The following is a 288,358-nucleotide window of genomic DNA, read 5'->3' as shown; positions in this document are numbered from 1 at the left end:
ATACTGTAGTAAAAAAAAAATATCTTTGCGATGTTCATGAGTGAAATTCTAATTTCCATCAAGGGTTTAGTTTTATCACCATCAATATAAATAACAACACTAAAGTTAGAAATTATTTAAATGCCTTTTTATACAAATGTGATAACAGCAGACTTTAAGCATACTGTTATAAGATCATATGCAGTATTAATGATGATTGTTGATAGTTGATGATTTTAACTAGCTATGATTACAACTACTTGAGGAGGGTATTAACACCCAGAGAAAGAGCTGAGAACATCAATTTACGTAGAAATAAAGGAACAAACATCTCAAAATGAGTCATTTTAGCTACCAAGTAAGTCATTAACAACAGCTAAATGAGAGTTCAAACCCGTTAAAGGAGTGGGTGAAATTCTCATGGCTGCCAGAGGTTTCAACAGATGTTTATTAACACAATTTGATTGTGAAGGAATCGTACGAATGTGCTACACTGTTCAGTAGGTTCAGTAAAAGTAGACTTATTAGCATAAGGAAAATAATTTGGCAGCCTCACTAAAGGAAGCTGTTGTGATTCATAAGCCTGTAAATGAACAGCCAACCTGCACTGTCTTCCTGCACAACCTGTTCAAGATATCATCCTGCTTTCTTCAAAGATTGTAGTTCACATGGGTATCAGGGACGGGTATGAACAAAAGAAATGAGACAGGAGTTAAAAGATCAATGACTTGTATTAGAGCTTTGTACTGCTGAGCAAACTTTTACCATAAGAATGACCTACAGTATAGTTTTTGTACAGTAATCTTTCTCACATAGTAATTCAATGCAGACCAGCATGTGTGTGCCAACTAAATCACCACCCTGTCAAGAGTTCTGAGATTTTCAATTGGTTTCCTTCAATGGGAATAATGGGATTAGCCTCATTCTGCTCCAAACAGTTATTTTGAAACAGCCGTGTTTCTGAAGAATCACACATTTTGGTCAACAAAATCATGGGAATCCTTAAGCATCATGAATAGAACTGTCACGATCGTAAACCCCTCCTCTTAAGGACGCTCCAGCCCTTCCTTGTTCTGTACTCATTCCCTGCACCTGCCTCCGGTTCCTGCCCCCCGTCCTATAAAAGCCAGATGCTCACTCTGTTCCGGGCTCTGCATTGGTTCCTGTACCACACAAGTCCAGGACCTGGAGCGCCTGGTCCCGTCAAGTTTTTAGTTCCTGTTTTTGTTCCTGTGCCGGTTCTGATTCGGTTCCCGTTTTTAATCCCCTTTGTCTGCGTCTCGGATGGACCGCCCGGCTCTGACACCTGACACCTGCATGCTTTTTTCCCCGTGTTTTCCTCACTCTACCCCGGATTGTGTCGTCTGCATAGGGTCCTGAAAGAACGCTTTCGTTACATGAACAATCTTAAAATTTGTCATTTTCAAAAATTAAGATCCAGTTAAAAGGCCTCGGGGTATGTAAGATTGTGGGAGTGGGAGGAGCCATGGCGAGCACCGGTAAAAAGCCAGCGCCCCTAACTGAGGGACGGAAGCATAGATGTGAGGTTAGCGAGAACCGAAAATAACTCCAAAAAAAGGTGAAAAAACAAAAACTGAAATAAAAACAAATGTGCTGCTGTGCCTCATGACATCCGTTAAATAGGCTTACCCTGTTTAACGGGATCCAGCCTGGGAAAAAGAACTTCTAGCACAGCGGTGACCAGACTGGAAGAGCAGGGAGCAAAAGGCCAAAACAAAATAAAAACTCAACATGGGAGCTTCAACAGGGTCAGCCTGTCCAGATAGAGATGTGTGATGGGACAGGCAAAAAGAAAAAGAAAAATAACGACGGCCTTACGCGGGTAGATTCCCTCCGGGGCTGCCGGTGAAAATAAATCCTCCCCTTCCGGGGGTGGCCTTGCTCGTCCCTTTGGGGTGTGTGGCTCATCTTCTAGTAGCCCGAAAAGCTGTGGCTACAAAGGCAACACCCCTGCGTAATGCCACAGGTAAGAAATGCTTAGTTAAAACACTAGTTAAAACACTTACGGGTTTAAAACACTCAAAAGAATTTTGGAATCTATGGCCATACTTATGTGTTGGAATGCTGAGTAAAACAGAAAAAAAAATAAAGTCACTAAAAAGCAGTAGCTAAGCATTTAAGAGAATCCACATAAAATTTAAATCACCAAGAAGTGAAATACTCGCATACAATGGACAAACCAGAGTTTATAGTTTTGAAACCTAAGAGTAGTAAATCAGAACTACTAACAGAGGCTGTGATCCTTCATATTAAAATGTAATTATCCACAATTATACAGAATTCTGCATACAAACCGCATCAGATAACACTAATAATTTCACTACAAGAATCCTTGCACTAATACCAATATCTGAACAGAATTCCTAATTATGGCATCGATCATTCAACATATTTTTACATATGGCGTGGTTACAAATGCTTTATATACTGCAATTGTAACTATTTTTAACATGTGTCTCTAAAGCAGAGTGCTGAGTTATATCTTTTTAAAAGGCAAATTAAATATTTCAAGGATGTGTTTGGGAGACTGTGACAGTGCTTGACCATTAGTAGCTCAAGTGTTGTTTAAAAAATTGAAAACCACTAAAAATCTGGATTGAGTTATTACGGTGGAGAAAAGGACGCCTTTTACTGCAAGACAGTTACTATTTTGTTTTGCTTTTTACACAGTCCATTAAGGAAAATATCGAAAAAGGTTGCAACATAAGGACTGGTGTCATCAGACCAGCTGTCTGGGTCTTTTTCTTTTTATAGCTCATTAAATACTAGTAGCATCATTTTGTTCTCTCCTTGGCCTTGAAATACAAGTCGCTTCTTGTTCAGGCAATCACTGGCTGCTATGGCTACAAATCTAAATGTGTCACTTTCAGAGGGCAGATCTATGAACTAATAAACCATATATTAAAAAAACGTTTTGCTAATTTTATGAAGTCTGTAGTTTTCATTTTTCTCATATATGCATAGTTTCTATTTACCAGATTTTTATTATTTTAAAATGCCTCTTTCAGCTGTCAATATTGTATGTATAGCCACACTCCCTCATTCTTTCACAAATAGATACAATTACATAAATGTGTTCATGCTCACAAGTAAAAAAAAACTGTTTTCAGAAAATGAAATGCTTAAGAATTGGGGAATATGTGCAGTACAAATGATTTTATAATTCAAATGAAGAAACCTAAAGGTATTTTGGTAAGTAGACACTGAATTATCTTTTTGTTCATCCCATATAAATATTCAATCTATTCAATCCAAGCTCATACAGTAGATGTATTTTCCAAGAGCAGTCTATCCATTACTTTCTTTAATAACGTTAATTACTTGAATCTTCTGCTGAGCTTCAAGTACTGAATTTGTGGCTTTTTACAGACTACCACAGGTTTCAGCATCCTTAGAAAAAAGGGCATGAATTATTATCTCATCTTAGAGACCACAAACCTTCCTGGTATAGAAAACCAAGTCATTGCTTAAGCTTTGACCTGCTGAGGAGAGTTCTAGTTCTTCTGACACAGCTTCAAGTGATTTGATTTGTATTACCTCATACTTTCCAGGGCAGACTGATTCAAACATTAGATAAGATGTAATTAAAATCAGTTGTTCTAATTAATTGAACATATATATAACATAAGCTTTACAAGATGACAGTAATCACTACCCCACAATAAAAGGTATTCATGTAAAAAGGCCATTTATCCCACCAGGACTGTGTTTATTCCTAAGCAACATTATTCCTTACTGGCAAAGAGTAAAAAAACTTATAGCTCATTATAACTCTCAGATTGGATTGCAGAAAATATTTCTACATAAAACACTTGCTTTTCATTATAGTGGATCAGTGTTCACGTGGTTTGTTTCTTTTTATATCATACAGTATTGCATTCAATACAGTCGACGGGAAAGAGAAAATAGAAGCAGTTAGGGTTAGAAAAGATTCAAGGGCAATCAAATAACAGCCGTATATATCTTTGTGGGTTTACTCATGAATATCATAGTCAACATTTATACATTTCTGCAAACTAAGAAGGTATATTATATAGAAAAAAATATATTCAGTATGATTTTTTACTGCAACTAAACAAAAATGAGAATGACTCTTTCTCAGGCTTTGCTGTAAGATTATTCTTATGAATAAAAGGATATCTCTGTATCTTTGATACTTTATTAGTTTTGCTGTTAATGCACAAACATCAGCTTATGACTGCAACTCCCTCCGTAAGAGTTGGTAAGATCAACAGTTCTTCATAAAGACACTGAAGAGCCATCTCTTTCTCTTTTGTTTCATTTCTTTTTCTCCCAACACTTCAGATTAATTTGGTGTGAAGATCCTTGTTTGTTTGCTACCCCGGCCTTTGTTCCTTCTGAAACATTTGATGTATGACTGCTATAATGAATCACTATGAGGTAAGAGGAGGATAGCTGTGGCCTCTCCTCTTTTCGTCCTCCTGTGCCTCAAAGTACATGTAATGAAGAGGCTCTCAAGGGACGAAAGCTGGGAAATTCTCTCTGGACCCAAAGGAGGCCATTCATCACATCAAAGGCTCTATCATTCACCACAGACGTTATTTAAAAGGTGGACAAGTTGATGCCATCGGCCCTACAGTTGTGTTCCTTGTAACTCTTTCCAATGTGCAACACATCTGTCATCAGTTGAATTATTTTCCGTACTAATCAAAGCACGGAAACCCCACAGTAAATTTCAAAAATTGCACAGATTACAAATTTGATGCATTTTGACAAATGTGTAATTTGTTTAAGCTTGTAAGAAGGTATTACACAGATTGCAGAAGAAACTCCAATAGGAATTTATTAAGGGAAAATGCACAGCACCAAGCAATCATAGTAAAACCACGATAAAGCTTGGAGAGGTATGGTTAAGTGTGACACAGTGAATGGGAATCCCTCACTGAGAAAAAACAAACGTATATAAGCATGGTCAGACAATGAGAACAGGAATACTTAATGTAGTAAATTTCATATTAAGTAGGATGTGATGCTTTATGTGAACATAAGCAAGATATAATTACAAGACTTTCCTTGTGCTACCAAAAAATTGGTATTTTCTCAGGAGTAAGTAATGTGTCACCCGAAGAAGGCTCCACAGCCGAAATGTTGTGTTTTCTTTCTTCTCTTTTCAGCATGAAATAAACCTATTACTTGTTCCTTTGCAGCCTACGCATACAGATGCAGCTACCCACCTGAACATTCTCCATTTCCCATAAATTGCACAGTGTCACAAAGATACGTCTTTATGAATTAATAAAATAAAATAAAAACAATCTTTGAAACCTGCTATTGTTTATAAAAATATTTTTTGTTAGTATAAAAGGTGTAAATGCAAATTATTTAAAAAAATCATTGTGCTTCTCACTGCATTGAATAGCATTACAAATGAGAAATCACTAGTGCACTTAGCATGACTCACAAACTCACAGGCAACAGCAAAGGTGACAGTGAGAGTACTGTTGTTGTCTCAATGACACTGCTTATAGTACTTGGCACAGATTAACCTCCATATTCATAATTCATTCTAAAATAACACACTTCTGCATGTTCACAGGAAATGGTGCAATGATCAAATGTTTATTCTAAAAAATAATGTGTTCTATGAATGATCACACTATAGTGAAAAACTTCTTGTATTATTGTATTTATAGTCCAAATCTATCACACTCTACAACTTCAGGTAATGTAAGATAAGCAGTAAATCCATTTGAAACTTGCACAGTTCAAGGTGTTGACTTTCTAAGAAGAAACGTCCTTAATAATTCATGAAAAGATGTTTATTACAGAAAGTGCAGAGAACTTCTTCAGGGACTGGATTGTCTTCCTAATCTGCTTTCACAGATTCTCCCTACCCAGCAATCTGAAAAACTCTGCTATTGAATGAAATACTTTTTCTTCGTTATCACCCAGAAAACAGCAATATATATTTTTTTTATTTTTCACTTGATAAATTGATACAGATTTACTTATACCCAACACATTTTAAGTCTTTCCAGACAGACAGTTCAGTTTCCAAAGTAATAACAGAATGCATTAATATGGAACTTTTTTTTTCTGTTTGACCCTGTTGAATAATTATAGGATGTAGTAGATACGGTACCGGCAACAGATTAAATATGAATTAGACATTAATACCCTAGACTAGGGGAATTACAAGAGATTAATGATTTTGTTTTCCATGTAATAATTACAACATAACAGAGTATTACTTTTGGCCTTGTACACTGAAATTACTTATAAGTAATCAGTGTAAAATATAAATGACTTACTTATGTTACTTATGTGCAACTTTAAAGCAAGAATTATTCACACTACTCTGCAAGGAAAGAAAAATAAAAGTAAGTAGGACATTCAGAATGCCCTAATAAGGGAGAGATGCAATGGCTCGGATATCTTGTCTTATTTCACATCTTGAAGTACATACAGTATAATAAATTTAATCCATCCATACATTTATGGTCCACTCTTCTCGGTGAGTTTCAAGACATTGATAATTTCAACACTCTGTAATTCAGAAACTAAAAGCATGAATGAAGACTGTAGATCATGAAATATGCATGGCAAAAAAATAGCAGATGTGGCAGTTTTTGAGTTTGGATGGCAAATTGATATCAGATTAAACATGTCAAGCCCTCTAAATCAGTTATAAACAGTTGTTGTTTTGTTAGCAGGGTTTAATTGAAGAGTGAAGGTGTGTCAAAGCCAGGACTGATAATAGTGTTGCAAGCCTGATGACTACATTACATGTTTTAACAGTGATGCCCATTAAGTTAGAGAGCAGTAGCTAGGTCCCCTGAGAAGTTCATGTCAAATGCAATAAAAGAAATCTTCACAAGTATGCTTTAGAAAACAAGGCTTTGAGTTCAATGCAGTGATTTTATTTTTTTTTCCTTTTTTAAAATGAAACAAATGTGTTTTTGTTTTTTTTTGCAGGAATCTAATACAGATTTGCATAGATGCAGAATTCATCAAGTGATGTTCCTTGGATCTGATGAATTCAAGGTGTCACCTTCTGGTACAGAAAGGTTAGTACCCTAGATTAAATCAGGCTTTTTAAGTGTACATGCTATCATGCATACTATTTGTATGTGTAAGTCCCTGTTGTGGGTAGATTATTTGTTGTGCCCCTGTTCATTAAATATTTTTATGCAGAATTATTAACTTGTGAATGTGGAATTGTTGGTAGATGGAATTTTTATATTTTCTATAAAATATAGAAGCTAGGCTTTAAAGTTAGATTTGCAGCATTCTTTGCATCTTCTACTCCAATCAAATCTATTTTAGTTTGATACTTAAAATTTAAAAATGTGTTTTTCTCAATAGTTAATCATCTGTAACATAAATTCATTTCAGTAAGATTAACTGGTGGTGACTCACAGTCAATTTAAATAGAATGAGAGCTTACCTCTTACAAAACATACGTATTTTTGTATGGCTGTGTTAGTAGGGATGTAAGATGCTTTAGAAAATTAGATATTATACTTGGCTAACTCAGTGTTTTGGAGGTTGAGGCTCTTAAAAGTTGAAGTCCTTTCGAAATAATACTCTTTCTTATTTATTGAAGATATACTGTACGTGCAGTAGTATGTCACTGAGAAAAAAGTGTGCCTTACATGTTGAGCACAGGTGGATTACTTACAGTATGCATTTCCGAAAAACATTTGTGACAATCAAGGTTCACAGTCATATTTTTGCATTAGCCTGCTAAGGAATGTCATTTGTGTCATCCAGTTATCAGTGAACTTTAAACCTTCAGGCCCATTCAACCTCTTATGAACAGAGATTTCCATGTGTTTATTTTTGAGACACATATACATATGCATATATGTACAATATCTTTATACACCTGGACTAGAAAAATATGCAAAATTCACTATTAAACTGGACATCACCATTTTTCATTGAAGGATATTTTTTTGTTTTATTCATTTACAGATATTTGCCTTTCACAGTACACTCTCTGTCCCTTACAATTTCCATGTAATTACCCTCTGTTTAACTCTCATCTGTTCTCAGTTCTTCATTCCTTTACTTGCACCACCAACCCCTCGTATCTCTGCTCTCTGCCTATCTACTGTACACCCTTGATGAAGGATCCAAAACTGAAATGTTACTGTATGTTTTACTCTGGCTTTCTTCTTTTCAGTGTGGAATTTACCTCAGCATGTTCCTTTGTAGATCGTACAGTGATGCAGTTCCTTACTCCATCATGTATCTACGAATCCTTGCTAAATTAAATTATGTTCCAAAGGGACAGCTACCATGCCATGGGGCATTAATTCTAGGTCTAAAGATTAAAAAGGCTTTATTTTTAAATGATATGGGTTTTGAGGTCTAGGCTGAGATCTGAATTATAATTACTTATCAAAGTATCTGTCTGCTGCTGTTTGGATTTTGTAAGGATTGTTCTCCTATAGTCCAGCCAATGTTTACATTTTTTGTAGAGATATACTGTATCTGTGAGACGAAGCTTTAACTGCAGATAACTAAGGTTTAGAGATCTGTGCCAAACAAATTAGCATAAAACAACAACAGAACAAGGGCACTTAAGTGCTGGGTTTCTTTTCAGAATTTCCACAATAGAAACTTGTTTATATTTTTAGATTTTACACAAATATATGGAGGACATACAATGCAAAGACGATTTGTCTCATCACCCAATGCCTAGAGTTTGGTCTTGGAGACTTGTATCAATGGGTCAAAGATTGTGGTTGGATATAAAACTGGAAAGAGATGAGTGCTGTAAGGAGGGGGAGCACACTCCATTCAACCCACTGAAGGTTATATGTTTCATATGGAAGTCATATGATTAAACTGGAAGCCGGTTCTAAAACAGGACTAAGATGTGCATTGGACTGGGACGTGCAGTAGATAAAATTCTTGTCATTGAGTTTTGAAAATACTTCAATGTGTTCACTAAACTCCTAGACTCCCTGGGAATAAGCACATTGCAATTATCAGTTCTAGAGAGAACAAAGCCTAATTATTTAACTTTAGTCCTGACCCTATGAACAAATTTATACAATAATCCTACAGGACATGAAATAAATTTTGAATCACCTGTGTGTCATTCCTTTACAACTCTCACTTTTTAACCATCTCTGATGATGTGATAAATATTTGTAAATGCTGAAGTTTAAAGTTCAATCTATTGTTCTTCTTTGAGTCTCATTTACAGTAAAGCTGAAGTTAGGTTGTATTAGTTATACACCTGGAACCCTCTTAAAAACACAACTGAGTGTCCAGTGTATTATATACTGGATATCAATAATTTGATTTTCGGTTTCCAAAAAAATTGTGAATGTTTCCTTTGATATTTTTAAGAAATTAGAATTCGAATTTCACACGATTTTCCTGTCTGAGGAGCAAAACAATTCTTTGCTCTTTCCATTGTAACATATACAAAGTTAATCTCAATAGACTGAAATGCTAAGAAATTCAGTCCAAATGCATATAAAATTTTTTTTAAAGGTGAAGAAGCCACTTCAGGAATCCTGAAATGTTTTCTGCAATATATTAAACTAAATCATCTCAATTTAATTAAACTGGAAGAGGTGAGCCTTGAAGCGCTGTCTTGTTTAACATGAACTTGATTAAAGTTAGTGAGAGAAGACCATTTTTTAAATCAAAGTATAAATGTTGAAAAAGCACATAGTGTATGTGCCAGGAATTTGAGATTTATAAATTAAAATTCTCCGTGTCAGAAAGGGAGCTGCTGAAATGAGATGGAAAAATACGTCCTGTAAATGACAGGAAAATTATTATTGTTTGTACGTGTTATGTATTTGCATTGACATTGAGAGAGTTTTCTATTCTTTTTTATTTTTTGATGGCAAAACCTGTCTCACAAAAAGATGTTTTTGGGAAAGATTAAGGAGACGGAAGCCTGTGTCATTTACTTAGTCTAAAACAAAAGTAAAAAGATGACATCCCTGCCTGCAGTTATCTCAGCTTCCAGAATTAGGTCAGTTTCATAATATTCTAGTGGGATGTCAGTAGTCTGCATCTGATATATTAAAAGCATTATCTGAAATAGCAAGGCATAAAGAAGATGAAGCCACAACTTATGTCTTGCTTATTGAAAACAACAAACAATAAAGATGATTTTTTCTCTTCAATATATTTAATCAGTCACCCTGTATCTGAAACTGTGTCACTCATTAGCATTGTTAATCATTATTGCAAGTGATTCTGATGACTCTTCAGGGTTTATTGAACAACAATTTAACTTATTTAGAATACAAGGTGCAATACGTAAAAGCAACATGCCATTAAGAATTTGTGAATATACAGTACTGTATATTTAAAAAGACAGATTTTTGCCATCTCACTGGTTCCCAAACAAGACAATTCTGATTGACTAGGTTGTATAAAGTGTAAAACAGGTAGACTAGCACAGACAGAGGACAGACATTTCCAAACACACCAACACAGGCCTTTTTTAATGAGCTTTTATAAGATTAGACACGGTCTCCCAAGTGCAGATATGCTATTCAAATTCTTATATAGTTGCTGAATCCACCCACAACTGCGGAAGCATGAATGTAAAAAATCGAAATCTCCCATATACAGAGCATATTTAAATACAATATCTTTCCTTTAGAGGAAGTTTTTAAATTCTTTTTCTCATTCATTTTAACCACGCAAAGGAGTTGTTTTGTCCCTCGAGCTCTATTAACATGTCAGCACTTGCACACTAACACAATCCGCAGTATCCACCCATGTAGGACAATCGAACAGTATTGTGCTCTTGTTATTACAACCCGTGGAAACCAAGGCAATTGAAACTTTATCAGGAAAACACAATTTCCATTCAGATTTTGTTCCAAAAAATGAGAATTGTTTTTCGTCTTCCTTTGAATGCTTGTACTTACTGAATACCTACAGTCATGACCATAAAGTAGCAGCTCGCCAAACTTCAGCTTAAATTAAATAAGGTGTGAAAAGGTAAACTGTTGCTTGTGCTCATTTTACGTGATTTTACATCCTTCATTAAGTTAATACTTTGTTTGTTCTTACTGTATTTTAAAATAAGTTGCATTATTTTTATTTTGCGTCAATAAATTATAATTATTTTTATGGTTCTGTTTTTGATACCTTTGGAAACAATTACAGTATATCTACATGAAATCTAATAGACAATATGTGAGGGCCTTCAAACAGAGCACCTGTTTTATAGGGAAAGTAAACACCATTCTTGTTACTAACATTCAAAAATGTGAAGGTTATATCGTAATAAAGAGTGTTTTACACTTGTCTTTTAAGTGAAAAAATAGTAAGATAAAATTTAAAATTTTACTTTTAGAAAAACCTTTCATACCTAAGGTTTTCTCCCTTTTGTTTTTTAAAAACCTACCAGAGAAAGTTGCTTTAAATTGTCAGTATTGCTCATTCTAACAGGTAAGCTTTAGTGCAGCATTGACTGGCCAAAATGAATGCTGATGTGACTTCATTTATTTAATTAATGTTTTTTTCTTTTTAAAACAATTGAACAATTGTGATTCCAAAGCAATTTTGGCAAACCTCTAACTCTTATCTGAATACAAATAAATTAGGCAACTTATGAGAGTCCTTGAGCACAACATAGTTACTACTGTCCAGTAGTGCAGAGTCAATAGCAGCATTCATTATATAGGTCCACATTTTTACATCAAACTTTTCATTTTCTGTCAGCTTTCTGCCAGAAATTTTGAGATTTCACATACGGTGAACATGTGGTATGTATCGTACAATTTATAGAAACAGACTCAAGCCTTCTGATTTTTGCATGACATTTCATGGTTCATTTAAAAATAGTTCTGATTAGCAGGAAGTCTAGAAAGCTTTAAAAATTGTTTTAACTTTTTATCCACATGTTCTAGGTCAGACATCACATGGCAGACAGCGAACGTCATCAGAGGCCTTTCTGCCTGGTATTTTATCATGTTAAAAGAATATTCTTCTGGCAGAACTCTTGCATTCTTCAGATCTTTTCATCATAAGGGCCACTAAATATTTTTCAAATTGATCTGAAAATATATTATTAGGTGTGATTATTCTTCATGTAAATTTGTGCACCTTGTTCTGTATGTATCTTGAAAGTATTCATCAGTAGTTTATTTTTTTAATTAATGCAGCTCTGCAAGATGTTCAGGGGTTTTGCTGCTGACATTACATAAGCTTGCAAACAGGACTGTCGAATGAGTCTGTTCGCCTCCAGAGATACTCATGAACACTTTCTTGTGTAACGGTAGCAATGCTTTTCTGTAGCATCAAATTAAGTGATGGCTCCTCTATGGCTGACTCAACAGTCTTTAAGTGTATTTTACATGACCATTACAGTACTGTACATGCAACGCTTATCCACATACAGTATTACAGTCTGAGTGTTGCAGGCTGTGGGATGCAGAGTTTCCCTTCCCTCTTGTTGTTCTTATAGTGGATTGAAATCAGGATTCAGGAATCCCAGTGTTGCTATCTTGGTCACATGGTCATTTTATTCTGCAAATACTGACTTGTCTTTGTTACTGAAGCTCTTCTCTTATTGTGCTGATTGCTATCATTTTCTATCTAATCCACCAACTCTAGTCATGTTATAGATGATCTACAGAGAAAAAAGTAACAGAAGCACTTATTTTTTAATTTACTTGGTTCTTGCAATTACCTGTAGAGTGGGGAAGTGAACTGATTCTTTGTTAGTTGAATAAACAATGTGAATTACCATGGATAGGAATTCTGGCAGAGGAAACATATTTAGCCTCCAAGAGTATGCTTCATTTATTGGCTTCTTACATTATGCTATGCCTGAATGAAAATGTGATGGGAAACAGTGGAATGCACTGGATTGATGCATTTTATTCTTTGTTCTAACACAATCAATGAGGCCACAGTGCAGTCAGCTGATACTTGTGTATCTGGCTTCAGGGTCGAATTTACATTGGGATAACATTTATCACAACACACGTGTCCCCCTGACAAAATGATATACAGTATAACTATCCAGACAGACACCCCTGCCCTGCTTTAAATATGCACACCTTATTACAAAAACTGTTAAAAGCTAATATCAATTGGATTGTAACAGCACTGTGCATGGGATTGTCGTGGCATCTTTAATTGAAGGCACATGAGTACAGTCCATTTGTTCTGAAATTATTAGGTGGTGTTTGAGAAAATCAATTATCTTAGTTTATGTTTAGAAATGACTCTACTCAAAAGAAACAATAAAGTAGGATGTCCATTACCATAATTGACAAATTCATTTATTTGAACATTATAGACATTATAGTCTATATATTGCATCGTTAAGGGTCTGAGTCCAGACAGCTGTCTCGGTATCCAGTTCAGCCTGTGTGTCATATGTTTTTTTAGGCATCTTTTGCCAACACTCCCTGTCTGTCTGTCATGTGGCAAAATAACCTCAAAGTTCTTGCTTTACACCTCTAGGAATAATGTCGTAGGAAAGTAAAATCAGTTTAAGAAAATATTATTTTAAATACATTTGAATAATTACTTTTATTAAATTAACATTATTTAATAATGTCTATTGTCACACTATGAGTTATAAAAACTAATAGGTTTACTCATACAGTATAAGCAAAGTATACAGTACATATTTAAATTGTTTGGTCAAATTTTTAATTCTGGATAACAAATATAAATATAAAACATAGCATGCTTAGTATGTTGGCTTTAATTCACCTCGTAGAGAAAATGATGGTGCGGGTCAGATATCGGTGCTGTCACATTCCCCCAAAAGAATCTCAAAAAACACAGAGGCAGATTTCAAATACTGAGCTAAAAGTAAATCAGTCTGACTGCAGTTTCACTTTAACCAAGCAGAACTGTGTGTAATGAATGAATGTTTTTGATTGGCTTGTTTGGACTTGTGGATCTGGATATGCAGAGTATAAGAAGCATGTATGCTGTAGGTCAGTGGTTCTCAAACTGTGGTACGCGTACCACTTGTTGTATGTGGAATGGCCCCAGGAGGTACACCAGATGACCCTGGAAATTTGTTGTGTGCACTGAAAAATTAGAAATTAAAAATTGAATAATTAAAAATTATGAAAAAATTTCATCTGTAATTTAATTGGTTTCAGAAACTTAAGACGGGTTTTCATATTTTCTATTTTAATAAAATTAGTTTATGTGTCAAATACGCAGCCTAAGTCCTCAGCTACGTTGATACAGTGCGTGCTTATACTTGAGTCTTTATACTCCTCTCGAGCTTTCAAAGAGACAGCTTAGCGCCACATCCGCCAACAGAACAAGTGATCAACAATCAATACCTCGCAAAAATCAAGTATCATGTCATGGCTGAAAGGAATAGACGCCTAGAGTACTGACACCAGCTCCGACAGATCACGCACACCCATTGAAAATGAGGAGGATTATACATCGTCACTAGGGTTACCATATTTGTACATCAAAAAAAGAGGACACCCTGAGAAACTTTCCTATTGCCTTATCTGGGAAGGGGGTTGGGATGGAAAGGGTTTTCAAAATATCCCATGTTTTTTGTTCATTGGTAAAGTATCTGTGATGATGTTTAACTGTGTGAAAAAAGTCCCCTCTGCTGCAATAACAGTATCCTCTGTTTTGCTGCCAGATTTTACAAAAGAATCTGTTAATTTGGTTCTGTCCTCAAATTGCCTTTTTGTGTTTGTCTGAGTCAACATGAGCTTGCAAGTCAAGTACAACTTTATTTTCCACAGGGACAAAAGTACCAGGCTTACACACCAAACATTCAGCTTCCCAGTCTTCTCTGCCACTTCTAAAACATGGAAATTTATTTTTTGGTTCTGCTGTGAATTTACACTTTCGCTTTGGTATTGTGTTTGAAGGTAGGAAATCGAGAAACAAAATAGGGAGCCTTTCAAGGGAATGCTTCTGCACTGCACAGACTGAGTAAAGACACAGATATTGACACCCAATTTCGATCTCTCATGACATAATCTTGAATGTACAGGACGAAAACTGAATGACAACGTAGGTCGCAACGCGAGTTAGAGAAGTTAAGAAATTCTCTCTCTTTCTAACTATCTTTATAATTTTTGTTAATTATTCTTCATGGTGAAAATAATGGGATCGAAATCCCAGACATTTCTGGATATTTGAAAATTCCCCCTGGACAGAGATATAAGGATCAAAAGAGAGGACATGGCCAGGAAAATCCGGATGTATGGTAACCCTATCGCCCACTGACACTAGCTCTTCTGCTGAACCTGACGCAGACAGCACTGCTAGTATTAGCAAGCGTCAGAATACGGCTACAAGGCGGTATGATCCAAATTAACTAAGTGCTCAGTGCTATTTTTATTATATGTGTGTGTGAGTGTGTGCACACGTGCTCATGTTGGTCATTGAGATTTTCTGTGGTTCCTATGAGAAGATAACTTGTAGGTGGTATTTGGATGCTTTGGTTTGATCAGGGGTGGTACTTGGTCCAATATTTTGAGAACCACTGCTGTAGGTGACAAAACGCAAGTCAGGTGGCAAAACTTACAGCTACAGTAGCAGCAGTAGCAGGACTGGCTAGCTTGGAGTAGGACTCTGTGGTGGACAGCAGAAATCACTGGGTGACCAGAAGAGACGTTTGATGGAAGCGGAAGCAGGAAGAGAGCTAGTTACCAAGTAGCTGTATTAACTAGCTTGAGATAAGAACTCTGCAGGGCAGTGGAAGACACTACTGTGGCCCAAAAGAGTAGCCTGATGCACAAAACAGAAGAGAGCTACCACATGCAGAATTTAGCTAGACAATAAGTAATTCAAGCTGAACCCCTGAAACTGAAAGAATAACAGCTACTGTATGTATGCATCTGTAAGCACTGGGAGAGGGAAGAGTCAAAGGGCCAACACTAACCAGTTGGATGCCAACCTAAAGTAGGAGGATAGATGGGGAAGGAAACATATCACTTTACCTGCCTAGGCCTAGAGTGCTAGGGACAGCAAGGGGATGAATGAAGAAGCCTCGATCCAGGGCAGATTGATTCCATGTGCTTGCACCTGCGTGGTGGAGTGGAAGTCAGCACCCAGTAACTCCTGTGGTTTAGGGATTAGGGAGAGGGGAGAGACAAAACAGCATATATTGGCTGGAGCCTTGGGTGCAGTGGATTGGACATTCTAACAGAAAAGGAGAAAGAAAGGGGAGGGAAGGAGAACAGAGCAAGGAAGAGAGAGATCAAATGGGAAAAGGGATAAAACTGTTCTAGGTCAGCTGCCACAGGTGCTCATCAGTAGACCTGATGCACCTGGTGGGCGCACAGACAATAGTTTTCAGTGAAGCATTAAGGCTGAAGAGGCAAGAGCGACTGCAGTTTTGGATTAATGCAATAAAGGTATGGTCCCTGCAATGCCAAATGCAAGACGTGTCCATCTGTGACAAAGCGAAATGCAGAGTGCTAGAAAGATGCACACAGTACTGTGTTCAAGTGAGATTTTATGCACAGAGAAGTGGAAGTGCAAGATTAGAATTTGACCTCCATCCAAATGTCTGTTCAATAATAAGATTAATATTTTGGGTAAATTTATATTCCTACAGTACATTCAATTATGTTTATTATTCCTTAAATATCAATGTTAATGCCACTTAATATTTGGAACTGTTTCTTTTGAGAATAAACGTCTTATGATTTTATTAAATGTCTGTTTTGCTTAATTACATATAGAAATATGCACAGCTAATATAAAGCTATACTGTAAAAATGCCTGATCACATACTTGTGAATTTGTTTTCGTTTACTTCATATTCAAGCTTATCATTATTTCACTCACAAAAAAGTTCAAACTTTATTGTACTTTTTCGAATGCATCTCAGTTACGAAGAAATTATCACTTTAATCCACTTCTTGTAACAAAACTGCCCTCACTTTACCTCTGTAAAACAATACAAATCATGTTTAGCTCAGCACACTTAAATAAGAGACTGTGAACATTTGTATTTTATTCCCATGAGTCAAGACCATCCTATTTACAAACTGATCATTATGTGGCAGATGGTCTTAGGTGTTATTCTTCCTTCATCTCTGAAAGAATTTACATAGTTGCTTGAGCAAGATCCAGTTACAGGGAAATTGTAAATTATTGTCAGGTTGTTTAGGTTGTTTCAGCTATTTACAAGTCTCTTAAATTGTAACCCAGACTGACTATGTCTACAGAAAATCCCTCCAGAAACTTTAGATCTCATTAGGGAAATTCTGTTGTTGGATAGATGTTGGGAGATGTTTTATGGAGTGTGTCAGCTAATGCCACCACTCTTTCTGAAAATACTTCATTGACGTGGGGATCCTGTTACTTCTTCACACGCCTCAAAGTTAACTGTATTATTAACTAGTGGTCGGAATACTGGTGCTACTTTTTGGGCAGCTAAACCATTCCTTTCTAAAACTATAGCAATGCTACCACTGTTGGAATAGATTGATTTAAGTGTTGCCTTTCTCCAAATGAAACACGGTTTTAATTATTTGTCAAACGGATGGGAATTTTCACTAATTTAGCCCTGAATAATGAAACACTTAACCAACTACAGTATGTAAATGTAAAGTTGACAGGAAAAAGCTAAACTACTTTTTAAAAAATTGTACAGTTTATCATGTTATGGTCTGTAGGAATATATGATAATTAATGTTATTTATGGACAATGGCCAGGATTGACTAGTAAAACCTGGAGGGACATTTTCCTGCTTCTAGTGTTAATTTCAGTCATTGCCATGCTAGATAAATTTAAGGGTTTTGCACAAATGATTTCTGTGTTATACCTCACAAAGTACCCTTAACATTCCTGTCATGTTTCATGAGCCCTTTATTATATAACTGCACATGCTTGATGGCTATTCTACTGGGACATTGCTAGGAAAACATATCCCAGCATGGTGCACAACTTAATCTTTTCAGAGAAAATTTTATGTAATATACACATACTTCAGGAATGTCACATCCTCTTAATAGCAACATCTTTAATAAGGCTCCTTTTAGAAATATGAGAACATAATAAAATACATATTTAAGGGCAAGGTTATGAAAATAAACTTTGCACAAGTAATTTTCTATAAGTGTATGCTAGTGTTTAAGCCATACAAGTCCATAAAGAGCTCTGTGGAAAACTGTTGCCAAGAGTGCTGCAGCAAATTGTTTGATTGATTGGAAGGCTAGTTGGTTTACAGGACTCACAGTATTCATTCCTTCAGTGCCACTATCATAAAATGACAAAAATACTCAACATTAATGGGGAATATACAAAAAACATTGCTTCTGTTGATCTCATAACACTAGTTAACTTGTACTGAACCTGATACAGACTGAGATAATATCACTCCATTGGGACGATAATAGTGCTAAATTCTACTAAATCAAGAGACAGTCTTTTAGCATATCAAGCTCTTCACCATCTGAACAGTGGCATCATGTGGCTCTCAAGCCAGAGTTCCCCAGAGTGGCCAATACCTAATCTCCAACAAGACTGATCAAGTGTGATGATCTAATCTTGTTTCATTTGTGCCGTGGCTCATATTACAGAGACTGATGTCTATCAGTCGCTGAGGTTGATATGGAGGAGAAGGATTTTTTTAAAGTGTGTAGTCTAACAGGAATCACCACCTTGGAGTCTAGATACCATTAAATTCTCCCCTGATGGGAGACCTGATCTTCTGACATAGTGGAATCCTCTGTTGACTGGGGAGTGGTGCTGTGTGGCTCTGAAGCTGGAGGTGCTGGCCACTGTGCCCATGTGTTCAAAACCAGTCTGGAGAAGAGAGGCACTTAACCTACTCTGGAATCCAGAAGTCTCACATTTCACAGTGTACTGAATCTTTTAAACCACCTGAGTCCTCAATTTCTTACTAAGTCTACAGTCATTTTCCTACATACTGGGTACATTTTATATTACGTTTTAGACTAGATACATAAATAGTGGATACTCACATTTCAATATATTGCAAGCTTTGAATGTTTAAGTAAGAATCAAAGAGGCTCTTAGAAATACAGTATGTTTTTTTTTCTTAAAATAGTAAACACATATCACATTTTATTGTATTCCAATATGGAGTCATAATGTATTTCATTGGAATTTTTGCCATTGATGAACAACCAAGTGAAACCAAAGTTCTACATATATTCTTAAATTCATTATTAATATAAAACAGAGAAAATAGAGAAAAACAGGGTATTTTATGTCGACCAATGGAAAAATTAAATACATTAAGTGTTTTTATGTTTAATATCACTGCACACTGGTTTGCTTCATTCACAATCATCAAAATAATTAATAATTATTCTGATACACTTTTATAGGAAGGAGGCAAAGAAGCTAACAAAAATCTCGTTTTATTTGTTTTTCTATTTTTTTGTGTGTGTCTATCCAGATATTCTGCTCATTTGTAGGTGATCACATGAGTCCCCGTTCAATAGGACACTCTGGGATGGACTGAGATAACTGAAAGACACTAACATGTAAATTCAGCATTATGCTTTGATCAGAGGAAAATTTATACTTCATATCTGTGTGCAGTAAAATTGTAATTCTGATCAGATGTTCTGTATGAAGACTATTCACAAAGCATGACCAATTTTCATCTCAATAAAGCTGTAATGGTAAACACATACAGTAGTCATTTTGTTGCCTTACACATTTGGCTGAAATTAAAAAAAAGAAGAATTCTGCTGCCTTTGCATATTCTGGTGTTTTGTGGGACCTTGTACATACTGTAGTCCTTCAATGGCTGCGGTCTTGAATTTTGAGAAGACAGAAATCAGGCGTTGATGTGCCTCATATCATCATGGGTGACATGGCTACTGTATGCTGACAATAAGGGAAACTAGTGACTCAAATTACTGTGGGCTGGCAATTAAAGCTCATTAGTTTGAAAATGTAAAGTGAACACTGGTTTGATATTTGAATCAGAAGATTCTTTCTAAATATGTCTTTCAAATCATTCTGTGGAGTGTTTAATTAGATGGGTGTTACAAAATCCATCAACCATCTCTACTTACAAAGTTAATCTACTTACAAACCCCTGGAATTGTGCCTATGGAGTTTTTTTTGGAGTAGTAAATGAAGCTTGTTTGATTTATGAAGAGATATTTTCTTCTGCAAATATGATGTAATTTAAAGAATCAGGTATTTAACAATGTTGTACTAATATATTAATATGGTCAGTATGATCTAATAATAAATCATAAGTAACCTTTTTATTTTCTAAAATTTGCAAGTTACTAATAACAACTTAAAAAAATAAAGTTCTTAATGCTTACTGAATTATATGGTACTTTTATCTTGCCAGGCATTTACAAAGCAGCACACTGCAAATTGTTTTTTAAAGTCTGGATTAAAATATTATTGATATTCTCAGTATTCTGAGAGATCCAGATGGCACACAACTGCATTAAAGCAAGCAGTCTTTGATGATAGCTTTCATTTCCATAACTTGAACGTCTTGCATGCTTTCTTTCTGCAGGTTGCCCATAGATTCATGCATTGTTCACACAATTTTTTTAATACTGTATATTCTTCAAGAAACATAATTTTCCCAGCATAGAAGTTACAGCATATTGATGTAATGCAACAGATGTTTTTTTGAAATTATATCAAAGTAAATTTAATTAATTTGTGATGATTTGGGGGGATTTTCCAGCTGATGAAAAAGTAAAGAATAAAATCATTCAACTTTTTCAAGTGTTAACCCATTTCCTGCTGATCGTGTTTGCTCTGGCACAGAACTGGGAATTCCTTGCAGTTTGAGAAAGCATTGTGTGCATTAGAATTTCAAGCCAGATATAAAGAGAGGTGGGAATAAGTAAGCTCTGGCTGTTGCAATGACCGTTATTGTTGTATTTTTGGGTTTTAACATGACCAGTGTAAGATGACCAGGGAAAGCGTCATTCATAACCAGTATTTCCGGAACGAAACACTTAATATAGACTTAATATTAATATACTTAATATAGACCTGAGCAAGATGGCCGCCAAGGATAATCATCTGACCCGTTGTTGGAGAAAGCCTATATTCAGCGATACAATGAGACACAGGTGAGCCGCATCAGGAAACAAAATATAAAAGCCCCAGAAGTGGTGAGCCAGAGCGGAAGTCAATAAGGTGAATGCGTTTTGGAGGAAGAGGAAGAGGAAGAGGAAGAGGAAGATTAGGATTGTGGTTAAAAGGATTAAGGAATAACAGACTACAGTTTGCGGGTTGCAATTTGAGACTTGGATACGGCGCGGATTTATGTGGACATACGGACTTTGGAATTTGGATTGCTTAAGGATACAGGAAACGGATTACGGATTGGAATCGGAAAACAAATGGACAAAGTAACGGAGAAGATCAGTTGGTGTGAGTAACATCCCTTTTACACCTGCTTTTTCCCCGGCGACACCACACCAGCCAATGACCATAAGCATACCACTTTTTCAGCCAAGCATGGTGGAGGGAGTATCATGGCTTGGATATGTATGTATGTCTGCTCCCAGAAGAGGCTCTATGGTCTTTGTTGATGACTTAACTGAAGATGCCAGCATGCCAGCATACTCCAAGCATACCAGGCAGCCACCTACCCTGACTCAAATCCCGACTCAAAACCTTCTTCTTCAGAATGGGTTTTATTTTCTTGGTGTCTTTTTCTACCTCTTGCATCTTCTACTAGACTTCTAATCCCTAGGTTTTGCCTGTGCTAATTTTGTTATCTCCTATCTTCGATACTGTTTGCTGTTTAGAATGTGTATTTTTTTCCTGTAAAGCATTTTGAGAAGGCACTTACTTTTAAAGGCACTGCATAAAATAAAGTGTAGTAGTAGTAGTAGTAGTGGTATTAGTAAAAGCAAGATCAAACAGATAAGGATGTGCAAAGTCTATGCAAAGTCTTTAAAGAGACAAAGAAGATTTTACACACTATGATACAAGCTAGAGGAAGCCAGTGCTGGACCAGAAAATAGCTCATAAGGTGTCAGATTCAGAATAATGCCGAGGCTGTAGCAGCAGGGTTTTGGTTTGCTGAATATTGAATAACGTGTGTGTTGGAATTCAAGCAAGAAAGAGCTTTAAAATAATCCAACAGTCATGTAATGAAAGAATTAATTAGATCTTCTACTGCAGATAAAGAGGGGTAAAAGCACTTATAGACCAGGTTGAATAGGTGTATCAAAGTACAAATTTGAATCAAAAATAACTGTACAGTTCCTAACTGGAGGACTAAGGTCAAATCAATGCCCACAATTATGTGGTACAACTGTAAATTTTCAATGAAGGAAATGAGTCAAAATAGATCCGTGCACTGCATTCAAAACTCATAACTCATGCTTCAATAAAGAACATTATAGACAATTGACTGACATCTCATTCTAAACAATAGATATAAACTCAGCACAGAGGAAGGACTTTGATTGCAGCTCTGACCATTGTGGATGAAGTGGCTTCTCATCAAGGCATATTTTCACATAAATCATCCTAAGCTTTGTTTTACACAGATACAGGATGTGAAAAAATGTACAAGAACACAGAATCTTATGGTAGTGAAGACATGGAAAGCTACTTGGAAACACAGCCACAACTCTTTTACACTAAACTTTAAAATCAGATTTCTAACTCTGAGCTACCCAGTGGTGTTTTTAACATCACCACAGAAACGTTTTTGTTATTGCTGGCTGATGCAAATCTCCAGCAGCAATGGAATTCCTTTTTTAAAGCCTGTATTGTTTTATTTGGATTTATATAGGTCTTAGTACTCAAATATTGACATTAGCACTGAAATATAATTGGCACATTTAAATCAAATGAACTCATATAATACCAGTATGAGTGAATTAAATAAAGCAGCAGGCATTGTTTCCACTGAGTTTTAAAGAATTTTTCATTCCTTTCTGCATTTGTTTGACATGTTTATATACTGTTATTAAGGCAGTACAGGGAATGTGCCCTAAAGCTGTCAGAATTAACATTTCTAGATAAGTGAAAATATGGATTGAAAATGATGGCATTTTTGGCAGCCTGTGTCCTACACCCTCCAGGATTACCAAAACAAATGTCATTAATGTAGCACAAAGAAAATGGACTTTCAGTGATATTATCCATCTATCCATTTTCTAATTGCTTCTTCCCATTGAAGAGGAGGAGAAGCCTATCCCAGCAAGCAACAGGCTCAAGACAAGACGCACGCTGGACAGGACACCAGTTCACTGCAGGGCAGACACACAGACATTCACACACACAGCAGGGTCAATATTCCTAGAAGCCACTTTATCTACCAGTATATCTTTGGGAGGACTGGGAGGAAAGTGGAGGAACCAGAGGAATTCCACATGAACACAGGAAGAACATACCGTACAATATCCACTCAGATACTGTAGCACCCCGGGTCTAGAATTGAGCCACCAGCTGTAACAGATGTCGGAAGGGCATGCTGTGGAATGATAAGGAGAGCAGTAGAGACCCTATGCATAGCGGCAAAAGGGGCAACACGGAGGTTAGCCCAGGCTCAGGGGGTCAGACAATGTCGGTATAGAAACCTATGCCCTCAGGCCACGGACATAGGGCGACTTGCTAGGCGGCTCTCACAACATCCATATCCTCAATACTGAGCCAGGAGCAGAGCAGACGCAGGAAGTAAATAGGCTACACAACAAGAACCACCAGAAAGACACGAATAAGCACAGGGAACTAGGAACAGGAAAGTAGAGCGCCCTCTAGGTCTACAGGGCGTGACACCAGCACTGTGAGGCAGCAAAGCTGACCACTGCACCACCATGCCACCTCAACCATGCCACCATTTAAACCCTGTTGTAGATTTCAGATTTTTCTCCATAGATACAGTAAAGGTCTAGCTTGCTGGAGCTGTTCCTGCATTACACACATTTTTCTTAAAGGCTCCAATGCTAAGATCTTCAGGAAAAGAAGGCTGAAGCAGCTGAAGTTATCAAAGGTGTTCCTTACAGATCATGCAGCATAACCATGAATCATTCATGTGCAATACACATTTGCAGATACTGTATAGACTATGCTTCCACTGTACTTAGTGTAGAAAAACAAGGAAATTGGAGGATGTGAAGTAAGACAATTGTGCACTGAGTATCCTTATAATATTAGAGACATTTAAAAACAAGCATTACTGACCCCAGTACTCATTTAATGCAGTGGACAATATTAAGGTAAGATTGAACTGTTGATGCTTTGTTATTTTATGTTTAATTAAAATATTCTGTCATAACACTGCATAAATAGAAACCTATTCATACCCGATTCAGTTAATGAAGGTTGCCATATCCTTGAAAAAAACAATTTTTAAAAATAGGCTCCCACAAGCATTAAGCGGTGACTCTACAATATGTTTATTATGTCAATAGAGGTGCTGTCTACATTTTGGTCAAACTGTCCATTTTTTGTTTTAGGCAATGGCCTATTATTTTTCATGGCCAATCGCCAGGATGCAAGCACTGATTTGGCAGGCATTTAATATTTATAGGTTTCTCTTTGAAATCCTGTTTAATCAAAATAATTTGACTGCAAAACAGAAAAGGCTATATTTGGAAAGCTTGTACAACTAGGGAGTAAAAGTTTAACAATTCCAAATTATCGGAAGACAGCCATTTAATGGAAAATGCTCTCTGACAGGGGAAAGCTGTAAATTAATGTTAAGACTTGCAGATCTGTATTACGTATCTTGGTCCAACCTTCGCTGTTTTTGTTTCTGAACTTAAAATCCACCCGAGAGTTCCTCCATTACATTTTCTACCTTTATTGTAATTAGCTGGTCACAGTATTCAGCATCACCGTTCTGGTACATGGGTTTCATGCCGTTTAAATAAACAAAAACATAAAGGATTTAATCCGGTTGTGAGAGCTAGCCATTAAAATTATTTTTTATTGCTGTGGCAAGGAAGAGCTGGAACATCACTTTAGTTGTAATACATTTTCTGAAACTAAAGAAGGGATCAACTGACAGAACACATGCTCTGCATGTCTCTGCTACCAACAAGGAGCTCTTAGTTTCACATAAACAAATAAACAAAGGGCTGTACTCTCAATAATGTGACCGTGGCGTTTTTTATGCTGTCAAAAGATTGAGCTGTTTGATTTTGACCCCTTAATTGTTTGAATGTAGTATGAAATCACAAAGAGGCAATGAGCACTATTCTTTGGCAGTAGAACTGACTTCGAATTTCTAGTTTAAAATACACAATTGTTTACCCCCCTGTACCCACCAGTGTTAACACTAAGTTGCTAATGTTTCACAAGAAATAAGAGAGGTTCCACTCTTCTTAGAAGACATAAACGATGAGTGATAAGTATGCTAATGTAAACTATGATGAATGGGCCAAAACATACATGATTAATATCATCATGGTTTAATATGCGCAGTTTGTTATCTTAAAGGTTAAAAAGCAAGAGATTTCAGCCTTTTACAGATACTTGTTCTCCGGGATATTATGCTTTCTGTAATGGATCCTGAGGTGTATAAAAAAGAACAATACCTTTCAAACCAGTGAGTCCACCAAGGGTGGAAACAGGAAGCCAAGACAGTGATAGGACACTTTGAGCAGAGTTCATAAAAATACAGTGTGTGATGTGATGAGTTAAATGGAGCTTTGTTAAAGGGGTCCTTAGTTGTAACTGGAAGACCACTTCCATCCAATGATCTTCATCAGGTCTTTTATGTGGATGTGTATAAAAACAGTTGTGCTGTATTTTTTTTTCTTTCCGCTATACTGGGAAAGAAAACAATATTTAACTTGGCAGTATCCCAAGTACTTCAAGAAGTGAGCTCTCTGAATAGGTATAAGTTTATGAAAACAGTAATTATGTTGTAAGCATGTTTTTAAACACCTCAAATGACACCTAACATTATTTTTATAAGGGTAGCATTAATAGAACTCTTATAAAAACAAGTTTTAATTTGTTATCTCTGGATTTCATCAACAATTATTAATTAACTACCTGAAGCCTACCTGTCAACTGTGAAGATAAAGCTCCACAAAGATCAGATCACAGAACTACACAGAAATCCAGAAGTATCTAAAGCAGAAATAAAGGAGGGAGAAGACAAATACCTTCCAAAAGGAAGTTGCATAGGCATCACAGACATAAGGAGAAACAAAGGAGAATCACAACTATTAATTAAATGCTTATATCTAAATACTAGGAGTATTTCAAACAAATGACAGGATGCTACCATATTAATAGGCAATTATGATATAATTGGGATCACAGAAACATTATTAACTGAAAAGGATGAGGATGAATGCAACATTAGGCACTACAATATGTACCATTCCCGAACAGACAGAAAAGATAGCTGAGGGGGAGGTGCAGTACTGTATATTATAAAAAGTATTCAGGTTCAGGAAAAAACAGACAAATAAAGAGCCTCTTAACCAATATGGGTCAGACTGGTTCAAAACCATTTCAAACCAGCAAACTACTGCACAGTACTTTGAAATTAAGAATTTATGTGGAAAAAGAAGTAGATTCATGTGAGATTTCACCTTTCCCAGCATAAACCGGGAAAAGCCTATAGGAATGTCTGTCTAAGATGAAGCTCATACATCCAGCAGTTTTCAAACAATGCAGGAATTTGCACTTTGGCACACATCATACAAAAATATTAGTCCAATCTGTCAAGTTTTCTGTTTGAGGAGAGAAACCATTGGGTTCTACAGTATGTTTTGCTGATAATTTATATGCTCAAATTTCCACTCCAATCTGTTAACATCCCTTGTGCAAAAGACTAGTGCTAACGCAGTCTTGTGCAACTCAAAAAGTTGGGCGTTAGGGTATTAAGAACAATGTAATATATATATATTACAAACATGTGTAAAGATAAATTTTAAACAAGTTTTTTTGAAAAAGTAAATGTTGTTAAACACGTTTAAAAAATGAATACAGTAAGTGTGTAAATACACAATTTGAATATGAGATGTACAGCAGTACAATGAAGGCCTTGTAAACATCCTTAAAGCCGGATACATATGGCATCCAGCATTACAGTTTCACTTTTAGAGCTAATATTTCTTTTCTCAGATATCCATTTCTGTTGTTCATTACATTTTTCACAAATGAATATTTACACAGTACTAGCATGATGCTTTGTTTTGAATCAATGTCAATGTTGAAGCCACTGTAGCTACTATGAGCAGAGAGATTACATATTACATACTGGATGCTTTTTCTAAAAGATGAGGCAAAGAAGGCACCATGCACTTACAGTGCTGTATGTATTTCATTTGCATACAAAAGGCTCTGGTGCAATGCAAGACAGAATCTTCTACTGTACTGTATATTTAGACAAATCTTATACTATTATAAGTGAATAAATTATAGAAAAGATATGAAAAGTGTCATTGTTACATTGTTTTTCAATTTCAACACATTTGTTGAAAGCATTATCTGCATATCTAAAAACTGCTTGCATAAAAACCTGATTTCTCTTCTTGTTTCTAAAACTTCTGTAGCAATTGGGTGATTTATCAGTATCAGTACTAGTATTATGTAAATCATCAGGAAATGAATTCTTTGAGCTTAATATATTCAAACAAACCAGGCACAAGCACACATTTAGAAATATTATCCATGTTTTAATGACAACAAAAAAGAAAACAAGACAAAACAGGTCATCATTGGTTTATCAGTTTTCTCCAGTTCTCAGATCTGTGCACTGTCCCAGTTCCACTGGACAGTTCATTGGCTGGCAGCCCAAGGTGAGAATGGTTAACTCTATGGGTGTCGGTACATGTTAACACAACCACAAAAACATAGACACTGAAAGTTTAGCAATCACAACACTTAGAGTATCCTATTCTGTATCGCTAGGCCTCTCTAATTAATATCTGGCCACACATTTTCAACTGCATCGCACCTCTGCCATCACTTGATCATCCTTGGGATAGAGAAAATTGACCGATTCAGGCGGATCTTAATCACGGACATCGCCGAGAAGAGAAAAACGATTCACCTGGGTTAAGAAAAGTGGAGTTACAGTGTAAGAAAAAAAACCCCACAAAGACATGAATGTGCCTCAAACTACTCACACGCCAGTATGATAAAAGCTCATTTTACCACAGCCACTGACAAAAGTTGTAGTTTCTGCTCCTCCAGGCCAAACCCGGTGTATACACAGTGTGAACAAAAACAAGTCTCCTTGCTGTATTGTGTGAACTAATAGCAGGGGAATGGAAAGTGAAATGTCATTGAGGAATAGTGAATTTCCCTCTGTGATGACTGGGGACTTCTACGGTAACATGGTGTCCAATGGCCTCACCAATAAAGATGTTTTCACAGTGCGCAATGCTGCCATTCAAACTTCACACCTAAAATTTGAAGAAAACCACTAGAATAATTTGATAAGAATAAGCAATAATTTCATTATCATTATTAGAGATTTTTTAGTAAAAGCTTGATTGTCAGTACTTATATTGCACATTTTACACCCACTCTTTATTTGGTCCACAGAGAATCGCATAGGGATTTCCTTCATCTGCTTGCTATAATTTGTTTAATAATGCATAATTTCTCTGAATAATCCTGATCTTTATTTAAAAAAGGTGGTGTCACTATTGGCAATGATCACATTAACAATCACACCCTCTTGTTCTTTAGTGAAGTGATGACCTCAGGCACCAGAAGGTTTTCTTTCAGTTGTGAAAACTGATGGAATGTCTGCATGTACATTAATGTCTTACTGTATAAAAATGAATGTTATAAATACAATATTTGATTACATATTCTAAAATGTGGAATAACTTTCAATTTCTGGAGGGACACATGCTGAATGCAGCTTGCTTTGGATTTGGATAAACTTCAAATTCAGATTCCCTGACTGATAATCCAAGATTTAGGACATGGTTAACAATTGGTTGATTTTCTTTAAAACTAGTGATATGGTGTCGATAGACTCATCTTGGCTGCCTCTGATGCTGAGGTACTGTACATGTCAATCTCTACCACTGTGTCCATGAGCACCAGGTAGTTTGTCCTCTGCTTTCTGCTCCATTTCTCTACAACATTTCTTAGACCATGTGAGGCTGCCTTTATTTATGATTAGAATCTGATTAATAATCATAATAATTGCTTACACTTATATAGCGCTTTTCTGGATATTCCACTCAAAGTGCTTAACAGGTAATGGGGACTCCCCTCCACCGCCACCAATGTGCAGCTCTCACCTCAATGATTGATGAATGATGCTATTTTTATTTACTAATTAAATGTTATCAGAATTGATTGTTCTGAATCCCTCAAATATATATGTGTTTTGAAAACAAGACACATTTATCTTGTTTTAAAGATATTAAAAGATATGCAAAACAGGCCTTACATTTGGATTTTTTTGTGAAGAGAAAAGTGTTTATAGTTTTGCTTTCTGAGTTACTTCTTTTGGTACAGTATATGTAACAGGAGAGCAAACTTAAAATGTGCATGTAATTAGGCAAAAATTAAATCAAATCCAATTAAAATCACATTGTAATCCCAAATGAAATACCTGATTCCTGGTAATAGTGTTTTGCTTGGTAGGTAAAACTTGCACTTTTCTGAGCTTCACTTGTTTAAAAGACAAGTATATAATACTATAACATACTATAACATAGTATAACATACTATAACAATATACTATAAATACTATATAGTATATATAGTATATATACTATAACAATTTAAAAGTAAGCAGACCTTTGTGATTAAAAACATGTTCTAGCGATATCACAACCCAGGTGCTTTATTTAAATTCTGATTTGTTTTAGTGGATCAAAATTCTCCTGCAAAAAGCACTGTAAAAGTGTAAAGCTTATATTTTATGTCACCACACCATTAACTACAGTAATGTTGTTTAAAATGCTGATTTATTATTTTCAGACTATTTATTTTTTCTGCTTGTCTGCCAGTAGAGCCAGATGTTTTTAAGGAATGCTTTTTTTTTAACAGGCGCCGTCCTTCGGATGAGATGTAAAACCGAGGTCCTGACTCTCTGTGGTCATTAAAAATCAAAATCAAAAAGAGTAGGGGTATAGCTGTGGTGTCCTGGCCAAATTTCCCATTGGCCCTTACCAATCATGGCCTCCTAATAATCCCCATCTATGAATTGGCTTCATTACTCTGCTCTTCTCCCCACTAATAGCTGATGCGTGGTGAGAGTTCTGGTGCACTATGGCTGCCGTCGCATCATCCAGGTGGGGCTGCACATTGGTGGTGGTGGAGGGGAGTCCCCATTACCTGTAAAGCGCTTTGAGTGGAGTGTCCACAAAAGCGCTATATACTGTAAGTGTAAGCAATTATTATTTTAATTATTATTATTAAACCAGTCGTAGGTGTCATTTGTCATGGAAATAACCTGTGCAGAGAGAAGTTAATTCTATGTTTGCAAGAATGGAACGTTAAGAACTCCAATTCCTCATTTCATTTCTGAACAACAGGGGCAGAACTCAGAATTAACTACAGCAAGCTGGACACATAGCTGGGTTTGATTTCTTAGCCCTGGTTGGCTTGCTGTACATTTGGGTTGGATCAGACAATCTTGTTTTGTGTTGAAATAATGCTTTGTTCTATTATTCATGTGAAGAAATTCATACTGGGGATTGAAAAGACCGTTGCTAGGTTTCCATAATGTAAAAAAAGATCTGAAATGTGTGTGTATGTAAGTGCATGCATGTGTTTTGGAAGGTCAAATGAACAGCCAGATATGCAGATATATTTTTCTAAAAAGATAAATAATAGACAAATATAATTTACCGATCGAATGTTATGTGACCAATAATGACCATGGTGAGCCAGCTGTATGATGCTTTGCCTTGATTAATTACACATGAAAGCAAACAGCCAATATGCTCATGCTGCACAGTAATATTGACCTTTTTGACTCACATTCCCAAGGTTGTGCTCATTATTACATTTTTTTCTCATTCCTAAATACTCCGGTGACGTTTTCCATCACTAGACAAGGTGTGACATCAGTCAAGCATGACAGGTCATTTCATTACATTCTTTGAAAATTCTCTGAGGGCTTGCCAAGACTAGGAATACAAGGTTATACATTAAAATCCCTTCTCCCACAAAACAAAGAAATCTGTTAAACATTTTCTTGATTTCAAAAACACTGATAAGGTTGATTACCTTAAGGTTATTATAATTGTTGCTGAGGAGGATTATGATGGTTGTTGTTGTTTTGCTGTTGTAACTTTACACAAATCTTTTAATCCTCATATTAAAAAAGTACAAGTGACTGTTTGCAGTATATCCACTGCATAGCATGTACAAAGACATTGAACTGCAGCTTATTTTTTTAAATAACAGTACTTTTCATGGTCTGTCTTCATTGGTATGGTGATTCCACCATATAACATGATTACTGCATGTTACCTTCAAGGCAATTTTGAAAGCTCATGCTTGGAGAAGTAGTTGATACTGCTTTTTAGTGATGCAGGTCTGGATATAACTAAAGTCTGTTTAAAGAAAATGGTACACTTCTCATTTGTATACACTGCATGTGTATTTTCAGGTATAATGTCTAGTTAAAATGTCTGATGGAGCATGAAGCCACTGATTACATTTTTAAATAATGATTATTTCTGATTGTTATTTCATGGCTGAAGATTTTAATGGAACATAGCAAGACAGTATATGAAACTGTCTCCAGCAGTAATGCCATTTACTGTAACTCTAGACTGCATGTCTCATCGAGAAAGCAGCACCCGTTCCAACTATCATAGCATTATTTTTTTAAATTAAGAAGACACAAATTATATTTTTATATAGAACACACTACAGTGTGTAAGTATAAGTTGAACATACTTCAAGAGTTGTTTATTTCAAACATTTACAACTGCAGCTTATGCCTCCAAAAAAAAATGTAGTTAGGAAATATTTGGCCTGAATTATACATTTTCCAGTTGAAACCTAATAATCCTTCCTATTAATCAAGGTGTTCATATCTTATTCGTAATGAGTCACAGCTGGGTATCATATGTTATGCTGAAATCTGGTTAATCATCTGAAACTGTATAGATGTTCTTTTCAAGTGTTTTAAACTCTAAGGAAGTATTGCCACAAACAGTGGTGAGGCTGTGTTTTAGAAGATAAAAGTGAAATTTGCGTTTAAATCAAGTCTGAAAACATTATTGATCCTAGAATAAACTAGGTTGATAAGCTAACTTTAAGCTTTGCAGCAACAGTTTTTCAGTATTCTAGGATTTTCTTCGATATCTCTTAAAACAGTGAGTAGTTAGACACATCTCTTGCTTGTAGTGTAAATGTCATAATACTCATAAAATCTGCCTTTGATTAATTTTACATCCATATTCTCTTGTCGTTGTTAACAGTGGGATCCACCTGGTTTTCAATTGATTTCCTTCGACAGGTTATAAATTCTCCTTGAAAAAAAATTTGGAGTCTGTATCATTCACATTTATTTGTCACCAAAGGTTTCTCCACAATAAATAGGGTTACTTTCTATAGTGTATATAAAGGTATAGAGGTTCATTTGAAAACAAGCTCACCGCATGAATAGTTTATTTTTTATGGTAAACTTACTATCTAAAAGCTTTCACTTGATAACTCTTGACAAATCACAAAATAAGTTAATCCTGCAGTAATTCTGAACTTCAATATCAACAAAAGAGTAAAAAGATGTTATGCCATGTTATACAGGATGCAGCATAATACAAGTATCATACAAGTGCCATACTGTATATACCATGAGGTATGTAACTACCAATGTTTAAGACAGTTTTACTTGGAATCCAATGTACAGTACAGTACAACTCTGTTATGCTGAATGCCAGAAAAGTCAGAATGGTAAAATGAAGTGTTTATGTATGTGTTACATTATTTTTCTCATTTGTTTTCCATATAAATGGTAAATAGTGGCTCTGTGGCTAAGAATCTGCACCTGTGGCTGGAAGGTTACTGGCTCAAATCCCACATCTGGCAGAGGAATCTTACTCCGTTGGGCCCCTGAACAAGGCCCTTAACCCCAACTGCTCCAGGGGCGCTGTACAATGGCAGACCCTGTGCTCTGACCCCAAGCTTCTTTCTCCCCACCTGTCTCTCTCATGGAGAGCAAGTTGGGGTATGTGAAAAGACCAATTCCTAATGCAAGAAATTGTATATGGCTAATAAAGTGATCTGATCTAATCTTATTTTATACAATTGCTTTTATTTGACAAATAGCAATAATATCGTTTATAGATCGTTGCATTTTATTTTTGTTTTAATATTGGATATTGTGCGGAAGCCTATTAGTGCTCGGGAGAAAAAAAAACGTATTGCTTTTCAATGAAATAATATTGCAGTTTAAACGATTAACTTATTGTGCTTGAACAAGATAAGAACGTGTTTACATGAGAAACATTATTTAAACAAGATAATTTTGCCTTGAAAGGAGTTACTTATTGTGCTTAAATGAGATAATTTTGCTTTTAAAAGACATAGTGTGGTATTTAAACGAGATAAAGCTCTGCTAACGCATTGTCAACAACAGGGGTAAAGACAGAAACATTGTTCCTACTCCTTTCAAATGACACGTTTCCTGCATTTCGCTGTGTAATTCGAAATTCGAATGTATTTTTGTAAGCATAGGCTAAAGGTTTTTGAGAGTTTTTGTGCTGAAAGAAGCGAAGCGCAAAGCGTTAGCTTGCACAGGCACTGCGTAACTCAATGTCGAAGCAGAATTAACTGCCTTATACAGTATAGGCAGCTAATTGGAGGGATTTGACCTTGATTGACTGCCAGATTGGAAAATTGTTGGTCTAATTAGAAAGGCGTTCCGACCCTATTTGCATAAGATCTGTCGTTCTGCAACAGAAGGACATGAGTCCGTCCCAGCCCAGGCATGACATTTATATATTGAAAGACATGAATATACTGTATTAGGCGATATTGTTTACAAAGTAATTATCTTTTTTTTAACACCATAAGTATCTTGTCTAAACAAAAAAATATTTTTAATGCAATAATTATCTCATTTAAACGCATTTGTTTTTTCATTTAAACACAATAAATATTTGTTCTCCATAGCGCTAATAGGCTTCTGTAATACTGCTTCCAGAATTATGACTGATCACAAAAAAGAATATACTCTGCTGTAGTACATTAATTTTGAAGAGATCTTAAATCTTCTAGTATGCTAAGAGAAGACACGTGAATTAAACATGGCTTTAATTCACGACATGACATGGATTTAAAAAAATCACAGACATAGCAGTATGAATAAAATGAAAAAAAAACATAATTTACCTTCCATTTATTAATAAGTATATTTAAGATTAATGTGGTATATTCTTGTACATTTAAAAAAGTTTTGTATGGATAAACATAAATCAAATATTTTTTTTAGAAAATAAAGAATTGTTAGGTCTTCCGAAATATCTGAGCAAAAAATCGTAAGCACTCTTTTCAATAAGTACCACTTACTGAATGCAACATTTCCTCTTTTTTAGTACTTGCAGTTTAGACATGATTTCAACCTGTTAGTGGTTTTCTGCAGCTTTTATCTCAGTTGACAGTTGAATCTCCAGGCCCTTCAATAAAATTAAGTTATCTCTAGCCTGTACTTTTTTCACTTTTCAAAAGTTCATCTTCAATTTACATGTATTGAAAGATAAAGGAATGTGATTATGTCAGCTTGAATTTCATACAAAAAAAAAAGGTTCACGTTCAGTTCTCCCCCACTCTGTACCCAGTCCTACAGAATTTTTCAGGAGAGCTTTTTTTATAGTAAAACAACATTAATAAACTAATATGAGTACTTTCATTCTATTAATTATTTAATTAGTATAATAATTAATATTAAATTATGTAATAAAAACAAACATAAGTGAAGACCTTGTGCAATTTTCAACAGGATAGGATGTCATCCATCCATTTTCTGATCACTTTATCTACAGCTGTTAAGGTTTGCAAGAGAACCTATTTCGGCAAGCAACAGGCACAAGGCGGGACACACCCTAGATGGGACACCAGTCCATCGCAGGGCACACACACAGACGCGCACACGCTCACATCACAGCCAGTTTCCCCATAAGCCAATTAACCTACCGTAGCAAACTCCTGACACCATGGTGAGCATACAAACTCTGTGCAGATTAGCACCCCTAGGTAAAGAGATCAACCCAGGGCACCAGTGCTACGAGGCAGCAATGCTAACAACTGTGCCACCGTTCTGCCTATTTGATCAAATAAAAGTTATTTTAAGCAATCTCACGTTATCTTAATTAAAATAAAATTGGTCAATGATCATTAAAAAATTAGATTCTGCTATTTTGAGTCTAATTTTTTTCATTTTGCCTTTAAAGATCTCTGGCCATATAAAATACTGTTTTAGCATAATTTAATTCTTGATAACAATATTTTATTTTAGAAAATCCGTCTTATGTTAAAATATCTCGACCGTCTACTTCAAATGTAAGCGATATATAAAACAATAGAAAGACAATCAGTTTAAAGGATAAAATTAAATATAAACCTGTCTTAAAATGTTTTAAGATATGTGTTTTTTTCTGAAACATTAATAATAATTGTGTGCCCAAAAGAGAAGAGTTAAGTGATACAAATATTTTGGAGGGTTTACATTTTTGTTTATTTAGCTGAATTAATATAAACTGTGGTTAACTATAACAGTACAATAACTTGCACTGGTTTGTTTAACTAAGATAACCCCCTGAAATAATAGATCAACAGAGCACTGAGCAAATATTAAAGTACTCAAACAACTTTACAGCCACATTACTGAAGCCTGTTAGAATGGTTAACTTGTGAACTGTAGAATATACTACCATGATTGATACTTAATTGCCAAAGGTCAGTAGGCCAACATGCAGTCAAGAATAACATGCGTGTTCACATGTGAGGTATTTAATGGCTTAATATAATTAATATGAACAGGTACAGTAAATTATATTGCACTCTTTTAGTTTAAGACATTAATTCTATGAATTGGCTTCATTACTCTGCTCTCCTCCCCACTGAGAGCTGATGTGTGGTGAGCGTTCTGGCGCACTATGGCTGCTGTCGCATCATCCAGGTGGATGCTGCACATTGGTGGTGGTGGAGGGGAGTCCCCATTACCTGTAAAGCGCTTTGAGTGGAGTGTCCAGAAAAGCACTATATAAGTGTAAGCAATTATTAATTAATTATTATTATTAATTTATTTTTATCACATTCACTGCTGTATGCCTAGAACACTCAGAATAAAAGAAGACAGACACTTTAGCTCTATACACCAACACAGAGTTCAAGAGCAGATGTGTGAACTAAGGGATAGACACAGCATGAAAGAATATTGTACATCCCTGCAGCAAATCCAGAATCCTCTACAGGCTATGAGCAGTATTCTCCAGTTTGTTTGGCTACTCCACACCTTAGAGAAAGTTTCTGTTTCAAACAGAAGTAATCAGGGTCAGATCATACATATACATAAGCGTACAATATTCAGAATATACAATATTATGAATACAATATTCTTCTTAACAGTGTTAAAATAATTGTATTATGTGCTTGAATATTCTTCTACCTTCATCACAAACGTTTCTTTATATCAGCTGAGCATGTTACAGTATGTCCTTGGAAATTTCTATGCTGTTGGTTTGAAAACAGAACAGAAAGTTTATGTGTGAGAGTTTCAATCTAAATTGATCTTTTCGGACTTCAGGAGCACGAGTGAGAGCTACGATATAGTCCAGATTTTTTTTTTTAGTTTAAGGCTTAAACTTAGCAAACAGGCTGAAACCTCTGTTTATGCATAGTTCATTGTAGTTTGCCAAATTAATTGACCAGTAAGCTCAATGAAAATAAGGTGTGTACATTTTCATTAAAAAAAGGGTATCTTAATTTCTTCAGTGAAAAAAAAAACACGTGCAGTAGCTCTTATGTAGCACAGCTACCTGGCTACCATGCTCAAGAGTACTAAAGCAATATCTTCCTATTAAGCTACAAGAATCACAGCCATAAAGAGCATTAACTGGGGGATCATTAATTATGAAGTGTAGTTACATATCACTTTAATAGCACTATAACTGCAGATTGGTGCATTATGACTGCAGTTATATTGATGCAGTTATAATTCTGCTGAACTAGATTTACTGTGCAGATTAATCGGAGTCTATCTACTCTTTTATCTATTGTTATTTTTCTAATTCTACTGTATGGTTCTCGTGGTTTTTGTGGCACAACTGTTGCTGATATCTAAATAAGTAAATTTTATACTAAATTAAACCTACAGCTAATCTTGTGTTTTTCCTTTTTACACTATTAAGACAGTACAGATGTGCCAGCCTGTTTCCTGTTTCCTTCCATTGTGCAGTTACAGTCCTATATGGACCAATCGGATGGGCTGGACAATAACTGGATGTCCTTTGCTTGCTCTAGAATGCTCTAAGGATTATTTAAGATGTGTGGTTATATTTGCCTTTTATTTTATTTCTGCATCCTTGAGCCAATGGAGTGAATTCAGTCTTTGGGATAAACAACTGGTATCCTACTGCATTGGATGCTTTTCATGAATGACAAACTAAATTCCAAAACTTTATAAATGTCAATTTAAAAGAAAGTTAGTCCAGAGAATACAGAATCATCACATTTACTGTATTAGCTAAACCCCAGCAAGACAGTTACCAAATATAATGAACCACACTGTAATTAATTTACAATTAATAAAATGCATCCATCATAGAAAGTGTTTCTGCTTCAACTGGGAAACTTATTTGCATAACATAATAAAGGAAACCACAGGCATAGCTTAATTCTTTCAATGCAAGTTCACAAGAAGTTTACTCTTTCCCCCCAAACAGAATCTATTCTTAAAATGCACACTAGCATTTTAAAATATCATATGTCACACAAAAACAGAGGAAGGAAATGCATAGACCAAACCTACTGTGTGTTGTGTAGGTATACTGATGTAATGTGTTTTGCACTGATTTAACAGTTCTTAAATCATCAAAATTTTAATGGTACATAGGCTACCCACATAGTAGTTTAGGTGGGTAGTAGTGTAGTGGGGAAGTGGGTACCCACATAGTAGACATATATTTAATTCTGATCCGTCTCAAAATCCAAGTAAAATTTCATCTAAACAAAACTGATCAAGATTAAATACCTTTTTGAGATGCTTGTATTATGGAAATTGTGTTCTCCAGAGGGAGGAGAAAATCTGCTTTGTTTTTATTTTTTTTTCCTGTTGTTGGCCTTCCTTGCCTGAGATGAGGTTTCTGGGAGTAATCAAATTAAGGGTGTGTTAACCTTAGCTGCTGCCCCTCACAGATGTGTGAAAACTTCAAAGCTAATCTTCCTCTGTGAGAGGAAAAGCACAGCCCAGGGGTAGTGAACTGACAAGAAGAGATGATGATGGTGACACAGTGGATAAGTGAAAAGTCAGATCAAGAGAACAGCGTTGAACTGTGAGCAGCTTTCAAACTAATACAACAGTCTAGATAAGGCAGGCTGTACTTCGGTTTGTATTACCATTATGTTTTCTGTAATTTATTTTGCATCAATATAAGGCCTTTCTTTTCCATTTAGTTACACGATATGTGACACTCATACTCACACTAAAGCCCAGCTTTAGATTCTGTGTTAATTTTGTGATTTACTGTAGTTGCTACTCTTTATGTTGCATTACATTATGTTAGGTGGTGTACTGTAGTTCCACTATCTTATTATAAGGGAATTTGCATTTGCAAAATGATGACAGGAATAGCAACACCCATTTTACTTAATACTCCAGATCTATTCAACACCATCATTATCTCTGTCATCTGTACAAGAATCACCACCACCACCCTCCTCATACCCTGGAGTAATGCTCATAGTGATTTCTTGATATATAAAATCCTCAAAGCAATCTGCATTATCATTTATATGGCTACAAAAAAACAGATTTACATATTTACAGATTCCCAAGTTTTCTGTGCTTAATTTTTGTGACTTTTACTTTGTGCTGTTGACTGATTCTGTTATTCAGTTAACTCATAACATTAAAACTGTGATAATTACAAAACAGCTGGTCTTCACTTTTTTAACCTTTTTGGTAATCTTTACTGGCTTTTTGGTGTGACCTACTTGATACCAATTTTTAATAGTACCAATTTTTTGCAAGTATAACATTCTTTTCCTTCCCAGATGAGTTTTACTTTCTGTATAACATGAACACTACATTTTTTCCCAGGCAAAAATACCCTTGTTAACTGTATTCTCTCAAACATAAAGTATAGGCTACAGCATAATTCTTCGAATATGGAGTGCAAAGGTTTAATACAGAGACTTTTGAATTTTGTTCTTGTAGTGTGAAAGAATTTGGAAAATACTGTTTCTATAGATGTTCAGATATGCATGTATCGATCTGAAGCAAGCTGTCTTACTCAGGGTATGCATGTGCTGTAACATTATTTTTGAACTTGCTTTTTCAGACAACGGAGGATTGTGCTGAAATGAGAATGAGAAGCTGAAGGACCTCTTTTGTTAGCAGCCCTGCAGAGGCTGCCTTTATCATGAGATTTTCATGAGCTTTTCCTCAGCCTCTGGAAAAAAAAAAAGGAAAAACTGAAGAAGAAGACAGCCATGGAGGAGTGAATCCAGAACAGCTAAATCAATGGATGGTATCCTCTTCAACCGTTCTATTACTTAAATGCCTTTTTTGCTGCCACACGTTAAGGTTGTAGTTGACGGGCATAAACGCAATGATTTAGAGATCCTGTGCTGCCGTTGATCCTAGGAGCAATGAAGATGACAGCCAGGAGTCAATCCTGCCACATTCCTGTGGATGACCAAATGAGCCGTTATCCGGCTGGCACCTATCCTTTCCTTTTCCCCTCAGTGATAAGTGGGCTCCCTCTTCCTCCTCTCCAAAGGCTTCAGGGTCACCCTCCCACCAGTGGGTGTAGCACCCCATCTCCGGCCAGTAAGTATAGCCTGCAGCTTCCCTGTGATGTGTGCGATTTGTCTGGTGACATGAATGATTCAGTGCAATATCAACACACGTGCTTTGATTTGCATTAGATTGGTGCCATGTAAAAAAAAAAACATTCTATGCATCACAATTAAAAATCCAGATGTGAGTTTTACATCACCAGCTCATTGAGCGTTCTTTTTAATGTATTTACATAATGAGCAGATACTGTAGGTCGGTCAATTGCTTCTTTGGGAAAACAAAGTACTGCCCTGGTTTCATAAAACTACCAGATGTACAGTATTTGGCGTTTGGTATTCTATTGAAATAAAATTTACAACAATGGGTTTATTAAAAATCTGTGTTAACAGCCATCTAAAAAGACAATCAATTTCAGTAGTCTGGTCAAATCCTAATTAATGCTCTAGATGGGCAAAATATGTAGACTATTTGGCATGACTCAACTGAGGAAATGGCAGTCTAACTAAAGGGTAGGCTACCCAAACCTTCCTTCAGTTTTGCGAGGATTGAACTAGGGAGATTACTGCAAGGTTGTAGGGAGGGTTGAAGGGGAGGCATGTTATAAGATATACAGTACAAATGGATGACCTGGGTGCATGACAAATATATGTAGGCAAGCAGAAGTGTGCAAGATTAGGATCTATCCATTCTTCTGAACTTCTGTTGTAAACTCGTAAGTAGTTGATGATCTCCTGGTGACAATCAGCTTGATTGAAGGCAGTCTGTCTGTGAGAGAAGTTTCGTGAACAATGAGATGCTCTGTTTCAAAAATCACCAGTCAAATCCAAAAGAACTGGAAAACCAAGTCTGTGAAAAGCCTCACCTCACCAGCCCATGACTATCATATTGGTCTGATACCTCTACATAATCTTTCCAGAGGTTTAGGCATGGAAATTAACATGAAAACACAACCTGCACACGAGCTGAATGACTGTAGTTTGCCATCTGCATATGAAAGTGATCTGCATGCTGAGAGGCTTTTCAGGGGTAATGTTGACAGCTGATAAGTCATTGTCTTTGTTGGGCCAGAAAACATCTGAGGTGGTGACAGAGACAGGGGTGGAGTATTTTATTCAGTGATGAATGTCATTTTGGCCTTGACAGACCTGTGAAACAATGCATGTATTTATGTCAGGCTGAGTTTGATGTGGCGATGCTCAACCCAACTTGTGTGGCAGTGAAAGAGTGAATAATTTGGGGAAGAATTTATTTTAACACAAGAATGCCTGTGATCCAGACTTAGGTCAACCTTACTGCTCACTGATACTGAAGTCTCATTTTTTTCAGCAGGACAGCGCCAGATCACATAGTCCCAGCATTATAATAGCATGAATTAAGGGAAATTATTTTGAGGTCTTGTTCTTCTGACATGAGCAAAATAAAGCATCTGTGGGAACATCTTACCAATGCCTTCAACAAGAGATAACATCCACTGACCAAACCTGATTTGGTTTATTCCTTGGCAGAAAAATAAACATAATAACATAACTACAAAATAGTTATGCCTCTCGTATTTTTGCAATTGGACATTGCAAGTTAAACGTTTCAAAAACTCCTTCAATTAAGTGTTGTGTTTCCATCAATTATATGTTGTGTATGCTTCAGACCTTGGTACTGGCGTAAAGTTGTTTTTACTGTTAATCAGTCATGTAATCCATTTTAATTCCAGTGCTTAGATCTGAAAGCAAAGTCAATATGAAGCACTAAGTATAAAGCACTTTAACTAATTTATTGGGAAACCTAAAAAAGTCAAAAGATTTTAAAAAAGCCAAATCATTCAGCTTCAAGTGCAGTGTGATCCCTCGCCTAAGGCAAAGTTAAGGCCTGCTTTCTGTCTTCATCTTTTTAATCTTCAGTTTTTGGAATGGAGGGTGTCTAAATGAAACCCTGAGAAGAAGCTGAACTTCTGTGCAGCTGTGGAGTAAACATTAAGCTGCATCTGATCCCAAGATAAAAGATGTTAATCAGAAGTCATCACATTTGACTCCAGCCTCCCTTCTTGTTTTGCCCAGGTTTTGTTTCTTTCTCTGAAGGTTTGTGCCTGTTCCATGTCTTTTTGCATTAACCTGTATAGCACATAAAGAACAAGAAAAAGAAGCATCGCTCCAGTTCTGACAACGTTCAGGTGGGAAATGTTGGTGCACTACAATGGTCAAACCTTTACACACATTTTGAATTGGATTGGATTCAAGTCAGGGTGAATGATTAGCCTACTAAAGACCATTTGGGCCTTTGACCTTGTGCTTCAGGTTATTGTCCAGTGGAAATGTGAAGCTTTGATTCATTCTTTGCACCATTAATATTTCCCCAAACCCCAGCTGATGAAAAACATCTCTATGCTAGATGCTATCACCACCATGCTTGACAGCTGGGATGGTGCCGTCTGGGTGATATGCTGTGTTTGGGCTTGCACAAATGTGACTTATACAGTATGTTTGTCTCCTCTGACATTAATTCCTCTCCCATATATTGGCAGTATAAATCTGTTATGAGGTTTAAGATGAATCCTTTTCAGTAATAGTCTCTTTCTTGCCACTCTTCCATACAGGCTAGCTGTGTGTAGTAACCAAGATATTGTTGGTGTACAAACAGTGACATCCATCAAAGACATAGATCTTTGCGAATCTTTCAAACTCACTGCTTGCTTCCCAGTGGCATCCCTACAAAGTTTCCTGCCTTCCTTGCTACTCAGGAAGGGTGGTCTGAGTAGAGTTTGATTTCATAATAAAGCACTTCACTGTACTGAAAAGGATAAGTAACCTTCTCTTCATCAGTGTCTTTCTACCACTTTATCCCTGATTTGTTCTTAAAGCTCCCAGGTCTTCATGGTCAATTTGTCATATCACCATGTAAATGTAATATCTATCTGAGGGAATGTCCAGAGACTGATACATTTGCTCTGAAGTCAATTGAAACCAGTTTTATTACTCAGAGTTCATAACATTAATATTGAGAGCTTTCAAACTACTCTTTTGCAACTGATTTAGAGTTGCTGTAGTAAAGATGTTAAATACTTATTCAACTGAGTATCTTCTTTAAAAATCTCATTTATTTACATATTCTAAGCATTTTAGGCCTCATAAGTTTGTAGGAGATTGCATAGATTCAAAATATAACGTCTTGTTTGAACATAATCACTGCTTACTCAGGCAAAATTTGAAATTTACAAGCAGGTAAATAGTTAAGAAAGAGTCTGTACAAAACTGCTTTGCAAAACCATGAAAATGAGTGTACAGATTTATTTATATGTTTCGTTAATCATATGTTTAGAAATGTACAGTATATTGTGCCCCCTTTGGTTTTCATTAATGTAAGTACACCATTTTTATGTTTATTCTGTGGCATTTTATTTTTCTATGTTCGAATGCACATGAAATTAAGAATGAAGGCTTTTATATCAAAGAAATGATTTACAGCATGCTGTTAAAGCCTGTTGCTCAAGGGGCAATTGAAACTCTATTCTAATACAAACCTAATAAAATCAACATTTACTTAACTGGACAGCTCACAGGAATATTGGAAATATTTTAAAGGTTTCTTGAGTATGTAACTTTGATAATTTTGGCAAAAGAGAATTATTTCTCATGGGCTGTCTCTGCTTTTGTTATGTATTATAGTAGAGTGGAGTTACTAATAATTTACAGTACATTGCAATATTATTCAGACCCTTACACAGTTTTTAGAGTACATTTTGCTTCTTCAAAGCCTGTACTCATGACACTTTGATGTAGCGATTAATATTTGTTATATACACAAGCTATTTCAAACATTCAAAGCAAAACACTAAAAACTGAGGGATAAAGTTGTATAAAGGCACAGTACCTTAATATCTCTTTAAGTATAGTGAAGTCGATCATTAAGATTGGAAACCACACACTGTCTAGATCAAGCTGTTCCTCCAAACTGACCAGCTGGGCAAGGAAGAAACATTTAAGGAATCCTAGTGTGAAGCCAGCAATGATTTTAAAACAGTTCCAGAGTCCAATGGCTGAGATGGGAGAAAATGCCCATAGGTCAACAATATCCAAGTCACTTGACAAAGTGGGATTATATGGTAGTGAAAACATTTCAAATTCCGATGAGATTTTCAACAAAACACACACGTGATACTGCAAACATGCTGTAAAAGGTTTTGTGGTCAGACGAGACAAAATTGGAACTTTTTCGTTGGAATGTAAGTGTTATATTTGACGCAAACCCAACAATGTGCATTACTCAGTCAACACCACCCCTACTGTCAAACATGGTGGAGGCAGGTGTTATGTTCTAGTTCTGCTTCTCATCCACAGGGACTGTGAAGCTTGTCAAGACTGATAGAACATAGATGAAAAAAAGTATTGGCAAAAAATCTGCTTCAGATTTAAAACTGAGACAAAAATTCAACTTTCATCAGGACAATGATCCAAAGGCCGAAGGCTACAATTGATTTTGTTGAGTGCTCAAAGTCAAGATTTGATTCCTACTGAGAATTTTTTTCGAAAGACATGAAAACTACCATGCCTAAATGATGTACAAGAAACTTGATAGACCTTGTGCAAATCTGATTGAAAAGAATGGGCAGAAATTGCACCAATCTGGTGGACAAAGTTGGTAGAGACTTTCCCAAAAACACTTGAGTAAGCAATTGCTGCCAAAGGTCCTTCCACCAAATATTGAACTCAAGGATCCAAACACTTATGCAACCAATGCATTTCAGTTTTTTTCTCTTTATTTTTGACAGTTCTGAAATTTACCGTAACTTATCTAACATGCTTCTTACATGATTCCCATGAATTCTCCAGTTTGAACACCCAGGTTTTAAATAAAATATTAAGTTTTAAGAAAGTGTGTATGCTTCAATGTTTTGTAAGGTCTTCTATGGCAGACCATAAGAAGGATCTGAATACTTCTGCAAGGCACAGATATTCTTCTTTAGTGATGATCATGCAATAAAAATATAAATGGGAAAAGTATGCTTTTCATATACATATATGCCTTTATATAAGAATGTCTTAGGAAAATATTATTTTGTTTATTGACATTTACTTGATAGATAATCTAGAGTGGAATGTACTGTAATATGTACTGTATATCATGATATAAATGCTGCAACCTGGCTCCTTCACATGAAGCCCAGAAATATTCTGAAATAAAGAGCTAGGCTCTGCAATGCCCTGGAGAATTTATTTGAATTTATCAGCCTCATGGATGTGCTCCCATATAGAGGTTCTACTTGTCAAGGCTGTTCATTCTGCTTTAGATGTATAAATAAACAACCAGATGAAATCAACCCTAAAAAATAAATAATGACAGATTTGATTAAATATCTCTATTTGTTGCCCAACCAAATATATATATAAAAAAACTCTGCAAACTACATTACTTTCACATTTATGGAAAGTCTTTTCCTCATGAAGTATCTTTAAAATCTTAAAACCAATTACTCCAAGGGATAAAGTTCTCAATTACAAGAAATATGCAGACTTAGAAGATTTGTGTACTTTATGAGTTGATGTTTTGCCTTGCTTCATTTTCTCAGTAGTAAGAACTGTTGAAGAAAAGTACCTGCAATATACTGTAATGTGATATTAGATAAAGAATCCTCACTTTCAGAATCTTATACTAGATCATAAAACTGAGGGTGAGAGACATCCATCATTTTCAGGTAGCTAGAGGATATATTCCAAAATAAGAACGAGATTCAGTCTCAGTAATAAGATCGTCAGAATTATCATCTGATGGATATTCATTGGTTGAAAAAAGAAGCGTGCTGGACCTAATGACTAGTGCATGATGATCTGTATGCCATTATATTTCATTAGCCAAGGTAAACTGGGTATGATGGACCAAAAGCGTCCATGACAAAAACTAAGGGAAAAGAAGTATATATTTACCAAAACAAGGCTTTGTACGCCAAAATCTGTAAATCTGTGGCTGTGATAGCTGTCAACTGTAAGATAATAGGTCTGTGCGTAGAGTTATGAAAGTGAAAAACTGAGAACTCTTAGCTTGTTAATTGTCTTGAATGAAGACTGGATGAAAACAACAGAAAAACTAAGAAAGCACAGACTCACTGGAAATGAAAGCTGTATCACAGTCCCCAGAGACTGCTTGACTCGCTGTGGCTATCCTATTGGCATCAATAGATCCTCATCCCCCCCTTAGGGACACCAGTAACACAATCAAAAGCAAGGAAGCACAATTGCAAAAGAGAAGCTGTTCACAGAATGTTATGTGAAGGGTAAGGGTATACGACCAAACCTAGTGGGATTTATTTACATGTATGTGACTGATTTTGTACCCAAGAGCCTTTTCTTAAAGGGTATTGTGCCTTTACTTTTCATGTACAAATGTGTTTTAATGAGTTGAAGGTACCCAGCGCCTAAAAAGTATAAAGTTAAATCAAGTACTGTAGCATGTACAGTAACAGTTATCACATTTCAATATACAGTATTGTTCATGAGTGATTTTCAGCTAATACTACTAATTTAGATTTTTAAAAGGATAAGATATGTGTGTGTTAGTGGGGCTGATTTGTAAGCCCTTTAATAAGTAGACATATTCCGAGTCATATGTTGAAACACATTGAAAAAGATTGAATGTTACTGATTCTCCTTTGAACGTTTGAAATGCAATGGTACCTGCATATTGGTACAAAGCATGTAAAAAAACGGAAAACTGCTGTTTTAAAAAACATTTTCTTCATTTCAGTGTCCATTTTTGAGGGTCTGTTATACTAAATTAAAACAACATAATTAAGACAATGCTTAACTGTGTGATAGTTTGCACAGCAAAACCAGATTGAATTATGTTGTGTACTAAAAGGGTCTTGCAAAAATAAAATACTGGAACAAAAATCCATAAGAACATGTCAGTATCAGTAATTTTGACAACTGTCCATGCAGCAGTTGTTTTTCCAAAATTCATCTATTGTAGGGGTTTAACTGTATTTACATCTTGTTGCTGTAACGGTTGCCGGGTGAGGCTCCAATGGAAAGAGTATTTTAAGATCCTATGTGAGATGGCAAATCCAGAAAGGAATAGGGAACTTATTTAGCGAGTTGAGGGAAGACTCACAAGGTTTATTGGTGCTCACAGTGATGATGGGGAAGTCTGTGCAGAAGTGAAGGGTAGGTATCCATTGCAACAAATCCAGGGAGGACCACAGGAGAATCAGGAGACAGTCCATATGTCCATTATTGGGAAGTCCATCCGGAGACAAAACAGGAACAGACACACGAAAAAACAAGAACCAGGAATACGGGTCTTCATCCCAGGCCCCAGGCTCAGAAGGTTAGGGTGGCTATTACTGGCCTATGCCCTCAGACTTCCCTGTGAAGCCTGGTGGTAGGCGGGCCATGAGACAACCATTTTCCAAAGCTGAGCCGCGAAGGTTAGGGGAAGAAAACTTAAATAAGGGACTTGACTAGACGCACCAGGAAGTAATAATTAAAAGGACTATCTAGAGAGGATTAGAGTGCCCTCTGGAGAGGGGATGTCGACCGTGACAGTTGATTGATGTCTGAGACATTTGACCCATTCCATATCGTGTACATGAGCTTTAAATTCTCAAACATTTAAATTCTCTGTTTTTAAAATAATCTTCAAATGCCTTCGCATACAGTACCTTTAACCAGTCTAAGGCTGGGTCTAACATAAATGCAGTGCTTACAGAAAGTCTACACACTCTTTCTGAAGTAACACATTTTGTGGCCTAAAAGCCTGAAATCAAAACACATTAAGTCATATTTTATGTGTAGATAAAGGTAAATAAATCCTGATTTAATCTGTCTTGATTTCAGGCTGTTGGGCCACAAAATGTGTTACTTTGGAAATGGCGTGTAGACTTTCTTTAGGCACTGTACATCTTTTGAAAATTATCATGTGAAGTACATGGAAGTCACATGAGTGAACCACACATTAATAAGAAATATGTGGGTATTATTGGTTTAAAACTTGCACATTTAAAACATGCACTTATTTTCTGAATAGGAGCTGCATAGCTGATTCTACAATAATAATGTATGGGATCTGAGAGGTCCTAAGATAATTCCGCCTCTCCTAGGATTATGGATGGACTAGAACAAATTATTATGCACGTCCACAAGTCATTGCAATTGCTACTGTATGTTCTTAATGCTCTCCCCAAACCTGAGTGGTTTTCCTTCTAGTAATAAATACATATGCCACAAGAATTATAAGCCCTTATATTTCAGCCCCATGTTATTGTAATTAATGTACTGAAGTCCTCAAACCTGCTCACCTTCAAGCCATTTATTTCTCAACAAGTCCTAGGCAAAACAGACCAATACTGGAGGTTTAGCACCACCTGTATGTCTTTTAAGCACCTGGGAAGCCTCAGGGACTACTGTGATGCTTTGAGCCAGGAGAGACCTACATCCCACCCTACCCTCAGTGGACAACTCTTTCAGACATCATGCGTGTCCACTTGGAGAATCCCAGTCAGTCAGTTAGTCACATGATCCAGTCTTGAACCCGAGATCACAGACCTGTGCAAGGGTAAGCACCTTCACTGGTTTAGCGCTTCAGGAAGCTGTGAGATCAGCTTGTTTTTCAAATGTAAAACGAACGAGATATAAGATGAAACTAAAATGTCTTCATCCTGGATTAGAACAGGGCCATCCTGCATTTAGCCTGCTCAAAACCCTACAGATAAAAAATTAAATTGTGTGGCAGACAAAAACCACTTACCAAGCTTTCACCAAAGAAACAAAGCAAGCCCAGTTAAAGAGATCTCACAGCTGTGAACTTCAGCAGGATGGAAATACTTTTAAAATCTGATTACATTTAACATTGATCAGCAAAGCAGACGGTAATTAGGAACAAGGTGGCAGGGGTGAGGGGGATCTACAATAAACCAGAGAAAACATGCAGGCTTCAAACTCGTGACTAGTCTCAAAAAGTGCAGTGCTCTGAAATACAGTACATTAATATGCAAAGGTTATTCCTCTCAGAATTTTACTCACCATCTACAACATTTCCCTAGGCAAGTAAATGTCTCAATAAGAGACATACATTCTAATGAGCTTGAATTCATCAGCTTTGGTTGCTTCAGATGGCTCTGTACACCAGTGCACAATCATTCAGCAGTACATAATTAATAGCTGCCTGATGAGACACACTCTCTGACAGTATGACTCATTGATTTTGAGACCATGTCAGACACAGAATTCATAATCAATTTACGCAATGAGGAAGCCTGTTCCGAATTTCCTTTTAATTGATCCCATCTGTGTGGTTAAGACTTAGTCTGGAAAATAAGGCAAAGTAAACACTACCATTGTCGTAAACATTCAGCTATCTCACCTCCTTATGAAATGATGCTCTTCAATACGTATAAATTTATAACGGCATTTTAGAAACAGTTTTCTGAATTCGTACAACTCAGATGACAGTGGTTTAGTACAACGCTGACTGCATGCATGTGCATTTCATCACAAATTATTTTGGAAAAAAACGGTTATTTAGAGATGTTTATTTATTCTTAAAATTCTGTTATTAAAAGACTTGTCAGGATTAATCTCACCTATTTTAACAATAACATTCCTCACTTAGGCTGCCCCATAATGTCTATTCTTTTTAGAAGTACCACCTAACAGTAGAAGAGAACAAATCAAATTATTTCTGATTTTAAATTACTTAGGGCAGCAGGACAGTATCATCCTTTGTGCCTGTCACATTTTTCACTTTGCTCTCTGAACTCCTATGAACAATAATGGAGTCACATTCAATAGCACGCTGTACAATACATAATTTATTAAAAGCATGTTAATTATAATATTTGCATATAACACATATAACACAATAACACAGATAAAAGTGAAATATGTGCTTTAAAAAATCAGAATGCTTAAATTCCACACAGAGCTTCAGGTCTATTATGGCAAAATGACACATAGTTCACTTGAGGGCCATCACAAGCAACTTCTGTTCAGTGGCTCCTCATAACCCATTTAGCAAATTAAAGAGATTACATTTATTCTTTCCATTATTTCCTATTCTCCTGTGGTTAAACCACTTAACCTGAGCTTAATTGAAAGAGATAGAGGGGTTACGGTAACAAACACATTTAGCAAGAGAAGGCCAGTATGAACTCTGAGCCAAACAAATGATCAGTCCTAGGCTAACAGTAACAGATTAGAGGTGAGATCTATTAATTAGGTGTGATTGTGTGAACTGTGTCTCTGCCAAGCTTTCCAGTTAAAGGAATCATCAAATCATCTGGTTTCGTTGCAGTTTGTAGTGCTTTGTCTTTATAGTTACCCTGACAACATTAATTGGTTTCTCACTTAATCTTTACCTCTGGTTGATGGAAAAAGCACAGTTAGCATCCTATTAAAAGTATGTTAAAGCACATTTAAGTAATGTTCAAGAGATTCCCTGTCTCATTTTTTTAAATATAGGAAAGTTTTTCTAGAGCATCTCAAAATGCTTGTTCTTCATTTGTGCCATAGTGAAAATGGCTTATTAAGCTAAACACATCTTAAAATAAAGCAACACGTAGTCCTACTTTAGCTCTACTTAAGCTCCACTATTTTTCATAGTGATTATGTTTGAATTGAGCTTTTCTAACATAGCTCAAAATAATTGTATATTTTTATAAGGAAATCCTATTTTGTATACCTGAAGCGTAAAATGTGCTTTTTCAGTAAGCTTTTGTGGAATGATAACTTAATCCTTAACTGAATATCGGCAGTATATTTACTGTACCTGTGTAATGAAATGTTTTCTTCTTGAGTTTTTAGATATAGTTTATAGTACAACTTTTGCTTTTATTTTTTTCTTGCTAAATAAGAATGCAAGTAGTCGTTTTATTTCTCCCTTTATTACTATTTTAACGCAAACATTACCTCTAAATTGATATGTCACTCTCTAGGTCAGGAAGAGTCAGGGGGTTACAGGAGAATGGCATGAGCTGCAGTTCACAGTGCCCACAAGCTGGCTTCAGATGGTAAATTACTTCTCTTCTACCCTTCCCTGTAGGGAGCTCTGAGGGATCCATATTTCTAAACAGATGTTAGTGAAGACTTTTGTGAAATGTGCTATTACTGCACAAATAAGCACTGTTTGCTGCACAGCATCTGTTTTTTAGCATTAATTTGCTCTGTTCTATTGCTTTTTTGTACCATGCTTGAAAAAACATGCATTGTAATTGATGCATTTAATGTCCAATATTTGCTCATTTGATTTTCAAATAAAGCATAGACCTCAGAATCATTTACATAAATACCTATATATACACCCAAAGAGAATGGCAGGAGAGAAAATACTTTTTGTATTGTTTCTGGGGGAGAAGTATACTTTGTAACAAGTGTGAATTACCCTGGTATTTAGGTTAAGTGCATTTGCCATTAGTTTCTTAAAATTTGTCCCCTATAGTGAAACTAAAAATATACAGCTCCCGTTCAGCCATAGCTTCTCCTGCCAGTCTCAGCTGTAGAATCTCTATAGCAACCATACATAAATCAAGAAAATGGTCCCCTTTGTAAGTTGGTTAATAGGCACAACATGCTTCTTTAGAAAATCCAACTATTCTTTCAATAGACTTTGATTGAAAGCCAGCCTTTTCTACAGACACATTCTCATTCACATCTAGTAGCAGCTTGTATGGCTGTCTAGTGCCTAATTTATTACCCTTTAAAGATTAGACAATGAAAAAGCAGTTCTCAGGATAATGTTTACATTGAAAGGCATAAACACAAAGCCACAAAAGAGCGTCACCCTTTGTTCTATAAAGAGAAAATGCATTTCACCTTAAAAATTTAACTTTCCTAAGTTCTTTTCATTGTAGTACTCACATTACCTCCCCTGAAGACAAAAGAAACATATATCCATTCGATCTATCTTGGAAAATAAGAAGGAGCATGTGGACAGACGAAAACAGGACAGCTATAATTTGCTGATTTAAACTGGATGATGGTCTATTGACTAAGCAAATTGTTCAAGAAGTATAACTGAAAAAAAGAATGTGATGAACCCATTTTGGAGGTAACTTTTTAAAAATGTGTGCTTCTTAAAACTAAAAATAAAATTACAATGTGTTCCAATGAAATGTTCTGCTAATGCTTTAAGTGTTATTTTGAAGAAAAATGTTAAGCCTAACAGCAACAAAGGAGCAAATAAAAAGAATAGTAGTGTCATCAGCAAGAACAAGCCAAATTGTGATGACAATTCAAGTTTGATCTATTAACAAGCTTTTCTTATACAGTGCCCTCCATATTTATTCATACTCCTAAAATAGGAACCACAAACATTATGTTAAAGAAAGATTTACAAATTGGATATTATTGGATATTGTATCCTGCTGAAAAAAATACACTGTACTGTCATACTGTAATCTTCATTGGATTGCACTGAGAAGAGTCATATTTTCATATTAATTTAGATGCAGAAAACATGAGGATCACATTTATTCACACCCCTATAGTTAGTATTTTGCAAAACCTCCCCTTGTATGGATCGCCCTGACAAGATATCTTCAGTAGTGTGCTATGTGGTTCTGGCACTTCTGAGGGGGAATTTTTGACCATTTATCCAGACAGATTTACTGTACTTGAAGTCTTTCTGACCAAGTGGTTTCCGTTTTCTAAATGCCTTCTTCGTTCAAACCATGAACGTCTGGATATTGAGTTGGCCAGACCTGAAACATTTATTTTGTGTACATTTAACCCTTAACCATTTCTTTGTCGATGCGGATGTACAGTGTGCCTTGTATATTTCTTGTGCTGCAATATTAATTTTCGACCAAATTGCGCTTCTTGGCAGACAGAACTGAGTCTATTGCCAAGAATGTACTGGCGTGAGTTGGATTTCACTACCACCCCCCTTTCCAGACGAGGGCTATAGAACCCAAAACAGAATGCATCCCCTACCATATTTCACAGTGGCTTGTCACAAGATGAGCTTTGGCTTTTTACACCAAATAACACAGGTGAGATTGTAAAAAAGGTAAAAAAAAGGTTTTCCTTAATCTGACCCTAATACGTGGTTCCAATCGTCATTACGACTTAGTTTGACAAATTTTGAGGGGCTTCCCCCTCAGAAGAAGCTTTCTCTTTGCACCTCAGCCATGGATGCCACATTCTGGCAGTAATGTCAAATGGCATTTTGTCAGACTGTGTCCAGTTTGGCCAGTTTGTGTTGGAGATCCCCAACGTTTGCCTTTGGATTTACAGTTGCTCCCAAAATAACTTATCTCACAGCCTGTAATGGCTAGATACACTTGCATCCACTTCTTGGGGGGTTGTCATTATACCAATAACCTTATTTTTTAATGGACAATAGACTGGAAAGTGGTAGATATGACTTTTAATATATTTTTTAAAGTCATCTCTCAACTTCTGGAGGTCAATGGCAATTTGCCTACGATCTTTAGAATCCCTATGACCTAAATCATGGTGATTACATGCTACTGCTAAACATCTTCCATGATTGATATTTTCCACTGCACTGCCAAAGGGCAAAAAGTTAGATTTGGTTTTGTGAGAGTGTACTCAAAAGGTATACATAGAGGTGTGAATATAATTAAGCCTTGTATTATTTATAACAAATATGACTTTATTCTATGCAATGCTACTATGATTCCAAATTGCTCATTCATTCTGTTACATGATACTTTTGGGTGCTTTTCATTGGGGTATGAATACATTTGGAGGACATTGACATGGTCATAGGAGAGCCAAAATGGGTGAAAATAGAATTTGCCCTCATCCCAAGCTTCTGTCTAAAAACATCATATATAATATGATCCAATATTCATCCCAGAGTCAGAGAAACTGTAGCTATGGTTTTGATGCTAACAAAAGGCTCTGAAAAAATTCCATTCAATGGATCAGAATCTTAACTCTGCAATTTTAAAAAACATGACCCTTATAGTGCACAATAAACAGACATATAAGAGGATTTGAGCAACAAAGAAGATATAAAAACTCTTTAAAAACTGCAATGCAAACTGAACATGATAGTCAGACTCCTGCATCATATCCATAAGACACTGTTGCTCAGTGAAAAGGATTCTTTTTGTTTCACTAATATGCTTAGCGTGAAAGTTAAATGGTAGAATGATCATATGCACATAATTAGCTCTGAAATTTGGAAAGAACAAGTTCCCACAGACGTTTTGATTTATGCAGTTTTTCCAGTAATCAGTCACAGTTTAAAATACAATAAGCATCTGTTCATGAGAACCTAGTTATGGCGAATGTAACTTAAATACATACTGTATTTCTATTGTATAGCCTTCTCTAAAAGGGAAGTAGAATGAATTGGGTGTTTGTTATTTGTGGTTGCCAACTGTTAAGAAGACCAAGAAAAGGTTAATTGATAGTCACTAACATTTCATTTACATTAATAAGTCAATAATATATACATTTTCAGTACAAAAATGTTCAAGGTTTTACACCTGTATTTTTATATTACCTCTATATCCCATTCAGTAAAGAAAGGGCAAATGCTGTTACAGTGTTTCACTGTATATAAAAAAGAACCAAAGGACATAAAAAAGTTGAAACAAAAAAAAAATCTTCCTCCATCAAGGTATCAGTCACCTTGAATTGGATTGCTTGACAGCGTTGCAATATATTATTGAACTGGGTATAGCACTTCAATATCAGTAAAAAAACCTCCATCTTTTTTAGGGATTCTGAAATGGACTTATCTGTTACTGGTACTGGATTATTCCTAGTTACTTTATTTCTGAAAGCACGTTACATTGTTGATACACTTCTTAAATTTGGACTTGGATTTGATAACATTACAAGGTTGCACATAGAGAGAAAGAAATGGTACACAACACTGTTTAGAAGCTTGCAGAAACACTGTTCTGTACAGAAGCTTATTAGTGCCACAGGGAAATGTTTTTTTTTGTGCTTAAAAGAGACAGAATTGCATTTAAACAAGAAACTTTCATGTTTATACCAGATTGTATCATACTTAAATGTGTTTAAACGTGATAGTTAATTTGTGAACAATACTACTACTGCAATTCAATACTGCCTACTATATTAATATCTTTCATTATATATGTAATAAAATTGTTTTTCAGCCAACAATAACCATAACAGTAAGTTAACTGTAGGTATAAGTCTTACTGTCAAGTCATAGTAAATGTATTCCATTCAATGTTTAAAGAGAAGACAAAATTCTATGTACAGTACATGTTTCTGCAGTTTCACGTCAAGAATAACACACGTTTGGAAAACCGTGTCATTATTACTTGTCACAGAAATGGCGAAAAATGACATCCATTTAAACCAGCCATGTTCACTGACTTCTACTTCATTCATACAAAAAGACAGTACACGTGCTCCTTTAGATTAATTTTTTGCAAAAAGAGGAGTTTGACGATATTATTCTGTTATTCTGATAAAGTCAGTGCTACCTTTCATGGGACAATATTATTGCATATATAATGCAAGATATTAATATAGCAGGCAATATCGTTCACAAATTAACTATTGCATTTTAACGTAATGCTATCTCATATAAACACAATGGGGTTTCTTGTTTAAATGCAATACTCATTTATAAATGCAATAAATCGCATTTATAGTAAAAGCAAAAAATGTTTCTTTCTCTGTGGCGCTAATAAGCTTCCGTACTGTAGATCTGTGGTGTGTTGATTTTACTTAAGTGGAGTCTAGTTATATGGTGCACCATCTTCAACTGCTATATCTAAATTACCTTGACTCCAATCATCTTAAAAAAAACCCTAAAGAACAAGAAACCCTTTTACAAACAATTGAATGCCCTTAATGAATCACGTGTGTGTAATGTGTGTTTTAAGTAAAGAATTTACTCTCCCTACAAATAGAAAAGTGTGCAAATTTATTTTCTGAATATTCTGAGCATCACCATACAAAAGTTGTTTCCGTTGGGTACACAGCTTGATGAACCAGATTTTTCGTCATTGCTATAAAATGGTTTTACTATCAGCTACGATAATAATGTGTGGTGAGCCAAGTGGAAAGGTTTCCGAGTCTCACAGAACCCGTAATGTAGCAATAAACATTTCACCCAATAAAGCAATGTTGCAACTTTGACAAAGAGGATGATACACTGTGGATGCACACAGTACATTTTAGAAATAAGGGTCAGCCAAAAGCATGAAACCATCTCATTATACAGTATATCACAGTGGCCGTACCTTTTGTACTTTGTACTGTTTACAGGCAATATATTTATGCTTTTTATTCTTTCCTATAAAGCTGCAACTGAAAACATAATCAAAAGCTGCAACTCATTACGTAACCAAAACGAAACAGGTACAGTAGCTGCAACGTCTTTTTTTTGTGGTGTTCACATGATATTGCTCTCCATTCAGATACTGGCCTAACTTAAACTTCCCAAAATCAAATCCCATCTCTGCCATTTTGCATCATTTTTCTCTCTGTGTGTTTCTTTCTCCCCATACTAAAGTTAAAGTAAAAAAAAAAGTGTTGCATTTGGGTGTAACAATAAAGACTACTGCGAATTCATACACGAAACTCACTGTGTTATAAATGTTATGTGGTATGTTTTTGATAGTGTTCCATTACCCTCCATGAAAGTTGCTTCCTTAGTCGACTTATTTGGTTTTAATTCAGGAAACACAGAATCTGTGTGTTGCATTATCATGGCCATGAGTTTCAGCTTTCAGTCACTTGCTTTAGTGATGGATAGCTGAAGGCTTTTCGAATCTTAAATACTCAAATACTCAAATTTCATGGTTTTGCCAGACTACATATGATAAACAGCCTTCTTTAATTTTCTGTGTCTATTTTGGTAAGGAGCAATATTCAAAGCGCTATTCAGATATTTTGTTGAAAAGATTAACAAAAGGCTTGTTCATCCTACAACCTCTTTCAAAGAACAGAAATGTTATTTGTGCCGATGCAAAGAGACTCTCTTTAACAATGTCATAAACTGAAAGCTTACTACAAATTTCCTCCACAACATGTACTGTATTACATTTTTGGAAGTTTGGATGTTTGCTCTGGGATGAAAGAGTCAATTAGTACCACATTAATGATAATCTCCCAAGTGAGCTAGGGTTGTAGTTCTAACATGATTTTTTTTTGTGTATGTGTGAGCAAGGAGACATTCATTTTAATTCATTCATAATAAAAAGTCTGTCGTGTAAGTGAAAGAATAAACAAAAAAAGCTCAATAGCTTTAAAATCAAAGATACGTATAGTGCTACACTGACAGAAAATACATTAATTATAAGCATAGACTTTTAATGAATTGGTTAAGAGAATAACTCATTTTACAGCAGCGTGGAATTCTCAGGTTCCATGCTTAAGAAATGGAATTTTCCAGAATTATTTAGTGAGAGAAGAACAGAGAATCACGCACCAACAAGTGTCTTTGACCATCTTTTGAATTTGTGAGCACCATCAGACCTTGAGAATTCTGTGTCTATCTTTCAGATGATTCTGAGATATTCTGTCATTGACTTTAAATGGAATCATTCCTTCTTTGTGTGGTTTGACAGGCCATTTTTATTATTAACTCCAAAAGACTGAAAAGAATTGATTTAAGCTCATCATGGTGAGAAATCAACCAGGAATAAAATGGGAGGCATTATCTTAAATTATTTAATATATTAAACCTATCATTTCAGCTTCACTGTGTTTCATGATATATATATTTTTACATCTTTAACCTATACCTCGAGAGGAACAAAGGAAAGTGGGTCTGTGCTCTTCGAAAAAGGCAGAAGAAATAGAATATTATGGTTTTTTTTAATAAGAGCCAGAGAAGATTTCTGTAAAGTGAGGTTCCCTGAATAAATGTACTCCAGTGTCTGACAAGCACTCATCATTCCTCAATACTTTCTTTGTGGGCTTAAGAAACTAAACGTGCAGTGGGCCAGAGCTGGAGACAGCAGTCTGCCGAGCCCACTGTGAGTTACCACTGTTTTCACAGTACTTTCCCCTGTGAAGACAAAGATTGTTGATTTTTTGCAGCATGGGAAAGGGCTGACAACAGATTTACTAGATAGATGCATTCAACTGCCCCCTTCAAATGTTATGAAAAGAGTTTCAGATGTTTGTATTGGCCCCTGTGATATACAATAAATTGTTGGTTTTTTTTTTATCTGAAATGGTGAAGAATGAAGAGGGAGAGGGCATAATTAAATTTTGGGAAATGCAAAACGAAACGAGGCCCGAGCAAACTAGAACAGGAGGGTTTGAGGGTGAGAAAATGAAGAGAGAGTGAGAAAAGCCAGGGCATTGGGTTTCTAGATCTTGAAACTGGGGAAGGCAGTCTGGCCCACAGGAAGACCCTGCATTCCTGTCCTCTCAATGAACCTGCCCAAGAGGAATACAGGAGTTATTGGGTAATCAAGGTCTGTCAGCACCTTGCTCGTGCAGCATGGGTTCAATCCGATAATGTGAATGGGACCTGTAATAGCCCTGTTGAAAAGTAAGTTTGCTGTGAAAAGAACTCCTTGAATTATTTTTATTCTTTTTTTGTTTACATGTTTAGCGTTGTTGACACCATTTTACTTATAATGAAGATGGTTTATCTTTTAAAATTGTTTTGCTTTCCTTAAGTTTTCCTCTCCCACTCATGAGTGTAACTGTGTCTTTTTTTGTGCTCTGTTCTCTACCCTGCACTGAGTTTTGTGGAATTATCCATTTTCTTAAAAAAAAAAGAGAGACTCCCAAGGCAAACATAGTAGCAGACTACCACAGCTGAAAAGTATTGATTTTCTGGCACCAGGCTGCTTAGATTAAAAATGCCAATACTGGAATCCTTTCTTGACCTCCTGGTTCAAGTTAAGTTCACTTGTCATTTTGTATAATTCTGAAAAAATCAAGATCCTTAACAATGATGTAGTTAGGAGACTTCAGGAGGCCTCAGGCAGTTTTATTGAATTAACTCAATAAGGTCTGCTATTACTGGTGTTCAGACTTTCTAACACTTTCTGGAGGCGAAGTTATCGTTTTTTGGACAAATTTAAAAAGGAATGACTACTAGTGCTCAAAGTTCAGAAAGACACATAAGTATTCATTATTGTTTTTTCAAATGTAATTGTTATACCCTACTGTACCTTTATTCCCTTAGGGCTGGCACGGTGGCACAGTGGTTAGCATTGCTGCCATATAGGTACCTGGGTTTAATTTGGGACCTGGGGTGCTATCTGTGTGAAGTTTGGATGCTCTCTCTGTTTTCACTGGGTGCTCCAATTTCCTCCCACAGTCCAAATGTCACGACTGTAGTCCCTCCCCCTTAAGGGCGCTCCGGCCCTTTCATTTCAGACTTGATTTTGTGCACCTATCCCCTGTTTCAGCCTGTTCCCAGTCCTCCTTAAAAGCCAGGCGCTGGCGTTAATCCGGGCTCTGCATCTGATCTCCGTATCGTGCAAGTCCGGGACTTGGAAGCGCCTGGTTCCGACCCGGTTCCAGTTTTTAATCCTTCGTTTTGGATGGATCACCTGGCCATGGACTTTTGCGCTGTTTTGGATTCTCCTTTGGACTTCTTCTTTGGATTGTTTGCCCTGGACTCACCCCCCTGGACACCTGCGCACTTTGGACACGCCCCCCCATATTCATTCCCGATTCCTGCATGGCTTTTCTCCCCAGTGTTTCCTCACTACCCCGGATTGTGTCGTCCACACAGGGTCTGGTAAGAACTGTTTCGTTACACCAAAGACATATTTGTAGATCAATTGGCTTCTGGGAAAATTGGCCCAGGTGTGAGTGTGTGTCTGTATGTGCCCTGCGATTGACTGGTGTCTAATCCAGGGTATATTCCACCTTGTGCCTGTTGTTTGCCAGGATAGGCTCCAGTTCCACAACAAATCTGTGCTGGATAAAGCAGTTAGAGTATGTATAGTAATCATATATTATAACATATTGCAGAATTTATAACAAAAAATTGAATATACACTGTGTGCAAGAAAATGCACACAACATGGGGCTGTGAGGAGTATAATCTCAGTAAGATTAAATGAATTGATGTATTAAGCTCATTGAGACAACAGGTCCTTTAAGGAACAAGGAGATAATCCAAACCATTCAAATCACACAGTCCTGAGCCGACTATGCGAAGATGATTTACCAACAACAATTATTCCCAAAATTCTTAATGTACTGAATGTACATTTGAACTTGTGAGAAATGTATTTGTGTTCTATACATAAAAGCATGAATTGACTAGGAATGAAAAACAAAGAGGAGGAGAGAATTCGTACACCATTTGTAGTTTTAGTTACTTCTTAGTCTTCAAAACCTTTCACAGGATAAGTATTGAAAGTTTGTGTCATGTGATTTTCTGTCTGAATTACACACACACACACCAACACCAATTAAAAAAATATAAATACCATAATCAAAATACCATAAACAAAAGTGCCTTTGTTTGAGAAAAAAAGAAACTCAATGGTTCAGATATATAAAATATGATAAAAGAAGCACCATTCAGCAGTAAAGATATTCATTCCTGCTTCTGTTTCTGCCCTGGCTCACTTGCTCCCTGGAGGGGATGAGAGTCCTCAAAATCTAAAATTGTTTTAATGTCCCTTCTTCATCAAAGCAATGAATGATTGCACTCTGGGGACAGAATTTCACTGAAGAGGCTAAAATTCTTACCACCACTGACATTTGAGTTTATAGATGGTAAGGATTTCTGGAGATTACGAAATAGGATGTTTTGATCAAAATTGGTTTGGCCCCTACCAATGATGGTTTTGGAAAGTACCTAGAAATGAAAAAGGTTGGAGGGCTTACTTACTACAATCAAGAAGAGAAACAAGCAAAAGCTTCCCTTTCTAAGTTTAAAAATCTTTCTTCAGTGACAGTTTCGGCAGTTATTCTAAACCTTGGTTAGTTTCAGAAAATTCAAAGCTTCTGTAAACTAATATTATGTCTATAGTATATATTATAACTATAATTACCTAAATAGAAATAGACAAAATGGTGTAGAAATAAATCTTAGAGTATGAGGTGTGAAATCTCGTGATAGAGTTTTATTTGTCAGCTGCTGCTGTAACACAGAAAAGGAAGGGACATCAACAATCCAATCAACAGTATCTTTATTGCCTAGGCTTACAGTAAACAAGATGGGGAAATGGATTTTCAGTGCTTTGTGCTGGGTAATCTTTGGGGTGCTGTCTTTTATGATTTAAGAATGGCCCTTAAGGAGAGGAAAACATGCAGAGTGTTGTAATCATCGACATGTGAGAATCCTGTTGGAAATGGGGACTGGATGCAAGAAGAAGAATTAATTTGATTGGAAGTAGGCTTGGCAAATGGAGCTGCAAATGAACTAGTGAGATCAAAAAAGAATACTGCTTTGTGTATGTAGAGTAGGGGACAGGGTTCAGCAATTTAGAAAAAGTCTGAGAGTATTCATTTTATTTGCAATAAGTATTAAGTACCTATCTAATGTAATTACAAAAAAGGTGCTCCTTTGATATTGCCACTTCCTACGACATAGGTAAAATCATATTGTGGATATCGTACATGTTATATTGGATATCATACAGCAGATAGCCCTGGCCTTGTGCTTTGGGAAATTGTTCTGATTAAAGGTGAATTCTTGTCCCAGTTTAGGTGAGATTTGCAAATTCTTTACTCCATCTGTGTTCCCATCAGTTTTGACGAGATTCCCAGTCCCTGCTGATGAGAAGCAGAACCATAACAGAATCCCACCACCGTCATGCTCAAGAGCAGACATGGTGATGAGTGAATGATGCACTATGTTAAGGTTTGCATCAGATGTTATGCTCTGCATTTAGACCAAACAGTTTCAATTTTGTCTCGTCTGACCACAAAACCTTTTGCCAGTAACACTTAAATGCTCTTTTGCAAACACCAAGCAGGATTAGAGAAGAGTTTTCTAGCCATCAAACAGGTGACTTCTGTGGAGTGACTGTAATATTGTTGACTCAAGATTTTCTCTCATGTCAGCCACTGAACTCTGTATCTCTTTCATTAGTCCCAGTTGGTAGCATCCCTAAAATGCTTCCTCCATTTCTGGCTTCTCAGTCTGAAGGGACAGCCTGGTCTAGGCAGTATGTGGTTTCCTTCCAGTTCTTAATGATTGATCTCCCTATGCTCAAAGAGATATTAAGGGTCCTTGAAATGTTTATATACCCCTTTCCTGATCTTTGCCTTTATACAACTGTATCACTGAGTTGTTTTGAAAACTCCTTGGTCTTCATAGTTTAATTTTTAATTGAAATTCACTTCCTGGCAGAGGGACCTTACAGATATAGATGTATTTATTTTGAAAATATGTGAACCACTATTATTGCACGCAGACAAAGTCAATTAAACTAATTGTGTCGCTAATTAAGGCAAATGTTGTGCACCTAAGTCAATTAAACCATAACTTTTCTATTTTTTTCATATTGGTTATTTACTTACTACTTTGTTTTTACTTTGAATGTGTGGAGTATGTTGTGTGCAGTATAACACAACAGTATAACAAATATTCTTTCTCCAAAGTGGTTATGAATGCAATCATTTAAACAAAAAACTGTGAAAAAGGTATAAAGGTCAGAGTACTTTTGCACGACAGTGTAATGTATGTAGATTTTAATAAGTCTTGTGATGATGTCCCTCATAAAAAATTCATTTTATAGAGCAGGCAGTTGACATTCAAGGAAATACATGCATTTGGATAAAGAACTGATAAAGAATTTATATAAACCAGAGAGTACAGATAAGGGATAAATACTCCAGTCGGTGTGGAGTAATTACAAGAGTACCACAGAAAGTTGAACAAGGACCATTGCTCTTCCTGCTCTTCCTGAATTATATAATTGATCTAATTTCAAGTTTTATGAACAAACTTGTAAAGGTGTTTCCGAAATATGAAAATTAGCAAATGCTGAAGAGGCTGCAATTGAAATTCAAAGTGATTTAGAATTCAAGACTGAGAAAACATCTGGCAGACTTTTTATGTAGGCAAGAGCAGACTGTTAAGTGCAGAAAGCAAAAACCAATTATAAATATAAAATGGTAAATAATAGGTGTAAAGAAGTTACCTATGAAAAACCTTACAGTAGATGTTTATGTCAACACATCATTTTCATCTTCAAGACAAGGACAGAAAGCAATAAAAATGCAAATAGAACATTATAATATATAATTATATTTAAAAATATAAACCATACTATATACAATTATGTATAGAAATTTAAATTCACAGAACTGAAATCAAGGAATGATATGTTAGTAATATACAATTCATTAATAAGCCTCATTTAGAATATTTAGTTCAATTTTGGTCACTACAATAGAATAACAATTTTGTCCTGGAAAAACAGATACAAATGGATACTTCTTAGGACTTAAAGAAATGTCCTGTTCTGATAAGCTAGAAGAGCTGAATATTTTTATTTTTGAACAAACACAACTACAGGGGACCTGATACAAGTATTCAAAATCCTCAAGGGCACTGACAAAGTCAACCAAAAGGACCTCAGAATTAACGCTGAAAAATGAACCAGGTGACACAAATGCAATGGAAACTAAGGGGATGTACATTTACCACTGAGAACAGAAGGCACCAGCTACCCCGCCATGTTGTTGAAGCCAATATCCCGGCTTCTTTTGTAAGGAAGGGGTTTTTTCTGGACCCTATGCAGGCGACACAATCCGGGGATGAGTGAGGAAAACACGGGGAAAAAAGCATGCGGGAGTCCGGAATGAAACAGGGTGCGCGTCCATGGTGCGCTGGTGTTCGGGGGAGGTGTGGCCGAGGCAAACAATCCAGAGGTGAGTCCAAAAGGGGAATCCAAGATGGGCAAAAGTCTAAAGCCAGGCGATCCATCCAACACAGACGAGATTAAAACTGGGACCGGGTCGGGAACGGCATGGGAACAGGAACAGGAATAGGCGCTTCCAGGTCCCCGACTTGCCTGGTACGGGATCCAATGCAGAGCCCAGAACAGAGTAGGTGTCTGGCTTTTAAGGGGAACTGAAAAGGGGGCTGGAACAGGGAGCAGGTGCGGGAGATGAGTAAAGAATAAGGAAGGGCTAGAGCGTTCTTAAGAGGAGGGGTTTATGAACGTGACATCTTTCAATAAATGACTGGATGAGATCAATTAGCTACTATAAACAAAACAATTCAGATGGACCAAATGGCCTCTTCTCATTTGGAAACTTTCTTAGGTTTTTATGTTTCTTATTATCTTCTTATTTCTTGTTTGTTATATCACAGAAATCACACCCTTATGCAAAAGTATACATTTGAACCAGAATGACTATTTTTATTGTTTCTCTATCATAGTGGTACAATACTATATGAGTTCAGATGGGTAGCTGCGTCAGCATGCGTAGGCTGCAAAGGAACAAGTAATAGGTTAATAGGTTTATTCCATGCTGAAAAAAAGAAGAAAGAGCCTTCTTCAGAAGGCTCCACGGCCGAAACGTTGTGTTCTCTTTCTTCTTCATGGAATAAACCTATTACTTGTTCCAATACTATATGATATTAAAACAAAGTTAGTGAGAAAAAGCTTTCTTTGCCATTTGCCCTCTGGATTTAAGGATTTTGAGATTGCAGCCTGGTAGTCACAGTTCAGGGAAAACAGCAAATGTTATGTGGAACACAGCTATTCAGTTTTGATCACTTTTCTGAAATAAGCTCTGGGTATCCCTATTGTTGAGACATGCAGAGTACGTATGTAAAGATTAGTCTGAATTCCAAATAGATCTTGAGTGGCATAACAAATACATTTAGGCTAAACATTCTTTCAAGAGAAAATAAAAAACTAAAGAGAAAAGAGAATAAGAATACAATCCAGGGGGCACCAGAAGAGACAGAGAAAATGAAACCATGGCATGTCAGGGTATTGCCATAATTACTAACAAATAAAAATTTCGGCATAGTCCAAGAGTAGGAATGTGGGGATGGATCTTTAGCTGCGTACATATATAACAGGACAGTTATGAAACAAAACAGGCTTATTTCAACTACAATGAGCCAAAACCAAAGAAAAAGTGGTAATCCGTTCAAGTTCAAAGCGAGGAGGTTATGAAAATGAAAGAGAAGATATGGGTTTAGCTATAACTGTGCCAGACATAAAACATAGAGCTTAAATACAGCCAATGGGTTTCAAAGAACTGTAAAGTTAGAGAGGACAGAAATTAAAAATTAAATATGTATAACATAAAAGCAATGAATACACTATTTGGTCTTTTTTTGTATTTAATTATGTTCCATCATCATATTACGTTATGAAAAAGAAATAGGGCAAAAAGGCATTTTCTGGAATCTGAGACAAAGAGCCAGGATGATATCATCATTTGCAGTATCCTGTATTAGGGAAGGTTTTCTGTGTTAGTCAGTCAGATAATCTACACAGTAGTTAAAATTTAATCTTTTATATGAATTATTCAATCTGTTATTAAGCTTATTCGAGCCCAGGTTTGCAGGGGGCTTATATCTACAAATTTGTGGTTTAATAAGTGCATTAAAATGCAGCTGGGTTAGTCATATATTAAGCTTAATTGCAAAGGCTTGTGATTCTCAACTGAAGCTCCTTTGGGTGTGTTTAAAATACTAGTTACAGAAATGGACAGTTATCCTTTTGCTGGGACTTTTGGAATGAGCAGTTTCGGGAAATGATCAATGGAGAGTTTTTTTAGGTTATTAAACTTCACCGTCATCATCATCATCGTCGCCATCATTATTATTATTATTATTATTATTATTATTATTATTACATTCAGCTGCAAAGAATCATGGTGAAGAAAATTAGACCAGCTAAACAGACACTGCTGCACAAGTTGTTTTGGAAATTCCTGTGCATCTCATTGCCCAGTTAGCCAATGGCACCTAGAAAAAATGACACGTTTATTTAATGTACTATTTTCTCAAAAGTCTTGAGTCCACAAGACTATTTGAAAGTAACATAAAATATAAAAACAACACAGCAGATAATTTGGTGTGAAAGAAACTGAAACATAAAGATATATTTTCAAAGGACAGGTTTATGAAAGGATTGCATGGACTGGAATTTGTCCATGCCATCTCTCATTAATGGCATGGGGTTTGAAAGTGTAAGCTATATGTTTTGGCTTAATTCCATATATTTCAGCTTTGTTTTTAAAACTAGTTTTTGTTTTTCAGTAGTACTACAAATTGTATAATTTTACAGTATTTCTTATCTAATGTAGAGAATAAGATTTAGTAAAGAAAAAACTACCCAGTTTAATCAATACAAACAGCATTATGAGTATCCCTTTGATACTAAATTATACATTACTGAATTGTAAGCAAAATAATAAATGCATAGGCACAAAATCACTACTCAGATTCTAGTAAGGTAATGCAACGATAAAAAAAATTAACAAATAAACTTTGTAAATTTTAATTGACATAACAGTGTTCCCATAATAAGTAAGTTAACAGAGGGCACGACCAGTTTGTCATTTTGTCAGACAGGTGACCTATTAGATGAAGATGACAAAACGTCCAAAGACAATCAACTCATTCACATCAAAAAAGGAAATAATGAACATTGTAAATGCTGGCATTTGGTGGCACACAAGTGCATGTTGACACTACCCTGAAAGTACCCCAGATTGTGGGAGCAAAACCAGACCACTGGTGATGTCGACAGGCAACATAGCAGAGATTGTGTAAATTCAGCTACTGCACATGTGGGTTATTTTGGCGCAGTCTTATCATTCTTCCTCTCACACTGCTACTCAGCTGAGAAATGAGCTCCAAAATACCACACATGCCATAGCAATTGAGCGGGTCAATTATGATTTAGAGTGCACAGAAAAACAGATCTATGTTTTAAGGATTTGAACATTGACAGGTGTGAGATACAAGGATGAAATCCTTGACCATAATGTGAAACCTTTTTCAGGTGCTATAGATACTGACTTCATTTTGATGGATGGTAATCTTGACTGTATCATGCTAGAGCTGCTAACCAGTACATGCAATAGTGGGCAATCAACAAGATGAATTGGCCTGGGAGGTCTCCACACCTAATCTTTGTTGAAAGTGTCTGGCGGGCATTAAAATATGCATCATTTGTTTGTCCAGTCATGCAATATAGATGAGCTACAAACCAATCTAAAAGAGCAATAGAAATGTCTTCCACAGTGTCTCTGAAATCTGATCATATGCAAACATACCAAAGTATTATTGAGATGAGAGGTAACCACACAAGATACTGACATTCCTCAAACTTCTAAGTCTGTCTAATATGTTTTCACAGTATAAAGCAGATGTTGTATAGTCATGTACGATGATCATTATACTGTATGCACTGTATATATTACGCCCCGGCTAGCTCTGTTGGTAGAGTATGAGACTCATAATCTCAGGGTAGTGGTTTCGTGTCCCATGTCGGGCACAAGGTTCTCTAATAACCCTTACTGGGCAGCAGCAGTATGGGAGGGGGGGGGTGTTGGCAGCAGAGGAGCACGTTTCCGTGACAACAACACTAGCATTATCTGCGCGGATAAAGGCCTGGCAATCTACTTCCGTGTCTTGCCATGAAACTGACTCGACGGTACTCATCCCGTTCCCCCACCCCACTGTACTGTATATATTATATGGTCACCTTGACACATCACCTCAAACAAGAAAAATAGGGCTATTTATTTTAGGAGAGACACTAACTTTTGATCATACTAAACAAAAAAAAGAAAAGGAAACAAACTTTGCCCAGGAGTCTCACAGATCCCAGGTAAAAAAAAACACTCGAAAACAAACAACTTACAATCACACAAAAAACACTCAATGGAGAAAAACTCCTCCAGCAGGAATTTCCAGTCTTTTCCTTAATAATGTCATTCATGGTCTGGAGTGTTTTTCCTCTCGTATGCTGCAATAGCTGCTGTTCTCACCATTTCCCTTCATTAGGACCACAAAAAAAACATTTTAAACCATTTTCTCATTATCCTCAGATGTCACCTCTTCTCCCTGACAAGCTAATGATTGCTGACTCCTACCACATACCTCCCCTGCCAGAATGTGGCCACAGCCAATTCAGCCTGCCCTGTCCCCCCACACCTTTCACGGGAAAGGAAGTCAGCACACCAGTTCTGTGACCCCAGCCAGAGGAGCACTCAGAACTAGACATTTTGAAGTCTGGGGTCTGAGGTACAACCTTCTTTCTCAAAATGTATCCCCTTTGACAAGCAGGAGATTTTCCGACACCGACACAAAGAGAGGGCCAGGTGATGACAGCGAAATCGGTCTGACGTATTTCTTGGAAGTGTCTAAATGGAGACTTCCATGGCCACAAACTCCATAATTCTCTCCTCACTATTAGATTCAGGCAACATCCATTGTCTGCAGGAATCGAGGAGCTGTCGGGTAAAAGCAAGAGGCCTTCTTATATTTCTGAAGACTAAGGAAGGGGATTTCTTTCTGTCCTTCCTCAGTGAGTCCAACATGATTGCTTGGAGCACCTAATAATTTTCTGACTGGCTGGTACTGTACATTACAGGCAGCTGTCTGTGTTTCACCTGTCAGTACCGTAAAGGCGCCAAACATAAGATCTTTACTGTACATATCCATGCACACTCACTGACATTTGTTTTTCAAATAAAATGAGACAGACCTCTGGATCTTCCAGGCTCATCTTGTGCATCTGGATCCTTGCGAGATTCAAAAGGGGGGAATTTGGTTTGGCCACACTCTATAGAAACTCTCTAAGAATGGCCCTGTCAGCAGCTTAATTGGGCACAAGAGTAGCTGTGGTTTCTTGGTGTTGTGCTAGTATTAGCTGCAGGGTACGTAGGTGTTCCTATTGCATTCAAGATAATTGCTGCACCAACTGGACCACAAGGCTGGTTTCCATGTCTGTCAGCATGTATCCTGATGTTTTGGCACCAAACTGGTTCACAGTGACCCAGATATGTCACATCAAGAAAAATTGCAATATTCCACCATTTATTTTAGGTTTGACAGCAGATCTTGATCATAGAAAAAGAAAATGATATAAGCTTTGCCCGGGATATACTTGTTTCACCCAGCTAATGTATGCCATCCTCGGTTCCCCTCTCTGATTCCTACCACAGAATGTAAATCCACCATTAAAATAAATGTAACCAGAAAAGATACACAGCATAGTAATACACAGATACTACACAGTCTCTCTCTCTTTCTGCATTGGCTTTATAAATATGATAGTAAATGCTGAGTGCTATAGTTCTAAATGAAAAATGCACTCCATTTAGTATGTACTTCCATGATTTGCAGTCTAATAATATGTATAAAAATGATTTGCTTGTACTTTCATAAATAATAAGTCGTTTTATATAGCACCTTCCATAAATGTCTCAACTTTCTATGCATAAGAAGTCCAGAAATGAAAAGAAATACAGAAAAATAACAGTCAAATACAGTAAATCAATGAAGTCAGAAAGGAAGTGAAATGAGTCATAATTTAAAAATACTTACAGAACCAGAGTCTAACAGTTCTGGGGTGAATGTATAATGTGTTACTAACTGATGAGTAATAAGGATGCATGAAAATCCCACTTCATAGTTTTCTACAATAAATTACTTGATTAGGTATGTAGATAACTTACAAAACTGCAGCTTGTGTTTGTAGGAACATTTTTTTCCCTTCAAAACATTGAAAGAACATGTTACTATGCAGCTAAAATCTAGGTTTTCTAGAACTAATGTGTTTTTTAGGACTCATTGGTTTTCTAGGACTGGGAGTTCATGGAAACCTATAGCTTTCTGCTACAAGGAAAACTGAAGACTACATAAAAAGAGACATGTTAAAGTGCATTGGGCTAGGTTATAACATATAGTAATTGCACTGAAACAACTTGTTTTCCATATAATTACACAATTACAGCAACGTTAAATTATGGTATCTATGCTGTAGTGGTAGTTTGGAACGCTGAAACACCAATTTAACTGCTTTTACAGCAAGGGAGCACTTAAAATAACTACAATAGCTGTTCTTCCCAATTCAGTGAATTTTATTGGCAGTTAATTCTTGATGGATTTTCTTTCAAAGTACTATACAGCTTTGCAATAAGAGTACTGGAGGGATGCAAAATGTGCATTTTTTTTCACAAGCATGTACTGGAGAGGAAAGAGTAAAAGAAAACTTCTTTATTTAGCTTTGGCATAAAAGGGTGCTTTTCACTGCAATGAAATCGGGGAAAAACATACCTTAAAGGGGGCCAATAAAGAACAGAGAAAGAGAGAGAAAATGACACATTTCAGAATTGTTGAAAGAACTTTGTGCTGCTGTTTGATCACAAACTCAACATTTTTCATTAATTATGAAATTTATTTTAAGTATCACAGTGCTGGGGTCCTGGGCTCAAATTCTAAATCTGGGGTATTATCTGCATGGAGTTTGTATGTTCTCACATGGATTTCCTGTAGGTGCTCTGATTTCCTTCCATAGTCCAAAAATATACTGGCAGGTTAAGTGGTTTCTGAGAAAACAGGCCCTGGGTGTGTGATTGTGTGCCTGTGTCTGTGTCTCTCTGCCCTGCAATGGAGTGGCGTCCCACCCAGTGTGTACACTGCCTTGTGGCTTGCTGATATTGGTGTAATCTCCCCCGTGACCCTGAATTGTAGGGATAGGTTAGAAAAATGGATGAGTGAACTTTATTTTATGACTAAAAAATTCCAGTCACATTTTGTGTGTGGAGCCGTTCCATTTTAGCTAATGATTAACTGGTATCAAACCAGTATATCAACCTGATGGCTGGCAAAGTTATTAATTTATGTCCTGGATTAGAAGGAGGAGATAGATCCGCTTTCAAGTTTTGAAATGTTATTAGGACATGCAACAAAAAGCCACACTGTAAAGAAAAAAACATAGCTGGCGAGGAGACAAAAGGTTTCAACACAGACATAATTACATTGACACTGCTGTGGTTTGGTGCTTACCGCTATCTCATAGCTCTTGGATACTGAGATTGATTCTGGACTGGTGCACTTTTGGGAGGGGGGGGAGTTTGCATGTTCTTCTTGTATTGGCTAATTGATGTCTCTGTGTTGTCCTTGCACTTGTGTGTGTGCTCTCTGATGCCCTGGCATTCTATTCAGTCCCTAGCATAAGAAATGGCTTTTATTGTATTATAAATGGCTTTTAATAAATGGATTCCAAACGGTATGGATACAATAAAAAAAAAATAGTCAGGATGAATGTAAACCAGGTAAAGGGACAGCAAAGTATTAGTGACACTTTGATGTTTGTTGTACTTACAGCATATAGCACAAATCACACAGGAAATGGTTATTGCTTTGACAGCTTTTCCCCAGAATATTGATGGTTTGGTAAGAAATGAATGCTTTTTGATGTTTTAAGGTGTCAGAGAAAGAAATAGTCCAGGTCCTAGATGTTAGGTGTTGCCACTTTGCGTTGATTTAATTATGTGCATGAACCAGTAAGCTATTGACCAATCTCCATCATAACGTGTTACTGATTTCCAGTAACCCTTGCTCTTTGGGAGAAAGCCTACACACACAACAATGGATATTGATTACAAGTTGTTGCCAAACTGTTCAAGGTCTCACATAGAAAAAAATGTCAGCAGAAATGTATTGCTTTTAGCACCAAAACAACTTTATTTGTGACGCCGTGAGTTAATGTATGAGACACCTTACTCCCAATTCACCTGGGTCATTTTACAACAAAGAACATTGACATTAACTGCAAGTACACATTTATATATAAAAAACTGTAAGTCTGCTGTGCACCTTTCTGAAGCCAGCTTCTTCTTTAGCTTTTTGAACAGATTCTCCTTCTAACACTCCTGGCCCACTACTGTGATGGACACTGTTGGAGGCTTGGCTTGAATTTCCACTGGCTCACCAGCCCGATATGTGTATTATGTGTGTTCTTATGTGCAGTGTTTTGAGTTTCTTCAAAATCACTTATAAATATAATCGTTATTATTATGATGATAGATTTGAATGTGCCTTTAACAGATCAAATTAGAGAGTTTTCAACACTTAGTATGAAAATAGTCTATATGCTATAATGGCCAACATATACAGTATGAAGTTACAGTGTCCTTTAGAACCTGTGATGGCTTCGAATTAGCCTTTCTTATTTTTTTTTCATTCTGCTTTGCATTTTACTCATGCAAATGGAAAAATCAGAGGGATCCAAGGCTACTCCCTGTTTACTAGGCAGATGCTTTTCCAGATGGTCTCTCTATTGATATTCCTCCACAACCCAGTTTCTACTTCAGGATTGCCAAGCATACAAATTACAGCTTTCAAAAGAGCTGGATTTTCCTACACAAACTGTTCTTCGCAAACGCTGCAAATCAAGCAGGATATTTCTGTTTTGTTTGATGGTGGGTACATATGCATCAAACGTATCACTGAAAACTGAAATAATGCCATTATAATTGTGCTATTACAATTTGATGACAAGGCTAACTAATGCATTTAATTTGCTTTAGTTGACACATGTACTGTATCTGCGTCTTTTTGACAATAATTCTCAATACTGTCATTTGTATTGCTAAAGAGACACTGTACGCTACATTATTTCAGTGCAACAATAGTTGTTCTTTCATATGTAAACCAAAAGGATTTTTTGTATCACCACCCATTCCTCTGTCAGTCCCCAGAGAACACAGTTACATTACATGGAGTGGCCCACATACAGTAGTTCTCCATAGAGATGATGAAATGTTCAGATTAGAATTGCTTGAACCACCTAATAAGTCTGTTTTTTATCTCTCTACTGAGCAATGTAACACATTCATCCAATTCTTTCACAACATGATATTAACAACCAGCTACTGACCTCACCTCCTGCAGCCATGATAGCTACAGTATGTCCATTCCTGATTGCACAGACTTGAGTTTTTCTCAGTTTACTTCTGTTGATTCTGCAGAACTGAGTTGATAACTAAAACGTAATAACATTTGTTAATCTCATTAATGAATTCTGGTCTCGGTTTTGCAGGCTTAAAAGTGAACCTATTGCACTGATGTAAAGAAAACCCACAAATTTAATAATTACTGTATTTCCACATTTTTCTTTTCTTACAAAACTCCTGCAAAGATTGGCGGCTACCTTCTCATAAAGTATGGAATAAGATCTTTGAACCTTTGCCATCAGGGTTTAGATAGAAACAACCCTAAAACGTATCTTATTAGGTTAATGAACCCCACTTACTCAAGGCGTTCTACAATGTTCTGTGTTGTGACCATTGCTTTTTATATGTTGCCTGATCGTCAGAATATTTTCTGTATTGTTTTTTTTTTTGCTGTGATGGTGAGAGATTAACACTGTACTGAGAGAAATAGGTTAATACAGGCACACTGACTGGACACTCTGGTGCATTAACACTGCACTGAGAGATGGGGTTAATTTACTGACTACATCAGCAAATAAACACTTTTTGCATTACAAGGTGCCTATTTTACATCAATATTTTTGATGTAACAGAATTTTCTGAAGCTAAACTGATAAGACCAAAATCTCAAAGCCGTTATAAAGTCTGAAACAGTCAACCTTTTCAAAATCTGCTTAAAGCCCTATCATTTTTAAAAAGAGTTTCAAAACGTAATTTAGTTTTTGTCCTGGCTTCATTTCTTTTGCTATTCTACAGTGCTTTTTGAACAATGTTCTTTAAAATGTTTTATTTTTTTCTTAAACAGTATTATTTTTTTAATTTCCTCCATTTATTTACCACTGAGCTTCTGCAATAAAGCTAAAACAATACTACAGATGGTATCAATATCTACAGAGGCAGTGGCAGGTTGTATCAAAGGCTTAACTCATCATGAACAAATCTGGAAGGTGCAGAATGTTAAGCCACCTTTCTCTCTCACCATGCAAACCATTTCATGTACTGACCAAGCTGTTGTTGCTTTAGTATATTGTGTGCCCTGTTGTACAACATACGTTTAGTATCTAGAACAAAATAAATTGTGTAGGCAAAATAAAATTCCTCCTTCCTCCTCGGGTCAAAGATTCAAAGGAAAAACAAAGATGACAAACTGAACAGAAGTTTCATGTGAATAAGTCATTTTTTTTTATTAAGGAATGTAGATCCTATGCAACTATTTTTTTTTATTTGTATAAACAGCATTGAGATTAAATAAAAGAAACTGATTTAAAATTAGCATAAAACATAAAACCAAGGATAATCTACCACTAAGAAAGAAAATTGCTATTGCTATTTGGTTTGCAAGACATAAATCATTTTATGTTCAAGAAGGAACAGGTGCTGACGTCTGTGAGTCTTGATACATCATTTGATCTACCCCTTGTCACTTAAAATTAAATTAAAAGAGGTGAGTTTCTAAGGTAACACCAATATCACTGGTGACATTTGTGGTTTGAGAAAAGTGGTGGATAAATATAGTCTATATCTATATCTACAGTATATTTAACATGCCTCTTCTTGAAGCATCAAAACAAAGTTAAAATGTTCTAAAACCGCATTTGGTTAAACACTGTTCTTGATACATTATTTGGCAAGAAAGATCTATGCTATGAGAGGAAGCTGAGAATCTTGAAATAGGAAGCTGAAGATTTTAAAGCTCATCAGACACCTTTAAGTACTGATGTTTGGTACAATAGTTTGCACTCTGGTGCACTGGTGTGCCTGGCCTTTTGCTTTTGGAGGTCAATAGTTGAAATCTCAGCTTTTCCTGTCAGGGTGGGAACCAAGTTCAGCCTAAACAAATAGCGAACTATGCGATCTCAATCATTCTCAGAAGGGCTGAGGGCTGGAAGAGGTCATTGGTAATGACAAGGGAGGCAGCCCTTAGGCAGGAAGATAAGTTATTCAGCTCTGCAGTTTTCTTTTAAATCAAATAAAAGAATAAAATATGATACATTTACCTCATTGTTATGGCCTTCTGTTTGTAGCACTGGGACAAAACAAAATATTTGCTGATATGATGCTAATTCATACATTGTACTACTTATATTAGATATTTTATTGCAGATAATATTACGTCCAATACATTATATCACTCCAGAAAATTGAGTAGAGTATGCTATGACAGGTTAATAAGCTATTATATATTTATGTATACTATATGAAGCTAAGCTGAAAATGGTTTTAATACAGAGTAAAGATCACAATTGGGCTGTAGGTTGTCTTTGGTATCTTAAAAAAACTACCTTGATTACCTGATTTTATGGAGCCTTAAATGAGTGTACTCTCAGCTGGAGCTTCTTAAGGTAACCCTCTTGTTTGCCTGCTGTTCTGTAATGTATTGCTGTCCCTCTGTGTCTGTGTTAGACTTAAATTGATTAATTCCTTCTTTGTAGATCTCAGTTGTAGAAGTCTCCAATTTAAAAACTTTGCTTCTCAACAACTGTTACAGATGTCTACTGGTTTATATTATAGCAAAACATAAAAGTAGAGCAAAGGACAGTGGGAAGCTATAAAAGGATGGATAGCAATATATTTAAAAGCATTACTTCCATCACTGGAAAAGTAATGTTTACGTTGTTTCAATTTTAAACCATCCATCCGTTTTCAAACCACATCATCCAATTCAGGGTCACAGGGAAGTTGAAGCCCATCCTGGCAAGCAACAGGCATGCAAGGCAGGATACACCCTGGATGGGTCACCAGTCCATAGCAGGATTTTCCCAGAAGCCAATCAGTCTTTCTTTGGTCTGTGGGAGGAAATTGGAGCACCCTATGAAAACCCACACAAACTCCCCATAGATAACAGCCCTGCAATTGAACCAAGGTCCCCAGCACTGCAAGGTAGCAATGCTAGCCACTGTGTCATCGTGCCACCAGTTTGAATTCAGCTTAAGTAAAAAGAAGACAAATATAATTTGTATCCTGAGCAAAAGATTTGTAACATACAGTTTCAGAACATAAGTTAGTAAATGTGTGGAGGCCATTCAGCACATCTATATTGTTTGGGGTTCTCTTTTTCTCCTTTTACCGGCTTTAAATGCAGTTCCATGTAGCTTCCACTTGTGAACCCCTGGTTCATGTGTCATTGTTTATTCTCAACCAGTCTTGTGCAAGTCTATGATGGAAGCAGAGAACATTTAATTAATTAATCGCTTACACTTACTGTATATAGCACTTTTCTGGACAGTCCACTCAAAGTGCTTTACAGGTAATGGGGACTCCTCTCCACCACCACCAATGTGCAGCATCCACCTGGATAATGCAATGGCAGCCATAGTGCGCCAGAACGCTCACCACACATCAGCTATTAGTGGAGAGGAGAACAGAGTGATGAAGCCAATTCATAGATGGGGATTATTAGGAGGCCATCATTGGTAAGGGCCAATGGGAAATTTGGCCAGGACACCGGGGTTACACCCCTACTCTTTTCAAAAAACACCCTGGGATAATGACCACAGAGAGTCAAGACCTCAGTTTTACATCTTATCCAAAGGTCAACACCTTTTTATAGTATAGTGTCCTCGTCACTATACTGGGGCATTAGGACCCACATAGACCGCCCCCTGCTGGCTCCACTAACACCTCTTCCAGCAGCAACCTTAGTTTTTCCCAGGAGGTCTCCCCTCCAGGTACTGGCCAGGCTCCCACCTGCTGAGCTTCCATGGGTTGCCAGTTGTGAGTTGCAGGGTGATATGGCTGCTGGTTACAATTAAAAGACAAATTGTTTTCTAAATATGTCAGTAATAAAAATAATTCTTTTTATACTCATTGTAAATCTACTTTAGATGACATCATCACTTTTGTAGATTTGAAGGTAAACGTGTTACAAGTTAAAGTGCCTGTACTTCCCTAATCTGAAGAGCTGAAATGGGGAGTGGAGTTGGGCCTCACAGCCTTTTCATTTCACAGAACAGAGAAGAAATTGCCAATTATGAAAGAATGGGATGGCCAGGACAGGTTTTAATACAGGACTGTCCCAGAAAAAGCCCAATGAATGTTCACCAACTATAAAAGCACAACCAGATATTATATTTGGCTGGATGTAATTCACTATCAAAGGAAATGTCTGTGCTACACAGATGGCAAGGCACTGCAGAGTATGGTTGAGAATCTCTCTGCAAAAATGGCAACTCCTGTGACTTGGCAAGTGCCATCAGGCTCAGTAACATTAGTGAGAGATGCACCACTGCTCCAATCAGCGTGAACTCTCCTGCAAGACTTTTGAGCTTGTAACATTTTCTACAGGAAAGGATTTTAAAGCAACAAATCTACAGTATGTGTCTCATTCTGTGCCAACCAGGTACAGGAGATATCTCATGTACACTTAGCAGATTGGGAGCGTATGAACACAATGGGCAATTCCAAACACAAACAATGAAGAAGAAAAAGACAAATGGGTACAACAGCACATGTTGTTTTTTACACTTACTGTAGAGCGCTTTGACATGCTACTTTTAAAGTGTGCTGCACTGTGAAAAAGTGAAATTTGTGAACATTTAAAGTGGGATGAGTGAAGAAAATATTCTAATAAATAAGAATACATCACCAACTTCCACTCAGTTTGGTGATCTTGGTGCTCTCTAATGTGTACTTTTATTGCTAATGTGTCCCCCCTGTGGTCTCATTGTTCCATGTGTACCAAGTTTTATTGTTCCATGGTTAATAGTTATATAATATATAATATATACAGTAATAGTTATATATAGTTATATATAATACAAATACTTGAAAAAGCCCATTGCAAAGATCCTTACAGCTGTTATATTGTTACCGCTAGTACAAAACTGAGATAACAATGTAGAATATCATCCTGCCACTCACAATTGGCAACCCACAGAAGCTCAGCAAGTGTGAGCCTGGTCAGTACCTGGATGGACCTCCTGGGAAAGCTAAGGTTGCTGCTGAGGTGTTAGTGGGAGCAGTAGGGGGTGCTCACCCTGTGGTCTGTGAGGGCCCTTATGCCCCAGTATAGTGACGGGGACACTATACTGTAAAAAGTTGCCATCCTCCTGATGAGATGTACAAGTGAGGTCCTGACTTTTTGTGGTCATGGTTTCATGAAAAGAGTAGGGGTGTTACCCTGGTGTCCTGGCCAAATTTCCCCCTGGCCTTTACCAATTATGGCCTCCTTATAATCCCAATCTTTGAAATGACTTTATCACTCGGTCCCCCCAACCACTGATAGTTGATGTGTGATGAGAGGTCTGGCACACTATAGCTGCCACTGCATCATCAAGGTGGGTCTTTTACATTGGTAGTGATGGAGAATAGTCCCCATTACCTGTAAAGCACTTTGAGTGGACTGTCCCAGAAAGCACTATGTAAGTGTAAGAAATTATAATTATTAGAATGCTTTGCACAGTGCCATCCCAGGCTGAGAAAATGACAGTAAATAAGATATGGCAATATATTCGGATACCTTTGAAGTATTTTATGATTGGGTCCAGAGATAAAGTAACTTAGTAGCAATTAAAAAGTAGGAAACAATCCTGTTTTATTCTGACTGCTACTGAATATCAGATTATCTCGGAGATGTGGTCGCAGTAACCTGCATAGAAAATGTCCAACTTTATCCTGTGAGTGAAACTCTATACTATTCTTTGCTGTTTTACAGAAATTGTTCACTTATTGTAAAATGATATATTCGGTGTATAGTGGGTATTTCTTTGTGGACCACTATGCCCAAAACGGTTTAACGTGATAGATGAGGTCATTATCACCTTCTAATTACAAGCAGATTTCCAGGTGTATTCATTACCTTTCCAATGAAACACAGTTAATGTTACACTGCGCAAGCCCCGGGGGTCAGGCTGTAGGGATCTTCTTCTCCTATTCTGTCACTGAACTTCATTATTCAACAGCAGGCTCATGGATTACTCCCTCAGTAATCACCCCCTATATTGAACAGCACTTTCTAAATGTGTTCATTGACCCAGCAGGTGTAAAGCACATTAAACACAAATACTGTAACCAGATCCCTCATTTCAGAATTTGAAAAATGGGACACATGTAATTAGTGAGCAAGCCTGCTAATAAGCCACATATTAGTAGCAACAAGTTGTCAGGCTTATTGGCTGTTAAGTTGGAAATGGCTGAGGGTTTTGTTTTTTATCCCCCTAAAAAATAACATGCAGAATATGGTGCAATTATCTGTTGATTTCCATGGCTATATATATAAAATATAAAGCGCAAAACACAGAGCTAATGAGAGCAATTTAAAGAGCTCTGGTACCCTCAGTCACGATAATTGAATAGGAAAATACGATGAACAGGTTCTGTAACAGGGAAGTCTTGGGGGACTTCCTTGCATTTTTCCTGCACTGTCAAAAATAAGAACTTTATTGGTATTAAGTCCTAAGGGAGCAGGTATCAGGAGTGCAAGGAAGGGAAAGCTTTTGCTGGAGTATTTGTCTGAAAATGAGTTACACCTGGTGGAAAAGAGGAAGATAAAATAGAAGCACTGAAAACGGGTAAAAAGTTAGAACTAGGCAAACCTTAAAGCAACATTTTTACTGCAGATACCTGTATGACAATTTGTTCTAATGTATTATTATTATTATTAAGAAAGAGACTAGTTGTAACAATCTTGATTGTAGATGTCAAATGAGTGTCGATTTCAAGATGTAACTTTCCAGCAAGTGTGACATTCAGACCAACAAACACTCTTTTATGAGCCATAGCAAGTTTTTCTCAGATTCATAGAACTCGAGAGTGTATAAATTGACCCATTCATATTCATATTATGTGAGTTAGTAATAACCACAATTCATCTGATTGACTGTGAATTTTAAAAGGGTTCCTCCATATGGAAATATTGCTACTAATCACTAATGTATTGATCCACTTAAATACTAAAGATACAGTGAAATCTAGGTAGGGTAAAGCACAGAGTACAAATATGATTAAGACTACAGGAAAGAATGGCAAAGCAAAGTTAATATCACTTATGTTAGAAGCATTGGTAAACCACAAATACTATGCAGATGTATCTTGATAAACTTAAGAAAGGATAGTTCATTCATACAACCAAAGCCTTCTTAATATGGGAGCAGACACATTGTTGGAAATTATATAACCTGCCTTAACTTTGGTTTGAAACCAAAAAATATTCATAAAAATGAAAAATGATGTTAGACTGGATATATACTTCTTTTTTGAGGATCTTTATTGAAGTTGTAAGATTATTAATAGCAACATAGTCTCGTACAAGGTTTTACAGAGCGAGGACCACCTCTGAAAATTGCAGCAGGTGTGTGGAAATTTTGGACAGCTTTAAAAACTTGGATGCTTGGTTTGTGTGCGCAAAACAGACAGAAAAGTCTGGAAGTGCTCTCAGGGTGCTTGAAATTTCATCTGTAAAGCTTTCAGCTCTCCTGAATGCGGGTTGAGCTTTAGGATCACAGGTTCGAGCCTGGGCAATGTCCAGAGCCAGATGTGAACAGGATTTCCCAAGTGGGGTCACACAATTGGCTGAGATTCAGATTAGTTAGCCAGAACCCCAGGAACTCCAGGAGCTTGTGGACATGTTGCTAGAAGGATGTGCCTCTCCTTCAACTGGCCCTAATCCTCCAGTATAGGGCTGTGGTGCCTGTGACACACTACAATAAAGTGACTTGAAGGTAGGCAGGTCACAGGGGTCTGTCTAGACTGCCTCATTCTCTCCCACATGCAGTTGAACTGTTCACATTTGCAGGCTGTGACGTGAAAAACTCACAGCACTCTTCTAAATCAGGTATTTACTGTAGAACAAAAAAAGGAAAATTCTGGCATGATCAGTCAAGAGATATGTCAGAGAATGTGAATGTAAAAAATCAACCCACACTGATTAAACACTGACGCATGAAAAACAAGAAAGACCTTATTAAAAACATTAATTTTTATTAACTCTTGCATGTCTTAAATTAAGAGCCCATTATAAAGAATTAGATACATTATATGATATTTTGTGTTTTTTTGCTTTGTAGCGAAACAAAGTATCTATCATCATCTTTTTGATGACAGATTTAGGTGAAATGTGTCTAGGACTACACTGCCTATCAACAAGACTAAAGTTGCTCGGCTGCATTCTGTTTCATTTTATAAAACCTAGAATTTGAGGAAGAATAGATCCTGTCAGAAAGCACATTCCAGTCTAAACTTCTAACACACATTCTATGTTCTAAACTTAAATGTACATTTTCTATTCTGTTTAGTCAGAGTTCAAAGATAATTGCTGGTATCACATTGGAAACGCATTGCAGAGGTAAGCAAATATGACAGTAAAGTTATTTTCAAAGCTTTTTGGTGTTTTTGGAAGAGATATCCTTTCCTAAATTGTGCTAGAACAGCTAAAGCACTCTACTCTCTTTTACACAGAAACAACATTTTCAAAGTCTACACACTTTTAAAACCCTAATAAATTATCTCGGCGCTGCAGTATACAGAAACTTTTGTTTCTATTTAAGGCATGTCATATTTGCTCATCAGTTCTTTTCATACACACCAAACATATACACTTACATATAGAAGGTGCCTACTGCCAATGTCATTCAGATTCTGTCTAGGCAAAAAATATTCTTCGGGGGAAAAAACGTGTAAAAATTGCACAGTGTAAAGACTTGTGCACACTGAAATTCAATGGAAGATTCAGTGCAGCACTATTGAGTACTGTCCATCATTTACCACATTAACATAGTCACCAATATAATTTTAACTGTGCTTTACTACATTACCCTAAAGAAACTATAGATATGTGTTATCCATGAAGGCCTAGTGCTATCTCTATAGCCTCTGCAGGAAGGTGTGCCATTTAAAAGACTCAAGAAGTAGAGCACAGCAGTAATGCTATAAATTATCCTCAAGCTACGTTTATTAACTGCCCTAAGCTCTTCCTGTCACTTGGAAATTGGTTTTAAAAAATAGTGGCCTAAAAACAGCAAGCTATTTGCTGCAGACATAAGTTATTTGAAATATACGAAGCTGTCTTGCACATGTGCTGTTACACTAGCAGTTAATGGTATGTTTAGATAGTCTTGGTGAGTTCAGACTCCCAGTGCTCTACTTCATGTTCTGCGTACTGACTGAGGTTGTGCTATCGGGATGAAAAATGCTTCGCTGAAGAAGGAGGGAAAGCTCAAACAAACTGCTATCAAACAGGGGGTTTTCCCTCGAAAGCTGGAAGCTGTGCAAATGATCTCCCACCAATACTTTCTCATCTGTCATGCTCACAACAAACATCTCCACATCTCTTTAATTTATTGCTCTATTTGATCCTGCTGCAAGTACTGCTGGAGGCATTAATGACTTGAAATACTTCCCTTTGACTGCAACGTTAACACAATTTGATTTGTTAATGTTGTTGTTTAAAACGTGGATATTAATTTTTTCACAGTTTTTTTTTTCTGTTGGAGGGAGTTTCATTTGCAAGTCAAGGTTTTAGAGAATTAAATCAAAGAATGGCTTGCTTTCTTCTTGCCTTGAGATCCGGGTGATTTATGGATACTGATCCAAGGAGAATTACTTCCTTTTCCGCAAGGAAGAAAACTGTCGTGCCACACACACAATATTTATTTTTGCCATTTGCAAAGTCAGTTTCTAGATCACCAGTTTCCCCACCCCTGATAAAACTAAAACCTTGATTAGGAAAACACTTTGATTTATCTATTTTATTGCCCCTCTGTAATATCATATTAAAGTGATTATTACAAAATGTCAGACTGCAATTTGAAACACAAGTACAGTACATAAAGGCGGTGATGGCTAGTACTCAATGTACAGTATTGTGTATATTTATACTGTAAAAAATACACTTGAGATAGAAAATAAACAAATATGTTAATATTATTGACTAAAATACCAAAAAAAAAAACGTTTCAAGCAAATGAGGCTCATTGTTTTTTGTCTCAAATGTTATATACACTTTGAAATTATTATTACATATTTCAAAAGAAAACGCACCAAAGGGTATGTTTTCCATTTTACCTCCGTTTTTTTTTTAATTGAACATTTCCCCCTGGTAAGAAAGAATGTATTCTCCTCGGAGAACTGCAGATGGATTTCGGAACGTGACTGAACCGAAATTGTTGTGATTAAATTTACTGTTTGGACAACGAAATTAACAACACAATATAATAATGTAAGAAAAAAACTCAAGTGCATTTGCCAAACCTGCGGGCCTGTGCAGTGGGCAGCTCTCTGTGTCTGATGTCAGGAAACAGTAGGGCCACCTGATGCCATAGAAAGGAATGCAGACATTACTAGGGAGTGATCACTTTCTTAGCAGCATCCCACACAATCACATTAGATTTGCTGCACATAGAAATCAAGTGAAGAGTAGTCACTAGCAGTCACTAAAACTGGTGAACATTGGATATTTTCCCTCAAAAGAGTAGACGTGAAGATACATGTCCCAACAAAAAACAGCTATATCCAAACACTCCTCCATGAGGTGAAAACGAATTTGAAAATTTGGCAAAATCCAGCAGTTTATGACCTGGTTCTTTTACATTAAACAATTCTCAAAAAGAGTAGGGGTATTACCGCAGTGACCTGGCCCAATTTCCCAGTGTCCTAAACCAATCAAGGCCTCCTAATAATCCCCCTTTATGAATTGGCTTCCTCACTCTGTTCTCCTCACTGAGAGCTGGTGTGTGGGGTGAGTGTACTGGCACGCTTGGGCTGCCGGTGCATCATCCAGGTGGAGGCTGCACATTGGTGGTGGTGGAGGGGAGTCCCCATTATCTGTAAAGCGCTTTGAGTGGAGTGTCAGGAAAAGCGCTATATAAAGGAAGGAAATTATTATTATAAAATGTAGAATATTTACATGTAGAGTCTGAACCGGTGTAGCGATTTGGATTGTGTGATAATGCAGGCGTTTCAGTTGTGACACAGTGTACAGCCTTTTCTGTCTGAAAGCTCATATACGGTATGTTAATTTAAATGAACAGTATAGCCAGACTGACTTTTCCATTCATACATATATTTCAGAAAGATTTCCATATATCATTTGTATTTTTATTTTTTTGATTTATAGAGAAACAAAACATTAAGTTAATATTTGTACATTACTGAAACAGAGAAAATGCTTTATCGTGCCATAACAAAAATGCTAATTCATTAGATTTTATGTTACCATATATCACAACTGAATATATAACAACTATAGCTGATTTGCTTTGTGAAATAATTTTCCAACAACAGAATGTTAAATAAGATTGACTTAATTAATTTGTGCCTTCATAAAAACAAAAATACCCGCACCAAACATGCAGGTCATGTTGAACTGCAGCATGACAATGAAAAACTTTGTAACATTCATAATTTACTTTTTGGAAAAAGTAAATGTGGAAATTTCAGGTACAGCTGGGTACTGTAGTAGTAGTAGTAGAGTACAGCTAAAAACACTTCCCGTGGATTATTTCACAAGTTTTGCTTTTTTCTTTAAGAAGTAAAATTTTAGAAAGAGGAGATGCCACTTAGAATTCCTGAAGAAAGCAAACCAGGTAAAAATGATACGCGTGCACGGCCAGCGTTGCTGTCTGCAACAGGAATCTCGTTTGACTTCCATCTCCGATCTAGTGGTTGTTTTGAACCTCTCTTATCAGCATGACGTTGAAACTTTTTTTAGCTAATCGAACCAGGTAAGATATCACAAGTCGACGCCGCATCCCTGTCTCCTAGCTGCAGGCAGCCCCCTTCGACTTCTTTTATTCTTCGAAACAACATAACACGAAGGAATCTCGAAACTTCAGGAAGTGGCAACATGCTTTTAAGTCAGCACATGCCCACGCCGTAAAAAAAACTCACTAGGCGTCTTTGTCTCCCGTTTTAACAGCCCACATAGCTCTCACTCATCACTAACCATTTGGTTTGCTTTTATGGCTGTTTAAGGGCTAGATCGCGGTGGTGGGCGATGACAGTAAAACTTTAAACTCCACTTTGTGTTACTTCTTTAAAAAAAGGCATCTCGGACTGCTTTGAGCTTTTCGCAGCCATACAAAATTATTTTCTGTCGTGCTTTCTGTGCACATGTATTACATTTATAACGAATCGTCTGTCGACTAAGTCTTTTTCTTTATTTCAGCCGAATTAGTTGTAACACCCCGCCATGGCTACACAAGTTTCCAAACACAGTTCGCAGCGTCCCTGCGAGGAATGTGGTCAATGAAAACTGTACTTCGGTTTTTCGCTCCAGTTGTTTGAACCCCCCGATTAAATCCGAGTTAAAAAGAGATGGTTTATGTATTTTAAACATGTATTGACTTTGTGTTGAGGCAAAACAACAACAAAAAATAACCCGCCGACTAGTCACTGCTTGCCTGCTTGCAGCCGCGGAGCTGGAAAGCGGCTGGTAGTTGAAGCTGTGTGAGAATCCTGGGACTTGGTGATGTCAGACTGGTTGGGTCATTTGAAGGTTAGCAGCCTCGGAAGGGTTCATAGAAAGTTCACTCGCATATATTAGGCAATTCAATCTTTCATTCTCTGTGACAAAACTAGTAGGAAGTGAGCTGTATGGAGGCAGGATAACCCATTCGTCATTGAAGGGGAGACGGCGTTTTAAAACGCGAGCTATAATGTTTTATAAACATTTGTTATCTATCGCTTTCGATTGAAAACAACCTGTTTTTGTTTTGCTAACCGGGGAGGTCGGATAGTCCTGTTCCTTTTAAGCGGAATCCATCGCGATACAATCGGGAAATATCGCGAACACCCCCTTTTTCTTCAGTATCTGGGCTTCGTGGAAAATGGTAAATGATCATTTGGATCAATTACAGGCTTTTAGTTGTGTTGTCTGTCATAATTCATGATTCTAGTCTGGGAAAAAGACCAAGATCTTACGTGCCAAAAAAGGGGCAGAGTTTGATGGAGTTGGTTCCACTTTTACATGCAATTTCCCTCCACACCTAAAAGGAAAAAAAACACTTTTTGCAGACAGTCTGCAGAGGCTCATCATGTTTGATTGTATGGATGTTCTAGCAGTGAGCCCTGGGCAAATGCTGGATTTCTACACTTCAGGTCCTTCTTCATGCATGCTCCAGGAAAAAGCTCTGAAAGCATGCTTCAATGGACTGGCACAATCAGACTGGCAGCATCGACGGAGCGCTCAGTGTAGGTTCAATTTATTTCCCTTGTATGTGTATATATATACCGTATTTCTGTTATGTCTCATAAGCTTATTACAGTATATACTGGCAAAAATAATGCAGCGCTGTGCCGTTAACTTACAGTGTTATAGTACAGTTCTTCACTCATCCCGGGAGATTTACTGTAATGTGCATAATGTCTTGTATGTTCCTCTAAAATATGCAGAGGTTGTAAAAAAATAATAATTTACAGAACACTGTCTCAACACACAGACTGTCGACCTTTGCAAAGTAAAAGCGTTCATATAGAAAAGACTTTCACCATATTCTTTTAATTAGGGCGCCTGCTATATACCGTATGGCGTCTGTTTGTCTTTCCTACATGAAATTGGAATTTTGAAAGGACTTACAGATATTATGATCTTTGGTGTTTGCAAAAAAAAAATACGTCCAAGAAAAGTTACTTGTTTTTTTTTGCGGTCACTCTGCACTGTGCACTTTGTAGTTTTTCCCTAGATATACAAAAGCTGTTATTTATTGTGACTTTTCTGTTGTCTTCCACCCTGCAGAAGAACGTGTTATGACAACCTCGTCTAATTATTTTTATCCATTATTTTTCCAAAGGAAGCTATTGCAACAATTTGATATATGTTGTGTGTTACCTGATCCTGGCACAATGTTATGGAATGCAAATGGTAAATACTGGCAGTGTTTCAGCACCAATGCTCCAAGTTTGAGAAATGACAAGGGGCGCCCAGCTCTTCAGTGCTCTGCGGACCCTGCAGGATGCTGTTCGGCTTTGACACTGATTTAGATAAATTGCCTGCCGACTTTTCAACAAGGTTACAATGTGAAAACTCCAACCTTTGCATTGTACGCTTGCAGTTTTACTTATTGACAGCTCTTTTCGTGTTGATCAATGGCCAGATTCTCAACACATTCCAGGAATCCGAGAACGAGTTTTCCGCTTCTGGTTGCTCTTACAAATCTGACCTGACACCAAAAACGTTCATTCTCCCTGCCTAAACCAAAAGCTAGTTGAATAAACTGTCCAAAACAACATTAGCAAAAGATAAAATGAACTATGTTTGCATAGCTGTTTGCGGGCTAATTTACTTTGATAACATTAAAAAAAAACATCAATGGCAATGAAGTCAAGCACTGCTGGCTCACACTGAAGATTATTTACTCTAGCACCACAAATCAAACACGACTGGCCTTATCAGAAAAGTGCGAGTGGTGAAGGCGTCAACAACTTTTTGCTAACAGCAGTAGTGTTCCACTGATTTTGATGTTTTTACAACGCCTGAACGTTATTTCGATAGAAATTCGAAGTGTTCAGTGATAAACTAAATATTAATACACTCAATATGTCGATAAGTATTTAGCAATTGTGTGAACGTTTTTTACGAATATTTTGTTTTATCGAGACAGGTACACAGGCGAGCACGTTTGGTGTGCAGCCCGTGTTTTTCGATTTCCTGATTGTCGCTTGTATTTATTACACCTTTATATCTGAAACCCCCCCAAAAAACATTGATTCCAATTAAATTCATGCAGCAGACTAAAATGGTTAACCTTGCTACGAAGGAATAAATACTGTAAAATAGTATTTTCCTGCCGAAATTGCTCCCTTCTAAATCATTGTTATCATGTTTTATCCTGTAAAATTGCGTTAAATAAAAATATTTATGCGCGTCTTTCTATGCGTTTATGATACCACATTTACAGTATCTGTATAGGGGTTACTGAAACAGGTTTGTTTCAACTGTTCCAAGTGGCACTATACAAAGCGAAACGGTGTATTGCATTGTTGCGATATCTACAGTATATTTAAAAAAACGCCAATGCAAAGCGTTTTGATTAGCTGACTTATTGCCCGTTTACAAGGATTTTCAGGGCAAGGTGTTTGTCCTTTATTTCTTGTTATTGTCTTCATCACAATGTAGGGTGCACCAGTAATAGAACTATTTGCATCTATGGCACAGCGTGTTCAGGAAAGCGACAATATCCACGGGTAGAAGCCTGCTGCCTAATTATTTATTTTGTTAGACTAAATAAGATTTGTTAGGACTGTCTGATAAGGTATCCAACAGCCTTTCGATGTTTTCACAGGTCATTTCTTTACGTTTGACTGTATTGTTTAAGTAACCAGGAGAAATTAAATCATATTAAACATTAAAGGAATTTATCACTAATTACTGAGCGTAAGTGCATTTGATTTGCATTTCAATGAATCAGGGAATAATTTGCATTAAAGCACATGTGCAAATGGAGGAGATAAGGCAATGTTTGTATTAAATCTGCAAGTCAATGAATTGGAACAAGATAATGTAGATGAAGTCCTTATTCAGTTTTTTATATAAATGAGGCTTTTGTGAGAGAACACTTGGGACTATCTTCTTTCATGGCCAAATAAGATTCTGTTTTAATTTATGCTTTCATTTTAAAAGGCTGTTCTTACAAGGGTCATTGAAACATCAAAGATTTTTTTGTTTTTTTTGTGTATAATGAAGGCCTGAAGAGTATTAATTAACTAAATTAAACATGAGTGCAAATTAAATTTAGTTCCCGATTTTCTGTTTCCATTTTGGTGCGCAAAATATTTACGAAATCCTATAGAACGCCCAAAATAACGTTTTGTAATAGGTAGTGCATCGTTTCTGTGCTTAAATGTTCAACCTCCTTAAGATCTCCTTCACGTTTTACATAAACTGTAAGAAAAGTTAAATGTGCTGATATTTGCACTATACTGTGAACTGCAGACCTAAAACGTTTCTTTTCAGTCTCACAGCAAGTATCTTTGTTTTCCAATGCCTTCTCCAAAAAAAGAAAATAGAGATGTACAGTATACACAACTTCGAGCTATACACCAAAGAAAGACTTCTCAGATGATCCTGCTCCAGGACTAATAAAAGTAACTTGCTTCACCACAGACACAATAAACTGCTGTTTGCAATAGTGCTGTCTCAAATTCCCAAATCGTATACTATTGCTTGAGAAAATAATTCTGCCATGTTGATCCTTGGAATTCCGTTTGGTTTAAAATGTGGAATATTGAAGTAATCAATGCAATTATTAGATTTATTTCGACCAGAAATCAGATATACAGAGATCTTCACAAGCTAAAACTCTTTACTTGTTCAGGGGTGGTGGTGTGAGTCTGAAAGTGTCCAGGAAATATGTTTTCAGTTATTAGGTCCAACTTGCTATTATTTTATGTAAATAAGCACACAACATGATTATATCTATTTTTTTAATTTTGTTTGGAAGGCGGTCCAAATTTATCTAAGCTGGTATCATGTACTTTTTACAATATATGAACATTTTGAAATTATATTCCATGAAAAGTAAGGTATGACAAACCATATACCTGTAAGTACAGCTCATTTAGGAGTAAAACAAAATAGCATTTTTTTTCTAGTAGAAATATATAAATGTGTCCTGTGGAGGTGTTTAATTACAAATAATATACTGATGAATTGCTTTTGCAATTTTGAAGTGTTGTATAGTAAGTGTTGTAAAGTAAACGTTCAGATTTTAAGTATTCTAAGTGGTAAGCATTATATGGGCATGAGAATGTTATTTTCTGTGCATGACTTTATTTAACAGTGTGATTCAGTATGACTGAGCTTTAACATATTGATCCCTTGAAGATCTAGTGAAGTGTTACCTGTAGCAATGTGGGCACCCCCATTTCTGATGTCTTGATCTTCTTTTTCTAGTCTGTAGTAATGTAAGAGACTATCTAGTAACATACTGTATAGAGAGCATTGTCCAGGTAAAGATGGGTGTGCTGCGTATTGTCATGTGTGTTACATTTTCCTGTATAAAATTTGAAGACAATTAAATGTCATTATGTTGTGCATTCAGCTGGGATTTGGGTATTTATTTGTTGACAGTCAGACCCCATATATAAATATTTGTTCTTCTTCATTCATCAGTCATCTTTACAATATAAATACAAATAAATTGATATATTTTAGAATATTTACCACTCTCTGTATATAAGCATTCTGGAAACAGGAATCCATTGAAGGCCACAAGTTACATAAATTGTAATTGTCAATATTGACTGCAAATGGCTCTGCAATTATAGGTGTACGGGAAAGCTATCAAATTCAGTATATTAGTCTGTTGGGCCCTAGAAGTGTAGAATGTTTTCTTCCTGCTGTAGTTTACATGATCGATATTAACTGCCCCATTGAAACTAAATGCTGTAGCCCAAAACAATAAATCAGACAAATGTACTTACAGATTACTTATTGAGGGGTTTAATTGTTCACAAGGGAATGACTGAAAAACAATGGAAACTCCTCCTTCAAAAACTGTATGCCATGTCTGTCAGCTATAGCTAGTCTTTGTTTGATGTACATTGACGATCGAGAATTTTGTGCTCTGAAAGATAGCTTATTTTCTGATGTACGGCGTGTTGTGTCTGTGGGGGATATTGATGAGCTGTTGGTTGTACTGTATATATTCAAATAGTTATTTTATCCTTTATGCTTTAATATCGCAAAGAGGAACATGTTGTTCCTTCCTTTGCCTTGTGCCTGATACTTTGTTTTTGTAATACGTAGTTTTCTTTTAGACCCCTATTATTCGTTCAGGTAACGACTTCTGTTTTTCTATCTTTAGCATCAGTCCACTTCTGAATATAGACAAAGGCTTTCTGTAGGCAACTGTATTCAAACATTCCCAACCAGTTTGTCCCAGCAAAAACTGCTCAATTGTTTTTTACTTTTTTGCAGGAAGACTTCTCCTTGGTTTTTTTTCCTGTCTCGTGGGATCCACTGCAGTATTTTTAATGTCCTGTGATGATCCATCTGTTAGGGTTTCATTATTTAAGACGCAAGTTTGAAACTGGTAAAATACATCACTTATACAGGCCCTGATTGGTTATAAAAAGTGCTCATTTTTAATTGAATCACTTGTTCAGGAGAGGTGTCCCCCTGCTGTTCTGAATCTGCTAATAAATATTAAGCTGTTCTTAGTGAGCACAGGGAAAACTCCAGCTGCATAATTCTTTTTTTTTCAAACAGTTAATGCTGATTTATGTTTTACCATGTGTTTGTAGAGGTATTTTGTTTTCCTCCTCAGTATTGACCTTAGTGTTGCTCTGTAAACAGTCTGTAGTAAATAAAGCCCCAGGCAGTCATCTTCAAGATTAGAATTCGATATTAGTACACTAAAACCCCTAATAAGTTTTTGATCACAGCTAATTACTGCTTTTTTCAGCTTAAGCTCTTATGAAAGTGACATGAAAAGTCATTAACATAGATCGCGTGCCAGGCTAATTTAGGGGTGAGAGGCAGCTGAAAGCAGCAGTGTTGTTCATATTTTAATGAAGGACATTGCCAGGAGATGAGCAGTATTTAATCAAGTTGATTAAGGGCATCCAGGTTCCTACATTCAGCTGGAAGGTGCAAAAAGAAAGGCCCACTAATAACCAAAGTATTGAAGGGAGATGAAGACTGTGAATACTTGAAAGAACTATCACATATTCATATTTTTGTTCATTTTTAATTGACAGTGATTAAGAATCCAACATATTTGATGTGTTAGAAAACCTATTTGTTCGTATTTTTTAAGTGAGTGAATTCATTTCTTTCTGAATTTCTCTGCACTGTACGCAGTTTAAAGCATAGCCTCCTATTCAAACGTTGAAATGTTATTTTGGGAGAATGGACAGGCCTAATGCATAGCCGAGGGTTAACTGTTTAAAAAAAAAAATTATTGGTGTATTCATTACGAGTAGGTTTTATTGTGGCTTTAAAATGTCTTGCACCTGTTGTATTTACAGTGTAGAATAGCTGGGAGACCACACTGCTCTATAACCAGTGCACAGTCAGGCTCCATCATGACCGGGTCAGGCCTGTCACTCTGAGGTCATGGCTGGGTTAGTAACACTAGGAGAGACAGCCTTTCCTTTTTGGAAAGGCAGAGCTAGCTAAGAGACTCCAAAATGCACTGCAGTTATTCCTTGGAAGATGGCTTCAACTTTTTTTCTCTTTTGACATTGTACGGTTTCAGATTTTTTCCAAAGATTTGAGATTTTTAGATTAAATAAACTCCTGCCAGATAATAACACAGAAAAATGCAGTAACCAAGTCTGTATTGTAGCTGTTTCACTGTCTTAACCATGACCTGACGAGAAGCAGACAGTGTTTTCTTTTTCAGACTTAGACATGGAATGAGATGGCTTTTGTGATTTTCTCTTTCTCTAACGTTTAAAAGCTTATAAATAACTTCTACCATGAAATATATACAGCAAGCTGTGGTAAATCTGGTTCTAATTACTTGTACTTTCGTTGAACTTTGGCGTTTCCTTTGACTTTTTGCCTCATATATGTGAGCTATGAGCCTGCACTCCAGCAGTGAATTCATAGGGAAAAAAAGACTGACTATATTAGCTGCCAACAAAAATGAGGGCTAACAGAATGTTTTGACCAAGTGCAACACTTCACTGTGTACCCCTAATCAGCTGAAATTGCTCCCTCTCGCTGGAGACCCTGGAGTTCAGAACTCCTAATTCCCCCTGGGGCACTCCAGGAAATTCCTTTCTCTTTGCAACTTTTTCTTTTTTTTTTAAGATTAGTGCTTTCAAAGAGGGTTTTTTTTTTTAAATGAAGGGCCTCATGATACAGCGTTAAAGTAGGAGCAGCAGCAGGATTTGACTTTGCGGTACTGTACTCGGTTCTCTGTCATCAGTGGCATTAACATTGCTCACTGTATATCTACCGGCCCATTTAGCCCTTAACGTCAAGAGTGCTTTGAGTACCCACAATCTACACTTCTGAGACATAATCTTATCCCCTGTATCAATCTAACCTTTAAAAAAATTCCAAACATGTCAGGAATTGTGTGAAGAATCTAATCCCGATCCCCTTACGCATTTTACATCCACAGTTGTTTTAGCTAGAATGTCGAGCAACGGCTTTGCCTGTCTTGTTTACAAAAAAACGCTTGGTGTAAAAAAAAATGAAAGGAAACTATTTAGTAGAAGCCACGCATACCGATTACAGGGATTATTTTTAAAAGCCAAGACAGGGACTCCTCCCTTCCATATTATAACCCCACGTAACACCTTTTGTGTAGTTTTAGCAACATACAGCTCAGGCGTATTATAGTCCATGAATCAAGTGGCATATTTTGAATGTTCTTTCCCATTTAGAGAATAGTTGCAAATGGGTGTGTTTTCCTGTTTGACCCTGGTTTGAGGTTCAGCGTGGGGTTAAAAGTTCAAGGGGATAGAGATGAGCAATTTTTCTTTTTTTTTTTCCATAAACGTTTCCCATTTTGTTATCTGTCAGTCCCCTTTATTCATATAATGGTGCTGATGTTTGTGTTAACCAGCAGTGTAGACACTTCACAGCAGTTGCCTCTGCAGATGCTTAATAACCCATAAAATGAATAAGGTTTCTGTAGCATCAAATGTTAGAGAAGATCAAGAAATACTGGCTCACTTTTTTCTTTTTTCTTTTACCTATGTGTCTCTCTATATTGTATAAACGTGTTTGTTTTTGGTTCTAAATATCTCTATATACTGTATATGCAAGGTATAGAAGCAGAATATTTTTTTCAGAAAGACAGGGCTGTTACTTTTCATAATATTTTCAAGGTTTTTGGTTCATTTTGAACACAATGCCTTTTATTGAGCATTCCTAATTAAGTTTTTGTCCATTTTACCTTGCTTGTGCAGCTGTGCATGTAGTCATGATACGTACATGAAAAATCAAAATCCTCTGCATTTTCTGAAATGGAAATAATCTCGTAAATGTTAAAACGAAGCAGCGAAAAGACTGATTGTTAATACTGTTGTAATTTGTTCAAAACATTTAAAACATTTCTACTCGCTGACATTTATAACAACTGCGCCACTCCAGTCTAAAATGTATAATCCTCTTTAATTGTTTTTTTGAGAAACTAATATAAATAAACATTCTTCCACAAACACTGCGCAAAAAATCTTAGCAGATAGAAACAGTAAAATAAACTAGCCTTTGCAATGATCTTGTGGACTTAATACTGAGTTGATTAGCTTTGTTTCATTTTGTTTATTTAATGTCTATTGAGATATGTTGATTTTTAGGTGACTGTTTAGGCTATCAGGATAAGTAAATAAACATTTTTTTTAGTTTGGCAGTACAAAGGTTATGGTTCTAAAATACAACAAACTGTCATTTCATGTCTTTCATGCTGAAGAGTATTGAAGTACTCTCAGCTAGGTTTATAAAAATACACCAAAAATCTGCTCTGGTTCCCTTTTTGTATTATGAAGTAGTGGCAGAGATGGCAGAATGTTATTTTAGATCCTTGCTGTAAGCACACTAATGAATAAACCAGTTACAGCATTCACATTTGTAAAAATGCAGTGGGACGATGAATTGACAGTTCAGCTTTGGCTAAATTTTATCAGGGCTTAAAACAAGAGTGATGCGCTGATGCTGATTATACTTTTTAATGAAACTGGATTATGTAAAATCCATTTTTCCTTTGATATCTTTTGCGTTAATGATTCAGTTGTTGCTACTGAGTAAACAATTTATTAAACAATTAAATTATTTATGCTGCCTTTTCATATTTACTTTCTAAGCACTGCTATTCTAGTTAATCATCATTGGATAAAATCAAGCAAAAACTAAAACTAATCCCATTGTTTCTCTGTGGTACTAGGTAAATTCCAAATAAACTTTAATGACAATTTTTATGTAAAAGAAACAAACACTTTTTATTTAGAAAAGCTGTTTGGGTGACCTCCTTTGGGATACCCCAGATATACTATTTTTTGTTTAATTTGTATTTATTTGGTTATTTATTGATTGCCTTTTTTTATATTGTTCTCAAATATATTCTCAAATAATTCAGGATGGATTTGTGCAGTAATATTTTGCTTTGAACAGTTGCTTCTCAGGGGAGATCTTCTCCTGAATTATTGTAGAAATATATCCCTATTTTACAACACTATGTTATAATTACATTTTCAATCTTATTTAATTGATCCATGCCTATGAGCAAGTTATTTCATATCTGATGAATGAACCAAATTGCTCTCCACTGCTTCTACAAGCATTATCTGCAAATACAGAGCAACTGAAATGCAGTCTTCTTTGAGTATATCATAGGTAAGTGTAATATTATCCCATTTCTTAAATATTAAAATTCCTGTGCTTTGTGAGAATTGGAAGTTCGTAACGTGTAGGAATTAAGAAAGAGGAATTTATTAACATACTGCTTCACCTGCTAGAGAACTGTTTGTCTCCGTCACCTGACATGGTAGAAAGGGTATTGATGTCTTCTAACATTGAGTTAACACCTGGAATAGCATCAAACAAGCTGAGACAGACTTTTTAATACAATTATAGCACAGCTATAACATATGGTGGCAGTCGTCAAGGTGTAAAAAATAAATATATGTATTTCTTACTTTGCTAAAAAAAAGCCTTTACATTATCCCATTTCTCTATGGCTACAGTATATTGGCTAAATGTATCCTCGGTTTCAATTACACCTCTCTGCCATTATGTTGTTTATAATTTATATCACCCACTGCAAAGTAACCATTTCTAATGCACAATACTGACCTCTGTTGTCACCTTTTCCGTTAGTGTGTCTGTTTTCCATACTCTTGTCACATATTCTTAACCTTTCATCACAAAATGAGAAAACAAAAATATTTTTCTATCAAGATACAGGAGTAGTGCAATGCTGTATAATATACTGCAGAACAGGGGATTTGTGGGGTATGTACATCTGAAGAGAGCTCTCTGGTAATCTCGCAATACAGACATTGCTGTGTGGAAACAGGCAACAGGAGGCGTTCGCATTTATCACCACACATCTGTGGAAATGTTATAGACTGAGGATCTTTGCCTTGGGACAGTATTTTTGAAAAACTCAAGTTAAAAAAAAAGAAATGATCACAAGAACAGAAAAAACAATTATTGCACAAATCTGACAAAATTATTTTCCTTTTCTGTCTACAACATAATGGTCAGAGAGCTAAGCAGGATTAAGATACCTTTTCCTGATACCATCCCAAACGTAGTAATTAACCACACAACCATAATGTTTTCATCCCACCGTTATTTACAGGTCAAAACCTGTGGCATTTTCTTATAAAGAACTTTGAACATGAGAGATTCTCATTACAGAAAAGGATTTCAGAGACGTGTTTGTAGACAAATATAATTCTGAAGGTTGAACCTATGCAAGACATGTTTGTTTAGTTTATCATAACCAATTAGAGTGTGAAACTAAGGCCCTTGGTGACTTGTGCTGGTGAGGAACTGGGAGTCTCAAATGAAGATTTATTGTAACGGAGTGATGAATGGTGTCAGCTGAGGCTGTATCAATACACTTCTGGTGCCTTTGGCTGTGCTTTTGTGTCAGGGAGCTGAAGGCAGCCGACTGGAAAGGATCATCTTAAATTTCGAAACTAAGGCCCTTTTTGGATCTTTGTTTCAGATCTGCAGTGCTTTCCAGTAAATTGTTAAGAATTCTTGTTTTTCTGACTGAAGGTTTCCTGCAAAAGCTTACCTTTGATTTCACTGGGTAAATTGTCAAAACGGCAGTGATTTGTGCCTGGACAAAGGCTAACACTAAGTAGTGTACCATGTTAATTGACCTTAGCACTGGAAGTCAGTAATCTGCATTCTTGAGTGAAATGTCAGAAAGTAACAAGCTGAAGATCTTTTTCACAGCACCCGAGGAGAAACTGTTTTAAGTGTCTGTAATATTAGCCAGGGGCACTGTTCAAAAATACCAGTTCATTAGTAAGTAAAAGGAAACGCAAAGCTTTTTGTTTTCTGCCCTTCAGTAATAAATCACGTCTATGAAAAGGGCTGTTCTTTTGATCTTTTCTATAATTTCTTTCCCTCTCTGACAAAACTCATTTCCAAAAGTCTTTATCTCAGAAATATTTTTAGAAATTTTCATATGTCCTATTGTGTTTTTTTCCACCCCTTTTCTAAATCCTGGAGATTTTTTAGTAGCTCAAGAATAGTGACACACTCATTTAGGCTTAAACCTACTTTATCACTATGGCATTACTTTTTGAGAGAGAAAAGACAGCCTTGTGTATTCAAGCAATGGGGGCTCCACTCGGGAAGAGTTATACCCAATTATTGTTTCTGTCTGGTTCATATAATTACTGGTACATTAGGTACGTTACTGCGAGTATTCAAATAATTATTCAAATAATTTAAAAAAATTGGTGAGCCTCGGTTTCAGTGCCATTTCAGGAATGAAAAATACACAAATGGGTTTACTTTACTTTGGGATTAATGGAGACATTTAGGAGCATTTTGGTTAAAACTGCTTCTATAATGTTTTGTTTCATGGGAATGAATTCACAATTTCAACTGGATTTCTGTACATATCCTACTTGTATTGTAGGCATTATGACGTTCAAAGGCATAGTGTTTTTTTCTGTTTCCTTGTTCTTCTCTCAGTTTTAACTACACAATCGAACAACCATGTCCTGTTTCAAATGTGTTTGCTTTGCTTCCTCTCTGTGTAAATGGATCCTGTTATCCTGAACTATTAGAAAATGTGATTAAAATACCAGAATTGATTAAACTGATTAATATCAGCTTTCACTTTTTTATTTCCCAATGTTGTTAAATTTACCTTTCTTAATATTATTTTAACCTTATTATTTTTTGTTATTTTTCAGGGTTGTAATTTTTTACTGTATCTAATTATAATTTAAAATACATAATACTTATTCTTTAAATCATCCATTTGAAAACTAAAATTAATGTCTTTTGTTATCTGTTACAATATTCTGTATACATAACTGATTTTCCACATTCAATAGGTAAACTTTAGTTTTGCTTAAAGCAAAAGTTATATCCTGCTTTGACTGAATTAAGAAGATTAGAATTCATGTAATTAAAGCAGAACTGTCTATTTATATTGCTAGTTACGTGAAGTCTTCTTTAAAACTGTTATATTTTCTACAGTAAAGGGATATTCTTGCAAAGAAAACAGATGTATACTCTGACATATCATTACAAGAATAGAAATGTATATTATTCAAATAGAAGACTCATTGTTTTAATTAACTGTACATGTTGTATCCTGGCCATCTCGTTTTATACATGTAGAAAATACCAATGTCGAAATAATGTTAAAAGGAATTCTATATTTAATGACGGCTTTATTTTGATGGAAAATCAAGTTCCCCAGTGGTGTGAAGATGGGGTTGTCTCAGGAAGGCTTGTTTCCTCATGAAAGCTGCAGTACTTTATACATTTTGGAAAGAGCCCCATAGCGTATCACAAAAATACATCAGAGAAATGTGTTAAATGTGTAATTTGCTTCCTGTCGTGTGGTGCATGATTGAAAACGTCATTTACATTTTTCACGGACGTTGTCTGATTTATCTTTAAGCAAGAATACTAATAATCACGTTAATTTTGTTCTTGCCTTTCAAGATGTAATAGTACTGATATATTGCAAATGTCTGGGCTGAATAGACTGCACATGGGTGATATGACAGTTTATCAGAATTTTTTACTTGGACTGAGTAAAGGTGCACGGGGATTTTTATATAAAAGACACAAGTACCGTGGGTTTTGAAATTTTAAGTATTGTAGAAGGTGGCATTTTCTTCTTTTTCTGCTTGTGACCGGAGATAATGACGCAGCAATGTTGTGGTGTTTTGCAGCCATTGAAACGCAGAGCACCAGCTCCGAAGAATTAGTGCCGAGCCCCCCTTCGCCTCTCCCTCCGCCCCGAGTTTACAAACCGTGTTTTGTCTGTCAGGACAAGTCATCAGGATACCACTATGGAGTCAGTGCTTGTGAGGGATGCAAGGTAAGATCAATCAGCCAAAATGCGTCACCTAAACTGATAATCCCTTATTGTTTTTGATATGCTGATTTCTTCAAGTGAAGTGTCTTTGAAATAATAAATCATTCAGGATAACAGACAGAATATGAAGTCATATACGGTACATTTAAAAAAATAGATTCCTCTCATGAATTCATAAATCATTAAAAATGCATTTCAATCAATTAAACAGAAGTGGATTTATCCATTAGCACTTTGATGCGTTTTAAGCATTTCGGAATACAGTGAATTAACCTAATTAACATATTAAATGAACCCGTTAACCTCATTCAGTAAATAACATTTGCAGTACCCCTGAATTAGTTTGGATAAGGACTATTTGGATTGACCAGGCCACAGCTTGAAGTGTAAAATAAGGAAAAATGCATCATAAAGTCGCAGTTCGAAAATGGAAATATGGCTGTCATTTTCACTTTAAGGTCTGTGTGTAAATTGTTTTGGTTTTCAAAAAATTCATCTGGCATCTCATTAGTCACTGTCTATGAAGGACGAGGCAACTTTTCATTTCAAAACAGTGAGTTGATATTGATATTTGTATGTAGTTCTTGGTTTTCTGCAACTTCTTGGAGTCCATGGATAGGTAGAGCCAAGTACAGACTCTTTTAGAAATATTTTAACTGTACAAGAACAAAATGAAGAAAATCTCTGCTTTTCCTGCTTTTAATATTCAATAAACTGGAAAGTTTGTTACAGACTGCTATCCTTTAACAAGAGGGTGCATAGCCTCAGTATTTGAAGAGACAGACCTATAGGAGAAAACCACTCAACTTAAAACTGTTAGAGCTCCTCTAGTCTGCATCTGTTGCCTCAAGGGCTGGATTTTGTCCAGTCCTCTTAAATACAGCCCTGAAGAGCTTCAACTGTCCACGAAAGAACAGAAATGGGCATCATGCCATTGAGCACTTAGTGACGAAGACATCTTGTTTTTGAGACACTGCAGAGATCAAAATGATTCTGAAGCAGGCATGCCTACAGAAGCAGCAGCACCCGCAGCATCCTTTACAATGAAGGAATGCCAGCGAGAGACCAATCAGCTCAGCTGGAGCTCTTCATTCTCTCAATTACACTTCTCGGAAGGACACTTCTATTCCACCAGGAAGCACAGCTGCTGGCATTCAGTACATTAATCCTAATGTAGAGCACAGAAAAAAACAGTATTTAAACTTTTAGCGCCCTCGCTCAGTTTAATTTTAGTGTGCTTGCAGCCATTTTGACATACCAGAATTTCAGGCAGCTGGTGGTACAGTGGACACTTAATAAATGACTGTTGATTATTTTTATGAAAGAAAAAAACTTATGAAGGACTCCCTGTGTACACTGTACAAAACCATTTTTCTGCTTGGTATTGCAGTGCACATCTGCTAATATCTTCATGTGTTATGTTTATAATGTGATCTTTCCAAATACTGTATTTAACATGATTCTCCAGTAATACGTCTCTGTTCCAGCTGCTGCTGTGTGTGTTACTGTTAAGTATAGATATTGAAGAAACAACATTCAGGTTTAAGCAAATGACTTTAGTAAGAGAAGGATTGTATTATACAAAGAACTCTTGATATAGAGGTTTCCTCTGTGATGTGTGGGGATGTATTTCATGAATTTCCATAAGATTACTCAATAAAGAAATTGGAGCTATTTACAGTATGTAGTGACACAACCATATCTTCAAAACCTGTGAAGGCATTGGATTGTTATTACCAAAGCCAATGGTGAAGACTGGGAAGTCAATCATTCAAACTTAAGTATTTATGAAAGAAACATCATTATGCCGGTAGAGTATGAATTTGGAAATGGTCAAATAAAAATTAATCATGTTACACGATGTAGCTTTATACATTGAAATGCTTGACATTAATTTTAAGTGTTTGGGATACCGATGCATCTAGAGAATCGGAAAACAATGTGAGGACAGCTTCAAATGTTTTGTTCTTCAGTGAACAATTTAGTCTTGATTTTAATCAAGACTAAATCCACAAATTGTAAGTGAATTCTTTTGCTTTTCCACATCTATATTTTAGATGTCTAGTTTTCTGCTTTCTTCACACTTTTACAGTTGCTTTTAGAAAAAAAAAAGCATTTTGTGCTGAGGAGCTCAAAGAATAATCCAGTGGGTTGTTTTTTTTTGTGATGTGATGATGGACAGTGACGTGCACAGAAGCTGGAAACCACTAAGTAATTTCCATTTCCATTGCATGCAAAGGCCGTCCTGTGGTCTTCATCTTTTTCCAGCAAAAAAAATAAGAAAGAACTATTTTATTAGATGCAACAAACTCCCAAATTGATCAGTATTTGGCCAAGATGCAAAGAAATTTGTTGAAGGTTTTCTACAAGGATCCCCAAAGCACTGACTTTCCAATTATTTGCAGCAAGGGCTGAAAAGCATGTCCATGCTGTGGGCTGTCTCCAGAACAAAGGGAGCTTTGTATGCTATGCAGAGAAACTGGTGCTTTGGCAGATTCTGATGTCTGTTAGGGCCTTGTTTTTTGTACTGAACACTGAAAAGGCGACATTCCTTCACTGACTATAAGCTACAAGGGCCTTCTGGTAAAAACCTAGAGAATTGTCGGGGACATTCTTTATACAAGGGTGTAGCAAAATACAATACATGAAACTGTTTCGCAAGAATACGGCAATAGGTTTATGAGGACCATCATAAGCAAGAGCTGTTGCCAGCTGTTTGTGTTCTTAGCCTTGTTTTTAAGTCGCAGAATGTGAACATTTTTTCCTTTACTTTATATCCTTGTGAAAGTCACTCACAGGAGTCAAGCTTAAAATCAAAAAGACTCCCACCACTAATGTCTGAGTCTAGAGCAATTTAACATCATTAGATATGAAAGCAGGCCACTGAATAAGCCTTATGGGTCTTAACAGCTGTGCTGTCTGCTGTTACATGGTTTATAAATTAAAAAGCAAACATTTCTGACCTGATATCGGATTGCTAAAATATGGGGAATAGATCAGACACAGTTCAAACAAATATGCATGTACTGTATAGAACAAAAGCTGAATAAAACTCAGTCTTGGCCCTTAAAAATAGACAAAACAGAAATTTAACAGCAACAGGAAATAAAAATCTTTTTTGCTTCATTTAAGAATTAGCAATTATTTGTGTTATACCTGCTGGATTTGGAATAGCCAATTGTGTGTTTTTCATATCTCGGCTCGCAACTACGAATCCCATGACCTCACACAGGGGAGAAGGAGGAAGTGCAGACAGACTCCTTCCTCTTTTGAGCCATGTGTCTTTTAGTGCATCTGTGGCACGACAGTCTCGTACTGGAGGATCAGTTCTGATTGAAGGAGGGTCAAGACCCTCAGCACCAGTTCGGAAAGGTACACTTGGGATAGAGCACCCCTTTCCCAAGCCATTCAAGAGGCCCAAGAAACCTTAAGAAGGTTCACAGAAAAAATAATGTTAATATGGACAGATGCCAGTCTTGCAAATACATGGCTTTCAGGAAATAATTCAAATGTCGTGTTTTAATCCCTTAAATACGTTCACTACTGAAGGTCTTTACAAACCCAGTCATAGAAATAGGACAGATTTCCTTCTGATAAAATCATGACTTCAGGAGATTAAACCTAGGATTACAGTCTTACTTTTTTATTCCCGGTTTGTATAAAGTGTGTTATTGGCACTAGTGCTTAGAGCAGCCTTCCCTGTCCATTCACATTAATTGTACAAGCACTGCAGCTATAGGATGTGTGTATCAAGGCTAACTGGATAGTATGTTACCCATTCCAGAAATGTGGGTAATTATTTATATTTTAGGGCTTGTTTTATTGTGGCCTCTATGCTCCTAAATCACGGGAAATTCCTATTTGTCTTGACAGCATAGTGTATTTACAGTAACACTAGAAGATTGACTTGTACTGCCCAGAAGAACTAGTCATACAAATATTCTTGCTATTACACAGACTGTGTTAATTTGATGGTAAGAAAATGAGTTTGTTTCTCCCTTCTGATACAAAGGGGGTAACTTTTCTATAAAAAGATTTTTAGAAATAAACTAAAATTTGGTACCTGTCAAATCTGATGCAAAGCTTGTGATCATTATAAGAGCTCTTGACAAATGTTAGTTTTTTTTGCAACAGTGCAAAAGTTTCGAGTCATATTCTATGGATGTTTTTTCATATCATATGATCGGGAGAGCAGGTATCTTGAAAAATCATCTCAAAGATGTTGATCAACATTACAAATTGACACAATCACATGAGGATCTGGATTAAAATTTGCCAAAAAGAATTGAAATATAAGAACACAGTATAATTTTCACATAATTTCACAGCCATTGAAACACTTATGCAGTAGAGAAGTTTAATATATTTTGATAAGGCAGTATCTTAATGGTTCAAATGTGTCTCTGTGTGATGTCCAAAAGGTGATATCTAATTTGAATTTCTAAAATAGTGGTTAATGTGGCTTTGGAAAAAAAACACATTTGTAAAGAACACAATTGTCTTTTGTTAAGAGTGATTTTAAATATCAAACACACCTTCTCAAAAGGCTGGTCACTTTTATGCCATTCATCAGCACAGTGGTCAATACAGTACACAGTGTTTGGTGCTTTTTACTTAAATCAGGAAAACACATGTCATCTCACTTTGATGAATATGTTGAATATGAACATTACATGTCAGCCTCAAGATATAAAAGTGACCATTCATCCAAAAATGTAATCTCTTACAAAGGACGACTATAATACAAGATGTTCTGGTATATTTAAATCCAAACCCCAAACATTGAAATGGGTCAGTTATCAAATCTCTGGTGTAAAGATTTCATCCTCATTGCAAAATTAAACTGTTCTGAAAGGCATCAAGAGAGAAAGAAAAAAGTAACCAAAAAGCTTATTTACTGCCTGTAGAGACTGAAGCCAATCAGTACAATCCCCCAATCCTACTTCTCAAAGCCAGAGAAATTGGAAAGGAGATGCCAGTTAGACAATACGATCTATACCCATGAGGATATCTGAATTTCTTACACCTATGTTATCCTTAAACATGGATATTTTCACCCCTTAAACAGGAACATCTTGAGCAAAAAAAGGGTGTGCTCAACTTTTCCTCATTTGTATAAGAAACAGTCATCGGTTACAAATAATAATACAATATTCCTGTATTGCAACAACCAGTAAGGTACTGTTCTTAAACAGTTTTTTCTTTGATATGGGTATTAATATCACATCGACACTGATCACGTAGAATATACAGTATCAATAGCTTTTCATAAAGAATGCAATACTAATGTTTTCCTTTCCATTGTAATGTTTAGTCGTTTTTTATTAAATCATCAATGTTGTTATACTTGTTAATCTAAAAACTGGGAGCAGATTGTTTATTCTGTGAAGGCAGTCTATAATGCACACATACTCAATTATTCATTACTGCCATCTCCCAAGCAGAGGATGAGGATGCAGAAGCGATGGAAACATAAGGCATTTCCCTAATGTACATTTTCCTTGCTGGAAAACATTACACTATGAACATGCCTCATATAGTTTGTTTTTGTATTATTGTTTTAGTTCACAAACAAAATCTGGTGGAGGTCTGGATCAGTGCAGAGCACAATACTACACGGAATAAACACGTTCTTCTAGAGGTGTGAATTAGTATGAATGGATAATTGCTAAGTAAAATTCTATTTTTCCATTGAAAATCTTCTTTGTGCCGTAGCAGTGCCGCCACACCAGTGAAAACAGCGGACCTGCTTGGCTTTTCTTTGAGCGTGTTTTTATCTTGGGGCAGATTTATTGCTTCAGATGGAAATGGACTGGATACTTTGGTTTGGCCTTCCCAGAATACAGAGGTTGCTGTGAAGGATTTCCGCACAACTGTAACAAGCTGTCACGAAGGACAGACTGTCCATGCGCACCATTTGAATTGATTTATTTATACTTCATTTATATTGTATCATTTTGCACAGCTTCTTGGCAAGCACTAAAAAATTCAAAACGCCCACCTCTGCTTTTGTTCTTATGCTGTATGTTGACATCATGTTTGTATCACTCACTTAATATGTGCAGATACATTGATAATAGCCTACTTAAACTGGCTCATTTCCTCCCAGAGATGTTTCCTCAATACTTTTTGAAGAGTGAAATCGCATTATTCTTCTCTTAACCTAAAGGGTTAGGCTTAGTTGCTCGTCTTCTGTTCTTTATAAACATCTTATCTCTAATACAAAAAGATATTTCCCGTCTGCGGATTATGTCATTCTTGGTGGGTTTCTTAGGTTGCAAAGACCTGAAAAACCTGTAGAGAAACCAAATAAACACATGTGGCGGTGAATGGCAGTTTTGAAGTCCAAATACAAGCTCAAACATGGCTTTCTTGGGTTTCAAGATCAGTGTGTCGAGGCTTAGTTGGCATGAATTTCAAGTGAGACCTCTCGATCACCCCTTACAGGAATCTGAGACTGCATCCTGAGCTGCTAGGTCACACTAATTAGAACAAGCTGTGGAGAACCAGAAGCTTTTTACTCATGAGTTTCATATTTAAATTCAACAGTGTTAATAAATACTATAGTAAGCTCTGCTGCTCTGCTACCGTATCATGCAAGAAAAAGTCTATCTGTATAATTAAAGTTCACCACTCCTATTTCTATCATTTTTTCTTTCATTTAAATGGACTCCTTCCTTTCCAATTTACTGTACAGTTCATGGAGACAGTGAACCATTCTCTTAAATGAGAGTTTCCATATAAAAGATTTTTAAAACGAAAAGCTACCTAGTCTTCACGTTTGTAACATTCACAGAATGTTACCCACACTGATCTAATCCCCTAAAACATAATTTGCAGGAAGGATGTTGCAAATGTAAGCCTTTAATATGATTTGTAAATGCTAGGCAGTAAACCAACAGGAAATGACAGGAAAAAACAAAAAATTAGATGCTTGTATAAATATACATATCCTTGCTAGGTTAATGTATCTAAATATGTTGTTAAACATATTCACAGGCCAGAGTACAGTAGCTCCTAGGATTTTGAGTCCACCATAGTCATGACTGTTTTATTCCATATTTCTCAGGTAATTCTTTTGTTCCCCTTAGTCATCCCGTTGTTGTTTCAGTATTAGCTCTGCATGCTTTTGCACCTGTTTTCAAAGCTGAAATCTTCCAAGACTGAGTTAATTAAATATCAATACTTTGCTTCATCCACACCAGGGCCATGTAGTGCCTGTGTTTGCCCATGAAATATTGTGTAGGCCTTACAGCGCTTGCTGTACAAGTACAAGGTCTGTAGGCTAGGATAACAAACAGTACGAATGTTCTTTCTTCTTTGATTATTTCATCAAAGATACTGTACGTGTTAGGGGAATACAGTGAGACTGACTCAATTCAGCAGTGAATACACCTATTACTCATTTGAAAGCTAACAAAGATGAGTTAAATAAATCACAACGTACAGCAAAATGTTCCTGTACTTTCTAACTTAAATTCTTTGCTTCTTTGTTTTCACAGTTTAATGAAACCTTGTTAACTCTTTGACAATTTTATTGAGTTAGTTATTCAAAGTTTGAAGGACTACAAAACATCGACATCCTTTAAAATGTTTGTAACAATAACACATGGTGTTTTAAGGTACGTCCACATCTATTTGAAACCTTTTAAAATAATAAAATCTTACAGCACAATGTGATGTTCCCTGGAGCAGATTTAAAAATGATGCACAAACATGAAGGGGCGAAAGAGAGCTGATACAGCATGTGATATTGTAAGGGATTATAGTTTGCATTTTAGGTTTCACCCAGAGCTTTCTGTTAAGCTTATTTTAATATTGGTCTGAATAATGGTTCACTTCTTTAAACACTTGGATACCAGCCATGCATTTTCTACCTGTTCTATCCAATACATGGTGGTGGGGGAGCAGGAGACTATCCCAGCACAGGGAAGGATACGCCCTCGAAGGGATGCCAGTCCATCACAGGGGACACACAACTACAAACACACACACACTCACACCAGAGCCAATTTTCCCAGGAACCAGATGCTCCTACCAGTATGTCTTTGGACTGTAGAACACTGCAGAGCACTTGGAGGAAACCCACATGAACATACAAACTCCATGCAGATAGAGCCCCTTGTCCAGAATTGAATTTCAGAATGTTCCAGAATGTTCCAGAATGTTCCCCACTGCGCCACCATGCGATTCCCCTTAAAGGGAAACTGCAACGCTATTGTTATATTTCGGGCGTAGAATTAATCAGTGTTGATGAGTGCATTTCAGACCTCCAATTTAAATCCCAAAATAGACAACATTTTCAGAACAAGGTGAAAAAACTTCTGGTGGCGTGGAGCCCTATGACATTGTATGTAAGCAGCGTTGTGAATATATCTCTTTAAATCCGATAGGAGTATTGCTTTCAATTTAAACACGGTTTTGCCCCATGCGGATCAAGTTGGATTATTTCTGCAGTGAGATGTCTGCTGCAGAACCTGTATTTATTTGATCGTACATCACATTACGTTAATGATTACAGTGACTCGTGAGCAGGAAGCTCCACATCACGTCACACACCACTGTAATGTCATGTACTGTCACACAGCTTTGTTAAGGGCAACCTTGTTGTGAAAGGCACTATATAAAAATAAATTGAATTGAATTGACATCACGTCGCAATTCGTGGGACGTTATGTTTTTCTCCTTAAACTTATATTTCCCAATTTCTGTGTGAATGTGCTGTAATTTAAATAGTTTATACATAGGATATATAATTTATATAGTTCATATACACTGATAGTTTTATGTCAACATCCTTGGGTTTGGAAAGGCGCTTTATAAATAAAAGTTATTCTTATTTATTATTAGTATTAGAATTTGTTTTTAGACTTCTCATATAGTGCTGATTTTTTTCCAATTGGTTTCACATACCCCCATCAGCATGTAGTTTCATGTTTGTCGCAAGACTGAAGTGAAACTTGACAATACTTTTGAAATCTGATAATGATCTAAGAAAGAAATTAATTTGTTTTGTGTGAAGTGCTCAATCAGTTGTTAGAACATATTTCTGGTACTCTTTACCTTGAACTTGAAGTATGGAGGTTTATAGGCAGAGAGGAAGATGTCTTGAACTTTGGCACAGATGCAGCTGTCTAACACAGAAAATCAGTGCGGAAGACCAGAGCAAGATTATTCCAATCTGTCCCAACTGCTTCCTAAAAAGCACTTTATTTTCTCATGTATTGGATAGTTGGCTGACTGGATAAATTTACTACCTCTTGGGGCTTCGCTTTTTTGTGTTTGTAATTTTCATGACAAATAATGTGGGTTTTGAAGGTCTGGACCGAGGTCACAGTGGGAAGAAGTTCATTAACCGCTAAAAAAGCAGAAGTCAAGTGAACACATCTGGTCCTTGTGTATGTTTGAGGACACAGACTGAGGATGGGCGAGAGGAGAAGAAAATGTTTCCCTCGCTTGGTGGAGGTTAATGTTTCAAGTCAGTGCCTGTGCCTGAGTGCTCACTGAGATAAAGTTTGAGCATGCTGATTTAAAGGCTTTAAAAAGAAAGATTAGAGAAGAAGGTTAAAGAAAAGAACATTTAGGTAAAGTGCCTTCTTTTGTCACTTTAGAACCACGTCATGTGTAGTAAGGGGATGTGAGGTCCTTGATTAACCTCGCTGTTATTGAAATCCTCTTTTGTTCTTTAAGCATTATTTTTCCTGTATTTTGTCAGCAAGTTGGAAGGTGATTACTACTGGGGGATTCCCAAGTATCCCAGGCTAGCCAAGAGAAAGTTCCTCAGGTCTGTCTTGTGTCAGCCTCGTGATCTTTGCCCGGTTTGAGCCCCAATGGATCTTTCTATACAAGGGTGTAGACTTACCCCGGTTGCCCATACCATCTCAATTGACTCTCCTGGATAGCTGAGTTTGTCGTCCTGTCATGGAGAATCAGCCCCACAAGGAAAACTAATTTCCATTGCTTCTCCTCATTGTTTTGTCCTTCTGGACATTACTCAGAGTTCATGGCCAAATTATCAATTATGTTCCAGAATTTAGTCTTATAATGACTGGTGTATTATCTGGTACGGAATGCTTGCATGTCCTTCTAATATTCTTTACTTCAGGAGTGCTCTTGGAAACATCAAGAGAAGTAAGGAACTGGTAAAAGTTTATTCCGTGCTGAAAGGAAAAGAAAAGAGACAGAATGTTTTAGCTGTGTAGCCTTCTTCAGGTGTGAAGGAAAGAGGCAAACTGGCAAATCTTTAAAGGCCCATCAGTACGTCTTCTTATTGTCAGATATTATTTAGTTAAGGTGAGTAGCTGCGTCAGCATGCGTAGGCTGCAAAGGAACAAGTAATAGGTTTATTCCATGCTGAAAAGAGAAGAAAGAAAACACAATGTTTCGGCCTTGGAGCCTTCTTCAGGTGTCGACGTTGCGTTTTCTTTCTTCTCTTTTCAGCATGGAATAAACCTATGACTTATTATTTAGTTAGCTTAATTGGTTTATATTAATCATCCAAAGACATGTTGCTATGAAGCCAAGTCTACTTTGAAACATACCACTTTTGCAGAGTGACAGGGTACATTCTGTGTGCCGAGCTATCTCAGCTGAAATAAGCAGAAAAACTGCCTTGTTCGCCAAACGCAGAATCAGCAGATCCCTAACAGTCAGGAGGGCTCCTGACCTGGCAGTTCATCTTGTTTTGTGTTTGAAAAAAAGAGTTATTTAACAGTGCCTTTTCAGGCTGCCTTTTGCTTGTGTTTTATCTTCAGAGGTTTCACATTCAGCAGCGACAAAGCCTTTCTTTGTGCACTTTGGTTCTTTCTTGGGCTCTTATTTACTCTGTATAGGGAGTTCTTTTGAATGCAGTCTAACCTTGTAGTCACCTCTCCCATGTTCAACAGAGTAATACACATCTCATACAAAAGTGAACAGCAACTTTTTTTCATCCACTTGTAATAGAATTACCTCTTCTCTGTAGCAACCTCAAGGTGTAAATAATAGGGCTGCTTAATTGCTCCCCTTCGTTGTGATCCTATGGGGTTTCGTGTGTCCCTCTCCACTTTCCACAGGAGAGATAAGATATCAACACAATTAAGAGTGAAAAATAATCTGATGCCTTTTCTGCCAGTGGTGAATGCTCAGAGAACACAACCTGATACAATGGGATTTGAATAATTTATGGATGGCACTTTCATTTTTTAATCTGTAAATGAGAACACCTAACATGACATGGCAGTGAGTGACACCCTATCCATTCCCCATTAAGATAACAAGATGCAAGATAATGATCCCAATTAAGATATTGTTTATAGGGGGAACTCTGCTGGAGGAAGGGGTCCCATTCAAAGGCAAGAGGGTTCAATTTATTTTATGGCTAAAAGTGACAGTCCGGTGCCATTCACAAGGGAGTACTGTTGTGCTCATGACCACAAGAAGTGTACAGTAGGTGGCATTCAAGGCCACCAGCTTGGAGTAGTAAAATGGAGAAAAAAGAGAGCAGAAGATACTAAATGCCAGGCTCATCAATCCATTCAAATGCAAGCATTTGTCTTAAATATTGATTCTCTTTAATTGCCTGATTAGTGGGATTAAATTGTATAATTAATTAGGGTGGACTGGAAGGTCTAAAACTTCTCTGCCTCGTCACTGAAAAGACTTTGTACCAGCAAAGTTGACTAAATATTCATTGTTCTGTAATCCAGATAATGAAAACACACTCCTGAAATTGTCAGCAAGAAATAAATAGATTGGACAGATTAAAAAACAAACAGGCTTTCTACAGTATGTGGGTGTAATGAGGTCTGTGAAGCAAAATGCATTACTAAAATTCACTTCTTGACGGACTGCCATTTATCGCAGACTGCTTGTCAGGAGGGGCACACGACTGTTTTTATTGCCATGCTATTAGACAGAACTGTCTGGTTTTGCCACCAGTACCTTCATATCCTTGAATTAAATGTGGGCCTTTGGCATTGTTGTAGTGAACAGGCCCAAAGCTTCACAAAGCTAAGCTACACCAAATGTGGTTTGGCACAGTTTTGTTATAATATGTCACGACAGACCATTAAATATTGGAGGAGCAATCCACTTTCTTTCTTAGAATACCTTTTGGGATTTCCCACACAATAACTAGGAACAGGGTTACAAAATAAAAGGCGCTGCTTTGCACAGAAGTCCCACTGCATAGCCTAGTCTTTTTTAAAAAAAAAGAAAATAATTTCTGGAAAGAATTGTTGTCTGAAAAAAGGATTTCTAACTTTTGAGAGAAAGTGATTCAGTTTACAGTGTTTTTTTTACAGTTAAATAAATCCAACGCACTTCAAAACTGCATCATACTCTTAAGTAGATTGTTGTGTTATTCACAAAATCCAAATTCGGCTTGCAGCACATTGGTTGGAAATGTGGAAGGCCTTACTGAAAAGACACACAAATGTATGTGAAATTGTGATGCTTCTGTTGTGCTAACAGCTAACAGCAGCTGTTTCAACTGTACAGTTTAGTATGTTTATCACAGGTGTGATCGGTCCTCATTCTCATCATCAAGAATTGGGCTGCAAAAGACATCACTTTGCTGACAGTGTGTTACACAAGGCAGGTATAGAAATCCATAGGATGGCAGGATTTGTCACTGACTTTAACAGCGCTAAACAGATTTTACCTCTTCTTGTTTAGAGAATTACTGTATGTGTAGCTGGTGCCCCCTTCAAGGCTGCAGTAATATTAAGGTCTTATGGCCATAACCATTACTTAATTCCTTGGGTTCCTGGCATATTCTCACATTGTCTGTCACAGTTTTGAATGCTTAGAATTCTGCAGATAAGCCTGTCTTAATATGTGGTTTTTACCTTTTATACTCTGTTTCATTAGCACTTTCCTCTCAAGCTTAATTTCTGTTATGGCAAAAACAGTGCGTGAATGTATTCTGTAAATGCAGTTGTCATAAGACTCCTCACTAAACATTTGTTACAGGACATATTTTCAAGGTACACTTTGGACTAGAATCACATAATAAAATTGTTAGTTTTCTTTTAAAAAGCTATTTGCTCAATACTTCCCGGAGAAACATGTTCTTCAGCCCGTTTCACCAGAACAGTTTTGCGTTAATGCAAATATTTAAACTGCTTATAAAAGACCTGATTCATCATCTTCGTGCTTTTCAAGTGTACTTTAGTGGTTTTGTGCTTACTGTTCACTTTGATGTCCCTTTGCTTTCATACATTGAAAATGTTCCTTTGTGCCAGAACATCATGTACGTACAAAGTAGATCTTACACTTTGCTTGCTCTGTGATTATGAAATGAGCAATTGTGCGATCCAGCTTTTTCTTTACTCTAACCAGGAGTGGTCCTTTTCTAAAGGTGTACTTTCAGTTTGTGTGATTTGAAACAGCTGAGTGATTCATGTCTGTTTAATGGCAAGACATGTTCCATTTATAGCTGCAGAAATATTGCCTGCTCTTATGCAAGCCCTCAGATGGAAGGCTGTGTTAATTGGGAAGTGAGACAGACATCCATTACTCTCAGGTTATGAGCAGCCTGATGGAAATGTCTTTCACTCATGAACTTCTTATACATTTCCATTAGAATCTATAGTGTTGTTGTTGGAGGCCCTGGCAGCTCCACTGTGCTGCAACACATGAGGAGTATTGTATGAATGACTAGTGAATGACTAGAATAATGCAAGAACCACACCATTTATATCACTCACTAACTAATTGGAAAGCTCATCCATCCATTTTCTAACTGCTTTATCTAATACAGGGTGACAGGGGAGCCTGAGTCTAAACTAGCAAGCAATGGCCACAAGGCATCGTGGGACACACACAGACACAAACACACCCATACTATTAACACCAGTTTCATTAACTATGGGCTCATCTGCGATCTGGGGTGCAACATTTCCATCCATTTTCTAACCATTGTTGAGTGGGAGACTGAGCCTAACCTAACCAATAGGCACAAAGCAGGATACATCCTGGACGGGACGCCAGTCCATCGCAAGGCACACACAGACACAGACAAGCACTCACTCACACCAAGGGCAATTTTCCCAGAGGCTTGTTAAGCTACCAGTACAGTATATTTTTTTACTGTGGTAAGAAATGGAAGCACCCAAAGGAAACCCTTGCGAACACACGAAGAACATACTAACTCCATACAAATAGCACCCAAGAAATTGAACTCAGGACCCCATCATGGTGAGGCAGCAGTGCTAATCACTGTGCCACCATGCTGCCCCCAGATGGAACATGTCTGTTCTAAACATACTGTATAGACACGCAAGGAGAAAATTTAGGAATGCCAGTTAATGGAGACAGCGTGTCTTTGGACTGTGGGAAGAAACTGGAGCACCCAGTCCAAACCCACACAGTCACTGGGTGAACATGCAGACTCCACACAGAAGGTGCTCCAGGATTAAATCAAACCGGGAAGTGTGAACCAGGTGTGAACAACTTGCCATTCCTAGCGCTCATTGGTTCGTAAAACATGTCTCCCTGCCTTGTATTTACAAGGATCTTAGCACCTGAAGATGAAGAAGAGGTATTAATGTTGTCTCAGAAGCATTAAGCTGTTTAGGTATTTTCTGTTTTAAAAGGAGATAGTGTCTCCTCTAGCAAAAGCAGACAGTGCTTTCAGATTAAATAACTAGGAAATGAAAAATATGCAGCACATTCTAATAACCACACTGTGAAAATTGCAATAGTTAAAATGTAATTCTGTTACATTATAGTGACTACAGTATGTGCAAAATGTGTTTTTATCAAATTGTGACTCCCAAAAAATGGTCTGATATTCATTTTATTATGGCCAGTGGCAGTTCTGTTCCATAAAATAGGTTCATTGGTAAAATGAAAAACAAAATATTCCTGCTCATGCTGCACTGGTACTTATTGTTTCAATTTGGATCCTAAAACATGTGGGCTGACACTTCAATTTGATAATGAAGTTTTAAAAAGGAGAAAATGACCTTTGTGAGGATCCTACTATTGAACATGTGGAGTCCTGTTTTACTCTTCAGTTTGTGCGTTGTTTTAACAGAAATTAAAAAAAACACTGGGTTGCCTACAACTGTTCACAGGGGGGAGCTGTTTAGTGGTACTCAGTTTCAGCCAGGTATATAGAATAATTTGTCTGAGGCTGAGGAGAAGACCTTTGCTATACTGTTTGTATACTGCGGCCTACACTGAATCCTCAATCAAATAAAGCAACCAGAAATAAATTAATGTCTCTGCTTTGGTGCTGAAATAATTGTTGCTGTTGTTGTCGTATTTTCTTCCAAACAAAAACACCATGTACTCATTGTCAATTTATTTAATGTCTCACCAGTTGGGATAGCTGTACAGCTCCTCACAAACTAAGTATTTTCAACGTTTTCTAGAAAGTTCTTAGAAAGACTTTTCAGAATAAGTGTTTTGAAAACTCAAAGAACGGTCTTTGAACATACATAGTAAGCATTATTATTCCTGTCTGAAGAGATTTGTTTGGAAAAAATCAAAACATATGCCGCATTTCCACTAAAGTGCATCCTTTAGTGATATTTAGAAATATATGAAGAATCAAAATAATACTCAGTTTTGCGTGGCTTTGCCCTGTTTAAGATGTGCTCTGAGTTGATGAACTATGAGGTGGTACGTGGGTCACTCCAACAGGGATTAATTGTTTCATAGCATGTACAATACAAGAAGCCCCTTGTCTGTATGTTATCTTCTTTTAACAAATGCCTGCCTGCTGCTATCAACCTGTACATGGAGGTTTCGAAGAACTAGCACATTACTCTACTCAAAGCCTTCTGTTTTCTTATACCAGTGAGAACCTACAGTAGAGTGTTTAATTTGAATTTATTCTTTCTTTTTACATACACTGAAGGATCAGCATATTATACAGTATATACCGTTACTTGTTAAATGTACAGTACGTGTCAATGTACAGTAGTATGGTGGTGGTTTAATCTGTTGTGGCTTTTTTTTTCCCAGTCTGCTCCTTGATTTATTTTCTATACACACGTGTTTGCACGCTCACTGTATATCAGTCAGGAAATACCATTTGTTTTAGCTGTATGATGTTTTTAATGAAAAGAAAGGGAGTTGCATTTTCAGTTCTTCGCTGTGGTTCTGTGAAGAATGCTGCACCAGATGCAATGACCCATTATGGGTCTTTGCTGTATATTTGTGCCAGCAGGTTCTAAAAGTTCTTAAATGCTCTTTGATTAATCTGCCGTTGCTGTTGTGGAAAGGTTTGAAATGCTATGTAGCTTATGGCTCAAGTTAAAAGACAACTCAGCACTTTGTACAAAGTGTTTTATCCATTTTGTTATTACACATTCACTATGGCTGCAGGCAACTTTTTGGCCTGTAACACAAGCTTTATTTGATGTTCTTTTTGGAATGTCTCTGGAGTACATCTCTGGCTCCAACCATATTCTGGCAAAAAATATATCAAAACAAATAGTCTTTGTAACAGCAGAAATCAAACAATCTTCTTAGATTTGAAATGGAATCCAAACACGGCAAAGTTTATTGGTTTCTCCTCTCTCTTTTCTTATATTTCAGGGCTTTTTCCGCAGAAGCATTCAGAAAAACATGGTTTACACGTGTCACAGAGAGAAAAACTGTGTCATCAATAAAGTCACAAGGAATCGATGCCAGTACTGTCGGCTGCAGAGGTGCTTTGAAGTGGGAATGTCCAAAGAATGTAAGTTCAATCTCTGTGGCTTGTATACATCAAATTTGCATAAGATTAAATGCCCTTTTTTCTTAAAAAAGTTTCAACCTGCTTTGCTTACAGCAGTATTATAGTGCAGGTTCAGGATGCCAGTGTACCTGCATTGCATGGAAGAAACGCAAGGTCAGAGCAGATATTGTTCCCCATTTTGAGATGCATAATTTGGATCTGGAACCCTTCTGTTTACTCCTTTCATTTCTCTGTAAAGTAGGATGCCTTTTTTCGTTACAACATTATAGCTGGGCGGCACAGTGGTTAGCATTGCTGTCTCTACATGACGTGGCCCTGGATTCAGTTCCTGGAGTACTATCTGGAGTACTGTTTCTATATTCTCCCTGTGTTGGCATGGGTTTCCTCCAGGTGCTCTGGTTTCCTCCCACAGTACAAAGACATGCTGCTAGGTTAATTAGCTTCTATGAAATGTTTCTCTGGCGTGTTTGTGTCTGTGTATGTCCGGTGATGTATGAGCTTCCTGTCCAGGGTGTATCCTGCCTTGTGCCCATTGTGTGCCAAGTTAGTCTCCATCTCCCCCTGTGATCCTGTACTGGATAAAGTGGTTAGAAAATGGATGGGTGGATTTAAACAGTCTTGGATATATTATTTAAAAAAAGTCTCCAGACACTTGACCATAACAATGACATAAACAGTTTTACTTTCTGATTTTACAGCCCATTCTAGGGAGTTAGAGTTAACTTCAGCTGTAACAATGTAATTGTTGGTTACAAGTCTGTAGTTTTGTATTTTAAAGCAGCAAATATTACTGAACTTGTTGTGGCGTGCCTGGACAGCTGGATTTAGCTCTGTCTCAATTAATTGTGGTCCCTGTCATAGTCTTGGTACCAATGTAGCATTCATGTGTCAGGCACTTTGCTTTGAGTGCTAGTGCCTTAATTCAGTCTTTTTTGGTTTGACATTACTTTAATCATGTGCAGCTCTTGTTGTTATCAAAGGAATGATATTGGTTTAATGTGAAAAGAATTTAAAGCTCACATTTTATCACTGTTTTTTTTACCGCTGTCCAATTGCATTACCAGTAGATACTGTATATTCTGCCAATATTCAGTACTAATAGAGAGTTTACACATCATTTCCAAAGTAACATATTATGTGGCCTGAAATCAAGAAACATAAAATCATCATTTATTTTACTAATATTTACAGATTGTAACACACAACCTTCAAGTGAAAAACAAATGTTGAGACAATTTGAAAAGGTGTTATCTAGCACGCTGACAAGTGAGAGTAGGTAAGGTAGGCACCATCTATCTTGAGAAAATGTAGCAAAAATAAAATTCTGAAATTGTGATATGTATTATGTCATGGGGCTGCTTCTTATCAGCCAGGACTGGGAAAATAATCAACACTGAGGGGAAAATAAATGGAGCAAAGTGCAGGCAAAAATTAGTGCAAAACCTGATACAGTGTGCTGAAGACCTAAAACTGGGATAAAAATTCACGTTTTGGTGGAATAATGACCCAAATCACAAAGGGAAAGCTGCACTGTAGTGGCTTAGAAAGAAAAAAGTAAATGCCCTTGAATGGCCTGATTAAAGTCTTGACTTGAATCTGTGGCACTTCTTGAAAACTGTTGTCCAAAATCAATTGAAACCAACTTGACAGAGCTTGAACACATTTGCAAAGAAGAATGAGCGAAAATTGTACAGTCTTGGCAGTGGTGTAGGGGTTATTGAGCACCATTTAAAAAATATTTTGGAGACTGTAGACAATTCATTTCAGAGCATACGAACTAGAGTGGTTCATCATAATATTCAGAAACATTTAAACAAGTATGTAACCAAATTAAGCTAATTGTAAAAGATCTGTAATTTGTTTCTGCTTTTCAACCTCCAAAACCCAGTCTATTTAATGCCTGTGTACTGTATTTTTTTAATCAGTCTAAAAGTGCTACTCAATATTTATCTCTTGTTAAGTCTGAGTGTTCATTATGTCATCACAAAACAACCCTCTGGCACTAAAAAAATACTTCTATACCACCTCCCACTTTTTCTCATCTAAAAGATTTACAGGTCTGATTCATGCCAGAGGTGCTTCTACCAAGTTTTGACTTAAGCAAAACTTAAGCTTAAGCAATCAACATTTTTTATTTTTCTTTGCAAGTTTTGCAGACTTTTAAGATCAAAGTGTTCAGTTAGAGCGCTCAAGTTTAGTTTAAACTGTTCACAAGTTTACTGTATACAGTATGCCATTTGTAATTAAACAAAATAGGATATCGTTGGGAGAGATTGAATACTTTTGCAAAGCACAATCTATCTTTTTTTTTGTTATCTCACAGAGCCCTTAAAAATGTGTGTTTTTAATGGCATAGTTTCAAAATGTGATAAATAGATGGAATCTAGTTTTTCTGCATTGTTCTCAAACAGAACAACGCAAAACCTGTTTGAATGCCATTTAAATTCTATGTTTATGTTAAATATGCTGAGGACATTTCTTACTTCTGTAGAAAAAAGAGATACATACACAAACTTGCATCATATTAAAATGCAATATTTTTCTTCCTTTATAAATTGTTGAAGAAAAAATAATTTAGCTACACACCAAATTTTTATTTTAGATCTGTTATTTATTTCATGCATATTTGATGTGTCTTGTTGTGTCATTTTTTATTAGTTCTTTTATTTCTTTGAAATTAATCTTACATTCAACACAGAATAAGAGTTGAAAGTTATCTTGTATTGTCCTTTGCTGCTTTAATCAAATTAAATGTTTTTTTTTTATTTCCAATGCTACATACAGTATACAGTATTTCTTTAGTATGCACACTACTGTATATTTCATATTACAGGTATGTTTTGAAACACATATTTATAGCTGAATAAGGGACAATCAAGGAGAAATAAACTGGCATTCAGTTGTATTACAAACTGTCTTATTTGTGTCTTTTGCTGAGAATGCTGAGAATTCAGTGCTTTCAGGGAAGCACTTCATAAAACAATGATGGCAGTTTGACTGCCTGAAGGTACTATCACTGAGGAATAAAAGCATATATTCATATCTGTCAAGTGGTGGCTATACACTGTGACACCCACAAATTGATGCCTGAGAGCAAGGATAATATAAGGCCCTCTGATGTTCTTGTTTATTAATTTGTTTTTGAAGAACAAGTGACTCACAAGCTTAATGAGTTTTCCCCATCAATGTTTCCTCCAAGCAAAGATCCATTTTAAGAATTACTTTTTCAAACATGAATATTGCCTATTTTCGTTCATCACTAAACAGCAGATAGTGTGCCTGGAACGCAATTGAGAAATAATTCATCAAAAGCAGTTGCTTTTTATTTCTGTAACATTTTTCCAACACTCTCCACTTCTGAAGCGTTTGCACACAAGAGCGTCGTACACTGTTTAGCAGAACGTTGTAGCATGAAAAGGATCTTGCTGTTCCTTTATATTTCGGTAATTTAGAAATAAGCAGGATTTATTGTGCATGCATTACGCTGCAATAAACAATTGTGTACAGAAGAATTTACACCCTACTTACAAGATCACATTTTTTAACGAGAATTTATGTTATTAAAAAGAGCTATTCTTATTAAAAGTGTTAGTGGTTACAATGAGTGCTGAAGAGGAGGAGGTTAAATATCAACACAGAACATTCAAAGAAGACATCAAATTTACAAATTGCATAAGTATTCAGCTCAATAGGTCAGTATTTGGTAGAAGCACTTTTGGCAGCAGTTGCTACTGTCAGTATTTTTGGATGCCTTCATCACCTTTCCCACCTTTCCACGGTAGGATTTTATGTATGTTTTTCCCATTTGTCTTGGCATAATTAGTACAGTTCTGACAAGTGTCCTGGGGACAGCTGATGGATTGCAATCTTCAAGCCCATCCATTGATATCCTAAACCGCTTTATCCAGTATGGGGTCTCGGGAACCCCCCCCCCCATACACCAGGGCCAATTTTACAGAAGTCTGTTAACCACCAGTATTTATTTGGAGTGTGGGAGGAAGCTGGAGCATCTGAAGGAAACCCATGTTTCAACAGGCAACAACGCTAAAAACTGCACCACCAAGCCACCCAATCAAGCCTTGCCGTTAGCTTTTTGAGATTGAAGCCAGGGCATTGACTTGGACACACAAAACAAGTGTGTGAAGAAGAGTCTTCTTCTCAGACCACTGCAGTGTCTCTGGCCTTGTGCTTCAGGTCATGTTCACCTTACTTTTATTTTTATCCCACTGTTTTGCCTGGCCTTCTTCTGGGTGCTCCAGTTTCCTCCCACAATTCAAAGATCCTTGACTGATTTAAGTAGGTTTTCTACTAGGATTTGTCTGTGCTGTCTGCACCATCAGTTTCCACCTCAGTCCTAAGAACCGTCTGCTCCCCAATGATGACGGCACTGCCGTTACATGATACCTCCCCCACCATGTTTGACACTTCAGATGGTGTTGACTGAGTGATGTGCTGTGTTGGGCTTGTGCCAGACGGAGCATTTTGCATTTAGAACAACAACAAAAAAACTAGTTTTGAATTGTCTGAACACAAAACCTTCTGTCGCATGCATGCAGTGCATCTCATAGATTTTAAATGATTTTTTCTAGCTCATTGTCTGTTGATACTTGCCAGATTTGTTAGGGACTAGCTTATTGTTAATGACAGACATTTCAAGGACATTGGTGGTTTAGCTTAAGGCTTAATGGTGGCTATCCATACCCAGTTTCCTGCTTTCCTGGCTGCTCATTTTGGGAGGGTTAATTGATCTCAGTAGTGTCTGGGTGGTATGATAAACCATTCAGTTCTTAAAGATGGACTTCATGATACTGAGATTGATTATCAATGGCAAGGTTTTCCTTTACCACTCTGCTTCACTGGGCTCCTTAAGCTTCATGATTACTTTTTTATCAGTATATACATTACACCACAAAAGTCTTTATTTACATGATTAAAATATACATGATTAAAAATCATTTACATGATTAAAAATATCCCCAAATTATTACACTTTGATAACACACAGGCTAAACCCTTCAAAAACAATCAATTTGCTCCTGAGCTGATTTTGGGCTCTAGTAGCAATGGGGCTGAATATGTATTCAACTGAGAATAATTTCTCTGTTAATCTTGCCTGTTTATATTCTATATACTTTTTTTTAATTTAATCAAATTGCTAATTTTTAAGTCTAATTTAAAAGTGTTGTTAGTAGGTGGCAACAAAATGAAAAAAAAATTGCAGGGTGATGAGCACACCCACAAACCACATAAAAAGTAACAATTCATTATCTTTTTTATGGTCTACAGTATATCTACTCATGCCTAAAACTTCACTTCTGTACTATTGTAACGTCATCACTCCTGAACCTTATGTAGTTAATTTAATACCTACATTCACTCTTCAGTTTAAGGTTGAAGCTTCAAAATGGTTAAATCATAAATTTAATACGTACTTTTATTCAGTTGTAATTTGCATGGATTTATGAATTCCAGACTGACAGTATAGATAAGTGGATTATCCATGAAGATACAAAATGCTTAATTGGTCTTAATAGATCAATTGGTTTTTCAACAAAAAAAGGTGATACAAAGACATTGCTCTAAGAAATACAGCGTGTAGCAAAATTCGACAGTATAATCTGCATGGCACAGTTACGTATCGCAAGGTGAAATTGAAGTTCAGGTCAGAATTTTTTTTTCATGTTTTGGTACTGGAATGTTTTGGGGATATATGTTTAAAATGCTTTTTGTTTATGTCATTAAATCGTGCTAGGAAGCTGAAATCTCTTTTATGGTGAAATTAATTAACTGAAAACACAAAGACTCTGATTGTCAAACCAGCAGGCCTCTTTCGCAAAACTGATTATCAGGCAACATTAGAAATCTAAAGAATAAGGTTCATGGTACATGAGGGCTTTGTTTTAAGCAAAGGCAATTGCTAAATGGAAATCCTTCCAGTCAAAAAAATAAACTGAATAAATGAATTTACTATGCTATGGAAGTGAAAATGTTTAATACAGCTTAATGGAACACATTTTTATATTTTACATTATTTTAATTGAAAAGAAATTACAGCTTTTGCTTGGTTTAATTTAAATGAATAATTATAACAGAAAAAAACATGTTCATACCACACTGTACTCTGCTTTTTTTGTGCTGTTTTCCTTCGTCTATGGAATAATTTAAATAATTGTCTTAATGTCAGACCACTGGAGACAGTGTGGTTTTGCCATTTGTCTAGCTCTTCAACATGTTGAACAATTTTAAATTGCTGTCATTTTTAACAGATCTGAGTGGACTGTCAGTTGCATTGAGAAATTCGGTGATAATTTAATAACTAAAGATAAAAAATGTAATTGTATAAAATGTAAAAAAAAATGAATCAGTATTATTTTTGCAAATTATACCTTAAAAATCAGCATGATGGCACAGCAGTTATCATAACCTTGCAGCTCTTGGGCCCTGGGGTCAGTTCCTGGGTCGATGTCTGAGTGGAGTTTGCATGTTTCCCTATATCAGCTTGGGTTTCCTCTGGGTTCTCCAGATGTACTGGTAGGTTAATTGGCTTCTGTAAAATTGTCCCTGTTGTGTGTCTGTATCTGTGTGTGCTCTGCAATGGACCGGTGTCCTGTCTAGTTTGTATCTCACTCTGTGCGCAGTGCTTCCTGGGGTAGGCTCTGGAGCACAGTGACTCTAACCCTTCAAAATATTATTCTACACCATAACTAGTCTAATACCCCTTGAATTTCTAGTAAGATAGTTAAGACAGCAATCGCTGAAAGAAATGAAAAATATAAATGGAAAAATAACCGACTCCTAATGGAGCTCGTATTAGCAGGGGAATTTCACAAGAACAAGTATTATTTGTTTGCTTTTTTTATTGAGTACTCGTAAGTAAAGTGCTTGTTTAATGAAGGACGAGTGTAGACATTTTCAGCTTTTTTTTTATTACGCAAGTGATATTTCCAGTGCAATGAACCTATCATTTAAAGAAAGTTTTTAGCTGCTGCTTCAAATAAACTAAACTGTTTAATCAAATCTGGAATAATTCTTATTTATATCTCGGAACATAAATGACTTGCCATTAATCATGTTACTTTTACTGTTTTGCTATCCTCTGTGTTGTGTCTTTGCTTGGTATCATTTAGCTAAAATCCAGATCTCAGACACCAAGCTGGGAAATCCACTTTGCTGCAGTCTAGCCATTCATGTGTTCTTATCAGCCATCTGATCACTTGGCAGGCTACATTGTTAGAAAGTATGTTCTGTACCTTGGTTCAAGTAAACAACTTCAAAACAAAAGAAGACAGTGGAATCCTTCCATTTGTTTAACTTTATATTTCTTAACTTTCTTGGGTAGGATACCCAATGTATTAGTGTGAGACCCTCTTCGGGAATGACACAAAACTTTGGGGAAATTAAATGTTAATACTTACTGCATTAAATCATATTAAAGACGTTAAGTGATATGTTGACTTCAGTTAACAGTGCTGTTGCTAAGTTTTTATTTTCCTGCAGCAGTTGGGCTATCTTCTGAGTGATTCCCTGGTGGAAAGCACAACTGAAGAGGAAATTTCCAATGATAAAGATGTTCCCAGCAAATGGAATTGTACTTATGTCTTCAAACTATGCCTATAGCCAGCTTTTGATATGTCTCATTAAGTATAAATGACATAATAATGAAATATTGGCTCTTGGCACATTGGCAATGAATATATGACGCTGTTAAATAATATATTGAATTTCCAAAGACTTGTTTTTGTGTTCAACAGTGGATGACATTGGTAGAAGCCAAACCGTTGACTGAATCTAAATATTTTACCATCTGCTTCAGTCTACTTTAAGGTTTGGGGCACAAGTGGGGGACATAGAGAGGTTAGCGTGTAACTTTTCCTTCTGCTTCGATCTTGTAAGACAATATAGCCATGTTCATGTTGAACATTTCTTGACAAAGCATTGACTCTTAAAGAACAGTTACTTTGAAAATGCTAAATACTGCTGAATTGTATTCTTACTCTGGTGTGTTCTTACAAACTAGTCTTTAATTTTAGCTCCATGTCTTTTGAGCTTTCCCGATTTGTTCACAGTGGAGGAAAACTGTTGTGGGTAAGAAACTTTATAGAACTTCTGCTCTATTTCTCAGTGGGTAGTCATCACTGAATTCCATCCATTCATGATCCAAAATCTGCACATTCCTGGTAACGGTGACAGTAACCTAGGGCTTATCCCAGAACCACGAGCTCCACCCAGCTCATAGCATCAATGAACCTTACCAGCATGTCTAGAAGAGGAGAGAAGAAGCTAAAGAACCAGAGAAAACCCATGCATACACAGGAGAATCAAACCCAGAAGAGGAAAAACAGAAACGCTAACCACCACACCCCCCTGCACCCAATATGAATCACAGAATTCACTTTTCCAATTACTTTTTACAAATATACTGAACATTTATCTTTCTAGGTTATGTATCACTTTTAAGATGAAGTGGCGCTTCAGCAGAGCGCTGTTTTAAACGATTAAAATTATAGAACTTGAGCAGGCAGGCTTTCTAGGCTTTAAACAAATGTGTCAGATCATGGATGAAAATACATTTAGGTCCAGGTGAAACAAAACACGCAGATAATGTGAAATATTTGGTTAAGTTGAGTAGATGTTTATCATTTCTTTTACTTTGAATTGGAAAGAAGAAAAAAAACACAAGCAGTGATCATTAATGGTCAAGCTGACACTTGTATTCCAGAATAACCATGACCTTCTAGACACTGTTTATGAAGTGCTAAGATTCTGCCAGTGATCTTCAACCTGTCCTGAGGTTCATCATTCATATCTATACTGTAAATCTTTCAAGTACAATTTTATATTTATGAGCAGAATGACAGGTCAGAGGTGCAGAGGAATAGGACTCTTTTCCTCTGTGAGTATTTACTAGCCTGAAAAATAGTGCTACAGATATTCAGTATGTTCCAGCATATCATCGGGCTTTTTTGCACCAGTTAGTTCCTCTTCAGGTTGAAATGATACATACTACCATTGAGACAGTTCACTTCAGGGATCTTAATAATAATTATAATCTTAAATTGTGGCAGCTCATGCAGAGGTGATGTAAAATAATCATCCTTTTCTTTGCTTTTACTTCGGTAGCATAAAAACTGACTGGGTTATTTTAAAAAAATACATGTTGTTTGTAGCCTTTCACTTTTCAAATTCTTATATGGTTGAAACTGAGATAAAGCACATATGAAGTTGAAAAGAGAAGGCAATAAATGACATAAGGAGTGGTGGCGGCCTAGTACAAAGTAGCCATTCATTCTGTGAAATGAGATACTTGGATCAACTACAGTAGCTACAAGCACCTAAAATGCACTAAATGTGTCAAGTAGCTTCTCCTTGTTTGTAAGCTTTCCTGTGGTCTTGTATTCCCAGTCATTTGGTAAGCTGTCAGTCTGCCTTTATTGCATCCAACCTATAATTTTTCCAATCTCTGATGTACAAAAAGAAATTCACTCCCGGAAATTAGGAGGTGCCAGCACCAATATCTAAAGATTAAATACAGTGATTAACCCTTTGGAATCTCATTTCTGTCAGAGGGTTAATTATTATTTTACTTTTCACACGTAGATTTAGATAACTGCTCAAAACAAAAAAAAGTTGTTACTACATGATACACACTAAGCCCTTTCAATTATAGAAGCCTTCCATCTGTGAAGCTGTTCCATCTTTATTCAATTATTTTAAGTATAAGTATATACTTAACATCAAAAGAAGCTTATCCCTTCATACATTTGATAGGCTTCTTACATGTAAAATGCGTGAACTGTACCCCTCTCTTTAAGAGTCCCCACTGTGAATAGTGTCCAATACAAGATCTTAAATAACATCATTGTTTTCCTTCATAACATCAGATTAAAAGAAATGTCACCACATAACTCATGCCTTGTGACAGGAATAGCGTCTATCAGGCAGCAGACATTGAGAATGTGGGTACAGTATGTAGTATATAATCAAGTACAAAACACCATTGCAGAGTATGTTACATTTATAGATGCGTTTTTTCTGCTTTCTTAGTTTTAAGGTTAAAAAATATAACTAAATAAAACCGAAAGATTTCTTTTCATAAAAATTGCCGACTGAACTATCCAAAGCCACTATCCATTAAACGAGTAGACCACCCTATGGCCATCAATATTCAATGTCTGTAGCTTAATTAAAAATAATGTTTTACTACCTTTAAATGGGTTTACGATTAGCCCCTTTTATTAATGCTTGACAATTCATTTTCTTGAATGTTACTCAAATTAGATTTTCTTATCAAGTATAATGTGCAGGACCAAAATATCCTAAACTTCCACACCTTACTTATTGTGTTCAAGTTGAAGTTCGTTGGGCGAACAGCCTGTGCTGTCGTCCATCTCACGACAGTATTATACAGAAGAAAAGGAACCCACTGAGCAACTGACATGAGGCCATTTATCCCACCCATTCTCTTTCATTTTCAAGATATCTTAATAAGCCTTTTTTTATTACGGTTCCCTTTTTTCTTTATCTTTTTTCCCCCCAAGATAAGAAATTTACCGAATATGCATGAGGCCCATTTAATATGCGTTTTAATAGAGTAAAAATTCTAATGCTCATTTATAAAGCATATGGCTGTGTAAGTGACTAGATGGAGAGAGAGAGAGTTGTTTCCAGCACTCCCGAAAGCTGTGCCTAAGGGGGATGAAACTCAGCCTTTCTATGGAGGCTAAGGCTTTGATGGTATAAATGCCTTCTGGAGTGGTTATATAACACACAAGGCAAGATCCTGCATGTTTGGAAAGACTAGAATTTGTGGTTTTAGAGAGTTGGAGCCTTTTCGATTAATATTCTGATGTCATTATTAGTTGAATCCCTATTGAATTCTGCCCTCCCCCCCTTGGTGCACAGTGGTGCTCAACACATGCCAGCACTTACATCAGATTACAGGCTTTGCTCGTCATGTGACAGACAATTCTAATGGATTCAGAGATGTTTCATCAGCATAAGAGAAACACTCTGACCTAGTTTCTATCTGCAGTAGACTGACATCAGCTGATGTAAAGACAGCAGCCTAAATGTTGTTTTAAATCTTTATAACAGTAATCTAAATTGATAATACAAAAAGACCTACAGCAAGTATTTCACTGGTGTTTTGCTGGTTAACTGCATAAAGCCTGCATTTTGTAAAATATGTGTCTCTTTCACTATATGTTTATTTTGTGCATCTTAACACATTTATGGAATAAATTTTACTTGTTGCAATGTGCAGTAGATTGTTTGGCTGGAATTTAAAGCAAAGAGATCAACTCTCAGTTAAAATGACAGTTAGAATTTAAAATAGAAATGAAACAGCACTGCAGTCCTGCATGTTAAGCACTTAATTGAGAAAAATGTAGTAGAAATGGAGGTAAAAGACAAGAAGGAATGCTGTAGTTTCCTTTAGTACGTACAGTTCAAATTTCACAATAAATAATTTGATCTCAGTGTCACACCTAGAAAACACTAACCTACATAGTATGCTTGCAACACTCATATAGGAAAGAATGTAAACTGTCACCAGAGTTTTGGATAAGATCCAGAGCTGAGTGTCATGAGCTTCAGGGAAAGGACTTTACAGAATTACTGAATGGTTACAGTGACTTTGGACTCTACTATCAACTGCTGCCCATGTCATTTTACTGCCCCTTTTATGAACACTGGATTTAAGGTCCATTTTAATAATAAATTATTGAAAATGGCATGAGATTTATCTGATGCTATAAAAACACGAATCCCAGGAATGTGTTAATGTCCGTTTGCTTGATTAAATTTGAAGAAAGCAAGGATGGATATATAATTCTTAAATCTGACATAAAAAGAGTATTCCAAGGCATTTTTGTAGAATTTCTTTACCATTCCAATTGCATTTAAATTAGAAATAATTGGAGTTCTTCCACAAAATCAGGGTTTTGTAGACTCGAGAGCGCAAGACCAAACAAAAGCTTTACAAACCTGTGTTGAGTTCCAGATTTGGAGAAACTGTAGAGCTTAATGTCCGTCTTAATGTCTTTGGCTCCTTCTCTGGTTTTCTGTCTTCTTCTCCTTAATTGTTATGAATTTTACCTTTACATAAAAAATATCACAGTTATGTTCTTCTTCAAACAAACTGTCAGTGAAAAACTAAAAAAAGTAAAAGACGATTTGTTGGATATCAAGCAACTCTAATGTCAAAATCTCATTTTGTCTTTGACAGTACCCATTAGAATTGTAAAGCACATATTTAGTATATAGCAGGCATATTTAAAGGCATTTTTTTTCAGCCACTCAATCTACTTTTAAGCTCACCTTTATCTGAAAAGATTGCAAAATTGAACTTGAAGTCTCTTTGTCACCTTAACAAGAACTTCAACTCAAATGGAATGCAGAAGCCTTCGTTAAATTTAAGCTAAATGTTGAATGTTAAAGTGCTGTAAAATTATATGACCGTGTAGATCAGAGAGCTTAAAAAAGCTTTTAGCTCATTTTAACTAAGTTTTATTAAGTACCATTTAAATAGGGATGTTTCCAGGTATCAATGTATTAATTCCAGGTAGGTATTGATTTCAGGTCTAATGAAGGAAGATCATTAACCTTGTTATGTCCATCCATCCAATTTCTAACCACTTAATCCAATTCAGGAGAGCGGAGGAGCTGGAGCCTATCTTGGCAAGCAGTGGATGGAAGGTGTGATTCACCCTGAATGGGACACCGGTCCATTACAGGGCACACACAGACACAAACACACACACTCACAGCAGGGCCAGTTTTACCAGAAGCATGGCTTTGGACTGTGGGAGGAAACCGGAGCCCCTGGAGGAAACCCAAGTGAACACGAGTAGAACATACAAACTCCTTAGCACCCCAGAAATTACAGCCAGGGCCCCAGCGCTGCGAGGCAGCAGTGCTAACCGTTGCACTGCAAATAGATTCCATGCTTTGATGCCATTGACTCTTTCTGTTGTCATGTGAAATACATATAATAAATAAATCTTTTGGGTTTAGGTTTAGGTGACCACAGCACACAAATGGAAAATAAGATGTACTGTTTCTTCTTTATATTATTTACTTTATTTATTATTTACTAAAGAGTGCAGGGTACCTGGAACAAGTTACTGAGCCATGTTGAGTAGTTACTGTGGGACGCTTCAAGAAATAACAGGATGTGATCTTTATATAAATGAACTGAACTGCCACCCAAGCAGTGTAGACAAGATGAATCTCCTTGTCGTGTTTGCTTAACGTTGCATTAAGAAGGAAGTCACAATTCAGACCTACTTTCTGAAAATGAGCAATCAAGGATATGTGAAGCCAATGAGAGGCCATATGGACACTGCAAAGAGCTTTAAACCAAAACCAATAACCTGTTAAATAATTATAATTTGACTATGCAGTCTCTGAAATGATACATACAGTACCATGAATTACTAATCTGGAGATACAGTAGATGATGTGTAATGCCCATACGCCAATCTACAGCAGTAAAACCATTCCACCTTCCTATGAATCAGTATATTAAAATCTTTTTGTATTTAACTAGATACGGAATCTACAGTTTGTTTGAAAGACAATGGAATTGACACTGTGCAACACTACAAATTGCTCCTGTTATATATGTATAAAATACAAAAAATACACTTTTTTATTGATTTTTACCTTTGTCTGATGATTCAGTCGATCTCCTTAAAAGATCCAAGAATAATGCCTTGTATGCTTGTTGGCAAATGTCTTTTATTGTGTAAATTTGCAAATTCTTAAACCAGAGATAAGGACTACAGGGTTAATCCATGTTGATCTCTTTATCATCAAGGCAGGGCATGGGAGTAGTGTATATTCATAAAGATATTAGCAAAGATGTCGATCCTCTTTAGACCAAACTTAGGCTTTTGCTGTCAGCTGCTGAAGGGCAATTCAAAAGCTTGTGTCAACACACTGCGTTGATATACTGTACATCAACTTTTCTGTTTTTGGAGAAAGTTGAGGAATTGAAAGCATAAATTGCTTTTTAAAGGTATTAATTGCTCTCTGAACGTACTGATATCATTCAATAAGCAATTAGCAATCAGAGTTCATGCATATTTAGTCTGAAATGTGAGATCAGCATACATCTCAATTCCTCAAAACTCTGGTCAGTGTCTCTATTATGTCTTTCACCAATTTGGACATTTTTTAGTCGTCTCTGTTTGGCCTGTCTTAAAAATATGTTCTGCTTACCTTAATAATAGAAGAAAACACAACATGCACGCACAGTACATTAGTCACTCTAGAACACATTTATGAACTGCTTCTTCATCATTTACCCAGAATCACACATGAATGAGCCTGAGGGCAAGTAACATTCTGACTGAGAATCGCCCCTCTCATAAATATAAAGCACACATCCATTTGGGCTGTGTTATGGGAAAATATACAACACTACGTTAATATTCTGAACACAGCATCTATTCAGTCTGTTGGTATTTTATTTCATTTCTTAAAAATGTCACAATTGTCACAGTTAAAGCTCTGATCAGCTTGTGTTTGGCACATAGATCATTTCTGAGTGAAAGCTGGGTGATGTAATTCTAATGTGGAAAATCAGAAACAAATTTCATAATGGACTTCTTGTTTTCTGTGAGCTGTTTAATTTGGCAAGCCGCCTGCACAACAGCAACAAAAAAAAATCCTTAAATTTTTCATAAATCTATCCTAAAAATACAGTTAATTAGGATGATCAGTGCTGGCTTTATTCTTAAAATGCCTGATGTGTATTTTGTGCTGTTGTGTAGAACTGCAATTATCTCATAAAGGGCACAATATTTGCTTGGTAATCACATTGCTTTGATTACTTTGATTTTCTAAAGCTTTTGTATTTTAATCTTAGCAGATATGTCATCTCTATTAAATATGTTTTTGAATGTTGAAAACAAAGACAGATGCGATTGTTGAAGGGACGTGGAAGCGAGATTATAGGTTTTGCTCGCTAGGTTAGACTACTGCTCCTTTTTGGCCCTAGGGCCAAAAATCAGTCACTGTAATAGAATTGAATGACATTTGTGAAAGACACTCAGAGGAGAATGTCATCCTTAAAATATGAGTTCAAAGCTCACTTTCTCAAGTGACTTATGTATAGTAGGAGTACGATTCTGTTCATTAAAAATACATTTTGAAATGTGAGAGGTAACACTTAGTAGTTATATAATGGCCCTCAGGTCTAGCTGAATTACACGCCCCCTGGGACTTTGAAAATATAGTTTTCACTTATTTTAAGGAATATATAATTTGATGACAGCAGGTTTGATAGAGGATTGACAAAGCGGGTTGTTAGCCAGAGAAATATAATACTTATTTACCTTTGCATATGCCACTGCCTGTGGTTCATGTCTTCAGAAAGCTAAAACATTGCATTCAGTAATGCATATGATCAGGATTTCTGGCTAAATGTTTCCAGCTAAAGAGTTTTAAACACAGGGTTTTAAAAGTATCTGAACCACTTTCTCTGTATATTTTAGAATGTGGACATTTTTAAGCAGTTGTAGAGCAACACAAGACTCAACTAACAAATACAGTATTTGATATACTGTATGCAAACTTCCATCTTATTCAGACAGCGCATCACTGGCATGTTTGTACCAAAGTGACCCCAGAACTTCTTTTTTATGAAAGCCACTTAACTATTAGAATTTTTAAGGCAGTGAATTTTGATGTGTTTGGAAGCAAACGTATCTGTTAAATGTTCCTCATACTGTAATTTCTGTATTAAGTCTTCATGCAAATAGTAACACAATGTTTAGGTATGGCAAAAAAATTAAAAACATGCTTAACATACAGAATAAAAAAAGGTCAGTATTTTCGTATGTGGGGTGATAATTCAGTGCATCTTTTCAGAGCCAGATGCTTAAACCTAAGAAGCTCAGAAAAGATTCCTGCACAAATGTATTTATGTGGAGAAAGGCCCAATATCCCCTTTTGAGATTACTTAGTGCTTCTGAAGTGGAGTCCCTGACTAAAGTTCATTAAAACTCTATGGCCTTCTGATTTCAAAACTCTATTTGAAATCAGAAGAGATTTCAAAGTGCAATCTAGTTTCACATAGAACAGAGTGTACAGTATATTAAAGATGTAGAGAACAGAGTAAACTGAGGATTAATGGCTTCCTATGTGTACTGTGCAGTGTAATAAAAAAATAAAATGCTTCACAAGGTAGAAAAATCTTCAATATTTTTGTAAATTCGTTTTCAGAGCATATACTTTGTTAGGTTAACCTTGAGATTGAAATTCTATCAATTTACAGCACTAGTAAATTATGCTATTGTGCAAACATTTTCTAGTCCATTTTCTAACCACTTCATCCAATTTAGGGTCACAGAGAAGACAGAGCCTTCTGCCAGAGCTGACCACTCGGTGCAAAGCAGAATACTGTACGTTCTGGACAGGACACAAGTCCATTGCAGGGCACACACAGACACACCCAAACTCACGTCAGGGCCACTTTTCCTGGAATTTTCCAAAGAAGCGACCAGGTGTTTGGACTGTGGGAGCAAACTGGAGCACCCAGAGGAAACCCACACAGACACAGGGAGAACATACAGTACTAACTCCATGCAGATAGTAACCCAGGTCTGGCATTGAACCCAGGGCTTCAGGGCAGCAATGCTAACCACTGTGCCACCCTCCCACAAACATTGGTGTCTTTTATTCGTATTCTCCTTTGGAGTAAATGACTGAAATTGCATAGTCTCTTTAGCTTCAGTTTAAACTTTTTATCTATTTAATGTGAATGCACTAAACATGGTTTAGTGAGTTACATTCAGTCTATGTTAACTAGTTACCTTACAATATGTCTTTTGTAACTCAAAACTTAATAAGCCTTCAGTCTGTGTCCGGCTCTGAGTTCTATTGCCCTTTCTAATTCACATTGCAGGGGATAACCAGTTGTGAATATAGTATATGTTTGAATTAAAATTATTCTGTTTTTCAAAAAGAAATATAGTGGCATATATTAAATAAGTCTAAATAGTAATGTTGGTTTAGTTATGTGTTTGTAAAAGCCACTTTGATTTTCTTTATTCGAATCAAGATTTACCAGGAAAATAACTGTAAACAATGCACACTTGGAATTTATTGTAGGCGTATATAACATGCTGAATTACGATGTAATTCTTCAATTAATCTAAATTTTTATTATTACAATTTAACCTCCTCCAGAAAATACAAAGAAGCTCATGTAAAAGTTGATGTAGTTGTCAGTTTTTCCATTTAAAGGGGATTGTATCGTCCAAATAAATTAAATTTCCTATTAGACATTAAAGACATGTGTTTTTCTTTTTCTGTTTCCTTTTCCTGTTTCCTTATTTACAGAGTTTCATTTTTATTTGTAGTGTCCTTAAAGGTGGCAGCTTGGTGTGGTCATGTTTTGTGGGAGTGAGGTGAAATACTGTAGCTTGAGCAAGACAGTAAGCATGCATAATGCTGTTATGGAAAGACATTGCTGTGCTCTGCCAGGAAGCACATTAAACTATACAGTATGTATTAAATATGTAAGCTGGCCTGATTCCGCACTATTACATCAGTAAGGCTGGCAGTTCTGTTTGATGGCTGGCATGTCAGACACTCTTGTACTATTGGTCTCAACATCTCAGTATTATGCCAGCAGCCATATCACCCTGCAACTCACAACTGGCAACCTACTAAAGCTAAGCAGGTGTGAGCCTGGCCAGTACCTAAATGGGAGACCTCCTGGGAAAGCTGAGGTTGCTGCTGGAAGAGGTGTTAGTGGGAGCAGTAGGGGGCGCTCACCTGCGGTCTATATGGGTCCTAACGCCCCAGTATAGTGACGGGGGCACTATAGCGTAAACAGGCGCCTCCCTTTGGATGAGACGTAAAACCGAGGTCCTGACTCTCTGTGTCATTAAAAATCCCAGGGCATTTCTCGAAAAGAGGAGGGGTGTAACTCTGGCATCCTCCCCAAATTTCCCATTGGCCCTTACCAATCATGGCCTCCTAATAATCCCCATCTATGAACTGGCTTCATCACTCTGTACTCAACATTATTCATATACAGGATGATTCACCTTCAAAATATTGGAAGGTTCTGAATCATTTTTTAAGCAGATAATGGATTAAGGTGAGGTCAAGTTGTTGACAACAACTGAAAACACCTTACGTTTTAGCCTTTTATTTGTTCTTTTTTTTCTTATTATTACTTTTTGGTAGCACAGTAGTGCAGTGGTTAGTTCCTGGGGTTTTGTCTATGTGGAGGTTATGTGTTCTCCCTGTGTTTTTATACGTTTTCCACCCAGGTACTCCTGTTTCCCCCCACAGTCCAAAGACCTCCTGGTAGGTTAATTGGCTTCTGAGAATTTTGGCCCTAGTGTGAGTGATTGCGCATGTCTGTGTCTCTGTGTGCCCTGCAATGGACTGGTGTTCCATCCAGGGTGTATCCTGCCTTGCTCCAATTGCTTGGCTTTGGCTCTGATTGTATTGGATGAATGACCAATTCTTAAATTCCCCCCCCCCGGGAATGAATAAAGTGTTTTGAATTGATTTAAAGCAAGATATATCATTATTTTTATTGTTAGCGCTATGGTTGATATTGTATATAAACCTTACACAGCTTTTGAGCAGGAGTGTAGAGTGGTTGTCAGTGTTGTGATGTGGGATGCTGTCACTGACAGGCAGGAAGGGAATCCAATGGCAGGCCCTCAGTATTTCCTGCAGGCTGGCGGAGAAGCAAGAATGGGAGCCCAGGAGAAGAATAGGAACTGGGGCAGACAGGAACAATCTGGGGAAGAGGCCATAGGAATGATGCTGGCTGAATGGGAGGCAGGCAGGATTCGGGTCTCAGGTCTCAGGGCTCGGGGTAACTTGGAGGGATCAGGTTTGCTGGTTTGTACGGTCATAGTAATGTAGCAGAACAGAGTGCCGTGCTGGTACACTTGGCTCAATGACAGAGCACCTTTCCTGTGGCGTTTCAGGAATTAAATGGGGAATCTGGAATAATGAATTCGATGATTGTGTGCTGGCTTGGTATGGGGAAGGCCAAACCAAACCAGAGTGTGTTAGAATCAAAGCCCTGGGAGAAATGCAAGGGAGTGTTGCGGTTCTTCCCGGGGCAGTTTTGAGCTGATGTTGAGTTGTTGCTAGTCTGAGCATGACAGTTAGGCCTCTAGACTCCAGACGTAAGGCTTTCTGTATGTAACTTCACTTAAAATGCTCCAGTAAATGCCTTGCAGTGTAAATGGGTCTCCAGGTCATACTTTTAAATGGGGAGTTGTTTTCAAATTATCCACCTGGTAAAATGGAGAAATAGAAAAAAATGCTTAGTTTTACTTGCAGACATTTAGATGGGTGCATATGTAAAGGTCTGGTAGATGTTCTAGCATTGATCAGATTACTACCAGTTAGTGCTGATTGTAAATGGGAAGTAATTAAGGACAACACTGATGAAGCATCTATAGATACACACAAAACCAGTCCTCATACTTACTGAATGTCAGGTGGGTAGCTGCGTCAGCATACGTAGGCTGCAAAGGAACAAGTAATAGGTTTATTCCATGCTGAAAAAAAAAAAGAAAGAGAACACAACGTTTCGGCCGTGGAGCCTTCTTCAGCTGTGGAAGGCTGAAGAGGCTGAAGGCTTCACCTGAAGAAGGCCGTTACTGAATGTCTGTTGATCCTTTATAAAAATGCTGTCATTAACATACAGTTTTTGTTTATGTAATGTAATTCATACAACATAATCTAGAGCCTGATAAATGTGTTAGCAAAACATGTCAAAGTCAGTGATAATATTTACTTTAACAAAAAAAGGTATAGTACTTTTGAGCTTTCAAAAAAACGTCCTTGATTTTTTGCAATAATTGTGAGATTTTCTCAGAGATGGATTAAGAAACTCATTCAGAGCATGGCACCAAATTAGAGTTTTTATGAAGTCCAAATATTTTCTGTGGCGTTTTACTGAAATGTTAGCATATGGTTAATCTTTTAATGGTTCTTTAAAAAGCAAATGACTATTACTTCAAACTTAATTACTTGCGTAAAAGTATATGACTTCCCTCAACAGAAAATAATGGAGTCTGTACAGGCGAACAGGGAGTTTGAGAAATTATTTTAAGATGTGCTGTACTGATAATAAGCTGCTACAAGAGTGCCTTTCCAGAATTAATTAAATGTGCATAGTTTTCCGTAGGAGGGCCATTTTATGTAAACTAGGACCCATATTTTAGGATTGAATTAATTTGTTTTCTCAATTTTAGAGCTGCAATTCTCCTGTGATGTTGTCTTATAAAAAGCCACAAAACACCAAACACTACCAAGCTCTCTGGAGGTTCATCATATGATCTATATTTGTGATGAGAAAGCAGACTATTGAAGGCTGATCCTTGTTTATTTTCTCCTAAGTTTTAGGTGTGGCCTTTAATAGTACATTAATATCTCTATTATGTTTTGTTTGTGTAAATCACAGGATTCTGTGTGTGAGATCGTGATTGCCCTTACTTATTTAAATAAGGTAAATAACAACATAATGTTTTCTTATAAAAGCTACTGGCATCTTGCTTTGTTCCATGAACAAGGCGGTCTACTGTCCTGCATAAAACATCGTTGATATAGAAGCCTTTAGGGTTGTCTTGCCAACAAGAAACTGGAATCACAAGGCTTTTTATAAGATTAAGATTTCATTAGTTGTAAATCAGTCGCAACTGAATACCAGACTGATGATGAAAATGTCATTTTACAGCCACATCAATTGTTAGCAGTGAAATTGAGCTTGTAAGGGACACACCAGCCTGATATTTCAGTAAGTTGTATCATAAGCAATTCTTCAAACCTTTGTAAAGCAATCACATGTAAAGCAACAGAGAACAATTTGTTCAGTACTGTATCTCACTGTGTATGGTGAAAAATGGTTAATTCTACATCTGTCATCCAAGAGAGGTATTATTACCATAGGGGGACAGTATTGTTATTTTGCATGTTTTCTATTTTTATTGAATCTGCTTACGTTGTGGTTTCAGCTGTTAGAAATGACCGGAATAAAAAGAAGAAAGAAGTTCCAAAGCCAGAATGCACGGAGAGCTACGAGCTGACAGCAGAGTTAGAGGACCTTATTGCAAAGATCCGCAAGGCTCATCAGGAAACATTTCCTTCCCTCTGCCAGCTGGGCAAATACACTACAGTAAGTGCCCGACTGAAACACTGCTCTGCTCTGTTGTCTTTACTTTTCTGAGCTGCGGTACCTTAGGGGTATGCGTCACAGATGACATCGTTTACCCTCTGGTTTGCCAGTTGAACTTAAAAAAGAAATAAAGTAAGCTTTTCTTTTGAGTTATTTCTTATTTTTTTTGTCATTTATAAAATGTCCACAGTAATGTCAATGGTTTATGTAATCAAGTTTCAGCCATTCCATTTTGTTGAAGTGAATTAAGCAGAATGTTAAGACATGAACATAATATCCTGTTAGTCTTTATTGCTTTATTGCCCTGTTCAGTTATTCCAGTTAAATCAAGCTCTTTTCCAGCTGCTTTTTCTGAAAAGCAGTTTTCATGAAATGGGATCAATACATTTAGTCAATTATATTTGTTAGCTAATATGATTCATGGTTTATATACAACATTTAAGTCTGAACATCATGTCCTGAATGGACTAGCACAAATGAAATCATATGATCTTTATGTTGCCTTAAGGAAAGGCTAACTTTTTATGGAAACAGTTTCAGTATGAGTCAATTTTTGTGCAGTGTTGTTCATTAGTAGGAGTTAATACTTGACCCTGTCTTATGTTATTTAATCCATAATCTGTGACAGAGTACTTACTTTACAGGAAATCATGTGTGATGTGAGACATCAAATATATTCTGGTGCCTTCAGCCAACCAAGAAAGAGTAAAATGTGGTGATGATACATATCCTGTAGTGGATTATTTGTATTTTTAAAGTGTGTTTAAAAATATTTTAATGGATTATTGTACATTCTGCAGAAAATATATTCGTAACAAAATCAATTCTAAAAAATTGATAAAAATATGAGTATTGCAACAGGCGTCTTTCTAAATCACACAGAGAAATATTTTGTTTGATTACAGCAGCCTTGAACATAGTTGTTGAAAAGTAAAGTATTATTCAGTTCATTTTGTTTACATCTAAGAACATGTATCTACTCAAAAACCCAGTGAACCAGTAACACAATTCAGCCCAATAAAGGTATGTGTTTCAGCCCCAAGATGAGACACTACGATGGTCTGATGTCACACAACCATTCAAAAACCAAACAGTGTCTGGGTCTTCCTATTAGAAGTTATTTTCAAAACATAGTTCTTGGGGTAAAATATGTCATATAATAAATAAATATGCCCTTAATATGGCATATAATAAATATGCCCTTTCAGACCCAAGAGCTCAGTAAAAGTTACAAGTGTATGTTCCACTAATAGTTAAACCACGGTCATGTACAAAAAATGGAGCTCCTTCAAACAAAGTCTCAGAAGCAGCCAAGTGTTTTCCAGTCACTTTTTCTTAAGAAACCACAACAAAATACAGACTTTGGAACCATCAATTAGAAATTCACACAATTGAGTATTGAGGTGACACCATAAAGGCCATAAATGTAGGAATCTCAAGGGACTCTGATAAATTCCTCTATTCTTTTGTATTGTGATTTTTTACCTAATTTCTTTATATTGTATTATTATTTTATAATGTGTCTTAGGGTCAAAACAAGTAGATTTCTAGCCACCATGGAGTTCAACGTAGAGTAAACCCACTGAAGCCCGAAAAGTATTCATTTAATTTGTAATTAATTTAAGTTTTGCGGCAATAATGATACTCGTCCAGTGGGTGAATATTATAAATAGTAGTTGCAGGCTAAAAAATCTTACAGTTATCATTCCCCCTGTTTGTTAGCCAAAGCATATATTTTTCCTCTAAAGTAAAACTGCTCCTTTTCTGCTTTGATACGTTTGTAGGCCGACCGAGGCAGGGAATCCAGTCTTCATGGTTCGATTGCTAACTGTGCAAAAACAACAAATGTTAAATGTGTTACAATAATCAAGGAAAGACAAAAATAAGCTAAAGCACCTTTTAATGGAAAAGGAACATACTTAACTAATATTACAGCTGTCAGTCTGTACACAACTCCCTGTGATGATATACAGATGCTGCCAAGTCAAGCAAACCTTTTTGGCTGACTCATTAAGGGACACATGTACTGTGACTCAGTGAAAACTTAACAGCAGATATTGGCTGCGAATGTGGATATTTGCTTTGCTTTGACCACAGAGGATTAGGTTCCATCACTAATGTGGATATGATGGTGAACTCTGGATGTTCTCAATTAAAAGATTTGTGGAGGGGGGTGTATGATGGGTGTGTTTTTTCAAAGAAAATAGGTTGCTATTGTACCAGGGCTCAGATACAATATCCTATTACAGGTGATGTCACCACCTTAAGCCTTAAGTGTAGAATTCTCCAATGGCAGACTTTGTCTTTCGGTGGAATGGATTTCATCGCTGTTTAGGGAGTGTGTGGGGAAGATGAACCCTTTACAATTATGCTTTATGGGCATGAACATAAATGGACCTGAGTAAGTTCAGTAACTGCTTTAGCTTACAGATGGTGGGATGACCTAAAACCTTTTAATTCACCTTCATGTGATTACACAGTCAGCTGTTATGCCATGGTTAGGAATCATTAGAGACATCACAGAGATATAAATGTAATTTTAAAGGAGACTTAAGGTCCATGGTGGGAGTTATTTTTTTCAAAAAAGTAGAATGCTGTGAATCATGTTTATGAATATTAATGAGCTTCAGTAATCTCAGCAAGTATCCATTAGCTATCATTCTGTTTGTTTTAATTTTATCAGGGCTTCTATTTAGTTGTACTCATCAGTTTAAAAAAATAATGTGTAAAATGCATCACCATTTTTAAATACATGTCATTGTTATAAAACCCATCCAATGTAACTCATTTTTTGAGAGGATTCAAATAATTCCACGATAAGCAGTTTTTAAACTTAGCACATGAGCACATTTAACAACAAATGTGGATGCTGAAATGTTCCGGGACAAAGTTATTTATTTTTAACTTTCTACATACGAGGCTTCATGTTTACTTATTTCAAAGTCTATAACAGCATTAAATGAAGCTGAAAATGTGTTGTTTTGTCTTCACGTATCAGCATAGACAATAGTGCACAAGCATGTGAAGGTTAGTGCACCTCCCCAAGATACAGGTGTGGCTTGCAGATGCCCTCAGACAACATTTATGCCAGAAGGAATCATGTCTTCACAACCAGGGACCATGCCTGTCTGCTTACAATGGATCACCTCCTTGGGGTGGAAGGAGAAAGTTCTCTTGCTGATTCTCCATAAGAAGCGGTAGTCATTGTTCCAGGAAGTGGTCAGAACATACAGCAGAATTTAAATTTACAGCATGCACCCAGGTGCAGTTTGCACCATCATAGCTCTAATTGTATGCAGTGTTTGATCCTGCTTCTGTGACATCTCAGCACCAGAAATGGATATGGACTGTCTTTAATCTGTTTGCTTTGAATGTAGTATTTGATCAGTGATTTTTACAATCGATAACTTCACAGTGCGAGGTATTAGCATGAATGAAGTGAAACCTGAGCTGCTATGTGCTCCTAGGGCAGTAGCTCTTTATTCCTGCCCTTGTTAGATGCAGTCAAACCAATTCAGTGCGAGCTTCTCCTCAATAACAGGAATTGCTGTTGCAGCCAAACACGTTTCAATCCCTGGAGGCTGCAGCAGGCTGGGCCGTGGGTCTGCTAACAGCCTTCTGGTGACAGGACCAAAAACTGCTCTTCAGTGCTCTGTGCCCACTGGGCTTCTCTCTGAATCTTCGCGGTAAAGACCCTGACATTTGTGGATGTAGCGCAATACTTCAGAACTCCATTACCTGTCTACAGAACAATTGATTTCAGAGTTTTTTTTCTTCCTCATATGGAGTCACTATCCTAATACTGTAGTGGTTTGAATGAAGTGATTGCTAGCATTTTGGAAAGGTAAAAGATGTAATTTTTCTCGGCTTTCTAATTGTTGTAAGCGAAGACTACTGATTTTAAACCCTCAATTTAAAATTTGAAGGGCTAGTAGCAGGGTCTGGTCCATTCCTTGCCTTTAATTATTATACCTTTAATGATTGAAACCTCAGCATCGCACATTCTTGAGTCCAGGAAATGCAGAGATGTATTGGTGTTCATATATTCAGAAAATAACAAATCAAATGTCTTAAACTACAGTGTAGCACATGGCAGCAGCTGCAATCATATACAATGAACTTTGTTTTTTAGACATGATAATAATTTATTGATAATGGCCTCTGCTTCAGTACGTTGTCGTACGTTGTCAAAAACCAAAAAAAGAAATTTAGGTGACACAATTTGCTTCATTATCTCTTTTCCTTACACATACTGTACATCAGCATGCATTCTTAAAATGCATTCGTTGCATATAGCAATGTACTTTTATGAATGTATTTTTATTAATGTTAGAGTCATGTTTAGCCTGAATTAACAACACTCATTTTAAAGTAGGAAGATTTATGTGTGCAATTTAATGAGTAGAAGATTAACTTTAATGCTAAAGTGTGTAGTTTTTACCTAATGGATAATTATTTTCTAAAATATCAGACCACCTGTAACCAGAGCTTGTACATTGGTGATTTCACCCTGCTAGATACGCACACCAATAAAAAAACAAGGAAGGAAAAGAAAGTAGATATTTGACCTCAGACTTGAACTTAGTTTTCTTATTGACAAGATATTAAAAAATGGCCACTTTGCTAATTCTTCTCTCATAATTAAAATAGTTTAGAACCGTCTGAGGGAAAAGGGGATAGACACATCTCTTGTTTAAATAAATAAGTATCGTGGTTAAAAACATAACTGGCATTTATAGAACTTAAACAAGTTAATTGTGGCTCTCTGATGGACAGATGTGTTGCCAGAATGAATCACTACATAAGTTCTTTTTCATGGGCCTTATCTATAGCCAAAACCAAAAATATTCATTCTCCTATTCGTCTACAGTACTTAAGCTATGCACTATAAGGAATATGCAATGTTAATAATGTCAAATTCACTTTCTTATAGTACAATTAAAGCAGGATACACCAGTGTAGTGTAACTGAAAATGGGTTCTTTGTGTGTTCGTTTTGTTGGCTTCTGTCACGCTGTGAATGTTTCTCTACATGATGTTGGCAGCTGTAAAATGTCCCCAGTTCAAAGCAAGGCTTTCTAATTCTGTTTGGGTTGGTGGGTTTCCTTACAGCTCTGACTTCCTTCAGATCTTCTTACTGCATTCAGCTTGGATTCAGACCAGGAGATCACTGTGGCTCTTTAATCCCTTTCCTCCTTCGAAATTCCATGAGTAACATGACTCTGGGCCTCAGATCCCCTTGCTGTGCTGAATTTGAAACTACATTCAGTAAGCCTGTGAGCAACAGGTCTCATTTCAGTCTTGATAATTTTCTACACTTAAGTTTCCTTTATATCACACTTACTTGCACGTTAGAAATAATTGCTTACTGTGCATTTTTGAGTAAAATTTAGATTATGCTAATTTGTCACTAATCATATGACAATCTGATAATGAGTGGTTTGTTAAAGTGATAGCCTATCCATTGTATAACAAGTGTTTGTAGAAGTAATATTTAATCCTGTAATTACATGAACTCTTTTGTCAGTAAGAGGTTGGAGTGTCATCGCCATCATACTTGGTATTTCAAGTAGTCTGAAGAGCTCACACCTGAAGAAGGCTCTGGAACCAAAACATAGTATTTTTTACTTCTTTCTACTTTCCAGCATGCAATTAACCTTTTCTTTTTCTTTAATCAATGCATAATAGCAGTTTTTTAAATGTAGTTTAGTGAAATAGTATTGCAGAATTTGGACTTCTGTTGAGTATTACATATTTTTAATTTAATGTTTTAAGAGCCAGATTCAGTGGGCTGATTTTGACACTTGTTTAGATAATAAACAGCAGTATACCTTGAGGGGAATATCAGAATATCAAACTTTCTTTTTTAATTTCTGATAAAATAATTGATTTACCTTACAAGACAGAATGAAAGTGCAGTTTACTTGAGCATTGACTCACAATGCATTTCAGGTCAAAAGTCAAACTAATTTAAGTCAGGATTAGAAATGATTCTTGTTTTTTTGATTGAGCTAGTAATGTTTCAACAGTATTACATTGCTTGTTTAAGAAGGTCAGTTGAGCAGATACTCTAGAGCTTTAAGGTTATTTGGACCAAGACTGTCATTTAGAAAGCTGTATTAGGAGACTTGAAATGCAAAACACAGCAAGTTAAATGCTAAGTGTCAAAATAATTAGTCAATTTAACAAGATTCTAGTCTGAATCATATGTCCAGAGCTGTTATTTGGTCAGGTAGAGCAGTTTTAATATGACTTGAATGACTAAATACATTTCTTTGAACATCTATTTTACTCTCAGTACTGCTGTAAATGAAACACAGTATACCATCCATTTTTAAACGTAAAAAATAATTTGGGAAAAGGGGAACTGGATAAAATGAAAAGTGAAATGTCCCATTTTCATGTTTTCTGCAGAAACATCCTATGTTTAAAGCAAATTCAGCTTCCTTAGTTGAAGTGCTGTTATCAGTTAACAGAATGTATCACTCTATACATCTCTAGACCTACACATGTATAAGAATTAAACTAAATCACAAGGCTTGAGTGTGTCTAATTAGCATTAGCCAACCATCCGTGATCTTCTGTCCAGAGAATACTCTGTCATTTCAAAAAAATCCATCCATTCATTTTCTAACTGCATCTTCCAATTCAGGGTCACAGGGAAGTCTGAGCCAGTCCTGGCACGCACACACTGGGCACAAGGCAGGATACACCCCAGACAGGACACTACTTCATCACTGGGCAGACACATTCACACCATGCCAATTTCCCAGAAGCCAGTTACAAGTATGTTTTTTGGACTGTGTATGTTCTCCCTGTGTGGGTTTCCTCCCAAACACCACACTGATAGCATCCCAGGTTCAGACTTGAACTCAGGACCCTAGCACTGCAAGGCAGCAATGCTAATTACTGCACAACCATGCTGCCTTCTAATATATAAAATATATTTCTTCTATCTTGTTGAAATGCCTTTTAAATTATGTTATTATGTTTAAATGAGAGGAGTTTATTTAACTTTCTTCAGATTAAGTTAAGACACCACTATACTATTATAAAGTATCGAAATCCCAGTCTGAAGTGATTTGTAAGTCTATCTTTGGCAAGAAAAGACATCTGGTAATCCCAAAAATTTAATGAATTACATACCAGAGAGACAGAGAAAGTAGAAACATAAATAACTACGAAAAACCTGCAAGGACATGAGTTTACAAATTGAAACTGATAGTTTTGTTTCCTACAGTTTATGCAGAGAAAAATTAACATGTTTGAAATGGTCAAAATATTAACATTTAATATTTTTAAGACCAATTTTATGGAGTACACCCATGCAGAGAGACTTAGATTCTCACTGAGATTGTATTCAATATAGTTACATTATCAACATCATCTTGCATTCTGGAGAGAATTATAATCAGAACCATAACATAACCTTTTGTAAAATGCAGACATTCCATTGGTCAATCTTTTGCATAAACCAGTGTGCAGTTTTTGGAATGATTAATCTTTCAGCAGTAATTGTTATTCTGGTGTGTGTGTTGTGTGGCTACTGTATTAGCCTGTAAAAGCACCAATCCTTTGTGAAGACGCCATTTAGAAATGTTAGGAATTTAGAAATGCCTCTGTGTTGCTAGGTTGGAGTCATAGAGTTTCCATATGGCAGTTTTATTTCGAAGGGCTTGTTTGGCTTAGTTATGTGCTGATTCTCCAAAGGTCTTCACACATTTAAACTTGGAAGAATTATTTGCAACCCTACTACACAGAGAAATGAGAAATTGTTTCACCAATTAAATCAGGGGGAATTAGGGGCCAGTTTGTATAAACATAGAGTAGATTTTTACTCTTTCTGAAAGTGCTATGAAATTGTTAAAAGACCAGTTTAACATCTCATCCAAATTGATGGAAACCTGTCACTATATGGGCACTGGTTTGGAAAAGTTTAGAAGAGTTCTACCATCAACACTATGTTTCATCAACACCACTTGCAGTGGCAACCTGGACGTACTGATGGGGCCAGGTCTTGCTTAAAGATGATGTACTGTAGATATGGTTATACAGTATCTTCTCCTCCTATCTGGACAAGTCCAACTGTTCACGTAAAATCTGCCAAAAAATGACTTTGATAAATATACATTTAACTATTGTTAGTTGGGAATTACTATTTAAAAAACTGTGCCTGCAGTTTACCTTGCTGTAGTCAAATGGATGAATGAGTAGACATAGTTAATAAAAGTTAAAGTTAAAAAAATCTTTCCAAATTTTTTAGTTGTTAACAGCGGTCATGTTCTTTATACAGGTATGTCTATGTAAAAATTAGTGTGTGCCTCAAATCCTCCACTTAAAACTCTAACTTTATTATTATCCCTCAAGGGATTTTTTTTGCCGCATCACCAAGAAAGAGCTCTGGACAAGCAATATTTCAAGAATCCTAGCAAAACTAAATTACAATTTTATTTAATGACAATGACAATAATTGTTTGCCTTGTCACGTCTTGTCTCTGATCAGATCTGATATAAGGTAATGGCATACAATTACTCTGAGGCATAAAACATTTATTCAATGATTAAGACTGTTTTTCATATCCAAATCTATATTCCATAAATAAGGGGAGTTTGTATTTGTTCATTCAGGCTATTGGAAACAAATCCTATAAAGCACTACATACAGTAGTTGCTTGCAAACCTCATTCACAGTGATTTAAGAATGGCTATAAAATATTGTTCACTTAACTGAAGATAATGTTTCGAGTTTCATCCACATACTGCTCTCTTGTGACCAGCAATGGATCCCCTCTACTGCATCCACACTAAGTGCTAACAATAATAATAAGAACCAAGCTTGTGGTTTTGCTTGTATAGTGACCTGTGTCAATGTACTGAGGCACATATCTCAAAGGAATTATAAACAACATTTAAACAGTGTGCTGGTAAAATTATGTGCACTTTCACTTTCCAGCATTGATGAAAGATCAAATTAAGATTTTCTTACTGCTATAAAACCGGTTTGTAATGAAAGATGTTCAGGTGCCAGCCTCTGTAATGTCTCTTGGAAGTGCAACTTAGTAATATGTGATGTAACTTCATTTACAACTGTGTTAATTGTGGCTGTGAACCAAATTTTGCTACTTTGTGAAAGCTTTTCTGAACAAAAGTTAGGTTTAGTTACAGATGTAAAATAAAGTTAAGCATCCACTAGTCTCAAAAATAAAGGATAATACTAGACTCAAGTTTTTTTTTCCTTATAACAAGAAAGAAGTTTCTTCATTTTTGTGTATGATGGCTGCTGTCAGACACTGACGGCAATCTATAAAATAAACATTTGCCATGGAAACATTCTTGACTTGTAGTTTATTTGCCTTTTGCTGTGACTAAGCCTTTAAACCATATATTAGACAGCTGCTGTGATTTAGATATTTGTTCATTTTTTATTAACTTAAAATGAATGAAATGCCATTCTAAATCACCCCAGAACTGCTGAATAACAATCTACCAGAGTTTATTGCTCTGGAGGAGCTAATCGCTGAGGCAATAGTGTCGTCATAACATCTGGCTTTCAGAGTTGTATTATGTACATTAAAATGTAATTAATGAAGAAGAACATTTTATATCTTAGCCAGGCTGGCATTGCGCACAGTTGAACTAGGCAACTGCCTAGGGTCCCGAGACCACCAGTGGCCCCCCTCAATGTGCAATACAACATGTTTTTAATCAGCAAGTCCAAATGTGTATGAAAAATTCCCTACAGAGATTCTTCCTGTTGCTGCTGTAAATTATCCTAATAGAGGCCCTGTCATAATCGAGTACGGAATATGTTTCTGGAGCGCAGGAAAGAAGAGTGGGATAAGCGATCTCAGAACAGGTGAAGTCACTGTAATAGTGCATGTTATTACAAATGTATTTCATTTGTGTTTGTGTCTGTCAGATCCATGTAACTAACGAACAGTAGAGCTGACACATTTTCAAGCTAGGCACATAGACTATTAGAGGTGTTTTATCAGAAGTTAACAGATTGTAGGTAGCCAAACAAAACTGTGAAAGTGAATGAACAGTACCAAAGAATAATTAGCAGTTATACGCAATTGGCATTAAAAGTCCATAAACTGTATTTTATGTATTTCATTGAATGAGGGTTTTGTAGCTCTTTGGATTGCAGTCGCTCTCCCAGTGACAGCGGCAGGAGCAGAGTTCAGGTTGATTAAAACATACCTGAGGTCAGCCATGGCAGAAGACCGTTTCAGTGGACTGGCCCATCATGAGTATCAATCACACAGTGTGCTGACTACCAATCTATGAAGATGTAATGTATGATTTTGCCTCCCGAAAAATCTAGGCGAATTGGTTTTATGGACGTTTTTTATAAATCTTTCCCATCTGCTCAGCCTTACTGATCTCACCTCCCTTTCGTATTGAGTGCCCTTATTTCTTTCTGAATTACATCTTTATTTCTACACTTCCTTTCTACAAAGGTTTCAATGTAATTGTAAAGTTAATCTGTAAAATATGACGTGCTATAATTTTGAAGCAACAGGTTCTGTTTATCGCTGTTTATTGTTAATAATGTTCCCTTTTATTACTTGCATTGTTAAAATACATGTTCATCTCGTAAAATTGGTGCTTCTTGTTCTTGCTTGTCACTTATTTTTTATGTGTTCTTTCAAAGCTGGTTAATAAGTTTCCTGGTTATTGTCTTCTTTTCTTTCGCACACTTTGCATATTAAAAATGACCTGGGTCAACAAAAGTGCAGCTCAAGAACAAGACATTTTATTCCATAATATAACTCCAAACATGTTAACCCATGAGAACTCTACCCTGTGGTATTTAACTTACTGTACATGAATCCCATCCCCACACCTACCAATCAACACAGAGCATCATTTGATCAGTGCCATAAACCAATAGCAGTTGGCTATATTCACTATGGCGTCACATGTGAATATTACTAGTATATAATAATATACAATACAATAGTATATATAATATATAATATATAAGTAGAATATTACTAGTATATAATTAATGTATATAAATGCTCTAAATATAGAGCATTTATATATAAATATAAAATAAGGTTGTGTTGGGAGCTGATAATAGTAGTGTATGTGCAAATTGTGACCTGGAGGGGACCCTTTCCAAGGTCTTGCCTAGGACTCCCAAGAAGCTGGGTCCGGTCCTGTTTCTTAGCCTCACGAAACAGTATGATGTACATTAAGAAAGGAAAATTTGGAATACACTCTACGATAACTTATAGTTTTCCCAGTCAAACACAGGAATTGTTGTATAAACTGTTCAGCAGGAGTTCATTCTGTTCACTATGGTATTTTTACAACAATATCTACAACAATAATGAGCAATTACAAGGACCACATTGGCGTGTTGTACAATTGTTTATTTTAAAGTAAGAGTGCCTGGGATCCAACATTCTATTTGCAGCCAAAGAACTTAGAATACAAGTGATATTTAATTCAATCAATAAACTTTTTTTGTAGTTTAAGAAAATTATGTTCTCTAAAATGCATGAATTCAAGGTTAGATGCATGGACCATAGTCAAAAGTTTTCAGAGATCCTGCCTTTTGATTTTTTTTTTCAAGTCTACATGGACACAGTTTGAACTCTCCTTAAACTCATTGTGCTCATTTATTATTTTTCTCTGTGTAGCTGATACCATTAATTTTCCTTCTCCTTCCTTAAATGTGTGAACCAACCAACAATAACTGAATAGAAGACACTCTTGCCCCTTCAGTACCACTTTTTACCAATCAAGCAAGTTATTAATATATAAAATATACAGGAACACATAGGGGCTGATTCTATATTAAAGTAAAAAGGAGGAAGAAAATCTCAGTGTTTCCCTTTTCTTTGCCTCCGAGGGACAATGAGGGAGAGAGTCAAAATATGAGGCCAAGAGGTGGTCTGGGGAATTTAAAAGAAAGAAAACTGAGACATTTATTCAACATACATAAACATTAATGTCGATTTTAGAAAGCAACGTGGGGACCACACCCCTATTCTCATCAATGGGGTGGCTGCAGAGATGGTTAGCAGCTTCAAGTTCCTGGGTACCTTCATTACCAATGATTTAACATGGTCCCAGCATGTAACAGGAGCTACAAAGAACTTCCTCAGACAGTTTAAAAATGTGGTCCATCTTCAACTATCCTTACTACATTCTACAGGCGGACTGTTGAGAGTGTGCTCACATGTGATATTACAGTGTGGTTTGGCAGCAGCTCGATTTCTGACTGAAAGGCATTATGGGGGGTAATCAGGTCAGCCCAGTCCATTACTGGAGTACAGCTCCTCTCTATTGTGGACATTTTCATAACTCGCTGTCTCAGGAAGGCGGGGAGTATTAATAAGGTTAACAATCATCCTGGTTTCTCACTTTTCTCTCCCTTGCCCTCTGGTAAGCATTATAGGAGCAGAAAGGCATGAACCTCCAGAGACGATTTCTTCCTGCAAGCTGTCCGACTATTGAATTCAAGCTCTAACACTCACTCACACCGATGTTTTTGTTTTGCACATTGGCTGTGCTGACTTTTATTTAAATTGTATTTCATTTTACTTTGTCGCTGTTGCTGCCGCTGTTCTGTGTTTAAGTTTGGTGTTTCCCCTGTATTGGAAATAAGCATTTCATTGTGCTTGTGCACATGGCAAATAAACTGAATTGAATAATGGGGACTTCAATGAGGAAAAGAGGGACTTAAGTCGGTGCGTCTCTTTTTAAAATTTAGATGTAAATATCCAAGTGTTTTATTAGACTCCCACCCAATTTGGAATTGGCAATTGTCTTTTTCCTCTTGGCTAACAGCAAGAGAATTGCACTCACATGGGCTGAATGAGGAAGAGCAGACAGGCTCTTGGGAGTTTTGGGAGTGAGGAACAGGCTACCTGGCCGTGTTGTTGAAGCCAGTTACCTGTTTTCTTTCAAGAAGGGCCAGATTAGCTACTGATTACCAATAACGCCTTCCTATGTTCTTCCAACACACTCACTCATTGAACCATTCACACACTACAAGCTGTACAACTTCACTATGTGCCTGTATGCACTTGGGAAGTCACGGTGAATACTGTTTCACTGGGAGTCGAAAAGCCCACGATTTATCCCGAACTTACCCCTGGTGGCACTCATCCAGTCCTTGTCGGTTAGTAAAATGAACCAGGATTGAGCTTCCAGCTTCTGAGTCATGGAGCTCAGAGAGAGAATCTATACTGGATGAGCTCCAGGTCGGTACATCTTAATAGCAAAATGTAGATACAGTATATGTAAAATGATGCACTCTAACAGACCGGTATGCACCCACTAAAAACACATTTTAAAATATTGTTAATCTCCCACCTTCTTCAGAAAAGCTTACAGATTCAGAAGAGGCTACGATAGAAATTCAGAAAATAAATTCAAAATCTGAAGCCAGTCACACTTGTGTAACCTGGCTTGGAGCTATACACATCAACTCCATGTGCGTATCTGACACAGCTGTGAATTAAAGTACTCTGAGCATCCCAGAGGAAATTAAATGAGGCATTGCATATGGGCTATTTAAACTGTTCTAAAACTAACATTTAATGTTAAATGTTAAAACCAATGTTTTAAAGTGTCTAAAATCTTTTTTTTCCTTAAAGCTTTCTTCTCTTTGTATACTTTTAGCACTACAGAGATCCCCAAATCCTAACTGTTCTCGCACATATATTTTGGACATTTCATTGGAAGAAATTAAAATGCAGTTCCATGGAACACTCCAAAAGTGAATGCATTCTGAGTCTTGCAGAGAAAGTAGTAATGATTATGTTTATTTATGTTTATTCTGGCCATTACACTGTGCTAGAAAGCAGAACTGATAAAGGCTTTGCAGAGATGTCCACTAAAAACATAATGATTCTAAAGTGTGTTATTTGCAGGATCTGCTTGTATATGTGTGTGTAAGAGTATATAATATAAAGTTTATCCATAACAGTGTATAAACAGTGTCCTGCTCATTCACAAATGGCTCTGTTTTAAAAAATGCAGTTGTCTCTGTGAAGTGAGGTCTTGAGTTGTTAATTGAAGACCTCCGGGCAGTTGGTGAAGTACACTTTAGATTTCATGGAGTGGAACAGCCTTCCTGACAATTGGCAGAGCACTTTCACATCCCAGGCTTAGAGCCACAAAGGTGGAGTGTTTAATCTGGGCACTTGTATTATCCATTCCCTAATTGAGTTATAATAAGCAATAGCTCTGGATAACAGGAATTTGTGGTGCTTCTGTATTTTTATCTCCTGTTTTAAAAAGCTCTTGAGCAGGAAGAGAAACAAAAACATGACCTTACCCACGTACTTTAGCAGTCTATAGTACTGCTTGTACTTGTATTGATAGAGAACACTGGTCATTTTCATCTACTTCTGCGTAACATGGCTAGAAACACTAATGTTTTTCTAATGCTAGATGGATTAATAGTAGGAGGTTCACAGCGTTGTTGAGCTGTACCTTGATATAAAGTTAAATAGGTATTGGTTCCGTTTAGACTGAAAAGCTCTTCGTTAGAGCACTTAATAAATGCTTGCAAGCAGATTGAATTTCCCTGGGATCTGTGTAGGGCCTCATCCCAGCATGTTGAATGATTACTTCCCTGTGGACCTCATGAGCGCTGGAGTAAAAGTTATTTCTCCTGACACCGTGAGCTAAAACGAGCAAATTATTCACGTCGTAAGTTACAAATCATTTTCTCCAACCTAGTAAAACCTCAGAAAAAAAAGCATGTCGTAATTCTACATTGGATTGTGTTTTACTGTAACGTGAATGGATAAAATCACGGTCGATGACTGGAACTTTAGTGAAATTGAACGTTTGCATGTTTGCATGTTCTTTGCATGTTCCTGCTCCTGACTAATTAATTCTGATTTGGTCTCCTAAGGTGTTTAGAAATTTTTGCATTCCACTTTAATTTTCAAGCAAACCAGTTGAATGAACTAGATATTGGTACTGCTGGTTTAGATGATTAAAAGGAGACCTTGATCGAATGAAAAGAATGTTTATGTACACTTCTGTTCTCCTTAAGTGAGTCTGTTTTTTATGGATGTTCCTTCTTTTAGAAGATGATCACAGGCTTCCTTGTAGTGTGAGAGATGATTTTATCACTGTTCATACAGGGAGCCTCTCTTTGAATGCATCCAGTTTCTTAATGAGCTGACATCAAAGTTATCCTATTTACCTGTCAGCAACAACATTTCATCACAGAGTTTACATTGATATATTTAAGGAAATGTGGCATGAATCTTCTAGTTTTGAAGCTAACCTTTTAAACTTAAACCAGCTAAATTTGTACTTGGTGCAGATTTATGCTTCTTTTATGCAGCGATGACTTTAAAAAAGGGCAGCGTGAATTTTGAACTGTCACTTTGACATTGTTTATGCAAATTAACCTGTAAGGAAGAGAACTGGAGGACTAATTTGTATCCGCCTTTATTCATTTTCCTCCTTCATTGCAAGATTCTACATTATGTTCTGATGTTTCTGCTTTGATTTCTATTGGCCACGTTCCATATCTATTACATTTTAAAAATCGCATAACTGACTATGAACAGGAATCACAAGGGTAGGTGGTGTACATTTAGCTCAGTGCCGCCAGGAGTAGGGTTGTCATTAGCTGTCCAGGGCTCTCTTGGTTCCCAGGGAATCAGTAACCCTGTGACTTCCTGGGGTAGGTTTGCAGTGGTGTCAATAAAGTATGTGCCTCTCCTGCAGTCCTCCAGTAAGTGACTGTGGAGGCTGTAGCATATCCGAGTGAATACCTCAGTGAGATGGCCGATTGGAAGAGCCGGTCTGCACCTCCTCATTCTCCCTCCCTAGGTACAGGAGTTTAATATTGTGAGCAAAGATGTTAGCAAATAACTGGCAACTCTTAATTTTTTGTAAAAAAAGAAAAATTGTTCTGAAAAGACTGTGAAGGATAGGTGATATAAAGTTGAGCTCAGCATGTTATAGACTTTAGGACACTGTGTTTCTGTAAGGGGCGTAATAATTTTGCTGAATTGCTTCCACATATCTTGAATCAGCAAAGTAAAGACTGACACTAGAAAAACTAAGACATCTGTGCCTTGACATACTGTGATGTGTTAATTTTAACTGAGTTATATAATATAATAAGAAGACACAGGTGTATTAACCCCCGTACAACTCTTAGAAATTCTCCAAAGTAATGAATTTCATGTCTTTAAAATCGAGCGAAGCAAATGTGAAATACAGTTCTGTAACAATTTCCTTGGATTGTTTAATCAAAGATGTAGTTTTCCACTCCTTTTCACACTAGAGTGTCGTTGGAAACTGATGAAAAGGTGTTTGTCTTACCCTTTCTGTCGTTTTTCTCTACAGAATTCCAGTGCAGATCACCGTGTGCGGCTAGACCTCGGATTATGGGACAAATTCAGTGAGCTGGCCACAAAGTGCATTATCAAAATAGTGGAATTTGCAAAAAGAGTGCCTGGTTTCACAGGTTTGACTATCGCTGACCAAATCACTCTTCTCAAAGCTGCCTGTCTAGACATTCTGGTAAGTGTTTTGAATGGTTTTACCACTTAACACAGTTAATGATACCAGTATAAACATTGAAGATTACCTGTTCATTTGGATTGGAAGGATTCCTAATCAATTTGCACACTGAACTCTTTGTAGGGATTGTTGTAGGGATAATAATAAAACATTAATAAAAGTGCAATCTTTACAGCAAACTTTTTTCAGGTCCTGCAGTACTGCTTCCTCGCACTCATCAGTCTGTGACAACTCTGAATCATAGCTCATTGCTTTGACAGCTCCTCAGAATTAGTTACTTCACGTGGACTAACAGTTAAAAAAACCTGCAGCTGAGCAGAACTCCTTAACTCTATGGAGAACTGCACTGTCAGGGTTAGCTTATTCTGCCCTGTCTTTGAGTTTTTCAGGATTCGGTTTCATTTCTTTTATGTACAGTCAGGCAAATATCAAATGTTATAGTTGTGTTATAGTTTTTTTCTTCATTAAAGAAAAATTGTTTCAGCAAATTAATTGTAAACAGTTGGAACAATTGAGAATTTCTGTTACCAAGGACAAAGAGGATTTTTCCTTACAGCCCCCCTTAAGAAATGGGATAAACAAAACAGCAATTAATAGATCACAGTAATGCTCAACTTAATCTATAACAATGAACTGAACTATGCATCAGGAAGAACGTCTGTCTTGAAATCAGTATATGCAAAATCATACTTTGAAAATATACCACTGACAAACTTTCTATTAAAATATTTGCATTACGTATGGTATGTATTTGGAGCACAATTCAAAACGATTTCCTTGTATCTAGAAACATACAGTACAGTATCAAACATTCCTATAGAACAAAAACGTTTAAATGAAAGCTTGCCTCTTTTTTCCCCCCCAGGAAACCATTATTACTGTTCCCCTTTTCAGAGCACAAACGTGGATGTTTTCATTTCTTTCGGGTGTGTGGTCTCCTCTCTAGCGCAGAACCAATTTATAACTAATTACAGGCCTGTCAATGTTACCAGCGTTATGATAAGCAACACTTGACTAAGTCTTCCACACAAAGGGATGAAACCCATTATGATGTACAGGGCTTTAAAAAGTGAACAATCGCTCGGTTGTGGTGTTCAAGAAGAATCATTCGATTCTTTCCTACGGCAGCATCAGTTCTCACGATGGATCATTTCTAACTGTTTTCTTTCAAATGGTTTGGGAACTAAGTTATTGTTTTACAAATGATGGCTATAAAGTAAACAGGTACTTTATTTTTTGCAACAGTGTTATCCCTTTAACAGTATTGTGCTTTATATGTGGTATAAAAACGAATTTATTGTGCCCCCAAAATACATCAAGAGTGAAATGTTCCCATGCATTGCTCCAATGAGCTACAGTACAGTATGTGTCTTATGGAATATTACATGTAGAAATACCCTGGAGGGTAGAATCGGTCCAAATCCAAAAGCAGTACCAGTTACTGAATAACTGAGAATCATGTGCTTTGTTCACCTGAGCTAGGACTTAGCTGAGCCTGCCTAAAAGTAGCGAATACTAATAGGACATCTGTGTTATGCAAAGTAGAATTTCTGCCACTATGTTACTGTATTTCACAACTTTCCAAAGCAACAGGTCAGCAGTGCCTCTCAGCAGGGGGGGTAGACATTATTGTTTTTGTTTAACCATTTTGTAAAATATCTCAAGAATTTGATACTACTGCCAAAACACTATACATTACATCCTATTTAATTTCCACTGGTAGTTCAGTTTCCTGAAAAATAAACAACCTGCATACAGGATTTGTTAGGGTCATGCACTCTAATATAATTTCTGTTTATCTACGAAAGACTGTAAATACCTACAGATATTAATAAGTGTTCTAATCATACATAAAAAAAACATATTTTATTTGTGTACTGACTGAACTGTACAGGTCTGAACATGTTTGAAGTCCTTGTGCATTTTTGTATTTATCCTAAAAAGCTGACTATCCTGTTATAAATTGCAGATGAAAGGGAAATAAAGGAGATTAAAGGAAGAATTGAACAATTTGTGAAACCGTTTATCTGTTTTTCATGACTACATATCTTTTTTTGAATAAAAGAACTAAAACAGACCATGACATTGTCCAAAATGAGTAGAGTTAATTACAAACCATTTATTTGAGGTTGTGCAAAATGAGAACTTTCGAGATGAGTTTTAAAGGCTGACAGCAGTGAAACTTCTAGACACCTACAAATATGGTGCTATGTAAATTTTACTCATTAAAAGTACAAAGCAGGTTGAACATTTAGGTTTCTGTTCCACTGCATAACCTCTGAGTTCAGTTAAACCCTTTGGGATTTCTGTAAGAGGAGAGCTTTACAGGATAACCACATACTGTATACTTCATACTGTATATTCTCAGAACTGCTTTCTTCCATTATGGTGTTGACTGAAAATCCCATTGCGGACTCCAAAGAAAGATCAAACAAATAATATTTCTCAGCAACGCCTGCATGAGTCATGTTGAACATGTTTTATTCTCTTTAATAATTCTGTTGTTTTTCAATTCATTGTCAAAGCCAACCTCAAAAGGTGTCATCTGGAAAAAGGCTATATTATCAATGGGGTACAATTTCAATTAAGCCTACATGTGAATTCAGAGTTAGCATAAAATAGTTCCTTAATGCTTTATGGGATCTAATTACTAAAATATTACTCTAGAATGAGTAATATTCCATTTCACAGTTAATTAAATTTCTTTTTCAATTTCTTAGATACCAATAACCAATGATGTAGCTGAAGGTACTTAATCTTTTAAATAATTATTACTAAAGAGGAATATTACCTGCATCCTGAATACAATATAATTAATAAATGAAACAAATGTGTGCTTTTATATATGTTCTTATCTATTTTAATTATTAGTTCAGCAGAGACTAAGCTATAAAATTGACAAATTGAATCAAGGCACCCTGAAAGTCACATTACACAAAGGCAGTGTTATCGCTGAATATTTAAAACTTCAGAAGTCTTGGTTTAAAACTGTTGGGCACTGTGTTTCTACAGTGTAAGTTTTTTGGCAATAAAGACTTTAAACTTGAACTAGACTCAACAGCTGTTTCAGTCAATCGCTAATATAAGACTAAGACTACAGTATGTTTTACTATCCTGCATTTAAAATCACAAATTAGTTATCGGTATATATCCTACTTGTATATTAATATATCAGTTGATCCATACAGAGGGTCATGGTGATGTAGCAGTTAGTGTTGCTTCCTTGCACTTTTAGTGTCCTGGGTTCGAATATGGGCTAAGGTATCTTGTTTGGTGACCTTGCTTTTTTCTTCCTGTGTTCGCATAGTTTTTACTTTCCAAATGCCCTAGTCAGCTCCCCTGTTCCGAAGTTTTTTTTTGTAATTTATGCATTTTTTATACATTTTTAAATGTATGTTATTTTTTCCAGCACTGTTCTCAGATCTTTACTGGGAATGTCAGACAGGGGCAGCTGTCTTTGTTAGCCTCCAATACCTTTTAAAGACACTGCTAACACTACTGTGGTATCAGTGACTATGTAGGTTGCCATCTTCAAAGGAAGCTGAATGTGCCTGTTACTGCAGTTAATTTGCAACAGAGATGCATTTGCCTCCCACTCATCTTGAAGCCTGTTGCCTGGCAGTGATGAAAGTGAAACAGTGCCAAAAGATTAGGCCTAGTTGGTCTGCTGCTCAAAAGAATAGGCAAAGACCTTTAGGCTGCATATAATGATCACAAAATGCTTTGAAAAGTAAATGTAGTTTTCATTACGTACAGTACATTCTTCCAGTGCTGTCCGCTCATTTCCGAGAGAGAAAATTGTTCTCCGTCTTACCAGTGTTTTTATTAGATATTTTCTCTTTTTGTATTTAATTTGTATGCATTGAAATTATATATAAGCTTTAATGTAATTGTTGGACCTAGAGCAAGAGTTTTATTGAAGTACTGGTTTCAACTGGTTATAGCTGGTTTCATCTGGTTCCCAAATCTAGATTCTCCGGATCTGTACAAGATACACGCCAGACCAGGACACAATGACCTTCTCCGACGGCCTTACGCTGAACAGAACGCAAATGCACAACGCAGGATTTGGCCCTCTCACCGACCTCGTCTTCACGTTTGCCAATCAGCTCCTGCCTTTAGAGATGGATGACACGGAGACAGGCCTCCTCAGTGCCATCTGTCTCATTTCTGGAGGTGCGTATCTCCACATGGTGCGCAGTGCTCATCACTGCAGGTTGTAGGAAAATGGATCGGAAAGGAGCATCTGAACGAGGGGAGGAAGAAAGAAAAAAAACTAATTTTTGCAGATCCCTACAACACAAGCCATTATCACTAGAAAACTAGGCTCTATAATTACAAGTGCACAATTTAAATTGACAATCACCTTTCCTTTGTTCTTTTATCACTGGTCCATGTATTGGTTTGCTGTATTATTTTCTGAATGGAACAAGTAATAGGTTTATTCCATTACAGGCAAAAAGTTGTGTTTTCTTTCTTTTCACTTTTTCAGCATGAATAATTACTTGTTCCTTTGCAGCCTACGCACACTGACGCAGCTACCCACCTGAACTTCTTTTCATAATCTCTGTTCTTATTTTCTTAATTTTCCGTTTACTAAAGCACAAAGCTTTTAATTTACAATAAACAGACAGTCTTTCAGATTTGTTGTCTGTAATGTACATTCATACACATATATAAATTTAAATTCACTAAGAGGGATTTCAGTTTGTTTTTGTTAGGTTTTGACAATGCTCATCTTTTTTTGGCCTTCATTTTAACTTTCAGTTCCAGCAATTGCTAAGATGCAGATGTCTTAGAGATCGTAACTAGACATCAAGCAAGAGTTGTATATAGTGCACATATACATACAGATCCATGCTCAGTGTGCACCATAAGAAGGAGCTGTGATCAACAGACAGCAACCATTTTGCGTTTGTCTTTATACATTTAGTTATTAAGTGCAATAAAAATACAGTTATGTGACCAGAATTGTGAAAGAACACTTTTTAAAACTAAAAAGTACATTTCTGTGATAGTGTAATATGATAATGATAATGCAATGTATTCTGTATATTCAATTTGTGGGTTTTTTTGGTTATCATACAATAAATTGTTTTATATGTTTATGTACATTACTTTCATACATACTTTCTTATCATATAAGATAAGATAAGATTTTTATTGTCCCCTGAGGGTAATTTTTTATGAACACACAGCACTCCTGTACATTTAAATAGAATGCAAACAAAAAAAAAAGAAAAAAAAACATTGCACACTATTCTGTTACAAAAAATAAGAAAAACATTGCACATCACTCTATTGCACATGTATAATACATAACAACATGTAACATTTATAACGCATCACAAAACATATTGCATTCAAGTGGGTTGTAAGAGTCACAATTTTGTTTATCCTTGACATTTGCGTTGACAACTTTAATGGATAGTGGAACGAAGGAATGTTTGTATCTGTTTCACTTCTGGAACCCTAAAATATTTGCCAGAAGGAAGAAGTTGATTACATGTACATTTAATCCATGCTGTTAAACTCTGATCTAAGATCTGGGGCATCAGTGATCTAACACCATGAGATTAGCCATAACTCCCTGGTCTTGAAAGGACAAGATGTACTCTTTGTATAGGTCTTACATGGAGGAGCTCTTTAGATTATAGTGTCTTTCAAAGAAGAAGTTATACAGTAAATTAAAACAATAAACATTAATTAACTCTTGCCATTTCACAATGCTAGAAAGGACCATCTTAAATAGACTTTTATTTTCCACTTGAGTACTGTATATAAACATACACATTTTAACATGAAATTGAAAACAGTCCTTACATGAGTGATGCAGAAACATTTATTTCATTGGCTTTTTTCCAGTTTTAGATTCCATGAGGTTTTAAGTTTTACCAGCCATTTAATGTCTCATAATAATACATTTTTTTTACGAACAAATTTATTCTAAGGCTTTGTACAATAGCACCCATATAATTAAGTTGTATTGAGCACATTCTGCATCAACTGTTTACAGCCTCTACAACATGCCAAAATAGGATCACACAGTGCAGCCACTATCGTAAAACTCTATAAATGGGCTTGACAAGAAGCATTTCCTAGAAAACAGCAGTTTAATATATACATACTGCCATCATATGGCAATGTTGAATACTGCAGCTCTCTAATTTGACTTTAGTTAGCTCTCACACACACTGCTGTTGTTGAACCACTATATTGTACTATCATTGGTTCCTCTGACAGTTATTTAATGGTGACATAGCTGTTAGCATTGCTGCCTGGCAGGCCGGGGACTTGGGTTTTATTTCTGGGGTGCTATCTGTGTGGCGTTTGTATTATCTCCTTGTGTGTGGGGTGGAGCGGTGGTTCTGTGGCTAAAGATCTGCTCCTGTGGCTGGAAGGTTGCTGGTTCAAATCCCACAGCTGGCAGAGGAATCCTACTCTGTTGGGCTCCTGAGCAAGGCCCTTAACCCCAGCTGCTCCAGGGGTGCTGTACAACGGCTGACCCTGTGCTCTAACCCTAAGCTTCTCTCTCCCTGTCTGTGTGCCTGTGTGTCTCATGGAGAGCAAGCTGGGGTATGCGAAAAGACAAATTCCTAATGCAAGAAATTGTATAGGGCTAATAAAGTGATGTTATGTTATGTGCAAGTGAGTTTTCTCTGGGTACCCCAGTTTCTTCCCACAGTCCAGAGACATACTGGTAGGTTAATTGGCTTTTATAAAATTGACCCTGGTGTGAGTGTATGTGTTTGGGTCTATATATCTGTCCTGCAGTAGACTGGTGTCCATTGCTTGCCAAGACAGGCTCTGGCAGATCCAAGGAACCAAGCAAGTTTTATTAATGGAAAAAAAATATGTCTGACAATTCCTAAACAGGTTTCAGTATTTTATTTCATTGTGTGTGACTTCTGCCTTTTTCAAAGGTGCTTGGCCTAAGCAAGCATCTGCTTTGAAACACATAATAATGAAAATGTGTTGTTTGTAAAGACGATGTAATACTCTCATTGACAGACCGACAAGACCTTGAGGAACCAGCAAAAGTTGACAAGCTACAGGAACCACTGCTAGAGGCATTAAAGATCTATATAAGAAAGCGGAGACCTAGTAAACCACATATGTTTCCAAAGATTTTAATGAAAATCACAGATCTGCGCAGCATCAGTGCAAAAGGTAAGAACTTCTGACTTAAATCCACATATAAAGGATCTAAAAGGGGGAATGACATGGCAGTTTGTCATGGTATAAGACAGAAGACAAAAAGAAAACTCCAGGATATTGAGATTTACATGAATATTTGGGTTCATGGCTTAATCAAGTGTGATGTTGCATTTTCAGTGTGGTACTAGTGAATATCAGCACCACCATGGTCAGCGTGTCAGATCATTCAGAATCCCCTGGCCAGAATGTTGCTTGCTTGTTATATGCTTTCTTGTTTTGCCTGTTAGCTCAGCTGGGAATGATGTGAGCAAATTATCTTTGTTGCTAACCTCCTGTGTAGAGTGACAATGAAATCTACTCTGAAACAAATCAAATTAGGTGAATTGCCAAATCAGGTATAATAATGAAATACATTTAGGATTTGTTTTAGTATTCTGAGTAAACTGATTTCTATTCTGCTACGCGCTCAACACATTCCCTGTTACCCTGCCTACCTACATTTATATATTTAAAACAATGAAAGAGCCTGTATGTACTGTATATAGAAATATACTGTAAGTTTTTTTTAAATATTCAGAATTTTATAGCTTCTTATCAAGTCTAATGCATTATTTTTTTGTGTCTTTTGTCACTTTATTAGGTATTTTTGCTGTTCTGAATCATTTTATTTCCTCACACTGTGAATGCTGTGCATATTCATTGGACATGAGGAAGTAATCATGATTGAAATGAAAAAAAAAACCAATGGGCTGTAGTTGTCAGATAGAGTACTTCAAAAGCGTCTGTTTCTTTGTTTCCTCAGGTGCAGAACGTGTTATTACCCTCAAAATGGAAATTCCAGGATCAATGCCTCCGCTAATCCAGGAAATGCTGGAAAACTCAGAAGGACAAGATGGACAGAGACCTGAGGAAAGTCCAGACAAACCCCAGGACAGCCCCACGTCAGAGGAGAGTGGCCCTGCTGCACAGCTGGCTGAAGAGAAATAGGACCATTGAGAACTTTATTAGACATTCCTTTGCACAATACAGGGGGACGCGCAAAGCCAGAAGCATTTTCAGAGATGCTTTGTCTTTGCTTTGCTTTTTTTTACAACACTAAGGCCTAAAAGGACCAATGCTTTGTGTATAATTGTTATTAAGCTCTTATTTGGGGGGGGGGGGGGGAGGACTTGAAACTGTACCCTTGAATTTCAAAGCTCCCTTTGGCCAGACGCCAAAAAAAGAATGACAATAACAGCAACGACGGTTTAAAACTTCAGGTTTCCATTATGTAAATTTCATAGTTGCATGATGGTCTCAAAGCTTGGTAAGTGGTTTTATTCTATACTTCTTGTTGGCATACATTGTACATACCATTGTATGGTTAAACCTATGTTTCTATAATGACTTTGTGGTGCTTTTCCATTGTCTTAAATATGATCATGTTTAAGGCGATACATCAAGATAAAATGGGCTTATTAAGTCCTTAAAATGGTTATATAGAATGTTCTGGCTTAGGTAGGATGGAAGTCTATTTTATATCTGTTTATATATTTAAAGATTTTTTTACTCTTATTTCACCTTTCAACAAGATGATAGAGTGGCAGAATTCGCCATATCCCTTGGTATCTGTACAATCTGTTAATTCTGTCCGACAAGTTTTGATGCTGTCAAGGGAAGAAATTTCAATAAGGAGACCATTTCAATTACTTCCAGCTGGCTTTGCACAGTAATTCTGAGAGGATTTGAAAGGGCCAATGTAATCAAAATCACATTTCACATTTTATTGCTGCTTTATCAGTGTCTTTTGGCAGAAAAAAGTAGGGAAAATGCTGTCAATTATATTTTCTTTCCAGAAAGTTGAATGTTTAAAATATCAGTGCAGAACAGACTCATAGCAATGCAATCTCAGTAGAGATTTTAGTTGTTTCACAAAATGAGTCTGAATTGTCAAAGATTTAATGTTTTCCATAGGCAATATGCTTATTTTAAAGAGGGTATTCCAGAGAGTTTCAGCAATGAGTCTACATTTTTGGCTAAAGCATTGTGCGGTTTTCTTCACCTGATTAAAGTATAGCATTTTGGCACTGGGCCTGTTACAGAAAGTGACATCACCCCATTGGAATCTGGATAGCACTAAATTCTCCCACAGTGGGAGGCCCAGCCTTTTAGCATAGTGGAATTCGCTGTTGCCTTGAAGGGTTGCTTTGTGTCTCTGAGCTGGAGTTGCTTATGAGTTTGACTCTCGGGAAGGATGTACTGTAGCTGGACTAGTTATGAAAATACATTAACAAAAAATAAAAAACTTCATCCCAACTCATATAATTGCATACAAAAATGCACCATTATCTTTGAAACCAATTCTCTAACCAGTCTAAGCAAGTATCATAGCACTTATCAAAATTCAATGCCTGCACCTAATGTAACGTAGTGATCTTTACACCTGGTCCTCTAGAGTCTCAGTGTACTTTGAGCTATAAATTTTTGATTTGAGCTTGTAGCTATTGAATATTTTCAGTTTTCATAAAGACCAACATGTCAAGGCCAGAGATGATATCGAGTATTTTATCATGTTAACTTGTTTTAAAACAAAGTATTTCATGTCTACAGTAGGTTCTCAGAAAACTCTCAGTTCACTAACATAATATGACAGAATTGCAGCAGAATTGTCTTAGGAATATTCATCTTAAACTAAAGTTCAAAACAGTAAAAACGGAACGAACTCAAAATAACACCATTTTAAAAACCTAAGGTTTCTTTGTCACACACAGTAAGGGTTTTGGGGGTGTAAAATAGAAAGGAGGAGACACGAGTCTTGTTCAGTTTTAACCTGGGGGACATACTTTTCTTTTATTTCAGTTAATGCTGAGAGGCCTGACAGTCCTTTAGTAGGGAACTGGACAAAAACAGAATGAAGGCTTTAAGGGGCCAGTCTGTTAACACGTGAAGCTCAAATCCTACTGGTAACCAAAAGGCTCTGACTGGCATTTGCTAAAATCCCTGCTGCTTGACAGATTGATCAGGCTTTCTTTCCTCTTGCTCTGAAGGTATCTGTGTGCTTCATCTTAAAGGTGACTACATTTGTCATTTTCCACGTCCATGAAATATTCACTGAATTGTTCCTGTAGGCCCTGTAAATGTAGAACAGTTATGTCCTTCATACTGTCAACTGAATGATTAACACACTGATCCATAAGATACTCCTGTGTCAAAGACATGTGAATTGATCCCTGCTGTGCATATAAAGACCCGTATTCAGCTTTATTAATGAATGCTGCTATCCCGTCACTTGACATTAAAACGTTTGAATCCCGACCCTGAAGTGACACATTTAGTCACTCAAATATGGCAGATGGATATCACAACAAGGATATCCAACGAGTGTCCCTGACTTGCTGTACACGTGGAGAGGTTTGGTCAGCAAGAAAAATGCAGGCTTTCTTGCAAAGTTCACACAGTCTTGAGTCATTCACACCTTGGCCCTAGACGGACATAAGGCCTCTCTGTGATGGGGGCTGAGGCTTGCCCCCATCTCTTTGCGTAAAATGGCAAAAATCAATAAATTAACTGAGCGCAACTTTGTCAAGTGCATGATTTGCATTGGAAAGCCCATTGCTGTGCACCTGTGGCATCTTGAGCCAACAGCCATTGTTTGCCTGACATGAAACAACTCCAGGTTGCCTTGTGGATTCCTGCTTACATCCTTGTCACAAGTCCACCGTGCTCTTCGGTCATAGATCTTGCATCACCATGGCCCACGGACCATCATCCCCAGTCAATACCAGTGTCTTGTGCATTGCCACTTAAAGGTTTAAAAAGCACTTCACCTTTAATTCTGATGGCTGTCTGACGTAAAATGAGTCTCTAGTTGTGCACCACTGAATGTAATCGGTCACCTCATCTGTCTGAACTGAGACACTTTTTTGGAACTGTTCTTTTACATCACTGCCCATCTCTCCAATTTGGCAAGTGTTTTAAAGCAGGACCTCGCCTAGCTATGCTTCTAGACTTCACTTCTATCATCATCAAGCGCTTATCCTTTGCAGGAGACTTTCTCCCATTGTGTGACTAACCAGGTTTGCCAATGCAAAGCGCTACATGTAAGCTTCTGTAGCCTTCATTTTAATTGTGCTGTGTACTTCAACTGTTTTGTCCTATTGACCCATTTAGTGTTTGAGTTTAGATATTAAGGTGCTGTGTCTTCTATCGAGAATCCAGTGTGGGTAGAAGATACCTGCACACAACACATTTTGATTTGGGTATCACTGGACATGCTCAATGTAAAGCTAAACTGGCTTATTTTCAATTTTTCAATTTTGCTGGAATCTTTTTTAATCACTTCCAATTGTGCATTTGTCTCCCCTTTCTCACTTCAGTTGTCTCCAGGTTCTGCAATGACATCATAGTTCCTAAGGACCTAAACTGGGATTTCTGAAATCTGTGATTGTTAAACTAATTCTATTTTAATTATGTTAGTCTTAAAAATAATCCTTTGAACATATATGAAGTGAAAACAAAAAAGCCCACACAGGTCAAACCTCCTATGGCTTACTGTTTGTGAACTTCGGTTTTAACCACTTTTACAGCAGATGCATCCTGTTCTCTTGAAATGCACTGGCGGGATATTGCAGATGATCTGAATGCTTATAATGGTCTTATTACATTTTTGGTTCTGAGCCCCTAATTGAAATAGGTACATAATTCAATGGGAATCTAACATTCATGACATGCATCTCTCTCTCTCTTAGGACGTACAATGTACAAAGCTCTGAAAACTCAGAAAGTTCATTCACAAACATGAACATCAAGATTATGTGTCTGAAATGTACTGAGAGGCATTAAAACACCTCTCAAAAAGTTGGTGTTATGACTCCAGGCCTTTTCAGTGTCTCCTGTTGTCCGTGTTTCACCCCATACAGAAAAATAGGAATAATGAATACAGAATAATGTAGACTGCAGTCTTGATATTGCAACTCTCAAACACACATTCACTCAGGCGGCCAAAGGCTGCACTTGGAGTAGGTAGAAGCTCATGCCTGAAAGATCATGTTTTGGAACCAAAGGTTGGGGATGGGGGAAGGGGTATAGGATATCCTTCACTAGTCTAAACTTTTGGAGCCTAACCCGTGCTGATTCTGGTACTTGTTATACAATACATTTCCCAAAATCGCACTAAACCAAGAGAAAGTTTTCTGGCATTGCACCAGTTCCATGATATCATCATTCATTGTTTGGCCAACACAGCCTGCTTTGTTTGTGCCAGCTGGATACCTAGTGTTCTTTTCCGAATACACGACATTTATATAACTGTACGTACCTAGAAAATGTAATATATCCACTATAAATACGTGCATGCAGAGTAGCAGCGAAGCACCATGGTCATTCATTATTAACAACACTTAGCCGCTTCTAATGTTGAAGCAATAAAAAAAACCTGTAATTCAACCACTTATGAAATGATAGTTGGGGATTTTTTTAAGCACATTTTACACATATGTTGGGCCCTGACAGGGTACTGCTGTAGCTCAGCCGGACATCAATTTCTGGTCCCAAAACACTGGGGAACAGGGTGTGTTTTAAAAAATGTAGTCTCCAAAGCAGTTGTATCCATTGTCATAATGGTATGATTTAATTCCCCTGTGGTATATCTGCATTTCATTGATTTGCCAACAGATGCAGACATGCAACATACAGTAAGTTGGCAAGGGAGTTACACATCAGCAGAACAATGGAGATTAAAATAACGGTAATAGTCAAATACCAAGGCTGCCCGATTCCTACTTTTTTTTTACAAGTCAATTAGGATTTTAAATATATTTTTTATACCATGTAGTAAAAGGTATACATAAAGTGGGACATTTTTTTTCAAAAGGTTTTTAATTTTTAGACATTTACAAGAACTAGGTCATTACAAAGTGGTGTTATTAAAAAAAACTGCTTCTAAGCAGTGACTCCGTGCTTAATTGAAACTTATTGCACACAAAAGTTTCCCCCTAGGAAGACGAGGGGAAAGTGAGCAAGAGTATTGAATGTAATAGCGTGTGTTTTGAGATGCCTTTTGGTTCCATTTCTCCAAATGGATTTTTTTTTTGTATCATTGTATTCTAGTTTGTCTATTCACATCAAATGCATCAAAAGTTTCAAACCGAAGATGATGAATTCCAAGAGGATTGGACTCCATAATGCTGAGAGCCATTCTGTAAACTTGTGAATGTTACATCATAGCTCGCACCACAGGAAGTTATTGAAATGGTCTCCTTCAGTTATTTGTAAAACATATCAAACACTCTGTGTATCTCTGATCTCACCCCTGTTTGGCAGCAAAGATAGCCTCCAAGGCAAAACACAGTGTGACAGTGTTGTTCTGTTTTCCCGTGTCATTTTGAGCCAGTTAGGAAATGTATGTAAATTGGCTGAAGCAGTAAATCACGATACAGCAGTGTTGTAGAATTGTGTTCATAGATACATTAAAATCTATTACTTTAGGATTCATTTAAAACACTAATGCAGGGGCAACAATTACATGAGAAAACTATACTAAAGATCTCTGCCTATTAATTTGATTCACGCAGAAACAGTGACTGAGCCCATTCATTCAAAGCCCTGCTGTTGGAATATTCTTTTGTATTTGCTATATCTGTAATGTATTTTCACTGGCTCTTGTTTGTACATTAACAAGCTTTTTATGTTCATATACTGTTTACCTTTACCATGGAATCTCCTGGCAAAATAATAAAATATATTTATTTTAAAATACTAAGGTATGTTAATTTAATGGTAAGTACATGGTTTGGTAAAATGACCTACGATGCTATTTTAAGAAAAAAATAGAAAAGGGAATTAAGAAACCATCTTATCACTGATTAAATAGTCCATTTGAAATGTATACCATTTGTCACATTTATGGCTTCATGTGAAATGTGATACCATGCCACTAAAGTGGACTGTACACTGTACAAGCCAACAGCTCTACGGAACAGTATGGTCCACTTCACATGATCACCTTCACCCACACAGGATTGACGATAACTAGGTATGCTTCCAAACAAAAGAGTTCATCTTAAAGGAGCTTCTTGCATACACTATTTTAGGCATATAAAGTTCAGGTCAACCATCCAAGACCAGTAAAAGAAGTAGTGACCATTTAAGATCAAAGTGACCAATATATCAGCAGTCACATAAAGGCTAGCACAACACCCTAGATGTAAGAGCAGTTACACCTCCTCTCTCAGTTGCATGAATATCACTGATGTCATCCATGATTAGTCAACTTACCTTATAGTTACTGCAAACATAGGTGACTCTGAAAGACTGGAATTGAAAACTGGTAGTGACCATGTTTTCCATGATTTATCAGTAAACAGAGAACAATAATCTGCAGCTTTAATTGGAAGCATGATGCACTGAATTTATTCCACTGCTCTGGATATAAAGAACCAAGAGTCTAATGAGAAGTCAACATTTGCTAATATGTTTGTGCTGTTGCTTTAAGATGATTAAAGCAAAACCCAAAATACTAACAGTAACTACTCCTTGCCCTCAGCCTTGCTCTTAAATCTATGAACAGCTTAAGTGCTTTTCGAAATGTTCACAAAACCTCTGGACTACACATTCACCAAAACAGAGATCTAAAATGCCCTTGCTGTTCGCCCTGCCTTCTACACCCTGCACACGGTCTGATATTTAAGGGTAAAAAAGTACATTAGACAAATATAAAACCGGAAATTACATCACCTCGTTGAGCTATCTTGGATTGTTGAAATGTGTAGCAACAAAGGCCAACTTTCCTGTGTAAATTTTAAAGAGCGAAAATATTCAAATCAGCCACAAAAGACAGCCATTAATTAGTACTCTATTGTTAATAGCATGTGAAGTGTCGTAATTTTCAAGACCAATACATAACTGTAAGGACGCGTCCATTATCAGAAAACCACTTAACATGATTAGGACAGATGTAAACCGCAGCCTGTCCTGGGAATGGGACCACATGACTCTTTACTTCCTTGGATGGGATCCTTTGTATAGTTATAAAAAAGGGGTCAATTCAGAACAGCCAAATCAAACCTAATCCTAATGTCATTGGGGGTGAAGGAGCAGAGCCTCACTTAATACTACTATTAGCAAACAATCCAAAGATGAATGTTTCAACATGTATTGAAAAAATAAGACTAATAGTGTACAATGAAGCTACAATACATTTGTGTTAAGTGGTGATCAACAGAAGTCTTCAACAGCTGTGTGCTTATAGTAATAAAAGATCCTGGCCGAGCTTTGATTTTTGCTGAAGGTAGCCAGCAAAATAACTTTTCAGATATGACTTACAGAATCATTCTTCTCACACTGAGCACTGGTCTTTAAATCACCCACTAGGAAAACTAGATTTGTTTTTCAAGAAGTGTTCATTGCTGTTGTAAATGGTATTTGTGAAACAGAAACTGGAACTCCTCATTCTGGCCCAAACTTTCCAAACTTATGCTCTAGTATGGTAATACAGGACACCGTGCTCTAGGAGGAGATATTCAAACAGGTCCTGGCTAGTTGGTCATTAAAAATAAGCTCGTGGGGGGATTATCCCTGGCTAAAATACCAAGCTGGCCTTGAACAATCTGGCCAACAAAAAAGAACTCATTGCAATGTCAAGAGTTCATATTGACAAAACCTTTATCTGAAAATTGGAGATATATTTTCAAAACCAGATTTTGTTTTACACTGCCATGAAAATCAGTCTTGCCTGGATTCAGAGGTAATTAAACCCAAATGTCCCATTTGTATCCGGATCGCAAAAAGTGGAAATACAGCACTTCAAGAAATAAAAGGTTCAAATGTTTGACATTTCTTAATGTTTACTTCGAGTTCATTTCAAAAAAGGTTTACATTTTATTTTAACAATTAAAATGTGCTTTAGCACAGCAATCTAAATTTCTAAAAGCTGCTTTGACAAATACATAACATTTCAATGATAAAAAAAAACTGTATATGTATAATAAAAAGTGTAAAACACCTACACATTAAAAACCATTGACCATCATCACAAAATAAGCATAAAAGCAAAATGTACAAAAGTCTGCAAGACAAAGGACAGGGGGATATTTCACAAGAGAATGTGTTGAAAAATGCTGTGGTGCTTCTAACACCTACTGATAGATAGCATATTCATCTTCATCATCATCTGACTCGGCAAAATATTTTACTTCTTTCTTGGCCCGGCCTGGCCTCTCTCTCGAAGAGGTTTCTGATCTGCCGAAGTTGTTCGTGTCAAAGTCCTCTTCTTCTGAAGCTGCTTTCTTTGATTTCTAACAGAAAAAAAAAATCAATTAAAATGATTCACTGCCACTTGCCCCAAAGATCCGCAATACAACAATCCTTCACACAATCTTTATAGGCAAGATAAACCAAAGCAAAATTGATTGTCTATTTTCGTGTTTACAAATGCTTTAGTAATTAGAAACGTCTCAGCGGAAAACTAACTCACACAACTTAATAACACTGAACATTTTGAAAGCTTAAAATTAAAAAAATGAAAAACAGCATCTAATAAAACATGACTGAAGAACCCATATAAGACTAGACCAAACTGTTTGTTTTTGGCCTGTTATATTATTAGTGTTTACATTTTTTTGTTGTGTTGTATTGTTACACTGCAGAACACACCTTGTTTGCAGAAGACCTTCCAGTTTTTTTCACAGGATTGTATTCATCTTCATCCTCGGAGCCTGACATCTTTCTTTTTCTTCCTCTGCCTTTACCTGAGAAATAAATGTCCAGTTGTTCGGCTCAATCATAAACAAACCTGCAAAGTCTGGACTTGTGGGGATTTGCAGCTATTGTACAAGATCAGTTGTGACAGGCTTTAACAAACTTGTGAAGATCAATTTCCTGGGCAGATGTTAAATGAAGAACTTTTTTATAACCAATACTAGCATATAATACTATCTGGTATACTTAATTCAAATTCGTTAAATATTCTGGATAAGGGTATTTGTTAACTTACAAATAATGCTAATATAACACATTCTATTGGCACTGTTATACCTAATACTTATTAGTTATTGTACATTCCTCTCTGAAATTTGAAACATTTAAAATGGATAAATAGAAATGTTTCAGGTTATATTAATTTAATGCAAAACATATACAAATACCTGATTTAATCAAAACCATAGAAAATAATCAATGTATTTTATTCCTTATTGGGGTTTCATTACAGATATTTCACAACTGTAATAGGATTGCACAAATTACAGTGGTGTGAAAAAGTGTTTGCCCCCTTCCTGATTTCTTATTTTTTTGCATGTTTGTCACACTGAAATGTTTCAGATCATCAAACAAATTGAAATATTAGACAAAGATAACACAAGTAAACACAAAATGCAGTTTTTAAATGAAGTTTTTTATTATTAAGGGAAAAAATAATCCAAACCTACATGGCCCTGTGTGAAAAAGTGATTGCCCCCTAAACCTAATAACTGGTTGGGCCACCCTTAGCAGCAACAACTGCAATCAAGCGTTTGCGATAACTGGCAATGAGTATTTTACAGCGCTGTGGAGGAATTTTGGCCCACTCATCTTTGCAGAATTGTTGTAATTCAGCCACATTGGAGGGTTTTCGAGCCTTAACCGCTTTTTTAAGGTCATGCCACAACATCTCAATCGGATTCAGGTCAGGACTTTGACTAGGCCACTCCAAAGTCTTGATTTTGTTTTTCTTAAGCCATTCAGAGGTGGACTTGCTGGTGTGTTTTGGATAATTGTCCTGCTGCAGAACCCAAGTGCGCTTCAGCTTGAGGTCACGAACAGATGGCCAGACATTCTCCTTCAGGATTTTTTGGTAGACAGCAGAATTATTGGTTCCATTTACCACAGCAAGTCTTCCAGGTCCTGAAGCAGCAAAACAGCCCCAGACCATCCCACTACCACCACCATATTTTACTGTTGGTATGATGTTCCTTTTCTGAAATGCTGTATTACTTTTACGCCAGATGTAATGGGACACACACCTTCCAAAAAGTTCAACTTTTGTCTCGTCAGTCCACAGAGTATTTTCCCAAAGGTCTTGGGGATCATCAGAGTTTTCTGGCAAAACTGAGACGAGCCTTTATGTTCTTTTTGCTCAGCAGTGGTTTTCGTCTTCAAACTCTGTCATGCAGGCCATTTTTGCCCAGTCTCTTTCTTATGGTGGAGTCATGAACACTGACCTTAACTGAGGCAAGTGAAGCCTGCAGTTCTTTGGATGTTGTTGTGGGGTTTTTTGTGACCTCTTGGATGAGTCGTCGCTGCGCTCTTGGGGTAATTTTGGTCGGCCGGCCACTCCTGGAAAGGTTCACCACTGTTCCATGTTTTCGCCATTTGTGGATAATGGCTCTCACTGTGGTTCGCTGGAGTCCCAAAGCTTTAGAAATGGCTTTATAACCTTTTCCAGACTGATAAATCTCAATTACTCTGTTTCTCATTTGTTCCTGAATTTCTTTGGATCGCAACATGATGTCTAGCTTTTAAGGATCTTTTGGTCTACTTCACTTTGTCAGGCAGGTCCTATTTAGGTGATTTCTTGATTGAGAACAGGTGTGGCAGTAATCAGGCCTGGGTGTGGCTAGAGAAATTGAACTCAGCTTTCCAAAGATGTGATAAACCACAGTTGATTTATGTTTTAACAGGGGGGGCAATCACTTTTTCACACAAGGCCATGTAGTTTTGGATTTTTTTTCCCTTAATAATAAAAACCTTCATTTAAAAACTGCATTTTGTGTTTACTTGTGTTATCTTTGTCTAACATTTCAATTTGTTTGATGATCTGAAACATTTCAGTGTGACAAACATGCAAAAAAATAAGAAATCAGGAAGGGGGCAAACACTTTTTCACACCACTGTATATGATATTACAATTTTCAAAGAGTGATGAGGAATCTCCCGAACTGCCAAAATAATAAGACTGTTTCTTCGCATTCAGTACAAAAGAACGCATAACTGTGAATGTCTGAAAGTCATTGGTGAAATTAGACATTTCAGAAAACTTTCCATTTTCAAAATATTCATACAATATGAATTTAATTATATAACCAAAAGATATTCTAGCTACTACAAAAAAAAAGAAAACCAATTGAATTTGGCTTTTTGAAAGCCAGTGATATACCTTTGGGTGTAGCAGTTTTCTTTGGAGTACCAAACTCTGAATCTGAATCCCAGACTACTGTCTCAGCTTTCTTAGGCTTTGGAGGCTTTTTAGGCTTTGGAGTTCCTTCTGAGGGTTTCTTTGCTGTAAAAAGAAACAAAATAACAGACTCCATTGTCTATAAATATACTTTCATAATAACTACATTCCCCTACACTAGTAAGTTCTATGTTATACAGTACCTTTTCAAAGTTAAATTACATCACCATTGTTATCCAAAGAAATGTTATAAAACAAAGCAGAAAAAATGAATACTAGAAACTTAAGTCAGTCTTAGCTACCTAAGTATAATGCCGATACAAAGTGCCGAAACTATTAAATTCACAGGATAATGGCATGCAAGGCCATTGCTGTGAGCAATACAAGCTGCAGACAGTGAAAAGCAATAAGTACTGAGACAGTGAAGTTAAATTTGTCATTTTTGCTGTATGCTAATGGAATTTGTATTTCAGATCAAATGAATAGTAAGAAAAAACTACAAATTTGGGGATTTTGTTTCTGGGTATTATTTTGCATAAATTTACCCATGTTAGAACAATGCAGTTTGTTGTGTTCAATCCCCCAATTTGACAAATGGCTGACACTAAAATGGCTAAATACAATCCTTAAGTTACACAATGCACTAGTAAGACCCCATTTAGAATACTGTGTACAATTTAGAATATCACAATACAAATAGATCGTGCTTCTCTGGAATCACACCAGTAAAGAGTGTACAGGTACATGTCCAGGCTCAAAGAAATAAGCAAATCTTTTAAGTCTCAAACAGAGAAGACTATGAAGGGAATTGATCCAAGTCGAGAAAATCCTCAAAGACACTAAAATCAACCTAAAAACATAATGGAAACTAAGGGGAAACACATTTAAAACTAAGAACACGAGGCACTTCCTTAGAGACAAGATTGTGGGAATCTAGCACAAACTACCCAGCCAAAAACCATCACTCTTACAAGAAAAGGCTTGAAGAGATCTTCAGATCAATTAGACACTACTAAACTCCAAAACTGACTTGATGGCCTCCACCGATTTGTAAACTTTACAAAGCTGGAACAAACACAGACTGGAAATAAAATCTGGAAAAGCAAGAACTGAATACACTAAATTAAAACATTAAAAACGTACTAGCTTTCTTTGTTTGGGCTGGTTTATCAAAAACTGTGGTGCTGGATAATGATGAGAAGACAGGCTCACGGTCATCCTCATCACTGTCAAACTTCAATCCATCTGAAAATGACAAATGAACACAAGAAATGCACTGAGCCGTCTTATACAAAAAGGCATCATATGATTCTGCTTTTAAGTCACATTATCACAGTAAAAGAGGGTAACATACCACTGTCATTGCTCTTCTCTGAGTATAATGATTTTGGAGAAAACAAATTTTCAGGCTCCTGTTTTTTCTTTTCTGGTGAAAAGGACCTTTACAAGCAAAGAAATAATGTAATTACAATCTAATTTACAGTAACCTTTACATATTTACTATAGAAGTCTTTGTGGCGACAGATTGAGTTTACTGAGGAGGCTAACTCTGGAATCAAATGTGAAATGGACATTAAAATCACGAAGTAAAATTACAAATAAAATCCTAACACTCTGATTCACAGCACAGTGAATATTACTAAAGTTATCTATTAAAAAAATCATTTTCATTATTTGCATCTAAAGATGGACTATACCATTTACAAAGATGAGTAGCAGGAAACACATTCAAACTAAGGAACAAAACCAAAAACTGCAAGTTGTACATAAAATACATCCTCTGCTATATTAAAATGTAATATAAGGTTCCTGAAAATCAAAACTTAAGTATATCCAAAGATCAGTGAACATGACTGTACTATGATTTAATATAAAAATTCACCAAATGTTTGGTAGGAAAAAAAAAAATACTTACACTGCTACAGATGTTGATTTAGCAGTACTGAATTCATCATCGTCATATTTATCTGTGCCTTCAGATGCATTGAAGTCATCTTTATAACTCCTAACTGGTGAAGATACAATTGCTCCATCATCCTCTTCCTCCTCCTCGTGATCATCATCCTCTTCTTCTGAGAAATCAAAGATGTACTTCGGCTTTCCAACTGCAAAGCAAAACAAGGACATCTGCCTCAATATCTTCACTGAATAAAGTTTAGACAGGCATGCGTCTTTTCACATGCTACAAACTCCACACTGACATTCAGGAGGGTTCAGCCCAATAGGAGGAGAGATGTGTTTCTGACTGACATCACTGCAAGCCTGCTAGCACCTGGGGTTGCAGTTTTACTGTGAGCTCACAAATATTAAGCCTACCCTAAGATGAGCTAAGCCAACTATGTACTACCATTTGCAGAATCCTGGTGCTAAAACTAGTGACATGACCTGAGCTCAAACCAGTGATGTCTAGATCATAGCGGTTAACTTGTGTTTACAAAGATTTCAGTGTTGTACTAAAACAACATTGTACTTTACAAAAAATATTTTTTTTAACTTATTTTATAAATATTGATTATATCTTAAACAGCTTAGAGGCGATTATCTTCAGAGCTTAGATATCAAATACTCAAAATTTGTCAATGAACATTTTTTCAGAAAACATAAGGTAAGATAGGTGTATATTACAGACAAAAAATGGGTTTCTTGATGTTTTGTAATGGGGAAGGGAAAATAAAGTTAATGAACTTCAGATGGTATCTGAAAACGTATGTTTAACCACATTCACGAAAAAATTAAGCCAAAATCACACACTTGAAGAAAGTCATGCACATTATTTAAAATTTCCCAAAGACCATTTTGTTTAATGCATCTTTCTTCACTTCCAAAATTTCATTAAAATTTCACTGCTCCATTAAAAAGGAATAGTGAACCCTGCTATTCATTGTTTTCCTATAATCATTACCATATTAATGTCAGTTTTCTGGCTGCACATACAGTGTAGGGACCAGCATTGCTATTTAAATAAATAACAATGACTCAAAACAATGATACATACTTCTTTTTCCATAAAAAAATCCAACTTTACACATTACTTTGGTTTTCTATTAACAGCTTTCAGACGAAATTCAAGCATTTGTGTTAGTTACAGCTGTAAGTATTGTAGAGGCTTTCATGTTTCCTTGGCAAAGTCTGCTATCACTTAAGAAAACCTTTGCTAAAATTAATTTTCTAAAGAAAGCTAAAAGTTTTAGAATCCAGATAAAAAATTACAATCAGCACTAGTTTAATTTTACAACACGCTTCTTCCTAAGCTTGAAAAATTAAAAACTGATATCTAACATAGCCAACCAAAACTAAAACACACTGGTAAGATGTTCAGCTAATCTTCAGTATTACATGAGAGACTACAGATCTCAGCTGCCCACAGCTCAGAAGAATCGCCTATAGTGTCTGAATTGCTTCTGTGCACAATCATGACAGAGTTAACAGATTTTTTCCCTTCATTTCAATGTCTACATATAAAAAATACATAAAAGAAACTTTAAAAGCATATATTAAAAATCTAAAATACAAACCTGAAGCTCTCTGAGATTTTGTGTCTCGTGGGATAACCACAGGTTCGCTGTCCTCCAAGTCACTTTCGGATTTGGAATCGTCCTCTGACCATGGGTTCCTTTTCTTCACTTTTTTGGCACTACCTTTCGGCGCAGGTGTTTTTCGTGCTCTAGGAGTGCCTGCAAACAAGTTTAAATAATACATATTTTAACATTTATCTCTACTTCTAAATATGTATAAGGGCTAAATAGGTTTTAAGGGGATTGAGAAAAATGTAATGTCAGCAGAGATTACAGCATCAACTTCGGATTAAGCATAAAAAGTATAAATAAGGGAAAAAGCCATTGAAAATCGTGTTTCTTGTTCTGTAAGTATAAACAAAACGGAATAAGCACATGCACAAGTCATGGTTTCAAAATAACAGAATTTTTCATTTTTACTATGGTGAATAATTTGTTCATGTCATTAGTACAAAAATATCTCCTTATTAAAAACATGCTCAAAATGAATACAAAACAAAACGTACTGGTGTTTACCAACTAACATATCTATATATGACTACTTTGGTCCATTCCTGCAACGCAAAAGTGTTTCACACCATAACTTAATTTGTGACCAAGAGAGGATTCCCTGTTACATGCTATGCTATGAAGTCAGCTTTGTAGAGAGAGGAGGGACGAAACTGAGAAACAGTTTCAGTCTCTTATCTGAAAAACAATCAGGGTGACTCACTTTAGAAAGGGTGACACGATTTTACAAACTTATGATCTGGGATGGTGCCAAATTCACACCTAACCTGAAAAAGAATTCCACTCCTCACTGCGAAAATGTTCACAACACACACCTGGCTCTTTTTTCTCTTTTTTTACACGGGGGGCTTTCACTTTGACCGCTGATGAATTTATAGAGTTTTCTCCAGCTCCTTCTTCTGTCAATGTCACCAGCTCCTCTTCAAACTCACTTTTCACAACCAAATCTCCATCTCCCTGCATAAAGAAACCCTTCAGTAAACTGGTTTTGATCAACATGAGATCATAAGAGAGATAAAAACATTTTGAAAAAGAAAAAAAACAGATAAAAGTTCACATACAATATTGAAAATTAATTATACTCCACTAATTTTGGGAATTGTTTTTACAAGTATACAAACTGACCTTTTTCTTTTTAGTCAACTTTTTGGAAGCATCTGCTTTCATTGCTTGAGTGATTTGTGGAACAATTCTTCGTCCAAATGGTGAAGGCAAGGTCTCTTCTAGATGCATCTTCTTCACTTTAGGTTTGCCAATTTTGCCCTTAATGAGCCTGGTTGATTTTCCCGCCAGCATGTCCTCCTTTTCTTGAGCTTCCACTCTCTAACCAGAAAAATAAAGTAAGATTAAATCCTATCAGAGTTAATAAACACATGTAAATATAACCCACTGTAACGATTTCTTCATAGAAACCATAAAGTCGTGTTATGCTAAGAGTTATGTGTTGTTATACAGTACCCTCAAAAAGTATCCGGGCAGCAATGTCAAGATTTACTTTTACTTTCAAAAAGTAATTTTTGTGATCTTGTGATTATTATGAGACAGACATAATACGTATTTTATTTTTGGGCAATTGCATGCATTCTCCCACGAACCAGAGGCCACAAGTGAAAACCACCTGGAAGTGCATATAAAATCAAGAAAAGGAGATATTTCTTTACTCAAAGGGTTGTGGGAGTATGGAACAGGCTACTCAGACATGCTGTTTGAAGTTGAGCAAAAGTTTCTTTCAAGAAACTGGTGGATGAAATCCTTGGATCAATTAACTACTAACTACAAACTGGGCTAGACTGCTCGTTTGTAATCTTTCTTGTTGCATTATTATGTTTTGTGTTCTTATTATGTGATGCTTCACCACACAGCCAAACACTGACTTTTATGCTCTGAAATTTACCAAATACTTATGGTGATATAAAATCACCAGGTACAGTGTCTATAGAAAGTCTACACCCTCCTTGGGCTTTTTCACATTTTATTGTTACAGCAGGGGGTTCCCAACCTTTTTTGTCAGCTGAACCCCTTCAACCTAAATTATTTGTATAGGTACCCCCTTGAGATTTTCACTAAATCAAACCTTTCAATAAATGTAGATAAATGCTACAGCAACCCTCTTAACATGCTTCTTTTCACTTTGTAAAATTTTAATATTGCTACTATTGTTTTTCTGACTCTTATTATTACATCATTATTTATTAATAGGACTATTTAATTTGACATTGACGTTTCCATCACAATCTCACGAACCCCCTGCAGTACCGTTTGGGAACCAAACCCCCAGTGGGAACAGGAACCCCTGTGTTACAGCATGGAACCATGATGTATAACTGAGAATCTTTGCCACTCATCAACACAAATCACACAAATTATAGAGTACTTTGTGTTGATGAGTGGCAAAAATCCTCAATTAAATACATCATGGTAACACAATAAAATGTGAAAAAGTCCAAGGGGGTGTAGATTTCTATAGGCACTTTATAATATAAAGTATGTTTTAGTATAATCAAATGCATTCATGGAATTACCCAAAATTAAATATATCATTGACATTTAAAAATCATTCACTTTTAGTAACCATTTTATTATTTGAGGGTCATGATGCGCAGGAGGCTATACAAGTAAAATAAAAAAAACTTAAATAACTACAAAACCATTCAAAATGGATAGCACTTACATCAAGCTCCTCAATGAATACTGCCAGGTCTTCTCTCCAGAGATCTACTGGGGATTTTCTTTGGAGATCGTTGACTTCACTTTTCTGTAACAGAGAATTGTGATTATACAAAGGGTTAGATAAATTATTGGGTAGCTTTCAGAGTACCTTATAGCACAAAGTTATGACGAGTTGGTGGGTGGACATTAATAATCTTGTCTTACATGGACATACTTCACATGTCAAAATCCTCTAGTTCTAATGAGACAATTTAAAGTTTTTATCATGTACTAATTTGGTACAAAACACTGGCACAACAAAGAAATTAAATTCTGCTCCTGTGCAAAAAATCTTTAAATGTAATAAAGACAGCAACTCTCATCTGCCAGTAATCTCTTTTCCTACATAAATACAACAAATAATCAATGTTAACTCAAAGCTTTACCTTCACATCTCTTTGTTTTAAGAGCTCTTCAACTTTCTCTTTAGTTAGGCACCACAAAGACATGCCTAAAATGTAATTAAAATTAGGTCCACTGGCTGAGCCAGAGTCAACGGAGCTAGCATCATCATTGTCATCCATGTCATCCTCTTCCATCATCTGTTCAGTTAGAATAGATAACAAAAAGCCAGGTATTAATTTAAGAGCATCAGGTTACCACTTCGGGCAGTGGCATAGGTTAGTGTTGCTGCCTCCCAGCACTGGGTTCAATTCCTGAGGTGTTTTCTGAGGAAGTTTTCATCTTCTCTCCGTGTTCATGTGGGTTTTTTCCAGGTGCGCCAATTTCCTCACACAGTCCAAAGACTTACTGGTAGGTTAATGGGCTTCTGTAAAATTGGCCCTAGTGTGAGTGTGTGTATATTTGTGTCTGTGTGTGCCCTATTGCTGGCCTGGTATCCCATCCAGGGTGTATCCCACCTTAGCCCCAATGCTTCCTGGGACAGGCTCTGGGCCACCATGACCCTAAATTGGATAAGAGGTTATTGAAAGTGATGAGATGTGAAGTTACCACTTATTCATTCCTGAGAACAAGGGTAGCAGTACATTTCAAAACAATAAAAACAGAAATACAAAAATACCTTCTCTTGAGCCTTGTTCCAGGCAGCTACTGGATCAGATTCATATCCTCTCTGGACAAGCATTCTAATCAGATCTCTCTTAGATTTATTCTCTACACAAAAACAAAACACAAAACCGATACCAGGAGTATTACAACTGATCCCAGATATTGCCATAATGACATAAAATGTATACCTGAAAAAGGGAATTTAGGAACTTTATAAAACTTTGATTAAAGAAAAAAAATCAGTTTAAGTTTATATAACTATAAAACCCTCTCTAAATGTGGAATTAAATTTGTGCCAAAAGTAAAAGATGCTTCTCTAAATATGTGCATAAAGATTTATGTTACGGTATACACAAAAATGTTCAGTATTGTTACAAAAAACTTGATTTTACCAATAGATATTTTTCCCTCGATCTTCTCCAGGACAAACCGTGCCTGATTAGAAAGTTTGGCGGACTCTGCTCCTAGCATACCAACGAGCCAGTCTTTCCGCAGTTTATAATAATGCAACCTAAGTTCAAAGAATTCTTTCAGAATGTCTTGCACAGCTTCATATTTCTTCAGACACCCCATGTGGTCAAAAAGAACCTGTAAAGAAAAAGTAAAGAAACTTTTAAGCAGACTTCAAATGTAACAGTGAAACATGCAGACCCTAAAAGGGAAGCAAATTAATTTATTTTCACACAAAGGTATGTAAGAGTACAGAACAAGGCAACTAGCCATGTCGTCAAAACTCATACCTCCCTAAACCAAAAGGCTGGACAAGATCCATGGATTAATTGGCTGTTAGGAGCCAAATGTTGTACACACATTGTCATTATCTTGTCTCATTTGTAAAGGACCTTCCATTTTTACAGCTTCAAGATATGTCCAAGTAATAACACCCAATCAAAGGAAATCTTCACTGTTAAAAACATCAGTTTGGAAATGCAAATAGATTAGAACAATTTTCCTACCGAGGACCTGAAGCCTGTTTTGACCAATAGCACTTAATATTTACCATGGAGTTGCAAGTCAGACTTGACTGTAACTTGAAGACTTTATGTAGTCCAGCTGCTTCTGCTTGTGCCAGCTTTTCCTCTGTCATTCTTACTACAAACTTCACTGTTGTATCAGTGTGATACTCCTTATAGTCTGTTATCAAGGCAGGTGTTTTCTCTGTTCCTGTAAGCATTGGCTCAAGAACTTGCTCTTTGTAAGCCTAAAGAAAACAAACAACACAAAACTATAAGAAAAACAGAGATTATGATGAAATGACTAGATTTTGTGTGGAAAGGTTTATTTGATCTGTATATCAAAACAAAGTCAATTTCTATTAACTTAAACCAACGTGGAATACAGTTTTTTATTCTTCAAAGATTTGTCTAAAAAGAGAAGCAGTGCTTTAATATGGATATATACATGTTATAATTCTGCAGAAGCTGAATTTTATACAATTATAAGGGCACACAGGAAAAAATGTTGCTTTCATCAATGTTTTAATTAAGCAACAATTTACATCATACTAGAATTAATGTACCAAGATGATATAGAATGGTTATTATATATAAGGTGAGACGATATTAAAATTAAAATAACAGTTTTCCTTTTCCTTTTTAAGGAACAGATATTAGTGACAAAGTTCCAGACTCCACTTGTTTATAATGTATTCATAAATATGCAAGAAAATAACAATTTCATAAAAAAATACAGTGAAATACAGATATAATTGTTTCAGCAGTCCTGTTGGAAAGAATGAGGTTCCTTCAGTTATATTTATGTATAGTCTTGTTTGAGCAGCCTAATGTTTTTTCCACCAAAATGTCTATATTTAGATTTAATACAATACAGGCACCCAACAGGCCAGAGAATGGAGAGAGTAAACTTGCCTGTGTCCATGTCCTGACTGGAAGCTCTGTGATCTCTATTGTGTTTTTGTCCAGGACAGAGACCTCCCCACTGACAAGGTACTGATTCTGACCCAGCTCGTGGATGGTACCTTTGAAGTTTTTGTAACTAGGAAGCTATTCAGGGCAAAATAAAATGATAGATTAACATCTTTTGTAATCACTATAAAGAAATTATGTTGTGAAGAAAAACACAAGTCAAAATAATACAAATAAGGGTAATCTAATATGCATATCAATGTCAATCTCTAAGATGGTAGAATGATGAAAAGCTTATACTGCGTTCTAAAATGTTCACTACTATAGACGACTTTGTTTTTCTTTATGCTGTCTGTAAATACTGTTTATTGTTATAGAGGAAACATTAATGGCTATTGTTAGAAGAAAAAAAAATTACCATGGGCAGTGGATCCTGGTTATCAAGCATTCGATTAATGTTGTTCACAATCTCTCTTGGGTCATAGTTTGGAATTTTACAAGCCCATCCTGTTCCAATACCTTCTGCTCCATTTACAAGAACCAGTGGAATAATAGGAATGTACCACTCCGGCTCAACCTTTTGGTTATCATCATACAGGAACTTCAGCAAATTGGAATCCACTGCTGGAAACAGCATCTTTGCCAAAGGACTACATAAAAACATACAGACAAAACATTCGTTCATATGGAAAGTCATCTGCTTTTAAAAGCACTCATTTTAGATCCCTATGTCAGACTAGCAATAGGAATCGTGTAAATGATTTTGGTGTGGAAAGAACAAGCGTAGCCCACACAATCACTAGAGTTAAACTGCAATGACTTGTGACAGCTTTAGTGCCTTAAAACCATGCTTACACCTTCTTGGGCATTATTGCATCTATATACTAAATAGACTCTACTCAGCACTGGGCAAATTTTTTAGTCATTGTCACCTTTATTTCGCCAGCCCATCCTTTTGCCTTATATTTCTGCTCTCCAGCTCTCCTCTGCATACATCAAGAAGATCCTATAACTACACTGTGCATTTCACTTTCTTGTACTTTCAACTATGGGATGAATCCCTACTTCTTTCTGCTTAGGAAATATCCATCTTCTTACAAAACACAGCACCGAAAACAATTTTCTGTTTCAAAGAATGAAATTCATCCATACTTAATTATGAAATTAACTCATACGTACTAGAATTTGTTTTGTTTAGCACTTTAAAGTACAAAATCCAGAGATCTTTCAGCCTGACTAACATAATGCTAAACACCAAGCTCTGAAGATAGCGGTCACCTGAGCAGTGTGAAGATGTAACGGGGACTGGCAGCATCCTTTCCCCCATTAATTCTGGTACCAAACTGGCCAAGCGGTTGGAGAATGTTGATGTTGTTGCTTCCCACAAAGTTCTGAGCCAAGTTCACAATGGTCATCATCAATGCTTGCTAGATTTAAAAATAAATAGAAGTTATTAGTTCACTAAATCTTTAAAGATTTTAGCTGTACCAGGAAATGACAGCGCAAAGCACTGTTATACTCACCTCACCATGGTGATATGCAGACATTTCCGCCACAGATCCAGCCAGCTGAGCAACCTTGACTTCTCGTTTGTCATTTCTCTTCAAGCAGGTGAAAAGGACCTTCCTCTGACCAGGCTTCAAGCCTTTGAAATACATTATTTTAAAATTAATTAATGATAAAAGCCATTTTTTAATTTTATTTTAGATTTCACTCATGTTTTAAATAAGTAAAATATCTCATGTAAAATATTTTCAACACAGGCACCGACAGACTCAAAGCAGCAATATCAGGTTTTAATACTGTAATCATTAACAATATTTCAATTATTAAAGGAAGTATGATTAAGCTTTTAATTCTATTCTGAAAGACACAAAAACATCCAACTTACCATCAACAAGAGATGGAATGGATCTTTCATTATCCGAGTTTGAAAAAAGTATCAGCTCCTTGTTAATGAAGTCATTGTAGGTCAGCTGCTTTGTTTGTGTACCATAAAGGTATTGCTACAAGAACACAGAAAGTACCTTCCTTCAGTTTGTAAAAATATGTTACTGTAAATGTACCCTCACCATCAGGCAAAAAAAACATAATTCTGAAAACACACTATGCTACACAGATGAAAATGAAAGGGCATGTATACATTCAAGAGTTCTACAACAATGTCACTTTGCACATATCCATGTCATGATCTTTACAAAATCACATTAATGTAGAATCTTTCCTCAAAATATAATTTCCAAAAGTATAAAAAAAATAAAAATGAGCATCACTGTGGTTTTAAATTTCAGTTCCAGCTTTTCTCTCTGACCTCTGGTAAGCCATGCATTCTTCGTTGTCGCCTGTCTTCCATGAAGTTTGTCAGCCATTCTTTTCTGTCATCAGTTTTCTTTTTACTGAAGGCCTATCACCAATTAAGAACAGTAGCAGTTTTCAGTAGCAGTTTTATTAATATGGCAGCATGCAAAAGGATATTTTATGCTTATGACCCAATCACGGGAAATATTACTGTATATTTTCATGGCATAATACAAATTCAATTCCTGCAAATGTACAATGATTAAACTGATAGCAATTATATTAGATCAGTGAATGATCACCGAAGTCATCTGCAACATGGAGCTGCAAAATTCTGCACATTCCCACCCTGATTCATTTTTTGGGAGTTTTTAATTTCCCTCCAAAGCCATATAAAAAGCAAAACTTCAAAATTAAGCCTAAAAGATTGTGTTTCTCAGAAAACATTACATTTAGAACTACGATACTTAGATTAATTAAGTAAAAATACTTTAAAAAGCTGAATACATAAGCCATGATAAATAGTCCTATACTGTAAACGCAACAAAACAAAAGACATTTACATACCAGAGTAATGGCAGCATCATCTTCTGAACCAGCATATTTAAACATGATTCTGTGTCTCTCCATATCAGCAAAATACTCTTTTGCCTCTTTGCTTGTACTGGTACCTAAACCTGTAAATAAGTAATCGAAGCAAAGGTATGTATATGTAGGTAACTACAAAAGCGGATGTATATAAGAAAGTAGACTAAAAAATGGGTTTCCCATTCTAAGCACAACAATCATTACATCAATCTATGAAATTAAACCAATAACACACCTTTGTAGTACTTTATGTGCCAGGTTTTGAAGTTTTCAGTTTGCTTCTTCCATTCATCAAACTCTGGTATACTGTAAAATGACAATTCTTGCTTGTTCTTGCTAGCCTGAAAAAAGATACAACATTTGCAAAAGGTACATCTTAATATAGTTTTGATATATTGAATTATAACTCACGTAGGATTTTTTTAATTAATCAGTTTGTGCAATTGATGGTATTTGTGACATAACACATTGACAAAAGTCAGCAAAACATAGTTGGTAAGCCCAACTGCAGCCATGAACTTCTTCATTGCCCTCTGACTATGGGACTTTTTTTTAGCATCATTAATATATTATTTGAAATAATGTAGTTGTGCTAGCTGTCATATTAGCTTAGTATGCAGCTCCATTCTGTTGAAAACAGTACTGTTGATATGTATGTTTCAAAAATTAGCTAAAACAATCATACAACCACAACATATTTATTGGCAATCTGTAAAACAGAATTGTGACTTAATCCAGCTCTGTGATTAGTGATCAGAGTCTCCTGTAAATTGTGCTGGAGACAGTGAAGAGGCAAAACAGTTTTTAACCAGCAGACAAAATCAGCCAAAGGTTAATTTTAAGGGATGTCAAGTGCCCGAAAAATAAACACTGAAATTGCACACTAAATACTAAACAAAAAGAAAAAGTCTATGGAAGACAAGAGAGGACGCATGCTGATCTTTAACAATACGATGACCAAAACGTCTCATTCAAAGCAGGTAAAATTATTTACTCCAATGTTACTTTACCGTTATAGGTGAATTCCAGAGCACCTTACCTTTACAATAGGAGTGATGAACTCTTCCAGGAAGCTGTGCCTTAAAAGCGATGGCCAGTTGTGATGAAAAAAGTTGATAAGTAAACCTTTAATGTGGGAACCATCCTGATCCTAAGATTGGATTAAAAAGAATATAAGCAGTTGTGTAGAAAGAAACTTAAAAGACGTACTACTTCCAAGATATAAACAAGCGCTCAATAAAAAAACGGCAGTCTCACCTGGTCAGTCATTATCATAATCTTTCCATAGCGAAGAGATCTAAGAGACTCAGCGTCGTCATAGCTTTTCTTGTACTGCAGCCCAACTATTTTGATGATGTTGTTGATTTCCGCATTTTCCATAATCTTAATTGGTGGGAAAAAGAAATAATTAGTACCCAGATATATTTCTGACTAATTTTCAATGAAATGTTTTGATTCTACACGTCTATTTCATTAATACAATTTTAGGTGAGCTACTATCTACAGCAGTTAGGAAAAACTGATTTTTTTTAAATTAGTTTAGAACCATGTATTATTTTTTATTACATGCCCACCCAACCTGGAATCACCAGTTGTGTCTTTATGTCTCTTCTCTATGTAATGACCTTATGTTATGTCAGAAAGAGTATGGGCTGACAAGCTCCTCTGATTTCTTCCGTCATCTAATCATTCATGCTCGACACACTGCTAGTCCTGCAGTTATGTACAGGAATTTCAGCATCAATTGGAGAAGTGTTTTGCTCACTGCCATCACAGCAAACCTGGGTGCATGGAAAACCTCACTAGTCCTTGTTTGGCAGGAAACGAAAAAAAAGCCTCAGCTGACAATAATCCCAACCCTTTCCTGTGTGAAGCCAGCTACAGTCTGTGCTGCTGTTTGGAAGATCCTGGGCACAATCACTGACATGACCCAAGCTCAAACCTCAGGGTCACTGAGTGGAATATAGAGTGCCCATCTCAGCTGAGACAGGTAAAAGGTATTCTGTTTTTGCAATACTTTCAAAAAGAGAGAGAGCACTTCTGTAGCAATAAAGAACATGTTTTTTGAAAATGAAAGGGGCTTTATTGGTATTTATCAATAAGAAAATCTAATCGATTTAATAAAAATACATTTTAAATGATTTTTTAAATATTTGATAAATGGATGGCTCTGTGTGGCCTTCAGTAATTCAATCCGTGGTTGTCCTGAGTTAACAGAAACAAGGGAAAACAAAGCACTTTAAGAGCAGACAGCCTGGATTGGCTTTTGGGGCTCTGGATTCAGAGGGCCAGAGGTTCCAAGCCCCTGTTGCAAATACCTATGGTATACCGTTAAACAAACTAGTCTCTAGAATTGCTGTAGTCCACTTAGCTTTACAAACGGGTACTAGCACTGATGGGATGAGAAGAAAATCACAAACCATACAATCACAAGGGGGGCACTTTTCAAGTCCTTCCTGTTTGGTTACTATCAGGTAATTGGTGAAAAAATAAGCTATAAATAGTATGCCTAAATAAGGAAGCATTAGTTAAATTAGAAGCATACCTGTTTGTGCGATGCTTCTCGCACATTGAGGATTTTACCTCTAAGTGGAAAGACTCCATATCGATCACGACCAATGACACCAAGACCTGATACTGCCAAAGATTTGGCAGAATCCCCTTCAGTCAAAATGAGTGTGCACTCAGAGGAATGTTTACCACCTGTAAAACATTTTCAGGTAAAGCATGTGCTGACACTGCATTTCATACTTTCAGTGAAAAAGCAGTGCATGGACAAAAGCAGTGCAAAAAAAACCCTTCAGGTCAAACTTGTGTGGTGTGAATGATGTTTTAAGTGTCACTGTCCCAAAAGCTCAATGTAGTCAGTTTAGCTTTAAAACTCAATTTCCAAAGCTTTTGCACACACCACAAGTTTCATTGTAACTCAGTAAGTCTCAGTAGACAGGGATAAGTACACCAAAAGCCATGAAATAAGTGATATTAAACCTTACCAGCATCATTGGCATCATCCAGCTTTGGAATGCCCTTAATTTTGCTGTACTTCACAGATGAACATTTTTTGTTCAGTTGTGTCTGAGCCTTGAATTTCACCCAATTGAGTATGCTTTCCACAACACCACAATTAGTGGCCTAAAAAGTAAAAATTACAAGTTAGGTTGTTTTGTTTATTATTTTTTATATAGGGATAATTACACAAGACAGTCACTTACCCCTCTAATGAATTTCTCTGAAAACACACATTTGGATCCAAAGCTTTTAGTTTGGAGTGTCATGTTTTCCTTTGTTTGGGAATCAAAGGTTGGGTTCTCAATTAGGCAATTAACAAAAACCCAGATATGATTCTTAACCTGAGAAAGATCACAAACTGATTAAAATATGCAATATAAGAAATTCAAAAGACACCAAAAAGAGGTAAGACATAAAAGAAAAAAAATAACTTGCTTAGAAGTTTAAACAGGATTTTGTATTTATACTACCAACATCGTAAACATAAAGCCTATAAATGTTTCTTAAACCTTATAAATGACTAATAAGAAAAGAGGCAGCAAACCTGAAAAGGTTTCACAGAGACTCCTGCTTTGTTCTTCTTTTTCACCACTTCAATCAGCTTACTAACTATCTGATCAACCACGTAATCAATGTGTCTGCCACCCTAAAAAAAAAGAAGGTTTAAAAAATAAATGTTAAAAACCATACAGAGTGAATCTGATGTGCTGTATATATCTGGTCAGGTGTGTATTTCAAAATGTCCATTTTGAAAAACAGATCTGGCACACATCAGTTGTACTTACCTTTGTAGTGGCAATGCTATTCACAAAGCTGATCTGCTGAAAGCCTTTCTCACTCATTGTGAGACAAACTTCCCATCTGTCATTCACAGTCTCATTAACAACCTTCAGTGCAACACCAGTTTCATCCAGCTTGTCCTTTACGTATAGATCTACGTAGCTGCGGAATCCATTAACCTGAAAAGAACAATAAATGGACAGTAAATCAGAATACATGCCAAGCCGCTTCAGTAAATTATATGACTCTAGACACCTTCACATGGCAAGTAAAACCTTGGACGAGAACCGATGGAATAAATCTTGCTTATAAGCATTAAAAAAATATTTCAGATGCATCAATTCTGTTACACACTTTAGGCATAGTGACTGCGAGTTAGATTAATTACGTAATAAGCTATAATAAAAGTCTTTAAAGCATTTTTTAGAAGTAAATTTTACGTAACAGGGCCTGGGAAACATAATTATTGGTACTGGAGACAATTTGAAGGTTAACTCACTGGCAGTTTCTTTCCATTAAGCATGACTTTGACTCCTTTGCATGACCCAGCAACATCATAAGCCCTCCTTGTAAGAAGGGCAACAATGTCCTTGTCCAGCTTTTCCATTTTGAACTTTGCCAAGTCTGGCTGGAATGTTATGCACGTGAAATCTTCCCCATCAAAGTATTTAATTTTGGGGTCACTTGTTTTTGTCATGTTGTTCATCCAAGTCTGCAAAAACACATTAAAATACGATTGATCACAGCTATCTGACAGCAAATATTTAAAGAAATTGCGGACTTAACACTTTAACGTAACTGAAGAGATTTACGTAAGTAATTCTAGAAATCCACTCATGTAATCTAAACAAATGTAAACTAATTTAAATATCTTTCTGTCAACAGAGAAAACAGAAAAAAACATTGCATATTTAAAAAATGATCAAGCAGGCTTCCATTTGCAAGCGCTAAAAAAAAAATACAAAAAGAAAGGGTAATGTTGACAGTAAGATCTATTATATAAAATCCAAGCGTCCACATTCTTCTATCATGCAAGTAATCAGGCTTGTTTTGGGGACACTAGTTTAATGTAGCAATGTGCATGATATTATAAACTAAAGGTAAGAACAGTGTTGGACCACAAGTTATCATTAAAAGTTTTAAAGACTTAAATGTTATTAACAACAAATGAATTTTCTAGTAATCACAATATGTTAAATTACAGAAATAGAATGTTCTAAACAAGTCAGAAATCGAAACTCATGAGACCTAGGATGTGGAGCACAGGAACCCTTCTTTGTGAAATTTTAAATAACTTCAGACAAGTGACTCTTCCGTTATAATGCACACCATTTAAATTCAAATTTAAAATAGTTTTGTACAAATTCTGAAATGCAAAGAAAACATGATTATGTAGGGCACATTATCTGTGCCAACACTTTAGTCCATAACGTTTACCTGTTTGAAGCTGTGTTTGTATTCCTTGCATGCAGTTTCAACTGTGAATTTTGTGCTGAAAATATTGCAGAGTTTAGCACCATAACCGTTCCTACCACCTGAAAAGAGGAAAAAATATTTAAGTCCACAAAAACTCACATATTTCTACAGGCGCAAGGTAAAAAAAAACTCTTAAGGTCTGCTTACCTGTAACTTTCTTCTCCTCATCATCATAATTACTTGATGTTAAGAGCTGCCCAAAGATTAAAGCTGGAACATACATTTTCTCATCTTTGTGTTCCACCACTGGAATTCCCTTGCCATTGTTCCATATGCTGATGAGATTTGCTTCCCTGAAAAACAATGCACACCAAGGTTATCCATTACATTGAGCCTGGTTACCAGGAAGAGAAAAGATAAGCAATGAAGAAAAAAAGGAGTTACTTCTAAAACCATCACATAGAAAGTATTTATTGGCAACTCCTGCAGCATCTTAAAATCACATCCTACGCTGAAGAAGAGCCAAGAAATATGCATTACCTGCCTCATCATTTTCTGTTAATCCTATTCATTTCCCTTGAGTTTTCCCATTGCTTTAAAAAAGTACATAAATCAAATTCTATCACTACACATTAAATGTGAAACTACATACAAAGGGCTTCACTTAGAACTTTGAACACACTAACAGCCTCATAATAAATAACACTGACACCTTTTAATTATAATAAGACTTTCTCTCTCATCCCATTTTTAACCTAATAGGGCACCCAACAATTACAAATTGCTATTCATTTGTCTTATGCTTTTATACAAAGTGACTTACATTTGCTCCCATTTAAACAGATGGGTATATTAACTGAAGCAATCTATGTGACATATCTTGCTCAAGGGGTCAACAGCAGTGCACCAACTTTTGGTTTAAACTTTTAATCATTACTACATACTGTTGATTGTAGGAACCAGCTCTTAGTAAATTCCAATGAGAAAACACTATTAAATAACAGTTAATTGCAGAATAAATTGGGACAAAATCCTGCTAACTCCAGTGATTGAGAGACTGGAAGTATATTTTTCAATCCCCTGCAAATTATGAGCAAAGTAATTATAAACGTAAGAAAAAATAAACTTACGGGTCAATGGTTATTTTAATACAAGACATGTTCTTATCCCTCTGTTTATTGTCAGCAGCATTGACTAAAAGAAAAAAGTTACAAGAAAAAATGGTTTTGAGAGAAAAACAGATAAGACTTTCAGTTCCACAAAACACTCTGTCTCCAATACATGAAATAAAGTGAGTTTCATATTTTCTGTTTTTCTTTCACTTTCTTTTATTTCTTATTTACTAACTTGTTATTGTGCTTGGTAATTTTCTTTTTATGCTAAAGGTGATTATTTCACATACCAAGAATTTACACCTATGCACTGATTTCTATTGCAATGAAGTGGATGATGCCTAAAATTGAACTGCAAAAGTTTAAGAAAAAATCCTTATTTAATGTCTAACATCACTTTTCTCCTGCGCCATTTTATAACTGCATGGAACTCATTGGTAAACACTTAGGATTCTGAGACACTAAGGGTGTTCCTGACTGATCACACAATATTCTTCTGAAAAATTAAAATGTTTGTACAGATGCCGCAATTAGCTAGGCAGGCAGAATTCCCACATTTTGCAGTTAGCATGCGTCAACCCAAAAAATTCTGACCAAATGATAAAGTATCCTCTCTGGTATATTTCTGTATTATAATTAAAATGTGTAACTCCAACACATATTTCAAGGTGTCATATAATTACATGCAAGCTATTTAACATTAATATTTTACTATGAAGTGTAACTGTGGGGAGAATATGTATACAATTTTTATTACAGTATTAAGATGTAGAAAACAATATGGAAGATATACAGCATCAAAATATTCTGAATGCTAATTAAAATTATTATCCACATACTTATTATCACATATACATTTTAATATATCAGTTCATCTGACAGAAATATTATTGTGCTGAAGTTTTAACTCTCTTAAAAGTAAAAAAACATGTTTCTAAACGCCTCTTGGAAAGGGCCCAGCATAACTAAATAAGGTTAAAGTGTTCTTTAAAAAAACTTACCAAGAATTTCATCAAAAATTTTGTACAAGCCTGGGACATATGTTATTTCTCTTAAATTCATTCCGGTGTCCTCATCAAACACCCACATTTGCTAAAAAAAAAAAAAGCAATTCACCGAAACATGGAAATCAATCTTTTTTTAATCAAATAAATACATTTCTAATGTACATATCTAACCAAGATACTGCCACAAAAATATAATGTATTGAATGAAGGAAAACAAATGAAATCCAACTAATGTAGAAATCGCAATAAACAAACTTGGATTTGTCAATACTCCAAAAAGCACTGAGGAATTAACCTTAACAAATACTTTTAACAACTCCAAACCTTATCTACTAGTCATTAGGTTAACAACACTATGGTATTAAGTGCTGCATGTGTGGTCTCAATCTGCAAACGTAATACAAAAGAATTCCTTATGAGCTACTGGACTACATCAAATACGCAAGCTGAAAATACTAAACATTTTCGCAGTCATGTTGATAAATCCGTTTTTTCCACATCGATATCTCAACAGAGACTTCAGCCACGTCCATGTTACAATATGATCAGACTAACCTGGGTTACAGGTTCCACAGAACCTATGTAAGTATCTGGACGGAGTAAGATGTGCTCCAGCTGGGTTTTCTTCTGATAAACACGCTCCACTGACATCTTCTTGGAGCTCTCCTTCTTGGAAACCTCATTCTTGGCACCATCACTCTTGGCATTTGCTTCTTCCTTTTTGGCAGCATTGTTCTTGTCAAAGAGGGTCTGTTAACAGGCATTCGTAAAGACTGAGAACACACGATGATATTGACTTTGCGCCATTTTAATTTACCACCATAAGGCATTCGGAATTCCTGAAAGTTTTGGGTGTCCATGCGCATCAAGGAATGTGTCAATAAAAAAAGAACGCTTCTAAATAAGTCTCAAAGTATTCTTTTTCAAATTAGGATTTCATGCAGATGGGAAGTTAGTCTCTTTTTGACATCCTAATCACATCTGTAAAATGGTGTGGTGTTCAAATTCATAAATGCCTCACAGCATTCCAAGTTTGCACCAAAAAAAAAAAACTGACCATTAAGGAGGTCCACATATTTTAATGGTGTTCAAATGTCATTTCTGTTTTGCTCACTTTTCAGTTTTATAGTACATTACATAAAAGTTAAAAAAGGTTCAGGCAGTACATGATTTAGTTTGGAATTGGGGGGGGAGAGGGCTTATAAAAACAAGCAGCACTTGAAAGTAAAAGGTTATAAAGAGCAAGAGAAGTGTAACTACACTAACATAAGTGTATCTGTCCTCATATTATTGGAATTTCAGAGTTTCAGCAAAGCTAAACGAAGTTCAGCTTGTGTACTAAACAAAGTGTATGAACTTTTTTTAGCAAAACAGATACTATGAAGATAAGCATATACAGAATTAAGCATATAAAGAAACCTCATTTCTTTATATGTTTCTACTGACAAGTCCATTATGTGATTTTTGTTTCATAATCGAGTTTGTGCCATGCTAACTGGTTACCTGGTTCCAATGAACACTACAGGAGATAGCCATGGCTTGCTGTGAGCAAGAAACAAGAAATTACCTTCATCCACTTCCAGCCACCTCAATGAAATTTGAACAATGTTAAGGTAACAAAAGTTCGAAGGGACCAAAAATATAATATCTTGTTTTTGCTCTCTGGGTCTGAAACTATGTTAAAAAATATTTACGATAGATCCAGAGTGCTTAAATACAATATTGTTAGGAAAAAAACATGGATGTTAGTGGTTAAGGTGGCTAACATCCAAGTAAGGGACATTTTTAGAAAGCAACTGCAATTACTATTTGAGCCATGTTTACTGGCTGGGACATTATTTATAAAATATCTGACAAAAACTGAGAATAGATAAGAACCTGAATGACTATTAATGCTTATCAGCTCCAAAATCAGGGTACTATAATTTGAGCATTCCTAATTTAATAATATTCTTCAAAACCAAAATTCCACATTTTGCTGTTTCAATAAGTACACCTTTCTGAAGTGGCAATAGTTGCAACACAATAGATCAGATCCAGTTTTAGAGAATTCATTCCCATAGACATTTCTATCCTCTTAGCATCTTACAGCTCATTACATTTTGTATTAAATCTATATTGTGCTTTCGACTGTTTTATTCATGAAAAGACGCTTGGTAAAACAAAGCTATCATTCTTTTGAGCACTGAATGTATAATTTGGAAACTGCATAAGGCACACTATTATAGCACTACGTGCTGTTCAGTCATAAAACCTGATAACTTTTAAAGAGAATGGGAACATTTTCCCAAACAGCCTATTAAATAACTCTCCCATATACCTTGCTTCTACTTCTAATATACAATTAAGCCTAATTCTCAATCAATGTCCCCAAGAAATCTGGTAAAAATAAGAGTTGAGTGTCAAATACATAAATAAATATTCTTGTCCCCTTTCAAAGTTTTATGGTGTGCTTAATAGATATGCATATACGTACATATATCTATATAGAGCATAAATATTAATACAGACAATATAATTTTTCGTTTTTTGATTAATTACCACATTGAGTACGTTGCATATACAGTGCCTATAGAAAGTCTACACACCCTGTCCAAAGTAGCACATCTCGTGGCCCAACAGCAGGAAATCAACAAAATAAGTTATTTTATTTACACATTGTAACATACAACTGTCAAGTGAATATCAAATGTTCAAACATTCTGAAAAGTAATTAGCCGTAGAAAGACAGAAAAATGGGTTGGAAAAGGGTACACACTCCTCAGTAGTACTTGGTGGAAGCAACTTTTACTTGAATTACAACCATAATTCTGCTTGGATAGGTCTGTACCAAGGTAGTACACCTACATTTGGCAATGTCTGCCCACTCCACTTTATAGAACTGTTCAACCTTTAAGTCATTACACAGGTTTTCCACTGAATGGAGGTCAGGGCTCTGACTAGGCCACTCAGGACCTTTTTGTTCGTTAGCAAATCCACTGTTGTTTTGAATGTGTGCTTACGGTCCTTGTCACATTGAAAAGGAAATTTCCCTCCCAATTTTAGCTTCATTGCACAGGGCAGCAGGTTTTCTTCAAGGATCCATTCGTATTTTGCTCCTTCATGTTTCTCTTCAATCCTGACCAGTGCTCCAGTTCCTGCTGCAGAGAAATACCCCCATAACAGAATACTGTCTCCAGCGTGCTTTATAGTAGGGATGGGGTTCTGTGGGTGATGCATTCAGGATACTGGGTTTTCACCAAACTTAACATTTTCTATTGTGACCAAAAAGTTCTATCCTGGTTTTATCAAACCACAAAACGTCTTGCCACATGGCTTTAGAATCTCCACAGTGCTGTTTTGCATACCTCTGATGAAATGTCTCAATGTGGGCTTTTCTGAATAGCATTTTTCTTCTTGCCACCCTTTCATACACTCCAGACTTGTGGAGAGCTTGGGATATTGTTGTGATGTACACACTGACTAGTCTTTAACATAAAGGCCTGCAAGTTCTTCAAAGTTGCCATTGGATTCTTGGTGGCCTCCCCAGTCAGATCCCTGATGACTTTGCTCGGTCATCTATTCTGGAGGGACAACCTGATCAAGGCAAGGTCCTGGTCTTGGTGGTGCCATCCGCCTCCCACTTCCTAATGATAGTCCTGACTGTGTTCCACGGCATATTTAAGGCTTTTTGAAACTTGTCTTTTGATTGCTGCTTGTCCACAGTTGACTTTTTTTCTTTGAGATGCGCCACCCAGCAGGGGAGAACTACAGGAACAGCAGATTTCTGAAATCATCACAATCACTACAACTGAATACTTGTGGAGGATAATTAGCTTGGTAGTTTGATTTAGAAGGCAATTTGTTACACCAGAGCTACCTGACAACTGCCATTACTCAAGGATGTGTACACTTATTCATCCCATTTATTAATTTCTAATTATTTTTTCAGAATGTTTGAGCATTTGTGTTTCATTCAGAGGATGTGTGTTATAATACGTAAATAAAGGTAAAACAGATTTAATGGGTCTTGATTCCAGGCTGTTAGGCCACAGAATGTGTTACTTTGGAAAGGGTATGTAGACTTTCTATAGGCAACATGTAGGTGCTGGTGTGGCGTCTAATCAAATGACTAAAAAATATATTGCTGCACTTTAACAAGGTAAAGTACAGAAAGATGATTCTCTTCAGAGCATAACAATTTGCTGATCTTATATGTAAAAGTGATGCCAGCTTTTTTTTATTTTAGAAAAAATGTTGTTAGCAAAATGATTAGAAAAGTATTAAATCTTAGAAACTTATTTGGTAACTATATATCCTTGCTTTAGGTAAACAGAGAAGATCAATCATTGCCTTATGTGAACCGTTTCATACATAAGACATACATAAGTAAAAGAATGCAAGCAGCTGACAAGAAAAAAAATTAATGAGTCATGTGAAAAAAGTAAATGAACAAAAAATAACTTTAAAAAATATGCATTCTTAACTATATATGCTGTTTGAAATATCACAGGTCTTTTTCTCTCTAGTAGGTTTGACTTTCTATTAGGGAAGAGTACAGAGGAAAAGACAGTACAGTATAATATTCACTGACTTCCTAGAACATAATAAGGCTCTTGACTTGCAAGGACATTACTTGAATAGACTTTAATCAAATTTTTAGGGGGGGTAGCATTAACTCTGAAGCTAAATGTACATAAATTCTAATTATGTTGTCATTTTCATGTTTTTTTCCCCCCAATTAGGCCAAGAACATACCCTAGGACCTCATGCCATTATATTAAATAATGTCCCAAACAGTTGTCGAAAACGTGTATTTAATTAGGTCTTGTAAATGCTGTAAAATGAACTGCAATACATATCACGTCACTTAAAATTTACAGTCCTCATTATTCCACCCATAATCGACTTCTGCCAACATATTTCAGTCGAGCATGTCTGTTAGCGACATGGAAGGGAGACATATCTCCACTTCCTATTCTAAGAAAGTGAAAAGTAAAATGTTCAGAAGTTCTGACAGGAGAGTGTAATAGAAAAACGTGCTTGGCGATCTAACAGCTAATAGGTGAAAGATCTGGTACCTAGGGTCTGCCCCCGCAGTTTCATTCGGGCCGATGTGCTCTGTCGGTAACTAATGCCTCCCTTCACATTCAGCCCGTTTCAACAAGTGTCGGGTCACCGACCAAAAATCCCGGCCTGACCTCTTGAGCACATTACGCGTCTCCGAACCAGATGCTCTATTGTTTACCCCCCTCTCTCGCCAGCGGCAAGTAACGCTTTCGAGGCTGCGTCTTGCTACTTTCCGAGACGGGATGAATGAAATCATCACGATCGCTTTAAAATTTAAATGCCCCAAACTAACGGACCGCGCAAAAGCCCTCTTGCCTTTCGGTGTCGCGCAGAAATGGATAATAAATACGCGATCCGCGATCCCCTAATAACTTTTTTTGGGGGGTGCTAGGTGAAATCTATACACCCCGACTGCACTGCAGCTGGGAGAGCATGCAGCATTTACACTTTACGAGCACTTTTTCTGTATTTGTTTTTTAAAAAGTTGTTTTTTTTTTGCGTTGTTTCACTGCTTGCTCTTTGGGGGAAACGCAAGAAAACGAGCATAAACTTACAAGCTGAAGCGGATCATTTTGTTTCTGTCATAATGAAGTCTGACGGTGCTACAAGCCCGTCTAGACTGTCCGCACACCCGAGAACCAGCGTAATACTGTACCGGCGGAGCAAAGACCTACAACCCGCAACTGTCATTACAATAACCGCAATTACGCGTGAAAATACATTTTAAACCTACAGTCGAGCTGTCCTTTTTCGAACTTACCACCCAAGTCAAACCCCCGCTTCCTGCTCCTCCGTTAGACATCTTCCTTTTGTGTTTTCCCAAAATACTCTGGCTGAATTTGGAAAAATTCACTCCAGTTATGTTTTTAGAAAAAGGTGCATAAAAAACATTAAAAAGGCGGCCCCATCGGATAGCAAACCGCGCCCTTTCCTTTCACGGGTCTCCTCTTTGCAATTTTAAAATGTCGGACGCAATCCAAAACAGTTGGCCGGGATGATGCGCGTGTGCCTCGGTTATTGTTAAAATCGACTAACGGAGGCTGCGTGAGGCCTACAAAAAAAAAATCTTGTTGTCTGTTAAAACATTTATAAATACAGTATAAAAATCAATTTAATAATTTTAGAATATTTTAATGAAGTAGAAAAAGAAAGAAATTCAACAACGTCTACATAAAATATCTGTACAACATTAACTCTTTCCACGCTCCGGTTTTCCTTCGGAAACAATAACACCGCCGCTTCCTCCGTCCGGCACCACCATACATACGGCAAAGAGCCCCTTCCAGAGGAGTTGACCAATCCGGGAACACAGCGCCCCGAGCCGGAATATCACCCAATAGGAAAAATCAAGAGCTCCCCGTGACGTACACACCCTTAGCAACAACTACCGTCTGGCTGTAGGTGACATCTGGATACAAATTTTAGATTTAAGGTAGCTACATTGTCGCATGGCAATGGGTAAATACATTGTTTAAATCATTTAAAAGTTAAATCCTGAGACATGTGATAATTGAAAAAATAGAAAAATACAAATGTAATCCCTGAAAGAAAAACTGTGCATTCTGTGATTCTGCACCTCAAAATCTTTTATATTGATGTCCACCTTTATGACATTTAACAAGTTCACTACTTTTGTTTTTGTAATGGAAACAAAGTCTGTACACATCACTGTGGTAGTCAGGTAATCATATTCTTTCTGTAATCAAAGCATATTTGTTGACAAGTAATGGCCTACTCTACTAAGCACATTATCATTTCAACACAATTGCTTAATTCCATAGACTACAGGTGTAAAATTCACCCAAAATACTAGATACTAGAATCAGTAATAGTATTATAAGCGATTGTTCAACACTTTGAAAATCAGTTTAATATTTGAAGTGTATTTGAACAAAACTGTCAAAAACAAGAGAGTGTCAATACTTACATTTGTGATGCTATAATAGAAGCATACAAGAACATCAAATTTCACAATTACATACACAACATATAATGGAATCAGGTATGCATTTACATTAAAAATGGCTTAAAAAACAGATAAACGACTATTTTACCCTTACACATCTTGAGATTTTACTGCAAGAAGACATTAAGCGTAGTTATAAAGACTAAAATAACAAGTGAAAGCAACCTACGTTTCAACAAATCATTTCCTTTTACTCTGCTTTGTTGCTCCTGTCCCTCAAAATTAAAAGGAAAACAATGTTCTTCACCCATTTCTTTATTGGTTTAATCTACATTTTATTGACACTGCAATCAATTTATCTTCCTGTTATAGGATTCATGCATCTCTAGATGTGTTGACATCTTTAACGAAGACTTTCATGCTGTTCTTGCATTCACCCCAAAACTGCATAATTAAAAAACAACAACATTCTGGGACATTATTTTCCATAGGCGAAAGCAATATGTTACTCCAATGTCCCAGTTGGACAATTTAAAATGCAGTTTTCTTGCGAGGTGGCTTTGAGAGAGAACCACCTGTTAATGAGAAAACCTGCAGAATGAGGCACACCTGGGCTGACTGAATAATTAGCAGCCGGAGAGAGTGAATTCCCACACGAGGAAAAGGAGCTGTTTGGGTTAGGCTCTGTGGAATTGGCCACTCTTTCGGAGTGCTAGTTATTCAATCATTCTCATTCTACAAGTTTTCCCATTAACTCTCTCTCCGAACCCCCTCTCCCAACACTTCTGTACAATGTAAAATACGTTTCAGCAAAGGAAGCTTTCATGATCATTTCCCTGCATCAATTTAAAAGTTCCAATGTGTAATGCAAAGGTTATATGATACATAAGGATCCCCAGCAAGTATTTGGTTCTTAGTGAAGATGTGGTTGACCCGTTGCAAAAATATTCTGTTGGAATATTCCAGCGCTTGGCAAGAAGAAGCAAGAAAGGTACATCTTACTTTGGTATTGTTTCATCTTTTTCTTTCTAAAATGTCACTGGCTTTAACATTACAAAAACAAATGTCAGGGCATTATTTCACAGAGGTTACAGTTCACAATTTCACAAATGTAAGCCCCTAAGTTATTGTTGGGAAATTAAAGTTTCAAAGTTGTGACCATTAAATATAGCACCAAAGTTGTTTTCCCTGCTAGGAAAGCTTTTCTAAGTATGGGGAACAGCTGGCTTGATTCACTGTTTATTGCAAAAACAGACTGTTTATATACCAAATAGTTCTGTATCAAAGAAAGTCTTCTAAAGATCTCATGACAAAAAATATTTGAGTTTTTAAAAGGATCCCTTTTCCCATTTCCGGCTTCATATCACTAGAAGATATCAAGCATCCTCCATGTGAATAATGATTTCTAATGAGGTTTCTTCTGCTTCTTTCAGGCTTTGTCTAAACAGCTGTGCATGTTGCCACGATGTCTCACTTTCTCCACCACTTAAATCAGCTTCCAAAACAAGTTCTGTAGTATCTGACAAGTTTGGGAATGAATGAAGTGTATTATCTGAAAAGAAAATGAGATGAATAACTTTAGCTTTTACTCTTTTAACAAAATTTAAGTGTTACAATCCCAAGTCACAACAGAAACAATCTTATTGCGAGAACAGTAAACACTTTCCGATCCCAGTTACACTGAAATAATTAAATTTAAACAAATCTTTTTAAAGGTTTTTAACAACTGTAAAAATGTCAACTTTAAAGCACATACTCCTGACAAGAGAAAAAGGTCTCAAGTTCATAAAATGATTTTGTCGGCTGTGGTTATAACAGTACAGACCATTAAGCAAAATACACTACCAAAAACTCTATAAGAGATATACAAGTTTAAAAATATTCATGAATGGTAAAGTACAGTCCATTTAAGCAACAGGGGAGGCAAGTTACTTAATGATTTTAAGATACAATATCGCACATATCCTCTAAATTACCCACAGTATATCTCCAGTGAGTGCATTTTGTAATTTGTCACACCAAGGTGCCTAAAGTACAAATGAAACTAGCACATTGCAATATACTCAATATGACCATTTCCTCACACTTCGGCTGTATTTTCCAAATACATGGGTACCAAATCTTTCTATGTGCCAATACAACGTCAAATGTCCCCTAAAAAAGTAAAAGACGTAATATGACAAATGCTGCAATCCATTTTGTTATAATAAAACCAAGTTCAATGTACCTGCAGACATGTAAAACCTACGTCATTTATGTCCAAGTAACAGGGGACTACTTTAACAACACAGGTTTATATAGAATACAGTACAATAGGATTCAGGAAATGGTGAAATTTAAAATAACAAAAGTGACAAAAAAGCCCGTGGCCACTCTTTCTTTCAACTTCACCTGTAAATATACATACCTCCTAAAACGTCAATGGTTTCTTGCTTCAGGTTTATTCTCCAACTCACTTTCCCCGAGTGAAAAGTCTTACTGCTTACTCTCACAGAAACACTTCTTATTTTCAAGCCGGCAGGCCCGCAGTCAAATTTCCAGCGTATATTCCCTGAGGATGAACCCTCTGTACGAGCAATATAAACCTAAACAGGAAACAGTGATAGCCGAATATTTTTCATTTTTAACATTTAATACGAGAGCAAGATAAGAGCAAAAAAAAAAAGTATATAAATGTTCACAGTCTACCCTCTGAAAAAGTTTTAATGATTTCCACCAACAGGTAACATTCAGATAAATATAAAAAATCTTCATTATTAAAGTAATGATCTTTATTGTTTGTGTTTGCTATTGATATTCTTGAACATTTCCTATGTTATATTATAAAACTTCTCAAACTGTTTGTCTCAAACAGACTCAGTACTAGACACTTTCGTACAGTATACCAGTACTAGGCCTCACTATAATCAGACTTTAAGGGTTCATCATGAAACACCTTACATAATATAAACATTAATTGAAACCAAATAAAATTAAGTAAAAAAGTACATACCATTTGCCAGTCATTCTCAACTTTTCTGAAAATTGATTCCTTCTTCCAGACACCATTCTCCCAACCTTGTATTGTCTCCGATTTGTTAGAAATCCGACAATACTGATCTTTTGCTGGATTATATTGAAGATGGAACATTTTTTCCTTCTTTTCACCTTCAGAAGGAATGAAAACAAACCCAGGGTTCTGTAAATGCAGAAATCAGAGGTATTGAAGATGAAAAGGCGTTACACCGCACCAGAATTTAAAGGAGAAAAAAAACTCCCTTTGCAACACACATCTCCATCCAGGCCTGAAGGGAGGATCGAGTAGGGACCAGTTTAGACGCCAGAGAGATCATATATTTTGGTTCATTTATGTTTGGTTCACCCTGACAGGGGCGTAGAACAAAGTAGAAAAGGCAATACCACAGTAGAGCCTTCATTTGTTCAAATCTGTTTCTTGAACTACACAGAAAGAAAATCTAAGGTATTATTCTGCACGATATATTGCAGATACTAAAAGCGATCAATCTGAAAATAGGTTAGAACATTGCAAGTCTATGAGCAATATACACCAAGTCTTACCAACAGTTGGATGCCAGTTTCCCCCCTTGCCACACGCCAGGCCAAGGAACCAGACGTCCGCCCTCCAAGCTCCCCCGGTTTAGGGGTCTTTGGAGAAATAAACTCCACAAGCTCCACCAGCAGTCTCTCCATGAGCTCCTTCCTTCTCTCTGCTGTGAGGGACTGCTGCCTCTGTCAAAACACAGTGCAGTTTAGAACTAGTGGATGGAATACTTGCCACAAAGGGACTAGAATCAGAAAGCATAAGAAGAAGTATACAACTATTTCTTCTTCAAAAGGTACCCACAAGCACCTAAAAATATACAAGAAGGTCAGTGCACTTTATCCTTTATTTACTTTGTCATGTGCCAGTGAACACCGGGCTGTAAAATGAAATTGCTATTCTGTTTGAACGTGACACTGCTGGTGCAACCATCAACCGCAATATGAGAGACAACAATAACACCTCATTTCCCCCCCCCCCCGAGACGTGCACAAACAGCCAGCAGGTGGCTAGCAACAGGACTCACTGGTGCACAGGGAGGCAAGAATTCACCAGCCAGCTCCACCCTTACCAGTAATAGCAGAACTCTAGAGGATCTAGTCGTGATCACAGAAACTTGGATTCAGAGAAATCTCCAGGATACAGTCCTTCTGCCCCCTGAAACAGAAGCTGTTAGGGGATCAACCCCACTCGTCATCCCTGTTTTATGGACTTTTTTTAATTCTTAATGAGAGCTCTTACCGCTGCACTCAGTCCATTGATCGTTTGAAGCAACCAGTCCTCCTGGACTTTTGTCCGCCTGGAAAGAACTTCTTCATGCTTACAAGAATACCTCCAGGTGACATCAACAACCTAGGTATAAAAGATTGCTTAAACATTTTATCTCTAACAAGTTTTAACTCACAACACAAGGCAAGTCAGAGTTTTCTGGTGATAAGATGCAATCGACTGTGCTCAAACAACAGCTCAGACTCCATCAACCACCATCAACATGACTCTTAATTTACCTCATCTTTGGAAAAAGCAATGATGTATGAGAGTTTCTTTCCCCAGCCAATCTCATACAAGAGAGGCTTGTCGCAGACATTTTCACACGGGTCACAATGCAGCCATCTGCTCTGAGAGGTGGAATAAACTTCTGTCCAGACGTGATCTGGATCACACAGGAAAAAAAAGAGCCGCTAAAACAAGAAATGCTTAGCCTATACTTCATGCCTTTAGATTTTATTCTTACGATATGAAGTTTGGTCTAAAATTTGTGGTTAAGTTACCGAATAATTCTGCACATCTTCCTTTTATCTCAAATTGGCCATACTTTTGTTCTGAAATGAAAAACTCTCACAAAAATGCTTTCATACTTGAAAACAGATTTCACAGAGTCACAACTGATTTTTGCTGCTATATTTTCTCTCGACTTAGTAGCATAATTCAAACTTAATAAAGCAGTGGTGCAGCTGCTTCTGAGAGAGCACTTCTAAGAGTCAATGCACAAAATAATAAACATTGCGAGAGGTGTATCAAATCAGGAAATAGACCATCCACAATGGTCAACATCAAAGGAAGGACAAATGGAACTGCTGTAATCACATCCTCACATATTCATTAAGACACAGCAATAAACCCATAAAGATCTTCCACCGTTGATTTACTACGGTTAAGAACTCAAGACCATTTTGTTTTTGGCTCAAGATGGTCAACACTACATGAAGCTGTACCTGTGCTGTCCCAGATGTACCTCGCTTCCAGTCCCATTGCTCTACAGCACAATGTGAAACAGTTGGCCCACTCCCCACACCGCCCGCGTCTCGTCTCGAGCAGCTTCTCTGGGTTATTGTACCTGGAAGTTTGGTCAGAAACACCCACAGTCAACACCAGCCACTGATTTTACTTTGTGGATACCAAAACTCGGTTGTGTCAAGTAATTAATATCTAAAGCTTATGATGTCTAGGCACTACTTAAAATACAGTGAATACAATGAAGTCAAGAAATACAATAAAGATATACAAGGAATTGTATAGTCTCCAATTCGTACACCTACATATCTCCATTAACAGTTCTAGCAAACGTCTTTATGAACAATGCTTAGGATTCTCCTTTTAGCTGTAGAGCAAGAAAATTATTTCTACTTATTTTATCACAACTCGGTGATATTCAGGGGTGTGTGGTACCTTGGGAACCTATTGACCAGCTGGCACTCTGTGCAGAAGTGATTCTCCACTCTATGGGCATCCCAGCGCAGGTCATCTGTGGAAGGAGGCAGCTGGCCTGAAGCCTGGGTTGGGCCACCACATCTGCTGCAGGGCAGGCTGTTGACCCAGGAGAAGAACTCGCTCTTGAACCAGCGGAGCAACTCCAGCAACAACAGGTCCTCCGCATTCAGTTTCCCTGTAACAGGAGCAATCAAGTGTAAAAAGAGAGCAGCTACAGAGAACGAGGAATGTCTCTGCTCAACTAAAAGCCTGGACACAGCCCAAGAACTCCCTAGCGGATGCCTGAATAATTCAAGGATTGCTTGACTATTGAGCAAATACGTTTTTTTCAACAAATTATGAAAGTGTCTGCCACCTCAAAATGAAATTTATAAGTGATTTTGATTTCTCATTTCTCAATGTAACTGAGACTTTTAAATCGAAGTTCTAGTTCAACAAACATACTTCAATAACAGTTTGACTCCATGACTGTTTTTTGACAATAAGTCTACCAAGCTGCTGAATGCAGAAACTTGTATAATTTAATCAAGTACTAGCAAATTGACACACTGCATTCCTCAGCTCCATACTGTATATCTCTCTCGACTGCTGTTCTTTTTCTTCCATTTCACAATATCAACTAATGACGTGTCAATAAAAAAAAAAAGAATAGGCTTCAGCTGAGCTTATCAATCATCAGGGGTTCTCCGTGTTTCTGTGCCTTTAAGGCATGTGCACCCAGAAATCACTATTTAATACTAAGAACGACTTGATTGCGTTTATCAGAAAACACATCTTGTTACATTCTTTACTTAATCAGCAGAAACATCAACCTTCTCTTGCAAAGTACAAATAATAAACAAGTTTGTTTTGCCTGGGTCTGCTTCCTGAGCTTCTTGCAGCTTCTCCTTCGCCGCCATCCAGAGCCGCTCAGCTGGTATGTGGGCGAGAGCCTTTTGCTGAAGCGCGACATCCTCGTACAACATCACGTGCTGGAAATTTGACTGCAGGGTCCTAAAAAACGTCATTCTGGAATCCTTATAAGTAAAAAAAAAAAATAAGAAAAAGAATCAAAACAATTAAGTCAAGGAGACATGTTAATACACAACCCACAGCAGTGGTTTACTTCCTCAACTGCATTTTCTGAGCACATGACAACTGTAGTAAAATGACTCAGATAGGAGTTATGAATTCACCTCCTTCCACCTCCGGTCACACAGCTTCGCAATCATGTGGGAGAGCTATACGGTTGCTCGCCCTGGCACAGTTTTCTACACAGCCACAGAAATACTCTCCCTCCATCTCTATTTCTCTACAATCGCAAATTTCAACTGACGTGTAAAAAACAAAAGATGACAAGTGAGTCTCCGGAACATGCCAAACCCGTTGTTTTTTTTTTTACCGACGCAAGTACCTGTTCAAGGGAAAAATTAGCAGTGCCCCACCCCGAAATTAAACTCACAAGTCCACAGTAACCACTATGCCACACTGCCAATTGGCATTTAAATAGTTCAAATGGGTTTCCACCCACAGTCTAAAAACATAATCGGTTAATTGACTACTGGAAAAGGTGGCTCTGGTGTGAGTGTGTGCCCTGCAATGGACTGCCGTCCCATCCAGGGTGTATTCTGCCTTGTACCCATTGCTTGCTGGGAAAAACACCAGCTCCTCTGCGATCCCAAATTGGAAGAAGCGATTAGAAGATGGATGGATGGATGGATTTTGATACTTTGGCCTACCTCTGGCTTACCTGAAACTGAATACACACTTTTTCATACTGAAGCAGTAATTCATTTCCTTAAATTATGGTCACCTCTTATAGAGCATCTGCCAGTGAGGTTAACAGAATTGCTGCTTAAGGGTCAAGGGTCCCCCTGAGGGGTTCCACAGAGTAGGGAAGGAGAGGAGTTATGCTGGATGGGTGGACTTGGAGAGGAGTCAGGACGGATGCAACTAGGGAATTGAAGCCCGGAGAATTTTCTTTTTGCATCTGTATCGTTCTATTTTCTTTAACAGTGGTCTTTTGTTCCCTTAATCTTACTGCTCTTAAATGACTGTATGTGAACTTTGTTGAAAGTTAATAAAAATAACAGGAAGCAGTAACTGGGGGAGGGAAACGGCAAAAATAACCCCCCCCAGAAAAACATTGCGACAGTTCACCGTAGGCGTGGGCTGCGAAGCAGGGGCGGGGAGGGGGGCGGACGGAGGTGCCGGGGTTTCGCCAGAGGCAGGGGCGCCTGCTGGCTGGCCGCGAGCGCTGCTGGGACCCGGAGCCGGAGCCGACACCGGCAGCGGGCCCCGGAGCCTCACGTCCCTCTCCGTGGCGATCGTCTCCCGGATCCGCCTCAGCTGCTCCACGGATGCGCTCTTCGGAAAGACCAGGTGCGTCTCTGCCTGGAACCCGACAGCAAAGCACGCTTTGTGAAACAAGCACACAAGGTCAGCGTCCGAAGGGGGACCGCGACGCGTTTTTCACATTGAAAAAAAGAAAGAATCAGCAGTGATGAGTGCGTTTCAAACTGCAATAAAAGTCAGTTGTACACAGTCCCGCATAAAACCTCCCTTTTACATCACAAAATAGACAGAAGTTCCAGGAACATGATTCAGAACAAGGTAACAAAACTTCCGGTGACATGATGGGCACTGTGATATTGTAAACTAGCAGGTTTGTGAATACTGTACATCTCCTTTAATCCCATACAAATATTGCTTTCAATTTCGAGATGTTTTGCCAACACATACTACTTACTAGTTAACTCTGCCTGCAGGTCACATGGGAACATTTCTGAGGTGAAATCTCTGCTTCACAACGTGTACTTCTTCGCTCGTGCATCAGATCACACTGGTCACTACAGTGACTAGTGAGCAGGAAGGGCCGCATCACGGCGCAATTCGGGGGAACTTGAAGGCGAGTTTCCAACAAAATGGCGACTTAGATTTGTAATTTTTTTTATAACATCAATGGATTTATTGAGCTAGTGAGATTAAATAGCCGGTCTGAGCAATAGGGATTGCGGTTCCCCTTTAAAGAAGACCTTTCATTCTTGAAGAAAGCTGCAAAAGGCACTCAAAACCAATACTGTGCTTTAAATTCAAACCTTCCAAGGCAAAACAGCCACACTGTGACATGTTTCTAAAGCTATTTCATTTCCATGGGGTAGCTCAAGGGCAGCATGGTGGCACAGTGATTAGTAATGGGGCCCCAGGTTCAATTCCAAACATCAGCATGGAATTTGCACATACTCCCCATGTTCAAGTGGGTTTCCTCTGGGTGCTCTGATTTCCTCCTACAGTGCAATCACATACTGGTAGTTTAATTGGCTTCTGGAAAAAAAAGGGTCCTGGTGTGAGTGTGTGCATGTCTGTCTGTTCCCTCTGATGGACTGGCGTCCCATCCCAGGTGTATCCCAGCTTGTGGCCAGTGATTGCTTGGACAGGCGGCCAGAAAAGCACGATATAAGTGCAAGGATGATTATTATCTTTGTAACACTAAATTGAAGTGGTCAGAAAATCGATGGATTGATGGATGGGATAGCTTCAAGAACAATCCATAATAAAGCATGTAAAGTTCACAATTATGACAATCGTATAAGCCTTATTGAAGGAGGTTTTGTAGCCGTACGTATTGACATATTTATTAATTAAAAGTGAACTTTACCTCCTGAAAGCCCATCTCAAAAAGGCATTCCACAGCTCCCTTGATGGGCAAAAGTCTGGTAGAAAACGTTGGATTTCCAATTCGGATTGATCTGTACTTGTCCTCACTTGGATTTCTGATCGGATCAGATAATAAAGAAAATTTAGTACTGCAGTATGACACTTCTGTGGTACTTTAATATAGTTCAGTAACTATATTAAAGTATTAAACTATATTATAGTTTTATACTATAAAATGCTATGTATTATAATTAGGATTTATATTTTATATTTAAAATAGATTACTCTTACTTTACAAACCTGTTGATTAATACAGCAGATACAACGTACAGTACAATCTATGCATACACCATGTTAGAGAAGAGTTACTTAATGTACTTAATTGTGTAATACTAAGAAACAAACTGAATTACATACGGCAGTCATACATCATGTAAAATATAATCTGAGTGAGTTTATGTCCTAGCGTAGTTACTTCAAATTAGTAACAACTTTGGTCGAAGGGATTTGCTTTCAAGCGATAGCTAGCATTAATTTAAAAAAGCTACCTTATAGAAAAAGTCGACAGACTGAAACATTAAGAAGCTAAGATTTCAGATTTAGTCTTCAACTGTCCGCGTGTGTTAAGACACATTTATCAACACGTCATTTTAGAAGTACACCACCCAAAATGATATTATTATCATTACGTAAAAAACAAATCATTTACCTGCTTGCTTACGAATGATGACTGCGCACAACACAACGAGCAATGACCAGCGCACTGTTGGTTTAACTTTCCGTATAATATTGCACGCTTACCTGAGTATATTATCGGCATATGTCAGCAACAACTTGGAGACATCCAAAAAGACGTCATTAGGATTTTCACATAAAGCATTCACCCCCTGCGATCCGGCCATGATCTCCTGCTGCCCCAATTCCACTTTCGGGTTCCTCACATTGAAACTGCAGCAGTACTCCACTTCAGGAGCTGCCTCGGCTGTGCCTGACCGAAATGCTGGGTTTCACGCCTATGATTCTTCTAAAATGGCGTTTTAATTTCAACCCTGCCTGTCACATTATTTATGTGTTCGTTGCGGAATAATGATATTTGGAAAAACTATAAACAATAACGGAGCTGCGAAAAATCGCAGAGTCAGGCACGCTGTTCAGTGCCCATAAGTTAGACAGCTGTAATAACAGCAAGTGTACGCACATGGCGCAGAAAGGATCGGGTTTTGGAACAATTACGGTCGTGGTTTGTCATGTATTTTAAAGACGTGTATAAGAGTAGTGTCAAAGTTTCTATGCTTTTTTTGTGGACTGAGTGAAGTCTTATCGTTAAGCATTTTAATAGCTATTTTTTTTCAATAGAACGACTTATTAAGAAACAGTAAAGTCACCTTTTTTTTTTTACAAGAGCTCGAATGTAATTGCGTTTTTCTAATATATTGAGCTCTTTTTAGATAAGACTTTTGTCCTGACAACATTATTAACATTTCTAGCTTCAGTGTGTATAAAAAAACTATAATAAAGAATGATTGATTCTACTTATTATGTGCTTAAACTATTGAGATCGTAGACGTTTGGAGGACTGTAAATTGGATTTTTTTTTCTTGTAAAGTGAATCGGTTGTGGTTGTCGTGTTTCCCACAGTATTTGAAATTCAAAAAAATACATCAGTTCCCAAAATGTTAAACTTGCCAAAACTGTTAAAGAAATCAACGAAATGTAATCTCTTCCGCCTAAGAAACTGTATCTACTGTGCAAGTCCCCGCTTGAGATACTACGGCACTGCTTATCCACCAGAGACTCGCAGGCGGGTTGTGGTTACCGGAATAGGACTTGTTTCTCCCCTCGGAATAGGAAACTCCTTGCCCTGGGAGCGCCTGATACGAGCTGAAAGCGGAATCGTTAGCTTGGACTCAGAAGCCTATAAAAATGTTCCGTGCAAAGTGGCAGCTTGCGTGCCCAGAGGAGAAGGAGAAGGGCAATTCAAGGAGGAGATGTTTGTGTCCAAGGGGGAGATGAACAGCATGTCTCTGGCGACTGTCATGGCCCTGGGGGCAACAGAACTGGCCATGAAAGACTCGGGCTGGTACCCGTTAAGCACCCAAGAACAGTTTACCACTGGCGTGGCGGTGGGGATGGGGATGGTCCCACTGGACGAGATAGCAAGAACTGCTGTGCTGTTTGAAACCAAGGGCTACGGGAAGGTCAGCCCGTTCTTTGTTCCCAGGATCCTGGTCAATATGGCGGCGGGACACATCAGCATCAAGTACAAGATGAAAGGTCCCAACCATGCAGTGTCCACAGCATGCACCACCGGGGCCCATGCCATTGGTGACGCGGCCCGGTTTATTTGCCACGGGGATGCCGCGGTGATGGTCGCGGGAGGCACCGAAGCCTGTATCGGCCCCCTGTCCATCTCCGGGTTCGCCCGAGCTCGCGCGCTGAGCACCAGCTGGAACGCAGCCCCGAAACTCGCCTCGCGGCCCTTCCACCCCGAAAGAGAGGGGTTCGTGATGGGGGAGGGGGCAGCCGTGCTGGTGCTGGAGGAATATAACCATGCCGTCGACCGGGGAGCCAGGCTGTACGCAGAGGTGCTTGGCTATGGACTCTCCGGTGACGCCAGTCACATAACTGCTCCTACCACTGATGGAGACGGGGCGTTCAGGTACTGCCTGGCTTTTGCTCATTTCTTCTCAGTGTCTAGCGTCTGAAATGTGTTTCTTCTTCTACACGATGGGTATACAGTATATAAGGTATACAGTACACCACTCTAATCTCTCCGTCTGTGTTCTCAAAGACGGTTTTCCGAACTCAGACTACAGAAACCAAAATTATCCTGCAGCTAGGATCACACCTTCCCCCTTCTCTTAACGACAGACTACTTTTCTTCTAAATTTTCTCCATTCGTTTCACACCTCTCTACACCTGTTCTGACTTCACACCTCTTGATTGGCCTCTCTTTCTGTCCCCTGCTCCCGCCTCTCACTCCTCCTCTCTCCCAGCCTTTGTTCTCCCGCTACATTACCTTTGCCTACTGCCCTGTCTCTCTCACACCTGAAGAAGGCTCCACGGCCGAAACATTGTGTTCTCTTTCTTCTTTTTTTCAGCATGGAATAAACCTATTACTCGTTCCTTTGCAGCCTACGCATGCTGACGCAGCTACCCACCTGAGCTACTACAGTATATAATGTGTTCACTCCTACTGTATAAATCTCTGCTACCGATAGAAAAGGCAGGATTGTTGGCCTCATGAGAAAGGACACTGCTGTGATTTGGGGGGGAGTTTTATTAACCTACTGTGTTATATTTGCAGGTGCATGTCTGCCGCAATAAAGGATGCTGGTATAAAGCCGGGAGATGTGACCTACGTTAATGCGCATGCCACCTCTACACCACTGGGGGACGCTGCTGAGAACACCGCCATCAAGAGGCTCTTCCGAAAGCATGCCTATTCTTTGGCTGTCTCCTCCACAAAAGGGGCAACAGGACACCTGCTGGGAGCAGCTGGGGCGTTGGAGGCAGCCATAACTGTCCTGGCCTGTCACCACGGTGTGTTGCCTCCGACCCTGAATCTTGATAGAACCGACCCTGAGTTTGACCTCAACTATGTTCCCTGCGCGGCTCAGGAGTGGAAGGCTGGAGGGAGACGAATCGCCCTCTCCAATTCCTTTGGATTTGGGGGCACTAACGCGACGCTGTGTTTTGCCAGCATCTAAAACGTTTGTCTCTGTTGACTCATGAAATAGTAGGAATTTTAAAGACAGAGGTAGCTGGCATTTTTCTATGAAAAAGCATGCGCTCATATTTGAATCCATTTCAGTTTTAAACCTGCCTTCGGTGCCCTGTCTTATTGTGTCTCTCTACTCCCACCTATGTAAGCTATGCAAGTTGAAATTCAAATATTGTTACCGTAGCTTCGGTGTTTCTTAAAACCTATCGTGATCAAAGCAAATAACTTTTGACTTCATACTAAATCATTAATTCAGGTTTGTCTGTTTTTTTTGTGGGGTAATGTACAGTTTAAATTTAGATTTGGATTAATTTTCTGTATTATTCAGTTGGTAGAACAAAAGAACTTGTTTATGTGAAGGTATCCAGTTACTGAATATAAGGTATTAGAGACAGTGAGCATGTCTGAACTGTATGAAGAAGGTGATGATAGGGGATTATTTACAAATGCCACATCACTTTAATAGCCAAAGCTCTGAACAAAGGACAAGTATTTTAGATTACAATATTGAACATGCAATTTAGTAGAAAAACATATTCGGGGGGGAACGGTGGCTCTGTGGCTAAGGATCTGTGGCTGTGGCCGGAAGGTTGCTGGTTCAAATCCCGCAGCCGGCAGAGGAATCCTACTCCGTTGGGCCCCTGAGCAAGGCCCCTAAACCCCAACTGCTCCAGGGGCGCTGTACAGTGGCAGACCCTGCGCTCTGACCCCAGGCTCTCTCCCTGTCTGTGCGTCTCATGGAGAGCAAGCTGGGCTATGCAAAAAGACAAATTCCTAATGCAAGAAATTGTAAAGGGTTAATAAAGTGATGTTATTATTATTATATTCACAATGATTGGATATAACCTCTTTAGTAGCTCTCTAAGCTCTTCAAATCCCTACAAATGTTAAGTGAAAGTTGCAGGATGTTTGTGCTGTGTTGCCTGCCTGGGAAAGGACAGTGAGGAGTTACATTTCAGGCAGATTGATGAGAAAAGTCCTCACAGAAGTAAGGGGGTATCTCCATTGTGCCAGTTTGTTTTCTACTGTTTTTTCAAGCCTTGAGCACAGTGGTTTTTTTTTAATGCCACGTGAGCTTTCAGTTACTCAATTTGTTTTATTAAGTAATCCTTTAGTAATTTGGTTTCAGATTTGTAAATGTCGTCAATCTCAGATTATTTGTAAAGTCTGCAATGTTTAAGACAGGATGTGGACTCCAGTCCTGGAACAGCGTATTCCAGCTGTCTGCATAGGTCTCTTTAAATCAGTAGCACCTGAAACTTGGGAACATCTGTTAAATTGCTCCAGCTAGGCCAATGATTAGTTTACAGATCTGAGTTCCTCCCAGACAGGGATTGAGAGCTCCTGCTATACACACTCTCAAACCCATTATCAAGGACTCAAGCCTGAACAAAAGTCAGAAGATACGAGCCCACGATTTGATGAAAATACAGGTTTGACCAACCTTCGCTGACAGATTCCAGTTCAATTATTTGTGGCAGCTTGGCATTGGATAGACATCAGAAAACTGTAACAAATAAAGTCCCAATCAAGTGACATGCATGTAATTTGCTATCAGAAATTTAAATTCAATACAAGCCATAATGCACATCAAGGCCCGTTGTATCTAGAGAACTTATGTTTATATCTGTTGTTTTAATTATATGTACCAGCAGCTTCACCTAATTTTTCAGCCTCACAGGGGGATAAAAGAACCTCTTTTCTGATGAGAAAAAGGAATTTAAAGTGAAGCAGCAGGTTGCTCGGAAAGGGATATTTATGATAAGACAAGTAACTGCTTATTCATCAAATTAAAAGTGACTTCCTCGGTAAGGGGAGTTTAATCTTTTCACATTAAATGGGTTTTTACAAAAAGTCATGCTGCATGGCTGAAGAGCTATGGCAAGGGTAATTCTGTGGTATTTCAAAACTGGAAACTGGAAGCTTTTCTTTAAAAAAAAAATTGCACATTCCTTGACTTCCCTGTTGCATGGAAATGATTTGTTATTCTAAAAGCATTGTTCTGATGCACTGTTTTTCACTATGGACCTTGGTTTATGTTCTGTTTATTGTTAATTAAAATGTTTGAAATCTTAAATGAATCAATGAATCAGCTGTTTTACTTTAACAGATGCCTAGTTCTTTGTGATTGTTTTATATTTCTAAGAAATGAAGCAGGCAGATCACTAAACTTTAAAACTTGTTCCTCTATAGTTTTCTACATAACACATTGGTAATGGTTTATTGAGGTAAAAAAATAGGGTGACACCTGCGTCAACACTGTCCTGATAAGCGTTCTTAGTGATATACTGCATATACTCATTAAATTTCAACTGGTCACTTAGTAATCTTAAAGGTAAGAAACAGTTGCATCTCAAGGTTCCTGATAATTTCTAATCATGTCTTATTTTATAGCTAAAACAGTTTAGAAATACATTGAGCTAAAATTCAAATAAAGTCTCAAATAAAATTTATTTACAGTAAGAGAGCGCTCAACGGGAATGGAAAGCCGAAAACACCGTGGAATGGTAGAGAAGGTCCCAAGGTCGCCTGCTTTGTTGCATTGAAGTAAAATCTAGAATAACAAATGATCAGTAGAGGGCGCTAATTCATAAGAAGACCATTCTGAGGCTGTTTTTTTTTTTCCGTACAGAAATCCGCAGCCAGCCACATTCACAGTGCGTTTGTAGTCAGGTGGAAGTATAGCAGTTGTAAATTTGTGACCTCAGTATAACGGAACCATTAACAAGGTTTGAGTTTTTTTTAGTTTAAATTTCATATTTGTATAAGCATTTGTGATGTTATATTTATACTCTTCACACACAAGATCACTTGTGCATGGATGACAGCATTGATAAACCCTGTATAGTTTAACTTGTTATTCCTTAAGAAAATTAAAATATATTTGTGTTACCTAACTGCTCAAATTTGAATTTATAGACTGTTTTATCTTAAAATATATGAGACTGGGTAAAGAAAGAGCTTGATGTCAATTAACAACTATTCACTATCCTGAATATTAATGAAGCAGTGGATTAACTGAACTGAACTAATACTTTACATTATTGATCACTATAAGCACTGTTTATAGCAGAACTCTTTTGTTTTTACAAACATTATAGATCTTTGTTTCCTGACTCCAAGAGCCCTTTACTTTTAAACTGGACAATAACGAGTTTTAATATATATTATGATCTTCAATAGGCAGGTATTTAATCAGTTCGTTTTACAATAGAATAGATAGGAAGATTTACCTTGATGAGTTCAAAACCTTTAGATCCCAAAAGAAATAGATAAATCGTGATTGTAAGGGACACTTAGCTATTTAAACAGCTGTGTAATGGCAGAAGCAGAGCAGTACTCAGATTTTAAATCTTTATGTTTTCATTAAACCTCACGACTGAATACTGCATATAACTGCCAGTGATATAAAAAATCATGGCCAGCATGCTCTCTCTAGTGCCTGCTGATGTCTATTATGGCCTATGTATTTGTGCCAAGATATCAAATGTTTGTGAAAATGAATTGCATGGAAACATATCTGCCTATCACTTTGCAGTTTAAAAGAACTGAACTTACATTTACAGCAGTTAAAAAAAATATCAAGTGATAATAAAATGCAACAGAACATAATTATGCAATTTCATGGTATAACCCTCTTTGAATTGAAATGTATTGCTCCTGGGAAATATGGCACAGTTGTATGGTGGTCAGCACTGCTACCTCACAGCTCCTGGGTCCAGGGTTTGATTCCAGACAGAGGTACCTTCTATGTGGAGTCTGCATGTTACTGCCATGTTTCCTGTTCACTCCAATGCTCTGGTTTCTTCTAACCTCCAAAGGTCATGCATGGGTGGTTTGAATAGGTGTTTCTGAATTCTTCCTGTGTGCTTGTGTGTGTCCTGTGATGAATTGGTGTCCTGTCCGAGACAAGTCCTGATTTGCACCCTGTGCTTCCAGGATAGGCTCCAGGTTACTGCGATCAAGGAATAGCGGTTTTCCTGTAATGGAAGGATAGAAAAATGATTAAAGGAAACTATCTCAAAGCATCTATTATATGTGCAGCACAGCCCTAAAGATGGCCTTACTTAATTTTCAGAAGTCATTTAATTTAGCTTAAAAGTAGTCTTTGCTGTGCACGAGTTCTTTGAAGGGAAAAAATATTCTATTTGAAGGTGGCAAAGGAAAAGAACTGTTCTGGCTTTTCCTCTCTAAATGACATTCACAGTTTTATTCTGATAAATACCACATTATTTCTCATTATATGAATTGCTCTTATATCTTTCTTTCAAAGTTAGCTCAAGAAAGTTACAATAATACCCCTTTTGCCAAGGGAAATGTCTATCTAATCCTCCTTCTAGCCTCCCATATTGGTTTCCATCATTGCCTAATGATGTCCTTTAAACTGATACAGCTACTGTGGACTCTTTCGGAGCTGTGAAACCAGAGCAGAATGATGATACTACAGATTGCAGAATGATAACATCTTATGACTTATTGCTTGTGGGAGGAAATCTGTCAGTGTCGCAAAGAAAATAGGTGAAAGAGCCAGTGTACAATTACAGTTTTTGCTTAAATTTTAAAATAATAAATTGCCAACCAACCCATGCCCCTCTGTTACCATTAAGTGTGGCGCTGATCGTTTTGAAAAGAGGTTAGTAAAATAAGTCAGCCATTCATTGTGGTATCAAAGCACTTCAACCTAGAAAGTGGTTTTCTAGTAGGAGGATCAACTCATTCCAAACTGTGGAGTGGGCTGAGAAGATGCCCTGGTAATGGCAAAACAATATTATTAAGGAGCCCACTTCATGGATATTCATTGAATAAAACATAAAAATCAAGCATCAAATCCATGAATGACTACAGTAAGTCATGGAAAAAGCTAATTGAGGCACTTACATGTATGGGAAAGAAAATGTATTGGAGAGCTGTTTGATTTTACTTCTTTTGAAGTTCAAAGAGCGAAACCAAAATGGCTTTTTGCATAGTGCACTTGTTTAATTGTGATAATAAAGAATTTTGTCTAGTTCATCAGTGCATGTATAATTACTGTTTTCAGTACACCATGTTTCTCATTTTATGAATGCGTATTACTCAGAGTGTAATATATTGCAGGTGGCACAGTGGTTAGCATCACTGGCTCTCAGCACTGGGGCCCTGGGTCCAATTCCTGAGGTGCTGTCTGTGTGGAGTTTGTATGTTCTTCCTGTGTTTGTAGGTGTTTCCTCCAGGTCCTCTGGTTTCAGATCCCACAGTCTCAGATGTAGATGCCTGCATATCTATGTCTGCCCTGCTATAGAGAGGCATCTCATTCAGGGTGTCTCCAATCTTGCAATCTTTGTTTGCTGGGATAGGCTCCAACCCTGAATTGAGAGAGAGATCACTTTATTGGCCATATACAATTTCTTGTATTAGGAATTTGTCTTTTCACATACCCCAACTCGCTCTCGATGAGACACACAGGGAGTGAAACTTGGGGTCAGAGCGCAGGGTCAGCCATTTATACGGCACCCCTGGAGCAGTTGGGGTTAAGGGCCTTGCTCAGGGGCCAAACGGAGTAGGATTCCTCTGCCGGCCGCAAGATACGAACCGGCAACCTTCCAGCCACAGGCGCAGATCCTTAACCACAAAGTCAAAAATGTTGTTTTGTGTATTTGAGAATATGAGAGTAGAATTGCATATTAACTGTGTAAAAGCAATCGTGTGTATGGTAGTGGTGGAACAAGTAGTTTGTAAATTACCCTCAGGAACCCAAAAAGTAAAGGTGAGAAATAAGGCCATAAAACAATTAAGACCTTTCCTTACCTGTTCTTTCCACAGCATTGTCATATGGTATTCCTTCTACAAAGTACAGGATCTAAATTTGGTGAAACATGTAAGGTTAATAAAATCTGTGCAAAGGCACAGTAAAACCTAAATCACCTTGAGCACAAAACTCCTTCATCTTCTCTGAAACTTAAATCTAAATTTATGGTCTCCAGACCAACCATTTATTTTTTACTATATTCATCTTTTATGCACCTTCTTTTCTTAGGAAACAGGAAGATTAGATATAGGCATTATATAATGTCACATCCTTTAATAAGCTGCCCCTGACAATATGGCCTTGTAGAACGGGAAACAGACAAGGAATGCAGTGCCAGTAAATTTATATTGTAGTTTTGTGGAAATAAGCATGTTGCCTTTTTCAAAACAGATTCTTTTCAACAACAAAAGAGGAATGGGACAAGCTAAGGCATATAATGCATCATATTGAATTCTTTGCAGTAATTACTAACAAGTAACTATCAATTAGTACAGGCTGATTTAGTGATAATTGGATCATGTCCTTCCCATGAAACATATCTCACATAGTCTTCTGAAGGCATCAGCAGATGTTTTGGTGATAATTATTATCCTTTGTATCTGTTGGATTAAATATGAAAAATTGAAATTATTTCCTGTGAAGTCTTACATTTTAGGTATTGAAAAACCGTAATGCTTTAGCTGAATGACTATGTACTATAGAATATGAATATGCAGGAAGTTTGATCATTACAATCTGGCAAAAAGCATTGCATAAGTGTAGTTAATGGCTAGAAGCACAGTTTTCACTAAATTAGCAAATATAAGGTTGATAATTTCACATAGATGAACTGTAACTTTCTAGAAATAAAGTTGTATACTGATGGTACTGCCTCAAGTCATCCTGTTTGCTGAATATCTGTTCTGTCAGATATTACTTAGTCACTTTTATTCCAATTGAAATATGTATGCAAAATGTACATTACTGCATGGTGTAAAGTTTGGCCCAAACCTGTCATGATCTTTAGCATGATTTCTTGGAAGCAGAGTAATGTTTGAGTACTGTGGTCATAACTTGTGGTTGTTACTATGCACAAAATTTGTGGTTTGTAGTTGCTCTGTTCATCTTTAAACAGCAAAAAATGGATTTACACCCTCTTTTGTGGCATAATAAATTTAGTTTACTCCCTTGACCTGAGCTGTGCGTGATTTCCATATGCTATATGTAGATCCAGCCATTTTGTCTCCTGGATAATGTAGAAATGTAGATGGACATGATTAAGAAGAAGAAACAGCACATTTAACCTCATGATTAAAGATCGGGAGTTATTCATTTTTCCTTCTTTGCACTCATCCAAGATGAATTATGAAGGGTGGGGGGTGATAGTGTGATTTGGATATATTCTTAAGGCCATTTTTAGAAAAAGGATCCAGGATGAAATGTTAAGAATGTCAGTTTGTACTAATGAATTAAATCAATTATTAATTCTTTCTTTTTAATTTGTAAAATGGAAGTGGGGCTCTTCTAGGGTCTTTTAAATAAGAATGAATATCACATCACAAAGGAAGACATGGAAAGCATTTTTTTTTCAATTACATAACAAGATCATTTATGAAGACTTCTCAATGTTAGTATTGAATAGCATTATTGTAAAGGATGAATTGCTTTATCACATTCATAACTCTTATGCTTGTATTAGAAAAGTCAAAACTGTGGGTAAAAATAAGCTTCTTATTCTCCCCATGAGGTTTCACAATTAATGTAACAGTTATTTATTTTGGCAATGCTGCTTTCAATTGTTGATAACACAAAAAAGCACTTCACTTTAATTTCCAACATTGCTACTATAAAGAATGTAAGACTTGATTAAGAGAAAAGAAGAAAATAATATTCTCCACAGTGTGAGTAGTAGGTTACAGAACATAAGTGGACACCACAACATTTTACAAATCTATTGTAAATCCTGTTTTCCTCTATTGTTCTCCCTTATTTTGTCACAATCGTAAACCCCTCCTCTTAAGGACGCTCCAGCCCTTCCTTGTTTATTCTTTATCTCCTGCACCTGCCTCCGGTTCCTGCCCCCTGTCCTGTAAAAGCCAGGCGTTCCTACCAATCTGGGCTCAGCTTTGGAAGATGGACGCCCGGAAGCCTGCCTACCAGCGAGTCCAGGAGCAACTCGACGGCATCGGATTCACAACGGCGTCCTGACCATCTGGGTCCGGGACTGGGAGCGTCTGGCCCCGTTACCCCCCTTTTATTCCCCCGACCCTTCGCCAGATCCCGCTCCAGCTTTTAACCTCGTTCTTCAGTGTCAGGATGGATCACCCAGCTTTGAACATTGGCTCACTCTGTTTATTCTCATGGACTCCATTTGGACTTGTTTTCCTCGGAATACCCCCCCCCCCCCCAGAACACCAGCGCACCTTGGACACGCCCCCTGTTCTCCTTCCAGCCCCTATCCTAGTCTTTTTCCCTGTGTTGTCTCACTCCTCTCCGGATTGTGCTGTCTGCATAGGGTCCTGAAAGTACGCTTTGTGACATATTTGTAACGAGCCAGAAGGTCCAGCAAGGGGATTTGACCCTATGCGTGTCACGATCGTAAGCCCCTCCTCTTAAGGACGCTCCAGCCCTTCCTTGTTTTTCACTCATCTCCCGCACCTGCTCCCTGTTCCAGCCCCCTTGATAAGCCAAACGCCTACTCTGTTCCGGGCTCTGCATTGGTTCCTGTACCAGGCGAGTCCGGGACCTGGAAGCGCCTGGCCCCGTCAAGGTTTCTGTTTCTGTTTCTGTTTCTGTTTCTGTTTCTGTTCCCGTTCCCGTGCCGGTCCTGACCCGGTTCTTGTTTTAATCTCATCTGTCTTGGATGGATCGCCTGGCTTTGGACTTTTGCCCATCTTGGATTCCTCTTTTGGACTCAGCTCTGGATTGTTTGCCTCAGCCACACCTCCCCCATACACCAGCGCACCGTGGACAAGCCCCCTGTTTTCATTCCCGACTCCCGCATGCTTTTTTCCCCATGTTTTCCTTTCTCATCCCCAGATTGTGTCGTCTGCATAGGGTCAGGAAAGAATGCTTTTGTTACAGAATGCGGGGCTTAGCTAAAGATGTTAAGAAAATTATATGGAGAGCGGATGCAGGGTGTACTTAGTCGAGTCACGTTGCCAAAAGTCATGGTCAGGAGAATGTGTAGGTCTAGAAGCCGGGTTTTCACAAGATGATAGTTCTCTCAGAAGAGGCGTATATAACAAAGGGGAGCTCTATAAGTAGAAACTTAATACTGAGCGAGGAGGTGCAGGTGAGGAGCCCTTAAGAAGTGGGCAGTCGGAAGGTGTGGTGCAGGACTAGGGGCGTGGTTGGATAATTAGGATGTGCGTCGGTGTATGTAGAAAGAAGCAGGGGCTTGTGTTTGATTAGTGGAGGCCATGACATGATTAGACTAAAATAGTCATGTTTAATGGGGAGGGTAAGCTGGGATGGTATATAATTAAGAAAGCATTTAGCAATTACCTTGAAAAGGCATTTTTACTTAATATTTTTTAATTGTATGTTATTGACTTACTGTACTGTACATGTGTTTGCATGATACTGCATACACATAAGGCACTAAAAAAGCTATATGTACAGTACACTAATAGAAATTGTAATAATCTATCGTATATACAGTACTTACAGTAGTAGTTATTTTGTTTTCTTTCCTCAACCATTCCAGACGTCTTGTCAATCTGTGGGAAAATTATGTTTAATGTGAAACTCAAAACATAGAGCTCAGTACAAGTCATGGAATGGCAGCTCTAAATGTTTTTATGGGAGCCATGAATACAGCCCACTACGGGGATGCAGCGACGGCAATCGTTAACCTTCCTTTCCATTGCAAGTCAATACTCAGGCTACTGTAGTCATTAATGAACAAATTGTTCTTTAGCATCTGGGTTAATCAAACAGTTAGAGATCTTTCCATTTTCTAACTGCTTTATCCAGTACAGGGTGTACTTGGGAGCCAGAGACTATCCTGGCAAGCAATGAGTGGAAGCAGGATATTTCCCTTGATGGGATGCTAGTACATTGAAAGACAGACACAGACACACATTCACACTGGGCCAGTTTTCCCCAGACGTAGTTCAAGTAGGTCAGTGCGTCAGCTGCTGTGAAACTTTCTTCGGGTGTATCTTCCTAGTGCTTTCCAGTTTTCCCATAAACCAATTAACCAAAAACGTATGTTTTTGGACTATGAGAGGAGTCCCTTGCAAATATGGGGAGAACATACAAAATCCACATAAATAGCACCCCAGAAATCAGGGGTGAGACAGCAATTTTAACTACTGCGCCACTGTGTCACCCTTAGTTAGGGATCAATTCTGTAATATGTAATTTCGATGTATAGTAGAAATGTATTGGAAGATTCAACGTGAATCTTGAAAGACTCAAAGTGATTACCTCTGGCTTAGGACCCAAACAATTAGAAAAACTGGTCTACAGCTATCATCTTGGAGGGCGCTTACTTAGGGAAAAAATGGCTCTTTGATCGTTAGGAGCAAATTGGGAGATCTAAACAGATGAATCTCAGCACGTATGCCTACGATTCACATTCAGCTTCACAAATTTACTGGACTACTGCTTCTAGCCTTTTCAACCTGGCATGTTTACAAATGAATAAAAGAGAACCAAACTTTGTCATTGCTACCAGCAGTTATAGAATCAGAAAACAAGTTTATTGCCTTTGTTACAGGTATTTTAATAACTTCATTTTTGGAATTAAATATAGATTTTTACCAGTGGTTTCAGTGCTGAATAATGATAAGCTGAGAAAAAATTGCCGTGCCTGCAATTCCCTCCAGGAAAAATGTTAGACCATATCTGACAGATTCTCTGCAATAATTACAGAAGATGTAAATGTGTTGTGACTTCTCTGCTACGTGATGAAATTGTGAATACAGGACAATTCCTGCTGGTTGAAAGGCCTAAACTATTGATGTACAGGGAGCTGTAATATATAGTGATCAGCATTTTTTTCCTTGAAAGTGTGCCATGCAGTATAATATCTGAGGATATTATTAAAAAAATAAGGTCTCCGTGTTCACTGGGACAGTTTGAGAGAAGACAAAATTTAACATTGCCATTAAATGGAACTGCTTTTTTAAACCCAAAAACACTTAAAAAAATGTTATGCTGCTTAATTACACCATGGAATATGAATAATGATAATTGAGTGTTGATTAAGGATCTCTCAATTGTAAATGTTCATGTTTATTCATATCGGTGCTGTTTGTGTTTTGAAATTGCTGAAAGGAGAATGTCACTGTTCCGCTGCTGTTACTTATAGTATATATAAATTATACAAACTTGCAGTGACTTCCCTGAACAAATCCATAACATTGATCTGCTGTTTACTCTGTGATCTTTGTCTGATTGATGATAGGAATAGTGAATAGTGAATAAAAACATAACAAAGGCTACAAAGCTGATGAAACTATTTAGCCTATCTTGTTTTACTTCTTTCTAGGAACTATTTGATCCGAGATTCTCATGCAATTAATAATTGAAAGAAGTCAGGATATCAGCTTTCAAGACTCCCACAACTCTTTCTGTAAAATGCTGCCCCCTGTTGTCAGTGTTAAATCACTTCCCTTTAGTTTTCTCTCGTGTTCTCTGATTAGTAAATCCTTGATTCTGTAGACATCTGTTGGGTTGAGCTCATCAGTTCCTCCGTGAACCTATATTAATTCAGTCAAGTCCCCTCATGGTGTCTGCGTGGTTACCCTTTCCACATCTTAATTATTGACTTCTACATGCTGAAAGGAATATTCAGTGTCTTTTCAAATTGCGCATACCCTTTTACTGATCTGTGTCTTTCTACATCTTTGTCCCTTATTTGTTTTAAGGAAACATCTTGAGTGTTTGCTTGAAATTTGCTACCTGACTGGTTGTCACAGAGACAGCTGCATTTGTTTCTTTCTGTGCCACCATTATTGCTTTTGTTAATTGCCGCTGTTAATTGCTATTATTAACTTGTCAAAGTAATTATGTGCACCTGAACTAATTTAGGTTTGCCATACTGTAGCACAGGGGGTGCGTATATACACAATCAACGTATTTTAATTTTTGATTTTTTCTCTGCAGTTTTGGCTGACCTCCTTCACTCATAAAAGTGTTCAGTTTGATTACAAATATTAACTGTGAAAAAATGTGTATGCATTTTTAATTCAACTAAATGGGACATTATTGGAAGGGAGTTAATACTTTTGCGGAGCTCTGTACGTTTTCTTGAATTCCTGCCTCCTTTAATTAAAGAATTCCCCTTTTCTGGTACTTTTTCAGGATCCTTCTAAAAGTCAGACCATACTACAGTATATCAATGCTCTTTTTTATCTATTATTGAAGTTGCTTGTTCAACGAACTGTTTAATCTTTTAATTAAGCGAGACCTTTTGGTCTTACATTATAGTCCTTCTTGTTCATTGCTGCACACTGATAGAGCCATGGGTACATTCTCCTTATTTCTGCTTATTTCCCACTGTTATGTCCCAGTGTGTGGTACATGTGTGTTTTTGTTGCTATGTTCCACACTTCCTGACTTTGATTGTTCTCCCTCCCCCATTGGTCCATCATTACACCATTGTTTCCATATTACATCATCGTCAATTAACTCTCGACCAATCAGAACTCGGCTTATTCAGTATACACTGTAACTTGGAGGTTATCAGAATGAAGGGCCTTTTGCTTGACTTTGGTTCTGCTTGGCTTAGCTTCGTTTTCGCGTGTGTTTCTATATAGCTTCGGCTTTGTTGGTTTGTGTTCATCTCCTTGTACTTGCATTTGTTTGTGTTAACCTGTATTTTGCCATTAGTTTCCCCAGACGTATTGTATCAACCTCTGTGTTCTTTTGTACCCTATTCATTGTGTCTACTCTCATTTTCCCTTATTTGTATTTGTAGTTCACTTGTGTATTTGTGTGAACTTTTGTGTATTGGGTTAGTTTAGGTAGTCGGGTACATCGTGCACACATAGTTGGTCTCTGTATTAGTAGCACTAGTTTAGGACAGGTGAGTGCCTTTTGTCTTGTATGGTTTTTGGGTAGTTAGCCAGGGCATTAGGTGCCGAAGACAGAATGTTTCAGGTTTTGTTTTGGTAGTTAGGTCAGTTTTCCCTCACTTTATTAGCCAGCTCCATTTTGTTTCTTTTCTTTTCTATGGCACCACTCTAGTTCCCTTTCCCTGGGTGTTATTGTGTCCTTTATACCTACCAGTCACTTTATTCACTTTAAAACCCCTTTTGCACCAAAACATGTCACGCTTCCTAAGTCCCTCACCAAAAAAGCCCCACCTGCATCCAAATCAACCTAAATGTTACACCCCTTTACCCCTAGACATTTGGGGCTGTAACATCTACCTTGGTTCTTCAGTTCATTCCATTCTATTTTAACCAATTCCTAGTCATTGTAGACTGCCCTCTGTCAATGTTTTGAACCCCTCCCTTTCAGGCTTTTGAGGTGTTCTCTTACAAATCAATTTTGCAGGTGCACCATGTTCAAAGCTATTTCTAATTTAACTATTAGTCTTTTGGTTCTTATCAGTAATTCCTAATACTCTTCCAAGGCATTTTTGGCGAGATGCACCTAGTCTCTCAGTATGACTTGGTAAGATGCAATGTTTCACTGCCACGTAGGTATGGCAACAATGATCGCTTTATACACATTCAGTTTTGTCAGGAGATGTTTTATCTTGGCTAATATTTTTACGTTTTCCAAAGGCAACATTTGCCTTTGTGTTTCTTGTCCTCAGTGGGACAAGAACCACGGGTGAGGCAATGCCTTTCGGGCTGTTTAGTTTGCTTGATATTTATTCATGAATTGATCCACGGATTTTAAACACTGGTTTCTTGGTACTGTAGAAGCCGGAGTCTTGCCTTCAATAATGTGGTTGTTCAGTCCTCTTTCAACTCTTTCAAAGAGTGAATAAGTGACTCTTTTTTTCAATTCAAAATTCACTTCTATGTAGTTTCCACTTGGTTTCTATAACATCACTTTATTAGCCCTATACAATTTCTTGCAAATTCATCTTTTCACATACCCCAGCTTGCACTCCATGAGACACGGACACACAGAAAGGGAAAGAAGCTTGGGGTCAGAGTGCAGGGTCAGCCATCGTACAGCACCCCTGGAGCAGTTGGGGTTAAGGGCCTTGCTCAGGGGCCCAATGGAGTAGGATTCCTCTGCCAGCTATGGGATTTGAACCAGCAACCTTCCAGCTACAACTGCAGATCCTTAGCCACAGAGCCACTGCACCGCCCTGGTTCATGTTTCATTGTTTATTCTGAAGAAGTCTGCTGGGTTCTAAATTAAGTCTTACTGGTACGTTGTACAACTTGCAGAACATCTGATAAATGACATTTCTTGTTTCCTGATTTTTTTTATTACAATAGGAGACAATAAGATACAGTACCAACATGCCTTGGGGAACTTTGTTCTTCTGTTGCCTGAGACATGTTGTTGATTTCTTCCTTAGTAAACACCTGAGAAAATACTCATTTAGGAGATCAACCATGTGCTTCGAATTGTCTAGATGTTTTCCTTTATTGTCCTGGATGCAGTTTTGCCTAATCCTGTATTTTTCTTTTGCTGTTGTAGTTCTGAAAGAATCTTATTAATTTTAACTTTTATTGGAATATTAAGGTTGAATTGTCAGGATTCATCCCATTCCAGGCTGTACTTATTGTTTTCAGATTGCCTGAGCCCATAACTGAAAGAAGTACAAGGTTTATCCCTGTCTCACACCTGTCTTAGTTTCAAATGGTTTGCTGACTTTGCTCATGTCATTACCTGATTTGATACAGTATTTTGAATTGACTTAAAATGCTTTCATAATGTTGACTAGATTTAAGATTCTATTTTACATGACAATTTTCCACATTAGTTTTCAATTCACACAAATGCGTTTTTTTAAAGTCAATAAATTTGACTGTATTGTGACTAATTCAATGTGAAAGTCATATCTGTGCATGAACTTCATCGTCTGAAACCAGATTTTTGCTCATGAAAATTGCTCTCCACATTTTGTTTCCTCATTACTTTTAAAAGAACATCTGATACTTCTAATAATATGGTCTAATACTTTACCCATACGAAAAAAAAGTGTCACTTCCCTGTGGTTAAATATCGTATTAGGCAGTATGTGCCACAGAGTGTTTTCTTTAGGTGCTCTCTTCTTTCCCCCTTGGTGTTCAACAAGGTGCTTGTTTCTACTTTGTTTTCATCACCATAACTGAGCATTTCACAATGACACTTTATTTTTAAGCTTTCATAGTGCTTCAGTGACTAATTTCATTTCTATTTTGGATACATTGGTATTCAGATCTGGTATTTCAGTTGTTAGCAATTTTCAAGTGTTGTTATTTTCACTTCTTTGACGTATTCTACCCACCCATTCTTCTGTGAGAAATGGAAGTGTTAAGAAATTCCCCTTTTCCTTTTACTGGAATTTCACCAGCTTTACACCTGGAACCAGCTCAGTGCTTCAGAGCAGTGTAGGCTTTTGGGGTCATTTCTCTTTCCCTTGCTTGCTGCTATCAGCAGCTTTTTTTTTGTAATTCCTTTACTTATTTGTCAAGGTTTCTTTAATTTTCTTCTGATTCAGCTCTGTCGCTTTCTGTATGTTGCTCACTTCTTATTGTATGTTGATAAGCTTCCATGTGTCTTCTGGGATCCATTTTTATTTTTTATACTTCCTCTCTTCTGCCGATTGCTTTTCCATTGCTCCCATCACACCTGGATCGCAGTAATTCTCCACTTTATTTTCTTAAAAAATATTTAAAGACGTAGATCTGTTCCTGAATTCTATCCAAGACTTATTTTGTATCATGGTATTGGGTAGCTTTCTGCTATCTAAAGGTTTTTTGAAGATTAACCTTATGCCTGCCTGTAACATCACACCTCACATCTGCTTCTTTGAGTTCTCTTGTGTGTGTAACTGAGGGTTTCCACCATTGACTAATACCATTGATGAAGCTAATCCCTCAAAGATGGTCAAGAGGTGTGGTCACAGAAGAAAATACCCCTGTGCCCCTGATTTTCCCATAAATATATATGAGTGCAACAATGTTTTAAGAGCAAAATTACCCCTTTAATGTTCAAAAAATAAAAGTCAACCAAGGCTTTGAAATAAGGTTAAGACAAAATACACAAATATACTTAGATCACTTTCAGAAACATAATGCCAAAAATAAACTTTAGTTTAACCTTATCTGACCCTAACAAATAAGTTGGAAAGGTGCCAGAGCTCAGCTCGTAAATCTTCATTGCTAAGAAACTTTTAAGATGATGGTGTTCAATTCTCCTTCTCCTCAGCCAACATTCCCCCCTCGATGAGTTTAAATCCTCTAATCCCCCACACTGCAGGGCAATGGATCCTTAGCAATAACTAATAGAAGTAAATTTCCATTTTTCAGTAAGAAGATCAAAAATCAATTATACAGATACCAGCACAAATAGAATCAAACGCACATCTGCAAGACAAATATTAGGAACCATTTCCGAAATTAATGACCCAGGTCATTACACACTTCCTCCCTTACAATATGGTTCAAGCAGAAGCACTACGAAACAGCCACATCCGCAAAATCAACAACAGAGACTGATTCCAGGCAAGACACTCCCAACCACCTCACAAGATAAGAGCACAACTGTATGAATACATTTACAAGAATAACCAAGACAAAAGAAAAAGAAATTCTACCTACTGTATATGATTTTAGTTTCTATATGATTATAGTCACCAAGCAAGCTGCTGCTCATCACACAGACACAATTACTCTCGTTCTGTATTCAGCCATCTTGGAAATCCCAAGTCGTGTTATGAAAGTTTCAAACCCAGAGTCTGTCAGCACAAAATTGAAGAAGATCCATTGCCGTTATGTGTTAACATTAATTTATTAGGGACTTCTTGGCAGCTTTGCTCATAAAAATCCCTACTGTATGTGTCTATCTCGTGTGCCACCATCTGAATGTATAATAGTTTTCTCCACTGATGTTATCTTTCCTTCATCCAAATTCAGAGTCAATTTCATTTCTGTCTGTCTCTCTGATTATATATAGAGTGCATACATTCCAGGTGAAGATGGATGTACTGTTTGTGGCCATAAGAATTTCAAACATTGAGCAAATGACTTAGGTACAGTATGGCTTTCATCATTTGCTGCAATAACTGCATTTACATGCTCTCAATCTTCTGTGAGCCATGATATTTGGTTTATTTGATTGGGTTCTGTAGCTAGGGGCTTTTATACAGTAATGGGAAACTACTCAATTTGCAAGACCTACCTTTTTAAATTCATGTTGACTGTCCCATAAAATCTTGTTTCCATACAGATGCTCATCTAGTTTAGTCATAATTACCATTTCTATAACCTTACATGTAATAGACATAAGAATTAATGACCTATAATTGACTGGTCCAGCTTCTTCACCCTTTTTGTGAATCAGTGCTGCATTAGCAATTTTCCAGTCAATGGATATTACCTCTTTCTTCAAGGACTATTGAAAGAGTTTTATTAATGGTCTATAAATAACGTTCCCTTAAGTACAACTGGTAGAGTAACATTTTGCCCTAGGGATTTGTTTATCTTAAGTGCTTCTTGTACTTGCAACAGCTAATCAGTATTATGAGTTTACTGCCCATGATCATTAAGCAGCATTATTGATTTAAGAAAGCAGTAATACCTTCATTATGCATTCATTTCTTTTAGTTTAAGGGAAATTTAAAAACTCATCCTTTGCTCTAAACAAGGAAAAAGTCTATTAATAGAAATCTGTTTTCTCCACAGATCAGCAGATGATACTGCTTACTGTACCACATTGTTCAGAAACATGTGACTGTGGACAACACAAGCACACCTCCATTATTTTTTTACAGGTAAGAACAGTGTTTTTATCAGCTTAACAATGATTTACTAAATTACATTTTTAGATGTACAACTTCAAATTATGACTTATGACTTAATTATGTCGTAATGGGTTATTGTCAGGAAATTATTACCTAATAATGATATTTATTTGTCTGTAGTAGTTCGGGTGGGTAGCTACGTCAGCATGCGTAGGCTGCAAAGGAACAAGTAATAGGTTTATTCCATGCTGAAAAAAAGAAGAAAGAAAACACAATGTTTCGGCCATAGAGCCTTTCTTTCTTGTTTTCAGCACGGAATAAACCTATTACTTGTTCCTTATTTATTTGTCTTATATTTTTATCCAAAGCAATTTACATGTACACCCATGAAACAGGATATTTTATGGGAGTAATTTGGGTGAAGTACCTTGCTTAAGGATTCAACAGCAATGTTAATTGGTGGAATTGGAACCACAACCTTACATTTATAATCTAGAACCCAGTATTGAGAATCTGCTTTTTTGACTTCCTAATTTTTCTTCTACTTTTACTTCCTCGTCTCCTTGTGTTTCGCTAATGTTCTCTGCATTTTTCTCTCTTAGTGCCCTGTCATAGAAGATTCTTGTTTAATGTTATTCAGATTGCTTTGTAGCTAAGCAATATCTGCTACAAAGGGTAAATCCTCAGTGCTTCTGCTTATTGTGACTATAAACCATATATATAAACTTGAATGCGTACTTGATCTTTCATTTGCATGTAAAAATGTTTTATACTGGAGTATTTCTAATATACAACTCCACATAACATTGACTCTGTTACAGGAGAATAATTTCCTCCAGTGCTGTCAATTTACTCAATGGAAAACATGCTGTGCCATTTAGAGCTCAGCATCTCCTTCTTTCTGGTGTCTTGTTTATCCTGAACAATCATTTAAGTGCTGGCTTCACCATTGATCCTCATTACAGCCTTCTTAAATCTGGGCCCTCTGAAGTATTTCTTGCATCTCACGCTGATCAATACAATGAAAAGGAGCAGGACTTTGGATTTTTATCAGCGCCTTTAATACATTTTTCATATTTGCTCTCCAATTAGGGTCCACCCAGGATGAATTATTTTCACCATGGAAACAATGTCAGTAGATATTCACTTTGATATGCACTGTCCCACAAGAGAGTTCAGTGTCTATCATCTGGTCTAAAATTAGAACATCATTTCCCACCATTGACATCCCTTCCTCATCTCTGATTCTTATTAAGTTGGGAGCTAAAATACACTACACAGTCATAACACCGCTTCGTCTAACTAGCTGAACCCTCCTGGAATACATTGGAAGGCACAGGAACATAATGGGGAATGGGAATTTCAAGTTTCAGACTCAAATGAGGCTAAGCAAAGTCCACGATTTATTGAATAAATGTACATTAAATACTGGTTGTCCCTTGTAAAGTTTATTCTAATTAGATATAAACTTTTGGAAACACATTGTTTCCTTTAATATCTAAGCTGGAGTCAAGTGATTCTGATTGGTTCTGTTTGAATTTTTAAGTGCCATTCAAGAATTAGCTACTCGTGTAGAAAATAGTGACAAGTTACAGAAAGCAAGCGGGTAGAAAGTGGTGTCTAAGAATGTTTTCCATATAATATAAGATCCAGGTTATTAGCTTAATACATGCATCTGAAATGTGTTTGAAGATAATTAATACCTACTTTCTTTTAGTATTTGAATATGATTTTTTTTATTTCACATTAAAATACTCCACCGAAGAATCAGCTGTATATAAACAGAATACTCTTTGACAAATGGAGTGAATACGATGTCACATGCAACACCAGTTTTCATGAAGTTACAAGGAAATGTTTGCATTTAAAAAAAAAATGACAAATCACCATGATTCACCTTCCTTGAAGAGACAAGGAAGCGTCAATGAAGCATTTGGGCATATTAAACAGTTATATACAGCACAGGCCAGAGATTTTTAAAAGTGTCCTCTGATCTCAAGTTCAGATTTCGTTTTTCAAAGATGTACAGCATGTCACGATCCGGTTCTTTCTGGGCCCTATGCGGACGACACAATCCAGAATTGTGAAGACACAAGGGGAAAAATGGTCATGCAGGAAAAGGGTCTGGAGACAGGGGGCGTGTCCGGGGAGTGCTGGTGATCCGGGGAGGTGTGGCCGAGGCAAACAATCCATGTAAAGTTCAAACGGGGAATCCAACACAAAAGCAAGAGTCCTTAACCAGGCAATCCATCCGGGGGTTAAAACCATGAACCGGGTCGGGACCGGTAAAGGGAGGGGAATCAGGAACTGAAGGTTAAAAACATAACGGAGCCAGACGCAGCAGGACCCGGGCTCTCACGATGCAGAAATCAATGAGAAGCGCCGGATGACGTCTGCATCTGGCTTATAAGGTGGAACAGAAGAGGGGCTGGAATAAAGAACAGGTGTGGGTAATGGGACAGAACGAGGAAGGGCTGGAGCACCCTTAAGAGGAGGAGTAACGATCGTGACACAGCATGGGATTTTAAACTTATGCTTAGCTTATTTTACAAGAATGGACAGGTTTTGAAACAATAAAATCGCTTGTAACAGCTTTAGTGTTTGTCTTCCTAAAGATATTTTGCTGTATGGCTGCGGATTGTCAGTGCCCTGTTTCTGAGGAATTGTTAGAATTTTTTTTTTGTTTAAAGAAAATGCAAAAATTAAAAGCTATATTACCCTGCAACTCACAACTGTCCACCCACTGAAGCTCAGCAGGTGTCAGCCTGACCAGTACCTGGATGGTAGACCCTCCTGGGAAACCTAAGGTTGCTGCTGGAAATCCTGAGGTCTGTGTGGGTCTTAATGCCCCAGTATAGTGATGGGGACACTGTGCTATAAAAAAGGTGTCATCCTTCAGTTGAGATGTAAAACCAGGGTCCTGACACTCAGTGGTCATTAAAAATCCCAGGACATTTCTCAAAAAGAGTAGGGGTGTTACCCCTGTGTCCTGGCCAAATTTCCCCCTGGTCTTTACCAATCATGGCCTCCTAATAATCTCCATCTATGAATGGCCTTCATCACTGATAGCTGGTGTGTGGTGAGCGTACTAGTGCACTTCAGTGCAGGTGGGGCTACACTTCGGTGGTGGTGGAGGGGAGTCCCCATCACCTGAAAAGCACTTTGAGTGGAGTGTCCAGAAAAGTGCTTTGTAAATGTAAAGATTATTATTAAAAATCTCACATCTGGGGCAAGGGTAATCTCTGAGAAGGTATTGGAGTTTTAGAACGAGGGCTTAATGCTGTTTTATTTTTTCATTAAAGTTCACATGCTTTTTTAGAGTACTTTAGAGACCCATGAACAAAACTGAGGTAGATGAGACTTTCATTGTCTTTCTCAATTTTCAGTATGAATGTCACTAAAAAGCTCAGTTAGTACTTCTGAATATTCTCTAGTTTCGCACAAAGCCCTCCTTGAACCTTTGTACCACCGTACATTCACCTTCATTTAATTAAAACAATTGTTCTTAGGAAAAAAAATTATCATCCATGACACATTTAGACTGTTATTTGAACTACCTACAGTATATACGTCATTAACTGCATAACAGTAATGTGTTTTATTGACCTTAATATTAGTCGCTGAAAGTGTGTATGTTATTGGTTTTCAGAATATCACGTTTGGCTATTCTAACTATAGAACATAAAAATCATTATAAATGGAAGCAAAGCTCTTCGGCATTTTTTGTCCATTTGATAGAAGCTAATTGATCTGAGAATCCCATTCAGCCATTGCTTGAAAAAAGCTATGGTGTTGCCTTCAACAGTATGATTGATAGAAATTGCTTTCCCTCAGAGCAATTAAAGTAAGTTTTTTTTTTTTCCGTTACAGGACAACAAGAGAGAAAAAGGTTGAGCAGACCTGCCGTACCATCGAAAATAAATTCTTACTATCTGTAGAAATACGACCTGGTTTACTCCGGTTTTTGAATAAAACAGTAAGACGTTCAACCAGCCTAAGAAATGCAGCTCTTCTCCCTCCGTGTTTGTATAATAAATGTGAGAAATCCCAGTGTTGTCAGAATTGTTTAAATACAATATAAATTGACTGGGAAGCAAGGCTCCCAGTTTTCATCACAGTGAAGAAAAAATTAATGTTCTTTGTGGTGCTGTCATTCATGCTGTTTCCTATCTGCTGAGGTTTAATGCACAGAGTGTCCCCTGGTATTGTAAATATCAAGATATGCATGACCAAAGATTCTTCCGTTGAAAGCTTGTCTTGTAGTTCTTTGTTTGTTAAATACTGATCGCCACCCTTTTTGCAATAGAAATAATGAATTGAGTAGGAAAACCAGTTGCATCATCTGGATTTAAAATACTGTTGCAGCTTCACTAAGGCATACAAGAAATCTGACATTTTTATACCAAAGATTATACTGTAGCTAGGTATTGGGGCTATAAGGAATAGTATAAGTAATTTATTTTAATGAAAGCTAATCATCACTAATCCAATAACCCATCTTTTAGATATATTGATGTGGTGTAAAGACATTACCAGCTTCATATACACACAACTATAACACTTTAAAGTGAACATATGCCACCTGTTTTCTTGTTTGCATTTGATTCTTTTATTAGTCTAATATTTATTAGACCGATCTCTAAACTCATGAAAGCAGAAATCCCCATTCTGGAGAAGCCATGCAAGAAAACCTTGAGACATGAAAGTGATTATTAAGTGCCAGACAAAAGAACACAAGTATGTGATCTGTCTGAACATTGATTAATTAAAGTCTATTGATGAGCCTATCTATTATATATTTTTAGGGAGCATATTATTGTCTATTTGGGAATACAAAGATTTTAGTAAATCAGGAAGTACAATATCCTTTGATGTTTAGTCTGTATGGTATCTATCTTATCTACCATGTGCTTGAATGTCTAGGTACTGGCTCAGTTGTATAACCCTTTTCTCAACTACTTATCTAATGTTCTTGCGTATTATGATATTAAAGGGAATTTCAACAAATTCCAGTTAGACTACCAAACGTGGATCATTAAAACTTCCTTCCACTGTTTTTATGTTATACAATGCCCTCTGGGAAATAAGACTAGAAAACGAAATATCCTGGTGTTAATGAGAGGCTTGTTGGCAATGCTCTGTGAAAAGAATTTCTGCTTTGCAAAGGGAGTAATCCTCATTCTGAAATTTTAAAACCTGAGTACATACTGTAGTTATATCTGTAAGAGAAAACATTTTTATGTTTAAACAGGTTTATGAGTTAGAAAAAAATCATTTTGTCTTGTCCTTATTTTAGTTAACACAGAGATTCACAAACAGAAACTATATTGATTTCGAGATGTCCAGAATCCATGATAAAATTATACTTGAAAAAAGAAAATGTGTTTCTTCTCCGGAAATAATTTCATTCAACACAATAACATTTTGAACAGTTGAAATGAATTCCATAACCTTGTTATTGCCATACAAACTAATTCAAAATCATTTAAAAATAACTCTTCAAATTAATCTTCACATTAAGAATGCAACAAGAGGAGAACAATGACTTTTCACACTTTTGTTTGTCTAGATAGCTTTACTGTAATAGGCTGTTGTCTTCTACAGTATAAAGGTTTAAGGCACACAAAGCTAAGAAAAGTTTTAATAATTTGAAAATTTCAAGGTCATTTAAAAATAAGATTTTACATAATGAATTTATAAATTCAATGGGAAAATGGTGTCTAATGCCTAATGTTGTAACACTTTAAATTTTCAGATGGTTAACAAATACTTTTAAGGGATGTGAACCTAATTATTTTTACAGTATTTTTAATTTGCCATTTGTTTTCAGATTTACTTCAGAAGAATAGTCAGCTCCAGTTTAAAGACACAAATACCCCAGTCTAGCCTAGCAATCCACATTACAAGGCTGTGATAGAATGTGGGGCAGGGTAACAGAGGGAATATGTATTGGGCTGAGAAATCTCTACCTACAGTAACCCTGCTGGTTAATTCTAGTTTCCACTGCCCAGTTCCAATGAGGAAACTCCAGTATACAGTATTTAAAAAAAGTGAACACTGATTCACTGAGTAATGAGACTCCCCTATCGACGATTAGTTTCCCTCTCCAAGTATAAAAGAGATTGGCAAACAGAGGCTTTGGTCTTTTTATCTGGGAAGGGTTTTTTTCTGCTGAAGGAAAATTAGAGGATTTTTCCACCAAAGAAAACAGTCTAGTAACATACAACTGTTAGAAGTCAGTTAAAATGATGACCTTAACATATTAATCATGCTAAGGCAAGATAAAGCCTACCTTAGCCTGTGAATCTACTGTTTTTCTTTTCATGTCTTAAAGCCATATTCCATTTTGTTTATTGCTGATGTTATTTATTGTAGCTAATGATATTTATTTACCATATGTAATGAAATAATAATTGAAAGTAAATATGATCAGAAAGGATTGCATTCTAGTGGCATACCACAAAGGTGATGCATAACAGACCTTGAAGACTTTGTGTATTGTAAAATCCAGAGTTTATTGCAGCTTAAAGTGTTTCCACTTAATAATATTTCATTTCCATGAGCCCTTGCTCCATTGATATCTCTTTTACCATCTCTTCCTTCCACAGTGGCTTGCATAACACTTGAGATCACTGCTTGAGGTTTTAATTTATTTGTCTTTTTTCTTTCAAAGGTTTTCCAAACGTCATCGTTTCATTGTCGGTAGATAATATGCAACTGAAAGGTCCCTCCAAACTCACAATGTGTATAAAAAACACAACCTTTACTTGGATATTCCACAAGCAATTAGGGCAACAGAGTGTTATGGTACTGTACGTTACATCTCCACTGACTATTGCTTATGATTGGTGGGTGTGCTAAACTTTTCACAGTTCTCATGTTTTTTTGCTCTTTCAAACACTACAAGACAGCTAGTTCTTCAGGGACAACAGTCCCAGGCGGAAATAGTCCTGGGCTCCAAAGTGAGTGAAATGAACCTGTTTATCTACAGTACATACCGTTTCTTAGTCCAGATGAATGATGGTTACAGAAATATCATGTATGCTATTTCTTTCAAAATCAAATCTTACTTTTTAATCGTCTGAGTAAATTCAAACCATTAAGTCTCTCTACATCTGTAATAGGTTAACTTACTGAAGTGATGATATAAGATACCTGGACTTTTTTTCGTTTTTTGCTTTCCCTGGTTTGATGCATGTCAGCTTTCAAGCTGCAAAGGAGCAAGTAGAGGCTAAGTTCTGCACTGAAAAATAAATAAAAAATCAGATGGAAAAACTCAATGTTCTCTCTGAGGAGCCTTCTTCAGCTGAGTGGGGGAATGAGGAGAGAGTGGGAATTAAGGGGTGGTTAAGGTGGAAGCCAAAATGAGTGTAATAAGAGAAGACGAGAGAGAGCCCATGGAAGATGAGAGTCACAGTGAGAGGATGGAGCTGTGAATGAGGAGCTTGCCTCTTTCTTGTTGTCTATTGCTGTTGTTTTGAAGATTAATTCAAAGTCGCAGACTTTTTAAGGACATTTCATAATTTGGCAACAATCTCAGCCTATCGCACTCTCTCTTCCTGACCGAGCAGGAATTTCTTCCAGTGTTCAAATATTTTTGCAAGGGTAACTGATCACTTTGCTGCAGGTCAGTCCCGATCTTGGTTAATTAGCATTTGTACGTCAAAAACTCTTCATGTGCCTTTTCTAATTTCTAAATTGCAGGGGTGAATATGTTTTGTTATATCAGCAGTTTTGGATTTAGTACGATGGATGTGCTTACACTGCAGATTCTAGCAAAGTCAAATTTTCTGCTTCAATGATCAAAGTAAAGCTTTTGAGAATTCTGAAAGATGTCCTTACTTTTACACTACTAATACATCTCATCAATTAAAATTTTGATCAAAGGTTGCGATGCATCCTCAACCCATGCCTGGATATAGCACGTTTCAGATGCAACATCTATGATTATGTGTAAGAGTAGATACCATATATATTATATTGTGATTTTTTCAAGGGTCAACAAAAAATTAAGGACAGAAAAACATTAATGAAAATCATGTTCAGATCATGTTTACATACACTATATAAATATAAGAAAAAAAATATAAAACTGAAAATTGTATTCCAACTCTCTTAAATCTACATTTTGAGAAATCCTTTTACAAAGACACTAGACATCTTATTTCACACACAACTGTGATTCTATCCATTTTAATTTCTGCTTTTTAATTAGTACATGTAGCATGGAGGTTATGAATGCTTTACTAGTGTGTTAGTAGGAAATTCAGCTGGAGTCCCCAATTTTAAATCAAGGAATATCATAATGGCTATTATAAAACAAGGGTACATTTGCCTGTAAATAAGACTTCTAATTTCAAGAAGATTATTATAGTATTTCCATTTTGTTACACAATTCATCCATACTCTATTTCTAACAGTGCATTTTGTGTTAATGAATGTCAAAGATAAATACAAAATAGCAAGAAAGATTTTGAATTTAAAGTGGATAATTAATTCTGGCATACTCAAAATAGTTTAATGTTTATAAAGACTATTTAGCAGTATCTTTGTTACTTACAGTATATTTCTGCTATTGGTTAATGGAAGTATAATCAATAGGCCATAACATAACATACTGTATGGTGACATAGTTTACCTTCTGCTTTGCTATGCAAAAGCAGTAATTCATATGAAGCAGTTTCTTAAAAACCTGTTGTATAATGAAGTTGCAAAATAGTAAAGTACAGAATTCATAAGTGATAAAAATCTGGATTAAATAAATTGGTAATTGAAAGAGATGTCAAAAGACTGCATAAAAGTACTTGAATAAATTCCCATTCCCAATAATTACACACTTCTAAAGGTTAGATTAAACAGAAATTGGATTAAATATTGCATGAGAAAATTTGAATATACTAGATGATTTACTTGGGACTGATTTCACTGAAAACCTCTATGCTAATGGTAGAACCCCTTTCTTGTCTATATTAAAATACTCATTTCTATTATGACTGAAATCTTGAAAATACAAAAAGTTAAAAAAAAATAAAAATAGAGTAAGACAAGATGATTTTACCTTTCCTTCAATGCAATAAATTTCAGCAACAATTCTGTACACCTTTAGGCCAGTGAAGCCAAATTTTTAAGAGAAAGAACCAATCTCTCTAGAACCTAACTAATCAGACACACACCAGAATTGGAAAGTGCAATATACTGTCAAGCAATAGGAGGCATGAAAAAGAAAGTGAGAGAAACAGGCAAGCGGTGAATCCCAAAGTGAGAGAATGAAATCCCGGGGCAAATTTACTTTCAAGAAGCACATTTTTCAGACCTTTCCAGCAAAAAAGTATCATCATCTTGATTAGTACGGGCAACATGGAGACGCAGTATTCAACACTGCTGCCTTGCAGAGCTGGGGACCTGGGTGCAGTTTCAGACCTGGGGTGCTGTCTGCACGGAGTTTGTATGTTTTTCCCGTGTTTGCATGAGATCCATACTGGTGCTCTGGTTTCCTCCCACCGTCCAGAAAAAGAACTGGTTGGTGAACTGGCTTCCACAAAAGTTGGCCTTAGGTGTTTGTGCGTGTCTGTGTATGTGCCCCGAGAGAGACATGTAAGCGCTTCTACATTCCCACAAGCTCTTCTCTTCCTAAACGTTCACGCACCAATCTTCTCAGCACTATTTAAACTCTCACTCGTCTTCCTTTCCTTGCTCACGATTGAGGTCTCCTCCCTGAGCTGCGTATTCGTACGTTTCCTATCCTGCTAAACTTGTAATTAGACTCCCGGAATTTCGACTCAACGCTTCCCTTCGACAACGTCTTCGTCTCCCGATTTGGTACTTACGATCTCCCGACTCCTTCCCGGATTTTTACCCCAGCACTTGTATTCAACCACGTCTTCACCTCCCGTCTCAACTCCTAACCTTCGAAATCAGAAGTGCCTCGCATAGGATCCCAATCCACCAAAGTCTGGATCCCCATGACACTTGCTTCTTCTCCTGGGTGTTCCCTGCCTTTCACACATTGTCTACCACTATAAAGCTCCAGCCCCATGACCCTGGGTTGTAAAATGTGTTTGGAAAATGTATAGATTGTTGTTTTCTTTTCAGTTCACAGTATAAATATGAAAGGGAACATGACTTCCACTGCACCCAATAAAATAATAATACTGAGTTGTTGCACTTCATTTTTGTAAGGTTCTGTATAATGCAGCCTATTGCTGGTTTTGTGTTCGGAAATTACTCACTCAATTTACACTGCCATCTTTACATGTTCATATTCGTTTTTTACCCCTATAAAATTCTATAGGATGCTGAAAAGTAATTGTGATACAAAGTACAACCACATCCTTATTTTTCAAGAATAGTTATTACTATATTTGTATGTGTACCATCATCCCAACCTGGTTAAATCATTATTATGAATTTAATTTCCTAAACATTTCTTGCAACAAACAGCTTCTGAAAAACTTAAAATTCTTCTTTCCATTTCATTACCAAAACCAATTTGATTATACCAACATCCATATTCATAGCGAACAGCCTTGAAGAATTCTTACAGTATGTTAGATATGTATGTTGTGATTCTTTTCTTTTTTGAAATGACAGTCGAACACAGGAGGGTGAGGAGCTGAATTCTGTCTCAAGGAGATGTTTGTGAGACATTGCCGACTTCTGAACACAGTCCAGGTTTTTTTAGCATTGCAATAAGATCTATTGAGCCTGCGAGGAGCTGACAACTGTACAGCAGAAACAAAAGTAATTTGATTTACCAGCCAAGCATACAGACTTTGTTGTGGTTTTCAAAGTGCTCTGGAGCCCCTGCCAAGCCCAATTTGAAAATGCTGCTCGATGCCCATGACTTTGAAGATATGACGATTAAGCAAGGGCACTTTCTAGCACGGAGACTGTTCAAAGGAAAAATGAAGAAAACCAACAGTTGCTGTAATACCGCTCTCTGGACGGTTTGGCATTTAATGGTTACCTAAAACAAGTCTGTGACTATATGGTTAAATTAATCTAAAATAACATTAAATCCACTCTGCATTCAGATGAACCCCTTTCAAACATAGCTTTAATCATTATTATATTTTAGAAGTATATTAGGAACATGGCTATTTTGTTATAAGAAAAGATTTTTAGTCATGAAATATCAATCTTCAAATACTTTAGGTACACAAATAGAAATATAAGTTGAAAAAGCATAGGATATCCTCCATAACTCCATGAAAAGACATACCTTTTATTGCAGAGTGAATTCCATCTGCTAGAGGTCACTGGTGAAATGCTGGCTGTGCCATCTGTGGTTAGGAGTGTCATGTCGCACACAGCATCCGTTTGGGGTTTACGACACTGATGCACTTTGGGTTTTGGGGGTTACCGCTTTACTGCACTTGGGTGCCTTGGTGGGGTTTTGCCATTCTGTATTCTGTGTCAGTTAGGAGTTATTCACAATAATGTCCTTCGGATGAGACATTAAACCAAGGTCCTGACTCTCTGTGGTCATTAAAAATCCCAGGCCGTTTCTCGAAAAGAGTAGGGATGTAACCCCGGTGTCCTGGCCAAATTTCCCATTGGCCCTTACCAATCATGGCCTCCTAATAATCCCCATCTGTGAATTGGCTTCATTACTCTGCTCTCCTCCCCACTGATAGCTGATGTGTGGTGAGCGTTCTGGTGCACTATGGCTGTTGTCAGATCATCCAGGTGGATGCTGCACATTGGTGGTGGTGGAGGGGAGTCCCCATTACCTGTGGAGTGTCCAGAAAAGCGCTGTATAAGTGTAAGCAATTATTATTATTATTATTATTATTAAGAGCACACGTCTGTGAAATCTGTCCACCTCAGTCCCTGGTTTCCGCGGTGTAACAAGGAGTCCCATCAGATTGGCCTAAATCCCATCGGACAGGTGTCTTTAGGATTCTCTGAAAAAACCCCATAAGAACTAGGATGATTCCAGTGGAACTGCATACCATCAGTGCAAGCAATGCCTCTGGCTAGCACTGAGACTCTGCTGCTTGCTTGCCTCTTGGATCAAGTCTGTCTGTCTGTAGCAGGGTCAATACCCATGTAGAGGCACCTGGAAACTTCAGTGCTACATTATAGTATGAATCAGTGATATAGACACTTACAATTGGATTATTGATAAGTATTAACAAACAATTTGTTAAATTAAAGAAAGTAGTCAACATCATGGGGCACCAGTACGTGTGACTGCTTTATGATTTAAAAATACTGCATACAATAATACTTCCTGGGCAACTGTATATTTTATGAAGGAAACATACTGTACACGTTATTGCAAATTGTACCCTTGCTTCTTTTCTCAATGGCTGCAGGTGATGACAACTTTATCTTCTGTACATAATGTTGTAAGTAAAATAAGATATGAAAATATGAATCAAACTGACATACTGTAAGGAAAGCTATTTACTACTTTACTAGTACTGCAATTTCTGCGGCTAAATATACAGTACATATAGCTATTTTGTGTTATTTCTTAAAGCACTTTTCAGGACTGATTTCCTTAAAATGGCAATTGTTTGTCTGATTAAGAGTATTCACCTTTTCTCCCATGGAGGGGAAAACTAAACAAAAGACAATGAAAACGAAATTCTAATCTTCATGTTGTGAAAAAAAAAGCATTTTATACAATATTTAATCATTTATTCCCACTGTAGGAAGCGGACTGCAGATTTATGCACAATGAAGTTTGAAAAACCTTTGAAAGAAAATAAAGACTAATAAAGTAAAACCTCAGCTAAGATCTTCAAGTGTTATGCAAGCCACTCTGGGAGGAAGACACAATAAAAGAGATATCAAAGGAGCAAGGGCTCATGAAAATGAAATATCATTAAGTGGAAACACTTTAAGCTGCAATAAACTCTGGATTTTACAATACGCAAAGTCTTCAAGGTCTGTTCTGCATCATCTTTGTGGTATGCCACTAAAATGTAATCCATTCTGATCTTACAGTATTTACATTCAATTATTATTTCAGTACATATGGTAGATAATAAACCTCATTAACCAGAATAAAGAACATCAGCAATAAACAAAATTGAATGTGGCTTAAAGACAAAAAGAAAAACAATAGATTCCCAGGCTAAGGTAGGCTATATCTTGCTCAATCATTAAACTGATGTTCATGTCATCATTTTATCTGACTTCTAACAGTTCTATGTTACTAGACTGGTTTTGTTGGTGGAAAACTATATTTGCCTCATGGACTGTCTCAGGCTTCTTCCTGAGCTATTTCTTTATGGCTCAAAATGTTCAAACGTAACAGACAACCCACAAGAGTTGCTGCATCTGTTTCTGAAATCTATCAAAACCACACAGATAATTTCATGAGTGGGTACACCTCCATAACAAGGCATATTCCATGGAGAAAAAGAGTCCTAGGAAGAGACATTAGGAATGGAGCTTGAAATGTCTCTTAGTATTGCTTCCCTTTGTGTTTGGATGAAGAGGGTAGTGGGTAGAATATAACGCTTTTGAGAAATAGTATTTGTGCCCAGCTATGCATACTTTCCAAATCCTTTTTTAAACTTTGCTTTTATTAATTAACACTCCCCTGTTGGTACAAAAATGACATTGTATTTTATAGTAGCAAGTTTCAATAAGAGTATTTTCAGTGTCATTGGATATCCTTTTCTCTAGATCTTGCAATGTAGCATGCAGTATATTTACACAGCCATATACAGTATATAAAGTATACAGAAGTACAAAACAGTACAGTATTTTTTTCAATATTCTCTTAAAAGTAATTACATTCTTTTGAAAGTTAAAGCCCATAATTAAATTATATTACAATTTTATATAATATTGTAAGTAATATTATACAGTATGTAATATTGTAACTTGTTTTAATGAGAAGGACAGCGCACCAGGTAGCACAATTGTACAAATATTTTCTTATTAAGTCAAAAAATGGGTTAAGTGAGGACACTCTGTTAGACCTGGAAATTTACTGTCTGTTTCATCTTTATCGGTCCTTTTTGTTTACTTAAAATAATTGTGTGCCTGTGTGTATAATACTGTACATTACACAAGAAAAATGGGTTTGAGAACCTTGGAGAAGATGAATTCCATGTCAGATTGGTTTTACATTACCTTCCAATTACATTTCATGTATTAAAGTATATCTTTTATCAGTAGATTCCTAATGCGAAATTATACAGTAGGAATTGACTTAACTATAAAAATCGTGCAAGCTTGAAAGCTCATACACTAAGTGACCAAATGAATGTTCTTTTACACCTCAGAGAAAGGTACTATAAGCCTGATTAAATCCAGAGTGGGATCTGCTCTCTCCTTGAGCCAAAGTAAAAGACTGTCCTTGAAACATAAAATTCCATGGGAGACTTTCTGTTCCATAAAAGTAATAATCAGTTGCAAAATAACAGATCATGTAAAGTGCAATGCAATTATGAAATAGAGAAAAAATCATGCATTACACTTATTATCCTCAAGATAAGTACTACTCAATGTATGTTTATTTCAATACATTTCATAAACATATTACTGATTATTAAGAGCAAGAATATATTTAACCTTTGCTTGATTATTTACAAACTCATTCATATTAATCCTTTGAACACCACTGAGATTAAAATAAATACCTGATAATCCTTTACAGGGATAAATCCACCTAGGAAAGCAAAAACAACAACTTTTTTTTTAATTTAAGATAATATGGACCAATCAATGTTTATCTTGGCACTATACATAGACACACTGGGTGATGATTAGATAATTAATAATCAAATGTTTACCTATTGGGGTTAATGCAGTATCTAGTCCCACAAAGACATACCATATGACTGTAGTGATATTAAGAGAAAGTGCTGGTCAGCCAGAAAATATTATTTTATCACACTCGGACGATTGTTTTATTTTAATGCTACAGGTATGCATCAAGACCAGTAAGCAAGGTAGCCCCAGCTTTCAGATAAAGTCTGCTTAATGTGAATGGCAAAGCCCACACACTCATTCCTTTAGAGACAATACAGAATAGAAAAAAGGACATGTACTATTTTTCAATGAATGGAGCTGCACCTTCTACACAGACACAAGCTTCCAAGGGGAGCAATATATATCACAATAGGAGCATTTGGTGAGCCACTAAAACAGACAGTGTGTATGAAAAAATATAGCTTCAATATTGCAGTTCTGAAAAAATAAGGCTTCAGATAAAAGGCAGGGAGTTATTGCAGTGATGAAAACATTTCAGGTATTTATTTTGAGGTTCAAACTTTTTAAACTGCTCCTTTAAACCCTGAAAAAAACAAGAAAAGAAATGTTTTACTATTCACTTTAATACTTCTGGAGTGAAGTGATGTCTTGCTCATGTCTACATGGGATTTGGTAGAGAGGGGGGTCTGTTGGTGCTATCACAGTATTATAATACTGTCAGAGTATGTCTCCTCTTCACCAGCAACCTGAAACAGTATTTTTAATTCTTGTAAGGCGAGCTAGTCTCTCCAAAATCTTTCATTCCCTAATGCAATGATGACAGTTTAAGCGAGGATTTATGAAGCCTAAATACTCAAAGGTAATGCTGGATTTTCTTATAGTTTGATGAAGAATTATGATACTCTACTTAAAATGACAACATTATGCTGAATGTATATAAAGTAGCTAAAATAAAGTACCTCCAAAACAAAATGAAGATTCATACTCCCTTGCCAGACTTTACATAACATAGTGTAAAGTCTCATCATCCAGGTGGATGCTGAACATTGGTGGAGGGGATCTCCATTACCTGTAAAGCACTTTGAGTGGAGTGTCCAGAAAAGCACTATATACAGTAAGTGTAAGCAATTAATTAATTAATAATGCAATGTGTACGTAAAATACAATCCAGGTAAATCTTCCATCTACAAGGAATTACTGTCACGACCGCTAACCAGCCCAGATCAGCCCACAAGAGAGCTAACCAGTGCCAGAAGTAGGTTGATAATAACAAGCGCCACCGCTAACTCGTTAACTGATCACCACACGCCCTACCATGCGGTAGGCAGGGCTATTTAAGCCATCCAAACCCGCTTTTTGCTGCTCAGTATTGAGTCTTCTCTTAGAGGGCTCTACCTAGCCTTTACTTGAACCTAGCTTGCTATACTTCTGGTTTCTGGACTACCTTTTGCCCCTCAACCTTGAACCTCACCTTCTGATTTGGACTGTTTGCCTCTCTTCGTATTTCCTGGATTTTGAACTACCTTCCTCCTTTCAACCACGATCTCGCCTGACGTTCTGGATTGTACGCCTGTCTCGATATCTACCTGCTCCTGTGTCTGCATAGGATCTGCATTCCTCTTCATTGGGGATTCCTTACAATTGCTGTTTGCAGAATATGGCTTTTTCAAAAATAAGTCTGAAATATGTTTAGTTTTCAGAAAGATAAACCAGACTATTAAAAGAAAAATAATGTCTCAAGATAAATGTGATAGACAGGCCCCACCACTACCAGGTGAGCTTGTTACAGGCCCATCTGCACATCATTTTTTCCACAGTACTTACTCACGCTAACACTAAAAACCGTCATTTCCCACACAGAAGCATACAGGCTGCTCATGTTAACACAATCACAATAAGCGCATTCTCACTAACAATGCAATGAGAGTGAACTCACTCTCTCATGACCCCAACACAACATGTTCTCTTACACCGACGCAATCGATTAATGTTCACCTCTCAGTCACACTGAGGCATGATCACACAAAAGAGAAGACCCCCTGAAGTCTGACAGACCACTAGGGAATGCATTCTGCACTTCCAGCCCCAGCTTGCAGACCCAGCAAAGTATCGCCTTACCAAAGTACCATCAGTCAGAAGTCTTCTGGCATCCTAGGTCTCACACATTGCTCCCCTTCTGGGGACAATTCCACTTCACCTGCCGGTCTTCCTTCTCACTGTTTCATTTCGCATATTCACTTTCAAAACCTCTGACCTCTGCAGCTTTCAGTGAGTCTGCTGTCCAGTCCTGCCACCTGCCTCAGCAGCTACACAAGGGTGCCTATCACCGAGTTCTGTCCCAGAGTTCCAGTGGACAGCGTAGACTCCTTTCCACCCACATTACTACACCTCCCTGGCCCTTCCAGCCCAGCTTTCCACACACACAACATCTCCACGGCACCCCCTGCCACCACTTCTCTGGTGACTCTAGCCAGAGCCTTAGCTATGCCTTCAGGCTTGGTTTCTCTATGATCAGTAGAGATTTCCACTGGACTGTTTCTCTTTCCTAAAGAGAGTATAGACAGGCCAGTGAAACAGGATGGCTCACAGCTGCAGCTCATCAAACCACCACCTTCGTGTAGCTGTGGCCTCCCAGACCAGCACCTGCTGGTGGCTTATCACTGCATTTCTGGACAGAGTGAACAAGAAGCCAGAAGCTACCCAGTTGAAAACAGAAGACATACAGTAAGTGCTTCTTGTGTATCTGCTTCGCTCCAAAACTGTGTTAATGCAGTCATTATAATTAGACAGCAGAATCACATGAGAGTCGTATTAAGCCAAGGCAATATGGTGTCAGTTGCAAGTACCATTAGTAAGCATTCTTTGGAGCTTTTGCTAACTATAACATTAAAAATAAATGGAAAACTCCATCACAGAACTGGACTAATTTATTTTTGCTCCATACAGCTATGGACCTTTTATTCTTTAATTATTTGAATTGCATGTCTTATTTGTTATTTTAAAGTTAGTGGCTGGAGCTCTGGCTGTATTCAGATCCCAGGTGAGGACACTGTCCAGGCATCTTTGAGAAAAATATCTTGCTCCGGCAAACCCAGCTCTATACTGTAGATGCTTACTGAATTTAGCACACAAAACGTAATAGGTATTTGATATTTCCATGAGCCACTAGACGTGTCTGCTAAATCATCTTTATTGATTACGATGAAGATGAATTCCCAAAGGGCTGCACCCTTCTTTGCAGCAAATGCTCTTAAAGGGTCTTTAATAACAAAACATATTTAAGAAATGTCTTTATGCGATAGCTGCTTGTTGCATAATGTAAATCAAGTATGCCTAGTCAGTTTACAAAGCAGATTTGTTGAGGCTCAGGTGGCTTGATGTTCTGTTCCTCAAAGCTGTTAATTAAATCAATCCTTATATACTTGATATCTTAGTGATTTAGATCAGATGCACTAAGAATTCAAATGACATAATTAGAGGTTGTTGTTCCTGCCAACCTACATATTCCTTGCCAGAGGTTAAGCTGAAAGATAAGGAGATATAAACAGCAAAGCATTTTCCCCTTGAACAACATATATTTTGCCAATGTATATTTTCAGTTATTGTGTTAATGTTTCATTTCTGTTGTGTGAAAACATTGCATTCCATTTGGAATTTCATATTACAAGAATAGCTAACACATTAAAAAAAACTATAAAGAGGAAGTTACATATTGTAACTAACAAGACAACGTGAGAAAAAAAAATAATTAAAAGCTTTCATACCCCACCTGAAAATGCATACATGAAGGCATGAGTAAAGTTCTCTTGTAGGTAACATTTATAGCAGATAAAGGTAACATTATCTGCTATGGAGATGCATAGATTAGAAGTTCATTGGAATGACTTTGTTGAATTTTGAATATGTGGATTACGTCTCTTTATAGTCTTTTCAGCTCAACATTGAAAAGATTCATTTGTTTTAATCTGTATTCCTGGTCATTCTTTTAAGCCCCAGAATGCATCTAGTTGCTGTTTTCTGGACTGATTCTAGAGTAATATACCAAAATATACCAAAATTGTACATAATATTATAAATTGGGGAGTTAGTATTGAAATGTATAGTTTTAACATAACGTCCTTTGATTTAAATTCTACACAGTCCTATGCCAATATTTTGTTTTCCTTTTTTATTGCTTGTAATTGTCTAGATTAGAAGATGTAAATTATATGTCAACACCTAATACAAGCAATATAAAATACTTGCTATAGGTCTTTTTTATACGTATCCTCTTCAGGATCAGCATTTCCCCTTTTGTAATTACATTTTGTTTTAGCCACCAGCATATAATACTCAGGCCTTATAAATATTAAACATCATCTGACATGTTTGTCCTGTCTTAAATTTTATCTAAAACCTTTTAAATTTTATTTCCTAATTCTATTCAAGTGTTTGCTAATCCTCCTGTTGTTGAATTGATTAGAAAGAGCAATGATCCTAGTACAGATCTCTGTGGTACTCCACTAATTGCATCACCCCAAACTGAGCATTCACCTATTATACTGTATATGCTGTTTTCTATTAACCAAATATAAACACCCACAAGTCAAAGGATGCCTGCCTCCTGAGTTTTGATAACTTATCTTTCCTTACAAACTTTATCAAAAGCTTTCTGACAACCCTAATGTACTGAATTGTATGCTATGTGTATTTCCATTACTGTTGTTGCTTGTTCAACAACACAATAAAGTTAGTTAGACAAGACCTTCCTTTTCCATTAGGATCCTATTTCCATTTACAGTAGGTATTCCTCTACAGTAATTTATTTCTAATGTTTCCATAACCTCACTTGTTGTGGAAGTCAGACATATTGTATTTTTCTACTATTGTTTTGTTCAGTTTTGTTACCCTTTTTCAAGAATGGGCCATTTGTTTGTATTTCTTCAGTCCATAGGAACTACTTCTGTCTCTAATATTAGAAAGCTGCTTCAATGGCTTATGAAAATCATCTCTTGTACAAATGGTAGGATACTTAATAATCTTGAGCTTTTCCAGTACCTGAAACACTTCTATCTTTTCTATGGTAATACTACTTAATAAAGAACTTTTTTTCTTCTGCTGCCTGAAGTATGTAGTTGAATTCTGAGTGGCATTCATAATCATTTAGTGCCATGTCCCTTTCACTGTCTGGATGTGTTCCATTATAGTTTTATGGTTTATGTATTTTACTTGACTCTTTTGCTGTTGTAGTAGAGAAGAAACTTTTTTTATTATTTTAACCTCATGCATGATTTCACACAAGGTCTGAGCACAAACCACATCTAAGATTACAAAAATGATTCCCGCAAATTTTGCAGTGCAATACTTAGGATTCTATTTATTGCGGTGATTCTCCTAAGTTTCATGTATTACTTTTCTATAAAATGAATCCCCAAGGGCTCTGCAGGCTACTTGTGTTTCAGCCATATTAGTTTGACTGAAATGCAAAGGATTTTTAAAATTGTATTTATCCAGCCACACTCCTATTATACATTGTTTACATAATTCTTCACGAAAGGATGGAAAAAATAAATTATTATTGCCCACTATCGGCTGCTCCACCTCTAGCTACAATTCCATTGTGTTTCTACCTTTCCAGACAGGGCTGAATCTTTCCCAACCAGCACATACTGCATAGCTGTTTTCAAGTTCAAACTATTTTATCCCAAGGCACAACAATAACAAATTAAAATTCAGCTTTGCATTTTATTATTTATTAAATAATAAAATGCAGATTTGCATCAGCTTTAATAATAATAATTCATTACACTTATATAGCGCTTTTCTAGACACTCCACTCAAAGCGCTTTACAGGTAATGGGTACTCCCCTCCACCACCACAATGTGGGTGATGTGATGGCAGCCATGGTGCACCAGAACGCTCACCACACACCAGCTATCAGTGGGGAGGAGAATAGAGATATGAAGCCAATTCATAGATGGGGATTATTAGGAGGCCATGATTGGTAAAGGCCAATGGGCAATTTGGCCAGGTAACACCCCTACTCTTTTCGAGAAAAATGCTGGAATTTTAATGACCACGGAGAGTCAGGACCCTGGTTTTACATCTCACCTGAAGGACAGCGTCTTTTTTACAGTACAGTGTCCCCATTACTATACAGGGGCATTAGGACCCACACATAGACCACCGGTTGAGCAACCCCTGCTGGCTCCACTAATACCACTTCCAGTAGCAACCTTAGCTTTTTTCCAGGAGGCCTCCCATCTAGGGACTGGCAAGGCTCACACCTGCTTAGCTTCAGTGGGTTGCCAGTTGTGAGTTGCAGGATGATATGGCTGCTGGCTTAGTATTTAATCTTCCAAACCCTACAGTCCGATATGGAAACAAGGGGTGCTGGGCCATATGTGGTACCATGTTTCAGACAATATGTTAAGCTGAGATCCTGACTACTTGGTCAGTAGAGGTCCCATGGCACTTTTCCTAAGGTTACAGCTGTTAACCCAGTGTTTTGGCTGATTTCCACTCTGGAAATGCCTAATGTGGTTTAGTAAAGTTTCACCTTTATTCAGCTACTGCACTCATTCCCCCATTCTCCATGTGTTCTGCAGTGTAACGTAGGAACTGGCACATCATGGCTGCTGTGCATCCCATAATAGTGCTGCACTTCCACAGTGGGTGAATTAGATCACTTCCTGTGTGGAGGTATTAGGGATCCTTGAGATGAGCACCGGACAAATACAACTCATTTGTTTTAATTACAACAGTAATTCTAATTGCCATTAGAATGAGTGGAAAGTGATACTTTGTGGCTTTAAAATTCATTTCAACCATTTTTATTTTTCAAATTATAACCCACACCTTCTACAAAAATGAAGAGGTAGTGTCTCCATCTGTCTCTGCAGAGTGGGTAACAAAGTCATATAATTAATCAATCTTAGTTTTATAAGACATTAAAAATTATATGTGATCCTGGATTTAGGGAAATGGATTATTTCTCAGAGGAGAGAAGCTGAATAAAGTGTAAAACCCCATGGTAATGAAAAATCATGCCTAGAGTCCTTGTGGTAAAAGTAACATATTTAAAGAGAGAGAAAAATTCACCCCTAAACTGACATTACATTTAATTCTATTTCATCTGTTGATCGTTTATTTTTTATCGATCGTCTTATGAATATTAACTTATAAACTGCCATTTGTGTTGATTGGTTTCTCCTAAATTGAGGAGGAATGTATCACAATGTTTTTTTTAGGCATCTCATGTTTTAAATTTCCTTAGGTCAATTTTCATGTTCAGACATTATTGAAGCTCCAGTGCACCACACTCTATAGGTTTCATATTGACATTTTCATATGCTGATATACAGAAAGTCATTTAGAAAAGGGTTTTTCAACTTTGAAAAAAAAAAGTATCAGTGTAATTACTGTAAGCAGCAAAAAGGGATCTTGAGAAATGGGTGACTAGATAAGCCTAGAATAATACTCCAAAATTTATTATAATTTTTAATGGAGAACATTTAGTAATTCCCTGTGTTTTGGCCTTGGCTTTATCTGTGTTCATTAATGGGTTTAATGTTTTGCTTCTGTTTTAGAAAACACTCTAGAGCTCACCATCAAAATAAATAATTAATTATAAAATTGGATGTATTTTGCCCAGAGTTAGAAAACTCTTCTCAAGTTCATTTGTTCCAATGTCAGATATTATTGATTGTTTAGGTCAAGTCAGAACACAGAATACATGACAGTAGTCTTCTCTAATCAATAGTCATCAAATTTCCAGGCAAGGTGACCTTTCAGATGGCACTCTCTGGCCCACATTTTACAGTTTTTAAAATATACACATTTTCAACAACAGAACTCACTCAGCGATTCACTGAATATTGAAAGAGAACACATACTCATAATCTAAATCAAACATGTTGCTTGAGGATTGCTTATGGACAGCTGATTTCAAATCTCTTCACAGATTATCAATGGGCACGTACAGTATTAAAGTCAGGACTTACTGGCCACTCGAGGCCTTTCAGTTATTCTCAAGCCTCTCCAGTGTAGCTTTGTGGCACACCCTGGAGTAGAGTGTCATAAACAGGAATATTGATATGCAGGTCTAGGTAAAAAAAAAACACCAAACAAATAGCTGTAAGGTAAAGAGATTTAACTTAGAATCCTAATAAAAGTAAGATTGTGGCTTAAGGTTTATCTGGTCACCCGTTTCTCTCCTTCTTTCTCTCTAGTGCACATTGTAGAACAGAGAATCTGCTTTCTGTCCCCAGATAGCTGGTAATGATGGACTCCAGAAGCCTTAGATTTCTTCTTTTTAAACTTGACCTTTGGTGATGCACTGTGCTGTTAACACTAGACATTATCAATACGTTGCATTTAAACCAAAAGGTCTGATATTAAACTCAGTAAAGTTCCTATTGGCCTCACAGTTGTATTCCTAATCACTTTCCTCCTTGCTCAACTCTCCAGTTTGGAGGGACAGCCTGGTATATCAACTGTCTGGACAATATGATACACCTTCCACTTCAGAATGATTGACTTCACTTTAAAGGGATATTTAGCGTTTTTATTTTTTAGTCACTTCTCTTGGTCTGTGCTTTTCTACAATATCCTTGAGTTGTTTTGAAAACTCTGTTGTCCTCATGGTTGAATCTTTGATTGAAATTGCCTATGTGTGAAGTGTTTGGTATGTAAAAGTGTTTGGTACAGTACAAGGCTTCATGGTGTTAGATGGGAATTGGGGTTTTCATAGCACTCTGGTTGGAGGCTGCCTGCAAAGTCTCTGCAATAAAGCTTCTTGCACTGTCCAGAATTGCCTTTGTAAGTTTTACTGTGTTAAGATTTCTTGAGCCAGCTTGTTTAAGGGTGGGGGCAGTCACAGAATGATTTCATGAAACTACGGAATTCAAAAGATCCATCCATGCTCATCTGAGTGATGAGTATAGTCTGGTTATCAGAATGATGGAAAGAACCAGTCTGTAGGACGTTTCCAAGAGAATGATATATTATGCTTCAAAAAGCAGACCAGTCAGAAGAAACCAGGAAATTGTCTTTGAAAGAAATAGGCCATGGATCACTACACCAGCTGAAAACTACCACATAGGTATGTTTCATCTGCGTGATCATTTTCAGTGGCTACATTACTGGGAGTTCGCGAAATAATGTATAATGTACCAGTGTATCCGTAGAATGATTACAGCTTTCCACCTGCATGAAAGTGATCTGCATGCCTGGAGGCCATTCAGTATTGTAGAGAAGTTGAAGGTGAAATTACTGGCTTCTTTGCCAGAGAACATCTTAAGTGGCAACAAAGAAAGTTGATGAGTGTTTTAGAAGATGAGAACATAAATAAAGGTTACAAATGAGAAGCTAGACCATCTAGCTTCTTTTAATTCACTGATGAATGATATTTTGCTCTCGACAGGCCTGACAGGAGACAGTGTGTGCCGACAATGTTATTCAAGCCTGGTGGTGTGAAATGTTTCAGCCAGAAGCTGCTTTGACACAAGAAAGACTTTGGTGCAGACAAAAAGAGGAGAACTCTAAGGGGACTATCCTGTTCAGAATTATTTCACTGCACAGTATTGAAGCAAAGATATTCTTCAGCATTGTGAGTTAGCATTCAACAGCCATCCTCCTCTGCAATGCATACAACAAGTAAAGATCCCTTAGGTACCAGGGTGCCTGACCACAAAGGAGTGGTGACACAGTTGATTGGAGAGGCCAATGAGAACAAGGGAGACTTGGCTGTGCTGTGGCTGGACCTCAAAAATGCCTGGAGTATCCCCCAAGCAGGTGGAGGCAGCGTTAGTGTGGTATTGCATCCAGAGCAAGATGAAGTACTTAATTCTGGATTAGTATATCCAGAATGTGTCACCACTGAATAATATCTGAGTGGCACAGGCTGAAGAAGGAGATCATCACTGGTTGCTCTGGCTGTGAATATGCTTGAATATGAATGTTACATGAATATGCAACATCTGTCCTGGGATGAAGATGGAATTGGCAGGAATGATTCATCACCTGGGCTTGGATGAGCTTTAAACCAATAAAGTCCAGATCTCTGGTGCTGAAGAAGGAGAAGCCCATTGACAAATTCCAGCATCTTAAGGGACACAGAAGCCACCTAGGCAACTAACAAAGTGCTGGAGAGGGTGGCTGAGAGAAGTGGATAAGTCAGGCTTCCTGAGTAAGATCAAAGCATGGGAATACCAGCAAGGTGTCCTGCCACACCACCCATCCTGGGTTATTTTTGTGCATTCTAATTTATATATTTTTTTACATTGTTAAAAAGGGTATTTTCTAACAAGAGTCAATGGTGACGAATTGCATTACAAGACAGTCTATTTAAAAGAGGCCTGTTCTATCTGAACACTGATTAATCTTCCCTTGCTTATCAAACCTTGGCAGATTTTGAAGTAGAATTCCCTTCAGAGAAGGTTAAATACAATGTAATACATTCCCAATAGTCTTTTTCCAGGTTAATTAAGCAAAACCATAAACTATTCCCTAAATACTGCGAAAGCTTTTGACATACCAGTAATAGGATGCTTGCTTTGCGTATTTTTGTAATCCTTAAAGTCAATCCCAACTGTCAGAATTCCTTTGGCCTACTTTAGGAACAGAAGCCTAGCTTTTCTAGCAGGCACTTCGTTTATCATATACAATTCATGTACTGTCTACATTTTTATTTAGGGTGAATACTTATTTTTGTTACAGGTGGAATACATGTTTATATGCAGAATGTTACTTTGATTACAGAAATACAATCTTCATCCTTAACATCTGTTAATCAGTTTATAAAAATTATGTCTATATAGCAAATTAATGTATGTTAGGGTATTAAAATATGGAATGAAATCCAACATTTTGTGAACAATATCTAAAATTAATGAAGGTCGAAAGACATACCAGTAGGTTTATTGGCATTTGGAAAAACTGTCCCAGGTATGAGTGTACAGTATGTGTCTGTGTGTGCCCCTGCAATAGACTGGTGTCCTGTCCAGGGTGTGTCGTGCCTTGTGCCTGTTGATGGGCCTCCCCCACAATCCTGTATAGGATAAAGCAGTTAAGAAATGGAAGATGGAAAGCTAGCTACATACCAACCACAGGCAACCAGCAAATAAATGAGGATAGTGCTAATATCTGCAATAGATGTGTTTTCGCCCATTCAGAAATCATCCAAAACCAATGTCCAGTATATGAAAAAATATACCTAGTGCACAAAGCACTGTATCACTTGCGATACTGGCATGGTAGTAAAGGAATTTAAAGGCATTCTAAGTTAGGCTTTTTATTGGTATTGTCATTGTCAAATTAAAACTGACATTTGTGTGGCATACCAACAAATCAGGTCTAACATTTAAAAAATATGTTCAGCGCATTTCCAGGAAGCACAGAGCAAAGCCTAACATTTTTAGAACATTACGCAAAGAACAGAATCAACATCCTTTTTTCACTGATTGAGTAATTGAGGTAATGCGCATGCAAATTAGATGTTATCTGGTAATATTTGACTATTTAGCTGTGGAATATTCTGTCAAGACAGAGACATTCACTTAGAAAACACTCAGAATATACACCTTAGCTTTTTCGTGGAACTAAAAACCTGTAGAAGTGTTGTACTGTATGCAGTATACTGTATATACTGTACTGTATATATTGAAGACCATTAAGAATGCTAAAACCATATGTCCAAAAGCCTTTTAGAAATGTGTATCTATTGATATTTTTGTGGGATTGTATGCAGTTTAAAGCCTTGTTAGATATCTTTTTAAATCAATAAGAAACTGAGGAACACAGGAGCAATGCTGAGATGTTTATGCAATATTCAACATTTATTTAGTATTCTTGAGTATTAAAGGCAGCATATTACTACAGTATGTAGCACATTTAGATATCAAAGGCATTTTCCTTAGCTGTACTTTTGAGTCAGCTTAAAAAAAGTCCAATTATCATTAACAGTCTTGAGGACCATAAACTGTGGCCTTTCCCAGCTGAAAACTACCACATAGGTATGTTTCATCTGCGTGATCATTTTCAGTGGCTACATTACTGGGAGTTCGCGAAATAATGTATAATGTACCAGTGTATCCGTAGAATGATTACAGCTTTCCACCTGCATGAAAGTGATCTGCATGCCTGGAGGCCATTCAGTATTGTAGAGAAGTTGAAGGTGAAATTACTGGCTTCTTTGCCAGAGAACATCTTAAGTGGCAACAAAGAAAGTTGATGAGTGTTTTAGAAGATGAGAACATAAATAAAGGTTACAAATGAGAAGCTAGACCATCTAGCTTCTTTTAATTCACTGATGAATGATATTTTGCTCTCGACAGGCCTGACAGGAGACAGTGTGTGCCGACAATGTTATTCAAGCCTGGTGGTGTGAAATGTTTCAGCCAGAAGCTGCTTTGACACAAGAAAGACTTTGGTGCAGACAAAAAGAGGAGAACTCTAAGGGGACTATCCTGTTCAGAATTATTTCACTGCACAGTATTGAAGCAAAGATATTCTTCAGCATTGTGAGTTAGCATTCAACAGCCATCCTCCTCTGCAATGCATACAACAAGTAAAGATCCCTTAGGTACCAGGGTGCCTGACCACAAAGGAGTGGTGACACAGTTGATTGGAGAGGCCAATGAGAACAAGGGAGACTTGGCTGTGCTGTGGCTGGACCTCAAAAATGCCTGGAGTATCCCCCAAGCAGGTGGAGGCAGCGTTAGTGTGGTATTGCATCCAGAGCAAGATGAAGTACTTAATTCTGGATTAGTATATCCAGAATGTGTCACCACTGAATAATATCTGAGTGGCACAGGCTGAAGAAGGAGATCATCACTGGTTGCTCTGGCTGTGAATATGCTTGAATATGAATGTTACATGAATATGCAACATCTGTCCTGGGATGAAGATGGAATTGGCAGGAATGATTCATCACCTGGGCTTGGATGAGCTTTAAACCAATAAAGTCCAGATCTCTGGTGCTGAAGAAGGAGAAGCCCATTGACAAATTCCAGCATCTTAAGGGACACAGAAGCCACCTAGGCAACTAACAAAGTGCTGGAGAGGGTGGCTGAGAGAAGTGGATAAGTCAGGCTTCCTGAGTAAGATCAAAGCATGGGAATACCAGCAAGGTGTCCTGCCACACCACCCATCCTGGGTTATTTTTGTGCATTCTAATTTATATATTTTTTTACATTGTTAAAAAGGGTATTTTCTAACAAGAGTCAATGGTGACGAATTGCATTACAAGACAGTCTATTTAAAAGAGGCCTGTTCTATCTGAACACTGATTAATCTTCCCTTGCTTATCAAACCTTGGCAGATTTTGAAGTAGAATTCCCTTCAGAGAAGGTTAAATACAATGTAATACATTCCCAATAGTCTTTTTCCAGGTTAATTAAGCAAAACCATAAACTATTCCCTAAATACTGCGAAAGCTTTTGACATACCAGTAATAGGATGCTTGCTTTGCGTATTTTTGTAATCCTTAAAGTCAATCCCAACTGTCAGAATTCCTTTGGCCTACTTTAGGAACAGAAGCCTAGCTTTTCTAGCAGGCACTTCGTTTATCATATACAATTCATGTACTGTCTACATTTTTATTTAGGGTGAATACTTATTTTTGTTACAGGTGGAATACATGTTTATATGCAGAATGTTACTTTGATTACAGAAATACAATCTTCATCCTTAACATCTGTTAATCAGTTTATAAAAATTATGTCTATATAGCAAATTAATGTATGTTAGGGTATTAAAATATGGAATGAAATCCAACATTTTGTGAACAATATCTAAAATTAATGAAGGTCGAAAGACATACCAGTAGGTTTATTGGCATTTGGAAAAACTGTCCCAGGTATGAGTGTACAGTATGTGTCTGTGTGTGCCCCTGCAATAGACTGGTGTCCTGTCCAGGGTGTGTCGTGCCTTGTGCCTGTTGATGGGCCTCCCCCACAATCCTGTATAGGATAAAGCAGTTAAGAAATGGAAGATGGAAAGCTAGCTACATACCAACCACAGGCAACCAGCAAATAAATGAGGATAGTGCTAATATCTGCAATAGATGTGTTTTCGCCCATTCAGAAATCATCCAAAACCAATGTCCAGTATATGAAAAAATATACCTAGTGCACAAAGCACTGTATCACTTGCGATACTGGCATGGTAGTAAAGGAATTTAAAGGCATTCTAAGTTAGGCTTTTTATTGGTATTGTCATTGTCAAATTAAAACTGACATTTGTGTGGCATACCAACAAATCAGGTCTAACATTTAAAAAATATGTTCAGCGCATTTCCAGGAAGCACAGAGCAAAGCCTAACATTTTTAGAACATTACGCAAAGAACAGAATCAACATCCTTTTTTCACTGATTGAGTAATTGAGGTAATGCGCATGCAAATTAGATGTTATCTGGTAATATTTGACTATTTAGCTGTGGAATATTCTGTCAAGACAGAGACATTCACTTAGAAAACACTCAGAATATACACCTTAGCTTTTTCGTGGAACTAAAAACCTGTAGAAGTGTTGTACTGTATGCAGTATACTGTATATACTGTACTGTATATATTGAAGACCATTAAGAATGCTAAAACCATATGTCCAAAAGCCTTTTAGAAATGTGTATCTATTGATATTTTTGTGGGATTGTATGCAGTTTAAAGCCTTGTTAGATATCTTTTTAAATCAATAAGAAACTGAGGAACACAGGAGCAATGCTGAGATGTTTATGCAATATTCAACATTTATTTAGTATTCTTGAGTATTAAAGGCAGCATATTACTACAGTATGTAGCACATTTAGATATCAAAGGCATTTTCCTTAGCTGTACTTTTGAGTCAGCTTAAAAAAAGTCCAATTATCATTAACAGTCTTGAGGACCATAAACTGTGGCCTTTCCCTTGATTGCAGTTGTTAAGTGCAACCAGCTGCCAGACCTTAATAAGTGGAATGTCATTCAAGATATATGGGGCATGATTAAAAGTTGATGTTTCCCATTGAAGAGTTTTAACATAAGCATAGTAATAAGCAACAAGAGTTTGACAATGGGGTACCCTTATACCTCAGCGCTGAAATTTCAGCAGCAACAAAAGGGATCAGTGCATCAGCTTGTAGAAATCTGTAATGAAGATTCATCCAGTTTCATTGCATTTACAGGTTTTACAGGTGATCAGATTCACCACAACCAAGCAAGAATCCGTACAGTAAAAGCAACAAGCCAAGAAGTTTTAAGTTTAAGAAAAAAATCAAAGCAAACATTTTCTTGGTTAGAAAGGGGGCCCAGATGACTTGTTATGTGCCACATACCAATATTATTACACGGGATGCATGTCAATTTGATAAAATAGATGAGACATGCCATCAAGCCAAAGAAGAAGGGGATGCTGGTAGAGATGTGGTGCTGCTTCATGGCAATGCACCTGTGCACAAGTATTGTGTTTCTCAAGCTGACATTCACAAATGTAACTATGAGCACCTGAGATCCCCCGCCATACAAAACCTGGCTTTTATTATTGTTTTATAATCCAAAGGCTCACTTTCACGGTCGGGAGTCTGCGGATGAGAAAGACCTGAAGGCATCAGAGGTATTGGTAACCTATACAAATCTATTTTGTGTGTGTGTAGTCACTTTGAAGGGTAAGTGAGCAAAGTGTATCGAAGTATAAGGAGACCATATTGAAAAGAGATACAGAGACCTTGAGGGCAGAACCATTTTAAATACAATGTTATTCTTTACACATGTTTGTATGGTAGTTACACACTGCTGTAATTCTCAGCTATATATCAGTCAGTTTAAATAATGTAACTATCTGCACTAGAAGTGTGCTTACAAGTATTTCTAAATTCCAGACTTTAATCATATTCTTCATGTACATAGATATTTTGTAAGGTTCATTTATTAACAATTGTTTTTTATGTTCTTTAAGAAAGCAAGAAATCATACAGTATTAACAGAAAACATTTCTCACATTCTCACATTATGAATAAAATACACTTACCCTCCTCCCACCGTTGGTTACTTAACATACATAAACATAAATACAGGTTGGAAAATATCCGTATCTGTGCACACAAATGTCATGAACTGATATTCCTTTATCATGGACTTACTACATGCACTATTCATCTATACATTGACTGTGCCTCACACAGCCTTTTTTTCAATATTCCTCGCTAAGATTCATAACAAGCAAGCCTCAGTCCTCTAATGCTCTTACTCAATAACATGATCTACCATGCTACCAGATTCTCATCCATTGAATGACCCCTGCGCAATCTCCAACTGCTGCCTTCCTAGTCTTCCATCCTACTGTACCTTCTTCCTCTGTTCCTGTTTACCTCGTCTCCTCACAATTCCCTTTTCATATTTTCCGACTGTTTTACTCATTTGTTTGGTTTCTGTTCTCATGCTGTCCCTGCTCCCCCTTTTGTTTCTCACAACCCCCTTCTCATTCTGTCCTTTCTTGTGCTCTTTGCCTCCATCCTCAGTGTCCAACACGGCCCAAATTCAAGGTCTTTGGTACCTTCAGTCCTATTGTTTTTGATGCCATCTCCTTGGCTTTGAGTCTGTTCAGTGTCCTATGTGTGGCTCAGCCAGCAGCTGTCCCACAATTTTCTCTCAGTTAACGTCTGTCTTTCCTGCTGTCTGCACCCCCAACATCCAACATGCACTGAAATCTCTATCGGGGTAGATTTTCTATGTTGCTTTATTTAATTTTTTCAACTTTTTTTCTAACTCTGTAACACATTTGGAACTTTTGGTCCCACATTCCTGTTTCTTGACCATTTGCTGCTACAGATTGTCACCTCCTTGGCCCTGGTCCTGACCAGCCTCCTTCCTAAAGCTCACCCAGCAGATATCCTACAACTTTCTGTAACTGAATGTCTATATCTATGGCTGGTGTCCAACATGGACAAAGACTTCTGAAATATTCTGCACTGAAACTCTCAGCCCCTACTGCTCCTCATTCCACCTTCTCAGCCCTGGGTCTTTCCTGTGTCCTACCTGTAGCTCATTCAGTATACTTTCCACAATAGCTTATCTTTTCCCCCATCTTGTCCCTTTTCTGTCCCCTAGCATTCAACACAGCTCAGTGACGATTCTTGTTTTGGCTCCCTAGTTTAAAAAACCTGCCCACCAATTTCCTCAACACATCTTGCACCCCCTCTTTCTCCCTCAAACACCATCACTTTGCAGCAGATCCTACAAGGTGCGGACATTAGCCTCACACATCTTCACTCCACCAGCTCCGTCTTGACTAGAAATTTTAAATGAGACCCCCTCTTTGTCAATGTTCAGATCTACCAGTCTTAGCTGTCCTTTCATCCTTGCAATCTTTGAATCACTTTTACCTTCTATGAACATATCGTATTTTCAGTGAACCTTGATCAAACTCACTTCAATGGACATCATTCTTAGTCTATTTATTCATTTTAGTGCCCCTCCTTCCCATTTCTTCCATACCTAAAGTTAGCTCTGTATACCCCTGAAGTCCTTTCACATCCCAATCTGCCTCATATGCCCCAAATGACTACTAGTTCATTCCTTCACCCCTAAAAATATTCCCAAATTTGCTGCTCAATTACTGTATGACCCTGATCCTATCTTCACTCATGTACTAAACAACTTTTCCTTCAGTTTTTCTCTTCATTACACTCCAGACATGTGGCTTTTTAAATCTGACATCTTCAATGCTTTTATAACCATATATCTTGACAATGATTTGGCATTTCTTCAGCATATCTTGGAATACATTTTACTTTGTAGTTTGTTTAACAATAGGCAGTTTTCAACAGCTGATTTTCAATAGCCAAGTACTCTGCCAGATCTTCTTTAGTAGAGACTTCCCTTTCTTCATCTTCTTAACGATTTTCATAGCAATTCCCTCTCTGATCTTTGGAATGTTTCTCAATTCCAAAGTTTTTGTCTCCTTGCCTAGTGATACAGTACGCACCAACAGCATTTATTTATACCTTTCCACCTTCCCATCATCAGAAGTGTGTGTAAAAATGGAACTCTTGACTCTTGTCCAACTTAACTTCAATTAGCAAATTATTTCACAAGGCTGACTTTCTATCTCCATCAACAATGTCATTGACTCAGAGCACAGGAGGCATGGTGGCAAACTGGTAAACACTGCTGTCTTTGTAGTGCTGGGTCACTGGGTTCAATTCCAGAGCTGTGCTGCTGTATGTGTGGAGTTCGTATGTTCTTCCCATGTTCACTAAGGTTACGTCCACAGGCTCTGGTTTACTACCACAGTCCAAAATTATACTAGTACTTTAATTGGCTTAAAAAAAACAACTGTCCCAGTTGTGAGAGTATGCATGTTTGTGTCTCTGCCCTGCGATGGATTGGTGTCCGGTCCATGATGTATCCTGCTTTGTGCCCCTTCTTTGCCGAGACAGGTGTTGTGGTAGATGTGGTTAGAAAATGGATGAATGATTTGGAGAACACTGGCCTTCTGAAATTCTTCTGCCATTTTGAATTGTACCCAGTCCTCATAGCTACCTGTACCTCTATTTGGGGCCATAATGGGAAACAAGTCTATTTTAATTCATTCAGATGATCTTATAGCTTTCTGCATCATCAATGAATGGAGACTGGTTTCCAAGTTAATCATGAAATTCCTCTGTGCTCTTAAATGGGACTCTATTACTAACCAAATTCCAGTCTTTTAAACTTTCCTTTCTGTCAACAACTTCAGATGACCCAAAATACCAAATTATCAGGAATATCCCCATGCTCCCTTATAATGTATATGCTTATGTGAAAACACCTGTCCATCCCTTCCATGCATTTTCTAATCGCTTTATCCAGTGCGGAGGAGCCAGAGCCTATCCCAGTGAGAAATGGGTGCAAGGCAGGATACACCCTGGATGGGACGTCAGTCCATCTCAGGGCACACACAGACACAGACAACCACACACTCACACCAAGACCAGTTTTTCCAGAAGCCATTTAACCTACCAGTATGTCTTCAGAATGTGGGAAGAAAGCATAGACCCTGTCAGAACAGAGGGAGAACATACAAACTCCAAGCGGACAACCCCCCAAATCTGGAATTGAACCCAGGTCCCCAGCACTGCAAGGCAGCAATTTTAAGGACTGCACCACAGTGCCACTGTATTATACTGTACATGTGCAACACTTACATATTTCCATCATTTGTTCTCTCTATATAGAAAGCTCCTCTAAAAGTCAAGAACCATCTTTGCTAAAGTGGATGGCAAGTTTTGCTAAAAAACAGTTCAACTGAGCATAAATAAATATGCATCTATAACATGAAAGCAACAAATAAGAAATAAACTTTAAAAAGTGAAACAATTAATAAGCATAACCTTATCTAAACTGCTAGTTAACCATAGTCATTTCCTAGATATGCATGGAAATAAACATAAGTTTAATCTGAATTTGTGAAATAAAATTACAAGGTCCTAGAGGAATTATGGAAAAGTATTTTATCACATCTTTAATGAAGCAAAGAAGGATTATGTCTTCATAGTACTTGCTATACATACATTCAGATAAGTGGCTACTAGCAAGCTTTATCATTTGTAACATTTCCATTAATTTTAAGAGCTATGCATTACATCTGAGCCTATGCTGCTGTAAAGATGCACCATACAAGTTAGCCAACAGGATGTGTAAATGTATCTATCTTTTCCAGTAGGAACATGACTCCCGATTTTCAAAAGCGAACAGACCTTGTTTGAGAAAGATGAAAGGGCTGTATCAATAGAACCTTATCAATTGGCATTTGGTTTTTCCATTTATTTTCAAGAGGGGGTACATCTGGTTTAAAAGAAAAAGCTAAAAACATCTTATTTTTGTTTCCAGCTGCCACTTCAATTTCATATAACATGAGCATGACTCCGGCTCAAATCTCCACAATGCCAAATTAATACAAATCAAGACCATAACTTTCACTTTTCATATCAGCATAAAAAAATCTAATATTATTTTTCTTTTTTATAAAATGCCAGTGAATACAGTAGAGCCTAAAAAGTATGTTGTACTATTAAAATAATACATCACTGTACTGTACAGTATGTCTGTGAAGTGCAACATTGAATGTTGGTGAAGTCTTGCCATACATTATGTAATTTTTAGTGCTAAAACACAATCTACCCATTATATTTTTGGTTCCTGTCATTTTCTAACCCATTCTCACTGTCTTGCTTTGATTTCCTACCTTTGGAACTCAGTGCAATATACTTAATTGTGTGCCGGTTTTCTACATAATTTCCTCATTACAGTTTTAGCCTTTGATCTCCCATTCGGAGCAATTGGAAGTGTTTTGACCTGCTCTTACAGCTTACTCCTTCCAGTGCCAACTATAGCCTTGTTCTTCTTTGAACTTTCAAACTTGTTCTGAAGCTTCACTGCCTTTTAGTCAATTACATAAAAAGAAAACAGAATACATTTTTCCAGATGGGTGACCACTAGAGTACTGTACGACCTTTCATTAACCTCCTCACTTATTCTGTAGTGACTTAGTGCTGCATTATACTGTCCTATAACTTTATGTTTTTAACAAAGACATTATAAATAGCACAAAAATCAGCTCTCCTAACCTGTTTACGATGGCTTTTCCACATATTCAGTCCAAGTTTGGTTAAGAAAGAGAAACCGTGCAGTTCTGTAGTGTAGCTACAGTACATACCACTATGTTTAAAGTCCAATTTTCCAAGAATTAATTTTTCTATGTTGAAGGAAAAATAAGCTAAAAAAGATAAAAGGGATTTGGGCTTCAGTTAAAGATTATTTAAATTAAATTTAATTGGTAATCATCTGTATTTTGGGTTAACTTTCTAGCCCTGGTGAACTATACATTTTTATAGAGATTTTTTTTTTACAAAATCCTAAAATATATTAGAATATCACATAAACCTATATGGGATTATCAGATCAAGAAATATAGAAAATGGTAAGCTTGTTCAGAAAACATTAAATATAGCCAGGAGCGCATTTTTCAGACAAGTCAGACTCTGCTCAAAGCTGTTTGATAAAGTTGAACTTGGATAGAATTTGATGATATGCACACTCCCAGGTAACACACACGTGGTCTACCAGTGTGAATGAAGGGTGTATGTTGGGCCATGGTTATCACTTCTGAAAATGGGCCAAAAAATAGCTACTTAAAATATAGTTAAGCTATTTGAAATAGCTTAGCTTTGCTCTTTGGAGACTGGGGATCACATCAGTGGGAAAGGTATAGCGTTTCAATGACACAGAATTCATGATGGGTAATGTTTTACATTACTTCCTTCAATCCCTGAGACTACTAGCAGTCTGTAAATGACTGTGGATATCAGCCAGCTATAAGGATTATAAAATCAAGGTTTTCGAAACATTATAAATTGTATAATACTGATTGAAAAAAGAAATGCAACACCCCCCCCTCCAGACTCTGGCCCTCCCGTCTGTGTGGAACAGACTGAAGAGTGACTCTTTGAAGAGGCCCTGATGACGAGTCCATTGCAGCCTCTGTCTGGCCCAAGTCAGTCGGGTGTGACATCTAGGAGGTGTGAGCAGAGGGCCTCTGACAGGTTGCCTTGCTCTAAGGCCAGCAGCATGGAGCCTCACTGTCCTGTCACTGATGCGGGCATTGTGTCTGCTGGCAGTTTCAGCAGCAGTATGGGTGGCAGATCTGAAACCATCTCTCAGATGGACCAGTCTGATGTTTTGGTCCTGCTCTGGTGTGGTCACTCGAGGGCGACCGGATCTTGGACGGTCATCTGTCCTGCCGGTCTGCTGAAACCTTCTCTGCAGTCGGGACACAGTGGAGCGGCTTACTCCATAGTGTCTGTCAACGCTGGCACATGACATGCCTGCCTGCAGAATGGCCCTCTCCCTTGCTTCTGGTGACATTTGAGGCATTATGGAATGCCCAGAAAACTGACTAAGTGTGGCCTTTTCTTTCTTTCTTGCAGCGACCTAAGCTTGGAATTAAGGCCTTTTAAAGGTGATCTGATCAGGCATTGTTCCACCTGGACCTCGTTGGGCAAACGTGCACCTAACGAGCTTTCATGTGATTGGCAAGTTGCAATGCCTCACTGCACAAGCTGTATTGCTGATCAGAGGGCTTAAAACAAATTAACAGCTTTTTGTGAAAGTACATAAGCTACAACTATAGTATTCTCATTCCAGAAAATGTTGCATTTCTTTTTTTCCATCAGTATATTTCACTCACCGAAATTAATCACTCATCGTTTTTATTCTCATCCTTGTAAGTAGGTGCTACCGACTGATCTCATTATTTGCTTTCAAAACTTCTTCTGGGTTTACAAGACATTTTTTTTAAAAAGAGATTACATCTCAGTGCAGTTAAGAATCTACAGCATGGTTTTGAAATAAGAAGTACAACTAGAATTAGACGAAAACTAAAAAAAATGTATCATGTTTGATGTTGATGTTTTTGATTAGCCATTTTTGATGCTCATTTTATATGCACATTTTATTGCACTAACGAGAAACTGTCTTATGTTGACTAAGAAGAAAAAAACACAGAAGCAACGCAGAGCTAATTAGTAACTGTCGAAATACCGTTTTCTCAAACCAGTAAAAAATATTCACTTTCTCCATGTGTTTGGTTCATTAAATCCTTGTAGGGGAGTGCTCAGCACATTCAGTTTTCCATGTTCCAGCAAAACTTGAAATGACTGACCCACTGCCATGCCCACACTTTCATTTTGTCTAAAGAATCTTCCAGATATTTTAGATGCTGTGTTCTTGAAACATCTGTGTATACGTCTCGTCCGTTTCGTTTTAATCTGATGATCATGTTTTGGGCTTTGCAAACTACTTCGTCACATGCAGCGTTTGAAAATCTGGTGTTTAAGAACTGATTTACCCTATGTTTTCGTGGTTTCTGTTGCGAAACTGTAAATAAGGGAACACTTCAGGTTTATTTTGTGATCGAGTCCAAGACCGTGGGCATCATATGCATAAGCGAATCACTATTTTGTGGCTTTAAATAAAAAGGATGCAGCTGAAAGAACAGATGCATTATTCTGTGGTTTCCTTTAAGACACACAAATCACAGATGCGAATTGTTTTACATTGTAGATAAACATAAAGGAGCATTCATGGTGTGCATTAATCGGCAGTACTTGTGGTGCTCACCGGGAGCTCGTTTCAGTAAAGATGATTTGTCTGAATACTTAACAGAATGCGACGGGATTTCTGAATTCTCAAGACAATGACCGAGGCAACCTGATAATTGTGCGCTGGGAAGAGCACTGCCTGCAAAGGCAGGAGAAAGGGAAGGGCTGTGCAGTTGTGACAAGACCATTAAATTCGATGAAACTCCTATCAGGCAACAGACCTCCCAGTACTGAGCGTTCATTCATTTCAGTATTTCAGGCAGCACTCCCGAAAAACACAGACTGCTCTTCTCCAGGACGACTCCTTTTTTTTCACTTTCTCTTCTTGGGTTTAAGAGAATGCAGTTACCAATCGCCTCAGGATGCAGCCAACCTAATCTAAAATCTCTGTTTGCAACAATAGTACCTTACAGCGCATGGCTTAGTGTCTTAGGATAACAGCGTTGGTATGTGTGTCTCAGGATGTCGTTTCGGTCGCAGGTAAGCAATCATATGACGCCTGTTGCTCAATATTGTATACAGATACAAAAGCATGCTTTTGAATACTGCCTGTGCTGTTTACTTACTCCTCTTTGTTTCAATTGATCAATTAATTTTGTCGATGTTTCAGGAGTTGTTTAAAAGTAAAACCTCTAACAGACTGCGTGCTGTTAGACCTCCAATACAGTGCAATATGTATATTTGTATTTTCTGTTCTTACATTATTTAATGCATTTTGTGGTACTGGTATTTTAGGATTTAAACAGAAAGGTGGTTGACGTCCTAGTGTAAACAAATATATGTGAAATAATTAATTCAAACAGGTGCTATGGAGTTGTGTGGTGATGGCAAGGTTTACATAACAATAACAACAGCTGCTTGGGGCGGCATAGGAAACCCAGTGCCTTCATTAACACAGGGAAAGCAACTATTACCAAGGGGAGTTCAACTTGGTGCTAAGCATTAAGTGACGACAGATCATTTTCTATCTGAATGGAATATCCGCATGAAAAGATTTTGTTGTACTGCATTGTAATTTATCTTTAAAAGCACAATATCTGGGTAGAAAACCACAAGTGAATGATTAAATCTGCGTTTATTCATAAATTACTTGTAAGAACTGCTCTCGCCATTACCAGTTTGCATGTATTCATAAAAATAAATGTCAGGTTGCTGTGTTGTACCTTACCCACGGTAAAACAACATGACGACAAAAAAGGGAAGGAATAAGCTGTTTAAACACTTACATAAAGCTGTTTATGTATTTCAAGGTCTTGTACATAGTGATTCCCCGGGGAAGGCGCACATGTGTTAATTAAGAACAGTTCTTTTCTCACAGGGAGTGTTCCATGCATGACACTACAGTATATTTCTCTGGCAGTAATTAGAATATGGAAAACCCACATTGTGTTGTTGTTTTTTTTGCATGCACTAGTCTGCATGAATTACTTAATTGGGAAAATAGCAGATGCAATGCATGCCAAAAAACAAAACTAACCAAAGAAAACTGAAGTTAGGATTTCTGTCTCCTGTGAGAAATCCTTCATCTAGAGTGCTGCATTACCAGTTTCAGTACAACACCATTCCATTCAGCACAGAACACAGGGCAGTTGTAAGAAAGGCTTAGGACTTTTGAGGATTTCGGCTTTGTACTGATTGTGATTGAACTTATTTAATGTGAAGCAAAAGGCTGTGGTTGGAAGTTAAGAGTGCTGAAGCCCTGAAAGGCAGCTTTGTCACCCTCCAAATGTCATAAACAGCTTTTAAGCTGCGGGTAACACCAGGACTTTCCATTTGATTCATACAAATTAAATAGCAACAGCTTTGGGAGTGAGATAATTCAACAGAGATAAAGTACCAGGCAGCTTGGGAGTGAATTGTCTTGTATTCCCTGAGCACAGAGATACAGTAGCCTCCAAATTACTCATACTCTTGTTTAACTATAGGAAAAGGTTGATTTAGCACATACAGTAACATTTTGAATTACAATGTGCTAAAAATGTGTCAGAAGAAGTTCCAAACCTATCAAGAGCATAACTGTAAAAGATAATTACACCGATTTCTAAATAAACAATGGCCAAATGTGTTCATATAAAGTAAATATTTTGAAAAATACTGTAAATTACATCAATTTGTTGAGTTATCGAGGTGCTATACAAAACTTCAGAAGTATCCTATAAAGTCACTTTGAGCGACACTGTGTGCTGTGAGACTCTGCTGTGTAAAAAACATAGTACTAAATCCTTGATGAAGAACGACAGAATTATCTGTGGATCTAAGGAAAAGATTATGAACCTCAACATCTCTGGAGATGGATATGCAAACGTACATACAGTCCAACATCCCAGTTTCAACTGTGCTGCCCATCATGTTCAAGTCTAAAGTGATGAATTTGTCAAGTAACAACTAATTGACTCCTGAGTTAAGTAGGACTGCATGTACAGTATGGATCATACAATTGGAATTTTTTGACACTTTCACAAGGGGCATGATTAACATAGGAAGGTTAAGGCCATGGTGAAAAGAATGTCATCCCATCTGTGAAGAATCTGTTTTAGGGTTACAGTAGTTTGCATTATTTGATCCTGATGCCCTTCTTAAAACTGAGGCATGAATGGATTCCAACGTGTATCAGGAGAGATTCTACACATACTGTAAACCTGGTTCCACTGGTAGTAAACCCAAGCTTGGTGCCGACAGATCCTCTAGGAGGATAATGGCCGTAAGTAGCAAATCTACTGCCAAATGGCCATTCCTGATTGGCCAGCACAATTCCCCAACCCCAATCCAATAGAAACAAATCCGATAGAAAAGTTTTGGTTTGGACTGAAGAAATTTGTACACAAGCACAAACCTCATAACTCGAAGCAGCTACTGACATTCTGCATAGAGGGATTTTCAAAAATCCTGTCTCTGTGTTATCAATAAACACAGTGGGATCAATAAAAATTAATTTGATGAATAATTTTGAACATCATATTATAGTTGGAAAAATGTATACTTTTTTAGGATAGCTATGGTTGTGCGATAGCCAGTTTTCATTTGGTGATGCAACAGATACTGAATGTACACTTGCATTTTTTTGCTTTGAAAAAATCAGCCTTCAGTTACATTGTATCAAGGGTATGAATAAGCTTGCAGCTTCAGCTGACCAACAGGAAGGGCTCCCCTAGTAAAAGATACCGTATCTGCCTGGTACTATTAATCCTCATTTGATTCAATTAGTAAAACAACAACAACAACAATACTTTACCAACTTTCTGTCTTTAAAAAAATGTTTTTTCACCAACTTTCAATTTAAACATATTTTTATATATGATTTTTTAATATTGCAACACTTTTTAACTTCAACTTCATGACCAGGCCTGACATCATACGGGTTTTATATGTTTTTATTTTTATTAATGACATGTCAATATGCATGAGGAATCTATGTTCATATTAATTTAGTTCTGTATCTGCTTGCCATTTTAATTTTTCTATATCTTCATTCAGTTATGTGGTTACTTTGCTTTTGCTGGTGGTGTAACTTAAATAGTAGATCTCATTGTCAAACGGAATTTCAAGGAGAACTCTTATTTAGCAGTCATGTAGTTTGATCTTATTTTCTTGCTGTCAGATACGAATTGATTAAAACTTCCAACACTATGTTTTTTTCATATGCTCAGGGAGATCAAAGAAATTGAAAATTAAGAAGTTCTCAGTTGTATAACACATTTATATAGCTTTGAATTAATTTTAATCATATTGCCAGAGCATGTATGACTATAAAATACTATGGATATGTTATTGAGGCTTTCTAATCTGTATCGCCCTCTTTTTGAAGGAAATGCAAAAGCAGAAGCTCAATTTACCGGTTCAGCATGCTTCAGAACTAAATTTCTAAACAATTCCACTGAACAAGTGGGGGGAAAAGGATTCTATGATTTCTAATGCCAGAACACTAGATGTCATTGGGTTTGATTCCAGACTCGGATATCAGTCTGGGTTTGTACAGTATGTTTTAACTGTATTCATATGGGTTCTCACAGAATTGTACAATTTCCTACCTCCTACAAAAAACATGCAGCATAAGTTCAAATTAGGCCTTTTTTCCATGGCTCTGTCAGTCTCATCTTCTGTTTGGGATATATTCTGTATTGTTGCAGTTCTCATAGGATAATGAATGGATGGACAGACGATAATTATAATTGGAGTCTAATTGTTGTCTAATTGTCCATTAGGCTGCCTTCTTCCAGCTGTGTGTTTTTTGCAAAGAATGCTTTGCTTTGAAGTCAGCAGTGGTGAGAAAATTGTCAATTGGAAATTGTTTGAGAAAAAAGTAGTCCAGACATCACATGACTGCTATGCTTAAACGGTACCTCGTAATTAGAGCTTCTGCTACTTCCTCTCCCCTTTTCATTTGTGTTTGTTAGCCCTCTTCTCTTTTTTATTATAATCATGCTGGTTATCCATTTCAGATGGCAGGGAAAAGGAAAAAACAAAGACGATTCTTAACCTGCTTTTTGCTCAGTTAAGAAGCAACTGAAGGAATTGGATTCTCCTGTAGTACGTAAAATGGCTGCTCTGTTGGAACAGTCAATGAAACGGCAGGCACAGCTTATAATACTGTAAAAGGTGTGGAGTTAAACTTTTAATTATCAGCAAGACCTGCAACTGCATTGAGAGACTAGACTTAAGTACTGGAAACTTAATAATAACAACAACAACTTCTTTTAATATTGTACTTTTCCAAACCCAAGGATGCTGCACATTGTACAAAAGTAGAATAAAATATAAAGAATAAAAAAAAACAAGAGCATACAGGTTTTTACAGATGTAGGTCAATCAGACGTAGACCTTGGTAAAAAGGAAAGCTCTGAGTCTGGTTTTGAAGAGAGTCAAAGAAGCTGTCTCTTGTAGAGTCTGAGGAAGGTCATTCCATAACACTGGAGCAGCGACAGAAAAGGCACGGTCACAAAAAATGCATGTGATTTAGTCCTGCGTACAGTGAGCAGAGGTGTAGCCTTAACTGACTGGAGCCTATGGAAGGGAGTGTAAACATGGAGGAGGTCAGAGATGTATAATGGAGCCAGATTATTTAGAGTCTTGAAATTTAGTAGCAAGATCTTATATGTGTATAATATGTGACTTTATATGCAACCAACTTAAGCATAGGAGCAATGTGCTGCCAGAGTCTGGTGTGAGTAAGTAGTCTAACTGCACAGTTTTGAACATATTGCAACTTGTTGAGAAGAGAGTTCTTAGTTCTCTGAGAAAAGAGAAGAGAGGGAGCCTATAGAGTCAAGAGTTGGCGAAATCAAGCCTTATGGAAACTTCTGGATAATGGTGGATAGTTAGGAAGAATACAGAGCTGGAGGACCGTTCCCACCATAACAACATTCTCAAAGGGTTTGCCACAGGAAAGTGACTATGACAATGTAGTCACATTGTTGAAAAATACAATTCTTCTTGGGGTTTCCATATTTAGCACAACAGGACTGTGGCATGGAGAGGGCACACGGAATATACGAGATCACTGTTCATGTTAGTTGTTTAGATTTGTTACAAAGGAAAAACAGTATTATCCTGGACCAGTAGGTGGCACTTATGCCTCTGGACTAGAATTTCCGGAAAAAAAAACAACAATGCTCAACTGTGCTCCAAAGGACTCAGTGCTGTAGGACTATAGGCCCTGATGTCCTGGCTAAATTTGACTGTGGGCTTGAATACCACATACTGTAGATTTATTCCTGAATTCAGCTGGTGAAGCAATTGGAAATTTCTTACATGTACAACTGATCTGCACATGGGGTTGCACTTCAGTGGTTGAAAACTCAAGCTATACAGTATGTAAAGCACTCTGGGATCCTTTGATGAAAAGCTCTACATAAATGCAATCAATTATTATTGTGAGTCACTGCATGGCATAGAACAAAGTTTCTATAGTTTCACTCTCTATAGTGGGGTCAGAGTTTGTTGAAAAAGGAGTACTGTTTATTTAAGTTATTTTGTTCCTGTTAGTTCTTTGCTGAGTTTTAAAAAAATATGGGTGTCGATATAAATGATAGAAGATACAAAAGCCCAATCTTGGTTCAGAAAAATACAGTATATACCTGATCTAAATGTGTATATTGCATTTAGTTTTTATATCTGCCTTGAAAATGTGTTCACCCTGTGCCAAGGAGGTCCATATTTATTAAATTACATAAAATAAAGGATGTATATACCGCACATTTTAAAAGTGAATATACTGTATTAAATCAAACCTTGAATGCTAAAAAATGGATGCTTTCATGTTTGCTTTTCCAAAAACTGAAAAAAAACTCAAAGATATGGATTGTAGTGGTTCACATGATTTCAAAAACAAATAAAACTGTCTCTGTAAGGTCCCTCTGTCAGGGACAGAATTTCAAACAAAGATTCAACCATAAAGACCAAGGAGCTTTTCAAACCACTCTGCGATAAAGGTATAGAAAGCCAGAGAAGGGCAGAAAAATATTCAAAGATACTGAATATTCCTGAATGGGAAATTCAATTAATAGGAAGTGGAAAGAGAATTCTACCACTTCCTGCAGTACGTCAAATTGTCCCTCCAAATTAGCCAGGAGCAGGGCAAGGTGAGGGATGCCACTGTGGGACTAACAGTGACTTTGAAAGAGCCTCAGGCTTCTTTAGACGAAAGAAAACGTCAGCAGTAACTCTATGAAACTGGTCTGCATAATAGAATTGCAAGTAGGAGGTCATTACTGAATTAAAAAATCGTGAATTCTGCAGGAAGATTGCTGCAGAACATTTAAGTAATACTAGTACAGGTGGGTAGCTGCGTCAGCATGCGTAGGCCGCAAAGGAACAAGTAATAGGTTTATTTCATACTGAAAAAAAGAAGAAAGAAAACACAACGTTTCGGCCGTGGAGCCTTCTTCAGGTGTGTCACATAAATTGCTCAGGGGCCCAATGGAGTAGGATTCCTCTGCCGGCCACAGGATTTAAACCATCAAACTTCCAGCCACAGGCGCAGATCCTTAGCCACAGTGCCACCGCTCCGCCCTTAGTCCAAGATAGACCAACATATTTTCCATGTTTGTAAAGTCCTCTCCAACATATATGTCAAGCTGTAGAATTGCACTTTTCACACTTCTAAGATCCACTTTCTGGGATATATAGTTTCACCCCTCGGGGTTGAGATGGACCCAACAAAGGTTTCAGCCATCCAGAACTGGCCTACTCCCAAGGACTTGAAACAAGTCCTGGGTTTCACAAATTTCTATCGTCACTTTATTAGGAATTTTAACTTCATTGTGGCACCCATCACTGCTCTAACCTGTAGAGGCCCCAGACAGGGCAAATGGACCCCCAAAGTGGACAAGACCTTTAACTGTCTCAAACAACACCTTATTGTCACAATGCCATGGAGAAAAGAGTATCCTCCTTCCTTGTGCCTTATTTTGAAGAAAACTTTCCCCGGCTGAAGCTAACTACAACGTTGGGAACAGAGAACTTCTGGCCATCAAGCTCGCCCTGCAGGAGTGGAGGCATTGGCTGGAGGGTGCCCAACATCCTTTCACTATCCTCACTGACCACAAAAAACTGGCTTACTTACAGTAATCTCAACCCCCGCCAGGCAAGATGGGCTTTATTCTTCTCCAGATTCCGCTATACCCAGGCTCCAGGAACATCAAAGCCGATGCCCTCTCCCGCCTTCACAATTCCTCTGTGACTGAGACCCCCCCACCCCCTAACCCATCATACCTCCTGGCAAGTTTCTCACAGCTGTACATTGGGACATTGCAGATCAGGTTAGACGTGCCCTTCAAGGCCACTCTGTACCCCCCCCAGTACCCCCCGGACAGACTTTGTACCCAACTTTGCCATTCTGCTGTCTCCACTGGGGTCGTGATTCCCGCTTCACTGGCCACCTGGACACTAGAAGATCCATTGAATTCATCTCCAGGGACTTCTGGTGGCCTTCTCTGAAGACCGACGTAGCAGACTTTGTACGGGCATGCTCCACCTGTGCCAGAACCAAAACCCTCGTCAGAAGAAGGCTGGCCTCTTGTAACCCCTCCCAGTTCCCACACGCCCATGGTCCCACCTCTCAGTGGATTTTCTTATGGATCTCCCCAAATGCCAGGGCAAGACCACTATCATGGTCGTTATTGACCAGTTCTCTAAATCCGCACATTTTATCCCTCGTCCTTCGGCCTGGGAAATGGCTGATCTTTTTGTCCTCCATATTTTCTAACTCCACGGCATCCCGAAGGATATCATTTCTGACAGGGGCCCTCAATTCATATCAAGGTTCTGGAAGGCTTTCTGTAGAGCCTTGGGTGCTTCTGCCTCACTCACCTCTGGATACCATCTGGAAGCTAACGCCCATGCAGAGAGGATTAATCAAGACCTTCTTGCCGACCTCAGAACCTATGTCTCTGCCTCCCAAAATGACTGGGTCTCCCTCCTTCCTTGGGCTGAGTACACCTACATCTCTCTCTACACCTCTTCCACCGGTATGTCTCCTTTCCTGTGCTCACTCGGATACCAACCCTCACTTTTTCCTGACACTATCCCGGACACCGATGTTCCCTCAGTCCAGAACTATTTTTCCCTTCCCCAAAGACTGTGGAAGGCCGCTAGGAGCAATCTTCTAAAATCCTCACTTAAACAGGAGATCTCTGCTGACAGACTTCGTCAACTATTCTCTAGTTTAAGATGTGGTCAATATGTCTGGCTTTCCACCAAGAACATTCCTCTCCGACAACCCTCCTGTAAACTAGGTCCTCACTTCATTGGACCTTTCAGAATACTTTCCCAGATCATACCTGTCTTCTACCATCTCACCCTTCCTCCCCCTCTCAGAATTCATCCCACCTTACATGTTTCCCTCCTAAAGCCTTACCATAGGTCCCCCCTGTTAAGACCACAACCACGCCCACCTCCTCCCCTTCTCATTGATGGCTCTCCCGCCTACACTGTGAACAAGATTTTGGGTCTTTGATGGCACAGAGACTCCCTGCAATTCCTGAGGGGAGGGGTACGGTCCTGAAGAGCGCTCATGGGTTCCAGAGGCTGATATCCTGGACCAAAACTGGGTCGAGGATTTTCTTCACACCCGTCCTGATCCATCCACTGGGGCGTCAGGAGACGCTCCTGAGGGGGGAGGGGGGGTACTGTTACGCATTCCACACGCGGTCATATTTCCACACCCGCGCATTCCACACGCTCTCACATTCCCACGCGCATCGGTTTTTACAAATGCTCAGGCCGTAAGTAATTCTATCCCTTTTCTCTGTTGTCACTATTTTAGTTCCTCTCTTTTGCCCCTTCCTACTTCACTCTAGTTTACTGACTTTTGCCTGTTTCTTGTTTTACGCCCTCGCTTTTCGGATTTGGATTTGTTGTCTCGGTTCTACTGCCCTCTTCTGACCTTTTGCTCATGTTTTGGATATTGAATACTTGCCTAATGTTTTTGGACTTTTGGCTTTAGTGCTTGTGGCTTCCCCGTTTTTAGTCCTGCACAGGGGCTATATCTTTCTTTTCCCTTTTAGTGACAGATACCAAATATATCTTTAACACCATCAGAGTCTTAAAAATTAGCATGCAGTGATGAATTGTAGATATTTAAAAAGCACAGCTAAAAACTTCAGATATTTCTCTGCTGCCCTCAATGAAAGCATGAATTTCACAGACACAATCATATTTTGATATTTATTTGTGTTAGGAACAGAAATATTGTAGTCCATTTAGAGCCTACATATCTTGTGTGTAACTGCATGACAGAACTACTGCAACAGATATTTTCAGTGTTTTCAAGAACACAATTAATGACTTAAATGTGTCGTAGTGCAATAAAGTGATGGGTAGACAATCTGACAGTGTTCCCTGGACATATGAGTACAGATGTGAACTTTTTTGCCACAATAATAAATGTTTTGTGTGGTATAAACATGATCGAAGGAAATATGGAACAATGGGCCAAAATCCCTAAAAGCCAATGTGAATCTGAAGAAAATGCAGCCATTACTGTAGTAATGGTCATTACTGCTACAGTAATTAAGTCATTACTGCTCAAGGAGATACAGCACAGTACTACCGGATGTTAAATCTGAGTTCTCGCAAATTTATTCAAACAAGGATATTTACTGTTGTATCATTTTGTTAATTAAATTATCCAAATTTATCTTTTATGTCTTTGTGCTAAATTTTTATTCTGGTTATCTTAATGTTTTATTAAGACTTCCATGACGATTAAATTACATTTTAAGTTTTAAATATATGAGAATATAGACATTCACAAGCTTTTGTCTTAGCACTTGGTGGTGATTAATGTTTTAGTTACACATTTTTTGCATTGATTTTTTCTTTACAGTACAGTACTACAGTATGTAGTAGTTTGAATTACAATTTTATTAATTTTAATTTACATTTTAACAAAATTAAAAGAGAGCATATTGTATTGCATATTGAGAGCACTGATTGTATGTACAGTATAATGATTTTAAGTAGCTCAATCAATAACATTTTCAAAGTCATTGTTCTGCTTGGTCACAGATTAAAATTAGAAATGTTTCCTGGATATACAGTATGTTATATGTCAGCATAATCTAATTAGTCCAAAGCAACCTTGAAATTTCTTAACTGTTGTTTCATTTGCATCCTCAGTAAAATACCTTTTTACAAAAACTCAAAGATGGTTGCAGTACAGAGTGTTTTGGATGCATGGTGCCTAATGAGAAATTGCCTCCATTTAAGCTACTTTTTTGGCTGTAGTTTTCCTCAGTGCACTCACCTAGTTGCTTTCCTGTTATGATTCATGGTCAAGCTATTGTTTTTAGATAATGAAGAAAGCAACTTCCAGAGTCTTAAGCTTCTCTTGATGGAGCACTTTGCATAAAGGATTTGTAGAATGGGTCTGATCATTTTAAATGCCGTTAGAAGACTTCAAATTACCCAAAATCATACTCCGGAGACAATTAATCAAATTGACAGCTCACTGGCACTGCTGACACACAACATGTTTCACTGATACCAAAAGTGCCAGGTTAATATTAAGAGGAAAAAACTAGGAATCAGACTTGCTGAAACAATATTTTAATCCCACTCTTGTTGGTCACAAGCATTAAGCAAGATCATTTTCTGGGATAAAGGTCCCGAAGTCAATTTGTAATTGATCTGATCATTTGATGCTAATGATCTCTCACTATTGTACAGCGACCACAGGACCCTCATGCAGTCTGCTCCAGTTACTGTCAGTGCTCGTTCCTCAGTCCGAAGGATCTGTAAAGAAAAGCATGAGAACAGCACCAAAATATAGGCAAGGAGCAGAACGTAACATTGCTCTGCCTGGCACTTGCACAATTGACAACATGCTGTCAAAGTCCTTATTTGATCCAGGCCTATACAGCTTACAGATAACGTTGGAGTTACTTTTATGTAACAGTTTGTCAAAATTAATAGTACCTATAAAGAGACAAAATGGTTATGACGTATGGGGGGACATCTTCATTTTGACTGCACTCCTTTGCTGTTCTCCTAAAACCCTGTGGTAAATACAGTACCTTGATCTGAAATTGATAGTTAAGTCTCTTTAAAATTCAGGGCCAGATTTAAATATGGAAAAGTTTATGAACAGTTCTGTGCTCAGTATCTAATCTGAAGTCTTTAGAGTGATGTCCTGGTCATTGTAGGATTCGAAAAGGATATAACACCAGGATTTTCTCTTATTCCTCCAAGCAATTTTTAAGGGATCATCCCTTTGTCTTCCATTTGGAATTGGACATTCTTCCTTAGTCTTCTAACAGCATTTAAAATGATCAGACCCATTCTACAAGATCTTCCAGAGGTTAATAACTAACAGATAACTAGCTAGACTAGGCACTCCTGCAGCGTATATTTGCTCTTAGATTGACATACTGTAACTGAATATGCCTTCCTGAGGCACAAGTACTAGTCTATGGATTTCTCATCCATTTAGATGCTTTTATTGGCTCGGAATAGGTGGCAGCTTCTGAGTTGACCTTTCAGGTTCTCAGACACAATGACTCATTCTTTCAGCCTGGCTGCTCAGCAAAGGCGATGCCTTCTGCACCTGAGCCAGGAGGGTAAACAGCACAACACAGGATTCCTTGTCTGTGTTAAACTCTCCAGGGGGATTGGAGGTTGAAACAACACAGATGTTCCTATCTTTGCTTTTAAGCTGTCCGAGATTACATGCTAAAACAGATTGGGGAGGAAGACTAGGTGAATAATTGCCTGTCTCTTTCAAGAATAGAGGTTTTGTAGTCTAGAGAGAAAGTCTAGGTTTTAGCTCTGCGAAGTTGGTTTAATTGTGAATAAGTTTTCAGGTTTGTGAAAGATGTGGAATCAATTCATGTGCTTTTAAAAACACTGTAAAAAGAATATAAACGGGCTAACACGTACATTAAAAAGCAATATGCAAACAGTACCCAGGATGGACAGTGCTAATACTACAAAGTCAAATCCATGACCCCAGCCAGACATGATTAAGTGCACCATCTTATGATTCACATCACCTCTTGATCAGTGCTGAGCTATAGCAACACAATATCAACAAAACTGATGAACTTCATTCTCCACCATGACCTTTTTTCTTACACCGCAAATATGAATTCAACAAGATTTAATTCATGCTTAACGGATAGCCAAACTTTTCTTCTTATCAGTAAGTCTGTTTCTTTTCAATAACCACACATTCTTTGAAAAGTGTATTTCCCTTGTGTGATCTACAGTATATCTGAGTGTACAAAAAATAGTACAGTGATAGAATGGGTTAAGGGTGAATATTCCAGTATACTGAAGTACAGGAATATAAATATAAAAATATAAAATATAAATATAAAATTATATTCAGAGAGAGATGGCACAGTGGCATTGTGATTAGCATTATAGCCTGGCAGCTCTGGGGCCCTGGTCTCAATTCCTGGGGGGCTATGTGTATGAGGTTTGTATATTCACCTCATGTTTGCGTGGGTTTCCTCTGGACACTCCAGTTTCCTCCCACTGTGCAAAAACACACTGGCAGGTTAATTGGCACTGGGAAACCTGGTCCTGGTGTGAGTGTGTGTGCGTGTCTGTGTCTGCCCTGTGACAGACTGCCATCCGGCTTCCCCTCAACCCTGGACTCAATGAAGTGGTTAATAAATGGTTGGATATAGACAGAGATAGAGCATGTATGTATTACTTCTATTGCTTATATATAATATTCCGGAAAAACAACAACATACATATTTAATTTTATACCTTAGTAGTGTAGCTCTGTAGTCAAGTGAAAATAGCTTCAATGGCTACCAAGACTATTGTGCAGCGTATATGTATATTTCAAGTGATAGGTTTATTCCATGCTGCAAAGAGAAGAAAGAAAACACAACGTTTTGGCTGTGGAGCCTTCTTCAGGTGTGTGAAAACCATATATATATTTCTGCTAGTTAGAAGTTTCCATTTCACACATCATTAAATGGTTAGGAAGAATGCTTAAAATAAACTACCTTGATTTTTTTCTTTCAGATAAATACATAAATACTGCCCACAGTAGCTTATTTTTTGTGTTGCTCCTATCTGAAAGTCAGCCTGGAATGTAGGCCACTTATTTTAAAGGGATATAGAACATAGACACACTAAATACACCAAGGCAAACACACATGTGCATATCTAATTTTACATTGTAAATGTACTTTATATAGTGCCCTTTATACCAGAGTGCTTTGCAATATTAAACGAGTAAATGCATATCAAAAAGGAAAAAGATCATAACAGTGACAATCAGCTGCACAGAGGTACATTATAAAAGCAAGGGATGCTTTATATTTAAAGGATGTCAGCCTTCCTAATCGTTTGTGGAAAAGAGAGTCTGTGCTGAAGCTTAAGACTCTAGCCCCTGTCAGCTTAGGTCCATATGACTAAATTATTAGACCATCGCCTGACATTTTAGTTTCTGTATAATCATTTTGATATGTTACATAAAGGTGTTTTTTTTATTGAACATAAAATGAAGGTTTAATATTTTCTAAGGCTTCCATGTGGTTGAAATTACAACTATGACTTTGAAAGCTTAATACTGTACCGACAAAAGTGTTTGATGGTGGCACTTCTCACAAACACTTATATTCTTCACTTAAAATTTCCCTTAGATATCCAAATGGATTTCCTTTAAGAGTTTTGGAAGACCAAATGATAAAACCAGCTTAGTTTCTTCCCTCGCAAGTATTTGCTGTAAGACATGGAACATTATCTTGCTGGAATACAAGGACATTCACAACGGTGGAACAAGGAATAAAATAATTAGTGATGGGATTCAAAACCTTTCCCAAAATGTTTGTGGAGGTTCCAGAGCTCATTTGAACCTCAAACAAGAACAGCTTGTGATAACATGTTGATATTGTATAGCCTCAGACCCCTGTGCTCAAAGATTTGACATCTGGGACAATCCAATCAGGATTAAATGATTTTTTCCTGCTCTCCTTCTTATGAACACAGCCCCAGGAGTTTCACAATCCTTCTACGAAAAAAAACATCACTTCACTCCACAGCTGTGCTCAGTATACGTTTTCTTAGAATATATATACCTTATGATACTCCACAGCTGAAACAGTATATGTGATAGTGGGGACATACTGGATAGCATGCCTTGGGTTCAATTCCAGACCTGGGTTGCTATCTGTGTGCAGCTTGTATCCTCTCTGTGTGTTTGTGAGGGTTTCCTCCAGGTGCTCTGGTTTCCTCTCACAGTCCAAAGACAGGCTGGTAGGTTAATTGGCTTCTGGGAAGATTACCCCTGGCGTGAGTGTGCACGAGCTTGCATTTGTATGTGCCCTGTGATGGACTGACATCCCATCCAGGATGTATGATGCCTTGTGCTCGTTGCTTGCCAGGATAGACTCGGGCTCACCTGTGACCCTGGTTAAAGCAGTTAGAAAATGGATAGATTCTATAACAATTTAAACGCCCAGAACAATAGGTTATTGCCAACCCTTTCCAAAACACTGCAAAGTATGGGGATGTATGTACTGTATGTGATTTTATCTCTTTTAACATTTAAGGACCTCTGGATTGCACATCTGGAGTATAACACCTCTGTTTTAAACAATTTGAAACAGAGTCTGGAGCAGGAAAATTTAGAAATGTTCTGTTTTGATAATCCATTTGTTATGCCATTTCATATTGTAACGCTCTCGGGGTTTGCCAACGGAAAGAAACAGGCCGGGGGCTCTGGCACGGGTTGGCAGGACATTTATTAGAGAGGCCGAGGGGGGTTACACACACAGGGATAGGGGAGATACAGCACTCCACCCCACCTACACAGACACAAGAGGGAAGGCCAGTTTTGGCCTGATTGGAACTCAGCAGTGCGGTTCAGCCATGTATAGATCTTCCTGTATGTGCTCATTATGTCTTCAGTTTCAGTGGTCAGCACTTGTCATTGCTGAGACAGATACCCCAAATATATTTAAAATATCTTTTGTATGTGACATTTTTGTCACAGTCGTACTGTTATTTGCTTGTCTCATTATTGATTAGCACCTGGGACTGCTATGTTACAGCACAACCAGTGCTTATGAGAAAGAAATATGACACAATTACAGTTGGTTCTGCATGGATTATATGGATTTGGGATGATTCAGAAAGGCTTATACAGTATACTTGCCAAACAGGTTTGGGTGACATTGCTGGCTCTCACTAATTCCATTTCTTTTGCTGCTCCTTCCCTAAAAAAAGACCAAACACTGTTTTGTTAGACTATAGCAGTCACAGTTGCCGTTTGGCTTGGGTAATACCTCTGCAACATTTGAACACTTGAAGGAGAGAGCGATACATTCTGTGCCAATGAAAGCCCATGTGATATATTTCAGTTATCTGTTTTTGAATGCAGTCACTTTCTGAAAGGTGAGAAGTATTTAACTGCATCAGGACCACAGGGCTGAAACAGGATTGTGGACCCAAGCGGGGTGGGTATTGACCATGAAAAGACTAAATTGATGGTGTCTTGGCCAGCACCCATGAAGAGACTTGAAGTTGGTTTCTTACTTGGTAAAGGATTTCTCTAAGATAGTTAGTGTGCTGTGGAAATTCACGGGCAAAGGGACCTTTGAAGAGCGTGATAGCTTATTAAAATCAGACACTCCGCAAACCAAGAGAAATGTGTAACTTGTCGGAGGTGTAATCAAATGTGATAATACAGGTTCAGGGCATCTCTCAGTTGCCTGGTTGGCTTCAAAGACCCAGAGGGGCAGATGGTGTAGTGGATTTACAGTACAAGAGTATAGTTTCACTACTGAGCACAAGGCTGGAATGAAAGACTTGGTGCTGTTTCATAGGTCCTGCTGAAGTGGAATGCATTCGCTATGTCCAGGCAGAACGAGTAGTTCCAAAGACTTGGCTGTTGGGGATGTCACTAGGGGCCAAGCGGGACCTGAAAGTGTACCCAGGAGAACAGCAATAGTGGTGACCACTCACAGCCATCACAGCCCCCCCACTACTGCAGTAGCAGGTGCATGGACTCAGTGGAAATTGATGTCCGTTGACCTTTTGTCACGTTCGTAAACCCCTCTTCTTAAGGATGCTACAGCCCTTCCTTGTTTTCCATTCATCTCCCGCACCTGCTCCCTGTTCCAGCCCCCTTTTCAGTTCTCCTTAAAAGCCAGGCGCTCACTCTACTCCAGGCTCTGCTCTGGTTTCTGTACCAGGCGAGTCCGGGACCTGGAAGCACCTGGTCCCAATAAGGTTTTAGTTCCCGTTCCCGTGCCGGTTCCGACCCAGTTCCCGTTTTTAATCATCTGTCTATGATGGACCGCCCGGCTTTGGACTTTCGCCTCCGTTTGGATTGCCCCTTGGACTTTCTTCAGGATTGTTTGCCTCGGCCACACTTCCCCTGAACACCAGCGCACCATGGACATGCCCCCAGTTTTTATTCCCGACTCCTGCATGCCTTTTTTCCCTTGTGTATTCTCACTCAACCCAGGATTGTGTCATCCGCATAGGGTCCGGAAAGAACTCTTCCCTTACACCTTTTCCCTGGAAGAAAGTAATGCATGGATCATGGCCATGGAGTTTCTTACCAAGGCCCTGCATTCCCAGACCACAGTATTCCCATCGCAGCATACAGGAGATGGTCAACAGCTTCAAAGTCCATGACGAGTGCCACATTTTCACACTGGACTGTCCTGACCCAGCACACCACCCTCACAACCAGGCACCGGTAGAAATACTGTATAGACACTGTCTCCCGTGAGGGAAATTCTGACACCCAGCCCTTGTCAGGAGCAGAAGTCTTGTTAGGTTAGCCTGTATCACTGCTGTGAAGTACTTTGTCATCCTGAGTTTAGTTGTTTTTCCACCTACACACTCTGTTTAGAACTAAGGAAGCACTTTATGAAACCTCTTGAGACTTGTCACTGAAGCAAACTGTTACGTCAAATTGTATACAAATCAGACAATTATAAACAATGCAAATTTAATATTATTCAGTCTGGGCCACCGCCTCTGCTTTTCTCCGTGAAGCAAATAGTCAGAGTGGAGAAATATTGACAGATTTGTCCAAAATAAAGATTCACAACATACAGTAGTGAATAGCCTCTAACAGTTTAAAAAGGTTCTTCTCAGCTTTTCACGTCATCAGATGGGTGTATAATACAGTATATACCCATCTACTATATATACTGTAATGTCTTTATGCTTGCTGTTACCTGATGCAAAGTCCTGCAATAATGATAAGAATATATCAGTTTACAGAAATGTACACTGTACTGCAGAATAATGTACAGTTTAATTTTCAAGCTGATGATGTGAAGCAATAATTTTAAAAAGACACAGATATTGGAGGCCTTCTTTGTGACTGACTGAATTAGTATGTAAAACATTCTTTCTTTGTGAGCAGTATTAGAATCAAATAAAGAGGGATTTTATCTTTTGAATTGCTGCATGCATAATTTATTAGAAAGTCTTATTTGAAAAATAATAGAATTAAATGATTTTGAAATGGAAATATTTTACAGTTTTTCTGGTTTACAATTTGAGTAACAGACACTTTGTAAGTCTGGAGTATTTGTTGTCGCTTTAAGCTTAATTATTTATTAAATTAATGCTGAAATTAATAATAACACAAAGGACAAGTTCTTGTGTTTTTCCATTTTTGTTGTAGCTTTTTCTATCTTTTGCATTTTTTTTCCCTGCCAGTGTATTCATTGCCTTTCTTTTATAGGCTGCTAGAGAAAGATGCTTTTAAAAAGTAATACATTAGGGCAATACTGTCCAAGTGTGTCCAGTGTGTGGAATTCGTAGTGTGCTCAATCTGTGGAACTACTTTTGAAAATGAACATGAAGAAAAACATGAGAAAAATAGTTTTTAAATGTCATCAATTAAGTTAAACCTATATGGTGGGTATAGTTACTGTGTAAAATAATGCATTACCTTTTAAAAGTAACTGTAAACCTAAAAGTAACTTGCAATTGTAATGGATAAAACTGTAGTTTTAAAAGTACCTCTCACCAGAACTGATTATAATTGTACTTTTCCCCAGCACTGGTTATAACTGTTTTGCTTGATTGTCAGTTTTTCTTTCTGGTGATATCATTTTGTTCCATACTAATGAGCCTTCATTAAAGATACACCATGAATAACTCCACCCAGAAAAAGCACTTGTGTCGAGTTTCACTTGAGTCCTGTAGCCAGGACCTATGACTTACTGCACAGCTGCTGATCCTGTGACTGTCCAAGTGCATAGCAGGCTTGTGGCATTGATTAGTGAGACTATTGATTAGTGAGATTGCAAACTATTCTGTAAGGCATTCTGTGCAGTAGCAATCTTGTCATCCCGCTGTTGCTGCTATAATGAAATGAATTGTGATCCATACTGATTTGAGAAAACTGGCATTTACAAATTGAGAAGCTGGTATAAACCCAACTGGCAATTCTGAATTACAGAAACGTGTGTAGTATCTCTCAGAAAAACATAACATTTAAACAGTGGTATGCATACAATGTTATGTTATTTCAGCTATGTTGTTTTCATACTTTATACTGTATGTTTGTGTGTCTGTATACATGAGAATTATAACAGAGTTTATTTAGTATGGAACACATGAGTATAGCAAATTACAATCAAGCGCTTCTAACAAGACAGCACGTCAAATCAGAAAAGCACATCACACAAACATCACAGTTGTTAAGCACTCGCGCAGCAGGAATGACTTGTCCGTAATAAACATGAACATGCATTAAAAACCAATAATTTTGTTTTTCAGCCTGGACCAATGAATACCAGCAATGAAATTAATTCAGTCCGGCATCATTGCTACTGACTTGGTAGGAAGACTGTGAAAAGCCCTGGCTGTAGAATGTGGTATGATTGAACTCTGCTGCAGGGTCATCCAGAGGAGGAGGTGGGATGTTACTGCCAATAGCCCAGCATGAATCTGGCGGGCCTGTGGTTAACTCGTTCCCTCTCCATGTGTCTGCTGTTACAAAGCTTTGTCCTCATGATACTGTGCTTTCATTCAGCCAGTATGTGTCCCAAGGGCTGCACGTGTTCACACTCCGGTGGATTAAATGTCAGCTGCAGCAACGCCAACCTCAAAGAGATTCCCAAGGATCTCCCGCCTGACACCACTCTTCTCAGCTTAGACTCCAATCGGATCACGTCCATTCCCGATGGAATCTTCAAGGATCTGCACCAGCTCAGAGAGCTCAACCTTTCCAAAAATATAATTGAGTCCGTGGGTGAACACGCATTTAAAGGGCTGGAGGAAACTTTGCAAGCACTCGATCTCTCGTATAATAAGATTACGACGGTGCACAAGAATGCTTTTGCCAGCCTGAAGGCCAAGGCCCATATTGGGAACAACCCCTGGCATTGCGACTGCACCCTACAGCAGGTTTTGAAAAACATGGTGTACAATCACGAATCTGCCAGCAGAGTCATATGTAAGACCTCTGAGCTGCACGATCACGCAGGGAGACCATTCCTCAAGGCCGATGCTGACCTGTGTAATCTGACCAAAAGGACTACTGACTACGCCATGCTGGTCACCATGTTTGGCTGGTTCACTATGGTGATCTCTTATGTGGTGTATTACGTTCGCCAAAACCAGGAGGATGCAAGGAGGCATCTTGAATATTTAAAGTCCCTTCCGAGCAAGCAGAAGAAGCCCGATGAAACTGATGACATTAGCACCGTTGTATGACATGACAAGGCAGTAGGGCTGGAGGTACAGTGTGTGAAAGGATTGAAATATAAAGACCTACAGTAAATTCATAGTTATCAAGAAATGCAGGTAATAGTAAAATCTGTCATTGGAAAACAAAGCTCAAAATGCTGACTTTAAAGATTGTCCTCATCCTGACTGATGTTGTGGATGACTGTGCTGTATAAAAACGCAACTTAGCGCGGCAGGTCAGAATAGCAAAACTTTTATGATTTGGGCAATTAGACATTTTAACCAATATGAAATGTGAATGTTTTAAGAAGAAGATGTTAAATAAAAACTTCTGAAAATGAAATGATAAAATCCACAAAACCCATTTCTGTGTATTTGCTAAGCAGAAATGTTTACATGCTGCCAATTCTGCAAATATCTGTCCGACAACTGAAGGTTGATGGGGGAAAAAAGGTTAAAAAGCTGAGTTTTGAATTGATCTGACATTTTTGTGATCTCACACAGTGACCTTTGTGTTGCAATGGTTTGCTCTAAAGCTTTTGAGGTGATAATGAATTATTGGGCCTAATCTCAGTTGGTTATGTTAGAAATTAATGCTATTGATAAGATTAAAATAAGAAAGGAATCAAAGGAAAATAAAGTAAGTGCATTTTACGTATGTTACGGATAACTTGAATGGAGATTCAAAGACTGGTGCTTTGACAAATGTGAAACCAATCGGGCAATAGTGAATGAATTGTGAAGAATTTGGAAAAAATGAAACTCAGGTTAAGATCCCTTACAGTGACCTGTTTTTAAATGGTAGTAGCAGTCTTGCTTTCACTGGTGTTTAACTGTTAGAAAACAGATCACTGTTCTTTCTCGTGTTATTTTGTATGAAGAACCTTTGGCTTAAGACTGTTGTGAATTTTATTTGGGGGGAATAGACAAGCAGAAAGTCGCTCACAGGTAAAGTTTGCTGCACAGATTTGAAATGCTTTTCAAAAATTCAAATATATTAATTGAAGGTTTCAAATAATTTTACCTTATGAAATTGCATATTTGCTGATCTTAGTGATTCATATAGCTATTTCCCTATTTCCCAGAACTAAATATAATTTTAAAAAATAGCCATTTCATCATCTTTACTTCCAGTATTACTCAACAATGCTTTCTTTATGCTTCTTCAACTATTATTTTCAAGCTGGAAATTGAACACATTAAAAACTCTTCTTGATATTGTTATGCCAAAGTAGACTCTCTGAATAAGGTTTAT

General features: G+C 37.2%; 5 protein-coding genes across 7 annotated transcripts in view; 3 read left to right on the top strand and 2 right to left on the bottom strand.

The window, feature by feature from the left end:
* Positions 1 to 85,578: 85,578 nt before the first annotated feature.
* On the top strand, positions 85,579 to 162,355 carry LOC148822685 (retinoic acid receptor beta-like). Its single transcript, XM_088929587.1, has 8 exons — positions 85,579 to 85,747; positions 98,396 to 98,544; positions 115,075 to 115,216; positions 136,222 to 136,382; positions 152,726 to 152,902; positions 156,874 to 157,078; positions 159,914 to 160,072; positions 160,863 to 162,355. The coding sequence occupies exons 1-8, from the start codon at positions 85,591 to 85,593 to the stop codon at positions 161,045 to 161,047; spliced, it is 1,335 nt and encodes a 444-aa protein (XP_088785713.1). The 5' UTR covers positions 85,579 to 85,590; the 3' UTR covers positions 161,048 to 162,355.
* A 6,509-nt stretch (positions 162,356 to 168,864) lies between these two features.
* Positions 168,865 to 197,837, bottom strand: top2b (DNA topoisomerase II beta). The gene is made up of 36 exons (XM_088929808.1): positions 197,313 to 197,837; positions 192,059 to 192,253; positions 191,498 to 191,588; positions 190,515 to 190,578; positions 189,592 to 189,737; positions 189,406 to 189,503; positions 188,468 to 188,680; positions 187,974 to 188,147; positions 187,733 to 187,834; positions 187,392 to 187,529; positions 187,173 to 187,311; positions 186,725 to 186,882; positions 185,437 to 185,562; positions 185,219 to 185,329; positions 184,415 to 184,520; positions 184,159 to 184,268; positions 183,605 to 183,697; positions 183,185 to 183,299; positions 182,817 to 182,938; positions 182,572 to 182,720; positions 181,712 to 181,943; positions 181,297 to 181,431; positions 180,429 to 180,629; positions 179,821 to 180,016; positions 179,442 to 179,533; positions 178,807 to 178,962; positions 178,383 to 178,466; positions 176,837 to 177,034; positions 176,527 to 176,668; positions 175,703 to 175,861; positions 174,103 to 174,292; positions 173,542 to 173,627; positions 173,331 to 173,432; positions 172,170 to 172,292; positions 169,691 to 169,785; positions 168,865 to 169,332 (listed from the first exon to the last, which is right to left on the bottom strand). The coding sequence occupies exons 1-36, from the start codon at positions 197,352 to 197,354 to the stop codon at positions 169,174 to 169,176; spliced, it is 4,842 nt and encodes a 1,613-aa protein (XP_088785934.1). The 5' UTR covers positions 197,355 to 197,837; the 3' UTR covers positions 168,865 to 169,173.
* Positions 197,838 to 198,399: 562 nt separating this feature from the next.
* Positions 198,400 to 208,814, bottom strand: ngly1 (N-glycanase 1). 3 transcript variants are annotated; one of them, XR_016093872.1, is made up of 12 exons: positions 208,648 to 208,805; positions 207,848 to 207,962; positions 206,350 to 206,583; positions 205,064 to 205,226; positions 204,169 to 204,385; positions 203,715 to 203,836; positions 203,007 to 203,152; positions 202,741 to 202,851; positions 202,017 to 202,187; positions 201,451 to 201,605; positions 200,866 to 201,043; positions 198,400 to 200,010 (listed from the first exon to the last, which is right to left on the bottom strand). XR_016093872.1 is itself a non-coding variant. In XM_088929810.1 (12 exons), exons 1-12 carry the CDS (start codon positions 208,746 to 208,748, stop codon positions 199,835 to 199,837), a joined length of 1,920 nt encoding a protein of 639 aa, XP_088785936.1. In that variant the 5' UTR covers positions 208,749 to 208,814; the 3' UTR covers positions 198,400 to 199,834. The 3 variants fall into 3 exon arrangements, 2 of the variants coding, with proteins under 2 accessions (XP_088785936.1, XP_088785935.1); XM_088929810.1 differs by having other exon boundaries at positions 201,451 to 201,636; positions 208,648 to 208,814; XM_088929809.1 differs by having other exon boundaries at positions 201,451 to 201,636; positions 208,556 to 208,691.
* Positions 208,815 to 209,036: 222 nt separating this feature from the next.
* Positions 209,037 to 213,649, top strand: oxsm (3-oxoacyl-ACP synthase, mitochondrial). The gene is made up of 2 exons (XM_088929819.1): positions 209,037 to 210,505; positions 211,154 to 213,649. Exons 1-2 carry the CDS (start codon positions 209,520 to 209,522, stop codon positions 211,554 to 211,556), a joined length of 1,389 nt encoding a protein of 462 aa, XP_088785945.1. The 5' UTR covers positions 209,037 to 209,519; the 3' UTR covers positions 211,557 to 213,649.
* Positions 213,650 to 286,356: 72,707 nt separating this feature from the next.
* The window catches only part of lrrc3b (leucine rich repeat containing 3B), a 4,996-nt gene continuing 2,994 nt past the window's right edge, over positions 286,357 to 288,358 (top strand). Inside the window, exon 1 of the mRNA XM_088929390.1 lies at positions 286,357 to 288,358. This exon is cut by the window's right edge and continues 2,994 nt beyond it. Coding sequence (XP_088785516.1) covers positions 286,357 to 287,130 — 774 coding nt within the window. The 3' untranslated portion in view covers positions 287,131 to 288,358.

Source organism: Atractosteus spatula, chromosome 12 (genome assembly GCF_055471065.1).
Source record: "Atractosteus spatula isolate fAtrSpa1 chromosome 12, fAtrSpa1.hap1, whole genome shotgun sequence".
NCBI lineage: Eukaryota > Metazoa > Chordata > Actinopteri > Semionotiformes > Lepisosteidae > Atractosteus > Atractosteus spatula.
Note: the sequence above shows the minus strand (reverse complement) of the source record. Positions and strands in the feature narration are given on the sequence as shown.

Bases quoted from the DNA above. Each gene is read 5' to 3' on its own strand.
- top2b (XM_088929808.1), bottom strand. From the start codon at position 197,354: ATGTCTAACGGAGGAGCAGGAAGCGGGGGTTTGACTTGGGTG. The intron at 187,312-187,391 runs GTAAGTGACTGT...TTTACTTTTTAG, and splicing joins CAGAGAAATTCATTAGAGGG to GCCACTAATTGTGGTGTTGT. The intron at 169,333-169,690 runs GTGTGTTCTGCA...TTTTTCTGTTAG, and splicing joins GAAGGTCTTCTGCAAACAAG to AAATCAAAGAAAGCAGCTTC.
- ngly1 (XM_088929810.1), bottom strand. From the start codon at position 208,748: ATGGCCGGATCGCAGGGGGTGAATGCTTTATGTGAAAATCCTAATGAC. The intron at 207,963-208,647 runs GTAAGCGTGCAA...TGATCCGATCAG, and splicing joins TATGCCGATAATATACTCAG to AAATCCAAGTGAGGACAAGT. The intron at 204,386-205,063 runs GCAAAACAAACT...CTCCTGTTACAG, and splicing joins AGCTCAGGAAGCAGACCCAG to GGAAACTGAATGCGGAGGAC.
- LOC148822685 (XM_088929587.1), top strand. From the start codon at position 85,591: ATGTTTGATTGTATGGATGTTCTAGCAGTGAGCCCTGGGCAAATGCTG. The intron at 152,903-156,873 runs GTAAGTGTTTTG...TCCCAAATCTAG, and splicing joins CTGCCTGTCTAGACATTCTG to ATTCTCCGGATCTGTACAAG. The intron at 160,073-160,862 runs GTAAGAACTTCT...TTGTTTCCTCAG, and splicing joins GCGCAGCATCAGTGCAAAAG to GTGCAGAACGTGTTATTACC.
- oxsm (XM_088929819.1), top strand. From the start codon at position 209,520: ATGTTAAACTTGCCAAAACTGTTAAAGAAATCAACGAAATGTAATCTC. The intron at 210,506-211,153 runs GTACTGCCTGGC...TTATATTTGCAG, and splicing joins GATGGAGACGGGGCGTTCAG to GTGCATGTCTGCCGCAATAA.